This window comes from Symphalangus syndactylus, chromosome 20 (genome assembly GCF_028878055.3).
Source record: "Symphalangus syndactylus isolate Jambi chromosome 20, NHGRI_mSymSyn1-v2.1_pri, whole genome shotgun sequence".
NCBI lineage: Eukaryota > Metazoa > Chordata > Mammalia > Primates > Hylobatidae > Symphalangus > Symphalangus syndactylus.
The window spans coordinates 12,297,592-12,579,429 of NC_072442.2; the positions used below are offsets into that span (position 1 = coordinate 12,297,592).

The 281,838-nt window shown below is 42.4% G+C and overlaps 3 protein-coding genes and 1 long non-coding RNA gene across 28 annotated transcripts; 1 reads left to right on the forward strand and 3 right to left on the reverse strand.

Moving 5' to 3' along the window:
- Positions 1 to 12,895: 12,895 nt before the first annotated feature.
- Positions 12,896 to 72,806, forward strand: HLF (HLF transcription factor, PAR bZIP family member). 2 transcript variants are annotated; one of them, XM_055256098.2, is made up of 4 exons: positions 12,896 to 13,540; positions 15,687 to 16,022; positions 62,953 to 63,173; positions 68,404 to 72,806. In XM_055256098.2, the coding sequence occupies exons 1-4, from the start codon at positions 13,426 to 13,428 to the stop codon at positions 68,617 to 68,619; spliced, it is 888 nt and encodes a 295-aa protein (XP_055112073.1). In that variant the 5' UTR covers positions 12,896 to 13,425; the 3' UTR covers positions 68,620 to 72,806. The 2 variants fall into 2 exon arrangements, with proteins under 2 accessions (XP_055112073.1, XP_055112071.1); XM_055256096.2 differs by having other exon boundaries at positions 12,915 to 13,540; positions 68,401 to 71,275.
- On the reverse strand, positions 72,726 to 166,098 carry MMD (monocyte to macrophage differentiation associated). 24 transcript variants are annotated; one of them, XM_063629935.1, is made up of 9 exons: positions 165,800 to 166,098; positions 158,277 to 158,358; positions 156,751 to 156,911; positions 153,240 to 153,314; positions 149,269 to 149,370; positions 147,012 to 147,081; positions 135,146 to 135,186; positions 134,405 to 134,448; positions 84,161 to 84,577 (listed from the first exon to the last, which is right to left on the reverse strand). In XM_063629935.1, the coding sequence occupies exons 1-8, from the start codon at positions 165,823 to 165,825 to the stop codon at positions 134,409 to 134,411; spliced, it is 597 nt and encodes a 198-aa protein (XP_063486005.1). In that variant the 5' UTR covers positions 165,826 to 166,098; the 3' UTR covers positions 84,161 to 84,577; positions 134,405 to 134,408. The 24 variants fall into 24 exon arrangements, 23 of the variants coding, with proteins under 23 accessions (XP_055112091.1, XP_055112087.1, XP_063486005.1 ...); XR_010118422.1 differs by lacking the exons at positions 84,161 to 84,577; positions 134,405 to 134,448 and adding exons at positions 85,163 to 85,245; positions 85,801 to 85,922; XM_063629933.1 differs by lacking the exons at positions 84,161 to 84,577; positions 134,405 to 134,448 and adding exons at positions 96,840 to 96,929; positions 114,795 to 114,867.
- Positions 166,099 to 250,245: 84,147 nt separating this feature from the next.
- On the reverse strand, positions 250,246 to 250,527 carry SMIM36 (small integral membrane protein 36). Its single transcript, XM_063628420.1, has one exon. It carries the CDS (start codon positions 250,525 to 250,527, stop codon positions 250,246 to 250,248), a length of 282 nt encoding a protein of 93 aa, XP_063484490.1.
- A 15,383-nt stretch (positions 250,528 to 265,910) lies between these two features.
- On the reverse strand, positions 265,911 to 268,894 carry LOC129469604 (uncharacterized). Its single transcript, XR_010117973.1, has 3 exons — positions 268,683 to 268,894; positions 266,545 to 266,618; positions 265,911 to 266,137 (listed from the first exon to the last, which is right to left on the reverse strand). It is a non-coding gene; the product is annotated as an uncharacterized lncRNA (long non-coding RNA).
- Between the last annotated feature and the right edge of the window lie 12,944 nt (positions 268,895 to 281,838).

Sequence of the window (281,838 nt, forward strand, 5' to 3'; positions counted from 1 at the left end):
CACATAATGCTATGCTATAGCACACACTTCTCCTACTCCATGTTAACTGATGTCATGTTAGTAGGTTGAAATTGGCAATGGTTAGGAGTATTTACACCATGGACATTAGCCAGCACTTCAATCATGGCTTTCTTGCTCGGAGGAGAGCCAGTCGTTAAACATTTATCAGGCCCCCACCTACCCTCAAGAGTCTGATGGCTTCTAATCACATAGGAAATTTATATACAGCACATACCCTTTTACATCTGATTTCTTTGGCCCTCTCCACATTACATCTGTGGGATTCATCAGCCGTGTTGTTGTGTGAGTGGATTCACTGAGGGTAAAAGGAATAGCAGGGCTACAAAAATGAAAGAGGTGGACCCCAGTCAAGAGGTACATTTAGCTAGATTCTGCTACCAGGAAAATACCTGATAATGCAGTTAGCGGGGGAGAGACAGCTTTGGGCTGGAACCCAAGACAAATGGGCCACATTTCTGATGTCAAAGAGGAGTCGCAGCTTCTGGGAAGGGTTCTAGGACCTGGTATCGCTTTGGAGGAGAAAAGACTGAGGACTGTATAAAAGGGGAACTATATCTGGTCTTAGGAGGGGGCACTGGCTACAGGATTGGTAACTGATCGTTGGAGGATTAGGTGTTCAGGAAATGACCATACGGTAAAGGAGATGAGGCTCTTGTAGACAAGGCAGATTGCAGCCACGATATTAAGATGCCTATACTTCTGCAAAAAGAACAGGTATTATTGTAGGTCCTTGGTTTCAAAGCCTTCTTTGGTTTGAAAGAGGATGGGAAAGATGACTAAACACACAGGAAGAGAAAGAGGAGGAATCTTACCTCGATGGTAAAATTATACTGAGAAAATATTGGGTGGGGAAAACCAGGATGAGGATTATAGGGGATAAAGGGGTTGATTTTTTTTTCAAGGTTCAATATACAAAATCCTGAATGAATTAAAAGGAGAGAAAATACTTCCATTCTTGTGTGTGTGTTTATTCATTCATAGGTTTGATATTTATGTTTCAGACTCATTCAAACTCAGTACAATTGACTAAGAGGCAACGTCTGAGTCTAGAATTTTGCTTTCACAGCCAAAGTCTCTCAAAGTGGTGGCTGGAGAGGAAAAGACCACGCATTTCAGAGCAGAGGCAGGTGGGGGAGTTGAGAGACAGAGAGAGAGAGAGCCAGGGAGAGAGGGAGAAACATGGAGTGGAGAAAGGAGCTAGCCCCTCTGGTTTTCCTCCCCTGCCCTCCCTACCAACAACCTCAGCAAGCAGTGGCAGGAAGATGCGCCAGGGGAAAGCATTCTCTCTTTTCTTTCTTTTTTTTTGAGACAGGGTTTCACTCTGTCACTCAGGCTGGAGTGCAATGGTGTGATCTCGGCTCACTGCAACCTCCACCTCCTGGGCTCAAGCAATCCTCCTGCCTCAGCCCACCAACTAACTGGGAGTACAGATGCAAGCCACCACACTCGGCTAATTTTTTTTTATAGAGACAGGGTTTCACCATATTGCCCAGGCGGGTCTCGAACTCTTGAGCTCCAGTGATCCATCCGCCTTGGCCTCCCAAAGTGCTAGGATTACAGGCATGAGCCACTGGGCCTGGTCCATTTCTAATTTTTTCAACTGACTAGTACTCAACTGTAGAACTGTGTAGATTGCATGATAACTAGTCAGGATAAGCTCCAATACTCATCTAGAAACTAGGACGGTGTTTTTGCGGTATGATGCCAGAACCGCATATGTCGGAATAACCTTTTGTAGTGGGTTGTGCCCCTTCAAAAAGATATGTCCAAATCCTACCTCTAGTACCTATGAATGTGACCTTATTTGGAAATAGGATCTTTGTAGGTGTAATTAAGTTAAGGATGTCAAAATGAAATCATCTTGTATTTAGGGTGTACCATAAATCCAGTGACTGGTGTTCTTCCATAAGAGAAAGGAGAGGGGTATTTCAGACACACAGACACAGAGAAAAGGGCTATGTGCAGAGACTGGAGTGATGCAGCCACAAGCCAAAGAATGCCTGGGGCCAACAGAAGCTGGAAGAGGCAAGGGAGGATTCTGCCCTGGTGCCTTTGGAGGGAGTGTGGCCTTGCTGACACTTCAATTTCAGAATTCTGGCCTCCAGAACTGTGACAGAAAAGTTTCTGTTGTTTTCAGACACTGAGTTTATGGTAATTTGTTAGGGCGCCATAGAAAACTACCCACCTTGTTAAAACAGCAGATACTTCAACTCCATTCCAGACTATTCAACAGGAATCTTTAGCAGCAGGACCAAGAATCTGCATTCTAACCAGCTCCTCTAAACTGTGGATTATAAAGTTTGACAGCTACTGATAAAGAACAACTGAGTGTGGCTTTTGTCTTGCAGTGCTGAAATGACCCTGAATTGTAAGGTTTATGTTTTTTTTAATAATAAAAAAAAAAATCCAAGCCGGGCGTGGTGGCTCATGCCTGTAATCCCAGCATTTTGGGAGCCCAAGGCAGGAGGATCACCTGAGGTTGGCAGTTCGAGACCAGCCTGACCAACATGGAGAAACCCTGTCTCTGCTAAAAATACAAAAATTGGCCAGGCGTGGTGGTGCATGCCTGTAATCCCAGCTACTCAGGAGACTGAGGCAGGATAATCAATTGAACCCAGGAGGCGGAGGTTGCCGTGAGCCAGGATTGCGCCACTGGACTCCAGGCTGGGCAACAAGAGTGAAACTCTGTCTCCAAAAAAAAAAAAAAAAAAAGAAAAAGAAAGAAAGAAAATCCCATGGGCTTCCTGCCATCTTTTTAACAAAGAACCAGAATGGTTAGGCAATGGTATGAGATACCCAGATTACTAGTTATCGGCGGCTTGTAACTACTTAAGCACGGACTGAGTAGCAACTGGACCCACAAGACTACAAACACGACAGAAGGTCCCACTGGGACAGGAAGCCATTCTGACTCAGAGTCTGCAGAAACTAATAAGGAAGGAGAGCTGAATGGTCAGGGTTAAGTCACAGTAGGTAAACAGAAACCCAAGCTGGGGAGGTAACGGAGACTCTGGGAAGCACTGATAACAAACACAACCAACATTCAGATTAGGATAAAAGCTGACAGCAAAGGAGGAAGGACCACGTTACTGAACTCTGTAAATGATATTTTTCACTCCTTCGGGGCAGGCAAATAAGAAGAGTTGAAATGTGAGCGTTGGAAAAAACAATGATTGGCAAACTGATCAGTTTAGATGACCCACCTTTCGATGACCCACAATGTTGGTGTTGCCCCAGTGAAATCTGTATATTTAAGCCTTCAAACAGTTACTGAATGTCTTCGATGTAGTGGGTATACTGTTTGGTGGAAGGACACATGTCAAGAGGAAAGAACCACACCCTTGAGGAGCAGTTGGGGAGATGGACATGAAAGCAAAACTGTCAGGAGCACAAAGTAGGACTAACTTTTTCTGGGGGCATCAGGAAGGTTTCACCAAGGAAGGCAGCTGAGCGGAGCCCTGAAGATTGAAACAGCCATTCATCTGACCAGGACAGGAAAGCTAGCATGAAGCATGAGAGCACGCCAACTCATATTTATTGAGCTTATCCTTTGTGCCAGGCACTAGTCTAAGTTCTCCCTAGGTATTAATGCATCCAGTCCTCATCTGTGAGCTTGGTACAATTACTCTGCTCATTTTACAGTTGGTAAAACTGAAGCACCCAGAAGCTCAGTGACTTACCCAAAGTCACCCACCCAGCTAATTCATGGTGGAACCAGCATTGAGCTCCAGTGGTCTTGATCCAGAGCTCCTTTTTGAGAACCACTGAGATAGACTTAGACTGAATTTTAGTTTCTGCCCCTTACTAGCTGTGTGACCTCAACATGTTATTCAACCTCTCAAAGCTTCAATATCCTCATCTACAAAATGAAGAATTCAGTGGGCATATGTACTTCTGTCTGCCTGGGGTTCCTTCCTCTTGGAAATTGCTCCTCCTTTCCCTCTAACCATCAGTGCCAGCTGGAATGGTCACGTTCTTAACAGCCCCATTACTAATTAATCCAAGAATGGACAGCTGATCTAAGCTGGGCCCATCTAAACCCTTCTCTGAGAATTTTTTTCTCAGAGAATTGCAGTGGTGCAATTTTGGCTCAGTGCAACCTCTGCCTCCCAGGTTCAAGCAATTCTCATGCCTCAGCCTCCTGAGTAGCTGGGATTACAGGTGCGAACCACTACACTTGGATAACTTTGGTATTTTCAGTAGAGACAGGAGTTTGCCATGTTGGCCAGACTAGTCTCAAACCGGGCCTCAAGTGATCTGCCCACCGCGGTCTCCCAAAGTGCTGAGATTACCGGTGTTAGTCACTGTGCCTGGCCTCTCTGAGATTTTTTAAACTAAAACTGAGAAAGAAAATTAGTCCCTCTCTGGTGGAGGAAAGACAAATATGTAAAACTCCTGAGCTACTGGAAGTCACATGCTCCATTGTGTGGTAGAGGTTAAGTTTGCAGAGAATAAAAACAACACAAAAAGAGAAGGAAGAGACTGAAAAGGCTGTCAAAACTCCTGCATTTGCCTAAGCCAGTTCAACTTGGGTTTATGACATAGGAGAGAATTTTCATCAGTAAGAAATAGTAGTACCCGTTTCCTAGGGTTGTTTTAAAGACGGGTTACCATGATGCATGCAAAGAATTTAGCACAATGCCTAGCCCAGTCAGTAGTCAACAAATAATAGTTCTTACTGTTACGATAATCAGTGTCATTCTTCCTCTAGTAAGCTTTGCATTCCAGAAAACCGGACAGCTTGTATTCAGACTGTGGCATTCGTGCCTGTGTAGACTGTACTGGCATTCCTCTCCCACTCCCTGCCTCCCTGATGTACTCTTATTCTATCCGCAAAACCTTACTTGAAGCTCATCTATAAAGACTTCTTTGAGCCCTTCGGACAGATTTAATCATTTTCCCACTCATACTCCCTTTTTCCTTATTTATCAATGATACCTATCACACTGAGATAGGTATTTGGTTAAGTTGCTATATCCCCACCTGACTGTAAGGCCTTTGTGACCATATTTCTCCTCCTTGCTTTAGTCCTCAGTGCCCATCACAGTGCCTGGCCTAAGAAAGCCCTCCATCAGTGTTGTGTGCATTGAGGATCAGAGGACTAAGTTGTCGTCTCAGGAAAGCAGGCCTGCTGAAAGCTCATCAGTCTTAATGTTCCCTGCCTGACACCAAAAATGCATTAACAGATGGGGAATGGTGTGCTTGGAACCTAGTAAAAGCGAAGTCCAAAGAGTCAGGAATGTTGCCTCCAGTGCTGTACAAAGATCAGCAGATGCAATGCCTTTGAGGCATAATGAGTTGGAAGAAAGGAACTCTAGAATGTGTCTATTGATGTGTAAGATCTAAAACCACAGCGGGCCAAGCAAGACCCTTCAGGATGCTTCCTCCTGCTTCTCTCACCCTGGCTGCAAGTCCCTGGGATGGAAACATTCACATCCACATGCTCAATTGGAAAGAAGTACTCGGCAAGGCTATGCGCACCCGACTGGCACTGCCTGATGTCATTAAGGTCATGCAATTCACTCCCCTTGCTCCGATTCCATGCTCAGCAAGAAAGCTCCCATGGAGAGTCTCCCTACAGGGCAGGGAACACATTGTCCAGCTGACACAAATTTTTAAGTATTGCTTGAAGTTCAACACACCTGGCATGCTCCTTAGAAAGACCTCCTTTTTAAAGGAAAGCTATGCCAGGCTAATCTGGTTGCACATGGTACGTGCCAGTATCTGAGTTAAACCAGCTGCCTTGGGCTCTATAATTGGACCAATTACCAACGTTCCAACAAAGACACTCATTTACAGGTATAAGGTTAGCCAATCACTTATGAGATGGCTCATGCGAGACTCTACCCAATGCAGAAACTTCAAAGAAGATGGTGACAATGTCTATGAATCAGAACCTTTGTTTTGGGATTAAGACACAATAAAGGGAGGGAAGTTGGTCCTGATGCCCTACATGATGATAGGCCATTGTTCAAGTTCTCCCCAGGTTTTCAGGATGCATTGGTCATGAAAATACTTGGTCCACCAGAGCATGCATACCCTCAGCATGGTTTTGTGGTCTTGCTCTCCACTTGTTTAGCTTAAAAATAAATCCGATCACCTGAGGATACCTGGTCTTATATTTTCCATGCACATAAAAGAGCCTGAAGTGCAGCTTAGAAATTATACATAATTTTTAATTTTGATTTTCAAGTTATATTTTAGAATGTGGTTGATGTCAGTCAATTTCAGTCAGCCTAATTGACATTGGATCCTAAGCAAATTAAAGACTAGATTCTGAGTCATGGTGATTTTCTGCCTCTACAGCTCAACTGTCTCTACCTTCAGCTGCATTTACTAGACTTGAAATAATTTTAAAGTGTTAGTTAATCCACAAACTTCTATTCCTTCACCCCTTATGAAGATATAGGAAATATCTATTCTTTCCTGACTCTGGCTGAGTGGCTATGTGGAATCTGCTATATTTGATTTTTTTATTGAAATTCAAACTTGTGGTTTTTTTTTTATTATACTTTAAGTTTTAGGGTACATGTGCACAATGTGCAGGTTAGTTACATATGTATACATGTGCCATGTTGGTGTGCTGCACCCAGTAACTCGTCATTTAACATTAGGTATATCCCCAAATGCTATCCCTCCCCCCTCCCCCCACCCCACAATAGGCTCCGGTGTGTGATGTTCCCCTTCCTGTGTCCATGTGTTCTCATTGTTCAATTCCCCTTTTGGAGACTGGGAGCAATAGAATGTAGCTGCCCCTGGTGAGAGAAGAGAGTGAGAAGAAAAAAGGATGTGTGTTTGGATGAAAAGTAGCTTCTAATATCATGGACTACATCAACAGTTTTGCAGATTCATAAGTGGGAGCATCTCTGCAAAGGAGCAGAGAAACTAGAAAATGCAAAATAGCCCCAAATAGCAAGCCCTCACATTTGTTTAGCGCTTCACAATGTACCAAGCACCTCCACATGAATTATCTCATTTAATCATCCTAGCAACTCTGCAAGCTGGGAAGCACAGGCATTAGTTTACATTTCACACAAAGAAACTTGAGATCAGAGAGGTTATCCAAGGTCACGGGACAGAGGCAGGATTTGAACCAGTTAGAAATGGAGTAAGTTTATCGAATGAATGTTTGTCATTCATTTACTGGAGCAAGGTTAAGAGTGCAAGCACTGGAGTCAAGCAGACCTGTTTTCAACTCATAGCTTCTCCATGTATTAGCTAGCCATAGATCATGACAAGTCACTAATTTCTCTGGGCCTCACTGTCCTCATCTGAAAAATGGGAATAATTAAATATACCCTATACGGTTGTCACAAGTAATACATGAGATAATATATTTAACAGGTCTAACGTTGCTCCAGAACACACAGTTAAACACACAATAATTTATGCCTTCTTCATGCTGTTGTTGGCATTTGTTGTAGAAGTAGAAGTAGTAATAGTGGCAGGTGTCAATGTATATCTGGTCCCAAATCCTGTGTTCATTCTATGCAACACACTGCATTGATTTTTTTTTCTTCTCGTTTTGCCACGCATATTTTTTCTTTCTCTTTTATACAGTTTTCTTTCATCCTCCTTCCTATCACATGTATAGAAATCCTACCATCCTCTGATTTGAAACACACATGCAGACACATGCCTGATTTAGTACCTCTTCTATCTATCTACCCATCTTATTCTTTCCTACTCATTTACCCAAACAATACAGGGCTCAGGGAGAGGACGGGGAAGGCTCAAGGAAAGCATAGGGAAGGACTCATGCTCCTTTACATGAGTCAGTCTCAGAGGAGGGCTTGGCATTCCCAACAAATGTTTTATTGTTTTGGTTTCCATGATCCTACACCAAGTGAAGAGATTTGAGGGTCTCCAGTAGTTAAGCTAATTAGATATAATTTTCCTATTTGGTGCTTTAGCTGAGTTAGAGGTTTCAGGAAGGAGAGAAGGAACAAGCCTGGGTTAGGCATATCTAGCCTAACTCCCACGTGATGCCTTTCACTTCTGAATTAATTCCCTGGATAAAGTGCCCTTTCTGACAACGAGATAAACAGGTTCATCTAGAGGTTTGGCTCACTGGACTATAAAGTCCTTCGTAACCATAGTGCTCGTCTCCATCCACCCCAGGCTCCTAGCCCCAAGTAAGCTACAGTGGCAGGCACTGTGTGCTCAATAAGGCTTCACACCCACTGGGAATCTGAAACATAAACACTGCTTACACTGCAAAGTTCTCTCTGCAGACCTGCAAGGCTGGTGCCAAAATGGCTGCCTCACGTCTGCCCCCACCGGGCTGCACAAAGGACTCCCCACCCAATCTCACTATCAAAACTTCTGAAATGACAGGACAGGTGGCAACCACTGGCTGGGCAAAAGGCTGATTTCCAGAACTTCAGAGGAGGGCTGTGCTGGCATCTTTTAAGAAGTTGATTTTGAGGAACGTTTCTTCTATGGTCACTCCTATTTTTAGGACAGTTTTAAACCTCCAGAGCCTCTGCTATTCCTTTCTCCTTGAAGGGCCAACCGAAGGGTTTTTCAGTGGCTTGTCAAATGTTCTTTATCTAGTATTCGTTTGTTCGAATTTCTCTAACAAAGAGGCTTAGTTTTGACTTACTGTTTAAGCACATGCAGGTTAAGACAGGAGCACGGAGGCATTACTAGTTGTAACCAAAGACATCCAACAGGCTTAATTATTTGCTCATACACAAAAAAGCAAATTGGATAATGCCTCTGCTTTTGGCTCTTATCTAACTTAATGTGGACAACTTTGTAGAGGTCTTATCAACAAACTGAATGAGCCACTGAAAGTGAGGCATTCATTTTAGCCGTAAACTTTGGTGAATTTTTTCTGTTGCTAGATATGAATCAGATCCCAGGAAACTTAGAAAGAACATAGAAATAGCATTATTCTGTCCTTAGTGATAAAACACCCATTTTTCCTCGGGGTCAAAAGTTTGGGTCACCCACAAATACACAGTCAAATAATTGTCAGTAATAACATCAAAACAATTCAAGGGAGGGCCAGGCGCGGTGGCTCACACCTGTAATCCCAGCACTCTGGGAAGCCGAGGCCCACAGATCACCTGAGGTCGGGAGTTCGAGACCAGCCTGGCCAACATGGAGAAACCCCGTTGCTACTAAAAATATTAATACTAAATACTAATACCCTGTCGCTACTAAAAATACTAATAAAAATTAGCCAGATGTGGTGGCTGGTGCCTGTAATCCCAACTACTCAGGAGGCTGAAGCGGGAGAATCGCATGAACTCAGGAGGCGGAGGTTGCGGTGAGCTGAGATCACGCCATTGCACTCCAGTCCAGGCAACAAGAGCGAGACTCCGTCTCAAAACAAAACAAAACAAACAAACAAACAAAAAAAACAACAGAAAACAAAAAAGCAAAACACAATCCAAGGGGGAAATGAAAGTCTAAAACAATTGGATATCTCCATGAGTAAAACCAACCTTAATCCTTACCTCATAGTATACACAAAAATTAATTTGAAATGGGTCATAAGCCTAAATGAAAAAGCTTAAACTATGAAAGTTGTAAAGGAAAGTATACGAGAATATCTCCAGAACTCAGGAGTAGTCAAAAGTTTCCTAGATCATAGCAAGCAATAATCATGAAAAACAAATTGATAAATTGAACTTTGTCAAAATTAAAAACTGCTTATGGAAAGACATTATTATAAAAACTAAACGGCAAGCCACAGATCGGAAGGAAATATTCACAACACACAAACATCTGACAAAGAGACTATCCAAAGTATATAAAAGGACTCCTAAAATTCAGTAATCAAAAGATAACCAAATTCAAAAATGGGCAAGAGACTTGAACAGGAAGATGTACAAGTTACTAAGAAGCACACGAAGTACACATGCCATCATTTGTCATCAGGAAAATTCAGATGAAAGGTCCATTGAGAACTGACTATCCACCCACTAGAATGGCTACAAGTTTTAAGAGAAACTGACACCACCAAATATTGGTAAGGTGCTAGAACAACCAGAACTCTCATACACTGCTGCTGGAAATGCAGGACATGGCCCCCTTACACCAGCTGAGCCTAACCTAGATTGCAGAATAATAAGAAATAATAAAATGGTTGTTGTTCTAAGCCACTAGGTTTTGGAGTGATCTGTTACACGGCAATCAAAAATCAGAATCACTGCTTTCCTCATGGAATTGTCAGAACTATGTGATATGACACTCATGGAAGGGCTCTGTAAGTGGACAAGTTCTAAGCACTTGTGAGCGGTGGTTATCTCTGGGCATATGTGCAGATTGTGGTTAGTGCCCATTAGGGATATGTCCATTTGAGAATTAACCTGTGGAATTCAGAGGGTCTTACTACCCAACCAATATAACCTTTGGTTTCTTCTATCCCTCTCCTTCCTCTTGAGCAGCCATCCACAACTGCTTTGGGGGAAGAGAGAGAGAGAAAGAGAAAGAAAGATATTCATGGTTTGTTAAAAAATAAAAGAAAATAACATTTACAAATGGCCAGAGTAGAAAAGATGTACCAATTTTATTTATCTTGCTAAGGAATGGGGCTAGATTGAAGATTAGCCAATGCTTATAATTTTTAAGACTCTAAGAAATACCTTTGAAGTTAGAGAAGGATGGAGAGAAGTGAGAGGGAGTCACCATGGTCTAAGGGGCTGGTCCTCAATCTGGTCCGTGACATGTTGATCAGGCTCAGGGAAATTAAATTAAATGAACCAAATTCCCAAGAAACTGCTTGATCAACCAGAATGCCAGTTTACCCACTTGCAATGAGAAATGCAATTTCCAAGCCACAGTATTTGGCTCTGTCAGGTGGTAAGGAGAAGATTACTCTGGGAAACCAGATTACTTGACCTGATAAGAGTTTCATGTCTGGAAACATGGGGAAGTGAGGACATGCAGAGAACCATGAGCAAGTGGAGCACTTTGGGTGTGCTGAGTAGTGTCAGTGGACTGTTACACAAAGCTTAGGTAATGCATCTTTCGTGCACCTGGAATCTGCAATCTAACAGATTTCTAACCAGGCTGAGAGGATGCTCTCAGTCCTCCCAGTTTATGGACTTACAGGGATGTAAGGAACTCAAGACAGGGAAATAGCCTCTCTCTCCAAAAGGATAGCGGAGATGGGGTCCCTTTTTTATTTAAAAAAAAAAAAAAACAATATAATTGATGGATTCAGACCGTTCACGAGAGACTATTACCTCTATGCCCAGCTCAGGCACCTTCTCTAGAATCCCTTTCCTAATAATGTAAGTGCCCCTGTCACCTCCATCTACCCATTTTTGCTCTTTTAAGACTTTTTTATATTGTTTGCTTATATGCCAAACCCTAAACGATGGGTTCTTGAAGGTTAAAATTATGTCTTATTCATCTTTTTTCACTAGCCCCCGCATAGTCGCTGGCATACATACCGTGGTGCTCAGTAAATGCATGTGGCATTAACTAAAAGTTTGCTGTTTCTGGAATTTGTCTGAAACCTGAAACACTGCAACTCCATCTCACTTAGAACGTTGCCTTACCCTTTTGCCATAATTTTAGAGTGAGGAAGTAGAGGTCACTGGATTACGTGTCCTTTTATGAGGAACCTACAGTTCAGGGCAGAAAGGCACTTGCCGGAATCACCCTGCCGGGGTACCCTGAACCCCCCTGCGCCGCCGCTCCTGATCTCCGGGGTTTCAGGCGCCTCCTCTCTTACAACCCCCTACTGGGGAAGTAAACTCCATCAAGACTCCACCACATCCTTCCCCAGCGACTCAGCCTGGGGTCACAAAGCCCTTTACGTCTCACTGAAAAAACGGTTTTCTTTCATTTGTGCCCATTCGTTCTTGCAGCCGCTTCCCCAGATCGAACTACCCTAGTCTTAATAAGGAGAGGTAAGGAGGGAGGGGAAGAACCTGCCTGGCGCCCCGCGGAGCTCTCCAGGGGGCGGTCGCGGCTGCACGCCAGCGCCCGCACCACCCCACGCGGGAAGGGAGCTACTACACAGGGGGTCGCACGCAGCTCTCGGGGATCGTGGGCGCCATGGGGTCAAACGCGCAGAGGGATACGCTGCAGCTGCTGTGACAGCAAGGAAAGCCGAAACCCCCTTAGGGGTTACTTTACAAAATTATTTTAATCACCGTGCAAACCTAATAACTTGACCCAAGCACAGTCACCTGTACTCACCCAGAGTAAATATTCCTAAAATCTCGTTCAGTGTGTCTGTGTCTCTCCCTCCTCTTTTCGTTTCAGGCAAATGTCTACCCCCTCTCGCCCCCCACCGTTAACACCTCTCTCGGCAGCGTGGGAAACAGTGCCCAGCAGCTCAGTCCTCCGCTTCCCGCTCTGCTTTTTGCATCCCATTCGGACTTATAGGAAGTAGTTATTTTTTGGTGGTGGTGGAAACTGGGCAAGAAAGAAGACGCTAAGCTTGGCTGGGGCCAGGAGAAATATTGAGAAGGGTCGTTACCTTCAATCCGATCTAAACCAATCATCTCAAACTTGGCAACTCTTTGGAACCACCTGGGGAGCTTTAAAAATTATGGACTCCCTGATAGCACCGCAGAGGTTCTGATGTAATTGATCTGAGATGCGGCCTGGGCATCGGGATTTTTTTTAAACTCCTCAGGTTATTCCCAGTTTGAAAACTATGGATATAAATTTCTCATTCCTCTTCACACCCAGACAAAAAAAAAAAAAAATCTAAGCCTAAGTTGATGGCCCAGGGAATCTGGCACCTGCTCCCCTGCAACCAGCCAGTGCTGCAAGGTCCCGGAAAATCCGCGCGCGCGGCGACGCTAAACACGCGGCGGCGGGGCGAGCGGGCCAGGCGGGCGGGGCCGCGCGTGGCCCCGCCCCTGCACGCCTATGGGCGCGAGGTGCGGGCCCTGACGTCACTCTTGTCAGGGCCGCGGCACATGGGCGGCCGGATGCGCTGAGCCCGGCGCTGCGGGGCCGCGGAGCGCTGGGGAGCAACGGCCGCCGGCGCGGGGAGGGGGGTGGGGTGGGACGGCGCGCCGCCTCCGGTGCTGGCACTAGGGGCTGGGGTCGGCGCGGTGCCTTCTGCCCTTCTGCAGCCGTCGACATTTTTTTTTCTTTCTTTTTTTTCAATTTTGAACATTTTGCAAAACGAGGGGTTCGAGGCAGGTGAGAGCATCGTGCGCGTCGCCGGGGAGCCCGCGGGCACTTGGCGCGCTCTCCTGGGACCGTCTGCACTGGAAACCCGAAAGTTTTTTTTTAATATATATTTTTATGCAGATGTATTTATAAAGATATAAGTAATTTTTTTCTTCCCTTTTCTCCACCGCCTTGAGAGCGAGTACTTTTGGCAAAGGACGGAGGAAAAGCTCAGCAACATTTTAGGGGGCGGTTGTTTCTTTCTTTCTTATTTCTTTTTTTAAGGGGAAAAAATTTGAGTGCATCGCGATGGAGAAAATGTCCCGACCGCTCCCCCTGAATCCCACCTTTATCCCGCCTCCCTACGGCGTGCTCAGGTCCCTGCTGGAGAACCCGCTGAAGCTCCCCCTTCACCACGAAGACGGTGAGCGCTGCCGCGGCCCCGCTCCGGGAAGGGACGACGCTCCGGGGGTCCCCCTCCGCGGCCGGGCACGCCCGCTGGAGCATCCCCCCACCCCGCTCCCGCCGTGTCCCGCGGCGCCCCGGCCCCGCGCTGATGAAATTGAGGAGCTCACCCAGCACCCTTCCTCCCCTTCCTCCTCCTCCTCCATGAAAGGGGAGGGACCCCTCCTGAGCTACATTTAAAAGAGCTTCGGGAACCCGGCCTCCCTGGGTCCCGCTCCTGCTGCGCGGGTGGGAGTGTAACTTGACAGGTCAGGATCGTTCCCTAGAACGAGGCACACCCGCACGCAGAGCGAGCCCGCCTGCGGAAGGCAGAGCCTCCCGGGCTGGGGAGGAGAAACCCTGGGGCTTGGTTCTGTGCGGGGCAGGGGGCGGGGGTCGGCTTGAGGGAGGGGGTCTGACTGCGTAGCCTGGGTTTTGGGGTTGTGTTACAGTTTCTGTTACTGGTTAGTATTTGGAACTCACGAGGTGTGAGAGAAGACGCGTTTTCTTCTGGTGAAGGGTAGCTGAGAAAGCGGGGTGGGGGCTGGGGCCGGTGGGGGGAGTGGTCTCTCGGCGGGAAGCCGTGCACGCCTCCAGCGCTGACACTTTCCCGGTGCACTTTTTCTGGTGGGAGGGGAGAGCGGAGCAGGCTCACGTGTAACCGCGCAGGAGCCTTCTCTGGCTTGAGCCCTTTCTTGGTAAGTCCCAAACCTTCCCAAGACAACCTTGGCCTTAGCGGTAGAGGAAGGGTACATGTGATGAGGCCCCAAACCCGGCTAAGTGATGCCACGGATTTGGGTTGATGCGATTTCATGCCTTCGGTATCACAGTAGCAAATGCGAACCGTGCGGCTCACAGTGTAGTCTTGAAAGGTTATTTGGCTACAAATAGCTTGGGAGTACTTGCACCTTCTTTCCTAGGAGAGGACAACCTGTTGCATTACAAGAGTTTGCAATCTGCAGATGATAGCCAGGGACCCCTCCCTAACTATCCTTTAAGGAAGAGCATTTGGGAGGAAGGGGCTGCCTGCAGGGTTTTGCATCTGTGGGTGTTTTAAGTCAGATTTTCAGATGAGATGGTACAGGGTTAATGGATGGCAGTGGAGGCTGTGTTTCTCTGAAGATGAAACTCAGAAGCAAATTCCTTAATCCCAGATTCCACCCACGACTGAATACTAGAATTGGCAAGATCCGCAATGCTTGTTAAAGACCTAATGGGCGAGCAGTACTTCCAGGTAGCAAATAGCTGCATACTTCCAACATAAGTGTATAGAATAACTCACCTTTTCCAATAGCTGTGCTTTTGAAAGGTTTTGTAAATGCATACTCTTTGTAAATTGGATCATACTCAACTGTTTGGAGAAGGAAGAAAACACTGTATTTTTTTAAACTCCTTTTGTAAAAATCAGTATGCCCCAGTGGCTTTAGAAGCAAACACATGTGAGCTCAGAAAGTTCTCATTTTTCTCTGCCAACATGAGGCATTGGTCAAGTTCCTTCAACTCTCAGAGCCTCTGAGTCTTTGTTGTAGATGGAGGTAATTGTTATTTTGCAAATTTATTGTGAGATTTTTGAGATAATATATGGAAAGAACCAGGTATCCAGTAGGTGCTCTAAACATGATATTAAAGAAGGGTGGAAGGTCCCTGCTTTACCAAAATTAAGACCACGAACTCACTGGCTTTGTAAGTCTGAATGACCTCATATTGCTGCTGTGATGAATTCCTGGAAGATAATTCAAGCCTGGTTATTGGCTGTTGTTTTCTTAAAAATGACAGCAGTTGTATATAATCGCAGGTGTTATTTTCCTATTTTAGATTTAAGTTATTACTCTTCTCAAATAATGTGCTGAGACTGTTCTCTGGTTTTTATCCTAGATCAGCCTGTAGCCCTGCCCCAAGGACTAGTGCCTTCTTTCCAAAGTAAATAGGAAGATGTTGAAAAACAGGCAGAGATCCACGTCCTGCCTGAACTTTTAACTCTAGATCTACAAAAGACAGCAGCCAGAGAAGGACCCTGCCATTCGTGAGAAATAGTTTTATAACAGGCCAGGAAAAGTGATAAAAGAGTGGTATTGTTTTTCTTTTCTTTCTTTTTTTTTTAAGTCCAACTTTCCCTTCTTCTGCAGCATTTAGTAAAGATAAAGACAAGGAAAAGAAGCTGGATGATGAGAGTAACAGCCCGACAGTCCCCCAGTCGGCATTCCTGGGGCCTACCTTATGGGACAAAACCCTTCCCTATGACGGAGATACTTTCCAGTTGGAATACATGGACCTGGAGGAGTTTTTGTCAGAAAATGGCATTCCCCCCAGCCCATCTCAGCATGACCACAGCCCTCACCCTCCCGGGCTGCAGCCAGCTTCCTCAGCTGCCCCCTCGGTCATGGACCTCAGCAGCCGGGCCTCTGCACCCCTTCACCCTGGCATCCCATCTCCGAACTGTATGCAGAGCCCCATCAGACCAGGTAAGTGCCCTGAAGATTCTCCCTTCAGAAAGGGAGGAGGAGGGTGAATGGGACAGGCAAGGTAGAGTTAGCATAAACCTCTTAACACTCAGGTTTTAGCAAAGATCCTAAGAGAGGAACCTTCTTCTGCTCCACTCCTGGCAGAGGCTCTCCCACTTCAGTGAGCATCCATATCACTCATCTGGAGAGTCCGGTAAATACAGACTCTTTGTATCTACCGCTAGAAATTCTGATTTTGCAAGTCTGGAGTGAGGGCCCAGGAATATGCATTTTAACCAGCTCCCCCATGGGATTCTAATGCAGCTGATCCAAGGGCTGCAGTTTAAGAAATAACAACTTACAGTTAATGATTTGGATAATTTAAGCCTCCATCGCATCTCCTATCTTTTTTCCTCATTTCCCTAAACACATAAATAACAGGTAGACTCTCAACAGGGTTTGGTTTACCTATATTCACTCTTCTGTGTCCTGAAGGAAAAAAAAAATGTGAGTAGGGATGTGGGGCAGGTATTTTTTTTTTTCCATCCTTTTCTTCTTGTTTTGTCATTAGCTAAGAAGTAGAATCTAAAAGCAGGCCCTCATATTGTGCTTCTGAGCCTTCTTCAGGACCAGACTCCATCTCTCTCGTTGCTATTCCCATAAACCCAACTGTTCTTACTTTTTTTTTTTTTTCATTTTCATCTGTCCATCACACTCAGTCCACCTGTATCAAAGCCCACAAGGCTGCAAGGTCAGCTGTAAATGATCTTGAAATAGTACACAAAAATATCACCTGAAATGACCAGTACTTCAAAACCCACTGCTAATGCTCAGATATAAACACAGATTGAAGCAGCTTTGAATTCATGCCTTTAGCACCCTGTAGTACAAAATGAACAGGAAGAAAGACAATTTCATGTGCACAGGTAACCAGGAACAAAGATTCAGCCAGATAAATCGTCCGGAAGGTCACAGAGCTGAGGGCCTTAGCTGTGGGCGAAGACAGAAAGCAGGACAATGCGAAACTTGTGCTAGAGATTGTTACTGAACTCCGTGTCCTCGACTCTTGTAGAAATGTCTGTGGCACACGGAGCAAGAATTTAAATGGCAGGAAATGATGCAAAGGAGGAAGAGAATACCCCTGCCTCGATATATTCGTATTAAAGTTCTTCCTTTCAAATCTCTGCGTGCTGGCCCCTTCTCCAAAATTCACTTTGAATTATAACTCAAGGCCACTGGCTGGAATGGAATTAATTCTTAGCCTCCAGCCACCCCTGGAGGCCATGGGGGCTTGGGAAAACACGCCTTTATGTGATCCTGATCCGCTGCTACTTAGAATATGTGATGCCACTATCTTCAATTTATTTGTAGGAACAACCAACAAAATGAATAACCCTTCAAAGTAGGAAAACAGCCAGGAGAGAAGGGGACAGAACCCCAGTGAGAGACACAGTTGTGCCTCGGTCGTTGTGCTCTGTAGACTGAGAATCACCACTTTGTAGCTTAGAAAGCAACATCATTTCTTGGAGCCTCAGTTTCCGTTTTCGTAGAAGCATACAATTTCTATTTGAGTTATTGTGAAAATTAGGGATGATATGTATAAAGGGTCAAATGATTAGCAATGAGTGTTCTATTTGCAAAAGCAATTGTGATCATTGTTATATGTGTCAACTTTTATTACTTATTTCAATCCCTGTCTTCTGAAATATCTTCTTAAGATAACTAGATACTGTACATAACCCTTCCTCTGGAGAGAAATGTCAGGAGATTTTGCCAAGTAGTTACTGGATTGGGGCATTTTGACCCTAACACTTGTGATCAATTGACAAGTATTTCTCAGTCTCCTACCAAATTTAGGATGTGTACCATGTTAGGAAGACTGTATTTTTTCCCAGGAGACCTGCACATGTTGGGTGTTCACACCTTGGTTCCTACTGAGAGTCAAAAATTGGGGTTTTAGAATTTGAAGCAGCTTGAAAACTCATTTGTCAGAGCTCATTAGAGTCAGTATTGATCAGTGACTCTCAGAAGCTTGGGATGCCCAGTCAGAGTGCAATCCATAGCAAAGCACTCCTGAGTTTCAGGGGATGTCATTTTGTAAGGTTCTGGCGGAAAGACACTGGGATCAAAAGGAACACTGAGGGTCTAGAAATGAGTTCTCCATTTCAATGTCTTATTTTAAATAATGGAAACGCACTTCAACATAATTTCCTTCTTGGACTTAAAAACTCGATAGTCCTCACAGAAAAAGAAAGAAGTTAAACCTCATCTTCAAATACCAAACTCAGGTAAAATAACACTCTGTTGTTCATAGATTGTTGATCATTATAAAGATGCAAAATAAAATTCTAAGAGATGTTGGCTTGGTGGGTGGATATTGCAAGCAAACCTGAAAAAGGAGAAAGTTCTTGATTATTCTGTGTGGCTCACAGGAGTGACCAGAATAGAAGTACCAAGTTAATCTTGAGGAAAATAAGTCCTCAGAAGGGAAGAGCACAGATGTAGCCTTGGTCATTCTGGGAACTGTATAATTTCAGTCTTGATTGGTGTTTCTCAACCTTGGCACTGTTAATGTTTTGGGTAAATCTTGTGTCTTATGCTTTATAGGATGCTTAGCAGCATCCCTGCCCCTACCTCCTAGTTGCAAGTAGGACCCCCACTGCCCCAGATATGACAAGTAAAAATGTCTTCAGTCACTGCCAAATGTCCCCTGGGCATAATATAGTCACTCCTGGTAGAGAATCACTGATCTAGAACTTCAATTTGGACAGCAAAATCTGGACTTACTTTAGGACCCTGTCACACGAATGGAAAAACCACCTGCAATGCTTTATGGCAAAACTTTTAAGAAGGTCAGGGGACATTGGGTTGCCAAGAAGAAACAGAATATTAATAAGAGCATAATTATACACTTTAGTTGATAAAACTAAGCCATCAGGCTTATCAGGAGATAATTGCAGAGTAGTTTATCAAACAGTTGTTTTTGGCTATTCACTCAGCATGCATCTTTTGAGCTCTGCTCCGTTGTGGCGTTAGTGCTACCTGTTTGTTGAAAGGCAATGAAACCATGAGCTGATAAAGTATGCATTTCTAGATCTACCCCAAGGATGTCTTGGAATGACAAGGTGAGCATTCTTGAGAATATTTATTTATTTATTTATTTATTTATTTGAGATGGAGTCTTGCTGTGTCACCCAGGCTGGAGTGCAGTGACACAATCTTGGCTCACTGCAACCTCCACCTCCCAGGTCCAAGCTATTTTCCTGCTTCAGCCTCTCTAGTAGCTGGGATTACAGGCATGCACCACCACGCCCGGCTAATTTTTGTATTTTTAGTAGAGACGGGGTTTCACCATGTTGGCCAGGCTGGTCTCAAACTCTTGACCTCAAGTGATCCGCCCACCTCGGCCTCCCAAAGTGCTGGGATTACAGGCATGAGCCACCACACCTGGCCCATTCTTGTGACTTCTCATGCTATTTACCATGACTGCCCCACCCCCTTTCTTATCTTGAGCACCCCATCCCTATTCCTCTAACTGTCTGACCAAAGAATGAATCAAATATCTGAAGAAATCCAGTTTTCTTTCAAGAAACAATCCAGGGATTCATTAAAACCTGTTGTGGCTGTCGTAGGATCACCAAGCTTTCTGGGCTGACATCTTAATGAAGGGAAGAGTGGTGGTTCTTGGAGGCCGGAGCTAACTGCAGGGGCTCCTCGGTCATCCACGTGCAGTGTCCTGAATGTTCCTAGGCCAGCAGAGATGGCAGGAGTCATTCTGATGCCTTCAGTGTTTGCATTTTAGATACTATCAGAGGTGGGATGTGGGGGTGCTCTCCTGGAGGTACGAATATGTGCTGGGTACTGGAAAAAGAAGAATCTGTTTGCCATGAGAATTGAGTGATTGCTTTAAGGACAGCCATCCCTTTAGGGAAAGTCATCTATAGCAGACAAAGGCAGAGTTATTTTTATATCACATGCTTGTAAAGCCAGATTTGAAATTGTTTCCTCTGGTGGTTTTTCTTTGAATAGCTGGGGGGTGTCCTACCACTGTTAGGCCCATATTCCGCCGAGAATTAAGAAGGCTGTCTTTCTAGTTCTGAGCACGGAGACTGGGTTGTGATGAAGGCTGGTTAGAGAGTCAAGTGAAAACCCCTCCATGTGGTCGTGTGTGGGAAAAGGATGGCATAAGTGGGTGGCACAAAAGGAGCGGGGGTGGGGGGCACCCATTGTACCTCTGCAATGTGGAGTTTGTGTTCTGTTTCTGCCGACCTTCCTTGTGAGAAGGTTTGGGTATGGAAGGAAAACGCTGGCCTGGGAATCTGAGTAATGATGGAGGGAACTTCTGTGCAGGTGATTCTGGGTTTATGGAAGGTCAGAGGATTCTCTTACTTTTCCCAATGTTACGAGGTGAAGCTCCCCTTAAGGGCGTGCAGTTCGTGTATCTTTCCAGTCCAGCAGACTGGTAATGTCTGCAGGTTGGGAGCGCCGTGACTGATAGTAGCTGTGCCCGGCGTCTCAAGCATCTTGGAAGTGCTGTTCATTCATCAGGGGCTAGGAGATCCTGAAGGGGAGGGGGTCTGCATGGTTCTGGAGACAGGTAGGCATTTTTCTGTTTCTTGTAGAGTTTATCTTCTCCACGGATCCCTGTAGAGGACAGGCTTGCTATCTACAGGATAGTAGTCCCAAGCCTATGGCAAGAGGTATTTTTGGGCATGTCTGGAAAGCAAGGCAACGTGGTGGTTAGGAGTGTGGGCTCTGGGCTCAGGGGCTTGGGTTTACATACTGGACCCACCCCTGGCTTGCCATGTAACTTTGTGTCAATTTCTTAACCTCTTTAAGCCTCAGTTTACTCATCAATACAATGGAAATTATAAATGGTCCCTCTCCCTTGGGGTTTTGGCAGGGTTAAATAAGACCGCATGTGACAAGTCTGGCCAGTGTGTATTGCACGAGTACTGGGTGCATTCAGCTGTTATGGTGTCAGTGGCATGAGGTACAGAAAGGAATGACTGGATTCCCAACCCCTGTTTTCTATTTAGGGATTTATTTATCCAGTCCCCTTCCCTCTGCAAAAATAGGACATGCTTTCATGCATATTTTTTTCTTTCCCATCATGTCCAACACTTACAGCCTGACCTTTCTCTTCCTTCTGGGTTGGGACGAATCGCTTCCCTGATGTTAACCCAGCAGCATGGCTTCTGGGTTACCAACTCCTGTTTTGCCAATGTGGAAACAGCCACTGTCTGGGTGCCCAGTCCCCCAGCGCTCGTGTGAGCCCTGGCAACCCTGGCTGCCTGCCTGCATGACCGTGTGCTCCAGGCACGTGGCTGTGCCCTGTGGAGCTTGCCCAATGCTGTGTGGTGTGCTGGCTTGCTTTTTTTTTTTTTTTTTTTCTCCTCCCTCTTGCTTCCCTTCCCAGGAGAATGACAGCAAGTGCCAGCAAGCAATTGTAATCCTGACCCTGGCATGAGAAAGCTGAGCTCTGGAGGGCAGTTCAGATGCCAGGGAAACCTGTTCTGTCCAACATTCTAGCCAGACCCCAAACCTGGCCCTCTCTCCTGCCTGTCTGCCCAGAGGCCCTGTCTTCTCTGCACTGCTGTGGTGGGCAGGATTCCTAGAGGCCAGCTCCTGCCAAGGGTCTTGGCAGAGTTTTTCCAGTTCAGCACTGTGCCTGCCAGCCTAGAAAAATAGCAATATAAAGACAGAATTAGGTGGAGGAGAAGGAAAGGGGGTGGGGGAGGTGGGAAGAAAAAAACCCTTGATAACATCCTAATGCAGAAAGCCAGAGGAGGGGAAGACAGCCGTGATTTATTAGGTTTCTCAGAAACCTCTCTTCCAACTAGGACTAATCACTTTCACCCAGGAATCGTTTTTTATGTCTCAGCAATGAAAATGGAGGGAAGAGGGAAGGTAGTAGAGAAAGTAATAAGATGAAAAAAATCAGAAAATAATGTATTAGAGAGGTACAGGGCCTGTGTTTGATTCTGTAATGGGTGTGGGTGAGAATATTGGTCACAGCTAATATTGATTATAATATTTGGCCCTCCCCCAGCAAATGTCTTGTCCTAAAGCTACTAAACCACTGTTTTTCTATAAATTTAAATTTCCCTCAGACTTAGGTGCCTCTGTCTCACCATGCACAATATCTGTCAGAATGTCCTGTGTTTGAGACACCAGTCTATATGGGCAATATAGCAGTAATGTTTTTTAGAGCCCAGAACTGAATAAACAAAACAACCTGAGTGTGAATCCTGACTTTGCCACTCATTAGCTGCTCACGGTCTCAGGCAAGTCATTTAAATGCTCTGAGCTTTCAGTTTCTCATCCGGAACTTTGGAAGAATCACTGGACCTGTCTCGTAGGACTGTTGAAGGTCATATGAGTCAATGCATGCAGAGTAATTGTCACAGTGCCTCGCACACAGCAAGTGCTTAATAACAGCTGCTGCAAGCAGCACCTTCACCACCATCTCATCTCATTTCCCATGGGAGGACCAAGCATGGGGCTCAGAAAGAGTCTTGATACTTTTCCCTTCTAGCGAATTAAGAACACTGGTCAAGAAATATGGATTTCTCCCCTGCTTCTCTGCCAAGTCTTGCTTGCCCTTCTCTTAGCCTTTGAATTTTAGGTGACCTTGAGTAGCTAACTGTACCCTTTACTCATTCTTCCTGGCTCATGGGATTAAATAAACAAAATGCATTTTGAAGAAGCTTTTTGTTTGTTTGTTTTTTGAGACAGGGTCACGCTCTGTTGCCCAGGCTAGAGAGCAGTGGTGCAATTATGGCTCACCACAACCTCAGCCTCCCAGGCTCAAGAGATCCTCCCACCTCAGCCTCCCAAGTAGCTGGGACTACAGGCATGCACCACCACACCTGGCTAATTTTTGTATTTTCTATAGATACAGGGTTTTGTTATGTTGCCCAGGCTGGTCTTGAGCTCCTGAGCTCAAGCTAACCATCCAACTTTGGCCTCCCAAAGTGCTGGGATTACAGGTGGAAACCACTGTGCCCTGCCCAAAGAAGTTCTTGATTAGATTTCTTCATGTCATGTTTGCTCATAGATCAATCAATTGCTGCTACCATTGAATTTTTAACAATAGACATTAATAATTATATTTAAAGGCAATATAGTGACCTTGGGGGTAAGGAAACCATAAAGGTATGTTATGGTGTTTCAGAAGGAGAAGGTTCAGTTTATCCTCCTGCTTGCAAGCAAGACTTTACATAAGCATTCCAGAATAATAATTCCTCCTCTCCCCAAGGGGTTCTTTAATGAGTAAATCCTTAATCTTTCTGAACCTTGATTATCTCTTCTGCAAAGCAACATCCTTGTTGGGTTTTTGTGAGCTTTCTGAAGCTACTGTGCAAGAAAGATCCAGCTTGGTGCCCTGTACATAGTAGCCAAGCCTTTACCATGAGTCAGTTCGGTTACTTTTCTCTAAGAAATGATGCAGTGATTAGAAAACAACAGAGGACTTTGGGAGGCTGAGGTGGGAGGATTACTTGAAACCAGCAGTTTGAGAGCAACCTGGGCAACATAGCAAGACCCATCTCTACAAAATATTTTTTAAAAAATATTAGCTGGATATGGTGGCACGTGCCTGTAGTCTTGGTTACTTGGGAGGCTGAGGCAAGAGGATCTCCTGAGCCCGGGAATTCGAGGCTGCAGTGAGCCTTGATTGCATCACTACACTCCAGCCTGGGTGACAGAGTGAGACCCTGTATCTAAAATTAAAAATAGAAAGCAACAGAGGAGGTTTTAGGAGGCGAAGAGCAATGTGCATGGTCCCAGAAATAGCATCCGTTTTTGCTTTGTGCTTTGGTGTTTTGATTTGTGCACCCTGAGGAAGAGAGACAAGAGTACAATTTGGCTGCTAGTTTCAAGAGACAGTGATTTAGTAGGGAAGATAAGACTTTTAGGCAAAGTGATGAGTGACAGGACAAACTAGCATGTTCTCAGTGTCAAATGACGGGTATATGGAGGCCTCCAATGTCTGTTGAAAAGAGGAGGTTGAAAGATTAATCAAGAAAATGAATAAAAATTTTAAAAATAAATAAGGGAGCAGTATAGCCAGTAAGAGCTGCCAGACCTCACAGGAAGAAGCCTTTGCTCAAGGCAAAGGTGCCTGGGGTGAGGCTTCTTGGAAGAGTTGTAGCCTGTGACAGGCCCGGAAGGAGGGGTGAGAGAGCCAGATTGGAGAGGTTAATGCCCCACAAAGTTATAGAGGCATGAATGCCCACAGGGTGTTTTAGGCAACAGGGTGTAGATCCAATTTGGCTGGTGCAGAAAATTCATATGAAGGAGTCAGGGAGATGAGTCAGAGAGGTTGGTGCCAGTCAGGCTGACAGCTTCATGAGTACCAGGCTGCAGAGCTTGAACTTTATCCAGTAGGCAATAGGGAGCCATTGAAGGTTTTTGAGCAGGAAAGTGCATGCGAACATTTCCACTTGAGTTCAAGGTTGGATTTGAAACATTTTTAGAAACTTGACAATAGTTTCCTCTGGCAAGCCAGGATTTCCTTATTTTTATTATTTTGAAAATAAATACTCTCCCTTGAACATCAAACAGCTTTTCAAAACACGATGTTCTAATGATCTAGAGAAAGTAATTCAAAAACACAGGGTTTAGGTTTCATTTATAAAACCCATAATTTTGGTGATTGGGGGAAACACTCTTTGGCAAGGAAATAGTTTGAGGGATTTGACTGGTTCAGAATTTAAAAGTCCAAAAGCAGGCCTGGTCTCATAGGAGTAGAAAAATAGATTTTAATAAACCCAAGTCATTAACATTCATCACTTTTAAATGCCTCTATTTTATACAGCTTACTAGCTTTGCAAATAAGTATATTGAACTAGATGTTATATGTATGTATGTTTGTGTGTGTGTGTGTGTGTGCGTGCACGTGTGCGTGGGCATGCGTGCGTTTGGGTTTGTGGGTGGGGGTAGGAAGGTTAATGTCTCAGTGATACAAATAGTACCTGATTGTAAGGATTACCTGGAGCAGTAATATCAAGCTAAAAATACTTAGTTAGCCAAGTTTCTGGCTAGCTTATTCATTTTACTCCTGGGAAACAAAGGAGTCATTATTACGGTTTTGCATTCTTGAGTCCTGACCTTGTATTTGTGGCTCCCTTCTTCCCTGAAAACAGAACTGTACATCATGCTTAGATATGGGATGTGTGTGTGTGTGTGTTTCATATTGGGAGTACTAGTAAAGGAAAGGGACATTGTGGGAGGGGATCAGACTGGGGGGGTTGGACTGCTGAATGTCACGTGCGTGAAATGACTTGCTCAAGCACCCCCTGAAGTGTGCTCTGATATCAAGCCAAGATTTCAGAAGGCTGAAAGAGTTGCCATAACCCGATCTAGTTCACTTAAATAGAAAATAGCTGTCAATGTGGGCAATTTCACCTCCAGCTACATACAGTAGACAATTACAGGAGTGTTGGCAGAATCGAGTGTCTGCTGGGGGAGAAACTATAGTGTTTGTTTCTGTCGAATTGGCTTGTGGTGGGTACAGACTCCATGACCGAATGTGGAAATTCCTAAAATGTTGGTTTTCCTTCTTTTCTGACTTTAACAAACTAATGTTACTCTCTTAACTCACTACCCATCCAATCTCATTTTCTTTCCTGAAAAACTACGCAGCTCCCCTGTCACACAGGGTTCGTAAAAGTTTTGTTTTTACAAGTTTAATCTGGGATTTGTTTCCTTAATGATCTTTGGAAGGATGCTTTGGAATTTGAGGTCTTATAATGAGACATGGCTTGTGGCTATTAAACCCTATTGCCTCTCAAATTTTGCCTGGGAGACCCTAGATTCCTAAAAACAATGAGTGCATGCTACAGAAAGATGCTTCAGGGAGCTACAACACTAAATCATCTGTGACAAAATGTTCTCTTAGAAAGTGGAATTGCATAAATGGATCAGCAGAAATAAATGCTTTGGCAGAAATTCCTTGAGTGGGGAAGAGCAATGCTTTCTTTTCTAATTAGCTCTGGGTAACAGTCTGCTGTGATGTCTTTGCTGTGGAACCCAGGCATGGACAGTGGAGCAGGAGTCTCATCACTGCTCTCTAAGTGCTTCTGCACTTAATGGAAAGAGTTAAGCACGCCTGTCCATTCATACACAATAAATGCCTCTTGAATTGATTCGAGTGGGAAAAGCAAAGGTTTGTTTGGGGGAAGGATGCCACCAGGCCCTGACCAATGGGAATCAATGCAACAAACCAGATGAACAAGATCATCTAGATATGCAGTAATCAGATTACCCAGAACAGAAATCTCAATACCCCAAGATATGAAGGGTTATTTTAAGGATAGTGGCAAACAGTTAAACTCAGCCTGCCCTGAGGATTGAACAGAAGACTTAATTCACCTTAGTCATTATGATGTGGGCTGAATTAGTAACACTGAAGGAGACCATGCAGGCGTTTACTAGAGAACTATGAAAACAGGACAGAGATCTCAGATCCAATTAGTATTGGATCAAAATAGTATTGCTTTTAAAAGGCCAAAGGCCATTGAAAGTTTTATAGAGGAAAGAGTAGGTAATGTAAAATTTAAAGATGGAAATGAAGCCTTGAAAGAGTTCCTGAAGACAAGAAGAGAGAAATTTGCAGAACTGACCTTGTAAGAATTTCATAAAATTCATTTCATTGTGATTGATTTCTTTGTATTAGTACACCTTCCTGGGGAAGTGAGTATCTTTTTTCCTCATAAAATCTAAAGCGTGTTTATTTCAAATGGGCAGTGACAACTAAATGATTTAAAAATAATATTTATATTCATGTCAAAAAAGTTATTTTTAACATTATAAGTGAAATTTACCCAAACATATTAGGCCAGATAATGATATTTAGTTATTGGCTTCCAGGAAGACTGATGACAGGAAGATTCAGTATTACACAAACTAGGTATAAAGAAGCAATTTAGGTCTACTTATTTTATTTCTCCTTTGACCCTCTCACTTGCCTGGCAGTAGCATTGCATTGATTGAGATTTTATGATTATTTTATCTTGAATTGGTTAAACTAAAATGTATATCTTTGTCTTCTTTTATAAAGAAAGATATTACTAGCTGGGCACAGTGGCTCACGCCTGTAATCCCAGTGCTTTGGGTGGCCAAGGTGGGAAGATCACTTGAGGCCAAGCGTTCAAGACCAATATGGGTAACCTAGTGAGACCCCATCTCTACATTATATATATATATTTTTTTAATTTAAAAAGAAAAAATATTACCAAACAGATTAATTATGCAAACATAATTTTGGGACACAGCGTTAACTTGAGTACAAAATCGTTTTTAAAGATTTTAACTGTGTATATATAAATTAATATCCTGAACCACAAGTGCATGTTAGTGAATCGCAAAAGAATTTTTTTCATTCTGACATTTCAGTAATTCAGATTAGCATTCCCACCAAATTGTTGCCAGTTATCTCCGTCTGTCCCCTTCTCCATTCCCCCCACCACTCAATTTTCATATCTTTAAAATTAAATTTTCATATAAGTATATGGAACCAAAATATTATTTTCATTCGTTTACCTGCCACCAGAGAGGATGTCATCGGCCAACCCACAAAGGTGGTGGGATCTACCAGCCATATAACTCTTCTGCATTTGTTCCCTCCATTGTAAGTGAGGGTGCTGATACCTGCTTCAGAGGATTCCTGGAGAAGTAAATGAGATGATACATGTACAGCACTTAGAACAGTGCTCAGTATATAAATGGCAGCTTTCAGCAGTTTTATTTTTATTCTACAATTACTATTCCTTCTCTTCTTCCACCTCCGTGGCTATTTTATGGACACTCTTAAGTAGGAACACATCTTGTGTTACAGCAATGCTATAGCAGTGATGGCCTGGAGACTGCTTTTGAGTTATTGCAGGGAAGAAAGGATCATGAAGAGATACAGCAGGTGAGCACCCTGTGTTTTTACACCTGTGAGAAGATACTTCCCACCTCAAACACCATTTGTGGTCCTATCACCCTAGCACGTCACAGTGTAACTGCCTGCTTTCTTGGATAGCTCTTTGAATAGATGTATGCCCTGCAGGCCCTGGCTGTGTCTTCCATCTCCATATGCCCTGCTGTGCCTGCATATGTCTTCTGGTGCTATGCCTGGAAGATCTTGAGTGGGTAGGGGTGAAAGGGAATTTAGAATACATTTCCTTTGGTGCTCTAGAGCCTTTCCAACATGCTGCCAGATTTGTGTTTTAGGTTTCTTCTTTTTACCCTTGGTGACACTTCTGGGCCATAAAGTAGTGAACTGGCTGTCCTCTAGTTGTTGTTGAGGGGCTCTTGAGTGACGTGGAGGCAGGATAATGGGTTTTCAATGGTCACAAAACTCCCTGGCCTTCTGCTCTCCTTAGTGTGAGTCTCTCAAATACATACTTCTTAACTCTCCTTTCTCTGTACCAGAGGGAAACGTGGCAGAGAGGGGTCCAGATAGGAAAGAATGGACTCTTCTGCTGAAGTGGAATGGAAATACAAGGAAATTGTAAAAACAAAAGTAGATTATTTGGAAGAAACGTCTAAAAACGGTTTTTACACAAAGGGGACAACTAGAAGTTGATCGATTTAAGAATTGAGATTAACCTGGTATGACTTTGGTTTCCAACTAGATTACAGCTGTGGGGTTCTTGGCCCTTGGCATGGGTCTCGCTCGATACAGTATGTTGTGCACTGTATATGTGGGTGTAGCAGGATAAGGCTTTTAAAGGTACAGCAGTCTTGAGGGATTACAAAGTACATCAGCATGAAACTAGGCAAGATTTTAGCCTCTTGAGAGGGATGTTGAATTTCAGCTAAAGCTCCCTCAGCATATTTTTGTATCCCATCAAATATCTCTGAGTCGCAGCCAGGGGCAGTGGTTCACGCCTGTAATCCCAGCACTTCGGGAGTTTGAGGAGAGTGGATCACTTGAGGTCAGGAGCTCGAGACCAGCCTGACCAACGTGGTGAAACCCCGTCTCTACGAAAAATACAAAATTAGCCAGGCGTGGTAGCAGGTGCCTGTAATCCCAGCTGCTCAGGAGGCTGAGGCAGGAGAATCGCTTGAACCCAGGAGGCGGAGGTTGCGGTGAGCCAAGATTGTGCCATTGCACTCCAGCCTGGGCAACAAGAGCAAAACTCCATCTCAAACAAAACAAACAGAACAAAAAGTATCTCTGAGTCCCTCTCCCCTTTTATAAAAGAGCAAACACAATACTCCTAAGTTTAAATCAGATAAATTCAGTATGAAATCATAGCAATAGCCATTATGTGTTAAAACCAGCATTGTCCTAAACACTTACTGTAAGTGGTTGCAGCAAATCAACTCATATTAGAAATGATATTGGTCCCTGGAATTTAGTCTGTTCCCAAGAGGACTGGATGTTGTGAATACATTGCCAAAGTATGTTTTCTTTTTTTCTCCATCAGCCCTTCCATTCTGACTACAGGCAGCTTAAAAATAAATTTGGGCATATCTCAGTGGCCAAAAACCATGGAGATCAGGATGAAATCATTTTCAAGGCAGAAATAACAAGCGTTGATAAAGATATTCAGAGAAACACAGTCCTAATAGCATCAGCACGTGATTGTGGGTCCCTTTAGTCACCAAGCTAAATTGAATTTGGAATCAGGGGTCTACTGAATAGCCAGGAAACTTTTGAGCAAGTCACTTGAATCCTGAGCCCCCATTTCCTCATCCAGAACATGGTGGCCTGTTTTGTAGGATTGTCGTGCAAGTTAAATTACATTAAACAAGCTATCAGTAAAAGGATGTGGGACTGTGCCTACTCGGATTGTCACCCAGTGAGTTTCAATTCAGAGTCTGAATCTGGTATTTAAAGACCACATTCTAAAATGCACTTGTAGTTAATATCTTTGGAGTCTTGCTTCCAGGTTTTTCAGTTGCTGGACTGGGTCTTTGTAAGCTCCGTGATGCTGCTTTGGGAACACAAGAGATCTAATCCATAGTCCTGGCTATGCTATTAATTGCAAGTATAACCTTAGGTGTTCAGCTTCTCTGGCTTTTACTTCTTCATCTGTAAAATGGGAATAATCTATGTCCTTCTAACTTACAAGTATGTCATAATAGAAAACTGACCAAACAGTTTACATCAATGTCCATTATTATTTCCGTTGGGTTTTAGGCGGCAAGAGATGGAAAACACATAGCAACAATTTCAAAGGTAGGCCAGTTCCAAAGAGCACTGAACGTGGAGTCAGCCAATCTAGGTTCTAAAGCCAGTTTGTCAGCATTATGTGTCTCTGGACAGGTCACCAAATCTCTCAAAGCCTAATTTTTCTTGTCTATAAAATGTAGGTGCTGTTTCTAGCTCTATGACTCCATGTTCAAAGACTACTATGTGCTGGAAGACAACTAACATTCACATTTTGGTGAATGTCTAAAAAAATTTAAAGCCTCTTGGGGGTAATGGAGCTGATCCCAAGCCAAGTAGTAGATGGATTAAGAATCTGACATTCTGCCACTCATAAAGGATGACAGAGCTTAAAAACTAACGCCGAAAAGCAAAAGACATTTGACACCTTTTGGAATAAAAAAATCAACAACAATCAAGCTAGTTACTTCTTTAAAAAATGGTCTTCATGCCAGATGGGAACCACCAGGTTCTCTCTGGTGTTCAGCATTCCAGAACAACCCTGAAAATAAATTATCTGGCTGGAATCATTGCTCCAACGGTTGGATTTCTTAGTAGTAGTTTATTAGCCAGACAAAATAATTTTTTTGTGAAGAAAAAAAAAGGGAAAGCCCACAGAAGAAAAAACCCCAGGGCCCACTGCTGGCTCTTTTGATGGCAACTTTTCTAGAAGGACAGTGGCCAGAGGAGGCCTTTGGCTGCTCCTTTGGGTGGCTGGAGTCAGGTTTGTAGAACCTGCCTGTGATAGTAGGTTTCCTTTTGCAACTGGCTCTGAAGGATTAGTAGGTGCCTGAAAAGTCATTTTGAAAGGCTCTGAGGCTTGGTCTGGACTCAGTGAAGAGTTCTGTGATTGATTAGTGATGTCTGCCCTTGGCTTGGGTGGGGCAGTACTGGTGCCCTGGTGTTTGCTGTCCTGCCAGAGCAGGTTGGGAAGATCCTTTAGTACTTGTCCTTCTACTGGGCAGCAGATCAAGGACTCAGGCCAATGTTGCTTCCGATGTCCTGGAAAAGTGTTTTCTGAGCCTCCAGCACATAATGTTTTACTCTCTGAAGGAGGCTTATTCTGATTAGCTTAACAGAGAGAATGGAAGAAAGGAAGTCTATTGATTCAGCTCCTTGGTCACGAGACAGGAATTGCAAGGTGGAGGGAAGCTGTAATTCCAACACGTAAGTCCATGGATACTCCAATAAAGCACAGGCGTAGGTGTCACTGACCCAGCAGAGGCAGCCACAAACCATAGACCCTGGGAAGCTGCCTGTGGCCAGAGGTCATGGCTGCAAATTCCAGGGAAACTGCATCCTTGGTAGGCAGTCAGCCATACACTCCATACTTACGATTCTTGATATTTGAAATCAAAATCAAAGTGCAGCCACTTTCTTTAAGGAAGTTTTAGAGAACTTGCCAGTCTGTTTAGGATTGAAGGTGATTCTCAGTTATCCATGCTAAAGGAACGGATAATCTGAAGTTTTTTTCTCCTCAGCTGTGGAACGTGCTTTGTGTTTTTGTGCTGTTGATCTGCTTTCCTGGTAAGGTTTGAACTCTTCAGATTTTTCTTTCTATAAAGAACGGTTGAGGGGGAGTGTAGCGCTTTTTGCAGCTCCCCCAGTATGTTTCTAACATAGCCAGCCAAATGTCTCTGAGCCGTTCCAGCCTCCTAACTTTAAATCCATGAACTGCACCAGGGAAATAACCAGTTGCAATTTGTTGAGCACTTACTGTGTGCTCCCTGGGATCCAGGTAACTGTGTGACAAGGACTTGATCCAAGAGTGTGTTGGGCAATAGGGTGAAGTGGGCTCCAGGTTAAACATTGGCTATAGGGATTTACAAAAGAGTTCACTGCGAGTGGGCCTGGCTTCCTTTGCTACTGCTGTTTCCTGTTGTTTCCAGTAACTGCACTTGAGCTCTGCATACGATTAACTTTCAATTATCCTGAGGCTGATTAACTGGTTTGCAGATTAACCAAGGTGAAGGCTCACCTGGGCCTGGGAGTCGCTCATCAACTCAGCTGCTCCATAATTAGCTGGTGATGGCTGATTGCCTGCCCCAGGGTTGGGAAGCCTGGGCACTGGGCGACTGCAGGGGAGGGGGACCAAGGGATGACTTCTTCCAGGACCTTCTACTCTCTCCAACCAGAGGTGCCCTCTAGCCCTGTAAACTTCTGCATTCTCCAGCGCAGTACCTGAGAGGTTCAGAAGTTCTCTGGGTCCTGGTGCTCTGCTCCTGCTACCTTTCAGCTCCTGACCCCAACACCGTGTTCAAATTGGGAACAAGTTGACCACAGGGCACAGTGAATTTGAAAGTCCGGAGATTAAGTCATATGTTGAAAGAGGGCCCAGTGAGCAGGGGCCACTAATCCCCTTTCTTCCTCAGCCTAGGAACGTCCTCCCTTCCCAAGATATATACATATATATATATATATATATATATATATATATATATATATATATATATTTGAGACCCTGAGCAATGGATCTCTTTTGAGGCCAGTGGAGACCAAACCACTGAAGCAAGGGGTCAGGGGCTGCCCACAACAGCAAAGCTCCCCAGAGTCCAGGCCATCCCATGGTGATTGTTTGGGTTCCTTGTGATTGCCTCCCATGGCTGCCCTGATTCATAGAGAGTTGACTGCATTTGCCTGGGTCCCTGTGGGGTGAGAGTATGGAAATATGTGTATTTGTCACACCTTACACCAGACCAGAATATATACAGTTTAACCTAGCAGTCAAGCTCCTGCTATATTTGGAATGATCTCAGTTTTGAGACGTGGTACCTTGGATCCCAGGTATATCCAAAGTCTTGAGAGTGTCCATTGAGGACTTTGGTCTGTAGCCCACCAAGAAAGAGTAAACATTTGTGCAGGATCATGTTTGATGGGATTCCATGGATTGTTTTCATTTCTTAAGCAGCATTCCCCTGAGCCTTTGACATGTCTTTCCATCTCTGGCTGTGTTCTCACTTGCATTTGCCAGGCCTGCAATGCCTCTGCCTTGATACAACACAGTGTGCCGGCAGCTGCAGTCCCTTTTCAGCCAGGGCCATGAGTTTCCTTGGGTCCTTCTCTCTGGCTCACGTTTTCCAGGGCTGTTGGTGTGTACAGTCTAGAGATCACATTTTATTAACACAAAGAAATCTGCTTGGGCTGCCTGGCTCTTGCAGTCACGTGGAGAGAAATGTGTTCCTTTGGTCCTTCAGCCTGCAGCACTCTGTGCAAAATACAGCAGAGAGCTGGGCACTGGGCCAAGCTTACATTTCACTTCGGAACACACTTTCGCATCACTCCTTGGCAGAACATCCACGGCGGTGTCTATTTGGGGAGTAAGTTAGAGAAGTGTTGTTTCCCTCTTATGAGTGTCGAGAGATAGGACCTTTAGAAAATGTTTTACTTTTGCCCCTGTCTTCATCTTCTTCACGGTGCCCAGGTACTAAGGTGATCCAGCTAAACGTGGCAGTGGTGCCTGAGAGACGCCCCTTCCTTCCTCGGGCCACCCTTTTTTCTTGCAAAATCAGTAAACAGAGCCAGGACCGCCTGGGACAGAGAAACTTAGGCCAAGGTAATAACATCAAAACCAAAGTCCTGGAACTCTTGAGTAAGCTAGTTACCCTCCCAGATAAAACAACTTTGTTGTCCAAATCTTCTTTCCAAAGATCTAAGACTTTTCTAATGTTGGTCCAAGGCCAGCCATGGAAGGAAGGAACTTCAGCAAGCTGCCTGGAATGGCAAACACTGTTAAAATAAACAAATGGACCTTTGCCATTTGGTTTTCCCTGACTTGTCTATTTTTATTTCTTTTCTCCCCCTACCCTTGTACTTTACCTCTCGATAGTACCCTCCTTTCTCCACCCCTACTCCAATTCTCATCTCACTTTTCTCAGTGGCCAAGTTGGCTGTTTTGCCTTTAATAAAACAAATATCTAATTTCAAAAAGAGGAATTAGGAGAAAGAGGTGGTATAATTCATTTCTTGGGGTAATCTCGCTTCCCTCAGCTCCTCTATTGTCTGTTCTTGTAGGTGGCCACCTGAAGCTTGACTTGCGTTTGTAAATAAAGTTGGTTTTGGAATTTTAAACCTTCCTTAGGAAAGACCTGAATGGTTAGAAAACAAAGATTTATTGGAATAATACTGACGTTTCTTTTCTCAATGAAATAGACCCCTCTCATAACAAACGGTTCAAAATAAACTCTTTTTCCCCATCACACCAAGCCATAAATTCCATAAGGATTTCCCAAGCGCCAAGTCTTATTCAGAGTCTTATATTTACTGCTTTGGAATGTTACTTTTGCCATCAGTATCATCCAGCCAAGCAACAACCAATCAAGACTTACAGAAACTTTTCCAGCTAGATGCATGTGCCAGGCTGCTTCTTCCTATCATGATGGAAGGCCTCCTTTGTCATAGAGGATGCCCAAAATCTCAGGGACTGGGATACAGCCTCCTGCCAGTCCGTGGGTACAGTCTTTGCTTACTCTGCGGAAGGGAGGTGACAGAAACCCATTCTACCTGTCTCAAAAACCTGCTGGTAATGAACTTTAAAAATAATGCCAAGTTCTCACATGGCTGATAGATGCATTAGCTTAATCAGGGGGGAGACGGGAGAAGCGTGCTGCTTCAAAGAGTAATACTGTTGCAATCACATTAGTCATTCCAGGGGAGGTTAGATAAGGTTATTGAAAAGGTGAAGTCACCCTGTACATTGAAAGAGGTCTTCTGAAAGTGTTGAGAAATAGCTGAAGTTCAGAAGTTTTATTTGGAGCTTTGCTCCCCCTTCCCCTTATAAATAAGACCAGTATTTTTTAAAAGCCACATTTTCTTTGTTTGATCGATGAACACTCTCATAGTTGATGATTGAGAGTCATCTGCAGCCAGTATCAAGAGTCAGTTCTGCATTACTCATGTGTAGATTATCTCTTTGATGTACTAGCCATGGTCGATGTGTAAGCCCTGGCCAGTTGCCACCCAGCGAAACAACACCATAAGGCATCTACCCCTGCCTGCACTTGGGAAGTGTTCAGGGAATGTAATTTCATTTTATAATTAACTGAAACAATGCACAGTGCATTTCCTTGGTGCATTCTAACAGCAGGACAGTTATGATTCAGAAAGGACTGTGTCTGGACTACTTTGAGAATCAGTAATTTAAGTTGTTGCACCTGTGTTTGGCCTATCCTCATACCAGTGTAAATACTTCAGTCCTGCAAGATTTTCTCATTTTGCATAAAACAGGTGAAGGTTTGTTGAAGTCCATCTTCCCAACTCCCAAAGCACTCTGGATACCTTGGTAGGTCCCTGTGGACTCCCTGTAGTTGACTTGCAAGTTTCCCAGAGGTGGGGACTGGCTTTTGTCTCCAGCACCTAGGCAGCTGCTTTGTACCAGAGTTGATATACAGGAAACATTTGTTGAGTGAATGAAGTAACAAAGATACTAATTTCATTAGAAATGGTTTGAAATGAGTGCTTGTGTTGGCAGAATTTTGTCCAACATGGTGGGTCTTTGCAAAGGGTCATGATAGTATGATGCACGCCTTTGGGCCAGATGTGAGTCAGGATGGTCTCGGAGGAGGCGAAGTGCAGATATACCCCTGCTGATAGGCTCCTCATAATACTTCACTGAGCTGTTTTTCTTGTGAACATTTCACTATTTTCCTTTTTCTTTATTTTTATTTTTATTTTTATTTTGAGATGGAGTCTTACTCTTTCACCCAGGCTGGAGTGCAGTGGCGCAATCTCAGCTCATGGTAACCTGTGCCTCCTGGGCTCAAATGATTCTCCTGCCTCAGCCTCCCGAGTAGTTGGGATTACAGGCATGCACCACCATGCCCAGCTAATTTTTGTATTTTTAGTAGAGAGGGAGTTTCACCATGGTGGCCATGCTGGTCTCTAACTCCTGACCTCAAGTGATCCGCCCTCCTCGGCCTCCCAAAGTGCTGGGATTGCAGGTGTGAGCCACCACGCCCAGCCAATTTCACTGTTCTCTGGTAAACATACTGCGCCCGGCCAGTTTCACTGTTTTCTGACTGATAAACATGCCGCGCCTGGCCAGTTTCACTGTTTTCTGATTGGTAAACATTCAAGGCCGGATGCCATGGCTCACGTCTATAATCCCAGCACTTCGTGAGGCCAAGGCAGGTGGATCGCTTGAGCTCAGGAGTTTGAGACCAGCCTGGGCAATGTAATGAAACCCCATCTCTACCGAAAATAGAAAAAAATTAGCCAGCCAAGTGTGGTGTGGTGTCCCAACTACTAGGGAGGCTGAGGTGGGAGGATCGCTTAAGCCCAGGAGGCAGAGGTTGCAGTGAGCTGAGATTGCGCCACTGCACTCCAGCCTGGGCAACAGAGCCACACCCTGTCTCAAAAAAAAAAAAAAGTTAAATTAAAAAAAAGATTCAAGAATGAAGAGTGTTTTGAGAGAAGAGGATTTAGATGCTTACAAATAAAAGTGGATATTGACCCCCCAATTTTCCACCCTTTAATCACAGAGACATGATTGGAAGTCAGCAGCTCCAGCCTGCATGTTCCCAGATCACCTGTAAGAGTTCTTAAAACTCATCCCACAGGTTCTTAACTGGGATTTTTAACTAGGTAAGTAGAGAAGCTCCATGTTGGATGTGGGGAAGGGAGGATGCAGATGGATATAAATTTTTTGAAAAAAACATCAACTTATGTTTCTTTGGTTAATAGATGCAGGAGAGTGCCTCTCCTCTCCATGTGGCATGTCAGGGTATAGCTTCTTTGAGCACAGGATTTGGTGTACAGAATGGCATGTCTCCCCATGCCAGCCAGTGATAAGGGGCACTAAAACAGACTTGGCCTTGCTAAAGGCTTCCAAGCACCAGGCCATGAGCAGTTGACCCCACCACAGAGGTATGTACAGCTGGCAGGAAGCTGCCCTTCTGGTTCACCGACTCAAGAGTTGGAACAGATTGATCCCTGGATTTGCAGTGCCCTCAATATCCCTGCACAGAATTCATTCTATGTACCCCAGACCCTGTGTGCCCACAGCAGGAAATACAGTGTGAGCCTCTGGCAATATCCAGAGGTGCTTGAGCCTCCTCACATCTGCTTCTCCTGTTCAGTTTAGTGTGCCTCAGTTTACTAATATGCTGGGGAAAATAACATCCCTCTTGCCAAGGTGAGATAGCAAAGTTCTCTGCATAAAATAGTGCATAAAATTATTCCTGTGACAAAGCATTTGAAAAATTACTTTGAGAATGACTTAAAATGTAGAACAATTTTTTTAAATGTGGCAAACATCATTATTCTTATCACCCAGAATTAACAATTCAGTATAGTTGCCATATATTCATATATAAATTTACCTGTGTATTCATATGTGAATCTAGACATTGCAGATTCACTTGGGGGTCTCAGGGAACTTTTTATAAAAAGAAATGCATTTAGTTCATAAGGCCTGATTGAGATAATTCCAAGTCTGTTTTCTCAGCTCTTAATCCTTCCTAGCACTTTGCATTCATTGTATTAATAAATAAGCCTGTTTTCAGCCTAGTTAGAAAAAAAAAAGGCCAGCCTCATTCATTAGAATTCTGCATTCCCTTTGGTTATTCTTTGTTGGAGAAAAGGGGGCTCACTGCTACAGAATTCCAAGATATTTCGCTTTGGAATGTGAAAGGAGTCTCTCTTGACAACCCAAGGAGAACCTCCCTCAGAATGATCTTTCTTCCTCAGTGCTGAAAAAGAAAACCAGACAAATAAGCACAACCAAAATTAACAGAATGCCTTGGTACAGCCTCAAGAATTAAAGTGCCGTACTCTATGGAAAACAGTGTGGAGGTTCCTCAGAAAACTAGAAATAGATCTACCATATGACCCAGCAGTGCCACTGCTGGGTGTACAGCTGTACTTTGTTTTATCGACTTCACTGTATTACACTTTGCCGATAGTGTGTTTATTAAAAATTGAAGGTTTGTGGTAACCCTGCATTGCACAAGCCTTTTGGCACTATTCTTCCAACAGCATGTGCTCACTTGGTGTCTCTGTCATATTGTGGTGCTTCTAGCAATATTTCAAGTTTTTCATTATTATTGTATTTGCTATGGTGATCTGTTATCAGTGATCTTTGATGTTACTATTGTTATTGTTTGGGGGCACCATGAGCCACACCCATATAAGATGGTGAACTTAATAAATGTTACGTATGTTCCTCTGACTTCTTCACCAACTGGCTGTTCTCCCATTTCTCTCCCTCTCCTTGGGATTCCTGTTCCTTGAGACACAACAATATTGAAAGTAGGCCAATTAATAACCCTATAATGGCCTCTAAGCACTCAACTGAACAGAAGAGTCGCAGGTCTCTCACTAGTCAAAAGCTAGAAGTGAGTAAGCTTAATTTGGAAGGTAGGTCGAAAGCCAAGACAGGCCAACAGCTAGGCTTCTTGAGTCAAATGGTTAGCTACATTGTGAATGCAAAGGAAAAGTTGTTGAAGGAAATTGAAAGCACTACTCCAGTGAACACACAAATGATTAGAAAGTGAAACAGCCACATTGCTGATACGAAGAAACTTTGAGTGTCCTGGATAGAAGATTAAACCATCCACAACATTCCTTTAAGCCAAAGCCTAATCCAGAGCCAGGGCCTAACTCACTTCAATTCTGTGAAGGCTGAGAGAGGTAAGGAAGCTGCAGAAGAAAAGTTTGGGCTAGCAGAGGTTGGTTCATGAGGTTTAAGGAAAGAAGCCATCTCCATAACAAAAAGGTGCAAGGTGAAGCAGCAAGAAATGATGTAGACACTGCAGCAAATTATCCAAAAGATCTAGCTAAGATCATTGATGAAGGTGGCTATACTAAACAACACAGTTTCAATATAGACTACACAGCCTTATCTTGGAAGAAGACACCACATAAATCTTATAGCTAGAGAGAAATCCATGCCTGGCGTCAAAGGACAGGCTGACCTTTGTTAGTGGGCAATGTAGTGGGTGACTTTAAGTTGAAGCCAGTGGCCACTCACCGTTCCAAAAATCCTAGGGTCTTTGAGAATTATACTAAATCTACTCTTCCTGTGCTCTGTAAATGGAACAGCAAAGCCTGGATAACAGCACATTTGTTTACAGCATGGTTTACTGAATATTTTGAGCCCACTGTTAAGACCTACTGCTCAGAAAAAAAAAATCCTTTCAAAATATTACTGCTTATTGACAGTGTACCTGGTTATCCAAAAACTCTGATGGAGGTGTACAAGAAGATTAATGTTATTTTCATGCCTGCTAACACATTTATTCTTCAGCCTATGGATCAAGGAATAATTTTGACTGTCAAATCTCATCACTTAAGAAATTTACTTTATAAGACGATAGCTGCCATTGATAGTGATTCCTTTGATAGATCTAGGCAAAGTAAATCAAAAGCCTTCTGAAAGGATTCACCACTCTAGATGCCGTTAAAAACATTCATGATTCATGGGAAGGGACATTAATTAACTCCAACATTAATTGAAGTTAGTAGAAGTTGATTGCAACCCTTATAGTGGATGACTTTGAGGACTTCAAGGTTTCAGTGGAGGAAATAACTTTAGATGTGGTGGAAATAGCAAGAGATCTAGAATTAGAGGTAGAACTTGAAGATGTGACTGAATTGCTGCAATCTCATGATAAAACTTGAATGGATGAGGAATTGTTTCTTGCAGATGAACAAAGGAAGTGCTTTCCTGAGATGGAATCTACTCCTAGTGATGATGCTGTGAACATCGTTGAAATGCCAGCAAAGGATTTAGAATATTACGTAAACTTAGTTGGTATAGCAGTGGCAGGGTTTGAGATGATTGACTCCAATTTTGAAAGAGGTTCTACTGTGAGTAAAATGCTATCAAATAGCACTGCGTGCTACAGCAAAACGTTTCCTGAAAGGAAGAGTCAATTGATGCAGCAAACTTCATTGTTGTGTTATTTTAAGAAACTGCCGCAACCACCCCAACCTTCAGCAAACACCACCCTGATCAATTAGTAGCCACCAACATGAAGGCAAGACCCATCATCAGTAAAAATGACCCACTAAAGGCTCAGGTGATCATTACCATTGTTTAGCAGTAAAGTATTCTTAAGGCATGTACATTGTTTTTAGTCATAATGGTATTACACACTTAATAGATTACGGTATAGCATAAACATAACTTTTGTATGCACTGGGAAACCAAAAAAAAATGATGTGACTTGCTTTATTGGATTCTTAGCTTTATTGCAGTGGTCTAGAACCGGTCCTGCAATATCTGTGAGGTATGCCTTTGTATCCAAAGGAATAGAAATCAGTATATCAAAGAGATACCGGCATTCCATGTTTATTGCAGCACTATTCACAGTAGCCAAGGAACGGAATCAACCTAAGTGTCCATCAGTGGGTGAGCGGACAAAGAAAATATGGCATACATACACAATGGAATACTATTCCACCATAAAAAAGAATGAAATTCTGTCACTTGCAGCAACATAGATGGAATTGGAGGTCATTTATGTTAAGTGAAATAAGCCATTCACAGGAAGACAAATATTGTATGTTCTTACTCAAATGTGGGAGCTAAAAAAGGTTGATCTCATGGAGGTAGAGAGTAGAATGATGGTTACCAGAGGCTGGGAAGGTTAGCGGGGGCTGGGGTGTGGGATTTAGAGAGGTTAGTTAAGAGGTACAAAAACACAGAAGAAATATGTTCAAGTGTTCAATAGCACAGTAGGGTGACTATAGTTAACAAGGATTTATTGTATATTTCAGAATACATAGAAGATTTGAAATGGTCCCATCACAAAGAAATGATCAATGATCCCAGTTACCCTGATTTGATCATTACACATTATCTGCATGTATCAAAATATCACATGTACTATATTAATATGTACATTTATTGTGTATTAAGATTTTAGGTGCTATGTGTGCCTGAGGAGTTAGTTATAGGGGATGCCGGTGGAATGACCATTACATGTGGCAGCTGGACTGGGCAACAGCTGATCACCATTGTGCTCTGAGGAGAGAAGGCAGAGCTTCCCCCTTTATCTCCTGGCTAGTGAAATCCTGAGAACTGGGCAGTCAGCTAAGCATCAAGTTTTCTCTGACTACAGAGCTCCTATCAAACGGATGGGTAGAAAAGGAATGTTGTAATAATAGCTAACCCTTCTTTAGTGCTTCTTATAGTCTGGGCACTGGACTGAGTGGTTTATATGTGTTAGACCATTAAAACTCAATCTCTGGGAACGATTGTTAGTACTCGGTAGGTATACTATTATTATTGTCGTTTTACAGATGAGAAAACTAAGGCCCAGAGAAAGTGAGCAAAATGGTGCTAGGGGCAATTAATAGGTGGCAGGGCTGGAACATGAAGCCACAGTCTGGCACCAAAGCCCATTCATGGAGCCCCGACTCAATGGTCTGCTTCTCAGTAGAAGGCTTTGCCTTGTGGAAGGTAGTAGAACGTCGAAAACCATCAGAACACCTGTGTGGATGGTACAACGCAGTGGCAGATATGTACCAGGGACCTAGATGTGGAGGGAGTAAGGGGGAAAGGAGCAACATATGCACCTCTGGGGAGGCCCTAAGGTCTCCTCAGCCAATTCCTAGGGAATTTAATTTTAAAGGACAGAGAGAGGGTAGTTTTTAACAGGTTTTATTTTTAAGTCATGAAGGATGACTTTCTAAGCTACAGTTCCTTCTGATATGGTCTTAAAAGAGAAGCACCACGAAGTGATAAATACAGCAGTCCAGGAAGAGTTAGGGACAGCCTAGTAGAGGGGGATTGGAAACACTGAGTGTGGCTATGTCCCTGAGGGCGCTGGTGCTAAGCCCACAGCACAGTCCGTATCAGTCAAAGCTTCGTTCTCCTTGTGCCCACACTATGCTGATCTGCCCCAGTGCAACAGGGAGACACATGTGGTCCAGACAATGTGTCTTTCACGAATAGATTTTCTCCTTCGATCATGGTGAGAAGTCCTTGTAAAGAAGCGTACATAAATATATGGATGTGTTGGGCATCAGCTGTGCATGTGGCCCTCAGCCAGGTGAGTGGAAGAAGTTGGAGGCATTCAGTGTTCACCTCCATGTGCTTTTCAGAGACAAACCTGGTGAGCTGTCTGCAGATACACAACTTAGGGGGAGAGATACGCACATGAAAGCAGCACAGGGCATGTTGCTGGCACTTGGTAAATATTAGTTTCCTTCCCCTTTCTGTGTGTAAGGCAAGTTGTACGAGCAAAGCATCAGCAGCTCAGAATGCAAAAATAGATCTCCATGTGGGGATGTGGCCTCTTTTCCCCAAGTGTGGACCAGATGTCAGGCCGCCTTGTGAGTACTCAAGGAATGTTACGGCTTCCTTCTTCAGGACTTCACTGCTTCTCTCCATATGGAGAAGGCTCCTTTTCCATGCACTTCCTGGATCTGAAAAACAAGAACAAGAAAGAGGACGGCTCTAAAGTCGCAGGAAATGGACCTTTCTATATCCTCCCTTTTAAAAAGCATTTGTATGTGGGTTCTTTAGGTCTTGCTGTCAAGTCGGATACACAGCTGTCATCTGTTATGTCGGTGATTTAATAACATAATAAAAATTTATGGGGAACCACAAGCTCATGGATGTTTGTTTTGGAGTGCATTTATTCATCATTATTATGGTTATTTTTAATCATTGAATGAGGGCCTAGCAAGGTGCTGGTAATTCAGAGATAAGGAAGATGTCATCCTTTAAACTTGAGAAGCTTATGAATGGCAAAGAGATATAATTAATTGTGAATGGAGTGTGGTAGATGGCATCAGGTTGTATATGAGGTAGAATCAGGAAAGCAAGAATGGCCAGCTCTGAATAGAGTGAGGAGGGAAGATCGGAGATGATCCTTCAGTTGTGTCTTGAAGAATGAGCAAAAATTATATTCGTGGAAAGAAAGGATACAATATAAGTGACTTGTTGAGTTTTTCTTGGCTGATATTAAGAATGAATTTTCATTAAATATGCACCGGTAATTCACAGGAAATGATCAGGTCAGAATGTTATGGGACATTGGTCTGAAATATAATGAGAGGGGAAAAAAAGAGAAAATTTAAAATGTATATATATGATGGCTAATACTCAGAGGGGCTAACTCCCTTCTGCCCAGATAAGGACAACTTTGCCGCCTGGCAAGGGACCTGCGGCTCTGCACTGCCAGGGCAACAGAACCACACGTCTCAAACGTGGTGTTTAAAGAAGATGTTGGGAGGTTAGAGGCGGTGTAATGGATGGGATTTGACAGTTGCTGTGGCAACACACCCACTTCCAGAACATTAGTGTTAGTGGGAGGGCAGGCAAACTCGTGTTACTTGCCCTGGGCTGCCCTATGTCCCGTACCACCTGTTCTATGCCAAAGGTATGAACAAATTCAAAAGGACAAATGCCTCACATGGCTGATGGCTGCTGCCTTTGTAGAACTGACCCTGGAATAAGATAAGAAGATGAGCAAATCAGAGAAAAGACAACAGGGAAATAGTGTGGAGGAGGAGGGGGAGGCCAGAGCAAGCAGTGTTAACTCCTTTCAGGTCAACATTTCCCAGGGTTATATTAGAATGTATTGAGTAACTGGTAGATTTTTATGGGGAAAAAATGCATATGGCATCTGTGTGTCTGAAATGCCCTTTATAGAAGCAGTAGTGTAGAATGCTTTGGGGCATAAATAGTCCTTAGAGTAGCAAAAAGACGGGTTAATGCAAAATTGGTTGGACAGGTTTTGGTTGGAGGCCTGAGCGATTGCCTCTGGAGCACCACCTTCTGGTGAGTCATGGGTATGACATGGTGTGAATATTCCTGAGGTGTGGGTGGTTGGTTTCCTTACAAGGTAGGGTTTGCAAGCTCCTGACATCCACGGGGGCTGTTTCCTCTGGACCAGTGGTTCTCAATCTTGGCCTCACATGAGAATCACCAGTGATTTTTTTAAAAGACATTTCAACATTTTATTACAAAATTAATATACGATTGTTGTAAAATAGGACTCTATAAAGTGTAACTTGAGTTCCCATATTCCCTTTCCAGATTTAACTGTCCACAGTTTCTGCATACTCTTCCAGACGTTCCCTTTGTGTTTATAAGCATTTATGTACATATATATGTAGGTGGGTGTGTATATATTGTGTGTACGGGAATATGGAAATATATGTATATGCATACAATACATAGTGTTATGCATCTTGCCTTTTTCATTTAATATTTTTTGGAGGTTTTTCCATATTAATACATATAGATCTGCCAGCTGCATACAGCCCATGGTCTGGATATGCCATAATTTACTTAACAGTGCCTCTGGGGTTTAGATTGTTTTCATCATTGGATTCCATTCTTTGTACACTTGTGTGGTGTATCTAAAGTTTTCATTCCTAGATGTGGAATTGCTGGATCAAAGTGTGTAGGTTCCAAAAGAATTGAACTAGTTCACACTCCCACTAAAAGTGTGTGAGAAAGCTGTTTCCTCTTTCATTCAAAAAAAAATTTTTTTTTTTTTTTTACAGAGCCCAGGCCCCATTTTCAGATCTTCTGGGTGAGGTGGGAGGGGAGCTGAGTAGCTGTACGTTTACAGAGCTCCACAGGTGACGCTGATCTGTAACCAGGATTGAGAACTTACATATGTTCTTATCTATGGCCTTAGATAGAGGGTGTAAAATTAGGAGACGCAGCTCCCACTGATGATGCCTGGGTCATGTCGTTTCAGATTCAAACTGCAAGATCTCCTTTAATGTGGTTAATTGGGAGAAATTGAGTGACCCATTTCTCCTGAAATTTCTGTTAAACTGGAGGTCTTTATTTAGACAAATGTAAACATTAATCCATCTTTCTTAAGCTAATGTATGATTAAAGCAACAAGGTACCACCTAGGTTCTGTTTGATACTTTTCTTATTATTCCATAGTTATTTGTTCATAAACCAGTTTTTCTTTTTATAGGCTTTCAAGGAAGAATTATATAATTCCTTTTGGTGTGGCCTCAGATTTCATTAGCAGTAGATAGAGTCTGTAGATACTGAAAGTCTTTCTCTTATTTCAGTTTGAAATGTCCCCAGGTTGGCACATAGCTTTGGGAACTAGAAGTGTCTCTTTTCCTTTGCTTAGGTAGCCTCAATAGATTGAAAGAAAATGGACATCTCTTCTTCAGAAAACCTGTTCTAAGAATTATCCATCTTAGGAAATTACTTTGGTTATTGCTCTTCTTTACCGCCTGCCTGAAAAAAATTCCCCAGCCCTCATTTCTTTGATCCTTTCCTTTGAGGCCGTGACTTGTCACCCTCTGCTGTGTTCCTCTGTCCCCTGAGCAGCTGTAAGGGGTGAAAGCAGGTGACTCACCCCTTACACTCCCACCAACCTGAAGACCATGTGTCTTCATCTAACAGCATTTCTTTTCTTTTCTTTTTTTTTTTTTTTTGAGATGGAGTCTCACTCTGTCACCCAAGCTGGAGTGCAATGGTGCGACCTCAGCTCACTGCAACCTCTGCCTCCCAGGTTCAAGCAATTCTCCTGTCTCAGCCTCCCAAGTAGTTGAGATTACAGGCGCCCACCACCATGACTGGCTAATCTTTGTATTTTTAGTAGAGACGGAGTTTCGCCTTGTTGGTTGGGCTGGTCTCCAACTCCTGACCTCAGGTGATCTGCCCGCCTCGGCCTCCCAGAGTGCTGGGATTACAGGCATGAGCCACCGTGCCCGGCCAGCATTTCTTTCTTTTCCTGTTTGAAGAAACTGAGTCCTGTCTACTCCCACCCAGCATTTGCCTGGCATATCTTCACAGTTGGTCTCCTTATGAACCAACTGACTCCCATGATTAGGTCAGATTAGATCCCCTGTTCAGGGGGTTTATGTGGGGAACTACACACTGATTGGGACGGGAGTTTGTCAACATACTCAAATGACAAAGGACTTCAGAGATGTTGGAATATTCTTGGTCTACCCAAAGGTTGCAGACCACGGTGGCATTTCCTTCTTATGTAGGTCCTGGTGGGCATGGGCTTGAGAAGCTGAAAGAAAATGCGTGGAACTCAGAATCTGATCTTTTGATGACTTCATATCTATGGTCTGTTTACCCATGAGGCACACAAACCTTACCTTATGCCTGTGAAATATAAAGGCAGATTTTTGTCCCATGAAGGTTTCTCCATAGACTACATTAAGCAGGAGACAGATGGGTTTAGCTTGGCTAATCTTAGTGCAAGCTGGAAAATTTCAGTTTTTCTGAAACAACATATTTCTAAGAAATCGTCTGGTCTAGAATATTATTCTAGTGTATGTAGGGAGCTGTATGACTATAAAGCAAGCCTGAATTACTGCAGGCCTATAAATATGTGTGAAAATTTACCTACTTCTCCCTACCAACATGGAGGTGGAAAGAAGTAGGTTTAATAAACCCCATTTTTATTACGTGTGTAAATCAGTGGCTGTTCAGCCATTTTTCTCCTATGTGGGACTTGAATTTATATGAGAAAACCTGAGTGTATGCCTTTTCCCAAGTCTTGGCTTGCATCTGAATGTAAAAATCAGATGCATGCTCAATGAATGTTAACTCAGATTATAGATAGCTGTAAACTATATAGGCTGCCCTGTGGTCTTTCCTTTCCCTCTGCCTGCATGACTGAAGACCAAACTTTCACTTCCTTATAATCTAGTTCTTCCCATGATACCTCATCACAAAGGTATATATCAGTTGGTCAATAACAGGACTTGTGCAGTGAATACTTACATGAAGCAGACACTGAAGTGCCCAGCAAGAACTGCAAAGGCTGGCGGTATTAGGAGATTGCCCACCGTACCCCAAATGAGATGCCGGAGGCATAAAGTTCATTTTGTTTAGGTACCAGATGACTCTGTGGAATTAACTTGATTTGTCCCCAGTAATCCGTATTCTTTAGCATACATTTCCAGGCAACTCTTATTGCTTAGCAACACTTAGTAACCTTTCAGAATGATCATTAACTAATAGGGAGACAGCCTGTCGTGCCGATCGTAGGCTGTTGAGGCTATCTCTACAGGCAATTTCACCTATCCTGCCTACTTCCGTAACCCATGCCCCACAAAACATACACTCTCCAGACATGAAATTTAAAAACAATGAAAGTTGGTGCAGGAACTTCAGACACTAAATGCAATAGACAGCAAAAGGAAGCACCTATGTCAGCCTTGGTTCTCAACATACCAAGATGCTCTTATGAGCACTTCTAACAAAATGTTCCCAAGGAGAACAGAAAGCAGACACCTAATATCCAAGAAGCACGTCATCACCTCAGCATGCCTGCCACACGTCTAGCGCACTGCAGCCTTCAACTTCTGGTCTCAAGCGATCTTCCCACCTCAGCCTCCCAAGTAGCTAGGACTACAAGCACGTGCCACCATGCCTTGCTAATTTTTTGAAAAATATTTTTTAGAGATGAATTCTTGCTATGTTGCCCAGGCTGGTTTCGAACTCCTAGTCATATTGTTCCTCATTTGCTTTTTTTTTCTTCTTCTTTGTTAAGAGACAGGGTCTTGTCCCGTTGCCTAGGCTGGAGTGCAGTGGCACCATCTAGCTGACTGCAGCCTTGAACTCCTGGGCTCAAGCGATCCTCCCACCTCAGTCTCCCAAGTAGCTAGGACTACAGGCACATGCCACCACCAGGCCCAGCTAATTTTTGAAAAATATGTTTTAGAGATAAGATCTTGCTACATTGCCCAGGCTGGTCTTGAAGTCAGCCTCGGGTTATCCTCCCTTCTCAGCCTCCCAAAGTGCTGGAACTACAGGTGTGAGTGCTTGGCCTTCCTCATTTGTTTAACAGATAGAATATTGCAGCCACTTGATTAGGAGGCGCAGTGATCGCTCTTGAGGGATCAACAGTGTAACTAGGGAAACATCTCTTTGGTCTGTCCCAGTTCACCAGCCTGTTCAAGAACTGGTTTACCTCCTACCTTTCTGGCTTTTCCTAAGTACCTTTTACAGAGTCCTCCTCTTCAGCTGTACCTAAACTGTCAGTGTTCCCTGGGACTTTTTCTTTGTTTTCTTGTTCTGTGTTCTCTCCTGGGGAGATATCAGATTATAACATCTGCATCTCCAGTTTACATTGCCCTTCTATAGCCTACATTGGTATATGAAGCTGAGACCCACATGCTCTAGGCTTCTTCATCTGGGCACCTGAAACTCAATGGATCCACAATGAGACATTTTATTTTCCCTTAAATGTGCTCACTCCACAATATTCCCTATTTCAGTCAATGTCAACACCACCTTTGCAGATGTCCAGGCCAGAAACCTAAAAGTGAATCTTGCTCTCTCCTTCTCTTTCCCCATGTTCAGTTGGCCACAATTCATGTTGCTCCCATCTCATTAATAACTCTTGAATCCACCTTGTCCTCTGCTGTTGATGTAGGTGAGCTCTCACCATTCCTGGTTCCCCTATAATCCAAGCTCTGCCTGGTTGCCACAACAATCTTTCTGAAATGAGTCATCCAATCAAGTGAGTCATTTGCTCTAATTGCACCGATAGTTCCCCGTTCTCTTGAGGATAGAATCTGAACATCTAAAGCCCTTCTCTGTCTGTCTCAACCCTTACCACTCTTCTTACCCCCCGTGAGCTCCAGTTACACCAGCTACTCTCAGTTCCCCGACTGGCCCATGAATTCTCTCATATCTTCGTGCCTTCACATATTTTGTTCCCTCTGCCTTGGTTACCCTTTATCCCATTTACTTTTCTGGCCAATTTCAAGACTTGGCCAGGATGGCAGCTCCCTCTGAGGGACATTTCCTGTTGTCCCTGCACTCCCTCCAAAGACGGGGATTTGTGATCAACCTTTGAACTCCAACCTGTGACTCCCTGGGCAAAGCCCTTTTATAGCACATACTATTCTGCAATCTAATAACCTTTTTACTTACCTGTCTGCACCTCCAGACTGCATGCTTTTAAAGTTTGGGTTTTATTTATATATTCTCAGAGCCTGGCCCATAGTAGGGGCTCAATAAAAGTGTTTAAGCAAATGAGTGTCTTAATCAACAAAGACATAGTTTATCATTTTCTGTGTAAGGCAGTGGCATGGCCTTTGCCTGGAAAGATTTTCAATCTCGTTGATTAAAAATTATAGAGTCACTTAATCTGATAAAAAAGATTATCAGTATAGACATTGTGAGAGAAGTTAGGAGGAATTGTCACCAACATTGGTATAGTCAGGAGTCGGAGGGCTTGAATTAGACCTTGATATGGATGTTAGGACAAGTAGAAGTGGAGAATACGCGAAGCAAGAATGTCTAGAAACAAAGCAGACCGTTGGCTTAAGCAGAGAGCACGAGATAGGAACAATATCCCTGGCTGTGGAGGTCTGTCCCCAATAGACAGAGATTTCAGACCAGGAGGCAATGGGAAGCCGTTGGCTTCCTTTGATCATGGTGGAGATACTCTAGGAAGAGTAATCTGGTGGCTGTGTTGGCAGATGGGATTGCAGGTGGCAGAGACCAGTTAGGAAGATCTTGCAGTTGTCCAAGTCCCTCATGACTGCACTGTCTTGTGACAGGTATCTGAAACACAAAGGAAAGCGTCCACTGCACTCCAAGAATAATTTATTGCTAGATCTGGAAGGAGCCTTTGCTATCATCCCAAACGTCTCATCCTATTATTTAACGGGTGGGCAAACTGAGGACTAATCTCAAGGTTCCCATAACTGATGGGGTCTTTGGATTCCAATCCTTGGCTCATTTTCCCAACCTGCCTGGGAAGTGGGTGGTTAAAAGTTTAAAGCCTGGAAGAATGGGGGAAATGGTTCACAGGCATGAGGTGACCTGCAGGAGAGGCTGATGGTCTATAGGAGATTGGAGGATGAGTTTGGCTTAAACGTGTTGATTTAGAAATGACAGAGGGATTGGAGGCAATGACCAGCAGTCCACAGATCAGTTTAGGACTCTGTGAACTTTAGTGGAAGAGATTACAGAGAACACTGGCTAGGAGCCAAGGCCAGAAGGCTTTGGAAAGGCATGTTTACTTTTGAGTGCTTAACTTAGAGACTCATGCGGGAAAGAATCTGTGGATCTCTTTGAGAAGCTGCAGAACAGCAGACACACCTGAATCCTATTCATGTTCATCCAGAAACGCAGACTTTAAAACAACCTTGTTTTTCTTCCTTTGTTTTGTTTCGTTTGGTTTTAGGGGGTTGGAGGGGAGGGAAGGGTGTCACTCGGGGAGCATATGGGTCGTTTGTTTGCAGTTTTCATGGGTTCTTAGTGAACATCAGCGAATATTGTCGCTGATTTCGTCTCCTGCTTCACTTTTCTAAATCAAAACAAAATATTTAATGTAGCCCAAAGGAGAATAGTCAGTTTAGTAACTAGCCATGGCAGCTCTTTGAAAACTGCAGGTTTCAAATAACTAGGCCTGCACATTTTCACCAGCTCAGACAATTAAAGAGACTCCAGGGACCTAGGTGGTGCTGATTCAAGTGGCGTATATTGTCATTTAAAATGGAAAGTCTATTTCTGAAAATAGACTCCAGGTATGGGAGAACTTGTTTCTCTGCTGGAGAAGGTAGCCCATCCTAGGGGGACTGAGGTAAATTGCTTAGTGGCTCAATTTCTACATAGTTAAAATGGGCCCATTCGGCCCTACCTACTTCGCAGAGTTGTTAGGAGGGCAGAATGAGGCTATAGATAGGCAGCATGTCATTGGACTGGGTCTGCCAGATGCAGAATGTTGACAAAAGCAGAAATCCCCACCCCTCAGACTCCTCTGTGGAAAGCTGGCAGCCTTAACCACCATCACCACTCTGCACACCATAGCAGGGATATGAGAAGGGGCTGAGGTGAGCATTGGACTGGGGGCTCCTCCAGCTGTCTGTTGTTGCCTGTCCTCTAGTGTGTAGAGTTGCAGTGTGGCTTGAAATGGTCATCACACCCACCATCACCATGGCAGCTCTGGGAGGAGGGACTAGCTGCTACTCTCTCAAGAAGGGATAACTGTTGCGCAAAACCTGCAGACTTTGAGCTAGCCAGCAGTTGACAAGCTGACCTAACCTCCCGTTTTCCAGGTCTTAACCTACCATCCATTCCCTACAAGTACAGAGGAAACTAGAAAGCTACCCTTCTCCTACCGTAGTTCTGTAACTTTGGGATGGAGTGAGAAGCATGGCATTGTTACCAGGTGATAGGGCTCATTGTCCAGTGCACTAGAAGCCAGTGTTATGGCACTGGGTTTTTAAGAAAAGAAAAGCTTTTATTTCATGTCAACCAACAAGGAGACAGGATCCAGCTCAAATCTGTCTCCCTGTGCTTGCTGGCTTTCAGGCAGCATTTGTATTAGAAAAGGTTTAAGGGGTGGATTTTGGGATTAGCAGGTGACTGGTGGCAGGAAGGGTGAGGTCTGGAAAGTCCTTGGGCATGCACAGCTTTCTCTGTCTGCATCCTCATGGATGGTTTGTGCAAATTCAGCGAGGGGGGTGAATGGGAAACGTGTGATGGAAGTTCTGGCTGTGACGTCAGTAAGCTTGTTCTGCACAGACTCCAGTTGGCCATATTGATCCCAACCAATTTTAGCCAGCCTTATCTTTCAAGTAGAGGGAGTTTTAGTGTTTCCACAAGCTTTTATTTAATTTTTTTTTTTCTTATCTGCCATCCTGTAAGCTCAAGAATTTCTATTAGTCACTGGTTTAAGTCTTTGGGGCATGGCTTCAATATGAGTGTGGGAAGGGGGAGGCCATGGCCTCTTGTTTCCCATTCATGACCATCCCTGCCCACTTCAGTGGGCCCAGTGTTGCCAGACCTGAAATATACCTCATGCGGGTGTTTGTCTCTGGTACCGCGGGTTCGTTTCTGGTCACCCTATGATATTTCCTTGCCCTAAGGTACTGGCACAGCTATCGGGTAGGAGGAGGCCAAGGTAGAAGGCACAGAGCCATTCCTGCCTCACCGTCTGCCACACAGTGACCCCACGTGTCTGGGGAGAGGCTCCCGGCCCAGGGAGGAGGAGGTGCAAGGTGCCCTGTCATACCATCACGGGGGGCAATGGCGAGAAGGCTCATGGGCCACATGCCTTGGCCATTAGTTGTCATGTCTGTTGTACCCCAACTTAACTGGCTTCTAACAGGCTGTCGTTATGAGTTCTGCTGGTCTCACCTCTCAGTGGGTTCAGAGAGGCAGATTTTGCTGACACCATAGGCAAGGAAGCGTGATGATAAACACCACTGGAATGAGAGGCCTTGTTAATCCAGCCCAAGCTCCTGCCAAGTTAGACGCTGAGGAGTCTAGTCTGGGCCACTTTGAGTACTGATGCATGATCCCAGGGCAATATGCTGTCCTGGGCGCAGGGTCACACTGGGTGACCTCTAACAGGCTTTACTTGGGCTGTAGCTAGAGGGAAATGGGAGCTGGAGAGTGTGACAGGAGGGAAGTGTGGACTCTCCACCTACCGAGGGGCCTTCCCACATACTGTCCATCCCATTCAGCACCCTGAGATGGGCGTCATTTCTCCCACTTGACAGATGAGGGAATCAGACCATGAGGCAGAGTAACTGGCCCAGGCCACACACAACTACCTAGTGTCAGAGTCATGATGAATCCTATTTGTCTACACCTTCTGATGAACTGAGCTACCTTTGTGCAGGACAGGCCCAAGGAAAGGGGCTAAGGCCAGAGTGGGAGCATTGAAACGGGGTTCAAACTGTCTGTCTGCCCAAACCAAACGTTAATTTGCATACTAAGAGTTTAAGGGCATAGATATAATACAGACCTCCCCCAAGAAGTGACCTTTGAAGCCAACTTCTTCTTCATGTGATGGAATACATCAGACACCCTGTCTGCCGGGAATCCTTACCCTTCTCCTAGTGAGCCATGGTCTCTGGCCTATCCAGAAGCTCCTTAAAAATACTAGTGCATGAGATGTAGCATTGACAGGAGCCCTTGCCTGTGGGTCAGCAGTTGCTTTGTCAAATGCAATCTTGCCCTTGGCACAGCTTGCTGTTCAGGAGGATGGAGGAAGTGGACGAGAGAGAGGGAGGTAAAAGAAGGGAGGGAAAGGAAGCAGGATGCCTGCCTGCCTGGGGCTTCCTTGGGCTGTTGTCCATGAGAGGAAGCCATACCTACCTCTTTGGGGTTTGCCAACTCTTGTCCAGGAACCTATTGGGCTAGAGTGGAGGGGAACTGCAGAGTCTCCCCTTCCTTTCTCTTCTGCCCCCATGAGGAGGAAGTGAAGTGGAGCAGAAAGAGCGTGGGCTATGGTTTGAGCCCACTGGAGTCTGCACTTCACCCAGCCTCCCCCTGGCTTTCTAGCTGTGTGACGTTAGGCAGGTGGTTTCACCCCCTCTCCCTCTCCACTTTTTCCTCCTTAAAATATGGGACACAGTGCCCGCCTCGCAGAGGCTGATGGTTCTGTGGAGTGTTGTGCACGAGGCTCCAGCCCAGGTCCTGATGCAGGGCTCTCGTTCTGGAAGGCTGGGTGCCTGGCTCTCCTTGGGGCACAGTTAGGCTTTCTGGCTGCATTCCTGGGGCATTCTCATGAAAAAGAACATGGGCTTTAGAGTGAGAAGGATGGGGAGGTGAGTCTCTGTATTTCCATCTGCGTGGGCAAATTATTTAGCATATCTGAGCTTGTCTTAAACTTTCTGTTTTCTATTCCTTTATTTCCACATCTGGAAAATGGGTATATGAACTATTCTACCTTCATATAGCTATTGTGAGGATTAAATGAAGTAATCTCTGAAGAACCTTACTATCAGTATTACTGATATTACCAGAGAGGTGGCTCATGTTTGTAATCCCAGCACTTTGGGAGGCCAAGGTTGGAGCACTGTTTGAGCCCAAGAGTTCAAGGTTTCAGTGAACTATGATCACGCCACTACACTGCAGCCTGGAGACAGAGCAAGATCCTGTTTTAAAAAAAAATTGCTGATATTGATTATTGGGTAGGCCAGGGAAGCCTGTCTACCGGCCTGCAGGACATCATTGCGTTCACCTTCTCAGTAAAGGGTAACAGACAGACTCTCTTCCTAATGTTTACACATAATGGATTGAACTGGCTTTTTAGCATCATGCTTTACCCATATTTCTGTTGACAGCCTGTTACCGTGTGGAGAGAATTGCTGGATAAGAGCCACTGAGATCAAAGGGATCTTTACAATGGGCCTTTCAGTATATTTGTTCTGTAATCATGGACTGAAAACTTACTGAGCACTTGCCATCTGAATGAGGCAAAAAGGAAGTGTGTGTGTGTATGCATGTGTATGTGTGTATGCATGTGTATGTGTATGCATGATTTGTTTTTGCCTTAAAATTAGTACATCAACCGTGTAATGTGCAGGACATTTAAAAAACATCAGAGCCATGACAGGTTCCCAGTTACTGGGATCCAGGACACCTTCCAATTTCATCTTTGGCTAAGACTTTCTATCTCTTTTTTCTTCTTCTTTCTTTCTCCCCCTCCCTTTTGATGCCTTTCTTTCCTTCCATATTACCTTTCTTTATTCTTTCTTTATTTCTTCTTTGATTCATTCTTGTATTTCTTCCTTGGTTTCTTAATTCCTCTTTCTTTCTCTTCCTTTCCTCCCTGCTGCCCAATACACTTCTGACCTCAGGGCGTAGATGTGCTGAAGGCCATCTGCTGCTGTGGCCTTTTGGATGGGAGCCCTGTAGGTCTCAGCTAGGTTGGTTTATCAACTATGATGTATTCCTTGATTTGGTAAAACAGCCTGCAGCAGAGCAACATGCTTTTACCTCTTCTTTTTTTTTTTCCTCATCCCATTTCCTCCCTCTCTTTGGTTTCTTCTTCCTTTCTAGGGGGTTGAATGGTCTCCTCTCAGCGGCCTCTTTTTTTTTTTTGATACGGAGTCTGGTTCTGTCACCCAGGCTGGAGTGCAGGGGCACAATCTCGGCTCACTGTAGCCTCCGCCTCATAGGTTCAGGTGATTCTCCTGCCTCAGCCTCTCATGTAGCTGGGATTACAAGCATGCACCACCATGCCCAGCTAATGATTTATTAGTAGTAGTAGTATTAGTATTAGCATTTTTTTTTAGTAGAGACAGGGATTCGCCGTGTTACCCAGGGTGGTCTCGAACTCCTGGCCTGAAGCAATCTGCCTGCCTTGGCCTCCCAAAGTGCTGGCATTACAAGCATGAGCCACCATGCCCAGCCTTCTCTCAGTAGCATTTAACACAGACTCCTGGAACACACATGTGCAAAGTGAAAAAAATAACATTTTTATTTTCTGATTTTGAAAGTGAAGATACTCATTATAGACAATTTGCAAAATATTGAAAATAAGACTTAAAATTTGCCCCTGTTCCTCCCAAAAGTCCCTGTTAGGATCTGGGGGGCGTTATGTCCAGCTGCTCAGTAGCTCGTGCTGTCCCCTCCATGCAGGTTCCATCTAGAATCTGGGGCAGCAGCAGGTAAGGCCAGGTCACTGTTCCGTGGGGCTTACATGGGAGTGGAGGGAAGAGATCAGCAATATCAAACAAATAAAAAAGATCGTTTGGGATGGAGATAAATATTGTAAAAAAAAAAAAAAAAAACATCAAACAGGGTGGTTTGATGGGTATTGAGCAGGGGTAGAGGAAAGTCAGAGGGTTCGAGGAATTGGCATTTGTGCTAATGTCTACGTAATGCAGGAGGACTAGGTAGGCAGAGAGCAGAGGAAGAATGTTTTAGGTAGAGAGGAAACTAAATACAAAGGCCTGGGTGGGATCACGTTCAGGGTACACAAGGAGCAGAAGGAAGGCCAGTGTGGCCAAGTGTATGAGTGAGGTAGAGCCGTGGATCTGATTATATGTGGCAATGGGAAGCCTTGGGAGGGTTTGTTATGGGGATGTGACCCGCATGGGTCTGCATGTTTAGAATTATCACAGTGTACCACTGTGGAGATGTGGGAGATAGAAAAGGGATAATGGTTAAAAGTTGCAGTAGTTCAGGGGACAGACAGTGCTGGCTTAGACAAGGGGAATAGTCTGTTTATTTACTTTCCAGTTACCTGTGATCTGTTATCTGTATTTTGTATATGTGTTTATATACAGACCATTTATTGCACACTTTCCCGGTACTACAGATTGTGCTAAGCACTTTGTTTGTATGTATTATCTAATTCACTTTTCACATAGAATCAGGCATAGTAATCTCCTTTTGCACATAAGGAAATTAAAACTCAGATAGGTTAAGAAAAGAAGGGGGAAAAAGTCAACGATAGTCCCTTTCCCCAATACAGACCTTATTAGGATTTAGAGGGGCATTTTTTTGGGGTCATTTATTTACAAAGGCCCAAGTTTATAACATACAGGTGACAGAATCAGCATTCAAACCCAGGTCTGACTCACTTCACAGCATAAAACCACTGTCCTGTACAAATTTAAATCCTGCTATAATGTTAATGTGGGTGTAAACACTCTCCCCCTATGCAATAACTCAGCTTATAGGTCAGTCTCCATTGCCATGAGAATGTTTACCAGACAACCACAAAAACTCACTGTACACAAATAAAGGCTTATTGTTCACTCATCTGTAATTGCTATGGGTTGGTCAGGTGGCTCTGCTGATCTTGGCTGGACTCACATATCTAAAGTTCAGGTGATTTAAGCTGACCTAGGCTGGCCTGTTCTTTCATTTTCCAGCAGGCCAGACTGGACATGTTTATGGTAATGACAAAAATGCTACAGAAAAGGGGCAGAAACATGCAAAGCCTCTTTAGGCCCAGCCTCAGAACTAACACTATCATTTCTGCCACATTCTGTTGGCCAATGCAAGTCAGAGACCAGCCCAGATGCAAGAGGTAGGGAAATAGGCTCTGCCTGGAAGTGCAAGTCACATGGAATAGGACATGAATGGGTTGGAAATGAGCCTTTGGCCATCAGGACATTAGTGTTATGCTTTTGCAGAAAGGACTTGTTGGACAAATAACAGATTCCTGCTGTGGGAATGGAGACCAGCTAATATGGCCTCAGAGTCCAGAAAGCCCATATCCTTAGGCTGTATTGTGAGGTTTTAATTTAATCTTTGTATATATCGTGAGCACTCGCTGTTGACCTTATAGTGTTGCTATCATCTCCTAAGTTGATTGGCTCCCTGTATGTAAAAGGATTTTCAGAGGCAGACATGGTTTGTAGCAAAGTCAGCTGTAATCCCTGATGATGGTATCATCATCAAGGGATGCCAAGAGGGTAAAAGTGCTATTTCAGATTATGACTACATGGGATCCAGGAAGTCATGACAAGTGAACAGACCCTAAACTGGTGATGAGGAGGAGGGCAGAGGTGAGCAGGAGGGAAAGATTTGGCACCAAACTTTGAATCACTACGAGTTTCACCCATCAGCTGTAAAGGAAACCCTTTGGCCAAAATAAAAATTGTCTTCTCTTTCCTCAGCCTTATGATAGAGGATAATGTTATCAGCTGGCTAATGCTCATCAGTGATCAACATTAGACTATTGTGTTTTGACACTACTGCTGCAAATCTCCTGCTTTATTAACTGCCTGAATGAGGAGCACGTCAGAAAGATTGGAGGTGTTGCAATTAGCCTTTAGGATTAAATAATAAGTAACACTATAATTTGTGACTTTGATGCAGACATAAATTTAAAAAATAAACCATTGACTAGAGAAGAGATAAAGACAGAGTGCTGCTGTTCCCCATCATTGATGACTGCTTGCTAATCAGCTAATTGAACACAAGCTGCTAAATTCTTGCTAAAATGTGAAAGAATATGAAATATCCTGTTTCCAGCTGTACTATTTGGAGGTTTAGCCATGCCTAATCTGTGACAAAAGTAGAGGCCAACTTTGGGTTTGAAGGTAACTTCTATTCTCTTTCCAGATTTCTTTAAGCCCTTTGTTCCACCCTTTCCTCCAGAAACCCTCCTTGGTTCTTCTGGAAGTGACTTTCAGCAAGAAGCTTTTAGAAAGAAAAAAAAAAAAAACAAAAAAACACAATGTTCCAGTAACTGCAGGGGCTACGTGATGGGGTTGATCTTGTCCACTATGGATCTTTTAAATAAAGCTTTGGAAATACCAAACTCAGACTTAACAAATACAGGAGAAAAAATGGCATGATTATCTCAATAAATAAATATCAAAAGGCATTTAAGAGAACTTAATACATTATTTCTGGTTTTAAACATTATTAATAAAACAAGGTTGGAAGAATTGGAACTGCCTTACCTTGTCAAGTTGTATCTACTAAGATACTAGAACAAGCCTTTATATTGAAGGATCTGAAGAATTAAAAGCATATTCCTTTAAAGTCTGGGACAAGCAGTGATCATCAGTCTCAGTCTCTCTTTCTTCTCATTGTCTTGTAGAAACCGGCTAATGCAGTGAGATTGAAAATTATTAAAAAGAAAGTAGGAATTATAAACATAGGAAGGATGCTACCTCTGTCTATAGAGGCAGAAGATGAGATTGTTCACCTAAAAACTAAGAGATGTTAGAACTGTTAGAACTATTAGAACTAATAAGAAAGTAAAGTGGCTGGATATAAACCAGTAGCTTTTAAAACTAGTAGCTTCCTATATAGCAGCAGTAACCACTTAGGAAATGTAATAGGGTAATATACCCTAGTAACAATTCTTATAAGACATTTAAGGAATAAACTGAAATGTGAAAGGCTAAAATAAAGAAAACTATAAAACTGAACTGATACATGTTTTTAAAAAAGCCCACAAAAAATAAAAATGGAGAGCATACTGTGGGTGTATTCAATATTTTAAAGATAGTTGTCCTCAAATTTACCTATGAAATTGTAATTCAAAAATGCCAAATATTATTATATTTAAAATGGTAACTTTAAATATAAGTTAACCAATGTATTCTGAAATTCATCTAGAAGAGTATATGTATAAAAGTACCTTAGAAAATTTTTTAAAAAGAGCAAATAACCAATAAACATGCAAGATGTTCAGTGTCACCAGTAACAAGGGAAGTGGAAATTATAACAATAGTAAGACCAGCCTGGCCAACATGGTGAAACCCTCTACTAAAAATAGTCTCTACTAAAAAATACAAAACAATTTTAGTCTCTACTTAAAATACAAAAAAAATTAGCTGGGCGTGGTGCTCGGCACCTGTAGACCCAGCTACTCGGGAGGCTGAGGCAGGAGAATGGCTTGAATCCAGGGGGCGGGGGTTGCAGTCAGCCGAGATCATGCCACTGCACTCCAGCCTGGGTGACAGAGCGAGACTGTCTCAAAAAAACAAAATAAAACAATAGTAATAGTTGTGCATATCAGATTGCCAACATTTAAAAAATCATATTGTGTGAAACGTGCACTCTTACAAATGGTGGTGCAAGTGTAAATAGTTATGACATTTTTTGGAGCACACTTTGGCAGTAGGTTTTTAAAATTTATTATTTTTTTTTATTTTAGATTCGGTGGGTACACGTGCAGGTTTGTTACATGAATATACTACATGATGCTGAGATTTGGGCTTTGATTGAACCCTTCATGCAGAGAGTGAACATAGTACCTAATAGATCATTTTCCAACATTGCCCCACTCACTTCCTCCACCTTTTTAGAGCTCTCAGTGTCTACTGTTCCCAGCATTATGTCTGTGTGTACCCAATGTTTAGTTCCTACTTATAAGTGAAAACATGCAGTATTTGGTTTTCTGTGTTAATTCATTTCGGATGTGGCCACCAGCTGCATCTGTGTTGCTGCAAGGGACGTGATTTGATTCTTTTTCATGGATACATAGTATTCCGTGGTGTAGATGTATCACATTTTCTTTATCCAACCCACTATAGATGGCACCTAGGTTGATTCCATGTCTTTGCTATTGTGAATAGCACTGCGATGAACATGCGAGTACAGGTGTCTTTTTGGTTGAAGGATTTATGTTCCTTTGGGTATAAACCCAGTAATGGGATTGCTGGGCCAAGTGGTAATTCTATTTTTAGTTCTTTGAGAACTCTCCAAACTGCTTTCCACAGGGACTGAACTAATTTATATTCCCACCAACAGTATATGAATGTTCCCTTTTCTCTGCAACCTCACCAACATCTGTTATTTTTTGACTTTTTAATAGCCATTCTGGCAGTACGTTTAAAAATATAAAATGTACATGCCTTTCGTGTGAGCAGTCTCACTTCTAGAAATCACTTCTACAAAAATATATACCTAAAAATCCCTCAGTTGAGGAATTATACATTGTTATATATCCAAACTATGGGATACTCTTAACCCTTTAAAAAGAAAAAGTAGTTTTATTTGTACTAACATTGGAAATTGCATATGGTATATTGACAGATTAAAAAAGTAACTTAAGATATGTGGGTAGTATCATACCATTTGGGTTAAATCACCTATGTGTAAAAACCAAGATATAAGAGGTTCACATCAAGATGTTAAGGGTGATCACCTCTGGGAAGACAGTGAGTGGGACTGGGGGGAAGAGGAGAGTAGCAAGAACCAGGACTTTCACTCTCTTGACACATTTCTTTATTTGTTGACATTTCGCAGTGAACATCTTTGATCATTTAAAAAATTAATGATGCATTCTTATATTGACAATTCTTATACTAAAATTTTGAAAATCCACAGGAGATAGGAAAAAATACCCCTTACTTGTGATACTATTGACATTTTGAAATGAAAGGAAAAAATGAGTTTAGTAGAGTTAATTCAGCAGAAAATATAAATAAATAAGATGGCACTAAGGTATCTTTGAGGAGAAATGGGACCTGGTTTTGTTTCTCAGGTCCTTTGCCATTTGCTGTTTGATACTGGGGAAGCCACGTACCTTGTCTATGGTCCAGTTAGGTTTCCTCCACTCTGCAGATAGGGCTGACCTACTTCCATTGGAGGAAACACCTAGAGAGAAAGAATGTCAAGAAAGGTTCTAGCTGAATGGGAAGTGTTATTGTTAGAATGTCCATGAATGAATGTCAGAGTCCAGCATCTCAGAGGCCACCATTAAATGAGCAGCACTCTTTGTAGAAGCTGAACTCTGAAGTATGCATCATGGTGAGGAGTCAGGTGGGGATAAATGAATAAAACATAAAAGACCATGTGGTATGGTAGAGGAGGAGGAGGTGTGTGTGTGTGTGTACAGCTTAAGAACATTTATAAAGCAATAAAGGAGAACATTTTGATACAGCATAATAAACAATATTGGAGTACTAAGGAGGAGCTTGGAGCAATTCAATTTGGGAAGTATTAAGAGGTGTTTCATGATGATAGGAGATGGGTGCATATGGCTGTGTAAGAATGGGGAGGTGGGGACGTTGTAGTGATGGGGCATTGGCACTGGGTAGCTTTGTTATTAAGTTCAAAGAGTTTCTAAAGGGAAAATAAAATCCCCATTTGAATCACAGGTGGTTCATTTTCTGAGGCAATCTCAAGAGGCACTAGATCAAATCTAGCTTGACACCATCCAGTACAGAACTCAGCAGTCTCTAGAAGCTGGAGCTGAGCTACAGCTTGGCTAATGAGAAATCTCCATCCTCTGCCAGTGCCTCAGGACCCATCTCTTCCTCTTTGGCAAGCAGGATACAAAGAGAGCGCAAAGCAGAGTGGGACCTAGAAGGTCACCCAGAGCATTCATTTTGCAAACTCCCCACCAGGCCTTTCCAGAAGACAGATGATCACGGTTTCACAGTTTTGCTAGAATCCGAGCCAGTGGCTTCATGCTTCGACCTGGGGTAGGTTTTAATGAAACCTAAAGAGTACTTCACACACTGACCTACCATTGGCAGTGAGGAAGAGGAGGAGATGGGCCAAACACAGCTGAACGACATCCTCTCATTTATTCATGGGGTGTGAGAGGAGCGATTGTAAAATTCAGATGAAAACTAGAAGTTAAAATTCAGAGCTCCCAGTATAAACATTTGGGTCTGGTACGAAGTTCACTTTCACCAGTAAGACACATTGAGAAACACAAGAAACCCATTGTTCTCTGGATGTTTGTGCATTTCAGTGATTTTGCCTTTAGGACCCTCAGGTGGAAGTTAGATTGTCTCTATTACGTTCTTTCTAATTTGTTAAATATTTCTTGAACTAATCCCCTTCTCACTATCTCCATTGCTACCGTTAATGTGTACACTGTTTATCACAACAGCCTTGTATCTGATCAGTCTGCAGCCGTGCCCCATGCAATCCGTTCATCATGCTGCCTCATTCTTCTTTCCAAACATCAGCTGTTTGTCACTTCACTGCTCAGCATCTCTCAGTGACATTTGGATTTTTCAAAATCATATCCCCACTGCCCACCTTCTTGGCCACGTCTCTTGTGCTTGCACCTCTCCCCACTCCATGTTTTCTTCTGATTCAATGTGACAGCTACCCAACACTACACGTAGTTCTGCAAAAATGCAAACCTCTGTCTTGCCTTGGCGCCTAGAATACCCTTTTTTTGCTAATTACTCTTTGTCTCAAGGTGCAGCTGTACCAAGAGTCATCTCTAGGAAATGCTCTCTAAACTCCTTTTGTGTTACATGCCATTTCCTCACACTGTGGAAGCACGTGAGAATTACTTCCATCCCAACATCTATACTCTCCCCTAACTGGCTAGTTATTGATCTGTCTCCCTGACTCACCTGGAAAACACCCTTAAGGTGAAAATTACGTAGTTCTGTTCATTGCATCTTGCAGAGTGCCTGGCACGTCGCTGTGTGATAGGAAAGAATGAATGTGTATTTTTAAATTGGGCTTCTCCCTCTCTAGTTTTTGAACATGTGTATGTGGGTTTCTGTTTTGCCCAATGTGACGTGAGTCAAGTCATACTCAACCTGCTGTGTTCTCAGAAATGCAGTGAGGATGAGTAAGATAAATCATGTTAGCATCATATATAAGTGAGCTGAAGACGCTCACCACTTATCTCAGAGCATCATTAAGTAGCTGCCTACTGGGTCTCTCTAGGGTGTTCATGAATTAAAACTCCTGTGTTGTTCCAGGTCAGCTGTTGCCAGCAAACCGCAATACACCGAGTCCCATTGATCCTGACACCATCCAGGTCCCAGTGGGTTATGAGCCAGACCCAGCAGATCTTGCCCTCTCCAGCATCCCTGGCCAGGAAATGTTTGACCCTCGCAAACGCAAGTTCTCTGAGGAAGAACTGAAGCCACAGCCCATGATCAAGAAAGCTCGCAAAGTCTTCATCCCTGATGACCTGAAGGTAAATTGGAACTGGTAATCAGTCTTTGGGCAAATGGAGAGTGGGATCCACAGACAAATTAAAAGGGTGACCCCAGGAAGATCCCAGAAGCTAGTGCATGAAGGATTTCTGATTTCTGATCCTGTTTCTTGGCATGTGACTTCTAGGCAAGTTGTTTTCTCTCTGGGTATTTTTTGAAATACACTTTTATGTCTTGATGCTGAACAGAAACAAGGAGAAGCAGTGAAATGTTGGAGTGATTTTAAACCCACGAAGGAAGCAAACCTGCTCCTATCTGCATGGAAACCCACAAAATTCTAATAAAATTAAACCCCAAATTTTTCAAGGTTGAGAAGAGAAAGAAAATCATTTGAGAAGGGCATCTGAACCTCATCGCCCTGGAAGGGTTACCTTCCTTTTAGAAAATTTTTGATAATTTGCTGCTGCCATTTCCCTGTAGGCTGTAGGGAATAACAGCCAGAGATAGGACCTTCCTCCATTTTGCCAACCTTGGATGACCAGGGTGGGATTTTGTGAAGGAAACTAGTAGTTCCCTGACACCATTTATATGTACTGTTCACTTTGTATCTTAAGTAACGATCACTTGAATATCTCACCGCTAGGTTAATTCTAAGTAGGTTTTCTCTGCAGTGTTGAAGGGACACATTATTTATAAAGGGAAATAGATCTACCCTGGAAGTCAAATACAGCTTAAAACAAAATTAACCAGACACAGTAATGATATCTTAGGATGAAAATTCTTTCCAAAATTATGCCATGTCTGCTAATGCCAAAATAGAACGATTTCTTATTAACCGTTGCTTAGAACTTTCATGCTTCTTTCCAATCATATGGGTACTGGAGATATGATTATTACATAGTCAAGGCCTTGGAACCAGGCATAATTAGCCCTTTTCTATTGTCTGCCCCCCATCTCTCAAACCTAACTATTTAGGTTCCTGTGTAGAGACACTCGAGGCTGGGAAATAGGAATTTGAGATAACGCCTGAACTGGCTTAGACCAGTTGTCCATGCTTTACATAGCTAGAAGAAACGCTGGAAGCAGAAGTACCTGGCAAATTTAAATCACTGCTGTCATCCACATTCCTGAGATTACCTTAATTGATGCAGAGTAGGAAAACATCAGGGCTGAAGGGGACCTTAGAGATTCATTTGTCCAAAATTACCACTTTGCGGTTGAGGAAATGCAGAAAATGGAAAGCTGAAGTCAGCGGATCACTACCTGTTACAGGAAGGCTTAGCCTGGCTCCCAGGTTGTCTGGCTTCCCAAAAGGTCACAGCAGCACGTTGGCCCTGAGAAGGGCTATAACGGGGGCCCATGGGTGACAAATCAATGGCTGTCACCCTGAGAATCAAAAAAGGAAATCACATGGTAAAAACACCAGAAAATCTAATCTAGTCAGGACATTGATGGTTAGACTGAGATGGGGTAAAAATGGGGTACCATGGGCTCAGGTCTTGGGCAATTAGGTACCTTATTTCAGTGAGATGCCTTTCCTAGTCTTGTCTTCTTAGTGATCCAATTTTGTGTGTGTGTGTGTTTTTGTTTTTTGGTTTTTTTTTTTTTTTTGAGATGGAGTCTCACTCTGTTGCCCAGGCTGGAGTGCAATGGCACAATCTCAGCTCACTGCAAACTCCGCCTCCCCGGTTCAAGCCATCCTCCTGCCTCAGCCTCCTGAGTAGCTGGGACTACAGGTGCCCACCACCACGCCCGGCTAATTTTTTGTATTTTTAGTAGAGACAGGATTTCACCATGTTCGCCAGGATGGTCTTGATCTCCTGACCTTGTGATCCACCCACCTCGGCCTCCCAAAGTACTGGGATTACAGGCGTGAGCCACTGCGCCCGGCCTTTTTTGTGTATTTTAAAGCCTCATATCTTAAACTAAAGCTAGGGATCCTGTTCAACCTGGATTTTCTCTTGAATGGAGGGTAGTTTGAAAGGATGCTGCTATGAGTAATAGAACTTCCAGCCAGACTTTCACAAAGCCTCCAAATTTATCAAACAGCAAGATTAGTTAATAACCCAGGTAACCTTGGCAACAAAGAGGCCAGACAAAAACCATCTGTGCTGGAATTACACATATTGCTGCTGTCATGGTCAGGCCTGACCTTTTCACATAGCAGGTGGGGAATGGGCAGGAACATTGTCCTACCAGGTGTCCTTGGATATTTTTTAGTTGTGGATGAAGTCTCAAACTAAAGACCATGAGCTAATATAAAGCAGGAAGCAGAGCTGTAACATGTTTATCCTTCTGGCAGAAAGGTCTGAGCTAAGGGTAGGTGGGGGAGAAGGTGTTTCTGGCCCCCAGCACTGGACAAGTAAACCAATTCAATGAAATGGCCCCACCAAAAATGATCTTCCCTGCAGCTGCCTGAACTTCCTCTCTTGAGCCAATCATTAGGGTTAGCATGCCTGCCCTGGAGAATGAAGGGAGAATTGAGGTTGACATGCTGGGGTACCTTTGAAAATCCATTTAATCACCTTGATTTCTTAATGCTTTTAAGGGTCCATTCATTCACTTGATGAATAGTTTTCAAATGCTAGTGTGTGCCAACCCTCTTAACCCCGTATCAGGGGCTGGGAATACCAAGGTGAGCCAATACCGATACTGTTCCTGCCTTCATAGAACTTCTAGTCTGGTGAGAAACAGGGAGTGTTGACCTGTTGGGTGGGGCAGGGCTAAGTGGGTCCCTTGTTGCATGGAGGTAACTGGGTAGCCAGATGGCATCAGCAACTGGGAGATAGAGGGAAAGTGGGCAAAGGATGGAGTGCCACATTTATCAGCCCCGCTCAAAATCCCGCTTCCCCCTGCCCACAACCATTTTTTGATAACAAAGGGAGGCAAGCTGGTTTTTCTAGTCCAGGACACTCCTTTCGTCATTCCTGCTTTCTGTATCCTCTTCTTGACCCGGTTCCCAGCTCCCCTCCCTCCCACCTGAGAGGTTTGTTTTGCATTCCACACCTTGGCTGGCTCATCCGCATGTGTGGACAGGTGAGGCTGGGAAATGAGAGCACTTTAAAAGTGAGAAGAGCTCTAATAAGTTAGAGAGAAGTTGGTTGTTACCCTGGTCTTTCAGACCTGGTCAGAATTGTCTTAGACCACACCAAGCCTGTGGCCTATGGTGGGAGCCCCCATTCCTCCCCCATCACATACATGCAGTTTCTACAGTGTTCCAGGGGCTTGTTCTTATGTACCCCTTCGCCTCCTGGGCTCCTGTTCCCGTGTGCAGACTCTGATACATCCTAAATCAAGTCCTCTTTTGAGTGCTGTTGGAAACCACACTCCCAGGCACATTGTTGGGTATAGATTTACTGATACCGTGAAGGGAGTGGAACCCAGGCTTCCATCGAAACACAGATAACTTCCATCAGAACTGGAGGCTTCACCACTGTTGTTAACTGGAGGCTTCGCCACTTTGGGCCCCCTCACCACCATGACGTCATTGACTATCCTGGCTCCTCCCAGCCTTTCCCCTGCCTCCAGCTCCCCTGCTCGCTTTCAGAAGCACAGACAACAAATTCGGCCAACAACCATTGCACACCTGCCCTAGCTTGCTCACCCAGGTATTCTTCAAAGAGCAGCCTCCTCCCTCCTACCCAGAAGAATTCTGGTATCATCTATTTTGAAAATTGTTTTTTTTACCCTTTTACGTATTGTTATGAAATGTATAAAAAGCCGGGGGTGCTTTATTTAAGATGATAGTACTAGTTTGTGGATGGCAGATAGGAGGTGTCTACACAGTTTCTATCCCACACTTTCTGTATTTGTGCAGGGCAAATGCCTGTTGAGGGTAATGGGCAGTTTTGGGGGTTGACCGCTGACCTTAGACTTTCCTTGCAGCCTTGGCCCCAACCCATGTGACCTCCTTCAATGCCAACTGCCCCTTGGAATTCTGAGGGGGGCAAGCACTGGCCTGACCCGTTTATTCTGGGTGGCATGTAACTGCAGGTAGTAGCATCGCTAGGACGGAGGGATTTGCTTTTGCAAACTGCTGAAAAAGGGGAGTTGCAAAATTCACCAGGTGGCACCATCAATGAATTGGGAAGGTCTAAAAGAAGATCCCTGTTTCTTAGTCTCCTTAAGAAGTTTTTCCCTTCTGTCAGGGAGGCAGCAGTGGGGGTGGAGGACAGGGAAGGTGGGATTGTTTTTACACTGACCACAGTGAAATATTACTCAGGCTAATTAAGGCCTAGAGAACAATTAAACAGGAAATTAGAGTAAATTATGTAAATTCTGGCCACCAATATGAGTACATTGATTAGCCGCAGGTGAAGGTTTTTTTTTAATTTCTATTTTTAATAACCAAAGTGTATGTATCTATTACATGATATTGTAATAGTTCAGAATAATACAAAAGGTAGAAAGTCTTACCTCTTTCCTTTGCCCCTGCCAATCCCCCTTCTAGAGGCTCCACCTCTATAGATTAGTATAAATCCTTCTGCGCCTCTTTCTATGAATATATTATATGATTTTTAATCAAACTGGGATGAGACCATACATATTTGTGTGTAAACTGTCATCGTTTCCACTCACGTAGTGGCATATCATGAACATCTTTCTGGTGCAGGTGGGTCATTATTTTTAACAGCTGCCAAGTATCCCTTTGTATGACTCTATCATAATGTGGTTTTTAAATCTCCTATGCATAGTTTTTCCTCATTTTTTCTATTGCACATAATGCTGCAGTGAACAGTTCATGCTTGTGTGTACATGCAGATGTATGAAGATCGCTACGGGACAAAATGTTGGAATTGGAGTGCTAGATCAATAGTATATGCATTTAAACAGTTGATAGATATTGCCAAATTGCCTTCTAAAATTTTTGCACCAACTCATACCCAAAAAAATATATGAGTGCCCATGGAGGAAAAGGGTTCTTAAAATGTTGAGCAGGGAGAGTAAAGAAAGTTGGAATGTAATTTAAGGGTGAGGTGAGCCACCTGCTTTCATGCAGCCTCTGATCTCTGCTTCATTGAGCACACCTCTGCTGGGCAAAGAGTAGGAGCCTGTTGGGACAGATCGGTGGGTCCTTGCTCCAAGAAGGAAGTGTGGCTCATGGGCCACGCTCTCAGACATGCAGAAACTGTAAAGGAAGGAGACAACAAGCTAGGAAACCCGGGCTGGCGCCTCTGCACAATCCTGGAGCCTGCCCGTGCCCTGGCTGGCACTGAGCTCTGCTGAAATCTAATATCTTGTTTCTTTTTCCCTTCTGTAACTAATGAGCAGGATGACAAGTACTGGGCAAGGCGCAGAAAGAACAACATGGCAGCCAAGCGCTCCCGCGATGCCCGGAGGCTGAAGGAGAACCAGATCGCCATCCGGGCCTCGTTCCTGGAGAAGGAGAACTCGGCCCTCCGCCAGGAGGTGGCTGACTTGAGGAAGGAGCTGGGCAAATGCAAGAACATACTTGCCAAGTATGAGGCCAGGCACGGGCCCCTGTAGGATGGCATTTTTGCAGGCTGGCTTTGGAATAGATGGACAGTTTGTTTCCTTTCTGATAGCACCACGCCCAAACCAACCTTTCTGACATCAGCACTTTACCAGAGGCATAAACACAACTGACTCCCATTTTGGTGTGCATCTGTGTGTGTGTGCGTGTATATGTGCTTGTGCTCACGTGTGTGGTCAGCAGTATGTGCGTGTGCGTGTTCCTTTGCTCTTGCCATTTTAAGATAGCCCTCTCATCGTCTTTTAGTTCCAACAAAGAAAGGTGCCATGTCTTTACTAGACTGAGGAGGCCTCTCGCGGGTCTCCCATCCCCTCCCTCCTTCACTCCTGCCTCTTCAGTGTTGCTTCATGTTCGAGCTTACCTACTCTTCCAGGACTCTCTGCTTGGATTCACTAAAAAGGGCCCTGGTAAAATAGTGGATCTCAGTTTTTCAGAGTACAAGCTCTTGTTTCTGTTTAGTCCATAAGTTACCATGCTAATGAGGTGCACACAATAACTTAGCACTACACCGCAGCTCTAGTCCTTTCTAAGTTGCTTTCCTCTTACTTTCAGTTTTGGTGATAATCGTCTTCAAATTAAAGTGCTGTTTAGATTTATTAGATCCCATATTTACTTACTGCTATCTACTAAGTTTCCTTTTAATTCTACCAACCCCAGATAAGTAAGAGTACTATTAATAGAACACAGAGTGTGTTTTTGCACTGTCTGTACCTAAAGCAATAATCCTATTGTGCGCTAGAGCATGCTGCCTGAGTATTACTAGTGGACGTAGGATATTCTCCCTACCTAAGAATTTCACTGTCTTTTAAAAAACAAAAAGTAAAGTAATGCATTTGAGCATGGCCAGACTATTCCCTAGGACAAGGAAGCAGAGGGAAATGGGAGGTCTAAGGATGAGGGGTTAACGTATCAGTACACGGGCCAAAAACTGCGTCTTGGATTAGCCTTTGACATCGATGTGTTCGGTTTTGTTGTTCCCCTTCCCTGACACCCTGCCTCGCCCCCACTTTTCTAGTTAACTTTTTCCATATCCCTCTTGATATTCAAAACAGTTACTTAAGATTCAGTTTTCCCATTTTTTGGTAATATATATATTTTTGTGAATTATACTTGGTTGTTTTTAAAAAGAAAATCAGTTGATTAAGTTAATAAGTTGATGTTTTCTAAGGCCCTTTTTCCTAGTGGTGTCATTTTTGAATGCCTCATAAATTAATGATTCTGAAGCTTATGTTTCTTATTCTCTGTTTGCTTTTGAATGTATGTGCTCTTATAAAATGGACTTCTGAAAAATGAATGTAAAAGACACTGGTGTATCTCAGAAGGGGATGGTGTTGTCACAAACTGTGGTTAATCCAATCAATTTAAATGTTTACTATAGACCAAAAGGAGAGATTATTAAATCGTTTAATGTTTATACAGAGTAATTATAGGAAGTTCTTTTTTGTACAGTATTTTTCAGATATAAATACTGACAATGTATTTTGGAAGACATATATTATATATAGAAAAGAGGAGAGGAAAACTATTCCATGTTTTAAAATTATATAGCAAAGATATATATTCACCAATGTTGTACAGAGAAGAAGCACTTGGAGGTTTTTGAAGTCTTTAATATTTTAAGCCCTATCGCTGACACATCAGCATGTTTTCTGCTTTAAATTAAAATTTTATGACAGTATCGAGGCTTGTGATGACGAATTCTGCTCTAAAATACACAAGGAGCTTTCTTGTTTCTTATTAGGCCTCAGAAAGAAGTCAGTTAACGTCACCCAAAAGCACAAAATGGATTTTAGTCAAATATTTATTGGATGATACAGTGTTTTTTAGGAAAAGCATCTGCCACAAAAATGTTCACTTCGAAATTCTGAGTTCCTGGAATGGCACGTTGCTGCCAGTGCCCCAGACAGTTCTTTTCTACCCTGCGGGCCTGCACGTTTTATGAGGTTGATACCGGTGCTATGTGTTTGGTTTATAATTTGATAGATGTTTGACTTTAAAGATGATCGTTCTTTTGTTTCATTAAGTTGTAAAATGTCAAGAAATTCTGCTGTTACGACAAAGAAACATTTTATGCTAGATTAAAATATCCTTTCATCAATGGGATTTTCTAGTTTCCTGCCTTCAGAGTATCTAATTCTTTAATGATCTGGTGGTCTCCTTGTCAATCCATCAGCAATGCTTCTCTCATAGTGTCATAGACTTGGGAAACCCAACCAGTAGGATATTTCTACTAGGTGTTCATTTTGTCACAAGCTATAGATAACAGCAAGAGATGGGGGTGTATTGGAATTGCAATACATTGTTCAGATGAATAATAAAATCAAAAACTTTTGCAATCTTAAGCAGAGCTAAATAAAAGATATCAATATGAGACACAAGTGGACGTAGAGTTGGCCTTTTTACAGGCAAAGAGGCGAATTGTAGAATTGTTATATGGCAATAGTCATTAAAAACATAGAAAAATGATGTCTTTAAGTGGAGAATTGTGGAAGGATTGCAACATGGACCATCCAAATTTATGGCCATATCAAATGGTAGCTGAAAAAACTATATTTGAGCACTGGTCTTTCTTGGAATTAGATGTTTATATCAAATGAGCATCTCAAATGTTTTCTGCAGAAAAAAATAAAAAGATTCTAATAAAATGTATTCTCTTGTGTGCCAGGAGAGGTTTCAGAAACCTACCTCGTCTTAAAAATTTAAACACTTTGGAGTCTGTGCAGGTGCCTTATATGTAGGTCATTGTCGCGATACACACACACGAACACTCCCTCTGGACTGGCTGCCTCTCCATCCAGGGCAGTTAACTAGCAAACAAGGCAGATCTGCTTCATGGAGCAGGAGGCCATGGCTTGACTCTGAGTGATTTGGGTCAACCAGGGTCAGACGCATGTCTGCACACTGCAGCTATTATGAGTCCCTTTGTCATTTTTCACCTTTTCATCCTAAGTATCTTTCAGAGATTAATTATTTGGCCATTAACAGTGAATCCAAATCATATCACACTGACATCATCTAGGCATGATTTGGAAGGAGCAGCTTAGGACCTCCTGATGAGGTCACATTGTTGTTTCTTTTAACTAGACTTGGCAAAGAAAGGCAAAAATTGACCAGCCTATCTTTCTGCTGGTGCTGCCTTAAGGAGGTAGTTTGTGGAGGGGAGGGCTGTAAATCATTACTTCTTTCTCTTCAGGAAGTGGCCACTTTGAACCATTCAAATACCACATTAGGCAAGACTGTGTTAGGCCTTTTGTCTTCAAATACAACAGGCCTCCACGGACCCATCCCTCCAAGCAGAAGGAGGGTACTCTCCTTTGAGGAGAGTACAGATGGGATTCCACAGTGGGGTGGGTGGAAACCTGTACTAGATAACCCAGAGGTTCCTTCTAACCCACTGGTTTGGTGGGGAACTCACAGTAATTCCAAATGTACATTCAAATTTCTAGGGTCTGTTTTCAGAGGAAGCAAGAATTATCAGCGGCACCCTCCCTACTGCCCCCAGCGTAAAACAATAGACATTCTGTGAAATGCAAAGCTGTTCTTTGGTTTTTCTAGTAGTTTATCTCATTTTACCCTAATCTTCCTTTAAGGAAAACTCAATCTTTATCACAGTTAATTAGAGCGATCCCAAGGCATGGGACCAGGCCTGCTTGCCTGTGTGTGATGGCAGTTGGAGATCTGGATTTAGCACTGGGGTCTCAGCACCCTGCAGGTGTCTGAGACTAAGTGTTCTGCCCTCCAGGTGGCGATCACCTTCTGCTCCTAGGTACCCCCACTGGCAAGGCCAAGGTCTCCTCCAGGTTTTTTCTGCAATTAATAATGTCATTTAAAAAATGAGCAAAGCCTTATCCGAATCGGATGTAGCAACTAAAGTCGATACATTTTGCAGGAGGCCAAGTGTAAGTGTGTGTGTGTGTGTGTGTGTCTGTGCGTGTGTGTGTGTGTATGTGTGTGAATAAGTCAACATAAAGTCTTTAATTTTGAGCACCTTACCAAACATAACAATAATCCATTATCCTTTTGGCAACACCACAAAGATCGCATCTGTTAAACAGGTACAAGTTGACATGAGGTTAGTTTAATTGTACACCATGATATTGGTGGTATTTATGCTGTTAAGTCCAAACCTTTATCTGTCTGTTATTCTTAATGTTGAATAAACTTTGAATTTTTTCCTTTCTTTCATGTATTTTTATTAACAGTTGTCTAGCAATGGCATTCTGTTCCCACCTCAGTAGCAAAGAGACCATTTATAGAGATTATTACCTAGATAATAAAATGATAATACTATATAATTAGTAATAAATTAACATTTATTGGGTAGTTATGTGCCAGACACTGTGCTAAACACTTAGATGGAATATTTTATTCCATATTAGCTCTATGAGGTAGGGACAATTATTATCCCCATTTACAAAAGACAAAATCGAAAGGGGACTCACGTAGCTTACCTAATGTTACAGAGGTAAAAGTGGCTGAGATGAATTTTGATCCCTGGAATGGGCATCATTTAGAGGGGTGGTTCCCAAAAGCCAGTCCGCAGACTGTCTTGTTCTCTAATATATAAAAAATAATTCAGCAACATCTAGGAGTATAAATCCAGAGATTCTGAATCAGTAGTTCTTGGATGGGGCCTAGAAATCTGAATTTTTAAACTGATCCCAGCCAACTTCCATGTGCAGCCAAGTAACTGGTGTCAAGGATTTATAGACTTGGCTCTTAATTCAAGTTCATGATCCTTGGGGGATCCATGCAGAGGCTTCAGAGCTGCCATAGTTATCTGAAATTGTATGCAACTTTTTTGTGTATAAGTGTGTAAACACATTTATTTTGCTGTAGAGACTTGTAGCTTTTTTTTGTTTGTTTGTTTGTTTTTACTTCCCTAAAGGAACCTGTGAGGCAAGGCGGAATAAAACCCCTGATTCATATAAGAAGGCTGATGTAGAGCAGTGGTTCTCAGCCAGGGAGCCCAGTAGATTCACCTGGGGAGCTCAAAACTGCCTGTGTGGGGCTGCAGCCCAGGCCACTCTGTGTTGAGGAGTACAATTCTGGATTCAAATCTGTCACCTAGTGGGTATGTGACCTTGATCAGCTTCTAAACAGTTTTGAACATAATTTCATCTGTGAAATGAAGGTATACTCACTTCTGAGGGTTGTGGGGAGAACTAATGACAACAAATGAATTGTCTCTGGCACGTCCGAGGCCTTCAATCGATAACTACATGGGGCCCACGGGAGTAGAATGGATGCCTTGAGCATTTTTCCAATTCAATATTTCAGACTATTTGTTCCTTCAAAGAGGATGGAAAAGAGTTCCCCTGCCCATACGCGGGAGCAGGATGGCTGATGGTGTGGGAATGGGTGGTAGACCATTCGAGACGTTGTTTCATAGTGTGACTTCACCAAGAGTTCATAGACTAGCACCAGCTTTGTGCACAAGGTCGATGGGCATCTCTTACTTGGTGACAACCTCCAGTTAAAATTGAGTGGTTACAAGTTAGGATTCGGCTCTATTTTCATCCATCAAACACGTTTCACCTTTTTGTTGTTGTTGAGGCGGAGTCTCGCTCTGTCACCAGGCTGGAGTGCAGTGGCGCGATCTCGGCTCACTGCAACCTCGGCCTCCTGGGTTCAAGCGACTCCTGCCTCAGCCTCCCGAGTAGCTGGGACTACAGGTGCGTGTCACCATGCCCAGCTAACTTTAGTATTTTTAGTAGAGGCAGGGTTTCACCGTGTTGGCCAGGATGGTCTCGATCTCTTGACCTCGTGATCCGCCCACCTCGACCTCCTAAAGTGCTGGGATTACAGGCGTGAGCCACTGCGCCCAGCCCACCTTTCACCTTTCTCAGAGGAATAAGAATAGTGACCTTAGCTTAAGAATAGTGACCTTAGCTTAAGATTCTTCTGGGGCATCTTCAAATCTCTTGGAGGAAACGACTTCATGCCTGGAGAGCATTTGGATCCGAGATGGCAAGAATTGATATGAAGCCAAGCTGCACAGACTCCCAGTCATATACAAGTCCTCAGTCCCTGGGGGCCCATCATATGCTGCATGTAGGATGGCTCTTCCATGCACACTTAAGCATAAGACACCACCCAATCAAGCCCCTCTCTTCAAAGCATACAAATTCAATTTCCTTGTTGAAAATCATTGGCTTAGAAGTCTCTTTGGACATCTTTAGCTAGGAACTGGGTGAGAATTATTGAAATCTTGTCTTTGTGGTCAGAAGATGGCACCCTTTGGAGGAGATAGGACTAGTCAAAGGTGGCAGGCATCCTCTGCCTCTCTGGGTTTTGAGTCAGGGAGGACTTGGATCCAAAGTCCCTGTCTCTAACTTCTTTTTATTCTGCAAAGCCTGGCACGATGCCTGGAAACAGTATAGAGAGATAACAGTTACTGAGTCCTAAACCTGTGCCTTCCACATCTCATTTAAACCTCACACTACAAAACAGGTACTATTATTATCCCTGTTTTGCAGATAAAGAAACGGGCTTATGGAAATTAGGTAATCAGCATTTTTAACCCAGACCAAAGCCTGACCCCAGAGTTTGACAGGGGTGGGAAACATCAGGACATTTATTTACCTTCTGGACATTCAAGTAGACCACTTTTTCCAGGCTCCCTTACCTCTAGTATGACCATTCAACTGAATTCTGTCCAAAGGAACATAAGCAGAAGTAATCCCAGGTGTCACTTCCATGAAAGGCCCATAAACAGTGCCACCTGATCCCCTCTCTCTCCTTTTTTCTGGCTCCTGGAGAAGATGGAGACTAAGAAGGAAGGGACCCAGGTCCCTGACTGCATGGCAAACACACCTGACAGCAATAACTTAAGCATACTCTCAGAATGACCGTGTATGGCAGACACAGCTGAATGTGTGTTCGGAGTCCCAAGCTCAGGAATCTGGGAGTGGCCAGCCTGGAGGTTCATTTTTTATCTATGACGAACATCTGAACCCCCAGCCTGTCCCAAGGACCATAAGCCATACAGGGGATCATAGTCCTTTGTTTTGGGTTAAATGAAGGTTGTCAGGTGGAGGTTGTTAAGGGGAGGGTGCGAAGTGGAAATGCTACTTTATAAACTACATGCTATTTGTAAGTGGTTGTAGTTCTCCTGTCTGGTCCACTGCCACTGGACCATCCCTATGTGTAAATTTCCTCTAAGAATAATTTATGTCTCATTTGCTAGCTCTGGGTTTCTTCTTCAGCCTCTCAAACATGGTTCCTTCCCTGTTGAGATTAATAGGGGCCTGGCATGGCACTAAGTCATCAAACTGTTACACGAGGAAGGAAAAAGCTTCTCTGTATTAAACCTTTGAGATACTGGGGTTGCTTGTTGCGTGGCCTAACCGCTAATTAGCCTAACCCTAATATGAAAACCTTCTTCTGAAGCCCAGTGTCCTTAATTTGAGGTCTTGACATCTTTGCCGGGTTCCCAACTGTCATCTAGGCTCATCACCCCTCACATACATGACTTTGAGATTTGTCCACCTTCTGGACAGCCCTCCCACCCTGGTTAGGCTAAGCCTGCTGGGTTGGACCTTCAGAACATCACTGCCCACCTCTTCCCTCCATTTATCCTGCATTTGAACACTGTCCAGAATTGTTCAGTTGCTCTCAGGGTGTATTAGTCCATTTTTGTGCTGCTATGAAGAAATACCTGAGACTGGGTAATGCATAAAGAAAAAGAGGTTTGATGGACTCACAGTTCCACATGGCTGGGGAGGCCTCACAATCCTAGCAGAAGGTGAAGGAGTAGCAAAGACACATCTTACATGGCAGCAGGCGAGAGAGTATGTTCAGGGGAACTGCCCCTTATAAAACCATCAGATCTTGTGATACTTATTCACTATCACAAGGACAGCAAGGGAAAAACCTGCCCCCATGATTCAGTTACCTCCCACCAGGTCCCTCCCATGACACGGGATTGTGGGAGCTACAATTCAAGACAAGATTTGGGTGGGGACACAGCCAAACCATATCACACGGGAAGCAGCCTCTACTTCCAGATCAGCTTTTCTACTCATTATCCTCTCCCGAATCCAAATTCTCTCCCTGGCCACTCAGTGCCCCCTTCAACCCCAGCCCCAGTTATTCAGGTACTTCAAGATGAGGCCTACCATTTCTTAGAGCACTAGTCTTTCGATTTTTGTGCTCACATGTTCTCTAAAATTCTTTTTAAACCATGAATCCACATTGCACATTATAAAGTTGACAACTAAAATTTTTTTTATCACAAGTTTAAATAGTTGCAAAGGATGTAATAGCTGCTCTAAGTACTGGCATTTAAAAATAAGCTACTACATGACTCTTTTTAATATATCTGATGAACTATTAAAACCCTAGTGATTTATTACCAACCAACATCCATTTGAAAAATAGAGTTGGAATTTGTACACCACTTTTTTTTATCGAAATAATTATTTACATTCTGTTTCCTCACTGAGTTTGATTGTTATGTAATATATTTTTATGCCTGAAAGTCTTATATTGCCCCTCCATCGTATTTCTCAGTCATAAAACAACAGCTATAGACTGAGATTCTTATTTTTATTTTCAGAGAAAATAAAACAAGGCTCATAAAATAAATTTTTTTTCTTTAGGTATGAGTTATGGTTACCTTCATTACTAGCATATGCATGATCAAAACCATGTCTATAGTAAAATTTTAAATGATTATTATCCATGAAAAACAAAACTTTAACAGGACTGCAAATCTAGGAAGATGGATAGGAGTGGTTGTGGATAACTGATAAAGAAAAGGACTTCACAGACAACAAACTTCCTTGTTGTCGCTTTGTCTGGTGCCACAGACATTTTTATACCTGGAACAGGAGCCCAGAGCTAGAGTAAGATTTAGGATGGATAGGAAGTATGTCTATGTTTTGTAAAACGAGGGAAATGTGATTATAAAAGGAGAGGAAAGGAAAAAAAAAAAACCAACCAGCATGAGGCCTCATCAACAACCACTTTCCCAGGCAGGTCAATTTTAAGAAAAAATACATATAGAATTTGAGGACCTAGAAATTCCCTTAAGACTTACCTATGCGATCATATCCCTTGGATATACTTCATGCAGCACTAGATGTGTGTCCTGCTGGCTTAAAGCAGGGCATTAGAGTGGGGCTGATGAAGGCAAAAGAGCAGAAGGGTTATTTGGCCAGTTCTAACATTTTTGACGGGGCTCAAATTAGAATGTTTGATTTGTTTCCAAGCGAATATACATATTCCTAAAGATAGAATGACAACTTTTTTTGTAACTTTCTTCTGGCATTTCTATATCTTTTGAAATGTCCCTTATAGCCCCTAAAATAGAAGTGGCCTCGTGCCTCCCATAAGCTCTGATGGGGCACAGGATGGGTCTGGGGGGTCCCCAGAAAGAAGATGATGGTTGAAGTGAGTGAAGATGAGCAGGAGCTTGTCAGGAAGAGATGGAGAGGGATATCCCAGGTGGCAACACAGAGGTAAGAGAAGAGAACAGAACACTCCTACAGGCGACAGCATGGTTGGTGCAAAGGGTATAAGGTGAGTGGTAAAAAATGAGGTATGACCAGACCATGAATTTCCTTGCATGCTGCTCTAAGGCCTTTGGACTTTAGCCTGACCAGGAGAATGACATGAGCAGGTTTCTATGTTAGAAATATTATACTGGCAGTTAAGAGGAAGATGGATTGCAAAGAATTAGGAAGAGTGAGGGAGATTTCTACTTTAGTCTCTGAGTAAGTCTCTAGGGATGAGGTGGGTGCATAGATTTAAGAGCTATCTAGGAAGGTTGAGCCTGCAGGGTTTAGTAGAAGGTGTCAAGGACAGCTCTAAGTTCCATGATCTCAGTCAATCTCTGGTTCACGGTCAGGGATGCACTTAAGGATCCTCTCAGGAGTTTGCAAAAACACCCATGCCTGGCACCACCCTGCGACTCGTTGAGTTTGCAGCCTCTGGTGTGGAACGCCAGTCCATTTTCCTTAGAAAGCTCTCTTGGCTTATTCTACTCTGAACTCTCTGGTTGAGAGGAATATGGGCCAGGAATTGTAGGCTTCATCTTTCTGTTAAAGAAATCAAAGCTCAAAGAGTTCTGAAATCAGAATTCCTGGAGCAAAGCATATAACTAGGGAAATGGTGATGCCAGGATTTGAACCCAAGTTACTTGGACTTCAAGCCCCTTCCTGTTCCAGACGTGCTGATCCTTGCCTACCTGCCCACTCCTGCTTCCTGTTTGACCACCTGTCCTATATATTCCTGAGTGTGGCTGATGTGTTTATAATTTGAGCCCTGTCTCCATCCACAGCTGCCTGACTAGGAGGGACACCTGGCCCCAGAGGAGCCACTCCATTGAATCAGCTGAAATCTAAGATAGTGGCTCTCAAACTTTGCTGCTCATTACAATCACCTGGTAAACTTTAAAAAAATCCTGATACCAGGTCGTATTTCCATTCAACTGAATCAAAATGGGAGGGGTGGGAATGGGGAAGGGGGTGGAACCTAGGCATAGTTTACAATTTTTTCTCCAGGTGATTACAATTGGAGCTTATGAACTCATGATCAAAGTTCTTCTCCAAATGTTGTCCACAAATTAGCGGCATCAACATCAGCTGGAAGCTTTGCAGGAGCGTAGACTCTTTGGTCCTATCTTAGACTCCTGAATCACAATCTCTATTTTAACAAGATCTCCAGATGATTCCTATGCGTATTTCCATTCTCCCCTAAACAACACAGAGCGCAGTGGCTCACTCTTGTAATCCCAGCACTTTGGGAGGCTGAGGTGGGCAGACCACCTGAGGTCAGAAGTTCAAGACCAGCCTAGTCAACACGGTGAAACCCCGTCTCTACTAAATATACAAAAATTAGCTGGGCGTGGTGGTGGGCACCTGTAATCCCAGTTACTTGGGAGGCTGAGGCAGGAGAATCCCTTGAACCCGGGAGGCGGAGGTTGCAGTGAGTCGAGACTGCTCCATTGCACTCCAGCCTGGGCAACAAGAGTGAAACTTTGTCTCAAAAAACAAAAAACATAAAACAACAACAACAACAAACCACAGAGGGGCAAAATGAGTCAGTGGAGGAATGAATGGCAGATTAGTACATGTCCTTGCAATTATTCAAAGTCCTTGGATTTCCTTGATTCTTGCCCTTCCTGATGTCTAACTGTCACGCTTCCCTTGAATTCTGAACAATATCTAGCAATATAATTACCCTTTCCCGCCCCACCTTTTTTTTAGGCTAGTTTGAGTAGGCTTCTATCTCTTGCAACTGTTAGCACTAGGAAACATATCCGAGTCACGCAGCCCCAAAGTATGTTAGCAGCAGCGAATCCTTATGGGTCTGCAGCAACCTCAATTCTTGCCTCCTCAAAAGAAAGAATTCGACCAAGGGTCATAAGGCAGAGGGAGAGACAGAAGCAAGTTTTACAGCAGGAGCGAAAGGTTATTAAAAAGTTTAGATCAGACGGGAGGCTGAGGCAGGAGAATTGCTTGAACCCAGGAGGCAGAGGTTGCAGTGAGCGGAGATTGCACCATTGTACTCCAGCCCTGGGGGACAAGAGCGAGACTTTGTCTCAAAAAAAAAAAAAGAGTTTAGAGCAGGGACAAAAGGAAGTAAGGTACACTTGGAAGAGGGCCAAGCAGGCCACTTGAGAGATTCAAGTGTGTGGTTTGACCTTTGCCTTGGGGTTTTATACATTGGCATGCTTCCCGGGGCGGGGGGGTGGAGTGCACCCTTCTCCCCTGATTCTTCCCTTGGGATAGGCTGTACACATGCACAGTGGCCTGCCAGCACGTGGGAGGAGCCACACGATCAGTGTTTTCCGAAGTTGTGTGTTCCTAGAAGAAGGTCATATGCCGGTTAAATGCCACCGTTTTGCCTCTTAGCGCACATGCTTGAGCCCACTCGCCCAACTCCTGAGACCGCCGCATAGGGAAGCTGCTGATCACCAGTTTCAGGTGTTTTTATCTGTTGGGAGGCTGGCCTTTTCCTTGTGCTGGCTGAGGCCAATTATTATTTTGCAGAAACAGTTTAACAACTGCCTGGCCAACACCTGATGGTTGCCTGACGTTCCTGGTGGTGGGGGCAGGGGAGGGGGGTCCTCTTCTGCCCCGCTCATGTCTCACTAATTATCTGCTGTAACACAACCACAGGTGCCACAACATACTTGCTTTTTAAATTTCCTTTTGTTTGAATCAACCAATGTGCCTTGCAGAACACTTCGTCAGTGGAGTGGGGAGCTGAAGTCATCACTGATTATTTGGTGCATGGTCTCAAAAGCGTTTCTCCTGAGTGACATTTTGGACAAAGCTTGCCAGAGATGGGCAGCCTTTGAAGAAGTTCAGTCATCATCTTCCTTTCCAAGTTGGGCTTGAGGATGCAGCGTGAATAGCACAGGCTTTGGAGTTGAATTAAAACTGGGTTTGAACCCTGTCTCTGGCATCCATTTATTTCAGAAACAGATATTTATGGAGCGTCCACTATGGAGAAGGCCTTTTTAGCTGGTAACATTATACTTAATCTTTCCGAACTCAGAGTCATTAGTGCCATCTTAATATTATTTGTACTCGGCAAGATAACAAATATGAAGCATCTGGAGGCCTGGAATAGTAGACATTCAACAAGGATGAGTTTCTTCCTTTGTACTGCCCAATCCCCTCTCTTCTCCCTGGACCTTGCAGGAGATGGATAAGGGGCCTCTTGAAGGAAGTGGCTCAGAATTAGTGTTCTGTCTCTGACCTTTGAAAATTGAATGAATAACACAAGGGACATGAGAAAACACAATGACACCATTTGGGACTTTTGTCCCTTAGGCTAGATTTACTTGTAAGATTTCTATCCTAATCTACCAGAGGCAGAAGATGGATTAAGAAAGGAGTCTTAGAGAATCTCTCATCTACTCTCCTTATTTCAAGATGAGAAGTCAAATAGTTGCTGTTGGAGACTGGATTCTATTCTAGGTTTGCAAACTTCTCATCCGATGCTCGTGACGTGACATCAATCTTGCCCCCTAACAATCCTCATCACATCTTTATCTTCCGTCCCCAAGGTAAATTGATAGTGCAAGCATCATGGACTTTTGTACTGCATGATCACCACTCATTTCCAAAAGCCACCCCAAATTTGTACATACTCAAGTAAAACCAGGATCCTTGCTTTGCTAACATGACTTCCAATTCCTGTGGCGGCACCTTCTACCCCTTAAATAGACTGCAGCTCTTGAGCCACTTCTATGTAGAAATTCTGAAGCCACTACTGAAAATGAGTCCCAGGATATAAAAGACTGGAAGGCAGTGCCCGTTAGTTGACCCCACATCCACAGCCAATTGAGCACTGTGTGATTTTCCTTGGAAGTGGATACAATGGACTCCAGCACAAGTCACAAGGCCCAGCTCTAACCCAGGTTTCTTCCTCACTCATCATTTCTGTCCCTCCTCTGGGCAGCATCCTGTGACCTGGGAAGGGGGTGAGAGGAAGTAAAGAAAAAGGAGGGTCCCTCATGAACTTTGCCTGTGAAGAGGATGCACTCAGGGAAGGAAAAATGATTCCCGCCCATGGGATCAGGATCCCGCCAGTGTGAACACCGTTGTACAGCTTAACAGTCCCTCATCTGTTTTTCCTTTTGGCCCTTTCAGCAACCCTGTGAGGGACTCAGGGTATAATAAACAAGGAGACACATTTGATGATGGCAAACCTCACCCAGGGTCGGGGGGAGCTGGGAGGTCTGTGCTGCTGAGTGTTTTGACATCCCAAATCCCCAAGGGAGTATGGGCTGGGAAGACCTCATGTGTGATGCCTCAACCCCCTGCAAATATACCCCAATGTCTTCAGCTATAATTAATTAATTTTGAATACATTGAAAGAAGTAAATGCCTCTGACAGTTCGCTGACTCCCCAGCCTGCCTCCTGGTGCTCCTCCGCCCACTCCCTGTGATTAAGGAGGGAGAAGCCAGGGCTCAGTTTATTCCATCTGAGATAGGGCTGTCTTTCCTAAAACGAGCCTCCCCCACCTGTAACCTTATTCTCCTCTTGCTAACTTTTCTGTTCATGGCTTTGAAGCCAAAACATGAGTGTGCTTTGACAAGCTTTCTGTGCCTGTCCTGCGATGCCCCTCCCAGTCTCCAGCCCATCCGCCTCTTCCCTGGGCAGCATTGCAGAAACCCCTTCACCCTTCTGTCAGGCCCCATCCCCCCCTGCTGCCTCCCCAGAACTACAGAGGGAAGCTGACACAAGAAAGGCTTCATGAAAAGGAACCCTTAAAAGACCAAAGGGCCTTTCTTTCTTTTGAATGAAGATGAATCTCAGAAATAGAGGAAACATCATTTGAAAGAGGAGACACAGGGGAGACGTCCCCCAGCCTCAAGGTTCTCAGTGGGAACCTTGGATTTGAGCTATTTGTGTACCGAGCTGGTCATTCTCTCTCTCTCAATCTTTCATTCTTTTTCTCTCTCGCTCACTCTCTCCCTCTTTTTCCCCTCCCCCTCTCCTTCTCTCCCTCCCCCCTCAATCTTGTTCTCCCGCTCTCTCTCCCTTCCCCTCATCTCTCATTCTGTCTCCATCTCTGTCATTTCTCTCTACTTTACTCCTCCACTCCCTCCCTCTTTTTCTCTCTCTCCCCCTCCCTCTCCCCTCACCCCTCTCTATCTCCCTCCTTCTCGCTCTGTTTCTCCCTCTTCCCTCTGCTCCCTGCCTTCTTACTTTTCTCCCCTGTGTGCAGCAGTGGTGGAGGAGGGGGTATTAGTGGGTGCATTTGGATGGGAGGTGGAAATGACTATAGGTGAAGTGGGGATGAAGATTCGAGGGCCCAGGCAGATAGATGAAAATAGAAGAAGCCCAGACAGGACCCTAGATGTCCTGGCCCCCTGACCATGGCCTTGTAACCATGCCACAGTTGTGATACCCGTTCATTAAAGTGTCTATGTGAGCAGGAAGCCCATTACCCATTCTCAGAAACCTTCCCCAAGGCACTGTAAGGATCACAGGATAATGTTTGGGTCAGAGGATGCTTTTGATATATTCCATCTGGTGAATCTCTTCATTTTCTAGATGAGAGCCTTGGGGTCTAGAGAAGGAAAGTGACCTGCCAAGTGTTACACACAGCTAAATACAATCCCAGCCACCCCCTGCTCCCCAGGCCAGGCTGTTCAATACAGCACCCTGTCTCCTCTTTGGCTATTTTCTATGGAGGATCCTAAGGGCAAAGATGATCTGATTCTTGTTTTGCAGGTGGAAATATGGAGGCACAAAAAGCCTCATTGCTTCAGTCTGCTGTCTTCTAGGCTAAGAAGTCTTTAAGTATCTAAATCCTACCCATTCTTCATGATGAATTTCATCACTTTTCCCATGAAATGTTCCTTAGTTTCCCAGTTGGAAGTAGTCACTCCTTCTTCTGAACCCACCCCACTTCCAACCCAAGCGCTTCACATGTCCCTCTCTTGCCATGGCTTTCTGCAGTGCAATTTCAATACATTTGTCCACAGCTGAGTCCCTTCTGCAAAGATGCCAGCATTTTTGAGGACAGAGATGACGTTATGGATTGCAAACAAACCTAATCCTAACTAATTCAATGTGTGATATTTATTCCTTAATGTGTTTCTGTATTTTCATATTCTTTTTGCAAAGTTAAAAAAACATAAAAAAGAAAAAATCTAATCTTGGAATATTGTGATACAATAAAGCCTGCCTTACCACATAGATCCTTCCCCTGAACCATGAAGCATTCCTCCTCCAGGAAGCTTCCAAGGGCTGAGCAGCAGGGTGGGTTAGCCCATGGTGTAGGCAGTTCAGGGTACCTCGTCTGGAGCGATTTTAAAAGGGGTGATATCAATGTTCTATATTATTCAGCATTTTTCTCTTTTGCAAAAGAAAAGTTTTTCAAGTTTTTATCAACTACAATAGAAATTGTGAAATTTCTGCTGAAGGTATTTTAGTGGAATTTTCAACTGTGAAGACTCTGGAAAGCTGCTAGGATAAATCCTGAAAGGAAACAAAGACATGGGCGTTATTGCAATTTCTGAAACCTATTGGGGAATAGGATTTTTATGAATCTCTTCTAAACTTGCCCTCAAGTCAGTATTAAAATTACTATATGCAAATCTGTTCCTCGGTGTGAAAGAACATTTCAAAATTAAAATTAATTAAAAGTTCTCTGATCAACTGTGAGTGAAAATAGCTTGATAAATCTGGTTGCCCAGTCAAATATGCCTAGAAGACCAATTTTGACAAAATTATTAACAAATTTACAGAAGTTCAGGCACAAACACAAAATCTATAATATTATTATGCATTATTGCCACAGCCTGATATGTGGGTATAAGTTTTTCTTTTAAAAGAAGATACACTAATGTAATTAAAAAGTATGAGTTGTCTACTGCTGTCTTCCTGTTTTGCTATATTTACTTATTTATTTTACTGACATCATTGCTATTTAATAATTTCAATTTTTTTTAGATTCAGGGGACATATATGCATGGATATTGTATTAGTCTGCTTTCACACTGCTGATAAAGACATACCAAGCCTGGGTAATTTATAAAGAAAAAGAGGTTTAATGGACTCACAGTTCCACGTGGCTGGGGAGGCCTCACACTCATGGCAGAAGGCATGTCTTACATGGTGGCAGACAAGAGAGAATGAGGGCCAACCTAAAAGGGGTTTCCCATTATAAAACCATCAGATCTCCTGAGACTTATTCACTACCACAAGAACAGTATGGGGTAAACCGCCCCCAGTGATTCAATTATCTCCCATCGGGTCTCTCCCACAACATGCGGGAATTATGGGAGCTACAATTCAAGATGAGATTTGGGTGGGGACACAGACAAACCATACTAGATATATTGTGTGATGCTAAGGTTTGAGATACAAATGATCTTGTCACCCAGATAATGAGAAAGCACCTAATAGTTTTTCAACCCTTGCCTCCTGCTCCCTCCCTCCCCACCTCTAGTAGTCCCCAGTGTCTATTGTTGCCATCTTTATGACATGATTATTAATATGACATTCAATAAAATTTTTAAAAATCATGGTTTTCTGGCAGTCACTATTATTTGTTTCATTTTATGATTGTTACTGAAGATAATTGTGTTGTCAAAGAAGGGGAGATTAAAGACTATCTGCTTTCAGTATACCCCTGGGTACTCCCACACTCATCATGAACACAATTTCTTCTTAATCCTCAGGCGAGGTCTCTCACTCACCCATCGCCGACAGCATTTTGGAAATGAAGCTCCAATAAGTCTATGTTTCTGGCAAGTAAGTTTGTTAGTGGGGGCTTTCTTGTTAAGTTGCAATTGTCTCAGCTCTGGGTTCTTGTCCGTTTCTGCAAGTGTGAAAGGAGACAGACATTTTCCACGCTGGGAATCCTCTGTAATATCATAGAGGGTTTCTCCACCTCAGCAATGTTGATATTTTGGGCCAGATAAGTCGTCATTGTTGGGGCTGTCCTGTGCTTTGTGGGATGTTTAGCAACACGCCTAAATATGATTACTAAATAGCAACTAAATGCCAGTAGCACCCCTTCTCTTCTGCTGTGACAACTGAAATTGCCACAAAAAATTGCCCCAGTTGAGCATCACTGTATTAGACTGAGACTCTGCAGTTTGTAGTTGAAATGGCCCTAGAGCAGACCTTCATCTATACTGAGCTTGGGCAAGTCTCCTACAGTTGCTGAGCCTCCATTTTGTGCATCTGTAAAGTTAGACTAACATCTATCTTGATTCAATGTGAAGTTCAGAAAAATACGTGAAAATGACTTGTACACTCTAAATTTATTTGCAAATGTGCAAGGTCATTACCGACTGGTCAAAAACTTTACACTACAACTGAGTTGTGAAAAAAATGCAGCTCTTAAAATGATCTAATCTTGATTTCATCCTTATTTGAGTTCATTAAAAACTTAATCAGCCAGTTACATATAATTTCTTCTTTTCCAATTTAAAGCAGGATCTTTAACTCAATTTGATATCTTTGGGTTAAGAATTCAATTCATTCAAAGTACAAATATCCAGGACAGTTTCTCTCAAGATCTTTTCACCGTCTTCTCTTTCTCAAGATCGTGGCTGGGTGCAGGTAGAACTCATAGATTCTATGGCGATGAGGTGGGGAGTCTCAGGTTCCCATGCTGGCCTCAGGTCTGTGCTGGTCTGTGCTGATCTGTGGAGTGTTCTGGTCTGGTTTCCGCATATTTGCCTGGGATGGCAAATCCCACCTTGTCCTTCAGAGCCTTGTGTGTGATCCCTGACCTGGACTCCAGAGGTGAGGTCCCTGTCCCCTGCAGCCCCCTTATCTATACAGCCTGGGAGCTGTTTTGGTTCTTCATTTCTTTCAGCCTCTGCATCTCCCTGGGGGCCTCAGATGTGTTCCCTGCACCAAGCTGAAGTCAGCAAATCTTGGCCAGTTGGACCTCCAGCCCACTCACATGGACCTTCCTCAGCCCTGGTAGCCTGCTGCCATTGTGCTGTGCCAGATGCTGTGCTGGCTAACCATGGGCTGTTTCCAAGACCTTTCTATTTCCCAGGTGTAAGTGATCCTATTTCCCTATCTGGAAGTTTTGAGACTCCTGCCAATTTTCTTTCCTCCCCTCCTACCCACAATGACCCTGGATTTGAGTTAGGGGGTGGAAACACCCCATCTCTTATCTCTTGCCCTGTCATCTCTCCCTTCTGAGCCCCCTGTCAGACCTGCAGGTGCATTTCTCCACCTCTTTCCTGTTGAGTAGGAAGTCCCCTTAGCATCATATGTGCCTTCTTGCCTACTCTAGGACATTCTCCTTCCCAGTAGCAATGTGGCAGAGGGGCTGCCAGAGAAGAAACAAATTTACCAACATGAGAAAATGCATGCATCTCACAAGTATTAGCAGAGTTACAGCAATGGTTCAGGACCAGGTGAAGGGAAGGAAGAGTCCCTTGAAAATGAAATGTGTGCCCCAAACTATCTTCAAGCTTCAGCCAACTGGCCTCCCACACAGAAATGAACTCCTGCCCTTGAAAAGCAAAACCCATCCTCAGAATGTCTCTTAATTAAGCCTTTTAAATCTCCTTGCCCTTCTTCGTTTTCCTTCCTTCTCTTCTTTTCCTCCTTGTTTTCCCATTGTCATCTCTTTTCTGTCTGGACTGAGTTTCCTGTGTGGATTGCTCTTGGGAGTTGTCCCATGGAAAGAGGCCCTTGGGTTAGCAGAGGGCTCCCTGCCTGCTTTCCCGTCTTTTCTGGGGAACCAGGCTGACACAGCTGCTCTGGCAACCAGTGTTTCCAAGAAGAGCCACCAAGCATGCAGAGCCTCTGCTGAGAGAGCTAGGTCAACATCCCCTCATGGAAAAGCCATCCCAGTGTGTTTCTTTAGAGCTAGCAAGGAGGGCCAAGGCAGACTCCAGGGTTCTTCACCAGCCTAAGGTGCCTTGGGAAGCAATTGCCAGTGGCTCCATCAACAGCTTCCTTTGAAAATTCAGACTCTTCAACCTGTTCAGTGCCAACTATGCATTCTTGGTCGCACCCCCAAACTCATGCTACATGCATATGGGTGTATGCGTGCACACACAGGGACACACACATGCACACAAGGACACACCTCCTCTTGGACTGTTGAGAAGGCTGGATTTATGTAATAAAACTTCCTCTGCCACATAGACAAAAATAACCCTGGCATCCCTTTCTGGATGGATTTTAATTAGGAAAGACACAGCATTTAAATTATGCTTATTACTTTCAGTTGCTTGTACAGGCTGTGGATTTCGGAAAAGGCAATGGGAATCATGTGAGCTGGATTTCTCTAACAGGATGACTCTGAGAGGGAAAAATTGCCAAGGGCATTTTAAATCTCTTTCTCCTCTTCTAGACAGCCTGGCTGAGGAAAAAGGTCCATGTTCTAACATCATTATCACTAACATCTCTGAGTGCCTACTCCATGCCAGAACCCTGGGTAACAAGCATTTTATTTATTTGTTCATGGTTTTTTTTTTTTTTTGAGACAGTCTTGCACTGTCACCCAGGCTGGAGTGCAGTGGCACGATCTCAGCTCACTGCAAGCTCCACCTCCCGAGTTCAGGTGATTCTCCTGCCTCAGCCTCCTGAGTAGCTGGGATTATGAGCCTGTGCCACCTCCTCTGGCTAATTTTGGTATTTTTAGTAGAGACAGCGTTTTGCAACGTCGGCCAGACTGGTCTCGAACTCCTGGCCTTAAGTGATCTGCCCACCGTGACCTCCCAAAGTTCTGAGATTACAAGCGTGAGCCACCTCACCTGGCCTAACAAGCTTTTTAAATGCATTACCTTAATTAGCCTCAAGAATTCGAGTTTGACCAATAGAACCCATTGGGGACTATCCATTTCTAGGGGATTCCAGGGACATACCCTTATTATGAATCAGGGGGTTCCTCCCTGAAGCTGCCATGTACCTACAATAGTGACTGGCTGCTAACAGCATGTATGCAATGAATTGATATATTAGGTTGGTGCGAAAGTAATCGCGGTTTTTGCCTTTGAAAGTAATAGCAAAAACCGCGATTACTTTTGCACCAACCTATACAAGCAAATGAATGACTGAATGTGGAGGGTGTGCTCAGAATGAATCAGATGCAGAAGAATTCTGTGTGGGAATAGAGTCCTAGCCACAGACCTTGCTTCCGGGAGTACTAGATAGATAGTATATGACTCCATTCTCCAATGAGTGGCTTTTTGGTGAGATTTAAAACTTGGAAGAACATAGAAAATTTCTCTCCCCTGCTTCTCTCTCCCAAATCTTTATTGGCGTCTTAATGAGGATAAACTTTCAGGCCACAACTACGATTTTAGGCAATTATTTAGCCCATCTGGCTTTCCTTTTCTTCTGCGGCTATAACACCAATATCTACTACAGAGAATTTTCTAACAATGATTAAAGATCCAATATGTAGGCTGGGCGCAGTGGCTCACACCTGTAATCCCAGCACTTTGGGAGGCCGAGGCGGGCAGATCACAAGGTCAGGAGTTCAAGACCAACCTGGCCAATATGGTGAAACCCCGAATCTACTAAAAATACAAAAATTAGCCAGGCGTGGTGGCGGACGCCTGTCCCAGCTACTTGTGAGGCTGAGGCAGGAGAATGGCGTGAAACCGGGAGGCGGAGCTTGCAGTGAGCCGAGGTTGCACCACTGCACTCCAGTCTAGGCAACAGAGCAAGACTGCGTCTCCAAAAAAAAAAAAAAAAAAAAAAAGATCCAATATGTAGCTAAGGAGACCTTCTTCCCCATTTTATTGCTAAAGAATTTGCCTGGCGTGGTGGCTCACGCCTGTAATCCCAGCACTTTGGGAGGCCGAGGTGGGCAGATCACAAGGTCAGGAGATCGAGACCATCCTGGCTAACACGGTGAAACCCCGTCTCTACTAAAAATACAAAAAATTAGCCGGGCGAGGTGGCAGGCGCCTGTAGTCCCAGCTACGCGGGAGGCTGAGGCAGGAGAATGGCGTGAACCCCAGGGGGCGGAGCCGGCAGTGAGCCGAGATCGCGCCACTGCACTCCAGCCTGGGTGAAAGAGCGAGACTCCGTCTCAAAAAAAAAAAAAAAAAAAAAAAAAAAAGAATTTGGGGCTCAGGTATATTAAATGAACTTTAGCACACTCACTCACTCGATCATTCAACAACTTATTGATTATCTATTATGCTTACACCCTATTCTAGATGCTGTGGTGATTGGGACAGTCAATGAGGGGAACAGGGAAGACATATAACAAACAAACAAAATAATTTCAAATTATAATTAATAAATACCATGAAAAGAGTAAAAGAAAGCAGAACAAAAAAGCTGTGATGGAGTAAGTGGGGAAGCTCTAGAGGAAATGATCAGAAAAGACTTCTTTAAAAAGAAGAAGAAAAAAAAAGATCTCTTTGAAACTAAGCCCTGACTTGTAAGAGGAAGGAGCCATGCCTAGGTCTTGGGGGAATATAGTTCAGTCAACAAAAACTGCAGGTGCAAAGGTCCTGAGGTGGAAATGACATTCCTGTGATGAAGGGACAGAGAGAAGATCAGAGAGCTTAGACAGTGAGGAGAGGGGCTCAGGGTAGGGCTAGAGAGGTAGGCAGACGTCAGAATATGGAAGGTATTACAGGATTAGTCAAGGAGTTTGGATTTCATCCTAAGTGCAGGAAAACTATTTGAAAATTTTGAGCAGGGGAGTGGCATGCTCTGATTTACATTTTAAAAAGATCCCTCTGGCTGCCATATGGAGAATAAATTATGATGAAGTATACGTGGAAGTTAAGTGGAACAGATGAAGGCAGAGGTGATAGTAGCCGGGACAACGGGGTAGCAACACGTGGAAATGCTTGGACCCAGGGCGCATGTAAGGAAACCAGGACTAGAACCCAGACCTCTATAGCATCTGCCTCTCTGGCCTGCCATGTGCCATATAAACATTCTTGCTTTTCTTTTTTTAAATAAATTTCCCATTTAACATGCTTTTTGCAGAGACATAAGTTCACTGGAAACTGCTCAGATCGACACTCAAGCAGGAATAACATGCCTGTGTGATAATGCATTCGTCAGCATTCCTGAGTCCACTCCAGGAGTGCTGGACTCGAAAGGGGCCCAAGAGAGTCCCCCAACAAGGGCAGGAAAAGGAATGTCGGTAGGACTCCGGGGCTAATAGGAGGTGTGGGGCTTCTCATCCCAGAAGGAGGAGGTCTGAGGAATGCATACTCGGGGTTATATCCAGAAAGGAAGAAGCTCATTCCCACTGAAGTTCAACAAGCTTGCTAGCAGCACAAGGAGAGAGGCCATGGTTGGAGGGTCTTGGAGAAAGGAGGTCGGTGGGAGCCTGGGCCTTCAGATTGACTGAGAGGGAAAGCGCCCTCTACTTTCTAAACTTGCAAGGAAACTCTTAAAAGCCCCTCTCTTTTCAGCAGTTTGTGACTTTCATGTGAGGATGATAAATTACAAACATTTCCAAGTATTCTGTTCCTCAAATGCCCTGTGTTTCTCCATCATTGTATTTTGGACATCTTATTTTAAGGCTTTTTTTTTTTGTGGATCTGTCTCCTCCATGGGAGAGTGGCTTCCTTGGAAGGTGTCTTCATTACTTTTGCATCCTTGGGCCACATCAAAGGACCTAGCATACTGTTGGCAGTCAAAAACTTGCTCAACAGTTAGATGTATGATATCCCTAAATGCACAGAACCAAAGAATCATCCTAAATTAGATTATAAGGCTGAGTGCAGTGGCTCTCGCCTGTAATCCCAGCATTTTGGGAGGTCAAGGCTGGTGAATCACTTGAGGCCAGGAGTTTGAGACCAGCATGGCCAACAATGCCAAAACTGGTCTTTACTAAAAATACAAAAATTAGCCGGGTATAGTGGTGCACACCTGTAATCCCAGCTACTGGGGAGGATGAGGCAGGAGAATTACTTGAGCCTGGGAGGTGGAGGTGAGCCAAGATAACCCCACTGCACTTCAGCCTGAGCAACAAAGTGAGACTCTGTCTCAAAAAGAAAAAAAAAAGATAAATTAGATTATAAATCAACCAGTCCAAGGATTCTTAATCTTTATTGGTCATAGACGCTTTTGGGAAAATGATGACAGTCAGGGACACTTTCCATAGGAAAAACTCTCATATGAAAATATTTTAATTTTTTTATAGATAAGAAAATTGAAGACCAGAAGATAGGAGTGACTTAACCAAAGCCACCAACTTTGTCTGTGACAGTCTTGCCTGGAACCCAGATGTCCTGATCTCCAATCCTGTCCCCTTCTACTATGCCTGGGCAGAGTGAGTTAGAATGTCACATAGAGGGTACAAAGATAACAATCAGAACTATACCAGGAACTGGCCCTGGGGAGAATTCTTAGAAAACAGATGATTGCTGAAATAAGAAGCTACTAGCCTGGGCTGATGAGATCATGCTATGTCTATCCTAGGAAGGCCAGGAAGCCCTAAAGGTATTGAAGTCCTAGAAATTAGTGACTACTCAATTGTCTCTGAGAGAGCAGCAATAATACCAAGTGTTGCGTTCAGGAATTCAAACCTAATTGTAATCTCTAATTAGCTCATTTTTAATGTCCTGAGCATGAACACATTGAAGCAACAACACTCTGTCTATGCAAAGGTTATTTAGGGCAAAGTCCCAGGAAGAGGAGAGACTTCGATGCTCCTTTCAGAGCCTGCCATCCTTGAGTGTCTAAAACAGAAGAAAACACAGATTTCTGCTAGGTTTATCCCACTACCCTTGCTTATTTTCTGACAGAGGTTTGGGGAGAGGGGTGTCAAGGGGAGTGTGATATGAGAAGAGAAGGTATCAATCAGCACACCATTCTCTAACAAGTCTGTGGTCTTTACAGCTTGCAATATACTTCTTCAATCAGTTATCTTTTAGAATCCTCCAGCAACCCTCTAACGTGGGCTGGGCAATGATTTCTACCCCCATTTTATGGCTGAAGGAACTTGAGATGAGCAAAGAGACTCGTTCCCAGTAACATACTGTTTCTCATTCCTGTTGGTTGGTTGGGCATCTTTTAGGTGAAGAGTACTAGGAGGTACACATAGAAGTCATTATGAAGGGCTGTCAACAGCTCATTCAGGTGATTGGGTTGTGGGGTTAGGAACTGGGTGACAGGGTCATGATAAGGCTGAGTAATCTGCTTCTTGTCTCTCTTCTACTTTCCCAATTCAAAATTCACCTAGATAGTGATTCAAGGTATTTGGATTAGGGGTCTTTTTTTGAGAATCTAAACAGTGATGGCTACTCTCTCTTCAGTAAAGTACTTATAGTGGGTCAAAACATGTCCTCCCACAATCCATGTCCATCCAGAACCTCAGAATGTGACCTTACTTGAAAATAAACTCTTTGGAGATGTAATTTGTTAAGATGAGGTCATACTGGATTAGGATGGGCCCTGAATCCAATGACTGATGTCCCTATAAGAAGAGGAGAAGACACAGACACAGAAGAGATAGATACACAAAGAGAGAAGAAAACCGTGTGAAGATAGAGACAGATTGGAGTAAGGCAGCTACAACCCAAGAATTCCAAGGAGTGCTGGAAGTCACCAGAATCTAGGAAGAGCCAAGGAAAGATTCCCTCCTAAACCTTCAGAGGGATGGTGGCCCTGTTGACATATTGATTTCAGACTTCTGGCCTCCAGAATTATGAGAGACTACATTGTTTGTTGTTTTAAGCCACCGAGTTTACAGTGTATTGTTATAGCAGCTCTAAGAAACGAGTGTAGGCTGGGAGCGGTGGCTCACATCTGTAATCCCTGCACTTTGGGAGGCCGAGACTGGTGGATCGCCTAAGGTCCGGAGATCGAGACCAGCCTGACCAACATGGTGAAACCCTGTCTCTACTAAAAATGCAAAAATTAGCCAAGTGTGGTGGTGGACGCCTGTAGTCCCAGCTACTCAGGAGGCTAAGGCAGGAGGATCACTTGAACCCGAGAGGCAGAGGTTGCAATGAGCCAAGATGGCAGCACTGCACTCCAGCATGGGCAACAGAGTGAGACTCCATCTCAAAAAAAAAAAAAAAAGAAAAGAAAAGAAAAGAAATGTGTATGGTACTATTAGGTTGGTGCAAAAGTAATTGCAGTTTTTGCCATAATAAATATCTCCTCTCCATATCCAACTCTGGGAAATCAAACCACTTTCCATTTTCTGAACATTTTATGCCTTCTCATGCTATGGTGTCCTTCCCTGGTGACTCCCTCTGCTTACAATGCCCTCTTCTCTCCCCTCCTGTCCATTCCTACTCCTACTTCAGTCTAACTTCAGGTAGTCTTTCTTTCAGAGACCTTCCCTGACCACTTCCCACTCCCAGGCAGGGCTAAATGCTCTCTCTTCTGTGTTCCCACAGAACCCTTTAATATAATGATTATCACATTTACCCTTGTCTATTTAACCTAGACTGTGAAGCTCATTAAGAGAGGTATTCTGTATTTTTAACTCAAGTGCCTAGTACAGTTCCTGGCCCCTACTGGATAGTCAATGTATGATTGAACAGATGCTTATTTACTGAGCAAAGAAGCATCATAGGTAGCAGGTGGGTTGAGGGCAATGTGGGATCTCCCACAGCAGGCCTGCAGGGAGAGCTCCATGGAGATCACAGCTGTCGGGTTGTGGCCACTGCAGCACCAGGAGGCAAACACATAGCCATCACAATGCAGAAAGGACCCTGACCATATCTCCACAGCTATTTCACATGTGCTTTACTGCCTTGCGGACTGACACCCAAACTTCTTCCTCAGGTCTCTTCTCTAGATCGTAACATATGTTATAGAAGACTACTTTCTTCTACATGCCCTGTGGCATAGGAATCCATAGGCATAGGTCCTAGACCTGGCTGTGATATGAATTATCTGTGTGATCTAAATGACATAAACATGTTTATTTGGGCCCTCTGGGCCTCAGAGTCTTCATCCGCAACCTGAGGAGCTAGAAGCTAAAATTCTAGCTCTGAGAGTCTCCTCTCTGAGATGCCACAGAGAAAAGGAATGTGGGTATCCTGTTAAAGCAATATTCCTATGTTTTTGTTTTCCCTACTATTTAAATGATACCAGAATCTTTCCTTCTTCACTTGTACCTCCAAGCTCCACCCCTTTCACCATGTCACAATTTCTCCACTGGTTCTAATGGCTGAGAAGGCCATTACATTGAGGGAAAAGGGTAGCATTCCCTACAACTTGACCATTTTCTTCCCTTGAGAACCCTAAGTCTGGGTCCTCAGGAAAACAGAACAAAAGAAAACACACTAAAAAAAAAAAAAAAAAAAAAAAGGATTGTCATTAAACACCAGATGTCCAGTACGGAGAGCCCCTAAACCAAAACAGCTGCTTGGACAATGCTTGTGAGGCATCCTTTCCCTCCAGCCTCCTCAGACGGCAACGTTCCTGTGCCTTTCAGCCAGAGGGAAACATCTTCACCCCAGTGTGAAACCACATTTAAAGCTGCCTTGTTGTCAATGTGTGGGGACAGTCCAGATATTGTCACCAGCTTCCCTTACGTACAGGCTCCCCCTCCTCTCCAGCCCCCCAGGCAGCTGGAAAATCTTTCTTCAGTTTTATTCAGCTCAAAAGTTACCTCTCCCATGTTTCTCTTATTCTTAGACTCACTCTATCCTCTGTGCTGTAGATGAGAACAGCTAACATTTATATATCTATTGTGTATCCACCATGTGCTATAGTCTCTTAAGTCTCAGAACTAGGAATAGCTGGGTTTCTTCTTCAGAACTCCTCTGCATTTATCTTGGCACTGTGAATCATCTAACGAACCATATTTCCCTTCTTTATTGCCTTGGATGCTAAGAAGCTCAAAGCCAAATTTGTGACCTAATCTGATGATGTTATCTAAGAGCCTAGTCTTATCTCTGACTTTTTCTTATTTTTCCGGCCTTTGCTTTTTCTTCACCCTGAGTCTATTATTTGCTTTCATGAAAGCCATTGGGCTATTTCTGTTTGTTTGTTTGTTTGTTTGTTTGTGGTAGGTAAGCACAAATCTTGTTTGAAATGGGTCATAATACAAATAAAAAGTAAAAGGTAGCGCATATATGTCTCTGCAATATTCATACTAATCTTGCACTGTCGAGGCAAGTGGGGCTCAGAGAGGTTACATAACTTATTTAAGATCATGCAATTTTTAAGTCGAAGAGCTAGGAGTCAAATCTATTTTCATCTGACTTCAAAGCTCATGCTCTTGTTAGTATAATTGCTTACACTTAGTAAGCACTTACTGTGTGCCAGGTTTTGTGTTGAGTATTCTATGTGTGTTATCTCATTTAACCTCACAACAACCCTATGAAGCAGCTACTGTTATTACAACCATTTCATGGATGAAGAAAGTGAGATTTAGAGAGGCCAAATAATTTGTCCAAGGTCACTCACCTAATGCTAACATTGAGATTCAAACCTACAGGGCCTGACCTTTAAATCTCTACACTCTTATAGTGGGGGTAAATGTACAAAAAACCAGATTCTTAATTAAGGGTTGTTTGACTTCTTTTGAATGCCCAGCTGCATAGTTACATCACAAAGCCTTATCATCTGACAAATCCTATTGGAGAAACGGGTGTCTGGCTAGAAATAGGTATTTCTGGGTTTCACAGTTCTTCATGGAGCAGATGGATTAGAAACACAAAGTCTGTGTGCAACACTGGATTTTAAATGCCAGCCTGAGTACTAAGAGAGAGGAAGATTACCTAGCGCCCGAAGAGTGGAATAAAAGCCTTAGGGAAGGGCGGCGCTGCTCACGGGCGCCATCTGGCAGTAAAGATGGGAAATTGCTCTGAGAAAAAAATGGACGTGCGAAATGAAATTCCCCTCCTGGGCCTCTTGTGTGTTGAGTCCTTGAGGTATAACTTTCTCCTTCATACAGATCCTGCAAGAGAGATATTATTATCTTTATTTTATCAATGAGGAACTTAAGACTCAAAGATATTAAGTAACTCGCCAAGGGATTTGACTACAGTCTACTTAGCCTCCCTAAATCTTTATTTCCATTATACTGTGCAAACTCTCAAAAGTCATATTTCTGGGTAGCTCCTGCCTTCTTTTACCCCTCAGGATTGGAATCACAGATGCTCCACGCTTCATTGGAGCCGTCCTGAGACAGACAGGAAACAGGTCAGCAGTGGGTCTCAATAGGGTTAGTGCCGTCTGTTCCAGCATAGTTGGCCTACTTCACTGGGCAGGACTCCTGTCTTAGGTACTGGATCTGAAGCTCCAGCTCTGAATTTCAGTCACCTTGGCTGGGCTTTATTTTCCTACAGCACGCTCACCCAATTCCCTCTCCTGGGGGGTGGGGAGCGCTAGATCCTCCCTACTCCATCCACTAGTTACTGACTGGGTGCTGTCATGATTACAAAAATAGCCAGCCCTGAACCACCCCATAGCCCTATGAGTGTGGTCTGGAACTCCGATGTGGTTAATTTCCCACATCTCACCACAGCTATCTGTTAGCTGCCCAGGCTGCCCATATTGGAACCCACTAGTGTAGCTGGTTTTTTCCCAGACTATGTTCTTCCTGGCCTTTCCTTCACCAGGGACAAGATTGCTAAGGTTGCAGATTGAATTCTCACACAATTACTATTGCCCTTTGAGAAATGTGTGGGGAAATGAAAGAGAGCCTAGAAAATTGAGGATAGAAAGATGTCTGCCCCGCTTTTCAAAAACAATGTTGGGTTCCTGATACTTCAGTTCGTATAATATTTTGTAGAAGCAAATGATGTGTGAAGAGCAAAGAAATTGTAAACAGTAAGAGTTGGGAAAATTCACTATGAATAAATCATTAGAAACCAACTTTCCTTTTTAGAAAAAGTTGTCTTACTGGTAAGATTTTGTCATGTTAGAGATACCATTTGAAAATAGATATGTATTTCAAAACAAGTTAATGGAACAAATGTGCCCCTGGAGGGGATATCCAGTAGAGGAGGAATTCGAGATCAGCCTGGCCAACATGGTAAAACCGTGTCTCTACTAAAAATACAAAAATTAGCTGGGAATGGTGGTGTGAGCCCGTAACCTTAGCTTCTTGGGAGGCTGAGGCACAAGAATCACTTGAGCCTGGGAGGCAGAGACTGCAGTGAGCCAAGATCGCACCACTGCAATCCCACCTGGGTGAAAGAGCAAGATTCTGTCAAAAAAAAAAAAAAAAAAAAAAAAAAAAAAAAAAAAAAAAAAAAGCTGATCTATGCACTGATTTGACCAGTAATGTTATCTATGACTTAAAAGAAACTTAAAAAAAAAATCTTATTGATGTCGGGATTCAAAATAATTTATCCTGGAACTATAACAAAAATTAAGAAAATGAAATTTAATTAGCAAAAATGAAATGTCTTAAATCTACTTAAAACAATCAACTACAAGAAGGAGTAACAAGTGGTTGATAACAAAAAACTCAAGGATTTTGGTGACTACAAGTGAAGTATGAGTGAGCGATGTGATGTGGTTACTTAGAAAATACTGCAACTGAGGGTTCTGACATTCACAGTGGCAGAGTAAGAACCTCTGCAAAATGTGTTTCTCCATAAAAGCAATGAGACATTGGCCAAAAGTTGTTATAATCAACTTCTCAGAACTCTGGAAATTAACCAAAGATTTGCAACAATACAAGGAGTAATTATTCAGGGAAAATGATTGAATCTCAGTAAGAACAAAGAGCCCTGTGGCATTTTAACTTGTCCTACTCCCATCCCCCTCTCCTCAGCATCACAACAGCCTTGAAAACCAGCAGCCTCACAACCACGGTAGTGGTGAAAATCAGCATCCTAGCAGCCACTTGAGAAAGCAGAACATGTTTGGAGCACCCCAAAAGCCTCATCTTTAGAGAATTGTCACCATTTGACCTGTCTGGTAACTCCCTGGAAACCTCTACTCTCAGAGCTTGTCTTTATTTAACCAAACTCAGAGCTGGCTCAATGTAAATGGCCTGGAACGTTTGTTGAAAACAATCACCGGTAATTGTTAAACATTACAGCTGCCTGAAGCAGAGAAAACATTTGGGAAAAACAAGAGGCTGACAGAAGTCTTTAAAGGAAAACCTGAGACATAAACTGCCCATGAAAGGCTTTTAAAAGTTCCAGGGTATTTCTGGGAATCTAGAAGGCCATACAGATGTTCAGGTTTGTGCCCAGGAAAGATCTGAGAAGGCCCTAATCTCTTGCCTTTGGTGGACCTTGAGGCTCTGCAGAAATAGGAAGTGAAGGCTAAGGCAGCATTATAGACTGCCTGCCAGAGCATTGAATACACATTGCAACACATAGAGAGAGCCCTTTGGCAAAAGCTAAGAAACTTATTAATGCCAGGCACTTAGGGAAATTTCTGTCCAATCATTACTAGCTACTAAACTAACTAAGTGGAGACTTCACAGAGTTAATTTATAAAAGTCACGATATAAGCAAACAACACAACAACAACAACAAACAGAAACAATAATAAGCTCTGGAGAAGAAAGGAATCTGATTTCCAGGGTTGCCACACTATATCATTTAAAATATCCGGTCTTCAATAAAAAATTATGAGACATGGAAGAAAAGGGCCGCGTGGCCCATATACAGAGAAAAAGGTACTTAATGGAAACTTTCTCTGAGGAAACCCAGATGTTAGATTTACTAGACAAAGGATTTAAATCAACTACTATCAGTATGCTTGCAGAACTAAAGAAAACCAGGAGTAAATAATAAAATAAAGGCCAGACATGGTGGCTCACGCCTGTAATCCCAGCACTTTGGGAGGCCAAGGCAGGAGGATCACTTGAGCTCAGCAGGTTGAGACCAGCCTGGGCAACATAGCAAGACCGTGTCTCTACAAAAAAAATACAAAAATTAGCCGGGCGTGGTGGTGCACACCTGTGGTCCCAGCTACCGGTGAGGCTGAGATGGAAGGGTCACTTGAGCGTAGGAGGTCAACGCTGCAATGAGTTATGATCTCACCACTGCACACCAGCCTGGGTAACAGAGTGAGATTCTGTCTCAAATAAATAAATAAATAAATATAAATAAAATCAAAGTATTATTTTAAATGAGAACATGCTTCACCAAATGTAGAATATCAATCAAGCTGTAGAATTTATAAGAAGATAATAAAGTAGAGGCTCTAGACTTGAAAAGTACAATAGCTGAAATGAGAAATCCAATGGCAGACTTGAGTGAGCAGAAAGAATGAATCAATGAATTTGAAGATGGGCTGCTTGCAATTATCCAGTCTGAGAACAGAAAGTAAAAGAATTGAGAAAAACAAAGCCTCAGAGACCTGTGAGACACCATCAAGCTCACCAACATACACATAATGATAATTCCAGAAGAAACAAGAGAAAAAGGGGGAAGAAAGAATATCTGAGGAAATAATGGGCAAAAACTTCCCAAATTTGATGAAAAACGTTTATCTGCACATCTAAGAAGCTCAATAAACTCTAAGTAGGATAAATGTAAGAGAGCTGCACCTAGACACATTATAATCAAACTGTCAAATGCCAACGACAGGGAGAATCTTGAAAGCAGCAAAAGAGAAGCAACTCATTATGTACAAGTGATCTTCAATAATATTAACAACTGATTTCTCATCAGGAACCATGGAGGCCTTATTCACAGTACAGAAAGAAAAAGACTTTCAATAAGGAATTCTGTGTCCAGGCCGGGTACAGTGACTCATGCCTCTAACCCCAATGTTTGGGAGGCTGAGGCAAGAGGATTGCTTGAGGCCAGGAGCTCGAGACTAGCCTGGAAAACATAGTGAGGCCCTATCTCTATTCTTGCTTTATTAATTAGCCAGGGGTGGTGATGCATGCCCATAGTGCTAAGCTACTTGGGAAACTGGGGCAGGAGAATCACTTCAGCCCAGGAAGTGATTCAAGTTTACATGGAACTATGATCATGATGCTTCACGCCAGCCTTGGCAATGACACAAAATCTTGTCTCTTAAAAAGAAAAAAAAAAGAATTCTGTATTCATCAAAAACACCATCCTTCAAAAATAAATGAGAAAACCACACATTGACAGGTTTTTTTTTAAAAAAAAAAAAAAAAAAAAAAAAAAAAAAAAAAAAAGAATGTATTACCAGCAGACCTGCCCTGTAAGAAATACTACCAAGAGTCCTTCAGGCTGACAGGGAAGAAGACTTGCTCAAATACTCATGAAGAAAAAATAAGGAACATGAGCAAAAGTAACTACATAGATAAATGTAAAATGTAGTATGAATGTATTTTTGTTTGTAATACTTTTCTTTTTCTATGTGATTTATAAGATATCTCTATAAAGCAATGACTATAAAACTGTGTTGATGGATTTATAATGTATAATTATAACAGTAATAGCACAAAGGATGGGGGAGAAAATGGAGATATATAGACAGTTTTTTGTATACTATTGAAATTAAATTGGGATTAATCCAAATTAGATTGTTAAAAATTAAAGTGTTAAATGTAATCTCCAGAGCAGCCACTAAGAAAATAACTAAAAATATATATAGTATAAGACATGACATGGGAAATATAAGTGGTACACTAGAAAATATCTGTGTAACACAAAACAAGGCAACATTTGAAGAACAGAAAAATAAAAAAGATAGGCCATATAGAAAACAAATAGCAAAATGGCCTAAGTAAATTCTACCTTATCAGTAATTATATTAAATATAAGTAGATTAAACACTCCAATCAAAAGGCAGAGATTGGCAGAATGAATTTTAAAAAACTAAAAATCACAGGATCCAACTACATGCTGTCTACAAGAGGCAAACTGCAGATTCAAAGACATAAACAAATGGAAAGTAAAAAGATAGGAAAAGATATATCATGCACTCCCAAAGTGCTCAGGTTACAGATGTAAGCCACCATGCCCGGTTGGAAAGAAAAACTTCAACTGGTCTGATAGGGGCCAAAAATATTTTTGAAAGAGCTTCCATAAAAAGAAGTGCAATTTTATCTAGCTCTCAAAGATGGAGATAGGTAGTACCCGTGGATGCAAGTGACAGAGAGACACATTTCGGCTTAATATACGATTGCCTATAAACAAAAGAGGTGCCTGTTCTTGGAATTGTGCAAAAGGTTCTCTATCAGAGATACTCCAGATAGAAACTGGATGAGAAGGGTAGATTACAGGATACAAAGTCAACACTTTTCTGCTCAAGTCACTGAGCAGAAATGGTATTTAACTACACAGCTATCTTTCCTCTCCTGCAGTTCTTTTGTTTCTGAATGAGGGAAGAACGACCTTGATAATGGTTATTTTTCTTTCTTTTTTTTCTTCATTATTTTTAGCTAGTAATTTTACCATTTAGGGTCCAACTATAGACCTTAGAAACCACTGCAGATGGTTTTAAAAACTAAGAAATTATTCTCAGGTATTAAATGAATTATTAATGGTTGGGAAGGTCCAGGGATCAGGTTCCTAGTTAAGTTTCTAAGAACAGCTCCCAGCCCCTAAGATCACTCTGCTTAGGAGAGCTGCTGATGCTACTTCCAGAAACCAAATCAGGAAGCTGCTAACTGTAGAGTTACATCACTGCCATAACTTCCTGAAAGAAGACTTAGTGCAAGAGATTCTTAGCTGGACCTTGGTGAATTGGTAAGATTTGTGTGACATTAGACAGTCAAACTGTCTGAACATTAGTTTGCTTATCTGGAATATTGGGATAATTTTACCTGCCATAAGTACTTTATGAGGTTTCTATGCAGATTCAATGAGATAAAGTATGAAAGTGCTTTGAAATCAGTTAATCTCTCTATATATTTTTTTCTATTATTCAGTACCTGATAGACAGTAATCACCCAATAAATATTTGTTGAATTTAATGAAGTGTAATCCTCAAACTAAGATATTGACCTGAGATGTACAATAATACTGTGTACAAAAGGCTTCCTAACTGCATTCAAGTTGGTAGATGTCTTTTGACTAGAAATGTGAAATAGGATAGGATTGTTAGAGGGGCCTCAAATATGGATGGTCTGGAAAACAGGCAAAGAAGCTTAGAATCCATAAATACCAAGCATAAGAGCTTTGGAGTCAGACAGATGTCGGTTTAAGCCTTGGCTCTGCCACTTCCTAGTTGGCTATTTAATCCCAGGCAAGTAATATGTGTGTGTGTGTGTGTGCGCGCACGCGTCCATGTGTGTATAAACAAACATATATGTATTTCAAACTGATATATATAATCAGTTGCTAGATGCTCTTCATTCTTTTTTTTCTCATTTTCACAAAAGCTAAAAAATCCTAATAACACAGTGGCTTCCCAGGTCCATGAAAAGACTGGGTTATTTCCAGGAGGGGAGAGGCAAATGTGAATTATAACTAAAGACAAGAAACAAGATTAATGCCACAAATTGAGCTCAGACCCTTATCCTAGACTAGCATGAAGCAATGGACAGAATGAGAAGAAAAACAGGAGAAATAGTGCAAAGAAGAAAGATGCAAAGTGAAAATGATGCAGCTGTGACTGAGTGAACGTGCCCTGAGGCAGCTGGGGTGAAGGTGTTGGATCATCCTTCTGCCTCATTTTCTCCATCCTCACAACCATTCTTTATCCTGGGTCTTCATCCATTCACCTTACTGTTTGAACCATTAGAGTGGGTTTCAAACTGTGTTACACAGAGATGCACCCAAGATTCTTCCAACATTCAATTCCGTTTTCAAAAACAACCATTTTCTGGACTGTTAGAAGGTGAGAAAGCAGCTTAGTAGATGGAGACCCAGGCTTGCTACTCTTGCTTCAGCCAGAACAACAGCTTCATTTTTATTTCTGTTAACTATTGTGATTTCTCTTAAAATTTAGTTATATTAGGAATTTCTGCTTTAATAGTGTTTGACTTCGCATCAATCTGTTTCAACATTGCCAGGGGCATCCCTGGCCTTTGATGCTCTTCTTTCCTGCACTCCACTCTAAATAAATCGAGCTAAATTCATTCTGGCTGGCTGCAGTGGCTCATACCTGTAATCCCAGCACTTTGGGAGGCCGAGGCAGGTGGATCACTTGAGGTCAGAAGTTCGAGACCAGCTTAGTCAACGTGGCAAAACCCCATCTCTACTAAAAATGTAAAAATTAACCAGGTGTGGTGGTGTATTCCTGTAATGCCAGCTATTCAGGTGGCTGAGGCAGAAGAATTTATTGAACCTGGGAGACAGGTTGCTGTGAGCTGAGTTCGCAGGACTGCACTCCAGCCAGGGTGACAGAGTGAGACCTTGTCTCAAAAAAAAAAAAAAATCAATCAATCAATCATGCTAAATTCATTCTTCATTAAGTTGTCCTCTCCCTACTCCAGATTGTTGACTTTTTATCATCCTCTGGACATGGGCTAAATCCTCAGCCAAGTCTCTGGGGAACTCTTCAATAAAAACAAAAGGAATGGCATGATGATGCCTTAAGCTACTGAGAATCCTTAGCACATGGCAGACACTCAATAAGTGAATGCCAACTTACTACAGTTGATTGCTCCTTAAGGGAGCCTTTGAATCCCCTCAACTCATGGAACAGTGCCTTGTACACAGGAAAGTACCTTGCTAATCAAGAGACACTCCCCCTTTCACAGCATAGTTCCTTTTGCTTAGCTAAGCTTCCAAGTTGGGGAAATGGCTTGGTGATGTTTAGGAAGGATCCTGAATTTCCATCTTCTGTGGGAAATGATATGGCAATGTTTATAACGTGCCTTCAACCTCCATCTTTTGTTTTCTGGGAAAATACCTACCTCTGGTTAGCTTACAAATGTAAACGTGAACCTACAAACGTAACTGTTAGGGCAACCTAACTGAATCCCTCTAGTCCTTCATCATTATACATGGTTCTTGGTGCCCCCTAGTGGCAATCTGTCATCATGCAGGGTTACCAAGATGAACGTGACAGCGATCCTTTAGGGGATGCCTAACTCTGAGACAAATACCATGCTAGGCATTTTCCATGGATTAGCTCATTTACTCTCACCACAATCCCCTGAGGTAGCTACTATTAGTTTAATAACATGTGCTAAGTAACACAGCTAACAAGTGGCAGACTAGAAACTTGAATTCAGGCTTGTTACACTGGAGCTTGTGCTTTTCACTTCTACGTTAGGTGCAAAGAGATATTATAGTGAATATATAAAGAGGAATTAACAGGTGGGACTTCTGGGAGAATGGAATAACAAGTTTGGTGGACTCTTTCTACAGCAAAACAACAATCGAATTAGAGAAAATTATTTAAAATATCCATCATTTAAAGTGTCGGGAAAGTGTTGTAAGGGCCATACAGCAAATAAGAAACATTAATTCAAGAAAGTCTTTAACATTTCAATCATAATAGCAACAGTCTGTGGCATTTAAGCTGTGATTTGCCCATTAATCTTCTTCCCTATAATGGAAACTCTACCCCAGTATATGAGCAGCCAAGACAGGGCTCCATCTCTCTCTACATCCTAGTTTGAGGCTATGGTTTCACCCGAGAAAAGACAGGATGCTAGTATTTCTCACTCCACTAAGCCCCAGTCTGCAGAAGTTCTATTCCACGTAAGCATGCCAAGAAGTGTCATCCAACACCCAGTTATAACGTAGAAGCTCTGTTGTAGGCACAGCAAGTCAAGAATACTGGGGGACTGATTTCCTACACCTCAGTTCACTTGCAAGTGAGAGGTTACATCCTGGGAGAGGTAAGATCAGAAGATAAGGGGTCTCCACACTCCCCAACCCCAGTACCTACTCATGGAGCAGGGATGTCACTCTGGGGAAAGAGGATCTCTGTCCCAGCTTCAGTGCAGTGGCACAGGGGTTCTACCTAGTGAGAAAGGCAGGCCACAAAGAGCAAAAGCACCATAGCTCTGCCTGAGGAGACTGACTTTATTTGGAACAAAGGGTGAACTCCGTATGTAAGAGCATTCTTAAAAAGAATGGTAATCTTGTTGGGAGAGCAATGAAGAGTCAGCTGGTATGTGTGTGTACAAACGAAATAGCAGAGTATTCAGAAGTTTAATAGGGAGACCATGGAAAGAGACAGCCAAGAAGAGCCCTTCTATCAGTACAGTCAAGTCTGGGAATCAGAAAGGCTGTGCTAGGCTGTACTCACTTGGGAAAAATCAGAGCAGGATGTGGGGCAGATTTCATAGCATTTCTCAAGTCACCCACAGGCCCATCAACATAGGGTGGAAATGTTATTGGTAAAAAGGGCATAAGCACAACTTCTGATTAACAACTGACTGAACAATATGTTATTCTGACTCAGGAGTGATTCCAAGACAGCTAAGCTTAAAAATAAAATCATAGTCTTCCCTGAAAGTCTGGAAGACTGTGTGCATACCCAAGGCTGCATCCTCCAAGAAGCAATCAGAGAGACAACCACCAGGCTGCTAGTTCCTAGGTGAACATGGGAGAAAAGTAGTAAGCTCCCTGAACTGTGATAAGAGCCTCCACATCACACATACATTTCCAACAGTAAAAGGTAAAAAAACCTAACAGACTAAGGACACTGAGGCATAACCTTTGACTAGTAAATGGCTTATGCTGACCTAGAGAAAACCCCTATCTAGCCAGGCTAAAAGATAAAAATAAGGGGGCCAGGTGTGGTGGCTCATGCCTGTAATTCCAGCACTTTGGGAGGCAAAGTGGGGGGGGTGGGGGTGGCGGATCCCCTGAGGTCAGGAGTTCGAGACCAGCCTGGCCAACATGGTGAAACCCCATCTCTACAAAAGTACAAAAATTAGCTGGGCATGATGGCGAGTGGCTGTAATCCCAGCTACTTGGGAGGCTGAGCTGGAAGAATCACTTGAACATGGGAAGCAGAAGTTGCAGTGAGCCAAGATCATGCCATTGCACTCCAGCCTGGGCGAGAAAGAGCGAGACTCTGTGAAAAAAAAAAAAAAAAGATAAAAATAAGGGAAAAAAATCTAAGCAGGGACATTAGAAGCTGCACACTGCAATAGACTTTGAAGAACTACTTAAGCTTAGCTGTTAAACAAATGACCAAGGAAACAACAAGCCCCAGAGAATCAGTATTCAGAATTGCTATGATATGTGATCTAAAATGTCCAGTTTTCAGTAAAAAGTTGTGAGACATTAAAAGAAACAGGGAAATATGACCCATACATGGAAAAAAAGCAGGCAACAGAAACAGCCTTAGAGAGGGCCCAGATGTTGAACTTAGCAGACAAAGACTTCAAAGTAGTTATGATAAATAAGTTCTAAGAAAACATGCATAAAAATAAAGGTGTGAGAAGACTTCAAAAAGTTCATGGAAAGTGGAAGCAACAAACAGTAAAAATAACAAATATAAACTTTATTTCCCAACATAAATTCCATCAACATCAAGACAATTTTGTAAGTGATGATACCAGCAGTTTAGTCCATCCCTAAAGAACTGAGGGTCCTGGGAATTTAACCATGTCAGTGCAGTCTATTTTATATTATTAACTGAATAAAAATGGGTGTCCTTTAAAGATTGTTTAAGATTAGGTGGGGAAAAAAAGTCAGAAGTAGCCAAATCAGAACTGGAGGGTGTATGCTTAAAGATTTTCCATTTAAACTTACAAAATTTCCCTTGTTTGTTGAGAGGAATAAGCAGGAGCTTTGTGGCAGAGGAGGACTCTATGATGAAGCTTTCCTAGGCATTTTTCTGCCAAAGCTTTGGCTAACTTTCTCAAAACACTCTCATAATAGGTAGATGTTATTGTTCTTCGATCTTACAGAAAGCCAAGAAGCAAAATGCCTTGAGCATCCCAAAACACTTTTGCCATAATCTTTGCTCTTAACACTTTCTTTTTCTTTTCTCTTCTCTTTTTTTTTTTTTTTTTTTGAGCTGGAGTCTCTCTCTGACACTCAGGCTGGAGTGTAGTGGTGAGATCTTGGCTCACTGCAACCTCTGCCTCCCGGGTTCAAGCAATTCTCCTGCCTCAACCTCCCAAGTAGCTGGGGTTACAGGTGCCCACCACCACGCCTGGCTAATTTTTGCATTTTTAGTAGAAACAGGATTTTGCCACGTTGGCCAGGCTGGCCTTGAACTCCTGACCTCAGGTGATCTGTCCACCTCGGCTTCCCAAAGTCCTGGGATTGCAGGAGTGAGGCTCTGCGCCCGACCCCCATGTTTTCTTTGACTGGACCACTTCCACCTCTTGGTAGCCATTGCTTTAATTCTGCTTTGTCTTCAAGATGATACTGGTAAAGCCATGTTTTATCTCCTTTTACAGTTCTTCAAAGAAATGCTTTAGGATCTTGATCCCACTTATTTAAAATTTCCATTGAAAGCTCTGCTCTTGTCTGCAGCTAACCTGGGTGCAATGGTTCTGGCACCCATAAAGTAGAAAATTTACTTAATTTAAAATTTTCAGTCAGAAATTTTTAAGATAAACTAATTGAGGTATCTATCGTGTTGGTGTTGGCTATTGTTTCTGCTGTTAATTATCAGTCCTCTTTAATTAGGGCATGAACAATATTAACTTTTTTCTTTACAAATTGATGTTCATGGCCTGCTGCTGCAGGCTTCATCTTCAACATAGTCTCATCCCTTCTTAAAAAGAATTATCCATTTGTAAACTGCTGATTTCTGTATTTATTTATTTGTAAACTACTGATTTCTTTGGGGCATTGTCTCCATAAACTTTTTGTAAAGCATCAATGATTTCCCCATTCTTCCACCCAGGATTCACCATAAATTTGATGTTTGTTCTAGCTTCGATTTAGCAGAATTTGTATTTCTCTGATGGGACTCTTTTCCAACTGATGTCGTATCCTTCCTATTGTCTCAAACTAGATTGTGTTCAGACATGTTATAACAAGTTAATGTGAGTTTATTTTGGTGCAAAAAAGTTTGAAATTCATGCATAGTTTTTTATAGTATGCATTTTCTATGAATTTTTTGAAGAGCTCTCATATGGTAAAAACATCTCATCAAATACAGAAGATCAGTAAAGAGAATTACACACACACACACACACACACAGCTGAAAGGAAATTCTGGAGTTGAAAAGTACAGTAGTGAAAATGAATAATTCACTAGAGGGTTCAACAGCAGACTTGAACTGTCAGAAGAAAGAATTGGCAAACTTGAAGATAGATAGAGTGATAGAGATTATGCAATCTGATAAAGAGAGAGGAAAAAGAATTAAGAAAAACAAACAGAGCCTCAGAGACATGTGGAATGCCATGAAATACACCAACATACATGTAATGAGAGCACCAAAAGGAGAGAAGAGAGAGAAAGGGACAAAAAAAAATTACAGAAATTATGGCTAAAAATTTCCCAACATTGATGAAAAATATTGATCTATCCATTCAAGAAGCTCAACAATGCCAAATAAGATAAACACAAAAAGACCCACACTCAAACACTTCCTAGTTAAATGCTGAGAGACAAATAATCTTGAAAACAGTAAGAAGAACACCTCATCACATACAAAAGAAACCCAGTAAGATTTAAACGAGCTTCTCATCAGAAACAGTGGAGGCCAGAAAGCAGGAAGAAGACATAAAGTGCTGAAATGAAAATCTATTAATCAAGGATGTAAAATGGTACAACTGTTTTGGAAAATTATTTGACAGTTATTCAAAAAGTTAAGCATAGTGTTACCACATGACCTGAAAATTCCACTCCTAGCTATATACCCAAGAGAAATGAAAACTTATTTCTATACAAAATACATAATGTTCATAGCAGCATTATTCCTTATAGCCAAAAAGTGGAAACAAGCTAAACATCCATTAATGAATGAATGAATAAACAAAAGTCATATATCCATACAACAGAATAGTATTTGGCAATAAAAAGAAATAAAGTACTAATATATACTACAACATGATAAACCTTAAAAACGTAATGCTAAGGGAGAGACACCAGTCACAAAAAACCATATATTGTATGAATCTATGAAATGTCCAAAACAGGCAAACCTATAGAGACAGAGAGTAGATTCGTGGTTGCCTAGAAATGGGGCGTGGTAGGATAAGAAAATGACTGCTAATGGGTATGGGATTTGTTTTGCAGGAGGGAATGAAAATATTCTAAAATTAGATTGTGATGATGGTATACTGTGAATAAACTAAAAAACATTGAGTTATTTACTTTTAGTGGACAAATTGCATGATATTTGAATCTTATCTCAATAAAGCTATTTTTAAAGATAAATTAGATACAATCATTGCCCTTGAGAAGCTTCCAAGTACAATATGCCTTCAGCAATCTTTGTGAGGTAAACAAAAAATCAAGGCATAAGCTATGGCATAAGTTCTATGGGGGAAAGCATTAAGAATTCTAAACTCCTGATAAGCTTTCAGAACAAAGTCCTCTTTTAATTGAAAATACCTTGTACTTTGAATAAACTATCCCTACTGGCTTTGGGTGGAGGCCAATTTAGAAGAAGAGACAATACAAAAGATTGGGGGTAAGGGGAAGGACCTGGAGTGGAATAGCTGGAGTCCTGCTGTAACAACGGACTCTCAGAAATGGCAATAGTGATAGGCAGATGCTAGGCAGACAGTAATACTTACACTAGGGAATGGAGCATGCTCTTTTAGTATGGTTACTGTCCACAGGACTTCCAAATAGGCAGCTGGCTATACAAGTCTCAAAATCAAAGGAGAGTTCTCAGCCAGGGATATAGTTTATTAGAGTGTCAGTGTACAACAATAGAAGTGACTGAAGTAAACTAGGAAGAATATAGAAAGAAAAGGGTCTAAGATCAAAGCCTGAGGAATTTAAATATTTATAGTTCAGGTAGAGAAGAAGCTATAAGATCCTAGCAGGAATCTGATGGCACATTCAAACTAAGTTGTTTGAACAGAATTTTATAAAGAGACTATTTACAAAGATGTGGGCAAGGCTTAGGGAAACAGAAAAAGACAGTGCAGTTCTGCCAGGGCTAACAACAGTTGGAGCTTTACTATCCCCAGGGCGGAAGAAGCCAGAGGAAGGAGCAGTTCCAGAACCCTGAGAGGAGAGCCGAACATAGAAGACTCCCAATGGGAGTGGCAGCCTTTTGATAGAGGGACATAGTCAATCCACAGCAATCCAGCTGGGCAAAAGCTGGGACATACATATGACATCCTCATTCTCCTCTTACCCTTTGATTTCCTGCAGGAGCATCCCATTGGGTGGGCCCAACAGGAACACAAAGGGCAAATGAGCTCACAGATGCATATGGGTCAGCCCTGCCAGGGCACAGAGGCACAGAGCAGGGTGGAGAAGGCCAGAGAGTAGATTTATGTACATGCACATGTGCATACACGCACACGCACACGCACACACACACATACACGACTATCAACACAGGCTCTAAGAATAAGACTCCAGAGAGCCAGGGGTAAAACCTGGAGAGAAAGATAGTGCTAGTGTAAGTCCCAGAGTGCAATGGCCCAAGAACCAGGAGTTCTGATGTCCAAGAGCAGGAGAAGATTAATGTCCCAGCTCAAGGAGAGAAAATTTGGCCTTCCTCTGCCTTTTTGTTCTATTTGGGCCATCAAGGGATTGAATGATCCCTGACCACATTAGTGAAGGCAGATCTTCTTTATTAAGACTACTGATCCAATGCTAATCTCTTCCAGAAACACCCTCACAGATATACCCAGAAGTAATGTTTTACCAGGTATCTGGGTGTCTCTTAACCCAGTCAAGTTGATATATAAAATTAACCATCATAGAGAGCAAGTTTACTAGAAAGTTACAGTAGAAATCCTAGGCATCGTGCTGTATATGTTTGAAGTGAGTTATCTTTCATTTAAAGTGACGGTAATTTGCTCCATTTTGTGGTTTTTCTATAGCCATTCCCAGAGGTACTGGTACAGAACTGTTCTGTGTGTAAGGTCAATGTGATGAAAGGAGAGAAAGGCAGAATAGTTAAAGGTGGTGGCCAGGCGCAGTGGCGCACACCTGCAATTCCAGTACTTTGGGAGGCCAAGGCAAGCAGATCACTTGAGGTCAGGAGTTTGAGACCAGCCTGGCCAACATGGTGAAATCCTGTCTCTACTAAAAATACAAAAATTAGCCAGAGGTGGTGGCTCATGCCTGTAGTTCCGGCTACTCAGGAGGCTGAGGAAAGAGAATCGCTTGAACCTGGGAGGCGGAGGTTGCAGTGAGCCGAGATCATACCACTGCACTCCAGCCTGGGTGACAGAGCAAGACTCCATCTCAAAATAAATAAATAAATAAATAAATAAATATAAAGGTGGTGGCAAAGGGTGATGATACAGACAAATCATGACATACAAGTCATAAAGACATAAGTGATGTCAAGAGAGAGCAGAAGGACAAAGGAAAAAAATAAGTAGATTAATTGATTGGAGGCCTCCATGAGGCTCAAGAAGTACTGGCAACGTAGGAAAATGTGGTCTAAAATATGCATCTGTAAAATCATGATTTTGGAAGGGGTGAAGATATGTTGATACAACAACATTTAGGGTAGGGTCATGAGTTTGTGGACTGATGTGGAGTTGAGATGGCCGATGAGTGGATGCAGAAGGTTTGGAACAAGCTGCATGCCTGCTTGCAAAAGTTATGAAGATTAATGGCATGAGTTGCAAAAGATAAAGACCCTGAACCAGGTCCTTAATACTTCAGCAAATGAGGAAAAGAAATCAGATGAGGAAGGGGAGAGGAAGATAAGGTATAACATCATGAGCTTCAAAGGAGCTAGGTTTATTGCTGTTGTTATGTGTTTTTGTTTTAGTTTTGCTTTAATAAGAGGATGGAGAAATGATTGTCTGGATGTAACAATGACAAACAAGGAGAACCCCTGTCCTACCATCTGACCCTAAGCTGTAGGAGAGTAAGAAGATGCCTTAGTCCATTCAAGCTGCTGTAACAAAACACCATGAACTGAGTGGCTTATAAACAGCAGACATTTATTTCTCATGATTCTAGAGGCTGGGAAATCCAAGATCAAGGTGCCAACAGATTCAGTGTCTGTAGAGGCCCATTCCTCATGGATGGCACTGTCTCGCTGGGTCGTCAGGTGGTGGAAAGGACAGACAAGCTCCTCAGGCCTCTCTTGTAAGCATCCTCATCCCATGCATGAAGGCTCTGCTCTCATGATCTAATCACCTTCCAAAGGCTCCAGCTCTTAATACTATCTTTCCAGCCAGGTGTGGCAGCTCAATCCTGTAATCCCAACACTTTGGGAGGCCTACGAGGGCAGATCATGAAGTCAGGAGTTCAAGACCAGCCTGGCCAATATGGTGAAACCTGGTCTCTACTAAAAATACAAAAATTGGCTGGACATGGTGGTGCATGCCTGTAGTCCCACCTACTTGGGAGGCTGAGGCAGGAGAATCACTTGAACCTGGGAAGGGGAGGTTGCAGTGAGCGAGACTGCATCAGTTCACTCCAGCCTGGGCGACAGAGCGAGACTACATCTCAAAAGAACAAAAACAAAAACAAAAACAGCTATCTTTCCTTGGGGGTTAGGATTTCAACATACGAATTTGGGGGGAAAACAAACATTCAGACCATAACAGAGGGCACACAGTTCCCCTGGATTTCAACTAAGGCCTGGAGGTATAGGTAATATTTAGAGAAGTGTTTACAGATAAAGGTGAGTTTGCTGATCACTTGGTAGTTTTTCTGTGGCCAAGTGGTAGAGGTTAGGAAGGAGGTATGGAACAGGGTTAGTTAGATATGCTTTTTTTAAAAACAGCACAGCATACCTGGTCATTTGGTAAATAATATAACATTTGTTAATGACATACATTTATATGTATATAAAATAATCTCCTTCCACTCCTTAATAAAATAACTACAGAGACTCTCATGGGCCTCTGATTTTATTTTTGGCATTTCTAATGGTTTCCTTTGTTCTTTTACACGTCTTGGGCCCTCGTTGGTGGAATTTGTGGCTTTGATTCTGTTCAGCCCACCTCAAAAACAAACCATTAATAAATACATTTGGGCCTCCTTTTGTGCCTAGCAGAAACAAACAAACAAAATGTCTATTTCATTAGCACACCAGGACCTGGGGAAGAGTGAATTCTCTAGAAAGAAAAGTACAGGATGACTAGGAGAGATGTCAGCCATGTCCCATAAATTCAATTTGTTCTTTTTTCCAGACCACATCTAAATCAAAGCAGCCGTACTTGATAAGCCTCTCTGGTTAAGATGCTGAAAGTGATATTCAGATTAAAGGTAATGTGAGGAAGACTTTCTGTCGCAGGTGGAAAAGGGTTTTGTTTGGGAAAAAAATAGCAGGCAAATCAAAGAAAGTACTGAGGCTTCCAAAGAAAATGAGAACAGAAGAGGGTGATAGAGAAGATGGCTTAAATGAACAAAAGAAAGATTGTGCTTGTCTACCCAGGTCTGGCTGTGCTCATCAATTGAATCAGAACTGTGGCCAGCCATCTGCTGCTCTGAATACATGACAACAAGCCACTTGCAATGACCCAGCTTTTGACTGCCTTAGCAATGGCATTTCTTGAGATCAAAGAGACCCAGCTCATCCCAGGAAACACTTGGAGCCATTCACTGTGACCTTATTTTAAAGATATGATATTGTAAATTTAATGAAATAATATATCCAGCCTGTCTAGCATATAGGAGGGCTATTTTCCTTCTCCTTCAATTGCTACAAAAACACAGTGAAACAATGGACAATACACATTGTCCTCAGTAATTGGGTTTCTCCCCCTCTGAATTATAAAATTACTATTACAATAGTACTGAAATTATTATTGCTATTTTCAGTGCTTTAAATCACTCTTTTGCATGGGGTGGAATTCCATGTGAATGGAGTCTTTCTTTGGTCCCTATCCCATAAGGTTTAATTAGGGAAGTAGGCTCACCTGGAAGCTGGTCTCATAACAATAATGATAATTACCTTTATTGAGATGCTATTCTGGGTAGATCAGGTGCCATGCTCCACATACATTATCACCATTTTGCCAGCAAGTCTGTGAGAAAGGTATCAGTGTTCCAATTTTATAGATGAAGAAATTGAAGCCCTGGGGTTTCTGCTATTTGGTCAAGCCTATTTTATTAATAATCAAATTTATAAATAAAGGCTTTGTTGAACTTCTATATCATTGATGAAACAGCTAACCATTGATTCGAATCTTCTGAAGGATCTTGAAGCCCTATGAAACTGTTACCTAAACCTTGGTCACTGTGATCAAACACAAGAGGCGGATGGTTAAAAACGACAAGTGGAAATTCATGCCTATCTTCTTTTCCTTGAACACTAATGATTTTGAAGAAAACAGAGCTTCACTATAGAAATCTGTCCTGGGGTTTGTTTCCTTCTCATACTGCACTGATTCTCTGGGCAATCTCGCTCATGCTTAGGGCCAACTAAATTCTGATGACTTTCAAACTTTTTATTATAGTGTGATCTCTTTCCTGAGTTCCAGATCCATAGTTATACAATTACTCGTGAGAGATCTCCTCCTAGGAGTTCCAAAGGGAACTCAAACTCAATATATCCCGAACTAAACCTATCCTACACTTTCCCAAATAAGCTTCTCCTGTTTTTAGTCCCTGTCTACTCAGGTAGTCATAGCAGGAACCTGGAAGTCTTCATAGACTTCTCCCTCTCTTGATATATACAATCGGTCACCAAGTATTATAAGGAAAGGTTTTCAGGGTGAGGTATCCAAACCACCACCAGCAGCGGCAGTGTCTAGAAACTAGTTAGTAATGAAAATGTTTAGGACCCCACCCTATTTCTCCTAAATCAGACTCTCTGGGGGTGAGGCCAGGGAATCTGCATCTTAAGCCCTCCAGCGAATCTGATGCATGCTCTAATTGTCCTTATCTTTCTCTAATTATCCCATTCCTAAAGCTCCTGTTTTAAGGCAGGCCCTCATCATCTTATGCCTAAACTATTGTAATCATTTCCCAACTAGCATTCGTTTCTCTAGCCTTAGATCTCGCCAATCTATCCTCTTTCCTACCAGAACATTCTCTCTGAAATGAAAATTGGATCACGTCTGTGTCCTACATAAAATCCTTCACTGTTCTCCCAAATAAGGGAGAAATATAATGTGGACCACATATGTAATATTATGTGGCCACTAGAAAACTTAAAAAGTAAAAAGAAATGTCAAATTCACATTAAAACGTATATTATTGAACCCAATGTATCAAAAATATTATTTCAACCTGTAACCAATACAAAAATCATTAATATTTCATGCCAGATGTTTGAAATCTGGGGTATATTTCTTCACTTACAGCACACCTCAATTCAGATGTTATATTTTCACTGAAATGACTTGATTTGTCTTTAGATTTCATAACTGACAGAGTTGATGTACTTATCCAGGTTGTTCTAAACATACTTAAAAGTTTCCTGGCCAGCCACGGTGGCTTACGCCTATACTCCCATCATTTTGGAGGCCAAGGTGGGTGGATCACTTGAGCCCAGAAATTTGAGACCAGTCGGTAACATAACGGGACCTATCTCAAGCATGGTGGCACACCACTGCACTCCAGCCTTGGTGACAGAGTGAGACCCTATCTCAAAAATAAAATAAAACAAAAAGCTTTCCAAGAACTGAATTGAGTGTCAGTTTTTACATTTAAATTAATTAAAGTTAAAAATTAAATTCCTCACTCACACTAACCACATTTCTTTTTTTTTTTATTATACTTTAAGTTCTAGGGTACATGTGCACATCGTGCAGGTTTGTCACATATGTATCCATGTGCCATGTTGCTGTGCTGCACCCATTAGCTTGTCATTTACATTAGGTGTATCTCCTAATGCTAACCCTTCCCCTTCTCCCAGCCCCACGGCAGGCCGTGGTGTGTGATGTTCCCCTTCCTGTGTTCAAGTGTTCTCATTGACACTAACCACATTTCAAATGCTCTACCGACCCATGTGGCTTGTGGCTGCTGTTTTGGTCAGCATGGACTTAAAGAGAAAATTCTAACCCCTCAGCATGGCTTACAAGGCTATCGAGGACCTAGCTTCTTTCCAAGTTCTTCAGTCTTATCTCTATCTAATTGCCTGCTGCACATAAGGAGTCAGTTTCATGGAAGTGCATTTCTCAAGATATTTCATGTCACCTCATGCCTCAGGACTTTCCCCATAACATAGCCTGTCCCTCAGTTGCCCGTCCTCTCATCTCGCTATTCACTTAGCGAAAACCCACTCATTTTTATTTATTTATTTGTATTTTTTTTGCCTTTTACACTCCTAAAAAAAACACTCATTTTTAGTCTTGGCTCAAGAGGCACCTCCTCTATGATACCTCCCACCTCTGTCATGGTGCAGATACCAAGGATTGTTCAATCCCTCCTTTGAGCCGCCAGGCATGGTGGCTCACGCCTGTAATCCCAGCACATTGGGAGGCCGAGGCGGGTGGATCACGAGGTCAGGAGATCGAGACCATCCTGGCTAACATGGTGAAACCCCGTCTCTACTAAAAATAGAAAAAAAAATTCGCCAGGCGTGGTGGTGGGCGCCTGTAGTCCCAGCTACTTGGGAGGCTGAGGCAGGAGAATGATGTGAACCCGGGAGGCGGAGCTTGCAGGAAGCCAAGATTGCGCCACTGCATTCCAGCCTGGGCGACAGAGCGAGACTCCGTCTCAGAAAAAAAAAAGAAAGAAAGAAAGAAAAAAAAATCCCTCCTTTGAGCCAAACCGAGCTCTGTATCACCCTCTAAGATTCTCATAAGATCGTATTTCACTTACTTGTTCACGTGTCTCCACTTACTAGAGACAAGCTGCTCAAATCTTGTGGTACTCATCCTTTGTAGTCCTAGCACCCAGAAGAGCACCCCGCACTAGTAGACATTTAATTAATGTTTGTTGAATGAATAAACAATACCTAAACCTAAACCCTTTTTGCTATGACATACACACTCCCCTCCATGGACCTGAAGGGCGGCAATTTACCATCACTGAAGAATTAATGCCCTTGTCTTGATTGTCACATCATTGCAATTTCCCTGAAGCCCTAGCAGTGAGATGGGCTTTCTGCCTTGCCATTTTCTTCCTTCTCCAAAGGTCATGAGCCCCACTTCTGAGTACACCCACCAGAAAGAATACAGAAACAGGAGATGTTCAGTTCTAGCAACTGTTGTCATTCTCTGGTTTGCCTGGGCCGAGTCCCTTAACTTCTCTAAACCCTGATCTCCTCATCTGTGAAATGAAGATCATTAGACCTCCCTGCTTAGTAATCAAATGCTGTAAGGGAGATAAAGTGCTTGCCTTATAGGGTCCTGCTTGGTAAATTGTGAAGAGTTAGGCAAACCTAAGCTCCTATTATTATTTAATCTCAGAAGGTAACCAGCACAGACTAGAAGAGAAGGATCAGCTCTTTTTGAAGAATCATGCACTTAACTCCGTTGCATGAATGTGGTCCCTGATGAAGACATAGACTGCCCCTCTGTCCTATTTTCCACATTGCATTTTGTTCCTGAAAGGAAAAGATGCTGTTTTTATGCTCATTGGTTATGATGTGTCACCCAATTACTGCATCTGGCTCTTTCATCCTCTTGAGATCTTTCTGCATACAGGTGGCTCAATAAAAAGTCTCTGGAGTCCAAGATGAGACTAAAAAGCGGAAGAGCTTTGTCAAATTATTGCATCTTAAGATAAACATCCTAGCCGAGGTCTAAGCAGTATTGATTTAACAGAAAATTTGCTGAGCTAGGCTCTCCTCCACCCATGTCCATCTCCCAAGAGGAAGAACATGAGAGGGTTAGAATGAAAGCAGGAAAGCAGATGGTGAATGCACCTGAGAAGGGGCCCTCTCCCGCAGAGTGAGCTTCAAAGTGGGCTGGATGATAGTGTCCCCTGATAAGTGTGGGTATTGAAGAGTTCGGGAACTGTGCCCTAACTCTTGACTGGGACCCAGGCATCATGCAGGTGTTCCTTATACCCCTGTGGCCTAAGAGAAGAAGGCAAAGACTGTTATGTGACAAACTGACAGCAGAAAGGATCTGAAGTGGCCACCCTCACTTTCCTGAGGCTCCAAAGCAGTGTGAAAGAATTCCAACTTTCCCTGTATCTCCATTAAAGACAAAGACAGCCAGCAGGCAGATATTGACGGCATCAGCACCATGGCAAAGGAAAGGGACAGGTAAGCCGCACCCCAGGTAACCATACCTGAACATCACGTAGAGGCCAGCACAATGGAACCAGGTGACACCCAGGTATCAGATGCCTCCCCACCTCTAATGCCTATTCAGTGCATGATGTTTAGAATTCAGATGCAGTCCTAAGGAGGAGTGTTTTGGGAGGGAGAAAGACCTGAATCAAAGGGGAAGGCTTGACTGAGGCAGCGTGGAATTGGCTTGACTAAGTCATTGGTCAGGAGTGGGGATGAAGACATTTATAGAGATTTAAGTTATGGAAAATAACAAAGTAGACATGCATTTCTGGTATCCATAAGAAATATCACTCTCTATGAACAGTTGTTTGTGTGTCTGGATCCCTGCTAGATTGTAAATTGTGTAGCTTATGCATCACTGCTGTCCACAAGCCCAGGGTTTGCCCATTGGTATGGTCTGTCTATGTCTCCACCCAAATCTCATCTTGAATTGTAGTTCCCATAATCCCCACGTGTCATGGGAGGAACCAGGTGGAGATAATTGAATCATGGAGGCCACTTCCCTGCTCTTGTTCTCATGATAGTTAATAAGTGTCACAAGATCTGATGGTTTTATAAAGGGCAGTTCTCCTGCACACGCTCTCTCACTTGTTGCCATGTAAGATGTGCCTTTGCACCTCTGATATGGTTTGGCGTTGTGTCTCCACCCAAATCTCATCTTGGAGTTCCCATAATTCGCACATGTTATGGGAGGGACCCAGTGGGAGATAATTGAATCATGGGGGTGGGTCTTTCCCATGCTGTTCTCATGATAGTGAATAAGTCTCCCGAGATCTAATGGTTTTAAAGCTGAGAGTTGGCTAGGTGCAGCGGCTCATGCCTGTAATCCCAGCACTTTGGGAGGCCGAGGTGGGCGGATCACGAGGTCAGGAGTTCAAGACCAGCCTGGCCAAGATGGTGAAACACCACCTCTACTAAAAATAAAAAAAAATTAGCCAGGTGTGCTGGAGAGTGCTTGTAATCTCAGCTACTCAGGAGGCTGGGGTGGATAATTGCTTGAACCCAGGAGGCGGAGGTTGCAGTGAGCAGAGATTGCACCACTGCACTCCAACCTGGGAGACAGAGTGAGACTCTGTCTTAAAAAAAGAAAAAAAGAAAGACAGAAAAGAAAATGGACTAATACGCCCATCATAGGCCTACCTGCAAAGTTTGCAAAATCACTCTGAAATGAAATGAGTTGGAGCCAGTATGCTCCAGCATACCTGGCCTGTGGCCCTTCTCCTCCCTTGCTTATCTGCAGTTGCAGCTCAGAAGCCTGTATGCATTTTCACTCATTCACTCTTTCATTTACTCAGAAAATATGAAAATATTTATTGTGTGCTTGAATTGCGAAGCTCTATAGATGCAAGTGAGAAAAAGAAGTGGAGATTTTAAGTGAGGCTTTGGGTTGGCATGTTTTTTGGTTTTTGTTTTTAATTCTCTAGAGTCCTGTCCTACTTATCATCTGACTATAGTTTCACAGCCACAGCAGAGGCAAAGGGAAGCAGATGGTGTTAAGTTCACTGTACAGGTGAAGAAAAGGAAAGACAAGTTGAGCTTTCACCAAAGTGACACAAAAATTTGTGGTAGAGATGGCGTGACAAACAACCCGCAGTTCTCCTGACTCTGGTTCATGCTATCAGGTAAAAAGACATCAGAACATTTGTTGGAGTTAAAAGTGCAATCAGCCAATGGAAAGAGCTTCTCATGGCCAAAGCTAGAGCAATTTGAGCAACATAAATAAAGTAGTATTGGATTATACCCCAAAGTATAAAATACATATCCAAGAGACTATGCTGATACAAATAAATGACAAAATAAATAAGTAATGGGGGAGAATAGCCAAATCTCCCTGCAGCAGAATTCCAAATAATTTATGTAGACATTCCATGCTCCAGGAGGTAGAGCATAATTCCCCACTGCTCAAGTGCAGGCTGCACATAGGGATTTCCTTCCTAAGAGTCCAGTGGGGAGAGAGGGAAAAAAAGGTACATTTATAGTGGAGCAACCTGACAAACACCACCTCAGCCAGCTGATCAAGGTCAACATCAACTGTGATAAGTCATGTCCCTTAGTAACGTGATGAGAATGGCATTGCGTCTTTGTGGTCTGGCTCTCAAAAACTCATGATACCAATCTAATCATATAAAAAAAAATAATCAGGTGAATCCCAATTGAGGGACTGTATTAGTCCATTTTCGCGCTGCTGATAAAAACATATCTGAGAATGGGTAATTTATAAAGAAAAAGAAGTTTAATGGACTCACAGTTCCACGTGGCTGGGAGGCCTCACAATCATGGCGGAAGGCAAAAGCCATGTCTTACATGGCGACAGGCAAGAGAGGACATGAGAGCCACGTGAAAGGGGTTTCCCCTTATAAAAGCATCAGATCTCGTGAGACTTATTCACTACCACGAGAACAGTGTGGGGAAAACCACCCCCATGATTCAATTATCTCCCACGGGTCCCTCCCACAACATGTGGGAATTATGGGAGCTACAGTTCAAGATGAAATTTGGGTGGGGACACAGCAAAACCATATCAGGGACATTCTACAAAATATGTAACCAGTACTCCTGGAAACTGTCAAGGTCAGTAGAAAAAACAAGGAGAGTCTGAGAAACTGTCATCGCCAAGAGGAGCCTAAGGAGACAGGATGACTAAATACAATGTGGTCTCCTGGATGAGATCTTGGAACAAAAAACATTAGGTAAAAAACGAAGAAATCTGAACGAAGTACGAACTTTAGTGCATAATAATTGATCGATTTTGGTTCACTCTTTGTGACTTATATACCATCCTAATGTAAGTTGTTAATAACAGAAGAAACTGAGCATGAGGGTATACGGGAAACTCTGCACTAATGTCACCACTTTGCTGTAAAGTAAAAATAAAAGTAGTTTATGAAATGCTGGGTACAGTGGCTCACACCTGTAATCTCAGCACTCAGGAGGCTGAGGCAGGAGGATGGCTTGAGCCCTGGAGTTTGAGACCAGTCTGGACCACATAGGGAGACCCTGTCTCTACAAAATTTTACAAATTAGCCGAGTGGTGGTATGCAGCTGTGGTCCCAGGTATTCAGGACACTGAGGTGGGAGGATCACTTGATCAGGGAGGTCAAGGCTGCAGTGAGCTGTGATAATGCCACTGCACTCCAGCCTGGGTGACAGAGCGAGACCCTGTTTGGAAAAATAAATGAATAAATAAATAAATAAAAAGAGCCTGGCATGGTAGTGTGCACTTGTAGTCCCAACTACTTGAGAGGCGGAGGCAGAAGATCACGTGGGTCCAGGAGTTTGAGGCTGCAGTGCGTTATGATTGCCTCTGTAAATAGCCACTGCACTCCAGCCTGGGCAACATAGTAAGACCCCATCCCTGAAAAAAAATAAGAATAATAAAATAAAATTTGAAAAGATAAATTGTGCAATGGAAAACATACAACCAATGTATTGCCGGCGTAATAAAGTGGCGGGAGGTTTGGTGGGAGGAAAGTGCTATACAAGCCTTTATTCTGCTTTCTCCTCATTCTTTGGGGTTGACAGTCAGCTTTGGTTGCAGCAGCACAGAAAAAGGACTCCTGTGTTCCTGACACAAATCTTCAGCCCTTCCAGTGACTGGCTGATCCTGGATAAACATGTTTTCCCCACTGTCATCGGTAAAAGCTTTGTTCTCCTGGATCAATAAGCCTATGCACATCACTTTGGTCATTCTTCTGGCTTACCTGGAATTTGAATCACCTATTGCATCATCTGGTTTATTTTCAGAGCCCAGATAAGAGTGGGAAATTGGGAGTCAGAAAACCTTTGGGCATCACCTAATTGCTATGCCCATGACTTAACCTTTCTCATTCTCTATTTCATCCATAAAATAAAGATAATGATGGTCCCTGGGGTAGCACAAGATTAAATGGTATAACATATGTGAAAGCTTTCTGTGACCTAGAAAGGGCTGCAAAATTTTATTTCGGAATGTCCTTGTCTTTGGGGAGGCTAGGACTTCGTGCATCTTTCCTCCTTAAGCAGCTGTCTGGATTATTCTCTCAATCCAGTTCAACAGATATTTGTCAAGTATCATTAATATGTTAGGTACATTAAGAAGTGCCTCAGCTGGGTAACGGCATGGAAACGTTGGAAGATGGAGAAACATGGGCTTCTCAGAATTCGCATGAGAAGAGCTGTGTGTGGCTAGATGGATAAGCTGCCTGGGCGGGGAATGATAGCCCACTAGAAGCATGCATCAATTATGATGTATTTGGTTATTAGAATTGAAAACCCAACTCAAAATGTCCTGTAAAAGTCACTGGCTCACCTAACTGAAAGGCCCAGACCTGCGTGGGCTTCAGGAATCAATGATGTATGGTGGCTTAACCACAGCATCAGACTCAGTTTTATCTTTTTCTGTTCTGTTATCTACAGCAATGGCTTCATCCTAAAATGGCCTCCCCCATGGTTATTAGGATGGCTGCCAGCAGTGTGTAGGGCTCTTAGCTTCCTTATTCACAATGGGGTGTGGTGGGGGGTAGCACTTATAAAATAAAGCCACAGCCCATGACCTTAACCACACTATCTGAATTAGCCACACCACCTCCAGTCTCTTGCTAGTCCCTAACTCTGTATCATCTCTTTACACAATTTGAAATATTGTGTTTTTTAAATATTACTTATTATTTGCATAGCTACTCATTTATACTCAACTCTCCCTCTGAAATATAAGTTCCATGAGGGCATGGATTTCATTTTGTTCACCACTGCTCCTTAAACCACCTTCTAAGGAGAGTGGTTCCCTCTTTAGTCCATGAGATAGAGGCTGAGCCTGCTACGAGGAGTCTTCCCTCTCTGCCCTTCTTCCTATGCCCACAATGCTTCCTGCCTGGGTCCTTACACTGATTAGGGTGCTACCAATCAGGATTTTGCTGGAATGAAAGATCACAGGTGGTTCATGTCTGTAATCCCAGCAGTTTGGGGGGCTGAGATGGGAGGATCGCTTGAGCCCAGGAGTTTGAAACCAGCCTGGGCCACGTAGTGAGACTCTGTCTTTACAAAAAAAAAAAAAAAAGAAAAGAAAAAAAATGAGCCAGGTGTGGTGGTGAATGCCTGTAGTCTCAGCTACTCAGGCGGCTAAGGCAGGAGGATTTCTTGAGCCCTGGAAGTCATGGCTGCAGTGAGCTGTGATCACTGCACTGCCCTCCAGCCTGGGCAACAGAGTGAGACCTTGACTAAAAAAAAAAGATCACAGGTGCCCCTTGAAGGGGATCTTTCTAAATGCAGACAGCCCAAGTTGGCATAGTCTGGGTGGAAAAACAGGACAGGTGATCAGAGGAGCTGGAGTAAATTTGGGGAGACAAAATTGATAAAAACTATCACCCTTGAAGGAAGGAGGAAAGGGGGTAGTGACAGCGAAGTCAGTAGTCAAGTGGGTGAAAAATACGATGGCGTGAGGCGAAGGGTTCAGGATGGAGTCTCAGCAGGGTGGGCACATGGGTTCCTGGCACACACACCTTCTGCCCACATTCCTGAGCACGTTACCCACACTTTTGCATGGCGGTGCTCCAAAGGCCCTGTGAAATATGAATAATAGTTCTTCACATTTTAAGCGCATCTTATAACTTACAGAACATGTTCCCAGACACTATCTTATTTCATTGTCACAGCCATTCTGTGGGGCTGGTTGGATTGTTCTGATTCTGAAAGTGAAAAAAACAAGCCTCAGAGCAATTTTCCAAACACCACACAGTTAAGACAAAGGAAAGCTGGATCCAGGTATTCATTCTCCTTCGAGTCCTGAGTTCATCTTACACCATTGGAAAATAGGGTAATGATGTCCTGAGATGAAAATACATTGAAAACTGCTTAGGGCTAAGTTTTTTGTTTTGTATTTATTTTTTATGTTTAGAGTTGAGTTGCTGTGTACTTTTGTACACATATAAAATTTTCCATAATAAAAGTTTTAAGAAATTTTAAAGAATAGAGTTGAGTTGCTTGGTCAGCCCCTGGAAGAATAAATCCAGGAGAGGTCAGGCCCCAAGGAAGTCAGGTGCTGAAGGGTTTAGGCTTCAGCCTTTAAGATCTAACTTTAAAAAAGAAGGAGGAACATTTGGGAATAAGGAACAAGGAAAATCATATGCGTGCTCAAGCAGCTAAAAAAAAAAAAAAAAAAAAAGACACAAAGGAATGATTTGTTCCCTCCTGGTTTTATATTCTCTTGCCAGATCCTTTAATTATGCTTCTATTCTTTTTTCTCAAATTTAATTTTCCCCCAGACTTAAATAAAGAACAGATGATGCTTCATAGAAGACTTGGTAAAATAGCCTTTCATAAGTTATTTCTGCTTGGGTGCAGGTCCTGGCTGGATCTCCAGTTCGCTGTGTGATCCTGGGTTGTTATTTACCTCCTGGAAGGTTCAGTCTCTCCAACTGGAACATCGGTTTTAAAATAGGTACCACTAAATGGCCTCAAGAAAAAGGAAAAGAAGGTAGGTTATAGCCACAAAGGCCCTTGGACGTTTTCCATAGAGAAATGTCTTAGACTGGGAGACATTATCATTAGCGCATTTGTCAGAACCACCTAGTCTGTGAGTTAGTACAGACAGGGCCCTCTGCTGCCCTGGCACTAAAGCTGACAGGGCCTTCGTGATCTATGTGGGCTGGGAAGGGACCTCAGGTCTGAATCCTGTGCTCTTTCTGGTCCTCCAGGATGTCTCCTGATTGATTTGATTGGTTTGACAGTTTTCATCTCATAAAGTGTTAACAAGTTGCTCTGATGCATCAGGAAAGAGAATCTGAGAAAGAGAAATAGTCAGTCCTTGATTATCCTTGCTAAGGGCACAGCATAATCTCAAAGAGCAGATAATCTCAAAGAGCATGGGTCATTTAAATTCAGCATTGCAATAATAATTTTAAAAGTTTTATCTTCATAATTTTATTTTGTTTTGTTCAGGCTGAGCTTTGCAAGAGGAAAGGGAGCGGCAGCCGAGATAGATGTCAGGTGGTGGGAGGAAGATTGGGGTTAATCCTGGCTCAAAGTTTTCTTCTCTTTGCCATCACTTTTGAAGATTTCAGTACACATGCTGGCAGTGCCTCTAACAGCTTGGTCTCCCAGGTCTTCTTGTCTTCTCAACACCACTGATATTCTCTCAACAAATGATCCTTTTGATGACACTGACCATCAAGTCTTCATTCAAAATCATTCATTCATTCATTCAATAGGCAAGTTCCAAGTGACTCCTACATGTCAAGAACTTCTTAAGGATCAGGAGTACAAAAATTAGAAAATTTCCTTGACCTTGAGATCCACTGTGAGAAACAGATGAATAAACTACAGTGTCATTAATGACTATCATAATGGAATGCCCTAGGGGAATGTGAAGGAGGAACCCTCTCTAAGCCCAGGTGGGTTAGAAAAGACTTTTAGGAGAAGGTGACACTGGGACTTGAAGGATAGGGAAAATTTCTTTTCTCTTTTTTCTTTTCTATTCTTTTTTCCTTTCTTCCTTTCTTTCTTTCTTGCTTTCTTGCTTTCTTCTCTTTTGTGACAGAGTCAAGCTCTGTCCCCAAGGCTGGAGTGCGGTGGCACACTGTCAGATCACTGCAACCTCCACCTCCCGGGAGTTCAACCGATTTTCACCTCAGTCTCCCGAGTAGCTGGGATTACAGGTGTGCACCACCATGTCTGGCTAATAGGGAGAAATTTTCTTTTTTTTTTTTTTTTTTTTTTTTTTTTTAGACGGAGTCTCGCCTGTCGCCCAGGCTGGAGTGCAGTGGCGCGACCTCGGCTCACTGCAAGCTCTGCCTCCCGGGTTCCCGCCATTCTCCTGCCTCAGCCTCTCTGAGTAGCTGGGACTACAGGCGCCCGCCACCATGCCCGGCTAGTTTTTTTGTATTTTTTTTTAGTAGAGACGGGGTTTCACCGTGGTCTCGATCTCCTGACCTTGTGATCCGCCCGCCTCAGCCTCCCAAAGTGCTGGGATTACAAGCATGAGCCACCGCGCCCGGCCGAGAAATTTTCAATGTGGATAGATTAAGGGAAGGTGTTCTAGGAAGAGGGCGTGGCACATGCCCAGCTGTGGAGGTGTGATAAAGCAGTGGCATATTCAAGGAGTTGAGCAAGCAGTTTGATCAGCTGTGGAGGAGCAACAGATGAGGCTAGACAGGTAAATTGGTGCCAGATCCAGTACTGGGTCTATCGTGAAGGAGAAGGGGAACTAGTTCAGAGATTTTCCTCCAGACTTAATTGAATCAGATTCTCATTCGAAAAAGTGCACTGGTAGAAATGCGAATAGATTAGAGGAATGTGAGATTGAAGGTGCAGGGTGGGTGGCAGAGAGACCTGCTGGGAGCCATCACAGTAAAGCACCTGAGAATGGATAAGGACCTTTACTAAGGCAGTGCCTGTGGAGGAAGTGAGAGGGCTAGAGAGGGAGATCTGGGCAGAAGTATAAAGGACTTGGCGACCATGGAGTGTGGAGGATAGATGTGAAGAAAGGAGTCTAGAATTACTCGCAGATTTGGGGCTTAACTGACTGTGGAGATAGTTATACTGTTGGCTTATATAGAAAATATAAGAGGAGATTCAGGGTTGGGAGAAAAGATGATTTGTTTAGCTCTGAAACTACTGACTTTAAGGTGGGTGTGGTTGGGTGTCTATGGGGAGATTGCCAGTGGACAAATGGGTTTAAGGCTTTACAAGTCATAGCTGGGTGCAGTGGTTCAACCCTGTAATCCCAGCTACTTGGGAGGCTGAGATGGGAGCATCACTTTAGCCCAGGAGTTTGAGGCTGCAGTGAGTTATGTTCATGCCACTGCACTCCAGCCTGGGCAGTAGAGTGAGACCCCATCTCTGAAAAATAAATACATAAATATTTAAAAAACGATTTGGAAATCGGGAGAGAGTTTACTGCTAGAGAATCTTACCATAGATGCAAGTGAGATCACCATGGGAAAGTGGGTGGAGAGCCAAGGGCCCCTGGATACACCAAGGTTTAAAGGTAAACAGAGCAGGAAGAACAAGGTAAGAAGACTAAGAGAGAGGCCAGAAATGCATGAGAGAAACCAGGCAGTAACGTCAGGGAAGCCAGGCCTGGGGGAGATTTAAGAAGGGAAAGTGCACAATTCTATCAAGTTCCTTAGGGAGGGTGAGTATGATGAAGGCCGGAAATGGTGAAAGGAAGAGAGGGTTGGTAGAATAAGGCCCAAATAGCTGATGGGCTTGAAGGAGACTTTGATAGAAGGAGGGCCATTTTTCCCTAATATGAAATGAAAGGAGATAAATATGAGAGCAATCTACCTGTACCCCTTTCCCTTCATAACCAAGGGCTGTTCAACATTCATCAGAGTACCTCTGATGAAGATGCATAGCTGGGAATGGAATTCAGCACATATTGATGGTCAGGTCCTGTGCTAGATACTTTATGTAAATCATCTCACTGCAGCCCTTTGAGGCTGACAGCATAATCCTCCCTTTCAAGATGAGGAAATCAAGGCTCAGCATGGCCAAGTCAACTGCTTGTCTCTTTCCTCTACACTGATTGCCAGGTCACACTCCCCAAAACAGATCTGTGCAGAGTTCCCTTTTATCTCTCACTGGCTCGAGCTCCTAATGCCGATAAGTGAAAATAAAGATAGACTTGGGCCAGATGTAGGATGCTATTTCTACCACGAACACATTCACAGGAACACAGTTAAATCAATGGGTAGAAGAGAGATAAGACACTGCACAAAGATGCTTTCTTTCTTTTTCTTTTCTTTTTTTTTTTTTTTTTTTTTTTTTTTTGAGATGGAGTCTCCCTCTGTAGCCCAGGCTGGAGTGCAGGCGCGATCTCGGCTCACTTCAAGCTCCACCTCCCAGGTTCACACCATTCTCATGCCTCAGCCTCCCGGGTAGCTGGGGCTACAGGCACCCACCACCACGCCCGGCTAATTTTTTTGTATTTTTAGTAGAGACGGGGTTTCACCTTGTTAGCCAGGATGGTCTCAATCTCCTGACCTCGTGATCCACCCTCCTCGGCCTCCCAAAGTGCTGGGATTACAGGCGTGAGCCACCGCGCCCGGCCACAAAGATGCTTTCTTTCAAAGGGGCAAAGGACAGCTGGGGGGAGGGGAGCACAAGGAGGGTGGGTGATGTTGGGGAGGGAAGTCAGCCAGGATGACTTCAGGGCTGCTTGGGAATACCTGGTTCATTTTATCTTGAAAGTTGGTGATGTAAAGCAAAACAAAAGTCTCAAGATTCCCAAACTCATTATGCCAAAGGGAGAGTTAAGCCTGAATCAGGTAACGTTACCATCCTTTTCCCAAATAGACAGCAATTACTTCCCAACCTTGTGTCAAAGCATTGTACATTAACCAGACCCCCACAGAGGCAAAAGGCCTCCTGCACCGCTCCGGATGACTGCCCTCACAAGGGATGACCCCTTAACCTTTCAAGACGTATATCCTCCTATAAAACAAGTACATGTCAATTGTAACTTTAGGTCTGTAAGCTGAATTTAACTCCTAAAACTAAGGTCTGTTAAATCTCACATGGACAAATATCGAGCTTATCTCCCCAGGTACAGAACAAGGACTAGACGAGATCAATCATTCCTTCCCCCACCCTGCCATGTCTACGTAATTGACTCTTCCTTTTCACTCCCTCTTCTTTAAATGTTCACTGAATCTTGTGTAAAATGTAGATTTACTGGGCACTAGATAGAGCCTCACAAGAATGTAACCAACTGCCGCACTGCCTAGTCCCCACTTCCTGCGTGCTTTTCCCCTTTAAAGAAACATATAAATGCTGAGCCTCCTGAAAACCTCTTTGGACAGCACAGGCCACAGGGGTTTCTATGACTTGTATTTTTCCCCAGCGTTCCCTCAGGCTCTGGCTCAATAAACCTTGGGTGATTGAGACTCCTGCCTCATTCTCTCATTTGGGTTGACAGTGTCATGTTTAAACTCATGTTCACAGTGTTTTTCTACCCTGTGAGGCTTGTGGTCTTATTAGTATAATCTGTATTTTAAAGATAAACAGAGGCGTGGGGGCTTGCCCATGTTCCTTTGGCTTTAGGAGCTAGGACTTAACTCAGTGCTATGAATCCAGATACTGGGATGTTCCAACACCCAAGCATGAATGATTCTTCCACTAATAATCACCCTGCACTTGTGCCTGTGGGCCTTACCATGGCTTACAGGACCCTGTGTACCCCGGCATTCAGCACCCCTGCTAAAGAAAAAAATAATTCATGACACTTGTTGAAGATGCTAAGGCAGATTTTATTCAGGGGGACTACTAGAATGGGATTTTGTAGTAGGAGAAAGAGATCAGGATCAATTCCAAAAACAACAAGGATGAGTGGAGATTCATAGACAAGGAGCAGGGTAGGGGTCAGTGGATGGAAAATTACTAAGAAGAAATGTCACAACTTGAAGGATTCTTGCTGAAGGCAGTCCAGCATAATAATAAGGAGGTTGATCAGACATCGAGTGGGGAATTTTCACTGAAATGACCCAGTAGGATTCTTGCTAAAATTGGACCAAATAGGATGACAGCGCCCAAGGTCAGGTATTAGTCAGAAAGAGGACTCAGAGAGGCCTGAGTCAAGTCTGGTCAAAAGAGACAGTCTTTGTCACACCCCTGACCTCATTGCCGACCCTGCTCTCCCCTCGCTCAAAACCCTACATCACGGGCCTTTTTCTGCACCAGGCTATGCCCACCTCAGGCCTTTGCACCTGCTAGGCCTGGATGCCTTTCTTAGCAGGTGTCTGGGGGCCAGGGCCCTTGGCCTTTCAGGTCTTACCCAAATATCCCCTTCTCAGTGAGACTGTCCCTAGCTTCCATGTTTATGAGCACACATCCACACACCCTCAGCATTTTCCACACCTCTTCCCTGATTGATTTTTCACCCTAGCACACATCACCATCTCATACACTACATATTTTCTTTATATATTTGTTTATTGGCTGTTTTCCCCACAACTAGAATGTCTGTTCTACGAAGGAGGAACTTGTGTCTGTTCTGTTCACAGCTTTATCCTCAACACCAGGAGCAGCATCTGGCACCTACGAGGGACTCACTCTTTAAATGAATTGGACACCTGGATGAGGGTCTCTATAAATACCCTTGGATCCAGATGATCTATGCCAGTACTGAAGGATAAGAATCCCCAATATTAGGCCAAGTGCAGTGGCTCACCCGTGTAATCCCAGCACTCTAGGAGGCCGAGGTGGGTGGATCATGAGGTCAGGAGTTTGAAACCATTGAAACCAGCCTGGCCAAGATGGTGAAACCCCATCTCTACTAAAAATACAAAAATTAGCTGGGTGTGATGGCACGCTCCTGTAATCCCATCTACTTGGGAGTCTGAGGCAGGAGAATCACTTGAACCCCGGAGGCAGAGTTTGCAGTGAGCTGAGATTGTGCCACTGCACTCTAGCCTGGGTGACAGAGCAAGACTCCTTCTCAAAAAAAAAAAAAAAAAAAAGAGGCAAAGAAATCCCCTGTAGTAAAGAAATCCCCAGCAGTCCAACCAATTCATAATATGCTTCATCATGCTTTCTTTGCATTTAATACAGTATCACAGAAATTAGCTCAGGTGAGTGACAAAATATTCACTTTCCTTAAGAAGTCTATGTTGGTACATGTTTTCAAGGGGGCAAAAAAAGGAAAAGAAGTTCCAAATATTAAGACAAAGAAATCCATCTGATACGGTTTGGATCTGTGTGCCCACCAAATCTCAGGTGGAATTGTAGTCCTCAGTGTTGGCGGTGGGGCCTGGTGGAAGGTGATTGGATCATGGGGACAGATTTCTCATGAATGGGTTAGCACCATCCCCTCAGTGCTATTCTTGTGATAGTGAGTGAGTTATTGTGAGACCTGGTTGTTTAAAAGTGTGTAGTATCCCCCCTCCCCCGCCTCTTCCTCCTGCTCCAGCCATGTGAAGTGCTGGCCCCCCCTTCACCTTCCCCCGTGATTGTAAGTTTCCTGAGGGCTCCCCAGAAGCAGAAGCTCTTAGGCTTCCTGTACAGCCTGCAGAATGGTGAGCCAATTCAACCTCTTTTCTATATAAATTACCCAGTCTCAGGTATTTCTTTATAGCAGTGCAAGAACTGAATAATACGCCATCTAAGATTTAGTCTGCTGTGGAAGAATTCATATGTATACAAGATTGTCTTCCTCACTCCTCAAAATAATAGATGAGTCAATATCTATGTCAAACATAAAGAATGAGCTGGGCCCTTAGTAGGGACTCAGTCAATATTAGCTGTTATTATTATGTCCCCTTCCACACACCTCACCCTTTCCTGAAGCCTGCTCTTTCCTTTCCCTGGAATATGTCTTTATATGACCCTGTCTCTACCCACTGCCCCCTCACTTGACTCCCTGGCAATTCCTCATTCACCCTTTGAGTGTCAGCCATACTACTGCTTCTGTACAGAGGATTTCTGACTCCCCTGGACAGGGTTAATCACTCCCTCCTCCAATAATAGCATCCAATACACAGGTGGAGATTACGTTGCGTTATAATTGTTCATTTGTCTCCACATCCTTCTCCCCTGAGGGCAGAGACTTACCTTATTGAAGACTGTGTCCCCAGCCTCTAATACAAGTATGACACACGGCAGGACTGGGGGAATGATGGATGGACCTCAGGTATCCCAGACACAGTAAACAAGGAAGGAAAAAAAAAAAAATCTCAGCCCACACAGGTGTTGCCCATTCATCATCCTTTGCCTGGGAGGATGGGTGAACCCTGCTTCGAATGAACCTGGCACTCTCAAATGTTCAGCTAAAGCAAAGGGTGATTCACTCACACATGAGGGTTATTCATTTGAGGGCAGAGTTCACAAGTTTCTTTAAATAATGAGCTGCTTTGGTGCTCTCATAAGTAAGAGCCATCCTTCAAACAGGCAATTCGACCTCACCCTAGCAGATGCGCAAATGAATAACACAAAGTACGGAACCCTTGTTGAAAAGACAGGTAAATGAGCATCACTTTCTACTTGGTCATGCACACTGTCACATTCACTGGCCACAGTCATCTATCTGTGTGATGCCAACAAACAGATTCACAAAAGCTCCCCAAAATGTCAAATCCAGATTAAGGAAGTTGGGGGGCAGAGAATCATCTAGCCCGAGCAACAAGCAGGAATTTGGTCTTTTTGTTCCTATTTTTTTTTTTTTTTTCTGTTATAACATCCTCAGGCCCTAGACTGGTCCCTGGCACATAGACGACACCCAGTAAACATTTGTTGGATGAATGTGTGAATAAAGGGCCCTACAACATCACTGGGAAAGAAACAAGGTGGAGAAGGCATTATACGACTGTAGTTGGAAGGCATTCTTTAATAAGCCACTAAGAGTCCGTTGGTGTGAGTCCCCCAGGAGGCATGCTCAGGTTGGCGAGAGTGCACAGATGGTGACCAAATTGCTGTCCAAATTGACAGAGTGTGGGTTCAATGTATTGAAGGTCTTTTGCTTTGCTAAGCAAAGCATGCAGCTCCTATCTGGACATAAAGAACTGCCCCAGCCTCCTCCTTTTCTGCCCTTTCTCTGGGAATACTCATGTTCTTGTCTAAAGAAATGTTGAATATTTGCCCGGGCGTGGTGGCTCATGCCTGTAATCCCAGCACTTTGGGAGCCAGAGACTGGCAGATCACGTGAGGTCAGGAGCTTGAGACCAGCCTGGACAACATAGTGAAACCCCATTTCTACTAAAAATACAAAAATTAGCCAGGCATGGTAGCGCGCACCTGTAGTCCCAGCTACTCAGGCGACTGAGGCAAGAGAATCGCTTGAACCTGGGAGGCGGAGGTGGCAGTGAGCCAAGATTGCACCACTGCACTCCAGCCTGGGTGACAGGGCAAGACTCCATCTAAAAAAAAGAAAAACTTGAATATTTAAAGAACACTGTTTAAAATGACACAAAATTATTAGAAAGCCTGGAGTAACCACATGCCTCAGTTTAGCCTCAGCCATCATTTGATCCAGAACCATTTATAAGAGCTAGAAAATGCACAGAACAATTTTAAGAGTGGTACTGAACTGTTCTTCAGGTTGTTTGTGCATGAAAAATATCCCCAGGTGGGCTGTAACCATAATTTTAAAAGCTCAGCCATATGGGAAAGAAGCACTAGGATTATTTACCCAGTGTCAATCATATGCCAGACTGTATAAACTTGACACTTTCAACATATTATTTAATCCTTATGACCGCACTGCAAGAGAAGCGATATACCCCTTTCGCAGACAGGAACTGAAGCTCAAAAGTAATACCAAACTTGCCAAAGCTCACCCAGCCAATTTGTCACAGGCTGTCTGCTTCCACCCTGACTCAATACACAGCTCATAGATGGGATTCAAAAAACACTGGTGTGACTTTAAGAGAACCAAATCCTAGTGATCAAAAAGTCTTCCTGACCTTTTCAGTGACTGACACAGTAGATCAGATGTGTTAAGTGTGGCCTGGAACAGAATAGCAAAGGACCTGTGACCTCTCCCAAGAGATAGGGCAAGGCTCCAAAGCCTACTTTCCCAAGCCCCCCTTCAGCCTTGCCAGTCGATTTTGACTTCACAAGTCTGACTGCAGTGAAAGTCTGAGTGATAATGAGCTGTGTGGCAGAATGAGAAAGCGTTCTGTTGTGTTGAACAGGCCCCTGATGAGAATAACTTAACTCCCCTTGCAGAGTGGCGAGAGTGCACAGTGGCACTGTTTCTTGGAAAAATAACACCACCAATCCATTGCAGGGATGTAGGTGGGAATGGCACAGAATGTAAGAACATATTGGCACTGTCTATTTAAAATAGCAAAAGCAGTAGAAAGACATGAATGCAGTAATTCTAACCTTGTTAAACTAAAAACATTTCTCAGGGCCCCTTGAGAAACTTATTTTGCTGCACAAGGAGGGAGGTGAACCAGCTTCTTCGAGGTCAGTTTCCTTTGGAGATTTTCCTATTCCACTCTCCATCTCATTGGCACGTGAGAAGAGCAGACATAAACTGAAGGCACCAAGTATAAATGTAGAGATTTGGAAACGAGCTCTATTTTTAAAAGGTCTTCCTTTGGGTAAACCCATTAATAAACCTTCGCCCCAGGAATGGCTCCCTTGAAAACGAAAACAGCCTCTAGGGTTCCCGGGTTCACTCGGGTTCTGCCACTTACCTTGGGCAAGGAAACTCATTCATCTGTATTTGTTTTCCCATCTGTAAAATGGGAATAAGAAAATGATTTACCTATAAGTTTTTTGTAAACATAAAATGAGATAATCCATGTAAACTAGCGCAGTACCTGATACATAAGAAACACTCAATTGTTTATTATTATTACCTTTAAAACCCAGTCATAAATATGGATGAAGCTGTATGTTCACTGCAGCATTGTTTCTAATAAAAAATCTAAAGCAATCTAAATATCCAAAATTAGGCAAATGATTAAGCAAAATAGGCTGCATATCCAGTTCTGAAAGATGATGAAATCTTTGAAAATTCTTGCTATGAAATGATATAATAGTAATAATAGTTTTGTTTTTTTTTTTTTTTTTTTTGAGATGGAGTCTTGCTCTGTTGCCCAGGCTGGAGTGCAGTGGTGTGACCTTGGCTCACTGCAACCTCCATCTCCCAGATTCAAGCAATTCTCCTGCTTCAGCCTCCTGAGTAGCTGGGATTACAGGTGTGTGCCACCAAGCCCAGCTAATTTTTTTTTTGTATTTTTAGTAGAGACGGGGTTTCACCATGTTGGTCAGGCTTGTCTTGAACTCCTGACCTCGTGATCCGCCCACCTTGGCCTCCCAAAGTGTTGGGATTGCAGGTGTGAGCCACCGCGCCTGGCTGATATAATAGTATTTTTAAATGCTTATAGTAAGTAGGAAAAAGTATATAAAATTACATATGTGGCACATTTACAGCTGTATAATAAAAATAGGGAAATAAAAGATTGGAAGTATATTAAAATATATTATGATAAATGAATGCTGGATAATTTTTAGCTTTCTCTATTTTCCAAAGGGTTTTATATAGCTGTATGATTTTTAAAGTAAAAATATTCAAAATATTTTTAAAAATTTAAGTTGTTGCTTCTTGAGTATAATCTGCACTAAGACCCAATGATTGCACAATTGTTTCGATTTATTTTATTACTATATTCAGAAAAGAGGACCAGAGGGAAATACGTTAGGCCAAATACTTTTTTTCCCAAAATAATTTTGTAAACTGTTGAGTTATTTCTATGAAAGCACCAATAAAAATGCTGGACATTTTCTTCTTTAGGACATACTTTCTAATATTTACACTCTATTTTCTTATCAACTGTCCTGTGGTTGCTACGAATGTTCTAGCTCACCCTTGTGGTCAAAAAAGCCTCTAAGGCCAAAGAAGCTAAAAGTCAGTTTCCAGCTAGTAAGAGTGCTTGTGATGGACAGGATAAACTTGCTAAAAGCAAAGTCTGTCCTAAAAAATGCTTTATTCTCAGTCTTTCCCTTCCACAGCACCATTCTCCAACCTTCCCCCGACCCCACCCCTTTCATTCAACAAAACTTCTTCACTCTTGTCATAAGCCAGTGCTATGCTAGAAGCTAGGAACAGAAGTGGATGAGACTCTGTCCCTGCCTGAAGGAGTTCAGTCCCAAGACCAGAGGTAAAGACAGTAAACACAATCACAATGCACCATGACAGGGGCCATGAAGGAATATCTGTGCTGTGGGGTCAAAGGAGGGCACCACTACTCATGCCAGGGGGAACTTGGTCAATGGCACAAGGGAGGTGGGTGGCACCTGATGAAGGCTTGGAATAAGCGACTATTTGCCAGGTAGGAAAGGGGCTGGAGTAAGGGCATTCCAGGCCAAGGAACAGCAGGTACAAAAACACAGCTGCAAAAGCACCATGAGGGCATGTGTGTTGTGGGGGAGGCTGTGAAAATCACTAGCAGGGCTGATGTCAAGTGGGGTTCAGCTCGGGAGAGGGCCGATCAGGCGGAGTCAGCATGTGAAGAGTCCATGCTAAAGCATCTGGCGTGAATCTTATAGGATAATAGTCAGTGGAAGTTTTGGAGCACTGAGACACATGCTCAGATTTTATTTTGGGAAGATAATGCTGGTACAGTGTGGAGGATGAGCTCATTTAAGGGGTGTAAGCAGTGGCAGGGATACAAATGAGGAGGTGGCTGCTGTAGTCTGATGACTGCTAAGTAGGTCTTTTTAGGACCTTGCAGTGTGAAGAGAGGTGAGGAACCAAACCAGGGAGTTGTGAGAAAGGCAGGGGTGACAGTTCTGGCTGACCTGTTGCATCTGGGGGGTGCAAAAAATCAAGGATGCATGAATGAACAGATGGCTGTGGCCATGCCATTAACTAAGTTAGGAAATTTCAGAAAATAGGTTTGGTGGTAGGATGAGGAAAGATAATGAAATCAGTTTGGGATGGTTTGAGTCAATATGTCTGGGAGCATTTAGGCAGTTGATTAGGGAGAGGTCTAGTCCTTAGAAAATAGTTTAAGGCTGGGAGACACTGACCAAGAAGGTGACAGCACAATAGTGGGGACACTGTAGAAATGGATGAGGTCACACTGGTGACCTAAAGGACAGAACTCTTGGGAATCATAACGCTTCAAGACACTCAATCCTCAAAATTAGATTTGACGGAGTTATCTGAGGGATTATTGAGGTTCTAAACCATGTGAATAGTGTTTTCTTTTCTGTGTCCATTCCTGATGAATTTTTAGTTCAAGTTTTTTTATTTGTTTTTGCTGACTCCAGAAATGCAGTGGTATAGAGTGAATGGGAGGCTTCGGAATCAGATAGAGCTGGTTGCTGTTCCAGCTCCCTGATTTAGGATGAAGCGGTTCAACTTCTCTTGCCCTGGTTTCCCACACTACAGAAGAGGTAGAATGGCATCTAACACTCGGAGAGTTGTTAGGTTTATAATCTGCTATTTGTCTGGTTGGTAACATAAAAGACTGTAACCTCAGTCCTATAGAATATTAAATATGCTAAACCAAAAGGCTTATCTTGGTAAAGACGCATCATCTAAAAAACTTGAAATCATTAGGTCCTGCCTAGTGTATTTTAAACTGAAAATGCCTGTTGATTAATGTTTGAGCTGGCTCTGGCATTTCAATTATTAAAAAGTAGACTAGAAAGTTCTAAGTGACACGGTGTATTCATTTTTCTTTCCATTTGGCCTTTTTTTTTTTAAGACTAGTATACAAATTACAAATGCTGGATGAGCTCGAACTCTTAAGTATGCATTATTATTTTCACAGTCATCTAATTTAGAGACAGTGGAACAAATCCAAGTAACAACTTTATTGTAGTATACAGCACTATTTTTACATACATATTAGTGGTTTTGACAGTGTTATTTTTGAGTAGACCTTAAATGAATCCACAAAGTTAATATATTAAAAATAAAATATACACAGTAATACAACAGGCATCCAGATGTTCAGAATCATGCAGATAGGAGTGGTTTGGTTGGTGTTATCATTGGGTACCTTGCCTATTTAACTCACCAGCAAATACCACTTCTTCTGTTTCTCGTTCCCATATAATTCATCAAAATCAGAGAGTTCTAAACATATACAAAATAAACCTTTTAAAGCCACATCAGTAAAAAATTTCAATTAATAAGCTTATCATCAAACCAAGAATTCCACTGATCATTTGATCAGCCCATTACTAGGAAACAGGCAATATCAGCACCCAATCTAAAGGCAAGCCTATTTCATTTATTAAAACACCAACAAGAGAGATTAATCAACAAAGCAACTATTAACAACATGTTAATCTTAATATAAGACACCGAGAGAAAAGTAAAAATAATACATAAGTATCACTCCACTGAGCCAGGATATAACTCATGGACTACAGATACATGAGTTCCTACCTGTCAAATAATGCTTTAAATATTTTTTCTAGGAAAAAAAAAAAAACACACAATATATGGGAAGATGCAAAGGAAAGGCAGAAGTGTGAATTTATGCATCTGGTTCCACAATTTAAAATAAATATCAAACTGACAATATAAAGCTAAGTGACAATGACTTAACCATTGGGCACCAAACAGGCAATACAACTGCTCACTGTAATACATAATGCTCTTCAGGAGCTTCCAGCAGATGGCCATCCCAACAATACTGTCAGAATACAGAAAAAATACTTATCCACTGTGGAAAGAGACCGTGAAGAGAATGTGGCAAAGGCATAGAGAAAAAGTTGGATCTTTTGAAAAAGTTAATGATATCAAAATACTTTTCCATCACTGGTAAACCAAGCTAGGTCAAGTATATGTCCCAAAGCAGCACTGAATTCAGAGTAAGAGGTTGGCAGAAAAGTTTGGAAAACTGCAGTTTTTAAAAATTGGCAATTTCTCCATGCTTAATAAAACTATCAGAAGAGGTATAATGTTTGTTCGTTTGTGGAATGTTGACTGCTTGCTGCAAAAATTCACAACATGAATGAGGACCTGCAGAGATGCATATCAATGAAATATTTTTTTAAAAATTTACAAAAAACTAAAGTTTCTATTTAAAAAAGAACCATGTTATGCCAAGATGAAACATGGTAAAAAGTAGTGTAAGTTCTGTCCATGATTCTTTACCTAGTGAATGGGAAAGTGATAGAAACAATTTTCTTCTTAAAAAGGAAGGTTTCTTATTGCACTGACTTTTACAACCTGACATAACAATTTAGAAAAATCATGTAGTAAAATCTGTAAAATTAAAATACAAAATTCTGGTTTGTAAACATCAGTTGGCCAAGTCTATTCAGAGTCCTTCATGATAGTGGAATGGAATGAATAATTAATTCACTACCTTATTTATTTGCTGTGAGGGGGAAAATTCCAGAACACAGCCTTTATACTTTCACAGTAATTATATTCAAAAGATATAAAGTCAGTGCAGTTATTTTTTTTTCTTTCCCTGTGCAATGTTCAGCTCTCACCCCACTCCCAAGTGCCATAATTGAAATAATACTGGTTTGGAGAATTAGTACAGATTGGTCATAAATGCCGCATAAAGTCCGTAGGACTTCGGTAAAGGTATTTCCAAATGGCATAGTAATGCACTGCAGCTGCCGTGGCCACAAACAGGTGCCAGATGGCGTGGGCAAATGGAATGATGCCATCACTCTTGAAGAACACAACTCCCAAGCAATAAATTAAGCCCCCACAGGCAAGTTCCTGAAGTCCATCAGTGTTGTTCTGTCAACAGAGAAAAAAAAATAAAAAGGGTTTGATGTTACCCTGCATGGCAAGCTACAGATAACTGTAATTCCCTCTAAAGCTCTTGATTTTCTAGACAATGAAGAAGCTGTGTGAACACAATCCTGATCTGTAAACATGAACCAAACATAAAAAAAGTCTCTTATACATCGACCTGGATTGCCCTTTGGACTGACAATGTTGAGTTGAGCAAGCAATCACATTACAGGTCCCAAATGAAAAAGCAGAACATTCTGCTCATTTACAGCATATTTAAGCAAACTGCAATCATAGCCAGACATGGAAGTTCATTTTAATAAAGTGCAATCCTCTGTTCTCATCTTCCCCTTTAAATGCTTCCTTCCCTACTAAGGCAGGCCCAAGCCACTCTATTTATAATTTACATCTCAGCCAGAGTATTTACTTCCCTTTGTCCTTCTCAAACACTGTTCTACACTGATTGCTTCTTTCAGACTTCCCCTGCTTATGTGAGCTTATAGATTCCTTAAGGCTGACACAGGAAAATCGTAACTAGAAGTGACCTCTGAGATCATAGATCACATAGTACAAGATATTTCCTAGCCTTCTAGATGTCTCCAAGCCTTTTTGTCTTTGAGCCTGGCCATTGCTTAGCTTAGCAATAAGTTAATATTTTTGTGTGTCTTGGGGCAGAAGGGAGAATTTTTTAGGCTGTTCTTGGTTTTCAAAGATCAAGGCCCATCTACAAGATTAAAATGGCTTGTATGAATGAGGAGAGAGAATAGAGGCAACGCTTAGAAGCTGATGAAGAAACAAGTTAGTCCCCTGGATTTCTGAGGACTAGGAATAGAAAGGAGACAGGTTCTGCAGAGTGAGTGGAAACCTAAGGCAGATCATGGCAGGGCCTTGGAAGGGGATAGGTGTGTGGGTGTCCCAGAGGCCTGGGCACTGGGCAGCAGCCTTGTGTGCCCCCCAAGAGTAAAGGGAAGCTCTGACTCAGGCACCTGATTAGAATGGGCCCCAAGGGCCTCGGCTAAAAGCAAGGCAACAATAGAGCATCATGAGCTAAGGACCAGGTGTGAGGATCTAGGGCCACCTGTGAGCATCGGTCCTTTTTCAAAGTTCACAGAAGCCCCCATGTTTTGTATGAGAGCAAAAGATGGGGAAGGAGCCAATCCAAATGGACTGACATTGGATTTCTTCCTAACCTTGGTAAGAAGGACTTCAGCCAGATTTATTTTTATTTAAAAAGTAAAAACAAAGACAAAATATCACACGTTATATTAACTCCTCAAGGTTATACAGCAATGAATACACATTATACAAAATTATTTGTGTGTGTATTAGGAGCCCTCTTCTAGGACAGGGGTAAGGCTGTCATCAGATTCGCAAAGGGGCACAGGGACTCCCAAATGGTAAGAGTCACTCATCTAACACAACCCCCTTATTGCAGAGGTGAGGAGACTAAGGCCAGAGCAGTGACGTGGCCTGAACAAAATCATGTGGCCAGTCACTGTTCCAAAATACCCTTTTTTTTTCCTTTCTGCCAAAACAAGCAAGACACCAAACCAAGTACACAGGTTAGTTTTGACACGCATTCTGTTAACAAGTATCCTCAAGATACCACATTTACCTCAACTTTCAAAGACCTAGAACATAGTTAATTCTGTATCAAAACAGAATTTTTTTTTCATTATCAACGACCCTAAATTAGGTACTATTATCCCCATTATACAGATCAGAAAACTTTTGTATCCAGTCTGACAATCTCTGCCTTTTAGTTGGAGTGTTCAGTCCATTGTGATGTAATTGTTATGATATATGAGGTGCCTAATTACTGATATGGTTGTACTGGAGCCTCCCGTCTTGCTCTCAGTTTTCTGTTTGGTTTCATCTATCCTTTGTTTCCATTTTCCAATTTTCCCACCTGCTTTAGACTACATTGAATAACTTTGGGATTCCATTTTATCTTTTCTCTTGACTACTTAACTATAACATTTATTTTGCTTTTGTTGGTGGTGGTGGTGGTGGTTATTCTTTTTTTTTTTTTTTTTTTTTGAGATGGAGTCTTGTTCTGTTGCCCAGGCTGGAGTGCAGTGCACGATCTCAGCTCACTGCAAACTCCACCTCCCGGGTTCAAGTGGATTATCCTGCCTCAGACTCCCAAGTAGATGGGATTACAGGAGCGTGCCATCACACCCAGCTAATTTTTGTATTTTTAGTAGAGATGCGGTTTCATCATGTTGGTCAGGCTGGTCTCGAACTCCTGACCTCGTGATCCACCCGCCTCGGCCTCCCAAAGTGCTGGGATTACAGGCGTGAGACACTGTGCCTGGCCAGTGGTGGTTATTCTACGGATTACAGTGTGCATCCTTAACTCATCACAATGTACCCTTATTATTATATCCCCTATACAAGGTTAAGACCCTTAAAACAATGTGCTTCTATTTCTCCACCCCATCCATTGTTACCATGTACTTTACCTTTACATGTTAGAAACCCCCATGTTATCTCGTGAAGAAATTAAGAAATGAAAAACAGCCATGTATTTACACACAAATTCATCATTTCTAGCAATCCTGGTTTATTTATTTATTTATTTATTTATTTAGAGACAGCGTCTTGCTCCATTGCCCAGGCTAGAGTGCAGTGGCATGATCTTGGCTCACAGTAACCTCTGCCTCCCGTGTTCTAGTGATTCTTCTGCCTCAGCCTCCCAAGTAGCTGGGACTACAGGTGCCCACCACCACGCCCAGCTAATTTTTGTATTTTTAGTACGGACGGGTTTTGCCATGTTGGCTAGGCTGGTCTCGAACTCCTGACCTCAAGTGATCTGCTGCCTTGGCCTCCCTAGTTAAATTTTTGACATTAATGTTACTAAACTGTGCTAACTTCAACTTGAAGTTGATAGGGTTTTGTTTTTTCCTTTCCGCATTTTATGTATTTTATTTTATTTTATTTTTGAGATGGAGTCTCATGCTGTTGCCTAGGCTGGAGTGCAGTGGCCCAACTTCAGCTCACTACAACTTCCTACAACCTCCGCCTCTTGGGTTCAGGCGATTTTCCTGCCTCAGCCTCAGCCTCTCGAGTAGCTAGGATTACAGGAGCTCTGGCACCACATCCGGCTAACTTTTGTATTTTTAGTAGAGACGGGGTTTCACCGTGTTGGCCAGGCTGGTCTTGAACTCCTGACTTCACATGATCCACCCGCCTCAGCCTCCAACGTGCTGGGATTACATGTGTGAGCCACAGCACCCGGCCCCTTTCAGCATTTTAAATGTGCCATTACATTGTATTCCTGCTCCCATGAATTCTGATAAAATGTCAGTGGTCATCTTCTCTCCTTGCTCTTTTTTCTCTCTCTGGCTGATTTTAAGGTCTTGTCTTTGCCTTTGTTTTTTAGTAATTTGACTTTAATGTGTCTTAGTGTAGTTTTCTTTGTGTTTATCCTGCTCAGGACTCCTTGTGCTTTGTGGATCTCTAGGTTGATATTTTTCATCAAATTTGGAAACGTTGTAACTATTATTTCTTCAAAAAAAAAAAAGAAAGAAAAATCATAAAACAAAAAACCCAAAACAAAAAACTGCCCCAATTTCTTTCTCCTTCTGTTCATTTTTAAATCACTCTTTTCTCTCATGCTTCAGTTTGTATAGTTTCTACTGACCTGGCTTCAAGTTCACTGACCTTTGCTTCTGCAATATCCAATCTGTTATTAAATCCCTCCAGTAATTTTTTTTCTTAAGACATCATCACAGTTTTCGGATCTAGAATCTCCATGTGGATTCTTCTTCATAGTCTCTAGGTATTTTCTGAGATTCCTCATCTGTTTTAAACTCCCTGTGTGGGAATCTCAGTATCTCTCCCATCTTCTGATCTGTGTCTATTGATCTGTTTTCCCTTAGGTATGTGTCACTTTCCAGTTTCTTGCCTATCTGGTAATATTTATTATATATTTATTATTTATTTTATTACATTATTATTGATTTATTTCTGATAATAATTACTTATGGTACATGCTAAGTTGTTACAGTAAAGATTCTGTTGTATTCCTTTAAAAATTGTTGAGTTTTGTTCTGTTAGGCGGTTTATTTACTGGAGGATCAATTTTATCCTTTCAAGGTTTGTCCGGGCCTTGTTATGGCAGTTCTAGAGTAGCCCTCTCTCTAGGGATAGAGTAGCTCTACTCCTAAGCTGTGGCCTTGGCAGGGTCAACTGAGTGCCTGGGATGTCCAGCACCATCTCTGAACTCTGGCTGGTTGGAACTTCAATGTCTTTCAGCACTGGGCACTGTCTGGAATTTCCATTTATCTTCCAGCCTTCTAAGAGTTATTTGCAACCCGAGCTTGCAGAGTTTTGCCCTGTACAAATTCAGCTTGATATCTGGACAATGACTCACGGAAACTGCTTTATGGATTTCTGAAGCATCCTCCCTGAGCGGCTCCCTCCTCTTCCATACCCTGTCCCACAAACTGCAGCCATGTCAGTAACCTGAAGTGTAATTTCTGTTTCCTCCACCCAGGCTGCTGTTCTCTGGGCTTTACCTCCTTTTGTTGCTGTTTGGAAAGTGTCTCCAGGGAAACAACTGGGGTGAATTCGAAGCTCATTTTCTTGGTTTCTCTTCCTTCAACGATCACAGTCCTGTACTGTTTGGGTTCAGAGCCAAAAAACAGTTGCCTTTATTCTTTTTCTAGTTTTACAGTTCTTTATGGCAGAAGGGTAAGTCTGAGACCCATGATTCTGGCCAGAACCGAAGATTCGCATTTTCACTCATTCTGTTACTGTGTTAGTGGCTTATGAGGTCCTTTTTGATCTGGACTCTTGTCTAGCTCTCCAGCTTTATTACAAGACTTGTGCTACCTGCATACCTGCCCCCACCATGCATATGTACATAAGCTGGTACGTGTATTTTATGTTACAAACAACGAGCTATTTTCATATCTCCAAAGATGCTGGTGCTTTCCCCTTCTCTGGGCTTCCTTCATGCTGTATTCTCTACCTATAACACTTGCCTCACCCCTACCATCTCTTAGCTGCTACATGTGTTTCCAAATCAGCTGAAGTATCACTTCCCCTGGTACTTGTGTCGTGCTCCCATAGCAGCCTGAACTTTCCCCAGTCAAATATTTTATCAAATTTCATGATCTCTTTTTCTTTAACGGGAACTGCATTGGCCTGCTTGACTCTAAGTTCTATAAAGGCAGTGTGGGGGGTCATCCTGCTTGACTATCACAAACATTAGTCACCTGCTATTGTACCACTTATGGAAATATCAATTACAGATTTAGGCTAGTAAAATTACTGGATAAACCTGCTCTTATGACACCCAGAGGGAATCTGCTTGAAATTCTACTCTGTTAGGCTGCACAAACCTTGCTGATATTGCTTTGGGTGTCCTGAAATGCCTTCTAACTATATGGCCTTCAAGGCTGATTTTCTCATTTCTGTCCCTTAACTCCTCCTCCTTACCATTCCCTGTTGCTTTTACCATCTATATGTATTTTGGGTGCTGGGTAATTATTAAAGCCATTGTAAACCTCATATCTCAAAGAAATGTATTTTGTTAGATTCTCATAAAGACATCCCCTGAAAAAACAGAACCAGATTTGAAACTTTTAAACCTTTTATAGGTGTTTTTGTGACCAGGAAAAAAATCTATCACAGAATTACATTCTTACGGCCAGGCGTGATGGCTTACGCCTATAATCCCAGCACTCTGGGAGGCCGAGGCGGGTGGATCACCTGAGCTTGGGAGTTCAAGAACAGACTAGTCAACTTGGTGAAACCCCATCTCTACTAAAAATACAAAAAATTAGCCAAGGGTTGCAGCCCGCATCTGTAATCTCAGCTACTTAGGAGGCTGAGGTGGGAGAATCACTTGAACTCAGGAGGTGGAGGTTGCAGTGAGCCAAGATTGCTCCACTGCACTCCAGCCTGGGCGACAGAGCAAGACTTTGACTCAAAAAAAAAAAAGGTTCTTACAATGTGCCTACGAGATTAGGAGTGAAATCCTAAGTACAGTTGTAGGCTCGGAAGAGTTCAAACTAAACACCTTTGGACCTCCTTAAGTTAATATAGTGCCTAGAGCCTAAGATACTGCAGTATATAAGCTAAAGGCCTGGTAGCCAGGTGGATGGAACCATGAAGTTGTAATAACACATTTTCATTTCAAAAAGACAGACACACACAGACTTCTCAACAGTAATTCAATTTGAAAGGGAATTCAAATATATACATGCAACTGCCTATTACAGGTAATGTTACACTTTACCCACGAAAATCCCCAAAATATATTTTCAAGCAAAGTAAAAGAAAAAAAGTGCTTGCCTTACAAAACAGAACAAACAAAAAAAAAAGTGCTTGACTTATGACTTAAAAGCAAGGGAAAGGAAAAGTAAGAGTAAAGGGATTTGAAAAATACCTCTCTGAACCTATTCTGGTTCTGATTCAGAAAAGTACCATAAAGACAGAAACATACCTAAATTTATAGCTTTCCCAAACTGTACACAGTACCTAGTGCAAGCTTACTAGTTGCTGGCACACTTCATTATTTTTATTATTTTTTTGAGACAGGGTCTCACTCTGTTCCTCAGGCTGTAGTGCAGTGGCATGAACACAGCTCACCACAGCCTCAACCTCCTGGGCTCAAGCAATCCTGCCTCAGCCTCCCATGTAGCTGGGACCACAGGCACATGCCACCATGCCCAGCTAAACACTTCATTATTTATAAGTTCTTTTTCTTTTGAGCCTCTATTTAATGGACATAACTTTATAAAGAAAAGCTACATATCATATCTATAATCATATTAAGTTCCAGCAGTTTAAAAGAAAATAACTAAAATTCTGAAGCCATGTCTTACCATTGATGTCACCACCAAGGCTGGAGAGAATCCCATTGTGAGATAGAAAAAGAGTTCAACCACCTTATACCTGCAGGAACAGAAACGCAGTTAATTTAACTTATAAATTTCTATAACACCTAACAATTTACATACCAGCCTTTCCTTTTTACTTTTGAGAAAGAAATGTAAACTCTTAACTATTCAAATAAAACGTTATTTCTCAGTAGGCAACCACTAGGCCTCTAACTAAAACATAGTAGCTGAGTAACAAGGAACTAGCATTTCTCTCAGGGTTGAAAAGGCATCAAATCCCACATGCCACCTAGAAAATGTTTTCTGCCGGCCAGGCACGGTGGCTCAAGCCTGTAATCCCAGCACTTTGGGAGGCCGAGGCGGGCGGATCACGAGGTCAGGAGATCGAGACCATCCTGATTAACACGGTGAAACCCCGTCTCTACTAAAAATACAAAAAATTAGCCGGGCGTGGTGAGCGCCTGTAGTCCCAGCTACTCGGGGAGATGAGGCAGGAGAATGGCGTGAACCCGGGAGGCGGAGCTTGCAGTGAGCCGAGATCGCACCACTGCACTCCATCCAGTCTGGAGATGAGAGAGACTCCATCTCAAAAAAAAGAAAATGTTTTCTGCCAAAAGTAGTTATCGTTTAACCCACTCCACCTTGTAAAATATTTCCTCTTCTGATCCTAGAGTGTCTGCTTTCATTACCATTCCAATCCAGAGCTATAAGTGAAATTCTGAAGATGAATGGAGATGCAGCCTGGAGCCTAGTTTATCAGCAAAAAGGAACAGCAAGCCTTAAGGAAAGGACGTGTAATTTTGTTTGTCTCTTCATTTTGCTCCTGCACAAACTGTAATTTTAAGGCTCATCATGTTAGACTACAAAAGATCTAAAAACCCTAAGAAATACATTGTATTGAAATTCAAATTACATTTCAGCCTAATCAAACCAGACTATAAGCTCCTCAAAGGCAGGAACCAAGATTAATTATGTTTTGATCTGTAAATCCTAGAATAGTACCTGACACAATTTAGGTACTCCCTAATGTCTGCCAAACGAATGGCCAAGGGTGACTCATACCTCATTCATCGTGTTTTATACTCAAAGCCTCCCATGAAATAATCAGATAGGGGAAGAATGGGTTTATGGGTTTTGTTTACACCAGAAGGCCGGGAAAAGGAGAAAAGATAGTTGCCTTTCTTGACTTCCTATTTTATCCAAGGATATAAATAAGAGATTTGAGTCCAAGAAGCAAACTGTTCCCTTGGACTTATATATACTATAATATATAACACTACTCAGCATTGCTAATTATGGTCAAAAAGGTATTTAAGTGAATTTCAGAGACAAAAAGAAGTTAGTGAAAACTACCATTTTCTTCTTCTGAAAGGGGAAAACAATTTAGTACTTTCTGATAAACACAAATTATGTTCAATTCTGAGAGCCATTCTGCCAAGCACAATAGATAAATAATTTAATGAACTGTAAATAAACCCAATGACAAAGATTTCATGGTTGTGTGTTTCTCAAATTCAAACATACAGGGTAATGAAAAGAGCAATGGAATCAGAACTCGGATGTTTGGGTCCTCATTTCCAGATGAGTCACTAAGTTGATGCATATCCTAAATGTTCTGACTTTTTAATCATGAAGCTGGAATAGGGGACCTTGAAGCTCTCCTCTAGAGCGAAGATACTAAATTTCAATTAGCTTTTGTTTTTATATGGTTCAATAATTAGGACTATCAGCTATGAATAACTGGCTAAAAAGCTGTGCCCTAGGGCTAGGATATTAAGAGTTCCAATGTTCTTCCCAACATCCTTTTTCTCAAGAAACCCTTTTTGGAATACCCTTTGGCCCTTCTTTAGGTAAATATTATACTGGGCACTTAATATCTATCCTCTCCAATCTTCATAGACACCTTGACAAGTGGCTGGTTTTCTCACATGATGACTGAATCACAGAGAATAAGGCCAATTTGTCTCATGCTATAGAAGTGAAGTCTGATGGACTCCAAAGGGGCTGGTCACCATGTCCCCTCAACTGCATTATACCACACCTGTACCACTCTTGTTTTTCCACAGCAATCTTTCTACCAATAATGAATACCAAACGGTTTTGAAGATTTATTAAAAATAACATATTCTGTGTATGTATTTCTACTGTTTTGAAGTACAAATAAAAGTAAATTGTATTGCAGTGCAGATAATATTTAGGCAGTCGATTTTAAAACTATCAAATGTAAATTATTTTCTCTTACTTTTCATGGTAGAGAAATACATAAATGGTTCCTCCAGCTGCCATAAGCCAGATAAACCAACGCATATGAGATGCCAGGGGTCCAAGTTCACGAAGATTTAACCTAAAAATGTAAACATGACAACAAAGAACAGAAGTGATAAATGAAGGGAATTCATAGAACCTGTATCATTGAAAACTGAGAAAGTCTTAGGATAAGAGCAGGAAGAAAAGGCACTCAACACATCAAGCAGGCATTTGGGCAATTTAGGTAAAATTAAGCAACTCAAAAACAAATTTGTCAGTCGACCTTTAAGACTCCGAATTAGGCTGGGAGTGGTGGCTCACATCTGTAATCCCAGCACTTTGGGAGGCCGAGGCAGACGGATCACTTGAGGTCAGGAGTTCAAGACCAGCCTGGCCAACATGGTGAAACCAACCCCATCTCTACTAAAAATACAAAAATTAGCCAGGTGTGGTGGCATGTGCCTGTAATCCAAGTTGCTCGGGAGGCTGAGGCAGAATTGCTTGAGCCCGGGAGGCGGAGGTTGCAGTGAGCTGAGATCGCACCACTGCACTCCAGTCTGGGCGACAGAGCAAGACTCCACCTAAAAAAAAAAAAAAGACTTAGAATTATTTTCAACATGGTTTAAAAATAGAACCAGCTAAAAGCAGACAAGTTGAAGGGAGTCCCAGCACTCTTGTGACGCCTAACTTACCCTATTAGGCAGAATGAGGTCAAGACTGCTTGCCCTTTAATTTCTGATCATGTATTTGGGAGCAGATTGCTTACAAAGCTTAATGAGAAGAACCTGGAACAAAATCCTGAACCAGGATCACATACCCACAGTGGATACCCAATACACAAACCAAGTGTGTCTCCATTATCAATCTCTCTGCCAAGAGATAATATGAGAAGAATTATTCCTAACATGTATTGTGGAAGACATTTTGTTAGAATTTAACCATGGACTGTTGTGAGGTTTGAATTTTAAAATGCTGCAAATTCATTTGTACTAACTTCATACTAAGAATACATGAGAAGTTCAGGAACAGTGGTTCACACCTGTAATCCCAGAACTTTGGGAGGCCAAGGCAGGCAGATCACTTCAGGTCAGGAGTTCAAGACCAGCCTGGCCAACATGGTGGAACCCAGTCTCTACTAAAAATATAAAAGTTAGCTGGGCATGGTTGTGGGCACCTGTAATTCCAGCTACTAGGGAGGCTGAGGCAGGAGAATCGCTTGAACCCAGGAGGTATAGGTTGCAGTGAGCTGAGATCGCACCACTGCACTCCAGCCTCGGTGACAGAACAAGACTCTGTCTCAAAAATAAATAAATAAAATAAATGAGGCCAGGTGCGGTGGCTCACACCTGTAATCCCAGCACTTTAGGAAGCTGATGTGGGTGGATCACCTGAGGTCAGGGGTTGGAGACCAGCCTGACCAACGTGGTGAAACCCCATCTCTACTAAAAATACAAAAAAATTAGCTGGGCATGGTGGCACGTGCCTGTAATCCCAGCTACTTGGAAGGCTGAGGCAGGAGAATCTCTTGAACCCAGGAGGCAGAGGTTGTGGTGAGCCAAGATCGCGCCATTGCAGTCCAGTCCAGCCTGGGCAACAAGAGCAAAACTCCATCTCAAGGGGGAAAAAAAAGAATAAATGAGGAAAAAACAAATATCCTGATTATCTATAACTACAAAAGTCACATTTCCAAATGGAAAAAGTACAGCCTACATATCTAAAACTACAGGCAAACAAATTGCCTACTGTGATATTTAACTCCTCAGCTCACATTTAAATTCTTTTTATTCATTTACTTATTTTAAATTAAAGAATTTAAAATAACTAAGTAAGGAATCCTGTTTGGAAGATCCTGTAGGTTCCTACTGAAATAAGCATTGTTCTGGGCATTTAATGTCCATTCATAAAAGCCTTTCAGTGTTCTTCTTCCAACATGAAGCTAACCTATAATTTAGTCAGATGCTGGGCAAAGATAGCACTTACTTTTTACTCCTTCAGATAATCAGGTTTCTTTTGAATCATTGATGCTGCATTAGCCAGAATGTAGAGGCATACTGTTTCTAATGACTACAGTAGATGATAGCAAAATATAAGCTTCTGAGTTTTTAAAACTGGATTATGTCTTGTAAAAGAAAGCTAATGTTTCTTTAATTAAGAGTTTCAAAGCAACAAAAGATTTTATTTGATCAGCACCAAAAAGGCAGAAAGATCAAAGGCACTGAACAGGATACTAGGTATTTTAAATAGTTAATTCATGTGGTTGGTTCTCTTACTCAGCAAAAGAAATGATAAACACACTTGCTATATAGTAGCTACTGCACTTGAGGTGAATTGAAGACAAATGGCTTAAATTTCAAAAACAGGCTGGGTGCAGTGGCTCAAGCCTGTAATCCCAGCACTTTGGAAGGCTGAGGCGGGCAGATCACTTGAGGTCAGGAGTTTGAGACCGGCCTGGGTAACATGGTGAAACCTCGTCTCTACTAAAAATAGAAAAATTAGCCAGGCATGGTAGCACATGCCTGTAGCCCCAGCTACTCAAAGGCTGAGACAGGAGAATCACTTGAACCTGGGAGGCAGAGGTTGCAGTGAGCTGAGATCACGCCTCTGCACCCCAGCCTTGGTGACAGAGTGAGACTCTGTCTCAAAAAACAAACAAACAAAGAAGCCAGATGTGGTGGCAGGCACCTATAATCCCAGCTACTTGAGAGGCTGAGGCAGGAGAATCGCTTGCACCCGCGAGGCGGAGGTTGCAGTGAGCTGAGACCACGGGCCACTGCCACTGTACTCCAGCCTGGGCAACATAGTGAGACTCCGTCTCAAAACAAACAAACAAACAACATGGCCGAGCATGGTGGCTCATGCCTGTAATCCCAACACTTTGGGAGGCAGAGGCGGGCAGATCACTTGAGGTCGGAATTCAATACCAACCTGGTATCGACAACATGGTGAAACCCTATCTCCACCAAAAAATACAAAAATTAGCTGGGTGTGGTGGCACACGCCAGCTACTTGGGAGAATGAGGTGGGAGAGTCAGTTGAACCTGGGAGATGGAGGTTGCAGTGAGCTGCATGGCCAACACAGTGAAACCCCGTCTCCACCAAAAAATACAAAAATTAGCTGGGTGTGGTGGCACACGCCTGTAGTCCCAGCTACTTGGGAGAATGAAGTGGGAGAATCACTTGAACCCAGGAGGCGGAGACTGCAGTGAGCTGAGACCACGCCACTGCATTCCAGCCTGGGAGACAGAGTGAGACCCTGTCTCAAAAAATAAAAAAATAGGCCGGGCACGGTGGCTCACGCCTGTAATCCCAGCACTTTGGGAGATCAAGGTGGGCGGATCACTTGAGGTCAGGAGTTCCTGAGCAGCCTGGCCAACATGGTGAAACCCCGTCTCTACTAAAAATACAAAAATTAGCCAGGCATGGTAGCACGTGCCTGTTATCCCAGTTACTCAGGAGGCTGAGGCAGGAGAATCTCTTGAACTCGGGAGGCGGAGGTTGCAGTGAGCCGAGATTGCGAGACTCCATCTCAAAATAAATAAATAAACAAACAAACAAACAAACAAACAAACTTGCTTTCCTCATGCATATTTACAGCATTTCCACTTGAACAATTCAATTTTCTAGTGTTCTGAACAACAGCAGAGGTATAGGGAAACAATATGGAGAGCAAAGGTTACAGATTTCAAGAGTAAGCAAGCTATCTGCACACAAGTTCATAGCACTTCTTCTTGAACAATCCAATACCCAGATATTATAAACAGCAGCAATATTCTCCCCTTCAAATATGCAATCTGACCCAAGTACATCAAATGGGAAAAAAAATGCATGCATGTATGTGTTCAGGATGAGGGGAGGTGGTGTACACATGAGGGCTGAGGGTGGGGACAAGAGGAAGAGAGGAAAGGAGGAGTGAGAAATTCTAACCATAAAATCACTACCTTCAAAAATAGGAAGACTGTATCTTACCATGGAGCATAAGAAGCAGCAATGAAGAAATAGATAACCATTCTATCACACATGTGAAAACAATGCTCCACTGTCCTAGTGAGGGGGAAAAAAAAGTAAATTTGTCACAAAGTGTTCAGATAGGAAGTACAGGTTATCACTCCACTATGTTGCAGTTTCCATTCTTGTTCTCGTTCTCATGGCCTTTACACTTGTTCTTCCAAGGTCACCCAGATTTTTGTTGTTGTTAATGTTATGAAGTCATGAGTAAAAGCTTTCTATTATTTTTTAGGTTGCACATACAATAGATTCTCTCAGCATATATGAGACATAGGGAAAGAGCCCCATGATAGAAAGCCTGAAGTGGTTAAAGCAAACAAACAAAATCTGTCTTTTTCTGATGTTTTCCATTTCTTTTGGATCCCATCTAACAGAAAAATGAAGTTCCTGGAGGGCGGACCACCTCCCCCCACCCCCGCCCCAGCTCCTATCACTGCAGGGCAAAGTCCTGATGTTCAGTAAACACTCTCTGAACTGAAATCACATTCTTTGTGTCTTTTTAGAACGTATTTACAGTTTTTACTTCAAATATCCTGGTGTGGACAGTAAATAGTAATAACGGAAATTCAGAAACTAACTTAGGAAAAACAGTAACAAAAACAAAAAAAGGCACATTTACTACAAAAGCATAGCCACCTGTATTTCTAAGCAAGTTCCCCCTTCCAAAACTGAAAAGTCAGGGGTATATGTACAAAGAGTTTGGTTCACTGAGGTCTATTCATAAAATGGATGAGACAGAATCTGCCCTTTACTGAGGTAATTTAAAAGTACAAATTTGTAATATCATCTTGAATCTATTTTCAGTGTCCAAGCAGGTATAACTATTAATTTGAGGGAACACTAGTATTAGACTTTGCCTCCCCCTACACGTAACATTGACCAAAGCAAACTAGTAAGGACTTGTGTGAGTAAGTGAAAAAACGTACCCCATAAAGCCTGGGCATGGTGGCTCACAGCGATAATCGCAGCACCTTGGGAGGCTGAGGCAGGTGGATCACTTGAGGTCAGGAATTTGAGACAAGCCTGGCCAACATGGTGAAACACTGTCTCTACTAAAAATACAAAAATTAGCCAGGTGTGGTGGCGCACGCCTGTAGTCCAAGCTACTCGGATGGCTGAAGCACAAGTGTCACTTGAACCCAGGAGGCGGAGGTGGCAGTGAGCTGAGATCGCACCACTGCACTCTAGTCTGGGCAACAGAGTGAGAGTCTGTCTCAAAAAAAAAAAAAAAAAAACGTTTTCCATAAATATATATACCTACCATGTATCCACAAAAATTAAAAATAAAAAATAAAGTTTTAAAGGAATGAAAAATACATTTGTGAGAAAGAATGTGTTTCAATCTACTAGTCATCAGAAGCTATAGCATACCCATAGATGATACTTTACGCCATAGGTCTAATGAAGCAAACATTACGTCAATGCTTTTCAAACTTGACTGCGTATCATCACCTGGGGAGCTTACAAAATACAGTGACGGCCTCCAGTTCAGAAGACTCTGAAGGGCTAGGAGGTGAGATAGAGGGTGGAGGAAGGAGAAGAATAAGTTTTTAAAACGCCTTGGATGACTGTGATTTCTAGCAAGGTTTTGGGCCTTTCTAATTCTGTTTTCTAGATTGTTATATGCTCTTAGAGTAGGTAGACAGACCTGGAATCTTATCCAAGATCTGCCACCAACCTCTCTGACTCTCACTTACCTCATAGGTCAAGTGGAAATAAGATCTTTCTCATGGAGTATGTGTGAACATTAAATGAGATAATGTAGGCCACGTATCTAGCATAGTACCTAGCACACAGGAGCACCTACCACATAATAAATGCTAATTCCCTTCTCACTTTTACTTAAATAAGGTTTTTTTGATATTTAAAATTTTTAATGAAGAGCAAAAATCCACACATGGCATATGATTCTAGCAGTGCTATTCAAAGTTCAAGAGAATTTAGTTTCTATTATACCTCTGGCAGGGAGACCCAGAATACTGAAGTAGGTACCTACAACTTTTTATTGATCCAGAATCTAGACATCGAAACCAAGTTTGGTGAGACAACCACAGGCACTAAATTGTGCCAAGAAGATAATAAAGTACTTTGCTTCTAAACCGGCCTCTGGGTGCTGCGACAGTGTGTCCTAAGGAGCCAGGACAGGCACTTTTGTGGTTCTCTTGTGAGTGTGTCCCAGAGTGCCCTTGTGATTCAATGCTGTGGTTTTATTTTAAGCCCAGGAAACTGTCATCTTACAGGAAAAGGTAGCAGACTGCAAGCTATATGCAATATTGTAAGAGATATGGTGAAAAAAACTAGGACTTGGAGTCAGAGGTCTTGGAATAATCGGATTCTGCTGGCTTCACTGACTCAGACAAGTCAGGCCACTTCTCTGAGCCTCAGTACCCCCAAATAAAAATGAAGAGATTTGAATTAGATAATTTCTAAAGATCCTCCAGCTCTAAAACTCTAGGATTCTGCATGTGAGGAAACCAGTAATCATCTCATAAATCTCAAATCCTGCTTGTAAAAGGAGCATATCTTTTAAATATCAGATTGTTTGAATAGTTTGAGTTTTTTTTGGACGTTGTTTAAAACCAAAAGGCATATTCGAGTATTTCTTTAAATTGCTCAGTCTGCTCTGAATCTTCCTTTTTTGAAAAGAAGTTTTGCCCTTTAGGGTTGTGCAGAATCCATTTCACAAGCAAACCATTCCCACCTAAATGGTGTGGTGCTCCAAAATCAATCCTTCACTCAGAGGGGGAAAGCTTTTACGTTCTTCTCATTGGCAGGCCAAGAGCTATGGTATGGTTTTGAAAGTGCTTGACGACAATTAGTAGCAAAATACGTGAACTCTGTTTGAATAATATACACAAGACTTAATTCTGAAAGCTAACCTTTGCAAAATGGTAAACGCAAACTATACCTCCATACCTTACACACTTGTGGGGTCTTTTGTAATTTTCAAGTTATTTTCAAGTACCTTATCTCAGTCGCCTATCACACTGACTGTGTGACTCAGGTATTATTATTCTCATTTTAGTGATACAGATACTGAGGCTCCACAAGGTCAAGTGATTTACCCAAAATTAAAGAGCAGGGCTGGGCCTCAAAGCCTGCCTGCTGACTCCAAGCTCAGTGTGCCTTGTCACTACCCCATAGCTGCTGCTCTCAGCATATCCTTAGTGTGCTTGATAGTATTGGAAAATAGCTCTCAGGTTTTTAAGTGGTAAGTCCTGGGGAATCAGTTAGGTTTTGTTTGGGGTTACTGAGCAAAGGCCTACCTTTTTAGATGCCTACTGGGGAGGAGCCCTAAAACTTCATCCAGTCCAAAGAACAAGTCCTGAATAATGGGATAGTATTCTAGTCTACAAGGCAGGAAAATGTCTACTCTTTGCCCTACTTGACTAAAGCATGCCAGCTTGGGAGGCTACCAAACATGTTGAGTCAACTATTTAGATCTGTTGAAACAGCATGCCATCCACTGTACCTTAAGTGGCTCTTTTTCCATGATACAATGTGAAATACTGTAGAAATGATGAAGAGGGCACAGAGTCCCATTCCATAAATCCATGCTGTTATCTTTTCCCAGCAGTCATCAGACAGCCGATGGAGGAGGGCACTGCCCACGATGGCCGGAACAATGAGGAACTGAGGGAAAGATAAAGAATGGTGAATGGAATATTCTGGCTTTTATGGAATTGAGTCTTTTACTAAAAATACAGAGGTTTACCAGGAACAATTTTAGTAAAATAATCTTAGAGCAAGTATTTGTCTCTCCTGGATAATCATAATGAGAGCCAGATGAAGTTAGCTGCTACACTGGAAAGCAGGTAATACCATTCAGGGCCCAGGAATTGTGACAATCCAAAAATTCAAGATATGGTTTAATAAGATTATATTTTCTGTTCTAAAAAATTAATATGGAGGTTTTCTCAGGTCTCCCTTAAGTTTACACAAGTGTTCCTTAACCTGTGACACACTCAGAAGAGACAAGTTAAGGTTTATTCAGGTTCATCCTGAGTAAATATTATTCCTAAAGGTAAGCTGTATGTCTCAATATCTGAACCACTGTATTGTGCCAACAATGTCTACCATAGTTAAACTAGCCTGTTCCAAACACTCATTGTTAAAGAAGTAAACTGGTCTTGTCTCTGTTTCCTGTTTTCAGACTGTATCCCAGCCACTATTTTTCCGTCGACATCACTAAACGCAAGGGAATAATGAAACCACAGATAAAGTAAAAAAATTTATAATGACATAAAAAAATGCCATTAATGTCACATTAACAGGAAAACTGAAAATACATACATATTCACAAACACCCCCAACACAGACACACACACACACACACACACACACACACACAAACACACAGACAAAGAAATGCACCGAAGTGTTAACAGTTTATTTCTGGTTAGTTTTGTTTTATTTTTAAAGTTTCTTATAATAAGCATGTTTTGCTTTTACAATGCAGGAAAAAATTAACAAAAAATTTAGGGATCACATCAGCTTTTTCTTCACCAATATGGAATAACATCTCCTCTGGGAAGCAATGGCCACTATAGGGGTGGGAGGCTATGGCTCCCCTCCCCATTTCAGAGGATCACTTAATTTTAAAAAGCATCTTTTTCAACAAATTGTGAACTCCCGTTGCCAAATGAACACAGTTGATTGTCTTGAAAAGGCGATTCATTTCATTCTAGGGGTGATAGTCTTCATAAATAGGTGTCTTTGGTTTTTCTATAACTAGGGTACATACTATTATTCTTCCTTTAAAGAAGATCTTGTTGGAGAAAGCAAACCCAGGACAGAGCTGACTGTAGGTTAGAACACACAAAGCATTCTACATGCTTACATAGTTTCTGGTGACACGACCCAGAACTGATTTCCTGGTGGATAAGGTCACAGATGGGTAAATCCAACTCATTGTGCTGAGGTTACTAGAGATAACTACCCCTTCCTCCCGCCAAAGCCCTGTGGAAAGGATGGCAATGGCGGAAAACTTGTACTCACTGCATGTGTGTAACAGTTAGCAGCATGTTCATAGCAAGTTGGCTTGTAGCGGCCATTGGCTGGAGCTCGATGGTTCATGAACCTGTAAAAACAAAAAGGACATCATGTAAGATAAACTCAAGGTGTGTGAAGAACAATGAGGAAACCTACTAGTGGGTATGTGGTCTATTCTACGTGAAGAAGTGACTGGTGGAAATACCCAGTTGCAGTAATAAAGCCAAAGCCACTAAAGAGGAGTAAACTGAGCCAATAGCAATGATCCTTAAGCAAATACCCCAGTTTATTAGATTAAGCATTCTTTCAGTTTATTCAAGAGAAAAACCTTCCATAACCAAAAGCAAACTTCTACAACCAAAAGCAAACAGAAACCATATCCACCCCTTCAACTGGAACCCTCCTCCTCCATTCACACACACACACACACACACACACACACGCGCGCGCGCACACACACAGAGTACAACTAGCAAAAAAAACGAATTTTTCTAAGTTTTATTGTCATTTAGTGAAAAGGGATACACTACATTTGAAAAACAAAGTTTCTATTTTCTCTCTTAAAATTTATAAAGCTTTATATAGGCACATCTTTAAACCCTACATCCCATGATTAACAGGTCTGTCCCACTAGTTTGCCTATATTATATTACCAGACAGCTTAAATAAATGACACCTGGCTACCTCTAGGCAACTTAAAACCGGAGGTATGTTTTCACTTTTGTTTTTCCTGAATTCAAAGAGTCTGCTTCAAAAACCAAACACATGACTACTACCTGATTCTTTTGGCTATAAAATTCATATATACACACAAATGTGTGTACGTATCTAAATATCAAAATCTGTTACATATATGGACATATGCCCATATTCCGCACTTCCCTTTAGGCTAACTTTGTGACAATCAGTAGTACAGAGAAAAGCATGAATACCACAGAACCTAAAGAGAGGATAGCATTCTTCCATTTCAGTATGCTGAGTGAGGATGCCCTCCCCACCAAAAACCCAACCCATACCCACAACAGGTTTCATGAGGGACTCTGGATTAGTCTAACTAATCCTTTTTTTCCCAGGAGGAGAGAAAAAAGCAGCTGTCTGAATAAAAGAAGAAAGAGGCAGATGCACAGAAACAGACGGAGGTAAAAAAAAAAAAACTTCAACAGCATTCAGGTTGCAGAGGTCCACTGCATTCCTGTGCTTAAGAGCCTGTAAGACGTCAATAGGCTTTGCACAATAAATCATCCTTTTGCTCAAGCTAGTTTAAAGAAGTGTGAATGGGGGTTGGGGACTGGTATTTCGTGCCACTAATGAGTTCTAACTACTCATTACCTTATTCATACACAAAATAAAAAATGGTACACGTCTGAACCAAATGGTAGAACCAAGTTGCCAAAAATCGGCTAAAACGCATGACCAAGCCATTTTAGAGAGTGCCAAGTTTATTAATAAAAGACCAGCCAATACTCTCTCCCTGAGTTAGGAAGAGTCTGTTATCCTTAGATCAAATAAATAAAAGTAAAGTGGCAGCCACTATTAACACAATACAGATAGTTCAGGTGGAAAATCCACTGGGGAATGAATTTGGGACAGTGAAGATATTTCACTTGGCCCAGTGATGGGTTAAGATATTTAACTAGTGTACAAAATATGTACTTACTGAGTATAATCTACCAGATGGTTTGAAAACCAACTGTTAAAGAGAAATATACAGCTAGTAGCTTCAAAATTTATCCAAGCTATTCTCAAATATAGTTAACTATTATTAAGCATCATCTTTTCTCCCCTGATAATATTTTAAATAATTTTACTAATTTCCTAAGGGACAAGAGTGTTGCTAGACAGTTCTTATTAGCAAAAAAGAAAATACTTACACTCTTGGGAAGAATGCTTTAAAAGTGTCCCAAGTATTGGAGGATATAACACATCATTGTCCTGAGATATAACAACAGAGCTATAAGTAGCATACCCTATTAGGAATTTTCAAGGCTAAAGAGCAAGGCCCCAAGATGGCTGAAGTTAGATGAAATTGAAAGTGCTCTGTGTAGGGTGCAGTAAGTAGGATTTGTCTACCCACCACCAGGCTGCAGACTAAAATAGCAATTTATATCTCTGGCAGCCCAATCTAAAAATAGTCAAGCCATTACCCAGCAACAGGGATAGACTTTCACATTTTCTCCTAAAAACAAATAAACTGGATGGCCATGTTTGTGACAGCTTAGTCCCTGATCACCTGGAATAATTCACATTAAAAAATAAAAGTATAAAGTTATACAGAAAAATATCCCACCCATGGTGACTTAAGGCACTCTATCCTGATGCACAGGGCAAGACACGGGCAATAGGGAAAGATAAGGGTAACTACCCTGGAAGCAATTCTCTAAATCTGGGGCTCAGTAGGATAGACAGCATAATTGTTCTGCTGGGAAAGTACAATACAATTTTCCCATTTCTTTCTAACCTGCCAGGGTGCAATCAAGCCTCCTCCACAGCCTCCTGAAGAAATCACTCCTAAGACCTAAATGGAAAAGCAGATGTAAAATGTAAATCAACTCCCACACTCTGGCCTTCATCTCTTCCCCCAAAAAAGAATGGGAAAGGTTCAAGTGCTGGTTATGGAAAACAGCATCCATTTATGGAAGACATCTCTATTTAAGGCGGAGTGGCCCTAATGGTTACTCAATGCTTGAGTAACCAGCAAGCTCTAGAGGGTTTGAAGGAAGGTGATTCAGTCCTGGGAGTGGGAGCTGCACTTAATAAAGCTACTAGTTAAGCAGAGTTTTTTTACTCATCCCTTCACTCACTTTCTCTTTCAAAACTCTCCTGCCTTCTCCCTTGCCCAATGTTCTTATCACCTCCTCCTTCCCCCGTACCCCTCTCCCATGCCATGACAGAATTTCAAAACCATGGAGGGAAAGAACAGATCAGAGACCTGGGAACACTCCTCAGCACACTAACACACTTTAAATTCAACCTAAAGCACTGTGCCCACTGAGTAGATCTGCAACCCACCAGCAGATCTCAGAGGCTGATCTCAGGAGATCAAATCCCACAAATGTTCCTCACTCTCCGAGTGCAAGTACCATCAACACTACCTTCAAAATATACTTCAAATAAGTCCACCTCATCACTTGAGGTCAGGAGTTCAAGACCAGCCTGGCCAACATGGAGAAACTCCATCTACAAAAACACAAAAATTAGCCTGGTGTGGTGGTGTGCACCTGTAATCCCAGCTCCACATCTCCTACCTTAAATAAAGACCTAACATCTCAGGTCTGTACAAATACAAAGTCTCTTAACTAGTCTTCCCGCCTGACCCAGTACAGACTCTCTTCTTTATATAGCAGCTACAGTTTTCCATTAGAAACAGATTAGGGGCTGGGCATGGTGGCTCACACTTGTAATCCCAGCACTTTTGGGGAGCTGAGGCAGGAGGTCGCTTGAGCCCAAGAGTTTGAGACCAGCCTGGGCGATACAGTGAGATCCCATCTCTACACACACAAAAAAATGTAGTAAAAGTTAGCCAGGTGTGGTGGTGTATGCCTGTAGCCCCAGCTACTTGGGACTGAGGTGGAAGGACTGCTTGAGCCTCAGAGGTCAAGGCTGCAACAGTGAGTTGTGATGGCACCACTGCACTCCAGTCTGGGTGACAGAACAACACCCTGTCTCAAAAACAAACAACAACAAAAAACCCAGATCACATCACACACCCCAATCCCAGCTTAAAGTCTGCCTCTGGCTTCCCAAAGTGCTTACGATAGCACTGTAACACAGTGTTCAGAGGCCCACAAGCCCTGAGTGGTCTGGGCCTCACTACCCCTCCAGTCTCAGGGTGGCATCTGTCTCTCTCTCCACCCTCTGGCTATACCACCTCCTTTCTGCTCCTTAAACACATCAAGGTTGTGTCTGCCTCTGGGCATGTGTACTTGCTGTTTACTTCTGTCTAGGATCTTCTCCAGAATGCTCAGCTCTCTTCTCATCCTTTCAGCTCAGCTCAGATGTCACCTCCTCAAGAGAGGTTTTCCAGACTATCCTAACTGAAGTATCATTTCAACCCTCCCCATCCAACCAGAGCCCCATGTCACAATTGGTAAGACTTTGATTTGTTTTAGCTTATTTTTTATTTCATCTTTTCCCACTGTAGTGTGAATTCCACGAAGGCTGTCTTGTTCACCTTTCCATTACCAAACTGAAGTACAATGCCCAGCTTATTGCTAGAGCTTAATAATTGTTGAATGAATAGAAAGACATTCCAGCTACTGCTGAACTAGTTTGTCTTAACAAAGATATTCCATAGTCAATTAGTTTTACTGTGGACACAGCAGGTTCTGTAAGTAAGAGAAACAGGCAGCCTTGGAACCAAGAGAACCCCGAATCTCACACACACACAAAAACGCTTAAAAGCCAAGACAATGGATATTCCAAGGGCCCCTTCAACATCACTTATGTTGCAACGTATGAGTGGACCCCTCTTACTATTAGCTCCCCTTTATGACTGAGCATATTTGTTCAGGAAAAGCGTCTACTGTCAATAGTGCCGATCTTGACTTAATTATTAAATAAAGGAAGATGGCATATATAAGGAGACTACCCCATGCCTATGATTTAGTGCTTTAAGAACATGGGAAAAAAGACAATAGGTAGCCCTGTAAGACTTCTAATACTTTAGATTAAAATGCTTTCCCACATATCCAGTTTTGAAGCTAGCTACATGATCATGAGGATGGGGCTGAGGAGAAGGGCTTCTTTTTCCTTGGATTTTTGGTTGCAAGACTGTTGAAATGAGTACACACCAACAAGAAGATACAGTAGAGCTCTGTGGATCTTATGCCTATATGCAATACACACAGATGTGGTGTGGGCCGGGAGTTAAGAGAGAGAAAGAGGTGAGCTAGCAGCATGAGTGGTGGAGAGACAGACATGAAGTTGAACTCTTGGGTCTACCCCTTCCTAGCTGTGTGACTATGGGCAAGTTCCCTTTCATTCTCTAAATCTATTTAGTCTTCTATTAAATGGGTATAACATTTATGTCTTCCAGAGTTATAGTTGAGGATGAGTAATATACAAGTGCCCAGCCAGTGCCTGGCATAGATAAATGGCACTCAATAAATGTTAGCAGTTATTGCTATCAATCAGAGATGCTATGAAGGGGAGAGGATAACTTTGTGTTTGTCTATGTGTGTGTAGGTATCTTGGTGATACTCAAGTGTGAAACAGATAAAATAAGGAAGATAAAATATGCCTCTGTGTTCCAGTGGAATTTTCACATCCTAAGTCTGTTAAGAAGCCATCATTGCATAAACCCTCCTCATGCTCCTCTATCCAGTCCCAATAAATCTATCAGGAGGGAGGAAGCATGTCTCCCTTCAAAGACAGTGTGTCTCTCCCTCCAGTTCCTTTGTAATTTACCTACCCGGGAATGCTCAGAAAGATATATCATGAACACAGCTTTAAAAGATGCAGAATAGTACTCTCAGCATTTTAATGTGTGAACCACAAAAATCAGGACATTCTCATTACATTACTTTTTGTTTATAGGCTTTATTTCCAAGTTAAAATTGATGCTTAGAAATATGTTCCCAACCTAGCCTATGATAGAGAACCAGGAAATTATGAAATCACACAAATCGTCAAAGAAAATCAGGGTAGGTCTAGAGGTCATCAAGAAAGAAACTGTTAAATATCCATTGAGAAACACACAAGCCCCAAAGAAAATTACAGTCTATGCCACACCAAAATAAAATACCTGTATTTTTAGTTTTTAAGTGAATAATAGCGCAAAAATCACATTGCAACTGTGCTAATAAGGAATGGAGAGATCAGTGTCCAGCAAAAATAATTAAAAAGTCAGTTAAATAAGCTGAGAAGGTAGCATCCTAAATGAAGTTGTTGTTGTTGTTGTTGTAACAGTTTTAACGTTTGTGCAACAAATAATTGAACAGGGTTTTTTTTGTTTCTTTTTAGAGAATCCAAAGGGATAGGTAAGAATGACAAACTCTTAATCAAATAAGGAAGGGGCAATTTCACAGAATATCGCCACTGTTCTCTGAAAACAGGAAGAGCACAGACGTGTAGAGAAGTAAAACCAAATCAAACAAACCACATGCACAGGGCTTCACTGATGGTGACTGAGTGCATGTTACATTCTCTCTAAAAGCCTCTCCACTCTTCATTTCTGACATCAGGTTCTAAAGTCAGAACACTACGGTTCCATTTTGCCCTTAGACACACCGATATGAAGTTCCACTGGGGGAACAGTGCCAGGCATTCAACACCCTGACTGATAAGCAATATATTCAGAAGTCAATCCAAGTCTTCAAGCTGATCCCCTTCCTGGTGGCCCAGACCATGGCAACTCTTCTGTGCATTTGTTGCCTCCTTTACCCTTTGGGACTGGGGGAGGAATGAGATGGGTGAGTGGGCAGTGAGGGCATGGAGATTGGAAAGAAAAAAAAATGTGTACTTTAAAATTCTGAAATAAAAGGTAGTGTCTAAAAACTCAACAACCTTCTTGGAAGATTTCATGCATTTCTTAACATTTCCCCTGTCACTGCACCCCCAGCAAACTTGCTGGTGGTGAAGGTCCGGGAATTCACACAAAGGGATGCAGAGTTACCACATGCCCTGGAGAGGTGAACTTTCACCCACTTAAACAGAAAAGAAAAGCCTGGAGTTCCTCTCAGAGCCATGGGCTAACCTCCATCCATTGTTAGACGGAGGAGCCCCAGAGGGCAGTAAGGCCACGGCGCCCCCCAACCCGGCATTTCCACCAGCTCTACAGTGAATGAGCAGCCGGCCAGCCTTCCGGTGGCGCCTCCACGGTTCCTCCTCCTCGTTTCCTAACATCGGCGCCTCCACAGCAGGTCTCGCCATCCGAAAGCTAACATGCCCCTTCGCAGAGCCCAAAAATAGCACCGCCCTGGGACGCTCAGCTGGAGAACCAGCAAGGCCCCTACACGGCCAGGCAGGGCTAAGCTGGCGGAGCGTGCCTCAGTTTCCCTGTTGCTAGGGCCGTTCACAAAGCACCCAAAATGCCTAGCACCCCGCTTTACGACAAATCTCTCCGCAGGGCGCCACCCCGTTCCGCGCGCCCCGGGAGACCCCCCCACCCTGGAGGTAAAGGGATGGAGGCCAAAGCCAGGTCGGAGGACTCGGGGGCGGTGCCTGGGGCTGGGGTTCGGGTTCCCAGAGAGAGCCAGAGCCCAGCCTGTATGGGGGTCGGGAGTGTGAGGCCCAGGAGCAAAGGGATCCCCGGGAAGGAGGACGCGCTTGGAGTCCCGGGTCCGGGAATCCATCCGAGGTTCGCAGATCGCGAGAGGAGACCCGGGTGAGGCAGCAGCTCCCATCCTTGGAGGAAGGGAATCGCCCAGGGACAGCAGGGTGGGGAATCCCCAGGGAGCTGATCCTTGGCCAAGGTGCAGGATCCACCCAGGATGAATCCAGGTGAGGAGCGGGGAGCCGTGCGCTTAACGGCGGGATTTGGGGACCCGCTTCTGACACGGGCAGCGGGACTAGGACGCCATCCCTCTCACCGCTGGAATCGATTCTTGAACCGCATTGATCCTCTGCTCCTCCTCGGGCGCCAGGAGCTCCGTCTCGTCAGCACCGGCGGCCGGGCGCGCGGCCCTCATGGGCTTGGGCTGCTCCGGAGGCCGCCTGCGTGTCCAGCGGAACCCTTCGGCCGGGTAGGGTCGGAGTGGGCCAGGCCGGGGGTCGGGACAGGGCTGGGGCCAGACCGGGCGGCTGGGGGCGGGAGGGAGGCCACTTCAACGGCCCCGGCGCCTCGCGCCTCCCGCCTCCCCGGCTCCTCCGCCCCGGAGCCCGGCTCCGCCCCCGCCGGCTCTGTTCGCCTGCGTGCACCCGCGGTCGCCGGCGCGTCAGCGCGTCGGTCAGCCAATCGGCACCCCGAGCGGCGCGGCGGCTACGCTGCCATTCATTCCCGCCGGGCTCGGGCTGCGGGGCGGGACCTCGCTGGGGAGGGGCGGGGCGAGGGGAAGGGGAGGAGCGCGGGAACGCGGCGCCCTTCTGTAAGAGACGAGTTGGAGAAGAGACTGAGGGAGGGAGAGAAGTGGTGAAAGAGGAGATGGATCAAGAAATCTTAAAAGCATTGTGAAGAAAATAGCAGCAAACAAGCAGCCCTACCTCATTCATTTTTTTCTTCATCATTCATTTCTCCATCCCTCCATTCATTTATTCCTTCATCATTTTGAGGGCCAGCTCCCGCGAGGCTATTGTGAGAGGATCCAGGGCAGAATGAAAAACCTGTCCTTGTCTGACCCGTGAGGGAGTTGAGGTCTCTGAGCGTCTTCTAACTCTGAGATTCAGTGAGATCCACAAACGGAGGAATCCTCTGCAAGGATCCTTTTGTGTTATCCTCCAGTTTATTTTTTATTTTATTTTATTTTTATCCAGGCAGCTTTCAAATAAACGGGTAGACTTAAATCAGGGTCCTGTCGCTAAACCTTCTAAACTCAGAGGGCTTCCTGGAAGAGAGGTTCCAATAAAAATTAATGAATGGGCCAGGTGCTGTGGCTCATGCCTGTAATCCCAGCACTTTGGGAAGCCAAGGTGGGCGGATCACCTGAGGTCAGGAGTTTGAGACCAGCCTGGCCAACATGGTGAAACCCTGTCTCTACTAAAAATACAAAAATTAGCCAGGGGTGGTGGCGGGCGCCTGTATTCCCAGCTACTCGGGGGGCTGAGACAGGAGAATCACTTGAACTTGGGAGGCAGAGGTTGCAGTGAGCCGAGATTGCACCACTGCATTCCAGCCTGGGTGACAAGAGTGAGACTCTGTCACACACACACACACACACACACACAGAATGAATGAATGGGTTATTTGTCGAGCCTTTCCAGGATCACCGATGGAAGTTATATGTGTTCCCTTCCAGGTATCGTGTCCATACCCAGCCCCCAGCCCGCAGGCTAGAGACTCTGGAGGGGCATGAGGCCAGCCTGCTAGGAGCGCTCATTCGACCTACAGTGAAGCATTGGAAAGCCAGGGAATTCTGTCACCCATAATTCTAGTTCCCTTTCCTTGAACCTTCCAGAGAGGTGCTTTCCATGCTTCAATCTTCCCAAGAGCTCCTCCAGATGGGCATTATCCAACTCATTTTACAGATGAGGCTGAGGCTTATAGTGGCCAATACACTTGCCAAAGGCAAAACTAAGGCTCCTACCTACCTTTCTCTTAACATTAAAGACCCAGCTCCTTTCAGTATGTCAGACTGTCTCTCCCTGTTTTAAAGCAATACACTTCTCTAAAACAAAACAAAACAAACAAAACAAAACTTCATCCACCCGCACCCTCAATACTAAATCAGGAAAATGAGCCTGGAATGAAAGTCTACTTCTTATCAGCTATGTTCGGCCACTGGGCTAAACCATCAGTGCAGGAGGGGAAGGTAACAAAGGAGATAGCTAATAAAGATAGATGAAAAATAGCCATGTGAAATAACATAAGAAGGGTTAAAAAAAAAAAAAAAAAAAAACAAGGAAGCTCAATTGTAACAGATGTACCACACTGCTGGGGGATGTTGATAACAGGAGAGGGTAGGTATGTGTGGGAAATCCCTGTACTTTACTCTCAATTTTTGAGTGATCCTAAAACTTCTCTGGAAAAAAAAAAAAAGTCTTTTTTTTTTAAAAAAGGGCCAGGCACTGTGGTTTGCGCCTGTAATCCCAACACTTTGGGAGGTCTAGGTGGGAGGATCGCTTGAAGCCTGGAGATTGAAACTAGCCTGAGCACCAAAGCAAGAGTTCGTCTCTAACAACAACAACAACAAAATTAGCCAGGTGTTGTGGTAGGCACCTGTAGTCCCAGCTACTTGGGAGGTTGAGATAGGAGGATCACTTGAAACTGGGCCATAGAGTGAGATCCTGTCAAAAAAAAAAAAAAAAAGGAAGGAAGAAAGGAAAGAAAGGCAGTGCTGATATGTTACAACATGGATGAACCTTGAAAACACTATGTTAAATGAAAGAAACCAGTCACAAAGAACTGCAGATTGTACGATTCCATTCATACAAAATTCCATTTACACATCCCAGAACAGGCAAATCTATAAAGACAAAGTAGATTAGTGGTTGCCTAGGGCAGGGGAATGGGAGGGGATTGAGAAGTGATGGCTAAGAGGTACAATGGTTCTTTTGGGGTCTGATGAAAATGTTCTCAAATTGTGGTAATGGACATACAATTCTGTGAATATACAAAAGCCACTGAATTGTACATTTTAAGTGGGTAAATTGTAAGGCATAGGAATTCTATCTTAATAAAGCTGTTAAAAGATTTTGAAAAATTTTAGTTTCTGTAAAAAGGTTGAAATAAAAATATCTGGAGCACAGAGATTGGCTTATTCATGTTTGTATTTCTTGTATACTTTTAACAGAAACTCACACACAGTAGGTGCTCAACAAACAGTTATTTATATGAACTTAATTAAAAATAACAAAACAACAACAACACAATGAGCCAACAGACGCCAGATCACATCTTATTAGTGATGTAGGAATGTGCAGAGATAAGAAGTGAACTAAGTATGATGAGCATAATGAGGAAGGGGTGCCAGAGAGAAGGAAGTCTGCAGATGGATTTTGTTTGAGATGCTGGCTAGGTATCACTTAGCACAAACTTTCCCACTGGAAGAATAGCTTGAACAAGGAAGAGAAGTGGTTGGTATGAGGAAAACTTTTGAGAGGCTACCTAGGTTTGGAAACATCAATGAGAATGATATTTACCCAAGGAAAAAAATGAATGAGACAAAAATTCAGATTAAATCAGATGAAATAAAACACCTTGACCTACAGTGGTCTCTTCCACAGAAATGCTGGACTATCAACTAAAGGCGACTTAAACAAATACGATCACAATTTTAAATTAACCTCATCTTTTCTGAAACCTACCCCCCAAGGTAAAAGCAAGCCACAAAAGATAAAAATAAAACACAAGAAACAGTTTTAAATGAATCATGTAAACATCTGCCACTTTTTTTTTTAGTGAGGTGTTTAGTGAATCTGTTTCTGAGGAGCAATCCCAAGTATGATTGCAGCAAAGAGGTACTCAATTTGATTTAGAGATTAGTGTTGTGAGAGCTGAAGACGATGGAAAATTTTTTGCCTTAGCAGGATGTGACATTTTTGTTGAGTTCAGAGTTATAGGTCTTCTTTCTGCAAAACTGCAGATGTATATTTGCATGGGCAATGTCTGTGCCTATAAGAAGGAATTTGTGATAGAGCTAACTCCAGGTGCAATAGAACAGATGCCAGAGGAAAGTTTTAGGAGAGCAAACACCTGCTCTGCTCACAGAGGGATACAGAGTTCCTGGATAGGATGCCATTCATACGAGGAAGCACCTGGGACCTGCTCCCCTAGCTCTGATCATCCAATCTGAAAGTAGCAGCTTTTCTCCAAACTTTGACTCCAGACACCTCCAGAAGACTTGACTGAACTTCCAATCTCATCCTGTGTTCTGTAACTGCCTTTCAATCTGTTTTTTTTTCTTTTTTTTTTTTTTTTTTACAAATATGACCGAATAAAGCAAGTTTTAAAATGAAAATGCTCCCAGTCTTTCCTTCTTTTCTGAAAAGAAGAATGTTTCTTTTCCGACTTGGTTTTCTGCCCACAGTCGCTGACCTTTGAGTAGTCTTTGTGTCTCTCATGCCCCATTCCTAGACTTGCTTGATAAAAACAACTGGATAAAGCAATGGGAAGAAAAAAAGACCTACAGAAAAAGCGAAGCACTTAGGTAGATGGGCTATATTTATGACCCTGATAAAGATGAATAAGAAAAAAATTCCATACTCTGGGAGATATTGGTCAAGATGTTTTGAGAGGTGAGTTGGGATTTAGCAAAATAAGAAGATTCATAGGATTGTGAGATATAACAATAAGAAGAAGAATAGGAAAGGGGTTGGGAGAAGTTTTACTAACAGTATGAGTTGGATACTCTCATATTTTCCAAGAAGTAGTTGTGAGTCCTTTCTAAAAATTATTTTTGGCTCTTTGGTTGTATTTATTTGAAAGTTACTTCTTTTAGCAACTGGACTACATGGAAGGAGGATGTACAATGTTTGCACAGATTAACTTTTTATTTTTTTTACTTTAAGTTCTGGGATACATGTGCAGAGCATGCAGGTTTGTTACATAGGTACACACGTGCCATGGTGGTTTGCTGCACCTGTCAACCCATCATCTAGGTTTTAAGCCCCACATGCATTAGGTATTTGTCCTAATATTCTCCCTCCCCTTGCCCCACACCCCCCACAGATTAACTTTTTGAATGCCTAACATGGTTCTAGAAATTTTACATCGATTATCTCATTTTATCCTTAAAACTATCCTGTGAGATAGATAATATCGTGTCTGTTTTATAGATGAAGAAGTGAAAGCTTAGAGAGGTTTTGCAAATAACATAAATGTGTATTAGTGAAAAAGTCAAGATTTGAGCCCAGGTTTTCTGACTCCAAGCTCAAGGCTTTTTCCACCCATGCCTTGTCACGGTAGATGATTATGTATCATTACTCACTGCATGAAGCAGTGTTCTATTCTCATTGCACAATCAATAAATGACATTCTGTTGGCTGTTGTGGTTGTTTTCCCTCAAAAAAGAACATTTGAATGTAAGACGCTGACTGCCTCATGACATATTCTGCTGAGGACTGAGGGTCAGGATTGCTTCAGCTCTTTCTTCAAACAGAGGTTTGAGAGGCAATAAGAATAAGGATGGGAATGTCAGTGAAGGCAAGGAAGGCCTCAAAAGACCAACATAAAGCAAAAGTTGATGGCGATGGTTCCCACAATGTGGTGCAGAGGCCACAAGACACATTACATAGGGGCTTTCCTGTTGGTCTGTGTGAAACTCATGTCTGCTTTTGCTTTGGCCACAGAGAATAAAGAATCACATTTAACACAATGTAGATGCCCCTTATTTGGGCTCACTTAGCCACTTATCTTGATGTTTCTTTCTTTCTTACGTGAGGGTCGTAAGAAGCCAGTGGGAATAGTCAAACTGTGAGTTCTTTCATTCTGCCAAAGTCAACTGGGAACAGAAAAGATTTGAGATTCTTAGTGTCTTTGTCTGTTCTCAGTTACTCTACTTGTTCATGATATATCAGAGGTGGTAGTAAAGATGAAACGTAATTTCTCTTGAAGTGAGAAAAGCAGAGTATGTTGGTGGAAATGCCCATGATGATTTCTAAACTCGCACACGCTGAAAGATGCTGCTCTGAAACCTCACCAGGTGCCGTAGAGGATCCAGGTAGATAGCATCACTCATTCGCAATCTAAATGCAACTGAGCCTCCTTGGGCAAGTCCTAGTACCTGCCTTAATGATTCTGGGAGAATCACAAATTTAAATGAGTCTCTAAAACAAGGGTCCCCAACCCCCAGGCTGTGGGCCAGTACCGGTTTATGGCCTGTTAGGGATCAGGCTGCACAACAGAAAGGGGGCTGCGGGGGAATGAGCATTACCGCCTGAGCTCTGCCTCCTGTCAGATCAGCGGTGGTATCAGATTCTCATAGGAGCATGAGCCTCACTGTGAACCGCACACGCGAGGACATTAAAGTCTCACAGGAGCACAAACCCTATTGTGAACTGAGCATGTGAAAGACCTAGGTTGCCCGCTCCTTATAAGAATCTAATGCCTGATGATCTGAGGTGGAACAGTTTCATCCTGAAACCATCCCTGCCTCCTGGTCTGTGGAAAAATTGTCTTCTACAAAACCAGTTCTGTCCCTGGTGCCAAAAAGGTTGGGAACTGCTGCTATAAAATCACAGACAAGTAAAGTCAATTGTTACTAAAATTCCTTGTGAATATGGAGAAGGGAAATGCATTGCACATAACTCTTAAACATCTCTGTATCTCTCTAGTTCTGTGTCATATGGCAGCTACCATATCTCTTTCTCTCAAACAACCCCATGTTTCTATCCAGCATTTCTTCCCCATGCCAGTGGGGAAAATCCTCCACTTCCAGAAGGTCTGTAAGAAGAATAAATTTCTATCTCGTTTATACCACTCTTACTTGGGGCTTTTGTTACATACAGCTTAGCCTAACAAATACTGTGAGGGAGGCTGGAGGTAGAATGACCATTTTAAAACAAGAGTATAGGCTGGGTGCGGTGGCTCATGCCTGTAACCCCAGCACTTTGGGAGGCTAAGGCAGGTGGATCACCTGTGGTCAGGAGTTCCAGACCAGGCTGGCCAACCTGGTGAGACCCCGTCTCTACTAAAAATACAAAAAAATTAACCAGATGTGGTGGCCCATGCCTGTAATCCCAGCTACTAGGGAGACCGAGGCAGGAGAATCGCTTGAATCTGGGAGGCGAAGGTTGCAGAGAGCCGAGATTGCACCACTGCACTCCAGCCTGGGCAACAAGAGTGAAAACTCGATCTCAAAATAAAAAAAAAACAAAACAACAACCAAAAAAGCCAAGAGTATAATCATCCAGGCAAGCAGTAATGAAGGCCAGAACCAAGGCAACATCAATGGAGTGGAGAAAAAGAGGATAATCTGAGAAAGATGAAGAAGTTTCTTTCTTTCTTTCTTTTTCTTTCTTTCTTTCTCTTTCTTTCTCCTTCCCTCCTTCCTTCCCTCCTTCCTTCCTTCCCTTCTTTCTCTCTTTCTTTCTTTCTTTCTTTCTTTCTTTCTCCTTCCCTCCTTCCTTCCGTCCTTCCTTTCTTTTCTTTCTTTCTTTCTTTCTTTCTTTCTTTCTTTCTTTCTTTCTTTCTTTCTTTCTTTCTCTTTCTTTTTCCTTCCTTCCTTCCTTCCTTCCTTCCTTCCTTCCTTCGCTCCTTCTTTGTTTCTTTCTTATTTTTGAGACAGAGTCTCACTCTGTCACCCAGGCTGCAGTACAGTGGCACGATCTTGGCTCACTGCAAGCTCTGCCTCCTGGGTTCACTCCATTCTCCTGCCTCAGCCTCCCAAGCAGCTGGGACTACAGGCATCTGCCACCACGCCCAGCTAATTTTTTTTTGTATTTTTAGTATAGATGGGTGTTCACCGTGTTAGCCAGGATGGTCTCGATCTCCTGACCTTGTGATCCGCCCATCTCGGCCTCCCAAAGTGCAGGGATTACAGGCGTGAGCCACTGCGCCCAGCCAAGAAGTTCTTTATACAAAGCCTCAATCTGTGAAAACTCTTTAGAGCCAAGGAGGGATAAGATTCCACCCATGACTGCTTATGTGTGCATTGCATTAAATTCACAATTTAGCACCATTTAAAAATAGAAATCTAATGAGTAAAGAGAAACAAAAATAGGACACACACTCTTCCCCAGATCCAGCTCAGATTTGCTGCAATACAGATATAATTAAATCAGTGTAGTACCTTCACCTATTCAGAAACTGAGGAATCTTTTTATTTTGGACCAACTGAAGGGAGGGCAAGCTGAAAGCTAACATACAAATTCTGGAATAAAGATGTGTATTTTGAGTCCATAGGTCACCAACTTCGTCTCAACAAAAATGGTGACAATGACAAGTCTTAAGAGATGCCTTAATGAAGAAATAAGATTCATTTTAAACTGCAGCACCATCATTGCTTACCAACAATTTGCTAAGACTCATAATATTTTAAGCAAGTGGTAGGGCATGGTAGCTCACACCTGAAATCCCAGCACTCTGGGAGGCCAAACCAAGAGGATCACTTGAGCCCAGGAGTTCCAGACCAGCCTGAGCAACATAGTGAGACTTCATCTCTACTAAAAATTTAAAAAATAGCCAGGCATGGTGGCACACACCTGTGGTCTCAGCTACTTGGGAGGCTAAGGCAGGAGGATCATGTGAGCCTTGGAGGTTCAAAGCTGCAGTGAGCTGTGATTGCACCACTACACTCCAGCCTGGGTGACACAGTGAGATCCTGTATCAAAAAAATAAAAAAAGTAAGCAAGTTAAGCAAGTGTCCTATACTTTTTTCTCACTTCAAGTTTGCATCAAAAGCCGTTTCTTCACACAGAACTAAGTTATAAAAAGGAATGTTCCTTAGGCTGGGTGCGGTGGCTCACGCCTGTAATCCCAGCACTTTGGGAGGCCGAGGAAGGTGGATCACACGATCAAGAGATTGAGACCATCCTGGCTAACATGGTGAAACCCCATCTCTACTAAAAATACAAAAACAAAATTAGCCGGGCGTGGTGGCGGATGCCTGTAGTCCCAGCTACTTGGGAGGCTGAGGCAGGAGAATGGCGTGAACCTGGGAGGTGGAGCTTGCAGTGAGCTGAGATCGCACCACTGCACTCCAGCCTGGCAACAGAGCAAGACTCCGTCTCAAAAAAAAAAAAAAAAAGTTCCTTAGATACAGCTTGATCATGATCAAAATGCATAGTATTTTGAATGAATAAACAAACGATTAATTATTAAGCACAAGTTACTATGCCATGCACTTTTGAAGATGAGAACTGCAAAGAACTATTGGCTCATAAGAACTGCTCAGTCCATACCCCTGCACTAAGACTTGACCAATCGTAGCATGGTTTCTAGCATGGAAGGCGGCATCATTGAGAAAACCCTGCCCCCTTTTGAGTTCCTGTCAGGAAAATCTCAAGGCTGTCAGAAGCATTTACTGTTTGTTCTCATCAACATCTGACAATAGGCCCCTGCCTTCCCTTTCCTAGCACATGAAATCAAAGTGGCTTACAATTCTGAGTCCTTTCTCTGTTGCTTTGAGATGTATATGTATCTCCTACAACTCAGGAGTATCTTTCTCAAGGACCTGAAAACTATTCCTTTGAAATATAATCAGGAAGAATAGGGCCTGGGAGTCCCAGTCTCTGTGGGAGGATAGAATCCTGCCTTCCATAATTGCCAGCTAGCAGATGCAGCCAGCCTAATCACATTTACCCTGACTAACCCTTGGTCATTTTTCATTTTCCCTGACTTTGCCTGAGCTGCAGTTGCTCACGCTTCCTCCTCCCTTATTTTCCCTTTAAAATGCCCAGTTACCTTTGCACAAATCAGAAGGCAGCCCAACTCTTTCCTTACTGTCAGTAGTTGAATAAAATCTGCTTTCACCTCTTTAACTAATATCTGGCTTTGTTTATCTAAGACAAGTCATGAGCCAGGTCCATTCATCTAATAATTGTGACATTGGCTTTATCATCGTATTTTGAAGAGGAAATTGATCCACCAAGAAATTAACTTGCCCAATGTCACATTTGTAGTTCATTAGTACTTGAGTCACAGAATTACATAATTATTGAACTGCAAGAAACCTTAGGATTCATCTTGTTCAGACTTTTCATTTTATAGAGGATTCTGAGGATGACAGAATTTAAATTCACAACTCTTACCTGTTGTAAGAGTCAGAATTGGACTTCTGGGTAGGGTTGCCAGATTTAGCAAATAAAAATATAGGATTCTCTTGAAGTTTGAATTTCAGTTATCAGCAAATAATTTTTTAGTATAATTCTGCCCCATGCAATATTGGTTGTTTATTCATTATTTATCTGGAGTGCAAATTTAACTCAGGGCTGGATGTGGTAGCTCGTGCCAGTAATCCCAGCACTTTGGGAGGCTGAGGCAGGAGGACTGCTTGAGCCCAGGAGTTCAAGACCAGCATGGAAAACATGGCAAGACCTCATCTTTACAAAAGGTAAGGTAAGGGGAGGGGAGGGGAGGGGAGGGGAGGGAAGGGAAGGGAAGGGAAGGGAAGGGAAGGGAAGGGAAGGGAAGGGATTAGCCAGGCATGGTGGCCCAGGCATGCAGTCCCAGCTACTCGGGAAGCTGAGGCAGGAGGAGCCCTTGAGCCCAGGAAGTCGAGGCTGCAGTGACCTGTGTTCACGCCACTGCACTCCAGCCTAGACAACAGAGCAAAGAAAAAAAAGAAAAAAGAAAAAAATATACATATAAAAGAAAATACATATATATACACACGTACATACTCAGCATTCTGTATTTTATCTGGCAATTGTACCCCAGGGCTTTTAACTTGCTGGGGTCCTTCCCATTCCATAATCTAATCAAGCAAGCTTCAAATATCTTATCATTTATTTGTGGGAAATTGTGGTCATGTCTGAAGAGTTACAAGACAGGAAGACTATGATTTAGTGATATTGTGGTTTTGATGAGACATAAGACCTTTCTGAAGTTGGGGACAACCCAATATAAGTAATATTTATGAGGGTGGCATAGTTCATTTACAAACTGTCAAAAGACAAAATTACAACAAATTTAAAGATCTTAATTGGCTTTTGTTTGCCATTCTAGAGTTGGGCAACACCTCATTCCATAAAATTGAATGAGTGTCCCTATGAGCTGAGCAGGGGAGGTTAGCTTCTCAGCAAGGGCTGAGGAAAGCCCCAACAGAGAACAAAGAGTAGATTGGTGTTCAAAGTTGCTTTTCTTGTAAAGGTTAAGGCACAGCAGGCTTCCTAAAACTGGCCTGTTTGGGGATTTGGCTATTATCTCTCTTGATTTCTTGGTAGGTCAGATAAACAACTCAGTTTTGACATGGTAGCACAGAACACCAGCATGAGTGACTCCATTTTGGTTTGGTCTGTTGGATCTAGTGTAGGGGGAGCTCAGTCCAAACCAATGGCCTCTTGTGAATTTTATTTAGCAAAATAAATCTATGACAAAATTCAATTAAATGTAACATCTCTGTGTCTTGTAAATTTAACTGTATCAGAGAATCACACTGTCTGGGCACTCAAGCTAATAACTATCTGTCCCATCTCTTTGTTGCCAAAACAAACAAGAGCCTCCCTGGCAGGAATCACAGCCCTTGTTGTTGGGGGCGGGAGGTCATCTGGGTCCAAGTCGGCAGAAAAGGTAAAGTCTGGTGAAGCACAAAGACACAAGAACACTGTGAGCCAAGACTGTGGAGAACAGCCCAGGAGAATGTTTCTGTTGATGAGTAAACAGAGACTTGGAAAAGGTAGATCTGTCTTACTGATAAAGGGACTGGTGCTTCCAGAGTTGACTCATTAGTGAGAACAAAGGAATGCGGGTATTTTCTGGCAATACCTGTAGCTTTGTAAACAAAGATGTGAGAGAGGGAAATGCCAGCGTGATAGGTAGCATTATTTTTTTCTTTACTGACCGGCCTACCACCACTGATAACAGTCATGGTTTACACACAAGCCCGAAGGAATGCTAAGCTTAAAAAAAAAAAAAAGTCCGCATTTGCATGGCCTTTCCACTTACTCTTAGCTGAGCCTCAGTCACAACTTTTGGCTGGAGGCAGATGGCAGTTCTAATGTTTTGTTATTGGTTCTTCCCTCCCCTGACACTCATTTTATAAATGAAGCTGCTGAGGTCCAAACACATTAAGGAGCAGTTCAAGGTTTCTCCGTTTTAATAATGTGGCAGAGCTAGAGCTCCAATAAGGTCTTCTCACTCATTATCTGCAAAGTGGGAGCTGGCCTGACTTGAAATGAGTGTGACTTCTGAGTCCACACTGAACATGGAGACACAGGCTTTTAACAATATACACCAGGTTCTTTTTATGCTCCACTTATTTAGCTAGTGCAAAGGTCAGTTTATCATAAGCAGTGAGGGCTACAAAATCCTAAGGCAGGAAATGTGATGTTGCCAAGCCACAGGAATTTTATGGCTATGGGGAAATGGGGTTGTCCTGTGTCTTTCTGTGGCTGCCTCGTGGCTGTGTAATCTTTCATGTATGTTTCTCCCTTTGCTCCTCCCCCATAGTTGTTTTTATGTCTGTAGACTGACTTCCTTTGCTTACTCATTGGCTTGTCTGTGCCCCATCTTTGAGTCTTTGAGACATTTCACCTTGATTTGCCCTGCCCCGGGGAAACATATTTTAGCACAGCGGTTAAGAGCACAGACTCTGGAGACAGGTTGCTGGAGTTCGACTCTCGATTTAAAACTTCACTTCTCTGTTTTCCAGTTTTCTCACCTATAAAATGGGGGAGGCCGGGCACAGTGGCTCACACCTGTAATCTCAACACTTTGGGAGGCTGAGGCAGGCGGATCACTTGAGGTCAGGAGTTCAAGACCAGCCTGGCCAAAATGGTGAAACCCTGTCTCTACTGAAAATACAAAAACTAACCGGGTGTGGTGGCACCCGTCTGTAGTTCCTGCTACATGGGAGTCTGAGGCAGGAGAATCGCTTGAACCTGGGAGGCAAAGGTTGCAGTGAGCTGAGATGGTGCCACTGCACTCCAACCTGGGCAACAGAACAAGAATCTGTCTCAAAAAATAAGAATAAAAAATAAAATAAAATAGCGGTAATAACAGCCTCATCTTCACAGTATTGTGAGGAGTAAAGATATTGTCTTAAGTACATTGAGCATGTACTATGTGCCACACAGTGACTGGCACATAGTATACGCTCAGTAAATAGTTGCTCTTGTTGTTGTTAGTATTGCAACAATTTTAGAGTTTATAGCTCCTACTTGAGTATTTTTAAGTCCTAACTTGAAATCTCAGTGGAGAGAGCCAGTGGCTGAGCTCATCTTGTCTCATGAGGCTGTAGGGTAGGTAGGCTTTGACTCGAGATGGAATGGGGACTGCTGTAGAACAAAGACAGATGATTCATTCACCACTTCATCGGGGGCTGTGGGTAGGAGGCAGATCTTCTAGAAGAGGGGGTGGCTAGCATCTAAAATATGTCTAATACTCAGTATGTGCTAGCATTTGTTCTCAGACATTAAATATCTAATTTTAATAAGTGCTCAAAGCCCCTGGGTTATAGCATCTGCGCTTTCTTGCCCCACTTAGGCTGGATAGGGAATGCTTCCCAATCTTCATTCCAATTAAGTGCTTTCTTACATCCCAGAGAGTCCCTAGTATATAAGGCAACATGGCCTGCACTGTGGGGGCAGTGATGGTCGGAGCCAGTCACAGGATGAGAAATAAAGATGAATAAGGAACAAATTCTCTTTCAAAGCACTTAAAATCTGGAGGAATTTACAAAATAACTCTACACCAAGGAAGTGTATGAAAAGTATGGTAATGAAAGTATCAAGTATATAAAGTGTTAAGGTTCCACAGAGAGGGATAGACATATTTTGTCTACTGGGGTTTTAAAGAAAGTCTTCATAGAGAAAGTCACTTGGCTTGGATGGTAAAGGATGAGAAGATACTAACCAGCAAAGATGAGTGAAAAATATATTGCATACAGGTTGGGTGAATACTATGAGTAAGCTTTCAGAGATGGGGACATATCATGCCTACTGGGACCACAGCAAATGGTCTGATTTTGTTCGAATGTAGGTTATTGACTTAATGGGGAAGAGTGTATTATGTGTGTTGAAACATTGGCATTGTCATGAAGGATTCTGATACCAAGCTAAAGAGTTGGTGTCTAATTTTCTAAACAAGAAGAACCTATGAAAGGAGGTAGGGTGGTCACAGTGGCTCATGCCTGTAATCCCAGCACTTTGGGAGGCCGAGGCAAGCAGATCACGAGGTTGGGAGTTCAAGACCATCCTGGATAACATGGTGAAACCCCATCTCTACTAAAAATACAAAAAAAATTACCCAGGCATGGTGGCGGGCGCCTGTAGTCCCAGCTACTCGGGAGTCTGAGGCAGGAGAATGGTGTGAACCTGGGAGGCGGAGCTTGCAGTGAGCCGAGATGGCGCCACTGCACTCCAGCCTGGGTGACAGAGCGAGACTCTGTCTCAAAAAAAAAAAAAAAATGGAGGTAATAAAATACCCACTGTCTAATTTTGTTTTGGTTTTATGTTCTTATTTTGTTGGCTGCATGGGTTGAAAAAGTATGTCCATCTAAGTGTATCTTTCTTCCAGCTCCTAGAAGGTAGGAATTATGTAAGTAAGGTAGCTGGAATACTTACCTACCTTATACCTGCCAGGTGCTATTCTAAGCACTTGATGTGTATTATGTCTTCATGGTAACCCTCTGATACATTATTATTCTCATTTTACCAGTGATGAGGCTGGCACTGAGCAGAAAGTAATCTGGCTAACGTAACCACCTGGAACATAGTAAAACTGGTATCTGGCCCCAGGCATACTCTTATATCATACTGTTTCCCACTAGCTATGAAATCCCTTTGCAACAACACCTTATCTATCTCAACCAGCAATTCTAGACTGTACGTAGGGAAAAGAACGTATTGCAAGCTATGCACAAGGTAATGCTTTTATAGTCATAATGATCCAAGATGGAAGAGGCCTAGATAATGATGGCCTAATTATCTATAGCATTTTTTCTGGACCTGAGAGATCCAAAACTCAGCCTTCATTCCGACTAAGGATCTAGGAGAAAATCCCTGCCACAATCGAAGAACAGAGAGTAATTCTCTGAGGGCCTTCAAGGGCTGAATAATTTATGTAGTGATTCATTCCCTTTTTGTGTGAAGCTTTTACTTTCAAACCCAAAGAAGATCCAGACACACAGGTGTTTTCTTAGAATCACAGAATATCAGAGTTGGAAGGACTTTAACTGTTCAAGTCAACATCCCCATTCCACATGCAATTCTTAGATCTCCATTCAATTCTTAGATCTCCCAATACCACGTCGGCATCTGTCTCGACAGTTCTCAGCCCATTTTTCCATTCCCCCACACTCAGTGGATAACATTCACATATGAGATACATTACCTCTGCTGATGAGATCAGATAGCTTGTAGGTTCTGTACAATTCCTGGCAGCTAAGCTTGCACACCTTTTATCTTCCATTCAAAGTGAATCAATAATGCAAATAATTAAGAGGGATGCTATTACAGGCTCAGCCTTGATTGTATTCTACGGTGCATTTTAAAAGTTATGCATTTGCATAGATTGGTATCATTATTAGCCAAAATTACTAGTAACACCCCACTCAGCTATTCTTGGTACATAGGTTTTCCGGATGAAAAGTGCTGATCTGATCTATGGTTGAGATCCAGCCACTGGAAGTTCCCCATTTCCGAGGGAAGCCCATGACAACTCAGGACAGTTTTTACTGTCAGCAAATTCTTCCTTTTATTCAGCAGCAAAATGTTTCTAACTGCAGCTGGCTGACAACAGCACTGGGAAATCCATTTGTCCCCTGCTCTGCATCTTCTCCTAGTGTTCACAGAAACTGTTCTAAATTTTCACAATTCTTTTCAAGTCTTTCACTCCACTTTCATTTCCCATGCTCAGCAGGTGACCTTCCCTGGGACATGCTAAGTGCTCAGAAAGTGTTTGCTTGGTTGAATATCTCTTCCTCTACAAAACAGCTGACATGAATGCCCCAGCTTCTAGCCCCTAACAAAATCTTGTGTTGCTCTTCTTGCCTCAATCTCAGAGGAAGGGGCTGCTCCCTTCTGTACAGCTTATTCATCCACTTGGGCTTTAAATCTAATCCTGTTTGGCTAATTCAGAGACCTGCTTACTTTCTACCCAAGTGCCATTCCTCTTGGGTAGAAAGATTTCCTTTCCTCAAAGGATAACTTCATTCTGAGCACCTGTTCCATTTTATAAATCTGAGCAGTGAATTTAAGTCTTATCAAAGAAACCCTTAAATCTTTCATTCACATGCTGGGCAATATTCTTAATTTCAGTTGCATATCAGGATTACCTAGGGAGCTTTTAAAAATCCTGATGCTCCAGAGAAATGCAAATCAAAACCACAATGAGATAAGATCTCATGCCAGTTAGAATGGCGATCACTAAAAAGTCAGGAAACAACAGATGCTGGAGAGGATGTGGAGAAATAGGAATGCTTTTACACTGTTGGGAGTGTAAATTAGTTCAACCATTGTGGAAGACAGTGTGGCGATTCCTCAAGGATCTAGAACCAGAATTACCATTTGACCCAGCAATCCCATTACTGGGTATATACCCAAAGGATTATAAATCCTACTATAATGCTACTATAAAGACACATGCACATGTATGTTTATTGTGGCACTATTCACAATAGCAAAGACTTGGAACCAACTCAGATGTCCATCGATGATAGGCTGGATTAAGAAAACGTGGCACATGTACACCATGGAATACTATGCAGCCATAAAAATTTTCAAAAAATTAGCCAGGCATGGTGGTGGGCGCTTGTAGTCCCAGCTACTTGGGAGGCTGAGGCAGGAGAATGGCGTGAACCCAGAAGGCGGAGCTTGCAGTAAGCCGAGATCACGCCACTGCACTCCAGCCTGAGCGACAGAGCAAGACTCCATCTCAAAAAAAAAAAAAAAGAGAGAAATCATAATGGAGTGTGGCAGGGAAGGAGTGAAAACCAGGCATTGGTATTTTTAAAGCTCTTCAGGTGATTCTAGGGTGCATTCAAGATTGAGAACTACTAGTTTTAATTCAAGCCTTGCTGTTCAAAGTATGGTCCTTGGATCATCATCGTTACTATCATGTGAGTACTTGTTAAAAATATAGAATCTCAGATTCCATCTATTGAATCAAAATCTACATTTTAACACGATACCTTAGTGATTCCTATGCATATTAATGTCTGAAAAGCAGTAGTCTAGACCAGACTCTAGAGCAGGAGGCAGCAAACTAAAATCCACAGGCCAAATCTAGCTCTCTATTTGCTTTTGCAAATAAAGTTTTATTGAACGCAGCCACATCCATTCCTTTACAAATTGTCTACGGCTGCTTTCCCACTACAATGGCAGAGCTGAGTAATTGTAACAGAGACGTTATAGCTGACAGAGCCTAAAATATTTATGAAGGGGGGCAGAATATGCTAACCGAAAATATGCCACTTTGACATGAGACTTCTAGCTGAAGGCACTTGAAAAACAAAAGATACAAGAAGCGCTTTGTAATCTTCCCCCTTTCTTTCAGAAAACAGGAGATAAAGATTCCCATGTGAAAGATGCCCTCCTTGTACCAGGAGAAAAAGACAATTCTTTGGTGGAGAGTCATAGCTGAGAGAATTCTTTGCAAAAAGACCTTGTTAAACTAATTACCTTCGTTTAGCCTCCACCACATAATTTAGTTACTTTTCTACAATTGCCTCTCTCTGTTCAACCTAATAAGACCTTCCTATTTTCTTTTCTTTTTTCTTTTCTTTTTTTTTTTGAGACAGAGCAGAGTCTCGCTGTGTCGCCCAGGCTGGAGTGCAGTGGCTCCATCTCCGCTCACTGCAAGCTCCGCCTCCTGGGTTCACGCCATTCTCCTGCCTCAGCCTCCGGAATAGCTGGGACTACAGGCACCCGCCACCACGCCCGGCTAATTTTTTGTATTTTTAGTAGAAAGGGGTTTCACCTGGTAGCCAGGATGGTCTCGATCTCCTGCCCTCGTGATCCTCCCGCCTTGGCCTCCCAAAGTGCTGGGATTACAGGCATGAGCCACCGCGCCCGGCCAAGACCCTCCTATTTTCTTAGGGAGGCTCCTGTGTCAACCAAAACTTGTATTAAATGTGTATGTTGTTCTTCTCTTAATCTATTTCATGTCACTTTCATTCCCAGGCTCAGCCAGGGATCCTAAAAAGGTAGAAATAAAGTTCTGCCTTCCTACATATACTATCTGGTCTTTTACAGAAAAAAGTTTGCTGTCCACTGCTCTAGAGAATGGAATGGCTAGATCCAGCCAAAAAAGCATCTTTGGGCTTTCCTTAGCGCATGGGCAGAAGGGAGGACAAGATGTATCTGCCCTTTTGCTGGTGGTGTCCCTTAAGAGGCAGGTTCTTGTGGCGCACAATCCTTTTATAACCATTACTGGGGTCATCGTGCCAAAGTAAGCCTGCTGTTTTTGAGTTTCTAATAGAATTAATTCTGGATATAATCTCTGAGGAACAGACGGGCTGGCACAAGTCCACCCTCAGAATCATGCTCAGACACAAGCAGACACCTTATGTCATTTAAATGATGTTGCAGAATCACTTGACTAATGCAATATTGTGATGTCTCTACTGGAAAAACAGGATGGCATGATTCAGGAAGATGAGCTCTAGTGCCTGGCAACCAGTTTATCTTCTCCACTCTTACTTTCCCTCAAAAATAAGGTTTCTTTCTTTTCTCTCCCTATATTTCAGCTTGATTGCATTTTTTGTTTTGTTTTGTGATGGAGTCTCACTCTGTCCCCCAGGCTGGGGTGCAGTGGCGTGATCTCAGCTCACTGCAACTTCTGCCTCCCAGGATCAAGCGATTCTCCTGCCTCAGCCTCCAGAGTAGCTGGAATTACAGGTGCCTGCCAATATGCCTGGCTAATTTTCGTATTTTTAGTAGGACAGGGTTTCACTATGTTGGCCAGGCTGGTCTCGAGCTCCCGACCTCAAGTGATCTGCCTGTTTCAGCCTTCCAAAGTGCTGGGATTACAGGCATGAGCCATTGTGCCTGGCCTTGATTGCATTTTTTAAAAAGTGTGTGTCTATCACATTAATTAACCACATGGTCCCAGTTAGAAAGTTAGAACTTACTGTTTTTCCAGTAAATGGGTACATGAAGCCAGCCTGCTTTCTGTGTCACACTTTTGCAAGAAAACTGGCTTGGCCTAGATTCTGATCTTTCCTCTGTAATCACAGAGCAGCGAGAAGCTAACCAGCTCATGGCATTTTAATCTGTGCTTTTGCCCCAATGGACACCACATAGCATTGCTTCTCAAACTCAAATGTACTGGAAATCACTGGAGGATCTTGTTACTTGTCTTGTTACTGACAGGTTCTATTCAGTAGTTTGGGGACTGAGCCTGATATCTGGCATTTCTAGCATGGTCCCAGATGATACTGATGATCCTAGCACCAAGGCTTGAATAGCAACGGTCTAGGGCAGAAGGTAGCAAAGCATGGCCTGTGGCCAAATCCAGCCAGCTGCCTTTTCTGTAAATAAAGTTTTGTCAGAACACAGCCACTCTCATTCATCGAACGTATTGTCTGTGGCTGCTTTCATGCCACAACCACAGAGTTGAATAGTTATGACAGAGACTACATGGCCTGCCAGTCTTATAATATGTACTATCTGATCCTTTACAGAAGAAGTTTGCAGCACTGATTCTCCAGGGTGGTCCAAAGATAGCCTGCATCAACATCATTTGGAGATTTTGTTACCAATGTATATATCCAGTATTATTGGAGACCTACTCCTGAGACAGTCTCTGCAAGGGCCGGGACGCCCTACAATTTTCAAGCTTCTCAGGTGATGCTGATGAGCCACACTTTGAGGAATAAAGCTGTACTCTGTTTCACTGAGGGAACTGATCACTGATGGAGAGGATGTTTTCCTGGTATTCGAGTATGTAATGCATTTCTTTCCTTTTTTTTTTTTTGAGACAGTCTTGCTCTGTCACGCAGGCTGGAGTGCAGTTGGTGTGATCATAGTTTGCTGCAGCCTGGAACTCCTGGGTTCAAGCGGTGATGCAGTTCTTTCTTTAATTTTAATTTAATTTTTTTTAAAGCTGCTCCTTGCAGAGCAGGGCTACCCCATAGGCAGTGTGCCGAGTAGCTGTGGTGATGCATTTCTCTCTATGGAACTCATACATGCTTAAATGCATAAACCTGGGTCTCTCTGAGGCCCTTTGAGCCTTGCACACCTTTCTTTCCTGCCATTCAAAGTCTGAATGGAACGTGAGCTATTAGAATCAATGTGGTATCAGCTGGGTCTCCAGGAAATGTATTTGCAGGAAGTTTATCAGGGAGTACCCTTGGATTAACACCTGTAGAGGGGAACAGAAGAGCAAGAAAGGAGAAAGAAAGAGAAAGGATATAGGATTGGGAGAAGATAGGCTGCAATCGTCTCAAGAGAGACTTGAGCCAATGCCATGGGAAGCTCTGAAGCTGGCGTAACTCTCAGACTTGTCCCCAAATAGGGTGAGGGAGCCAGACCTCTGTAACCTCTGCCTCTTCCACACCTGCCCTAAAAATAGGACTTGCCTTTGGTGCGGCTTGGCTCTCTTTAGCCAAGACAATTCCTGAAGAGGACTGAGAGCTGAGGGCTGTCTTCCTGTGTAGCATTCCCAGCAGCTTGGGAAACAAATCCTTCCTTTATTCCAGCAGCGCCATCTGGGAAGTGCCTTACAACCTCCATTCCATAAGGTGTCACTTTGGTTAATAATAAGTTACCGTTTATCAGATGCCAAGCAGTAAGCTTGCTTATTTCATCCTCACAGTAGCCTTATGAGGTTGGAATTATTAGCTTAATTCTGAAGACGACAAAACAGAGACTCAGGGAGGTTAAGACAATTTCCTAAGGCCCCACAGCAAGTAAAGGATCAAGCGGTGATTCCAACCTTGGTTTTCTGACTTCAAAGGTTTTCTGATTTTCCATTATACCAGCATTTCCCAATGTGTATTCCTCAGAACAGACGTTAATAGGTGTTACATAAAAGAGAGAAAAAAGACTGTCAAAAGACTTTTGGAAATCTTGCGTTAAACATAAACAGGTTGCCTTACAGTAGTTTTTCTCAGAACCCTTAACATGCTAACACACACGTGACTCTGCAAGAGAGATATTAATGTGCATTTCTCCCCAACCTTATTTAAAGCAGAATTGCTTTGTTGCAGATCATGATGCATTGGGACATGATGCATGGCCCTAATCAGTCTCCTTTTGAAGGCTCTTTCCATGGGAAAATTGAAGATGGGAGAATTTTCCTTTAAGATGTGCAGTCCTTAAGGAGTCTGACAACTCCTTAAGGCTCCTCCACTTTCTCTCTTGCCAAGAGGGAAACTTTCACAGGGCTTTCTTACATAAGGAATGGAATGTAGAGTTTACACTTTGTTGCCTTTGGTCCTGATTTAGAAATAACCAGTGCAGGATGTCCTGGTTGGAGGATGGGGACGGAGAAGGGGGCCAGCCTCTGAGCAAGCCGTGTACTATCACGCTGGGATAAGGAGGCCTTTCCACATCCCCATTCGAGCTTTGCAATAGCCAGGTCCCCATTTCCCACAGCTGCTGTTCTGGATGGGGGTTGCTCAGGGACTCCCCCTGCACCAGAGGCTCTGGTTTCGGTGCCACATCTTGAAGTTGACATGTATACTGTATACATTTTAAAAATTTACAATGACAGCAAACAATACTGGCAACTTTAAATCCCCTCTAAAGAAGGTTGGAGATGCCTCCACTGGGAATGTTTTTTAGTGTTTTATTTTAGGTTAGTTTGTCTGTAAAATAAAGATGAAAAATCAATCACAATGCAAAGTTACTTTTGCTAAAAACCTTTTCTTTAGCGAGAAAATGCTGAGGACGGGCAGAGGGTGGGCAGGCAGATGGGAGTGCAGCCTTCCGCTCTGCGGCTGGGCTTATTACCCAGGTCTGCGGGTCGCCTGCACCGCAATTTGCCTCCAAGCAAACTTCCACCTGAAATGTAGGGTAATGCAGGCCTGCCCGGAACTTGTGGAAATCAAACTAACGGCTCACTTTCAACAGTTCTGGTAGAGGATTAGAATCCATGTCAACTCTGTCACCAGAAGGATGGCCTTGAGTGTACGTTGTCCAGGTTCTTGGCGTTTTGAACAAAGAATTGGACAAAATGCAAAGCAAAGTAGCGAAGACGACACAGGAACGAAGAGGCAAAAACAGGAATTTATTAAAGCGAGAAAGCACTCCACAAGGTGGGGGTGGGATGGAGTAAGCGGCTCAAGGGCCTGGTTACAAAGTTTTCTGGGTTTTCAGTGTGCCTTTTGAGGTTCTTATCCATTACGCCTTATCTGGATGAAGGATTTGGTCGGTGGCTAATTAAAGGCTGAGGTGAATTGGTTCTCTGTGCAGATGAAGGGATTGTCCCTGCTTGGCCTGGGGCCAATCCAAGGCACTCTCCCTTTCCATCTGAGATGTGGTGGAAGAAGGAGGGTTGCAGGGAGAGTAACCTTTGACCCTTTGCTACCGGGGCTTGGGGAGATGGGGTTTTACCTTTTGGTTTAGCTTTACGAAGTTTGCATTAATTAGCCTTAGGTTCCCTGTCCCCAGACCCACGTATTTTCCTTTTGATCCACCTTTGGGAAGTCAGCACGGGTCGACCTTAGACTCCCTGCCCCCAGACCTTGGCATTTTCTCTTTTAGAAAGTCAGCACAGATTGGCCTCAGATTCCCTGCCCCCAAACCTTGGTGTTCTTCCTTCATTCAACACGAATTGGCCTTAAGTTCCCCATCTCCAGACCCTATTCTCCTGCCTCTTAACCATGGAAAGGTGTTGGCCTGGTCACTCTTGCTAACCTTGGGATGGAAAGACTCTTTGTTAGGTATGATTTTGGAGACTGAACAGATTTAAGCAGAATTCTTGTGCACCCCCCTCACCAATCTCACTTTTGCTAACATGTAGGTAGTTGAAGATTTACATAGTGTATTTCCTACTCTTGGTGGAAAATGAAATCCAGGAAGTGAAGGTTGAGACTTGAACTTAGCATGCCAATCCTGACCATTTCTGGCCTGAGGGATGACTCACCCTTTTAAGTCTCCCCAAATGTCCCCCTGCTCCAACCCTGAACGTCCTGCCTCAGATCACAAGGGGTCTCAGCACTTAGTTACCAGATAAACAGACTCCTAGAGTGGAAGGAAGGCAGGGAGCAGCTATGGGGGATACTTTTAAAGTAAGACCATATAGAACCTTAGAAGGAAAGTGACTTGCCCAGCCTTGAGAGACTTTCTTTAAAAAATTCATAATTGAATAAAATAGAACAGATTGGTTGTGAAACCGATTATTTTGAGTGCTGGTTACGGCAAGTCTAAGTTGGAAAAGATCTTATAATTTTGTGAAACTCTTAATTTCACAAGAGAAGGGCCCAGAGAGGTAAAAATTATGTCTCTTAAGCCCCAGAGTCATTAATTGCAGAGGATTGGACAAATGTCTAGATATACTGAGACTACTTGACTACTTCCCCTTCCTACCATCAAAACAAAATGAACTGACCCCTCAATCAAAAACTGAGGTATATTCTGGTAGGAATGACGTCATTTTATCATTATACAACTTCCTAAAAGGTGGAGTTTCAGCAATAGCAGTAACTGCATTAATGAATATTTAAGAAGTAATAAAGGGAAGGCTTGAATTGTGTGGACCACGAAAGCACTAAACAATCTAGAATTCAGGTAGGGGGTTTTGATGATAAGCTTGCATCAGGTCTGTTTTTGGCATTTCTTGGAAATGAAATAATTCACTGCAGGCTTGTCAAGAATTGGTCTTGGGGCCGGGCACGGTGGCTCATGCCTGTCATCCCAGCACTTTGGGAGGCCAAGGCAGGTGGATCACCTGAGGTCAGGAGTTCGAGATCAGCCCGGCCAACATGGCAAAACCTCATCTCTACTAAAAAATACAAAAATTAGCCAGGCGTGATGGTGTGCACTTGTAATTCCAGCTACTTGGGAGGCAGAAGCAGGAGAATTGCTTGAACTCAGAAGGCAGAAGTTGCAATGAGCCAAGATTGCACCACTGGACTCCAGTCTGGGCAACAGAATGAGACTCTGTCTCAAAAAAAAAAAAAAAAAAAAAGAGAATTGCTCTTGACATGGTCCCGTGTTCTCTGCTTGAGAAATCTCCATTATATAATGGAATATTTTGAGTAGCAAGGCAAAGTGACTAGGAATGACAGTTTCCTTCAACTACTGTCTGATCCAGGGCAAGCTTTTCAGTTTCTTCATCATTGAAGTGAGAAGAATATTACTGCCTATCTCATAGAGCTGTGGAGATTAAATGAGTTGTTAATATAATGTCTTAACAGCCCCGCCTGGCACTAGCACACACTCTGTAAAGATGAGCTGTTATTATTACCAAGAAAGGTTGCAGTACTTAAACTTTCTTAAGTGGTCTTTTGATAAAGATCCCCAGGACATGGTAAGAAAAAGGAGAGTTAGTCTCTGTATGTAATGGTGGTAGACAGGGAAACAACAACCACAAGAAAATCTCAGATCAGTGATTTCTGTTGGAGACCAGATTATTCAGTACCGAGACTGGAAAGAAAGAGTGTCTCTCCTATCAGGTTTGGGGTTAAAGTTTCAAATTGTAATTCAATTCATTAAAACATTGCCAAATATGGATATTGGCCAGGTATTGTGCCAAATACCTAGGAATGGGAGACAAGGATGATGCACTTACACACTACAGTCTAGTGACCTGGAAAATTCCATGACACTGGCTGAAGAGAATCACTCTATTTACTCTCATTATTGCTGTTATTTGTAAGCTTCTGGAGCCTTATTTATTTTTCTTTTAGTTCTTTAATTATTCTCAAAGTTCAAACAGAGGTAGATCCACAGGATAAAACAGCAGATAAGGCCATCTACAGAAGGGACTTACGAGGATGTGGCTGGATAATATTCAATGAGTGATGTATTAACATTCTTTCCACCCATCCAGTTGTCATCTGAAAAACAACCTCAGGTTTAGGAAATTAGTTCAGGGTAGACATGAGAAGCTAAGGTTTCTTCAGAGGAGGTTTTTGCTTTGTCTGGAGATCAGTATTATTACTACTAATTTTTCCCCCACGATAATTTATCACATGTCACACAGATGGGCTCAAACCCTGGCTTCCCCTAATAGCGGCTATGAGGCTTGAGACAATCAGTCTCTCAGTTTCCATATCCTTTTATTTTATTATAGTAAAATATACGTAACATAAAATTTATCATTTTAACCATTTTTTTTTCTTTGAGACAGAGTTTCACTCTGTCGCCCAGGCTGGAGTGCAGTGGCGTGATCTCGGCTCACTGCAAGCTCCGCCTCCCGGGTTCACGCCATTCTCCTGCCTCAGCCTCCCAAGTAGCTGGGACTACAGGCGTCTGCCACCACACCTGGCTAATTTTTTTGTATTTTTAGTAGAGACGGGGGTTTCACCGTGTTAGCCAGGATGGTCTTGATCTCCTGACCTCGTGATCCGCCCACCTCGGCCTCCCAAAGTGCTGGGATTACAGGCTTGAGCCACTGCACCTGGCCCATTTTAACCATTTATAAGTGTACAGTTCAGTAGCATTAAGAACATTCACAATGTTGTACAACCATCATCACTATCCATTTCCAGAACTGGTTCATCATCCCAAGCAGAAACTCTGCCCATTGAATGATAACTTCCATTCCCCTCCGTGTGGCCCCTGGTAATCACTACTCTACTTTCTGTCTCTATAACCTTGCCTATTCTAGGTACCTCATGTAAGTGGAATCGTATAATATTTCTCCTTTTGTATGTTGTTCATTTCACTTAGCATAATGTCTTAAGGTTCATCCATGTTGGAGCATGTATCAGAATTTCATTCCTTTCTAAGGCTGAATAATCCTTCATTTATATATATATACCACATTTTCTTTATCCATTCATCTATCAATGGACATTTCAGTTGTTTCCACCTTTTGGCTATTTTGTTCATATCTGTTAAAAGGGATGTAATATCTATTTCACAGATTGTTGTGAGGGTAAGATAACCAGGAAAAGTCCTGATATATAGTAGGTGCTCAGTTAATGCTATGTTCTTTTCTCCCTGGCATAAAAGTTACTTATTTATTTATTTATTTTTGAGATGGATTCTTGCTCTATTGCCCAGGCTGGAGTGCAGTGGGGCAATCTCAGCTCACTGCAAGCTCTGCCTCCCAGGTTCACGGCATTCTCCTGCCTCGGCCTCCCGAGTAGCTGGGACTACAGGCGCCCACCACCACGCCCGGCTAATTTTTTTATATTTTTAGTAGAGACGGGGTTTCACCATGTTAGCCAGGATGGTCTCGATCTCCTGACCTTGTGATCTGCCTGCCTCGGCCTCCCAAAGTGCTGGGATTACAGGCTTGAGCCACCATGCCCGGCCAAAAGTTCTTGTATTTCCTTTAGGGCCCAAGTAAAGGAGTGTGATGAAAGGGACAGGATAATTATTTTCCTAATTTCTGTGCCTCTTTTGATTTCTCTGTTATAACTTCTCTAATTAATGCTTGGCTCTTCAAATTATTTACAGGAGGAAGTATTCCAGAGGATATGGTCAGGGGTTGGGAGGGGGAGGTCGGGGAGATGGGCAGGATGAGGGTAGAAGACAGAAACAGACATCCAGTTGGTTGTATGTTGCTAAGCCTAAGAATATTTGCTGGCTGAAGGATCTGTTAACTTTTTCCAAAACAGTAATAGTGCTTACTGCAGAGATAGCGATCTTTGAAACTTGACCCTCCTTATTGCAAAAGCCCCAAGTGTTCAGATCTGGGCCATCAGGACTGGAAAATGAAGATGTTTTGCCTCACTTCATCCTTTTCTTCTTCTAGGGCAGCTACTTCACCCCAATATGCAGTAGGATAGGGCAAAAAGTTGTGTTTTTCTTCTGTAACTTAAAGAAAACAATGTATTTCAAAGGATCCTGAGAAAGAACATATTTAATCTTGAATTCTTGTGGAATGTAAGTGGTATAAGGGCTTCTGGGGAAGCCAACTGTACTAAGTCCCTCTGTTTAGAAAGCAAATGTCTAGGCAGCTGGAGGGACCTGTCTATCCAGGGTCATAAACAGGTTGGTTTAGAGTAGGGACTAAAAATCTTGATCACTTTACATCTAGCTGAGTATGTTCTTTTGTGCTTTACAGATCAACTGGTGTAAAGCTGATTTTCCAAACTTCGAGTTTTAAGGGAAATGGTGTATTCTTTTTTTAAATTATTTTTATTATTTTGAGACAGAGTCTTGCTCTGACGCCCAGGCTGGAGTGCAGTGGCGTGATCTAGGCTCATTGCAACCTCCACCTCCCTTGTTCAAGTGCTTCTCGTGCTTCGGCCCCCCAAATAGCTGGGACTACAGAATCATGCTGCCACGCCCAGCTCATTTTTTTGTATCTTTAGTAGAGAGGGGGTTTCGCCATGTTGGCTAGGCTGGTCTGGAACTCCTGACATCAAGTGACTTGCCCGCCTTGGTCTCTCAAAATGCTGGAATTACAGGAGTGAGGCACTGCGCCTGGCCCAGGATACTCTTACTAAAGGGTTTCTGGAAGTTTCTTTTGGGACCAGCACTCATTGAGTAACCACCAATATTGAGCACTATGAAGGAGAAATGAAAGAAACAAAAGTCATCGAATAGGGACCCTGGAAAAAGGAAAAATGGATACCTGGAAATAGTATGAGGGTTCATTTGGGTTGGGGTGATCACTGATAGATAGATGCAATGGATTGAAGGATGATCCCCCAAAAGATATGCCCATGTCCTTATCTCCAGAAACTGTGACTATTATTTTATGTGGTAAAATATTGAACATTACTTTACATGACGTAAGATATGATTAAGTTAAATCTTGACAGTAGGAGTTTTTCTTGGAGTACCCAGATGGACCCTAAATGCAATCACAAGTATGAAGAGAGGCAGGAGAAGTTTTGAGAGAGAAGAAGAGGCAGCAGTATGACCAGGCAGATTAAGATTTCAGTGATGTGGCCACAAGCCAAGGAACTCCTGGAACCACCAAAAGGTAGAAGAGGCAAGCAATAGACTTTCTCCTGCAGCCTTCGGAGGGAGTACAGCCCCTCTGACACCTTGATTTCATACTCCTGGCTTCTAGAATGTGAAAGAAAAAAAACTTTCTGTTGTTTTGAGATACTCATTGTGTGGTAAACTGTTACAGCAGTCAAGGGAAAACTAACAGCATATCTCATCTTTGACCTTCTACATTTCCTCGTTGCTTTCTCTCAAGGGGTACGGGGCAAATTCCTTATTCTTTTCTGTCTAGTTCTGCTGCCATCAGAAGCATAGAACACGGATCTCACAGTGTTGCAAGTAGATCATTTAATCTCCTTTGGTTTCATTTCACAGAGAACATGGTGGAGGCTCAGAGAAGTGAAGCGACTTGCCCACACTTACGTAGTTGCTGAGTGTCAGCCCAGACGTGGAACCTGGGTGCAATACCCAGATAGTACTCCTTGCTTTCTGCTTATAGCCTAGAGAGAGGGAACTTGCAGCTGAGTTAGGAGACAGAGGCTCACAAGCACAAGGCAATACTGGCAGAGTGTAGACAACAGGTTTAGGCACCCGTGAGTCTACACAGTAACACTGAAGAGTCCACCAACTTTACCTCCAAGAGCACATCTCTAATCTGCCCACTTCTTTCCATCTCCTTTGCCAGCAACTCTCTGCTTAAAGATCCGTAGTAGTAGCTTCTTTTTTTTTTTTTTTTTTTTTTTTTGTGACAGAGTCTTGCTCTGTCACCGAGGCTGGAGCACAGTGGCACAATCTTGGCTCACTGCAACCTCCGCCTCCCAGGTTCAAGCGATTCTCCTGCCTCAGCCTCTTGAGTAGCTGGAATTGCAGGTGTGTGCCACCATGCCTGGCTAATTTTTGTATTTTTAGTAGAGATGGGGTTTCACCATGTTGGTCAGGCTGGTCTCGAACTCCTGACCTCATAATCTGCCCTCCTCGGCCTCCCAAAGTGCTGGGATTACAGGTGTGAGCCACCACGCCCAGCCCCTAGTGGCTTCTTATCGTCCATAGACTAAGACCCCAATTCCAGATGGTGGCATAACAGGACCCTATGTGATCCAATACTGGCACCTTCTCCAACCTCATTTTCTACCAGTGTCTCCATCCATCACCCTCCTTCAGCACCACCAGCTGGCTGACCTTGGGTTGTCCTTGAAGCAGGCAAGGTCTTTCTTGTCTTTGTGTCTTTGCACTTGCTCTTGTCTGCCCGGAATACTTTCCCCGGGGCTCTTCCTGTGGCTGACTTATGTTTTATCTTCAAGTTTCAGCTCACATAGCTCCCCACAGAGGCTTTGAAGTGGCTATTTCCTCCATATGTTTCTTATCACAGGCTGAAACAGTCTTGTTTATTTGTTGAGTGTCTTCTCTTGTCACTAGATTAAAAATGCTATGAAAAGTCCTTGAGAAAGATACACCCTCTTCGTACCTGGCACAGTGCCTGACACTGTAGGTACTTAATAAATATCTGTTGAATGAATGAATTTACCAATTTTCCTAAACTGGGCTACCTAAGGAATTTACTATATATTTCCTGCACAAAAGATTTAAGACTCTTTCTTTCCTCCTGAACAATGCACATCAAAGGCTCTGAAAAATTCTAAAGAAAACTAAATTTAGACTGTATGCAGTGGCTCATGCCTGTAATCCTAGCATTTTGGGAGGCCAAGGTGGGAGGACCACTTGAGGCCAGGAGTTTGAGACCAGTCTGGGCAGCATAGTGAGACCTTGTCTCTACAGAAAATAAAAAGATTTAAAAAATTAGACAGCCAAGGTGGTGGGTGCCCTCAGCAACTCGGGAGGCTGAAGAGGGAGGATCACTTGAGCCCAGGAGTTTGAGGCTGCAGTAAGCCATGATTGGGCCACTGTACTCCAGCCTGGGTGACAGCATAAGACTCAATCTCTACAAAAAAAAAAAAAAAAAAGGAAAACACTTTTAATAAGCCTGGCATATGTGACCCACATATGGTTTTAATAAGCCCAAGTGTATTTGACCATACATCCTATTGTTCAGGAATTTGTGTAAATGTTCCTGAATACAGATGTTCCCCTAGAACAGTTAGAGAACTCCTGGTGTAGAAACTGGTAACAGCTGCATCCAGTTAAACTACCAGTTCATTTGAAAATATCCGGTTGACTCCAGGCAGCAGTGTGTGCGCGTACACACAGTTTCGTGTATATAAACAGCAGAGTGAAGTTGCTAACAGAGGGTAGTGATAGTGACAGGGGAGGAAAACTCATAGGGCTGGAGAGGTGGGGGATTATGACCTCGGCCATGGATTTCAAATTCTGTCTGGAGGTGACTTAGAGTGGAGCAAGTTCTCAGCTTCTCAAGGGGAGTTTGACCCTAAGTCTGGACAAACCAAGAGCTTGTTGTGAACGGCGCACAGAAACATCCAGCTCTGCTGCCTCCACGTGCTCCGCTCACACGGTGGCCGTCCTGTTCCAGAAAATGGGCTTTGTCATCACGTAGCTTACATCCTGTCTCTGGGTGACCTGAGAGTGACCTATAAATGTTTGACTTTGCTTTCTAATAGAAAAAATAATGCTGTCAGTTGTTGCTGTATATTTTGGGTACTCTCCTCCTCTGTAAATCGTGTCTTTCCTTAGACATATAATTCCAGTGAGAACAAAGCCATTAGGTCAACACTCATTAAATACATTTTTTAAAAACCCAACACTTTGATAGAGAGGGAAGTAAGATGCTCAGTGATCTAAGTCTCCATGGGGAGGACTGGGAACGGGTGGCTGGGTTTGGACACTCTTACATCCTTTTCTCTGAAGTACACCACCTGGGCAGTTCATTAGAATGTGAGACCACGGGCTGGGTGTGGTTGGCTCATGCCCATAATCCCAGCACTTAGGGAGGCTGAGGCAGAAAGATCACTACAGCCCAGGAGTTCAAGGCCAGCCTGGACAACATAATGACACTCTATCCCCAACACACAACAAAATTTTTAAATTAGCCAGGCCTGTTGGTAGGCACCTGTAGTCCCAAGCCACTTGCAAGGCTGAGGCGGGAAGATGGCTTGAGCCCAGGAGTTTGAGGCTGCAGTGAGCTATGATCATGCCGCTGCACCCCAGCCTGGGTGACAGAGTAAGACCTTGTCTACATAAATAAGTAAATAAATAAATAAATAAATAAATAAATAAATAAATAAATAAAAGGTGAACCCATGCAGTTAGGTTTTGAAGCATTTAGGTCACTCCTGTTTTCTACTCTTCTGCTTTCCTTTCACTTTTAAAGGCCTGCAAACCATATAAATCATGCCATAGGTTTCTTGGCAAGTTCAGCACTGACCCAAATAAAATATACCAGGATCTTTGTTCTGGGAATGGCAGTAACGATCTCCAGGTTGTTTTTAAAAATAATAGAGTATTTTTAAACTTTTTATTCAAGTATAACATATATGCCAAAAAGTGCACATATCATTGGTGTACATAGAGTGGATTCTTAGAAGTTGAACACACGCTTATAACTAGCCCTGAGAACAAGAATCAGAACATTACCAGATGCCCTGGAAGCCCCTACTGTTCCCTCCCACCCCTGCAGGTAGGAATATACCACAATTTATTTGTTAGTTCTACTGTTAATGGGAGATTCCCAGGTTTTAACAGTAAAATAGATATTTAGAGTAGTTGGGTCAAGACTAAGTAGGGCAGTGGGATAGATCCTCATTGAGTGATGTCTGAAATAACTTAGTGTTTTCCCCTTTTGAGGATTAGTAGCAGAACTCTCTGATTCTCTAGGAAATATCTACCTGCATGGCATCATGGGACTCTGCAGTCTGGTCTGACTCCATTAGTTCTCTGTGCATAGAAATGTCAGGCTGGAAGGGGATCAGGGCAAGTTAGAGCCAAGCCCACTTCCTCTTCTCTCCAGCAGAAGGGTCATTAGCAGCTGACCACCAGTGTCAGCTGGGCAGTGATGGAACTGTTGACAAAACCAGACGCAACTTTCCTAGGAAGTTGGTTTTAAGTAGGTGTTTGGTGTGAGTCTTTGGAATATTCATATTTAAAAAGTAGGTTTAGAAAGATGTTTATTAAAAAGGAGGAAGTGTTAAGAGATAAATGAAGCCCCCAAATAAATTATCTCAGACAAAACAAGCTTTCAAAATAAGATAGGAAAAACTGAGAAAGGAAAGTGTCCTGTAGCATTTTGATGTGCGTTACAAAAGTGAAAGAACCGCTGAGGTCAGAAATCATCCTGGCTGGATTTACCTCCTCACTAAAAAATAAAAAAGCTGCAGGGATTACCGTTAAAAAACTCACAAAACAAATACCTGTATTGTTTTGCTTTTAAAAGGATCACATGTTATTTTTTAAGACCTAGAAAACATAGACCAACAGAAAGTAAAAATTTTTAATGTTAATTTAACAACTGGGGATAACCACTCATTAACATTTTAATGAGTATCCTTTGAGTCTATATACATGTATTTACAAGCCTTTTACATTAATGATGATAGCATACGTACTGCTTTGAAACTTGCTTTATTTTACTAAAAGTGTGTTATGGGCTTTCTATGCTTACGATACATTTTTAGTGAAATAAAGCAAGACAAACTTGCACAGGCAAGTTTAAAACCTCTGGCTTCTTGTTTGAGGAAAACAGAATACAGAAAGTAAAATAATCAAAACAAACTTAAAATCTTCATGATGCATCATAAATATTTTCCCATGCCAGTGACTACTGTTCTACAACATGAGATTTAATGACCATATTTTTTTCATCATGAAGAGATACCATAATTTAATGTATTCCCTATGTGTGGGCATTAGGCAATTTTGCATTATTCATTACTAGAACAAACACTGCAATGGATAGTCTTAGAGAGAAATATCTGTGCACATTCATTATCATTTACTTAGAATAAATTCCTGGGAGAGAAATTGCTCAGTCAAAAGCTACGCCCTTTTCAAAGCATTTTGATACTGATTTCCAAATTTCCCTCTGGAGAGGTTGTACCGATTTACAGTCCCACCAGCAGTGTTTATGAGTGTTTGCCAATGCTGAGTAAGTGCAAGCATTCAAAGAAGTCTTTGGAAATATGATAGGGAATGCATGGTAGTTTGTGGATTCCTTAACTTGTGTTGTGCCTAGAGCGTAAATCCTCATCTGGTCCCTGATGCCTTTCGCAACACGATTGCCACCTATCTCTCCGGCCTCATTTCATCTCCTTCTATTCCTCTCCCACCACTCCCACCGTGACCCCCTCCCCACACTGTTGTTCAAACAGGATTCATGCATTCTTAGCTTTGTGCTTCTTCTCCCTAGATGACACTCATATTCCATCCACTGTCACCTTAGCCTTCTGTAATCTCTTAAAATCTATTAATATCGTTTGAGACTGGGTGCAGTGGCTCATGCTTATAATCTCAGCAACTTGGGGGGGCCAAGGTGGGAGGATCAGTTGAACCCAGGAGTTTGGGACCAGACTGGGCAACATAGTGAGACCTCGTCTCTACGAAAAATCAAAAAAATTAGCCGGCCATGGTGGAGCATGCCTGTGGTTTCAGCAACTCCAGGAAGGCTGAAGTGGGAGGATTGCTTGAATTCAGGAGGTTCGGGCTGCAGTGAGCTGTGATCATGCCACTGCACTCTGGCCTGGGTGACAGAGGGAGAGCTGTTTCAAAAACAAAAACAAACAAAAACAAAAAAAAACATGCCGGGTGTGGTGGCTCACACCTGTAATCCCAGCACTTTGGGAGGTCGAGGCGCATGGATCATTTGAGGTCAAGAGTTTGAGACCAGCCTGGCCAACATGGTGAAACCCCGTTTCTACTAAAAATACAAAAATTAGCTGGGTGTAGTTGTATGCACCTGTAATCCCAGCTACTTGGGAGGCTGAAGTAGGAGAATCGCTTGACCCCAGGAGGCGGAGGTTGCAGTGAGCCAAGACCGCACCATTGCACTTCAGCCTGGGCAACAAGTGCAAAACTGTCTCAAAAAAAAAAAAAAAAAAAAGGATCATTTGAGACTGTTTCAAAGGCCATATCCCTCATCAGGTCTTTTCTTGTTACTCCCAAGCAAAGGGACTCTTTCCCTTCTTCTCCCGTAATTGTTTTATGGCAGTTAATTTTCCCTATACAAGTCACATCCATACTTAGTTCCAGAATGAGGGCTGTGGCCCATTCTTAATTGTCTCCTGTACTAGGGGCAAGTCACCTTTCCCTGCTGTGCCTCAGTTTTCTCATCTGTAAAGCAAAGAAGTCTGATTCAGATTAGATGATTTTTAAGTACCAATTCACCTTTAACAATTTATCATTCCATCTGATGGATAGGTAGACAAACCTATCCATCAATTCTTACATATGACTTATTGCACAACTAGGACAGTGATCCTTAAATTTCTTCAAGCCACAGATGCCTTTGAGAATCTGATGAAAGCCCTGAGCCCTAATTTTCCCCAAATAAATTTAGAGATATGGGTATTCAAGGACAATGTGATTGTTAAACAGTCTGTTTAAGGGCCCAAGATTAAGAATTTGGCTGTTTAAGTCTGTGTTTGTTTGTGTTTCTCTTGAATATAGTAGGAAGGTTCAATAAATATTTTTCACTATGAATCATATTCAAACAGGAAGGTGAATACTAAAAAATAATTATGTGGGTTTACTCTTGGGACTTAAGTATAAGTTTCATTACTTTCAGGTCACCCTTGGTGTTAAATCTCCACTCATGTCAACACATTAAAAAGGCAAATTGAAAGACTTTCAAAGTACATTCAAAATAGACCATGCCCTTTAGTCTTTTAGGCACCATTAAACATCCAGCATTTTGATAAATCCTACATAGCAGTTTGTGATTTCAGATTTCCTATGTGAGAGGATTGCGAATGGGTAAGCAGTTATAATGTAATGTTTTTCCTCAAACATGAGGACACAGATTTTTGTGAGATTAATTCATGGTCATAAGAGTAGATTGGGAAAGGATAAAAGGATAAACCAGGCAGTTTTCAAATAAATCTGCCTTATTAGAAAATACATAAATGGGCCAGTTGTGGTGGCTCATGCCTGTGATCCCAGCACTTTGGGAGGCTGAGACAGGCGGATCACGATGTCAGGAGACCAAGATTATCCTGGCCAATATGGTGAAACCCTGTCTCTACTAAAAATACAAAAAAAATTAGCTGGGCATGGTGGTGTGCACCCGTAGTCCTAGCTACTCAGGAGGCTGAGGCAGGATAATTGCTTGAACCCAGTAGGCAGAGGTTGCAGTGAGCTGAGATCTCACTATTGCACTCCAGCCTGGGTGACAAGAGTGAAACTCCATCTCAAAAAAAAAAAAAAAAAGGAATAGAATAAAATAAAATTGACAGCTCTCGAGATCTTAAAAAAATTAAAAAAAAAAAATTTTTTTTTTTTGAGACAGAGTTTTGCTCTTGTTGCCCAGGCTGGAGTGCAATGGCGTGATCTTGGCTCACTGCAACCTCCGCCTCCCAGGTTCAAGCCATTCTCCTGCTTCAGCCTCCTAAGTAGCTGGGATTACAGGCGCCTACCACCATGCCCGGCTAATTTTTGTATTTTTAGTAGAGATGGGGTTTCACTATGTTGGCCAGGCTGGTCTAGAACTCCTGGCCTCAGGCGATCCCCCCACCTCAGCCTCTCAAAGTGCTGGGATTACAGGCATGAGCCACCGCACCGGCCTTTTTTAATTAAAAAAAATTAAAAAATGTTGACAGCTGTAGAGATCTTTATCTGGCTATCTCACTAAAGGGAAAAATACTTCACTATGTCATTAATCCAAAGGATGATGCCTGTTCTTGAGATTAGTGGAGGTACAGAATTGGGATTTGCCTGCTAGCTGAACATCTTCACGTGAGTATGTGCTCCCGCTTTTAGAGTGTGTCTTTTCTCTTTTGTTTCTCCTTCCTACTTTACATTAAAGGGAGGTTAATGCAATATATACTACTTAGTTTGGGGGTATAAATCCTGTATTGTGAACCTGGATTATTTTTCTCTCTTTCGAACCAATTATTTGGTGCAGTTCAGCAGTAAAACCAAAAATAATGACATGATCTGCTACCTGGACGTTCTATTACTTACTTTCTCCAATTGTTCCTCCATCCAAGCAAACAAACAGGACCCCAGTCACAATGTGCAGCGACAGCAGTTTAATTAATATTCCTTCTGACAATGCTGGCCTAGCTGTTGGGGAGTGCTGGGAAGGGAAGACCCTGGTCTCTTTAAATAATAGGAAACCGGGGAAAGGAAGTGCTCGGTGGAGGAGGGCGTGGTCCCTGGTTAGGGCTCCACCCCACGGACCTAGGTGAGGACAGACATTTCCTGCCCAAATGTTGCATTTCCCGACACCACCCTGGCCTGCCACGCCTCATCCTGTGCCTATGATAACCGTTCTCCACCCCACCCCTCGCCCCGTCCCACACACACAGCCTAGCGGGCAGCCACACAGGAGGCCACACATCAAAAGGAGCACATCGGCTGAAGAAGATACAAGCAGCTGGTCGTTGAGAAGAGCCCGCCGGCAGAAGAGCGTGCCCCCTGTGCGGCCGAAGAGCATGCCCGCAGGCAGTGGAGTTTGGCCAGGGCAGTCTGGCCAGGGCAGTGGGAGGAGAGTCGGGCTGCTGAGAGGCCCAACTGCAGGGGAAGACTACCTCCCTTTTGGATCCTCCGTCGGCTGAGAGCTACCTCCACGCAATGAAATTTTACACTCATTCTCCAAGCCCACGTGTGATGTGGTTCTTCCAGTACACCAAGGCAAGAAACCCCGGGTTACAGAAATCCCCCTGTCCTTGTGATAAGGAAGAGGGTCTAATTGAGCTGGTTAATTCAAGCGGCCTGTAGATGGCAACCGGAGAGCACCCCGTAACACACGCCCACTGGGGCCTCAGGGGCTGTCAACATTCACCCCTAGACACTGTTAACATTCATCCCTAGACACTGCCATGGGGTGGGAGCCCCACAGCCTGTCCGTGTGTATGCTCCCCTAGAGGTTTGAGCAGCGGGGCACTGAAGATGCGAGCCCCACCCCCATCACACGCCCTGCCAGGGGGATTCCCATTTCAGAATGAGAAGTTGACTCACGCCATTGACTAATTCGGTTTTGAATGTTCTGTGTTGTTCTAAGTCATCTCTAGGTGACCTGGGCTTGAGTCATCTCTCCAGAGAGTCATTGGATCAAATTTTCTGCAGCTAGGTCCTAGATTTTTGTGGTTGTTCAAATTTATCTTTCTGAAAATATGGCAGAACCCATTTGGTATATGTCCAATATGTGTGGCGTATATGGGTCTTTTATGAGTTTGAATTTAAGGGACAAAAGTTGGCATAACTATCCTTGCCTCAGGGAAGTTGTCCCTGAATCTCAAGGTGAGGGTAGGTCTGCTGTTAGAAATCCTCATACCGTTCGGTTCTTTACAATTTTAGACTTATTGCTATCATATTTATATAGTTGATTATGTAATTATTTGTTTACCGTATTCCTTCATAAGGAACTATGTCTTTTAAAATGATTTCTCTACCCCAAAGGTTTAGCAACATGCCTAGAATAGATGCTAAAAATGATTTCTTGGCTGGGCATGGTCACTCACAACTGTAATCTGAGCACTTTGGGAGGCCAAGGCAGGAGGACCGCTTGAGCCCAGAAATTCGAGACCAGCCTTGGCAGTACAGCAAGACCCTGTCTCTACAAAAAATAAAATAAAAAGCCAGGCATGGTGGCATGTGCCTATAATCCCAGCGACTTTGGAGGCTGAGGCAGGGAGATTGTGCCTAGGAGTTTGTGGCTGTAGTAAGCTATGATGGCACCACTGCACTCAGCCTGGGCAATAGAGTGAGACCCTATCTCTCAAATAAATAAATAGATAAATAAATAAATAACATAAAAATATTTATTGAACAAATTGTTACTGTTTATTATTATCACGTAGTAGTAGTAACATTTGTAGAGGTCTTTGCAGTTTTCAAAGTCCTGTATGTCGTTAACTCATCATGGATAGATCTTAAAAACATAATGCTGGCCAGGCATGGTGGCTCATGCCTGTAACCCCAGCACTTTGGGAGGCCAAGGCAGGTGGATCACGAGGTCAGGAGTTCAAGACCAGCTGGCCAAGATGGTGAAACCCTGTCTCTACTAAAACTACAAAAATTAGCCAGGCACGGTGGCAGGTGCCTATAATCCCAGCTACTCGGGAGGCTGAGGCAGGAGAATCGCTTGAACCTGGGTGGCAGAGGATGCAGTGACCCCAGATTGTGCCACTGCACTCCAGCCTGGGCAACACGAGTGAGACTCTGTCTCAAAACAAAAAACAAAAAACAAAGAAAACAAAAAACAAACAACAACAGAACTATAATGCTAAGTGAAAACAAAACAGCACAAGCTTGATGCCATTTATGTAATGGCATAAAATACCATTTATGTAAATTTAAAACACATAAATAGGCCGGGCGCAGTGGCTCACGCCTGTAATCCCAGCACTTTGGGAGGCTGAGGTGGGCGGATCACGAGGTCAGGAGATCGAGACCATCCTGGCTAACACGGTGAAACCTGTCTCTACTAAAAAATACGAAAAATTAGCTAGGCGTGGTGGCAGGCGCCTGTAGTCCCAGCTACTTGGGAGGCTGAGGCAGGAGAATGGCGTGAACCTGGGAGGCGGAGCTTGCAGTGAGCTAAGATTGCGCCACTGCACTACAGCCTGGGTGACAGAGCGATACTCCGTCTCAAAAAAAAAAAACACATAAATACACGAATTAGCACTATGTAGGATTTAAGAATCCATGTGCACCTAAGCACATATAGTGAACACATGAGCTAAAGAGAGAACCTGGGAGAAGGAGATTTGTACTTGTGTAGAGAATAACTTAAGAAACATAATAAAATTAAGCAGGAGTGCAGCCTTGCACAGACTGAAGGTAATAAGATATTGGGAACTGAGAAGTATAATTAACTCTAACCCAAAGCCCAGGAGAGGTAGAAGGGAGAGATTTGTTTACATTAGATTTTGGGAAAAAATCTAAAATAATTATTTGCACCATATTTTGAGTGTGTTGAATTTTCCAAACACCTGATTCTTGACTCAACATCACCTTACTCCCCCAAAGCATTGTCCTGTTCTCCTTCCTTCTGTCTTTTCTCTTGCTTATACGCTCTCAAAATATCCTTGCTAAAAAGAAATGATTATCCATGCAACAACATGGATGAATCTCAACTAAATGGAAAAGCCATACTCAAGAGGCTACGTACTGTACAATCCCATTTACAGGACATTCTGGAAAAGGTGAAACTATAGGGACAGAAATCAGATCAGTGATTGCCAGGGACTGTGGTGGGGAAGAGGACTGATTATAGAGAAGCAGGAGGGTTGCTTGAGTCCAGGAGTGCCAGGCTGTAGTGAGCTGTGATCATGCCACTGCACTTCAGCCTGGACAACAGAATGAAACCCTGTCTCAAGAAAACAAAAACAAATACAAAAATAAAGAAAAAACATAAGTAAATTATTTATGTATTAATTATACTGTATATTTCAACACAGAAAGCAAACACATTTCTATGAATATCCAGAAAAACATAATTCATTTTTATGATCTTCATTTCTTTAACGAGGCAAAAAAGCAAAAACAAAACCCAAAAACCAAAAAGTACAGACTCTCACCAGTGGTGGTATTGAATGAGTTAAATGTCTCCTTGAAATCATACTGTTTTTGATTCTGTAATGTGGTTAGTCAATAGAACCATTCAGGGCAGAGAATTCTTATGGAAGAAGGCTGCAAATGTAGGTTACATTAGGGATCCACTGACCCATTGATCTGGAGTAGCAAATGGGAAAGATTGTAGATATGGTGATAGGCAAATTCATATTTTTCTGGGTAACTTGTTAAGGAGATAGTTAAAGGTCTAGCTTGAAATAATTTTGGACAGATTTGAGGGCAAGCAGTTTGATGTTGTGGAAAGTGTATGGCCTTGGGTTTATATCTTGGATTTAGATGGATAGACTTGGGTTTGAATATTGACTTCTCCACTTAATACTTAAAAGTATGAAGTTAATATAAGTATTAAGTTAATTAATACTTAATTATTAATACTTAATAAGATGTATATAATCTTAATGTAAGTATTAAGTTAATTAACCTCTGGCTGTTCATTTCCTCATCTGAAAAATGAGCTAATAAAAGCTCTTTATATACATGGTGGCTCATGCCTGTAATCTCAGCACTTTGGGAGGCCAAGGCAGGAGGATCATTTGAGGCCAGGAATTCAAGGCCAGCCTTGGCAACGTAGCAAGACCTCATCCCTATAAAAAATTTAAAAAATTAGCGAGGTGGCATGTGCCTGTAGTCTTAGCAACTCAGGAAGCTGAAGTGGGAGGATCATTTGAGTCTAGGAATTTGAAGTTGCAGTGAGCTATGATAGAACCACTGCACTCCAGCCTGGGCAACAGAGTGAGATTATGTCTCTAAATAAATAAATAAAAATAAATAAATACAAATTTTTAAAAATCTGGCATGCAGGGTTGTCATGAGGATTTGAAATAAAGAACTAAAGCCTTACTTTAGTTTTTAAAGGGACTGGCACTTAATAGGTGCTCAACAATTCATAACACTTTAATATTTACTGTGGGTTAGAATGCACAATCTAAAATAGATCAGGCCCAGAGATAGAATACTCAGGCCTATGGGGTTATGAGCCTCAGATGTGGAGAGGTCCTCTGAAGGCCAATTACTGTGTCTGAGGAATGATAGAAGACTCCTCCCAACCCCCACAAAGCTGGAAAACTCTCTGTTAAAGAGGCCTTTCCCATATGATGAGAAATTTAATTTCTAAGCTGGGGATTTATCTTCATTTACCCAAGAACATTTGGCCTCTGAGTCAGAAGGAAAAGGTATTTTTTCTTTTCTAATTGGAGTTCCACATGATCCTCCAGGCTATATAATAATACAGTAACTGCCCCCCACCCTTTATCCTCAGGGGTATGTTCTAAGACCCCCAGTGGATACCTTAAACTTTATGTAGTTCTGAACTCAATATATACTATTATTTTTCCTATACATAATGTCTATGATAAAGCTTAATTTATAAATTAGGCACAGTAAGGGACTAATAACAATAATTAATAATAAGGCCGGACACGGTGGCTCACACCTGTAATCCCAGCACTTTGGGAGGCTGAGGTGGAAGATTGCTTGAGCCTAGGAATTCAAAGCCAGCCTGGGCAACATAGTGAGAACCCATCTCTAAAAAAAGAAAAAAAACATTGTCAGCCGTGGTGGCACAAGCCTGTAACTCAGTTACTTGGCTGAGGCAAGAGGATTGCTGGAGCCCAGGAGTTTGAGGCTGCAGAGTTATGACTTTGCCACTGCATTCCTGCCTGGGTGACAAGCGTGAGACCCTGTTTCTAAATAATAATAATATAACAATATTCTGTAATAAAAGTTATGTAAATATGGTCTCTTATTATACTGTACTGAGAATAAGAGGGGACTACTGTAGTACAGTTAAAGGGTAAACAAATATAATAGGAGAATGTTGATTAGTAAGTCCGTGGGTTGGTGTGGTGGAAAGTGCTCTGCATTCGAAAACAGGAAGCCTGGGTAATCTGTGTTTATTTTTCCCCAAAGTAGGTACTTGAGGTCACTAGTTGCTCCTTTTAGGGCTTCATTTTCTGACTAAGAAAAGAGGATGTTGAAGGTTGGGCACCTGTAATCTCAGCACTTTGGGAGGCTAAGACAGGGGGATCACTTGAGGCCAGGAGTTCAAGACTAGCCTGGTCAACATGGCAAAACCCAGACTCTACTAAAAATACAAAAATTAGCCTGGTGTGGTGGCGTGGTCCTATATCCTAGCTACTTGAGAGGCTGAGGCATGAGAATCGCTTGAACCCAGGAGGCAGAGGTTGCAGTGATCTGAGATCGCGTCACTGCACTCCAGCCTGGGTGACAAAGCAAGGCCCTGTCTCCAAAAAATGAAACAAAACAAAACAAAAAAGAGGATGTTAAATGACTTTTCAGGTCATGTCCACCTAGGATATTCTACTATTCTATTGTTTGAAACTGGAGAAGGGTCTTCATTAATTAATTGATTGATTTATACAAGGCTTAATATGGTATTGATTCCACGTGGAGCCCTGTGCCATGTGATGGACAGTTAATGAACAAGCTCGACCTAGGCCTTTGCTGAATTGAGCTTGCATCTATTGCAGCACTATTTGTCCAGGGTCAGTTCCCATTCAATGCTTTCATCTGGAACATAGGGGGCATGTTAATTCCATCTGTAGGAAGTTCAGATCTGGTAGTGCTGACCAAGACATTGTATGGCAGAATCAGGTTAAAAAACAAAATTAAAAAAAAAAACAAAAAACTTCTAGAGTTTGGAAGGATGGGCCAAAGCTCACAAGATAAATATATAAGGTATAACTCAGTACACATAGAAGGAAAGTCTTCGACTCAGGTTTAAAAGGCACAGGATAAGAAACATAGAATGGTAGCTTTAAGCATCTGATCTGTTCTTTTGTTCAGGCTCTAGTTATAGGGATTACATAGTCACAAAGTAACAATTATCACAGAACTGAAAAAGGATTGGGCCTCCCTAAGCTCTCTCCACCTGACAGTTATACAAATGCTACTGATAAAGATGGGAACCAGTTCCCTAATCTTTTCCACTCAATCTTTTCCTTTCCTTTTCTTTCATTCGCTCTTTTGAGAGCAGGTGTGCCTTGTCTAACATTGTATCCATTCCAGTATCTTTAGTCCATAGTTCTTGGATTTGCAAACAATAGGCAATTGATAAAATGGAAATAATACCTGACTTTATAGCAGTTCACATGAAAATAAATTGAAGCATTTTAATTGATATCAGTCGACTGTGTGATGGAGCTGCCAGGAAATACCAAGATCATCTTGGGCTACATGAATAGAAGTGTACGGTGGACAGCAAGAGAGCTCTGTGCTCTGTGTTGGGCAGACAAGTTCACTATCTGTTCCATTCTGAGTATGACATTGAATGAGCGATATTAAAATTGGAGATTGTTCAAACAAAATGAACAAATTAGGGAACAGCACAGTAAAGTGTAATAACATCATTTTGGAGTCAGACAGACTTATTCAGACCCAAGTTCTGACACTTACTATGTCACCTTGGGGAAGTTACTTAACTTCTCACAGCCTCAGTTTACTTGTCTATGTAATGGAAATAATAGTATCTATTTCATGGATTATGCCAAGGACTATTATCATGATGAGCTATTATCATTTACATTTGGAGGAATTAGAGTGGTTTAGCCAGAGGATTTGAAGACTTAGGAGTTGGGGTGTGGGGTGTATGGGATTTATGTCTATCTTTAGATATTTGAACAATTGCTGTTGGAGGAGTTATTGTGCTTATGTTGGGTAGATGCATATGACAGAATTAGGTCAAATAGTGGGATATGCAGAGAAGATGACATTGCCTCAACACATGGCATAAATTTTTTACAATTAGCTTTGTTTAAAAATGGAATTCAGTTTTTTCATCTTCATCAGGTGGTGATTTCCAGACCACAGTGAATGTTCAAGCAGAGACTGGTTTCTGTGTCTTAGAATGGTATAGAGCAGAGTTGTGCACTGGCCAAGTGAGTTTGGGCTATTAGGGGTTCCCAAACTTAGCTGTGCAGGAGAACCATCTAGCAGTAGAGCTCAGGGTCTCTAATAAGGTCCTTAGATGGTTTTGATGAAGCCAGTCTCTGCATAGGTGATTTAGATCCACTGGACTGCAGGATGGGTTCCCTTTCACCTATATTTTTTTTAATGGGATTCCGGTAGGGAAGTTCTTTGAGCCAAGAGACAGGAAGATAAGAAAGTGCTGGCAGGGCATGGTGGCTCACCACGCCTGTAATCTCAGCACTTTGGGAGGCCGAGGTGGGCGGATCGCCTGAGGTTGGGAGTTCAAGACCAGCCTGACCAACATGGTAAAACCCTGTCTCTACTAAAAATGCAAAATTAGTCGGGTGTGGTGGTGAGCACCTGTAATCCCAGCTACTAGGGAGGCTGAGGTAGGAGAATCGCTTGAACCTAGGAGGCAGAGGTTGCAGTGAGCCGAGATTGCACTACTGTACTCCAGCCTGGGCAACAAGATCAAGACTCCATCTCAAAAAAAAAAAAAAAAAAAAAAAAAAAGAAAGTGCCACACGTGTTTTGGAGTCATTTGGTTAAAAGGGAGGCTTCAAGTTTGGGAGTGGCTGGAGTCTGGTTTGAATGAGAAGTTAGGGCCCGCGTATGGAGAAATTTAGATGCTAGGTATGGGAGGTTGCAGGTTACCAAGCAGGGGTCCGTGATAAATATAGGACAAAAGAAGTTACAAATAATCACATTCTGAAAAGTTGAGCAAAATGATGAATAAAGACAAGTCCAGACATCATATTCCTTTCCTCTTGGAGTTCTCAAGCACAGAACCTGTAGCTTGAGTTGTCATCTTCCATTTTCTTCATTTCAGAGCTCCTGTTCATTGCACCGAGTGGTGATGATCCACAACGTTCCTGTTCCTTTCCAGGCCGAGGGAGTGGGCAGGAGGAGGAGCTTTCATTGAAGTGATTCTCTCAGCTGTAGAGGAAGCACCCTGGGTCTGCTCAACAGAAAAGCCACAGATCATGGACTTGGTGGTATCAGAGGTGCCAAGGGCTGGAAGCCAAAGTTCAGAGTTTCCTCTTAAGCAGCAAGTTCTTTTGCATAAGTCCAACCTGCTGACTTGCTCCGTGTAAGTGCTTTTGTTTTTATTTCAAGGCAATTCTTAAGTTAATTAGTTGCAATTATTAGCTCTGCTGCAGTGGAATGCACAGTAACAGAAGGGGGAAATGAGGCCATCAGGGAGATGCAGTTGGGTGTTCTGAGACAACACACAGAGGAACTGCAACTCGTTACACTCACCAATTAAGTCCGAAAAAAGAAAAAACAACAACAACAACAATAAAACCAAAACTTGCTCCAAATAGAAACACAAAGGATGAGGCAAATATACTTACACAGTGTTTGTTATAATGTCTGCCCACATCCAGAGGCCACGAAATGCCCCTAAGGATGGTTTCCCATGAAAGTAAGTCACAGCAGGCAGAAAGAGCAGTGGGCCTTGTTAGGAGCTATAAATTCAAAAGCTTCTTTTTATTAGCTGTGGGATTTGGAGCCAGTCAGTTCCATCACCTATAGAATGAAAACAGAGACACCAACCTCAAAGGGTGTTGGAGCCTTATATAGGAAGCACTTTTGACCATATATTTTTTTTTTTCGAGACGGAGTCTCTCTGTGTCACCCAGGCTGGAGTGCAGTGGCGCGATCTCGGCTCACTGCCAGCTCCGCCTCCCAGGTTCATGCCATTCTCCTGCCTCAGCCTCCCAAATAGCTGGGACTACAGGTGCCGGCTGCCACGCCTGGCTAATTTTTTGTATTTTTAGTAGAGACGGGGTTCACTGTGTTAGCCAGGATGGTCTCGATCTCCTGACCTCGTGATCTGCCCGCCACAGCCTCCCAAAGTGCTGGGATTACAGGCGTGAGCCACCGCACCCGGCCAACCATATTTTTAGTTTGATAAATGCAGGTTGAGTTTGCGATTGTCTCTGCTGCAACCTGGCTTTCCTGCTGGGCCATGTCAGGCCTCTGAGCCCAAGCTAAGCCATCATATCCCCTGTGACCTGCAACTGAAGAACCACAAAAGAAGTGAAAATAGCCAGTTCCTGCCTTAACTGGTGACATTTCACTGTTGTGATTTGTTCCTGCCCCACCCTAACTGATCAATTGACCTTGTGACACTCCTTCTCCTGGACAGTGAGTCTCAGGAGCTCCCCACTGAGCACCTTGTGACCCTCGCCCCTGCCCACAAGAGAAAAAAACCCCCTTTGACTGTAATTTTTCACTACCCACCCCAATCCTATAAAACTGACCCACCCCATCTCCCTTTGCTGACTCCTTTTCTGGACTCAGTCCACCTGCACCCAGGTGATTAAAAAGCTTTATTGCTCACACAAAGCCCTTTCACACGGACGTGTGTAACATTTGGTGCCAAAGACCTGGGACAGAGGGACTCCTTCGGGAGACTAGTCCCCTGTCTTCGCCCTCACTCCGTGAGGAGATCCACCTATGACCTCAGGTCCTCAGACCAGCCCAAGGAACATCTCACTGATTTCAAATCGGGTAAGCAGTCTATTCACTCTCTTCTCCAGCCTCTCTCACTACCCTTCAATCTCCCTGTCCTTGCAATTCCAGTTCTTTTTACCTCTCTAGTAGAGACAAAGGAGACACATTTTATCCGTCAACTCAAAAACTCCGACGTCGGTCACGGATTTGGGAAGACAGCCTTCCCTTGGTGTCTGATTATAGCGGGGATGCCTGCCTTGATCATTCACCCACATTTCACTGGTGTCTGATCACCGTGGGGATGCCTGCCTTGGTCATTTCACCCATTCACCACATTCCCTTGGCGGCAAGTCAATTGCGGGGATGCCTGCTTTGGATGCTCACCCACATTGCAGCCCAGGGTGGCTCACCCACCCCCTTCTCCGTGTCTCTACCTTTCTCTTTCAACTTATCTCCTTACTATGGGCAACCTTCCGCCCTCCATTCCCCCTTCTTCTTCCTTAGTCTGTGTTCTTAAAAACCTAAAACCTCTTTGACTAACACCTGGCCTAAAACCTAAACGTCTTATTTTCTTCTGTAATACCGCTTGGCCCCAATACAAACTCAGCAATAGTTCCAAGTGGCCAGAGAATGGCACTTTTGATTTGTCCGTCCTACAAGATCTAGATAATTTTTGTCATAAAATGGGCAAATGGTCTGAGGTGCCTGACGTCCAGGCATTCTTTACACGTCAGTCCCTCCCTAGTCTCTGCTCCCAGTGTGACTCGTCCTAAATCTTTCTTCTTTCTCTCCTATCTGTTCCTTCAGTCTCCACCCCAAGTTCTGAGTCCTTTGAATCCTCCTTTTCTACAGACCCATCTGACCTCTCTCCTCCTCCCCTGGCTGCTCCTCACCAGGCCCAATTCTTCCTCAGCCTCTGCTCCGCCCAGCTCCTATAATCCTTCTATCACCTCTCCTCCTTACACCCAGTTTGGCTTACAGTTTCATTCTGCGACTAGCTCTTCCCCACTTGCCCAACAATTCCCTCTGACAGAGGTGGCTGGAGCTGAAGGCATAGTCAAGGTTAATGCTCCTTTTTCTTTTTTTTTTTTTTTTTGAGACGGAGTCTCGCTCTGTCGCCCAGGCTGGAGTGTAGTGGCGCAATCTCAGCTCACTGCAAGCTCCGCCTCCCGGGTTCACGCCATTCTCCTGCCTCAGCCTCTCCGAGTAGCTGGGACTACAGGCGCCCGCCACCACGCCCGGCTAATTTTTTGTATTTTTAGTAGAGACGGGGTTTCACCGTGGTCTCGATCTCCTGAGCTCGTGATCCGCCCGCCTTGGCCTCCCAAAGTGCTGGGATTACAAGCGTGAGCCACCGCGCCCGGCCTCCTTTTTCTTTATCCAACATCTCCCAAATCAGTTAGCGTTTGGCTCTTTTTCATCAAATATAAAAACCCAGCCCAGTTCATGGCCCATTTGGCAACAACCCTTAAGCGCTTTACCACCCTAGACCCAGAGGGGCCAGAAGGCCGTCTTATTCTCAATATGAATTTTATTACCCAGTCCACTCCTGACATTAGAAAAAGCTCCAAAAATTAGATTCCAGCCCTCAAACCCCACAACAGGACTTAATTAACCTTGCCTTTAAGGTGTACAATAATAGAGAAGAGACAGCCAAACAACAACATATTTCTGAGTTGCAATTACTTGCCTCCACTGTGAGAGAAACCCCAGCCACATCTCCAGCACACAAGAACTTCAAAGGCCAGGTGCGGTGGCTCACGCCTGTAATCCCAGCACTTTGGGAGGCTGAGATAGATGGATCACGAGGTCAGGAGTTCGAGACCAGCATGGCCAAGATGGTGAAACCTCATCTCTACTAAAAATACAAAAATTAGCCGGGCATGGTGGCACATGCCTGTAGTCCCAGCTACTTGGGAGGATGAGGCAGGAGAATCGCTTGAACCTGGGAGGTGGAGGTTGCAATGAACTGAGATCATGCCATCGTACTCCAGCCTGGGCGACTGGAATGAAACTCCATCTAAAAAAAAAAAAAAAAAAAAAAAAAAAGAAAAAAAAAAAACTTCAAAACACCTAAACTGCAGCGGCCAGGCGTTCCTCCAGGACCTCCTCCCCCAGGATCTTGCTTCAGGTGCTGGAAATCTGGCCACTGGGCCAAGGAATGCCCGCAGCCCAGGTTTCCTCCTAAGCCATGTCCCGTCTGTGCAGGTCCCCACTGGAAATCCGACTGTCCATCTTGCCCGGCAGCCACTCCCAGAGCCCCTGGAACGCTGGCCCAAGGCTCTCTGACTGACTCCTTCCCAGATCTTCTCGGCTTAGTGGCTGAAGACTGACACTGCCTGATCGCCTTGGAAGCCCCCTGGACCATCACAGATGCCGAGCTTCGGGTAACTCTTACAGTGGGAGGGTAAGTCTGTCCCCTTCTTAATCAATATGGAGGCTACCCACTCCACATTACCTTCTTTTCAAGGGCCTGTTTTCCTTGCCTCCATAACTGTTGTGGATATTGACAGCCAGGCTTCTAAACCTCTTAAAACTCCCCAACTCTGGTGCCAACTTGAACAACATCTTTTATGCGTTCCTTTTTAGTTATCCCCACTTGCCTAGCTCCCTTATTAGGTCGAGACATTTTAACTAAATTATCTGCTTCCCTGACTACTCCTGGACTACAGCCCCACCATATTGCCGCCTTTTTCCCCAGTTCAAAGCCTACTTTGCATCCTCCCCTTGTGTCTCCCTACCTTAATCCACAAGTATGGGACACCTCTATTCCCTCCTTGGTGACCGATCATGCACTCCTTATCATCCCATTAAAACCTAATCACCCTTACCCTGCTCAACGCCAATATCCCACCCCACAGCAGGCTTTAAAAGGGTTAAAGCCTGTTACCACCGGCCTGTTACAACATGGCCTCTTAAAGCCTACAAATTCTCCTTACAACTCCCCCATCCTACCCGTCCAGAAACTGGACAAGTCTTACAGGTTGGTTCAGGATCTTCACCTTATTAATGAAATTGTCCTTCCCATCCATCCTATAGTGCCAAACCCGTACACCCTCCTATCTTCAATACCCCCTCCCACAATTCACTATTCTGTTATCGACCTCAAAGATGTCTTCTTTACTATCCCCTTTCATCCCTCCTCCCAGCCTCTTTTCGCCTTTACTTGGACTGACCCTGACACCCACCAATCCCAACAACTCACCTGGATTGTTCTGCCCCAAGGCTTCAGGGACAGCCCACACTACTTTGGCCAGGCCCTTTCTCATGATCTGCTTTCTTTTCGCCTGTCTGCCTCCCACCTTATTCAATATTTTGATGATCTTCTTCTTTGCAGCCCCTCTTACCAATCTTCCCAGCAAGACACTGTCCTGCTTCTTCAACATCTCTACTCAAAGGGGTACTGAGTATCCCCCTCCAAAGCACAAATTTCTTCCCCTAGCATTACCTATCTCAGTATAATCTTCCACCAACATACACATGCCCTTCCTGCAGACCATGTTCAGTTAATCTCCCAGACCCCAATCCCCACCACCATACAGCAACTCCTTTCCTTCTTAGGCATTGTTGGGTATTTCCGACTCTGGATACCAGGCTTTGCTATCCTAACCAAACCACTTTACAAGCTCACAAAGGGTAACTTAACCAATCCCATAGACCCTAAGTCTTTTCCCAATTCTTCCTTTCGCTCTTTCGAAAAGGCCCTGGAGACAGCTCCTACACTAGCACTCCCTGACTTGTCCCATGCTTTTTCCTTACACACAGCTGAAATACAAGGCTGTGCTGCTGGAGTCCTCACACAGGAGCCAGGCCCATGACCTGCTGCCTTTATGTCAAAAGACCTCACAGTTCTGGGCTGGCCTCTATGTCTGCCTGCGGCAGCAGCCGCCTCTTTAATACTTCTAGAGGCCTTCAAAATCACAGGCTATGCTCCACTTACCCTCTACAGTTCTCACAACCTTCAAGCATTAATGTCCTCCTCACACCTGTCATATTTATTGTCTGCTCCTTGACTCCTCCAGCTCTATTAACTTTTTGTTGAAACTCCAATGGTAACTATTACCCATGGGCCCAATTTCAACCCAGCTTCTCACTTAGCACCCAACACAACTCCTGAACCACATGACTGTATTTCCGTAATACACATAGCATCATCCCCCTTTCCTCATATTTCTATTCTTCCAATTCCAAACCCAGACCACACTTGGTTTACCGATGGCAGTTCTTCTAAACCCAGTCAATTTTCACCAGCTAAAGCTGGATATGCTGTCATGTCCCACACCTCCATTATCGAAGCTGCTGCACTTCCTCCCTCCACTACTTCCCAACAAGCCAAACTGATTGCTTTAACTCATGTGCTCTCTCTCGCTAAAGGAATGCATATTAACATTTATACTGACTTCAAATATGCTTTCCACATCCTCCATAACCATGCTGCCATCTGGACTGAAGAGGCTTCCTTATCACACAAGGCTCTTCCAATATCAATGCCTTCCTAATAAAGGCCCTCCTTAAGGCTGCTCTGCTGCCGGCCAAGGCTAGAGTCATTCATTGTAAAGGACACCAGAAACCTACTGGTCTTATTGCAAAAGAAAATGCCTATGCTGGCCGGGCGCGGTGGCTCACGCCTGTAATCCCAGCACTTTGGGAGACTGAGGTGGGTGGATCACAAGGTCAGGAGTTCGAGACCAACCTGGCCAATATGGTGAAACCCCGAATCTACTAAAAATACAAAAATTAGCCAGGTGTGGTGGCAGACACCTGTCCCACCTACTCGGGAGGCTGAGGCAGGAGAACTGCTTGAAACCAGGAGGCAGAGGTTGCAGTGAGCCGAGATCGGCCAATGCACTCCAGCCTGGGAGACAGAGCAAGACTGTCTTAAAAAAAAAAAAAGGAAAAAGAAAAGAAAAAAGAAAATGCCTATGCCGACAGGACAGCAAAAGAAATAGCCAATGCCTCCATACCCGCTAATATTCCAGCCCCTATTCCAGAAGGCTAGTACTTTTCTTTCTTCTCTATCATTCCCACCTACTCTTCTTCTGAAAACCTGCTCTACCAGTCTTTTCCAACTCAGAGCAAGTGGTTCTTAGACCATGGAAAATTCACTCTTCCTGCCTCACAGGCTCAGTCCATTCTTTCTTCCCTTCATGACCACTTCCATGTGGGATACAAGCCTCTGGCTCACCTCCTGCAGCCCCTCATCTCCTTCCCTTCATGGAAATCCATCCTTAACACCATCACCTCTCAATGCTCTGTCTGCCATGCCACCAGCCCCCAAGGCTTTCTCAGGCCTCCTCCTTTTGCTTTGCATCAGGCTTGTGGATTTACTCCAACACGAGGTTGGCAGATTGACTTTCCTCACATGCCCCGTGTCCGTAAATTTAAATATCTTCTGGTTTGGATCGACACCTTCACCAGATGGGTCGAGGCCTTTCCCACTAGCTCCGAAAAGGCTACTGAGGTGATTTCTTCCCTTCTAACAGATATAATTCCCTGATTTGGCCCCCCTACTTCTATTCAATCTGACAATGGTCCAGCCTTTATTAGTCAAATCACCTAAGGAGTTTCTCAGTCTCTTGGTATTCAGTGGAACCTTCATACTCCTTACCATCCTCAATCCTCAGGAAAGGTAGAACAGACTAATGGTCTTTTAAAAACACGCCTCACCAAGCTCAGCCTCCAACTTAAAAAGGACTGGACAGTACTTTTACTTCTTGCCTTTCTGAAAATTAGAGCCTGTCCTCGAGGTGCTACAGGGTACAGTCCATTTGAACTTTTATATGGATGCGCTTTCTTGCTCGGCCCCAACCTTGTTCCAGATAAGGCAGGAGACCACCCCTCATATTGTCTTACGCTGAATTTCTGCCTCCAAAGAAAGAAGAAGTAAAAACTAAAAGGCAGAAATGAAATCCACAAGCAGACAGCCTGGCGCCTCACCCTGGGCCTGGTAGTTTAAAGATCAACCCCTGACCTGATCAGTTATTTGCATAAGAAGAGCACTGTGAAGCTCCCTGTCATGTTCTGTTCCGTTCTAATTACCGGTGCATGCAGCCCCCAGTCACGTACCCCCTGCTTGCTCAATCAATCACGACCCTCTCACGCTGACCCCCTTAGAGCTGTGAGCCCTTAAAAGGGACAGGAATTGCTCACTCGGGGAGCTCGGTTGTTGGAGATGTGAGTCTTGCCAAAGCTCCCGGCTGAATAAAGCCCTTCATTCGTTAACTCGGTGTCTGAGGGGTTTTGTCTGCGGCTTGTCCTGCTACATTTCTTGGTTCCCTGATTGGGAAGCAAGGTGATTAACGGTAAGGACGGTCGAGGCAGCCCTTTAGGTGGCTTAGGTCTGTCCTGTGGGGCATCCCCGCGGGGGACTCCGGCCAGCTTGACGTGGATCCTGAGAGCGCTCCCAAGTAGGCAATTGCCCCAGTGGAACGCCTCGTCAGAGCAGCGCATGGCAGGCCCCCGTGGAGGATCAACGCAGTAGCTGAACACCAGGAAGGAACTGGCACTTGGAGTCTGGACATCTGAAACTTGGTAAATCTGGTCTTTGGAACTTGCCCACTCCATTTGAGTGGAAGCGAGGCCTGATCACCCATGGTGTGCCCGTACCAGCACTTTGGTTTTTGTTTTTGACTTGACTTGGATTGCTTGATACTTTGGTTTTGGTTTTGACCTGGCTTGGATTTCTGGATACTCTGATTTTGGTTCTGATTCTGGTTTGGTGTAAGCTGAAACAGTGTGCGTGTGCCCTTTTTACCCATTCTTTGTTTTGTGGTGTGCGTGTGGTGTAAGCGTGGTGTTTTGTCTCGAGAAAACATGGGTCAGGCACAAAGTAAGCCCACCCCACTAGGAACTATGTTGAAAAATTTCAAAAAGGGATTTAAGGGAGACTATGGAGTTACTATGACACCAGGAAAACTTAGAACTTTGTGTGAGATAGACTGGCCAGAATTAGAGATAGGTTGGCCATCAGAAGGAAGCCTCGACAGGTCCCTTGTCTCAAAGGTATGGCCCAGGGTAACCTGTAAGCCAGAGCACCCAGATCAGTTCCGTATATAGATTCTTGGTTACAGCTAGTTTTGGACCCCCACAGTGTTTAAGAGGACAGGCAGCAGCAGTACTAGTACTGCAGTCACCCCCACTACTTGGACTGCGCCCCCAAAACTTGTCATCCCTACTATATTCTGTCTCGTCATACTCCTATTCACCATTCTCAGCTACTCATAAATGCCCTGCCCCTGTTTACACTGCCGGTTTACACTTTTTCTCCAAACCATTGTAGTGGATATCTCCTGGTACTATCCCCAGTCCGCCACTTTTGACTCCCTCTTGGAGTGGATAGATGATCTTTGCTGACAGGGCACCCTCCAATACTTTCACCCTGATGAAGTTCTATTATTTACTTTTATACTCACTCTTATTCTCATTCCCGTTCTTATGCCACCCTCTCCCTCTCCCCAGCTATCTCCACCACACTGTCAATCTCACTCACTCTCTCCTAGCCGTTTCTAATCCTTCTTTAACAAACAATTGCTGGCTTTGCATTTCTCTTTCCTCCAAAATCTCTGAGGCCTTGAATTACTCACTGCTGAAAAAAAAGGACTCTCTATATTTTTAAATGTAGAGTGTTGTTTTTACCTAAATCAATCTGGCTTGGTATATGACAACATAAAAAACTCAAGGACAGTGCTCAAAAACTTGCCAACCAAGCACATAATTTCACCGAACCCCCTTGGGCACTCTCTAATTGGATGTCCTGGGTCCTCCCAATTCTTAGTCCTTTAATACCTGTTTTTCTCCCTCTCTTATTTGGACCTTGTGTCTTCCTTTTAGTTTCTCAATTCATACAAAACTGCATCCAGACCATCACTAATCATTCTATACCACAAATGCTCCTTCTAACAACCCCACAATATCACCCCTTACCCCAAAATCTTTTTTCAGCTTAATCTCTCCCACTGTAGGTTCCCATGCTGCCCCTAATCCCTCTCGAAGCAGCCCTGAGAAACATCACCCATTATCTCTCCATACCACCCCCCAAAATTTTCGTCACCCCAACATTTCACCACTATATTGTTTTGTTTTTCTTATTAATATAAGAAGACAGGAATGTCAGGCCTCCGAGCCCAAGCTAAGCCATCATATCCCCTGTGACCTGCACGTATACATCCGGGTGGCCTGAAGCAAGTGAAGAATCACAAAAGAAGTGAAAATGGCCAGTTCCTGCCTTAACTGATGACATTCCACCATTGTGATTTGTTCCTGCTCCACCCTAACTGATCAATTGACTTTGTGACACTCCTTCTCCTGGACAGTGAGTCTCAGGAGCTCCCCACCCAGCACCTTGTGACCCCCGCCCCTGCCCACAAGAGAAAAACACCCTTTACCTGTAATTTTCCACTACCTACCCAAATCCTATAAAACTGCCCCACCCATCTCCCTTTGCTGACTCCTTTTTTGGACTCGGTCCACCTGCACCCAGGTGATTAAAAAGCTTTATTGCTCACACAAAGCCTGTTTGGTGTTTGGTGGTCTCTTTACACGGATGCGCATAACAGGCCAATACAGATTTGCTTGGCTCTGCCTTTGTGCCTTCGTGAAGATGGTCACTATTTTTTTTTTTTTTTTTAGACAGAGTCTGTCACCCATGCTGGAGTACAGTGGCATGAAATCAGCTCACTGCAACCTTCACCTCCTGGGTTCAATTAATTCTTCCACCTCAGCCTCCTGAATAGGTGACTGCAGGCACGTGCCACCACGCCTGGCTAATTTTTTGTATTTTTAGTAAAGATGGGGCTTCACCATGTTGGCCATGCTGGTCTTGAACTCCTGACCTTAAGTGATCCAACCATCTCCGCCTCCCAAAGTGCTGGGATTACAGGTGTGAGCCACCATGCCCGGCCAAGATGATCACTATTTTTTAGGATTGTCTCTGCTACTGCAGTGCCATTCCCAGGCAAACATATCTAAATTTGCACATTTTCAGGGAGGCATTCTAATAATAACCTTTTTAACAGTTTGGGAGTTGCTTTAGTTCCCTAGGGCTGCCATAACAAAGTACCAAAAAATGGGACCACATGCGGTAGCTCACCTGTAGTTCTAGCTACTTGGGAGGCTGAGGCAGGAGGATTGCTTGAGCCCAGGGGGTTGAGGCTGCAGTGAGCTATGATTATACCATTGCACTCCAGCTTGGGTGATGGAGCTAGATTCTGTCAAAGAGAAAAAACAAATGAACAAACAAAAAATAGGTGGCTTCAAACAACAGAAATGTGTTGTTTCATAGTTATGGAGGCTAGAAATCTGATGAAGGTAATGGCAGAGCCATGCTTTCTGATGGCTCTATGGGAAGAGAATCTTTCCTTGCCTTCTCTGGCTTCCAGTGTTTGCATTCAATTCTTGAGTTCCCTGGCTTAGAGATGCATCATTCCGGACACATGGCTGTCTTCTCCCTGCATGCCTTAGACTGTCTTCTACGTGTGTCTGTGTGCACAAATTTCCCCCTTTTTATAATTAGGCTGCTCGTATTAGATTAGGGCCCACTCTAATGACCCTATTTTAACTTGATTACCTCTGTAGAGGTCCTATTTCTGGATGAGGCCCCATTCTGTGTAGTGGGGATTAGGGCCTCAACATGTCTTTTTAGGGGGACACGATTCAACCCGTAACAGGAGTCACACAGATCTGGGTTCAAATCTTGGCCCTACCATTTATTAGATATGATCTTGGTCAAGTTATTCACCTTTCTGAGCCTCAGTTTCTCCACTTTTAAACTTGGAATGATATTATTAATTACCTCATAGGGTTGCTATGAGGATAAAAAGGGATAATGTTTTCCAAGGGCCTGGCAAGTGAAGAAGAGGGGCATTTTCATGGACCTGTTACTTTTTTTTTTTTTTTAAGAGGGAGAAAAGCTCTTCCCAGTAGACTTTTGGAGAAATGGGACATATTCCCATGTCCTAGTTACCAAGGAAGCTGAGAAAGTGAATATTTGACATTTTCAGCCTAAACAAAGGGAGATAAGGCTCTGCCAGCATGGGCAACATGGTGAGATCCTGTCTCTACAAAAAAATACAAAAATTAGCTGGGTGTGATGGTATGCGCCTGTAGGGAAGCTGAGGTGAGAGAACCACTTGAATCTCAGAGGTTGAGGTTGCAGTGAGCTGAGACTGCACCATTGCACTCCAGCCTGGGAGACAAAGTGAGACCTTTTCCCCCCTCCCCCTCACCCCCCAAAAAAAGTACCTGTTGTTACGTTGTGGGGAGGTTATTCCTTTTTTTTTTTTTTCCCAGACAAGGTCTCACTCTGTTGCCCAGGCTGGAGTTCAGTGGTGTGATCTTGGCTCACGGTAGCCTTGACCTCCCAGGCTCAAGTGATCCTCCTGCCTCAGCCTCCTGAGCAGCTGGGACTACAGGTGCCACAATATCCAGCTAATTTTTGTATTTTTAGTAGAGACAAAATCTTGCCTTGTTGCCCAGGCTGATCTTGAACTCCTGGGCTCAAGTGATCTGCCCTCCTTGACTTCCTAGAGTGCTGGGAATGCAGGAGTGAGCCACCACACCTGGCCTATTCCTTAGATTTTATTTAGTCTTTGATCTCCAATCATCTGGTGGGGTTTAGGAATAATAGTAGTCAAACTCAGGAGGATAGAAACAGTCATTTACAAACATGGTTCTTGACATGGAATCCTTCCTTCAAACAGAAGCTTACAAGGAAGCCTAACATATAAAACACATTTCAGCAGCCCTGTTCTGGTTGAAATGGGGTTGGTTGGGAAAACTCAGGCATATTGCACTTACCTTGTTTCTTTGCAGTGTCTCTTAGGACACCTTTGTGGAGCTCCTCAGCCACCTTGAGAGTTAAAAAAAAAAACCGCTGGGATAAATGTTCATTGGTGAAGATGCTATTTATATCCAGATCTGTCATGTTGGTGTTTAATTTTGAATCTGGGAAAGGAGAATGAAACCCCTCTGCAGCAGCGGGGATCCCAAAGTCCTGCAGACCCATGGGAAGGCTGTTTTCCTGTGGTGTCTCGTGAGCTCTATAGTGCTCTATCTTTCTGTTGGAGAAGGCTGTCTGCATTCCCAGTGGGACAGCGTAACCCACAAGTTTCTCCCAGGCATTGAGTCAGCTGCAGATCCTGACACTAACTTCCAAGGACAGAGGATTTCTCAGCCTTTTGGTGCATGCAAAGGGTGCAGCTCTTGCTCCCATAGGATTCAGTATTGCTACAATGACCTCAAAGTATAGGAATGGAATGTATCCTCCATAGCATTGCTTAGGACCACAGGCAGGTGTCAGGATTCTTGTAACATCTGAATATGTATTTAAATCTAGTTGTGCAGCCGGGCGTGGTGGCTCATGCCTATAATCCTTGCACTTTGGGAGGTTGAGGCAGGCAGATTACCTGAGGTCAGGATTTTTGAGACCAGCCTGGCCAACATGGACAAACCCTGTCTCTACTAAAAATACAGAAAGTAGGTGGGTGTGGTGCTACACGCCTGTAACCCCAGCTACTCGGGAGGCTGAGGCAGGAAAATTGCTTGAACCAGTAGGCAGAGGTTGCAGTGATCTGAGATTGCACGATTGCGCTCCAGCCTGGGCAACAGAGTGAGACTCCATCTCAAACAACAACAACAACAACAAAATAAACAAATAAATCTGGTTGTGTGCTAATATAGCCCAGTGGCTGAGACTCAGATTTGCATCTGTTGTGATGATTTTGAACCCAGCTTTGCCTCTTTCTTATTGTACAAGCTTGACCAAATTACTTCTCAGCCTTATTTTCATCTTAGAGCCATTGTGAGTATTCAGTGAGGTGCTATGAGCAAAAACACTTTTCCTTGTGTATATTCTCAGTAAGAACGCCTGTCGCTGCTGTTGCAGAAGACAGTAGATGTGCCTTCAACACTGGAGAACACTTTTACTTCCTAGCCAGGACACTGTCACAATTTTTACTGTGAACATTACTTTTGACCACTTGACCCTTTCTTCAGAAACATCATCTTTGCTGCAAAAAGCCTCCCCCTACTCCCCCAACCCTACCCCCTCTGTGAAGCAGGGAAAGGCTCTTAGGATGTCCTATAGTAACCTTGCCACCACTTCCAGTTCAGCACCAGGAGCAGAGGTAGAGCAGAAAGAAATTGGTTGGGACGTCAAGCATACCTAGATAGCCTGTTATTTTGGCACAGGCATGGGTGAAGGGGCTGAGAAGTACATAGTGAGCTGGACAGGAAAGGCAGAGGCAGAAAACTTTTCATTACCTAAAGCCCCAGGCCTGAATACTAACTGTTTGGAAGCACAAAGACAATTTGAGTTTCTCTAAAATCAAACCTGGGTGTGATAATGGTACTATAGTTATGATGGAGTTGAACGCTTAAGTGTTTAAGGATGAAAACCTCTCTCAAACTTCTGGTTTCAATCTCCAGGCTGCTAAACAGACTCTAGATAATGGGATCCAAGCATCCATATTTTAAACAAGCTCTCCAGGTGATTCTGTTCAGCCACTCACTGGTTGATTTTTTGGGGGGATGCATTGGCTTACTCCAAACCCACATCCCTGGGATACATGCTCTTTCAATGTAGTGCAGAAGTGCAGGATTTCTTTTGATGTCTAATAATAATTATCATATGGGCAGAATTTCATAGAAGTTGAAGGAAGTCTGGTTTGGGATCAGGAAACCTCAAGTTTAATAATCATTTTCTTTCAGTTTCCCCATAGGAACTTGGCCTAATCGTGTAGCTGCTGTCTCTCAGAGATAATGGTTGCTCTTTGCATTGTGTCATGATCGTCACAAGGTCTGCACAACAGCAGGGGCAACCATGATTATCTCTTCTATGCAGTATGACAAAATTTCTTGTTATCTTAGATTTTTCTATGCTTCTCAATTTTTCTAGGCATATTATAAACTGTCACACTTTACTTATCTTGAATTTAGTTGTCTTACAGTCATAGTAAAAAACTAGAAGGGAAAAATACATTTATGTGCACACATACATATATACATTCTCTTTATTCTCTCTCTCTGTCTCTCTTTCTGTCTCTCTCTTTCTGTCACTTTCTCTCTCTGTCTCCCTCTCTCTGTCTCTCTCTCTCTCCCTCTCTCTCTCTCTCTCTCTCACACACACACACCCTTTTAATTAAACAGCCAGACCAGATGGCACTAAGACTTAAGATACTTTACATGTAGGCAATCCTCTTAGACTCATACTCAGAGCTTATTTACTCTTATTTTATGTGTAATTCTAACAGAACTTCATTATGTAACTTCCAAGCTTCAAGTAGAATAGGAACAGCAAACAGACACAACAAAAGTGGGTAAAATAGGTAGATATACTGAAAGCACCAAAATCTGAGAGCTAAATGCCCAATAACCAGGCAGAAGAAAAATAAAAAATTATATATACCAAGTAGAGAGAATTTTGGAGTCACTAAATTTAAGAGTAAATAATCCTCTGTGCCTCCATGGATCCTGGCAATGCTGTGATATTACACAGTACAATCCCTCCTGTTTTCGATCATGACAAATCTGAATCGTCAAGAAGGCTAGATTAAGTTCTGTATTTTATGTTTAGGAAGCATGGGTGTAAGTATTCCAGCTAAGAAAAATTTATATCTAAAATGTTTAAAACTTCCAGACAAGATTTGGCTTCTGGGAATCATAGAGTTTTAAAGTTGGAAAGCATCATAATTATTATTATTATTATTAATTATTATTCTGAGACAGGGTCTCACTCTGTTGCCCAGGCTGGAGTGCAGTGGCACAATCTTAGCTCACTGCGGCCTCAACCTCCTGGGCTTATGTGATTCTCCCACTTCAGCCTCCCAACTAGCTGTGACTACAGGCTTATGCCACTATGCCTAGCTAATTTTGTTTATTTTTTTGTAGAAATGAGGTTCCACGATGTTGCCCACGCTTGTCTCAAACCCGTAGACTCAAGCGATTCTCCTGCATCGACTTCCCAAAGTGCTGGAATTATAGGCATGTGTCACTGTGTCCAGCCAAGCACCGTGATTTTAATAAAACTTTAATTTATGAAGTGGTATAGGACAATAACCCTCTCCATTGAGCTGACCAATCAGGTATGACCTTCTGTTACCCATCAATTGAAGCTGGTGAGCTAGACAGAGGAAGACTTTTTGCCATCCTAGTATTAGATGAATCCTAAGATCCTTTCTAAAATTGCAGAGAAAGAAGTTAGAGGTAAAGAAAAGAACTCGTTGGTTGCCACACATAGCACGTGTCCATACTTTTTTCCTACTTCTTAGACCCTTCAATTATCTTATACTCCCACCACATCCACAACATCCCCCCTACCTTTCATCTGCTCCACCCTGCCTATCTCACGGGTCCAAATCTATTCCTATTCTTTAGTCTAGCTTCAGTGCCAGCTTGTCCAAGAAGTTGTCTGGAACCTACAACTGAAACTCATCTCTCCTTCTCCAGGTTTCTATAGGCTGTTACCAAGCGCTCTCATTGTACTTGTCAATTAAAATCTTATAGATTTTTCCTTTTTAATTATGGTTTCTTCTTAATAGCCTATAGTTTACTTGAGGACAGAATCCGGATTGATTCATTTCTGTGTCTTCAATAGCACCTGGCATAGTCTTTCACATTTAATGGGCGTTTTATAAGTGTTTGTTGAACGGTTAACAAAGAGACAGCCTTCATATTTGTCATTACTACATTGATAGCTACCTTTATTTATCCTTTGCATTTGTCATTGTTACATTGCTGACATAGAGAATTAGGGACTACAGGGAAAACGTGTATTTACTGATAGAGGCATTCATATGGAAAATTAGTGCTCTTACTCTTTTTCCCTTTGGAGAATAACAACTTTCCCTTTTCTTAAAATGTGAGAAGTGAGAGTAAAGGTCTCTTTCAAATAGAGAGAAAGTCATTAAACATTGTAATGCGGCATTACACTTACGACTACAGCTTCAAAGCACATTTGTTTGACACTCTGGTTCATTGGTTCTTAACAAAAGTAGTCTAATAACATATTTGTGTAACATACAGAGATTTCAAAATGTGCACAAACTCTTGGCTGTCGAATGGCAGGCCAAATGGATGCTATTATCTTTGCTTTTTAGATGAAGGTTCTAAGGCTCATTGAACTAATGTGAGTTCCTCAAGGTTACATAGGAAGCAGCAGAACCAGGGGGATTTTTTGTCAGCTCTGTCTAGCATGAAAACCAGCAGAACATTCAGAAATTACAAATTCAAATGTTTCTTGTTTGGCTTGGCCTGAGTGCTCTCTCCCACATATGAACACTCACAGTAAGCATTGATTCTACCACTTTTTGCATTTTCTACCCTGAGATGCTATTGTTATTTTAAAATATAGAGATAGTGTAATTATTTTATGCATCAACTTAGCTAGGCCACAGTACCCAGATATTTGGTCAAACACCAGTCTAGATGTTGCTAGGAAGGTACTTTTAAAATGAGATTAACATTTAAATCAGTAGAACAGTGAAGCAGATGACCCTCCATCATGTGGGTGGGCCTCCTCTAGTCAGTTGAAAAGCTTAAGAGACGAGGACTGAGGTCCAGACTGCCTTTGGACTTGAGCTGCAACAATAACTCTCCTCTGGGTTTCTAGTCTGTCTGCCTGCCCTACAGATTTCAGAAATGCCAGCCCCCACAATTGTGTGAACTAATTTCTTTTTTTGAGACAGAGTCTTGCTCTGTCACCCAGGCTGGAGTACAGTGGCACAATCTCGGCTCACTGCAACCTCTGCCTCTGGATTCCAGTGATTCTCAAGCCTCAGCCTCCTGAATAGCTGGGATTATATGTGTGTACCCGCTAATTTTTGTATTTTTAGTAGAGATGGGTTTCACCACGTTGGCCAGGCTATTTGGTCTTAAACGCCTTACCTCAAGTGATTTGTCTGCCTTGGCCTCCCAAAGTGCTGGAATTACAGGCATGAGCCACCGTGCTCGGCCTGTGTCAACTAATTTCTTAAAATAAATATCTCTCTTTTTATTTCTCTCTCTCTCTGTACATTCTATTAGCTTTGTTTCTCCAGGCAACCCTGACTAATATAGACTGCTCCTAATTTATGAGGATAATTTATTTTATAAATGTATTTAAGCTTAACATATAAGAAACCATGAATTTATAATGATACAAAATTTTTTAAACAGATAAAAATCACCATAGCAAAAAACAAACAACAAAAAAAAGCTCAAAAAAATAAATAAATTGGACACCACTTGAAGTAACTAAGGTTTCAACTTCCCATTCTGAAAACTGACCATTAAAACGAAAGAGTTAAGCATTTACTCTGTATACATTGCACTGCAGGATAACCAAGCCCTAACTGAGAAGGGAAAGTTCTTTACAAAAAAATTCTAGCCAATAAATATGGAAGGACTGATAGAGCTAGAGCTGTTTTCTAACATCGAATGTAATAATTGATTGCAGCAATTATCAACAAGAAATGAAAGCATGAGATGAAAGGTAGATGAAGAACTTTACAATGGCTTGATCATGCTTATATTCCCTGAATTCACTCATCAATTTGAGTACCACTAAAAGTGGGACAATCACACATTATAAACCTCCCAGTACAAGGATATCTGTAGCAAACAGAACCATCTAGGAAGAATTCTTATCAAAAAAGATGAGGCTGCATCAGGCCTTTTGCTAATGTCAATGTATAGGAAATATGGCAGATAGAACAAATTAAAGCAGACAGTAAAACAAAAAGACAAACTCCCAATGGGTAGGCAACTAAGAGTAGAGGAGTGTTACTCATAATTGTACTGGGACAAAAGGTATAAACTGGGGCTGTCTCATGCAAAACTTGAGGCGTGGTCACCATAAGCATGTGGTACATTTTAAAAGACGACTGACCTGCCTTCTGCAAGAAGTCAATGGCATGAAGCAAAGGCAAGAAAGACTGTTCTAGATTAAAGGAGAGTTAAGAAATATTAGGACCAAATGTGATGATGGACCTGGTTTGGATTCTGATTTCAACTATTAGGGAAATATGCTGCCGTTGACTGGGTTTAGCTGATACCAAGGAATCCTTATGTCACAGATACTGTAAGAACATTGAGGTAATGTGAGAAACTATCTATATTTTTTAGAGATGCATAATGAAACATAGAGGGGTAAAATGACATGATATATTTGATTTTCTTTAAAATATTTTATTAAAGGATAGATTAGGCTAATATGGCAAAATCTTGATAATTACTGGTGATAATTTTATGGAGACTGTCTACCATTTTCTCTATGTCTTAGTATATCTGAAAATGTTCATAATCAAAATAAAAACCTAAATCTGAAAAGAAACATTTTCTCTCTTTTGTTTTGAGACAGGTTCCTCTTGCTCTGTTGCTCAGGCTGGAGTGCAGTGGTGTGATCACAGCTTACTGCAGCCTCAACCTTCCAGACTCAAGCAGTCCTCCCACCTCAGCCTCCTAAGTAGCTGGGACCACAGGTATGTTCCACCACACCCTGCTGATTTTTTTTTTCTTTTTTTCTGTACAGACGAGGTATCCCTATGTTGCCCTGGCTGGAGTTGAACTCCTGGGTTTAATTGTTCCTCCCACCTCGGCCTCTCAAAATGCTGGGATTACAGGCGTGAGCCACTGTGTCCAGCAGAAAAAAAACATTTCTTAAAAACCAACATAGTCTATGGTTGTTGGGTCTAAGAACACAACTATTTGCCTATTTATAGTTTATAGAATAATGTTGGTATCTAATATACAGTAGATATTAGGGAAATATGCTGCCGTTGACTGGGTTTAGCTGATACCAAGGAATCCTTATGTCACAGATACTGTAAGAACATTGAGGTAATGTGAGAAACTATCTATATTTTTTAGAGATGCATAATGAAACATAGAGGGGTAAAATGACATGATATATATGATTTTCTTTAAAATATTTTATTAAAGGATAGATTGTATCCTTTAATAAAGGATCATTGTACTTGCTAATGAAGTTCTAAGTACTTTATATGTTATAGTAAATTTAATTCCATAAGCCCTGGAAGGCAGGTATCTACTGTTATCATTCCCATTTTACATGTGAGGAAACAGAGGCACTGAGAAATTAGCTACCCAAGGTTACATGTCAAGTGAGGTTAGAAGCTAGAGTTTGAACTAGGCAGTATATCACTAGCATCCATATGTATTCTTATCCATTCTACTATTTTATGCTTGATGTTAATTTCCAAGAATAGAGTAGTATTAATTCCTATGTGACATGAAACAATGAATTGAGATGAAGAAAAGAAAGAAAGAGCTTTCTATTTTTTCATTTATCTTTTTTTTTTTTTTTTTTTGAGATGGAGTCTTGCTCTGTTGCCCAGGCTGGGGTGCAATGGCATGATCTCGGCTCAATGCAACCTGTGCCTCCCGGGTTCAAGTGATTCTCTTGCCTCAGCCTCCTGAGTAGCTGGAACTACAGGCCCACCCCACCACACATAGCTAAATTTTTTTGTATTTTTAGTAGAGACGGGGGTTTCACCATGTTGGCCAGGATTGTTAGGTAACAGGAGCACCCTAATGGCGCTGGTTCCGGGTTCTTCTTCCTCCCCAACACAGGCCTGCCAAAAGGAGCCAGTCAGAGGTCACGCCTTCCCGCCTCAGCCTAGACCCAGCCCCTCAGCCAACCAGCGACCCCCACGTAACGTCCGTAGGCATAAAAGACGGAGGCTGCAGAGCCCTCGCTCTTTCTTCTTCCGCTTCGGCTCTCCCTTAGACTCCTCCAATAAAGATCTCTTGACTGCAACCGGTGTGGCGTAGTCTTAGTCTGAGCCTACAGAGTCACCCTTTCATTGGTGCCGTGACTCGGATTGGGACTCCCCGCCTTTGGTGGGACCCCAATCCCTCTGAGGCTCAGACCAGGCCCCGGTCAGTCTTCGCCCATTTTCCTGTTTGCCACGCTGTTCGCCCACCACCGGCCTCATCTCGGTAAGTTTTCCCCTCCTGGGCCTACCTCTCGGGCAAATCGCCAGACCGTAGCCACTCCCATGACAAACACATTTCACCTGACGCCCCTACGGCAGTGGTAGGCCCTTGTCATTCGCTTCCCCTCCTCGACACGCAGGGAACGGAGTTTTCTCCCTCTCCTCCTGGCCCCTCCGGCCTGAGCCTCCGCCCTGCGCCATACTGTTGGCTACATACAAAATCCTGGTACCAGGTGGCTCACGGTCCCTCGGCCATGCTGTTGGCCCTTCAGTCCCTTTGCCTTGGTGACGACCAACCGAAGGCTCTGAACCTGGTTACAGTGTTCAGCTAATTAGGGGACGCCCTCTTAGCCATCACTGCCCCTTCTCCCACTATGGGAGGCTCCGCATCCCTGCCAGCCGACTCCCCGCTAAAATGCCTTCTAGACAATCTGGCTACCCTAGGCCTTGCCGCCGACCTCAAACCTTAACGCTTAATCAAATTCACAACCCCTTAAACAACCAAAATAAATGGCCCATTTATAGGCCTCTAAATATTGTGAGCAAACAGGAGAATGGGAAGAGATCCCCTATGCCCACAGCCCCGTATCTCCCTCAGACTCCTCCAATAAAGATCTCTTGACTGCAACCGGTGTGGCGTGGTCTGAGTCTGAGCCTACAGAGTCGCCCTTTCAAGGATGGTCTCGATCTCTTGACCTCGTGATCCACCCACCTCTGCCTCCCAAACTGCTAGGATTACAGGCTTGAGCCACGGCTCCCTGCCCAGAAAGAGCTTTCTTTTATGGGGAATCTTAGACGAAATTTCAGAACAGATGAGGTTTACCTTGGCATGTTCCTCTCTCTATCTCTGTGTGCTCCTACCTCCATCTGCATCTCTCCTCATGACCCCAAATGTCTAGTGACTTTAGGCCTTTCTAATTCCTCTGAGCAGAACTGGCTGACGATGAATGAAGCTCCACATGCCCATTTCACTAGATTCTAGGTAGTGTGGGTCTGGGTTGGGGCCTTGGATGTTGCATTTTTAATAAACACTCAGGTGATTTTGATGTAACTTGTCACACTTTTAGAAACAGGGCTGGTGTTTCACTACCCATAAGCCTGCATCATACCCTACCCTATATTCCATCCAAAGTGAACTACTCGTCTCCATTCTAAGAATTTCATCTCCAAGTCAAATTTCAATTCCCTATTCCTTACTTTAACATGAAAGGAAAGCAATGGAATCAGACAAATGAATTCACACTAAAATGAGAATAACTAATATCAGCTCCCTCAAAATTCGCAGAATTGTTTGCATTTTGCTAAAAAGAAGATAATTTGCAACCAATTTAAAGATCAATTGACGGATGAATGAACTCATTCATTTAATTATTTGACAAATGTGTGTTGAGCACAGACCACATGCTGGGCACTGAGAATACAAAGGAGAATAAGGCATGGCCTCTGGCTGCGAGTTGCTTACACTAGAGTTGGAAAGAGAGACCAGGAACAAGTGATTCTAACATAGTGGAAAGTGTTCCTATGGAACAGAAAACCAAACACCGCTTGTTCTCACTCATAGGTGGGAATTGAACAATGAGAACTCTTGGACACAGGGTGGGGAACATCACACCCTGGGGCCTGTCACAGGGTGGGGGGAGGGGGGAGGGATAGCATTAGGAGAAATACCTAATGTAAATGACGAATTAATGGGTGCAGCAAACCAACACGTCACATGTATACCTATGTAATAAACCTGCACGTTGTGCACATGTACCCTAGAACTTAGAGTATAATAAAAAATAAATTAAAAAGTGTCCCTATGGAGTTTAGGACAGGGTTCTATGGGGTCACAGAACAGGGTTTCCTAATCCAGGGTGGCAGGGAAGGCGAGGGATCAGGAAAGACTGCACTGAGAAGGAGGCACATTGGCTGATCTCTGAAGTTGCCAGCAAAAATTCCAGAGGCTAAAAAAGGGGAGGGTTTATGTAAGAAACAGAATACTCAAGAAACACCAGAACAGAGTGAGATGGGGGAGGATAGCAACAAATGAAGCTTGAATATATGGGTGGGGGCCTTTGTAGGAACTGAGGGATGCCGGGGTCAGTCCTTGTGAGTAAATGGGAAGTTCAGCGCACTTGGGGCTTTTCCTTCTCTTCCCTCCAGCAGTATCACCCTTGAGGAGCCTAGAAAAAATCACAGAAAGGAGAGAGTGGCTTCAGTACAATTCCAGTTCCTTTCTTCCTTGAGAAATTAGGAGATGCAAGGCTGAGACCCCTTGCAGCTGACTACTTGGAGGAGTGCTGACAGCCTTTGCTGTTCCGTGGCAAATGGCTAAAAGGAGCCTACATGGAATGGGGATTCTAGACCAGCCTCAAACAAGGCTGCTAGCTGAGTCTGATGGGAAGCTGCTGGAAACTTCTGAAAACCCCAGTAAGAGGTGAGTGAGTAGCTGTCTTTGTCTCCCCTTGATCCTTGGAAATTGAACCTTCAATTCTTGGAAAATTAAACCTTTTTTAGGTTGGCTGATGGCAATGACATGGCCCAGTTTTCCTTACTATTTACTTTTCTGGCCTTCAGCCAACATCCCAAAGTCAGTCTCCTGAGTCATGCCAGGACAGTAGTCCCACGTCTGCTGATTCTGCAGTAGAGACTGGAAAAATGTGCCCACTTGATCCCTGTAGGCTGGAAGCACTTGCATCTGCTCTGGCTCCAGGCAGAGGCATCCTGATTGCAGTCTGTTAGCGTGGAGGCTGCATTATGAAATGCTCTCCCTAAGTCCCTTTGCCTTTCTTTCAAACACTTACACAACTAATAGAGATTCATTGTAGAAAAATTGGAAATTATACCCAAGCATAAAGAAGAAAATTTTTACAATTTCCCAGGGTTTAATACTGTGCATGCAATTTTAGGACATGTGCTTCTAGACATACGTATGTACGTTATACTTTTTGTACAGTCATGGGATCATATTGTATATGCTGTTCAGAAGTTTGCTTTTCTCATTTACTATTATATGATTATTAGCCTATTACAATATCAGTATATTTGTTGCTACAACGAGGACATACTATTCCATTGTAAAGATGCACCATATGTTACTAAACTATTTTCATTTTTGAACATTTAGCTTGTCGCCAATGTTTTTTTCCTTATTCATCTTTGTATACACTTCTTATACACTTACTCAACTTTTTCCATAGAGGAAATTTTTGCAAGTGGACCTGCTGGGTCAAATGTCTTCAAATTTTAAAGGCTTTTAAAAGTTGATCAGATATATATATCTGATGAAATGCCCCTATAACTTGTATGAATGCATACACCCGGTAGCAGTATAAGAATACTCATTTTCCATCATCATCGTCATCATCATTGCTAATATTTAATGAGCACTTAGTATGGGTCTGGCAAATAGCCAAGCATTTTATTCAGAGCAATTCGTTTAATCGTCACAACTCTGTGGTAGATACCATGGTTATTCAACATGTATAATAGGTAAACTGCAGTACATAATTATATTTAGAAAACAGAAATGTAAAGCCGGGCACAGTGACTCACGCCTGTAATCCGAGCGCTTTGGGAGTCCAAGGCAGGCGAATCACCTGAGGTCAGGAGTTCAAGACAAGCCTGGCCAATGTAGTGAAACCCTGTCTCTACTAAAAATACAAAAATTAGCTAAGCATGGTGGTGCATGCCTGTAATTCCAGCTACTCGGGAGGCTGAGGCAGGAGAATCGCTTGAACCTGGGAAGTGGAGGTTGCAGTGAGCCGAGATCACTCCACTGCACTCCTGCCTGGATAGAGCAAAACCCTGTCTCCAAAAAAAAAAAAAAAAAAAGGAAAAGAGAAATGTGTAAGAAAAAAGGAAAAAAGGAAGAAAAAGTAATTTCTCCATTTTCAAACCGCATTATCTGTGAAATAGTCACTTTTAAAAGTTTTGTATTTGTCTGAATGTTTTCTATGCATATAAAAACATATAAGTGTGTGAATGTACTCTTTTTCTTTTAAACTACAAAAGAGATCATACTACATAGACCATCACACTCCTCTGCAACCTGGATTTTTCTTCTAACAATATGTCATGGCCATCTTCCCATGGCAGTTCATGCAGATTACCTCATTTGCAGGTGCACGGCATTCCACTGTATGAATATACCATATTGGTTCATGTGTCTCCCTCATCTTCCCAACTAGGCTGTAAATTTTGCACATCTATAGCATAATCCTATGGCTCTTATCAAAAATCTGAGCTCATAGTAAGTGAACACTGAATGGAAAAAGTTATTTTCTCTAGAGTGTATGTTTTCACCAAAAACCCAAGTGTATTAAATGGAACTGCCAGGTGGAGACAACCTACCTTGGATGTTATAAATCTCTAGGTTTTAGTTAGTACCATTAGCAACTGGCTGCAGTTGGATTGGGGGATCTTGGGGAATCTTATTGCTGAGTTTTTTTTGTTTGTTTGTTTGTTTTTTTTTTACAGAGCCTCTCTCTGTTGCCCAGGCTGGAGTGCAGTGGCGCAATCTCGGCTCACTGCAACCTCCACCTCCTGGGTTCATGCCATTCTCCTGCCTCAGCCTCCCAAGTAGCTGGGACTACAGGCACCTGCCAGTGCACCTGGCTAATTTTTTTTTTTTTTTTTTGTATTTTTTGTAGAGACAGGGTTTCACATTTCACCATGTTAGCCAGGATGGTCTTGATCTCCTGACCTCGTAATTTGCCTGCCTCGACCTCCCAAAGTGCTGGGATTACAGGCGTGAGCCACGGCGCCTGGCCATCGATGAGTATTTCTGTGGGAGTCATAACACCTTTGAAGTTTACCAGTTAGTTGCATCATCAAAAGCATCTAAAGTAGGGTGGAAAATCACTAGAAAGGCACTTGGGGTCCTGGGTTCTGGCACTGATTCTGCCAGGTGGTATCCTGAGCAGGGTGCTTTTCCTGTCTGTTTCTTTTCGCTGTTACATTAGTGGTTTGGACTGACAGCCATGGGGGCTTTTTCTAGCTTTGACATCTCATGAATTTATAAGCCAGAGCAAAACCCACTTTTGTGAGCCATACGGTAAGAATGAGCCTGACAGCTCATGTTCTCTAAAGAATAATTTTAACTCTTGGTTTGTACACTTGACATTTTTTGAGATAGAAAAATAAAGAAAGGAGAGCATATGATATGGTCTCAGAGTGAGAGTGAGAAGTGAGCCAAATCTGCCGTATGGTCTCCCAGAAACAGTGCAGGGGAAAATCAGTCCATGCTATTTGTTCTTTCCTACTTCAAGCACTTTCCAAACAGATTTGCAACTGAGATTCGAAATGCTCTGTTATGAGGACCCAGGAATACTCGAAGTAGGGTCACATGTAAATTTACTTATTTTATTTAGAAAGTGAGAAAAAGGTGTCAACTTGTACATACACTATGATCATAAGTATGTAAAATATATACTCAGAACAGCAGAAAATACAACAAAATGGTATAGTATAATGTGGGTAATGGGATTATGGGTGATTTCTATTTTTTTTTTCTCTACACTTTGCTGTATTTTCTCAAAGTTTCCCAAGTGAATGGGCATTACTTTTAGAATCAGAAATATACAATCAGGCTTGGTGCTGTGGCTCCCACCTGTAATCTCAGCACTTTGGGAGGCTGAGACAGGAGGATCTCTTGACAACATAGTAAGACCCTATCTCTACAAAAAATTAGACTGATGTGGTGGTGCTATAGTTTCAGCTACTCGGGAGACTGAAGTGGGAGGATTACTTGAGCCTGGGAGGTTGAGGCTGCAGTGAGCCATGATTACACCATTGCACTTTAGACTAGGTGAAAGAGCAAGACTGTCCCCTCATCAAAAAAAAAAGTTCAGTCAGAAAAAAAATCTTCAAACATTAATAAAAAAAGAAAATAATTACCCTAAATGCTACTAGAGATCACTCTGAGGAGTTAACATCATCATTATCCTCTCTTTCTTTTCTTTCGCTCCATTTTTCAAGTTTGCCTTAACAAATGTGTATTAATTTTAGAAAGAGAAACAACCCCACTAGGGCAGCTGCTGCTCCAAATTCTTTCTCCCCGTCTTGCTTTATACTGGAACCCTGATTTTGTTGGCAATGTCAGTGTAACTAACAAAAATCTATGCCTTCCAGTCTTCCTTGTAGATAGAAGTAGACATTTAATTAAGTTCTAGCTAATGAAATATAAGCATACATTGCTGGGTGGGCTTCTCAGCTAACTAAATGGGCTTGTGCCTGTTTGCCTATGCCCTCTTTCTCCCCTCCTGGCCTCGAACTCAGACGTAAAGTTTGGAACTGCAGTGGCCAGCCTTTAATGAGAAGACAACCTTAAAGATGAAGTAAAGCTGATAGAACAGAAATAAAGGTGCCTGCAATATTAGGGGCATGTTGGAGCCACTGCATCTGGCTCAGCCGCTTTTCTTCAACATCCGAGTGAAAGAAAGAGAGCAAACTCGGTGGGGCGTGGTGGCTCACACTTGTATTCCCAGCACTTTGGGAGGCCAAGGCGGGGGAATCACGAGGTCAGCAGATCAAGACCATCCTGGTTAACACAGTGAGACCTCATCTCTACTAAAAACACGAAAAATTAGCCGGGCGTGGTGGCAGGCACCTGTAGTCCCAGCTACTTGGGAGGCTGAGGCAGGAGAATGGCATGAACTCAGGAGGCAGAGCTTGCAGTGAGCTGAGATGGTGCCACTGCACTCCAGCCTGGGCAACAGAGTGAGACACCATCTCAAAAAAAAAAAATAAATAAAAAGAAAGAGAGCAAACTCCTCTTGATATTGATATTTCTTTTTTCTTTTCTTTCTTTTTTTTTTTTTTTTTGAGACAGAGTCTTATTCTGTCACCAGGCTGGATTGCAATGGCGCGACCTCAGCTCACTGCAACCTCTGCCTACCAGGTTCAAGCAATTCCCTCGCCTCAGCCTCCTGAGTAGCTGGGACTACAGGTGCGCGCCACCAAGGCTGGCTAATTTTTTATGATATTTTAGTAGAGACGAGGTTTCACCATGTTGGCCAGGATGGTCGCGATCTCTTGACCTCATACGTTCTTTCTCGTGATCTGCCCTCCTCAGCCTCCCAAAGTGCTGGGATTACAGGCATGAGCCACTGCGCCCGGCCTCCCCTTGATATTTCAACCACTGTAGCTGTTAGTCATAGCTGAGCACAATTTCTAACAAATACACCCACTTAAAAAAAAAAAAAAGAAAAACACACACACATTAATTCCTAACTACTGCGAACATCTTATAAAAAGGTTTTAGGGGCAATGCAATTGAAATTCACTTAAAATTAAGGAAATAAAAGGCAATGTTCTACTAAAAATTAAAGATGGTCCCTGAAGATCCAACACATCTAATATGTTTCACATTGTTAAAGTTCCATGCACGGTGGCAAATTCATTATTTTTTACATTTAGGGACAATAAGTTTGTTAATACATGCCAGCAACTAGGAAGTCAATGCATCACCATATGCCTGTACTGAGAACATTTGTCACGGTTTACGTTTTTTCTAAAGAGTGCAGAACAGACCTTGACTTGTAGAAGCACCAACACGGGGACAGTTACTTGAAATGTCAGATGGAAAACATGTTAGCATATGGGGTGTGTGCATGCGTCCTGTGAAAGGAAAGGCCTCACCCCCCGTTAAGCTTCCTACTGCAGCTCCCTGATCAACAACAATGCTGTAGCCATGGGCAGGTTTTCAGGACAAATCCTCCTGTCACTAGTTTCCTCATTCAGGGAGGTCAGGTTGGAAATGAGAGGAAAGATCAGAAACAAAGAAAGAGGCCTGGTGAAACATGCCATAGCCAAAAGGTCCTTGGCAGGTTGTTAATTAACTCCACTCCTTTTGTGTAGGTGAGTAAGTGAAGCTAGTGCCTCCTAGGAAGTCAGTGGCTGGGCTAAGAATTAGAACCCCATAACCCCAGGCTGCTGCTCCGAGGTGTAGTCTGTAGAATCAGGAATATGGATGAGAACCAAGCACAGGCTCAACTGATGCAGAGTTGTTGGTAATATCAAGTCAAGGGTTGCAGCTATTTTCCTGGTAGTTCAGTAAAGGCACCTCCACTGAGGAGAAGTAGTTTGGGCTGGACATGGTGGCTCAAGCCTGTAGTCCTAGCACTTTGGGAAGCCAAGGCAGGAAGATTGCTTGAGTCCAGGAGTTTGAGGTCAGCCTGGGCAACATGGTGAAAACCCATCTCTACAAAAAATACAAAAATTAGCCAGGTGTGGTGGAGCACACCTGTAGTCCCAGCTACTTAGGAGGCTGAGGTGGGAGGATCCCTTGAGCCTGGGAGGTCAAGGCTCCAGTGACCCGAGGTCACGCCACTGCACTCCAGCCTGGGCAGCAGAGCTCTCTCTCTCTCTCAAAAAAAAAAAAAAAAGAAGAAGCTTGAGTAATTTGGAGCCAAAGTGGGCAGAGAGACAGAAGGACTAATCTGTTGATTCACTTTCTCAACCCTCACCTTCCCTGTGCTTGTGGAATTACGTGTGAATCCTGGCTTTCTCTCCATGGCCTCATTCATCACAAGACTACCTGCTGCGCTTTCCCAGCCCTCTATGCCCAGGGACATCGAAATAGCCCAACTTATTCTGTCCTGTGTCTAGGAACAGTTTGTTTCCACAGGATAGTATTCTTATGCTACAATGGATGTAAAAATCCTCTCTCCTTTTTCCCAAGAGAAACAAAGTCATCTCCAAAGGATGGAGAATTTCTGACACGTTCAGTTGTTTATTGGGTGCCGCGGGGAGGTGAAATAGATGTACGAGACACGCACTCCTTTTTTTTGAGGTGCTTAAGATCCAGCCAGGAAAAAGAACACAGGGGAAATAACTGGGATTTACAAACTAACAGAAGAACTTTCCTTTGTGTATTAAAAAACTCACCAAGAAATTCTGCATAGCATCCTTAGCAATACAAAAACCAAATTTGAAATGTACTGTTTTTTAATTTTTGAAAAAACTTGCTGGATCAAGCTCTTGGCAAAGTTCCCATCCCTACCCATCTAGACCAAAACCTGGGGTTAGATGGGGGAAGATTGGAGGTGGATTATTCGCATTACACATAGACAAACCCCAAGGTGATATGGTGGAGTGGTGCAGAGCCAGTCTTCAAAGTGAGGGGTACAAGAAGATTCAAATAATGTACATATAATTTATAATAATATGCATATGTGTATATGTAATATGTAATTATATACAAATGTATACTTTTGTCAAATGTATCCTTTTGTATATTTTGTTTGAACACACACATGTACACACACACACACACACGAGTACTAAAATTATCTTATAAGTATATAAGTATATACAAATATAAGTATAGATAAGTATATACAAATGTATACTTTTGTATATTTTGTTCGAACACACACACACATGCACACACACACACACGAGTACTAAAATTATCTTCACTGACAGGAATGCATGATCAAAGGCATTCGAAAGCCATTGGTTTAGAGAATGAGCTTCAGAGTTCCAGTTGCCTAAAATATAGAAAGTTGGGAAGATGACATTACCTCTCAGGGTTACAGTGAAAATTCAGGCAATGTATGCAAAGTGCTTGGTATAGTGTTTTTTTGCCACTTGCTAAGCTTTACAAAGACAGAACTCATGTCTGTTGTGTGCATTGATTGTATCCTTCAGGCCAGGCATAGAGTCTGCACAAAGTAAGTGCTTTACAAATATTTGTCAAATAGATGAGTGGTCTGTAGGTATGTATATCCAGTTCTTTGCACGTTAACTGGACCTCCACCTGTATCTGTGCTATGCAAGCAACAAAATTGGAGTACACAGAACTGAGAATAACATTATGATGGAAACGACCTTCAACTCACCCTCTGTATAATAATAGGTAAATCATTCACAAACTTGGGTAATTTATTATTAGAAACAAACTATTTACAACACACCTGTCGGCTGATGGTGATTCACCAGCATGCTACAAACCCATGGATTTGAACCACTGCTATAACCATAACTTATTACACTTTGTGATCTAATCTGATTGGATTCTTTCATGACTTATAAAAATCTCTGTATAAACAGTGCTTATTTATAAAACCAATAATGGACTGGGTGTGGTGGCTCATGCCTGTAATCCCAGCACTTTGGGTGGCCTAGGTAAGGATCGGTTGAGGACAGGAGTTTGAGACCAGCCTGGGCAACACAGTGAGAAGCCCATCTCTATAAATTTTTTTTTTTTTTTTTACAAAGAAATTATGAGAGGGTGGTGGCAAGCGCCCAAGTAGTCCCAGCTACTGGGGAGGGTCACTTGACCCCAGAAGTTCAAGGCTGCTGTGAATTGTGATTGTACCACTGCTTTCCAGCCTGGGCTGTAAGAGCAAGACCCTGTCTCAAATTTTTGTTTTTGAAAAAGACCAATAATATAAAGCCTAAGAGCAGAAGAGATGTAGGTTAAATACAGAGAAATATTCTTGATGGTGAGAGTTGTCAGATCCAGTCTTGCTGCCATTTAAGAAATCAATTATTCCCCTTTGGACCCTGGATCTTCTTGTTTTCCTCCTGATCGTGTGTATAATGACTGCTGCATATACCTTTTTGTCTCCAAAATTCTATAATCATTTTTCTCCCTCCCCCAATGGCAAACAGCTTTTCACAGATACATTTCCATATAAGAATGTCTTTATCAATTCTGACAAACAATCCAGATTCCAAATTCCACTGCCACGTTTCCACTGAGCCACTCTTGGGCAAACCCTCCCTTGGAGCGGCACACACTCCCTGGGTCTTCTGATTCCTCCAAGCCAAATCCTTTTCTTCCTAGTGTCTCCTGAGCTTTGTATTGTATGCCTGTCAACTTCAAATTGCAGTTGAGGCCACCAGGCTGGCAATGCGTCAAGAGAGAACCAGCAGATCTCAGCATATGGCTGGTGTTTAATTAAATAATGGCTGAGTACAGAGAAGCCTTGAGAAAAAAAAAAATATGTGCAGACAACTTCCTACTATCTTGGGAGGATGTGAAATAGCTAAAATCTTCCTCAATCCTGGTGTTACAAAACCCTTATCTGGAACACTGGCAGCCCAAGAAAGTCAAAGTTGAAATAACTGTACAACAGAGGTAGATAATAAATGATCTCATACTTTCTGTATCTCAATCACCAGTGTCTTCAGGGAAGATGATGTAATGAGAAAGAGACTGTTCTTGCTCCTCTTGGGCAATACTTGCCTGTGTCTGCCCTCTAGTTCTCAGGAATTGTTCTAATCAAAGAGATTATGTTATTTTGCACTCCTCGAAAGTGATGGCAGGGAGAGACAGATCTAAAAAGTGTGACTTTTCTGCACCCACCTTGCTGAATCATCCTGTTGCTCTGCATGGATTCTGGGCAGCTATAAAGTTATAGTGTAAACTCAGGACTAAAAGTCAGGATCCCTGGATTCTGCTGATCCCACCCTTTCAACCTAAAGGTGTTTGCATGACAGTCTGAAACTCCCTTGTTTCTAAAATAAAAATAATGGTTCCTCCTCTTACAAATCTTCAGGAAGATTAAATGAGGTGTCTGGCACTCACTAAATGGCTTCTGAAGTGTATATGGGGTATTGGAAGAGACCTGGATACTTTAGGGATAATTCCGAACTGTCTTTGCTTCACTCTAATAGTTTTGTGCTTGAACCCCATCATATCTTTTCTTTGTGATTTGTCCTTAGTCCTTCTCTATGGAACAGAGAGATTTTACCTCTGTTCCTCTCAATTATACCTTACATTCCATCTGGCAAAACCACAAGCACATTTTTCTACCAAGGATTTTTTCTTTTGTATTCTACCCTCTTATTTATTTATTTATTTATTATTTATTTAGTGAGACAGAGTCTTGCTTTTGTTGCCCAGGCTGGAGTGCAATGGCGTGACCTCGGCTCACCACAACCTCCGCCTCCTGAGTTCAAGCGATTCTCCTGCCTTAGCCTCCTGAGTAGCTGAAATTACAGGCATGCGCCACCATGCCCGGCTAATTATTTGTATTTTTAGTAGAGACGGGGTTTCTCCATGTTGGTCAGGCTGGTCTCGAACTCCAACCTCAGGTGATCTGCCAGCCTCGGCCTCCCAAAGTGCTGGGATTACAGGCATGAACCACCATGCCCAGCCTACCCTCTTTAAAAACACAACATGGTGGTGTGTGCCTGTAATTCCAGCTACTTGGGAGGCTGAGGCAGGAGGATTGGTTGAATCCAGGAGTTCAAGACCAACCTGGCCAATATAGTGAAACACTGTCTCTAAAACAAACAAACAAACAAAACAAAACCCCCACAACAAATGGTTACTCTGCTTGTGCAGCATCTATTTCCTAGGTAACCTCTATTAAGTTTCTCCCCCAGACTCTAACTCAGCATGTTGTTACATCCAGTAGAATCATGTAACTGACCCTAAAGAGCTTTGACATGTTAAACAACTCGTTGCACATCCTAAACATTCCTTTTAGATACTGAATTAGTTTGTTAGGGCTGTCCTAACAAAGTACTGCAAACCATGTGGCTTAAATAATGGAAATTTATTGCCTCACACTTTTGGAGGTTAAAAGTCTGAGGTCAAGGCATCGGCCAGGCCATGTTCCCTTTGAAGGTACCGGAGAAAGATGTATTCCAAGCCTTTCTTCTACCTTTTGGTAGTTCCTTGGCTTGTGATCGTGTAACTCCATTCTTCATATGCATGCATACCTGTGTCCAAAATTCCCCTTTTTGTAACGACACAGTCCTATTGGATTAGGGGCCCACCATACTCCAGTGTGACCTCACCTTAACTAATTATACCGGTAATGACACTATTTCAAAATAAGATTACATCTTGAGGTATGGTGGGTAAGGACTTCAACATGTGAATTCTGGGGGGACAAAATTCAACCCGTAACAGATACTACCTTTTCTTTTCAAATTTCTACAGCACGTGACAGCTGTCGAACCTTTCATGCCCCTGCACCTCAACACCCCCGTAAATGTGTCTAAACTGTCCTGAGCCATCTCTAGCCAGCAGGTCATGAAGTCCTCTACTTACTTTCATCTTATTTGCTGGTAGTGGCTTCATTTTTTTGAAATATCACAATATGCCAGATACTTTATGTGTGTGATTCTAAACCTTGTCCATCTTAAGATTGTATCCATTTTTTTTTTTTAGAGACGAGGTATTGCTATGTTACCCAGCCTTGTCTCAGACTCCTGGGTTCAAGGTATGTATCATTTTTTTAGTTGAGGAAAAAGGCTCAGGAAGTTAATTGATGCACAAAATGTTAAACAGGTCGGGCGTGGTGGCTCACACCTGTAATCCCAGCACTCTGGGAGGCTGAGGCAGGTGGATCACTTGAGGTCAGGAGTTCAAGATCAGCCTGGCCAACATGACAAAACCCCGTCTCTACTAAAAACAGAAAAAATTAGCCTGCGTGGTGGCATGCACTTGTAATCCCAGTTAATGGGGAGACTGAGGCAGGATAACTGCTTGAACCTGGGAGGCAGAGGTTGCAGACAGCCGAGATCTGGCTGCTGCATTCCAGCCTGGGTGACAGAATAAGACTCTGTCACCAAAAAAAAAAAAAAAAAAACAAACAAAAAACACAAAATGCTAAACAGCAGATACTGACAGAGGGGAAATCGAGCAAGCCTTTTCCAGTATAAAGTTCAGGCTTAGTCCAACTCTGTCCTGGTGTCTTTTGGAATATTAGGAGATGTTCCAGCCAAATTACAATAATGTATTTTTCCTCTGATGGGGCATCTTATTCAGAGGAGAAAATCTGAAAAGTCCTTTGGATTAAACAGATGCTTATGGAGCAACTTCCTAGGCATGCAATTCTAGCAGAGGAGAGAGATGGGGTTGGTGGAACAACCATGGGTTTACTCCTGCTCTTTCATAGCTGTGAAAAAACAGATGGTAGGAGGTGACCCAAATAGAATTGAGTTCAAATCCTGCTTCTTACATGGATAAACTGCGTGGCCTTGTGCAAACTCAAGCTGTTCTATGAGCCTTTACTTCTTAATCTTTGAACTAGTTTTAGATGTGACTATCTCATATGGGAGCATGAGGATTAAATGATATCATGAATAAAAAGTATCTGGCATGTGGCGAATTCTTGATAAATCTCCATTTATCTCCCTCCCTTTCCTTGCCTTGGAAGTGTGGTTTGGGTCCTTCCCAAAGCTATCATCCAAATTAAGCCAAAACACTATATTTGCTTTAATACAAATGTGCATGATAGAAGAGTAATGAATTAAAATATGCTGGAAAAAGGGAGTCCTAATTCCATAAGGAAACAAAAATAAGGCAGTATTTGAATGTCACACAAACCTCTTGGTTCTAGCTGGCAAGCCATTCCACCAGGTCTTAATAGCAAAATATTAAAACATTAGGTAGAACCTTGCAGTTGTGTAACTTATAATTCCATTAAAAAATAAAGCTATGTTTAAAAATAAGACAATTAATGAAGGTTTAAAATAAAAGCAAGTAAACAGATCATACTGTAGAAAGGTAAGTGGTGGGGCAAATAGGAAAAAGGTGATAATAGGACCTCGGTTGCTTTTTTTTTTTTTGTTCTCCTCTTTTTTTTCTCTTAGCTCTGAGTCCAAATATTCTAGTGCAGAAATCACAGTTTCTTTGGGCTTATTTCCTTGCTGGTAATTAAAAAAAAAAATTTTTTTTTTTTAGAGACAGGGCCTTGCTCTGTTACCCAGGCTGGAAGGTAGAGAGTAATGCGATCATGGCTCACTGCAGCCTCAAATTCCTTGGCTCAAACGATCTTTCCGCCTTACCCTGCTGAGTAGCTGGGACTACAGGTGCCAGCCACCATACTCAGCTAATTCTTTCACTTCTTATAGAGATGAGCTCTTGCTCTGCTGCCCAGGCTCGTCTCAAACTCTTGGGCTCAAGTGATCCTCTTGTCTCAGCTTCCCATAGTGCTGAGATTACAGGCATGAGTCACTGCTCCTGGTCTGTAAAATTCTTAGTTCTAGTTCTTACAAGATTCTAAGGCTTCACTTTATATTGAAAAGATTGTTTTAAACACTGAGAATTTGGTTCCTTCTTGAAGAACAAATTGAATGAATCACAAATCAAATGAACCAGAGGTTTGGAATAACTCAATGCCATCTATTCCAACACTCACTTTAGAGTATTTTTAGTTTTTTTCCCTTTTTCCTCTTCTTTTTCTCTTCCTTGACTTTATTTCTGTTCCCCTTATTTGTTGTTGTTACTAGGATTGTTATTATTCTGTTTTTGTTCTCCTTCTCTTTCATTCTCTTAGAATTAATTTTTCTGTCCTCCATCTCTGTTAATCTTTCCTCTTTAGTTGGCTCCAATATGGAATTGAAACATAAGTGAAATACTTTTAAATGAATGTTTACTTCATATTCTTTTAAAAATTTTGAAAATTTTATTTTTAATAGGAATCCAAGAGAGAAGAATATTTTATATTCTTAACCATTTCTCTCTCGGAAAAAGTTAATTCATTATTATTTTCATTACTTTCTTGTGGTGCACTAATTTTTTTCTCCACATATATATTTTGTCTATATATAGACACATATATATTTTCTCTAACAAACATATATAGACACATATATATTTTGTCTAACAAATGTATATAGACAAATATATCTCATTATATATATTCACTGATCATGTATTCACTGATTATGTATATAATAATTATATATAATTATGTATAAATTATGTATATAATTATATATAATATATAATAATATATAGTATAATAATGTATAATTATATATTATAGTATATACAATATATACTATATAATATTATATAGTATATATTATATATAATATATACTATATATTATATATAATAATATATAGTATAATAATATATAATATATTATATATAATATGTATAATTATATATTATGATATATTATATTATACAATATGTATAAGTATATATTATAATATATTATATATAATATGTATAAGTATATATTATAATATATAACATATTATATATAATATGTTTAAATTTATAATTATGTATAAATTATTATGTATATAATTATATATAATATATAATATATAGTATAATAATGTATAATTATATATTATAGTATATACAATATATACTATATAATATTATATAGTATATATTATATATAATTATATATTATAGTATATACAATATATACTATATATTATATAGAATTATATATACTATATATTATATATAATATATAGTATAATAATATATATGTAATATTATATATAATATGTATAAGTGTACATTATAATATATTATATATAATATGTATAAGTATATAACATATTATATTATATAATATGTATAAGCATATATTATAATATATAACATATTATATATAATATATAACATATATAATATATAGTTATATATTATATATTATAATATATGTTATAACATATTATAATATATAGCTATATATTATAATATATATAATATAATATATAATATATTCAAATATAATATAATATATATTATAATATATAATATTATATAATATTATTATATATAATATATATAATATATAATAAAATTATAATATAATATATATTATTATATATAATATATATTATACTATATATTATTATATATACTTATATATTATAATATATATTATAATATTATATATTATAATATATATTACAACATTATATATATTATAATACATATTATAATATAACATTGTATATAATATTATATATAATATATCTAATATGTAATAATATATATTATATAACATTAAATACTATATATAGTATATATAATATATAATATATATTTATATATTTATATAAAATTTATATTATAATATAAATTTTCAATAAAATTTTCAAAATTTTAAAAAGAATATGAAGTAAACATTCATTTAAAAGTATTTCACTTATGTTTCAATTCCATATTGGAGCCAACTAAAGAGGAAAGATTAACAGAGATGGAGGACAGAAAAATTAATATATATATAATATATAATATATGTATATAATTATGTGCATATAATTATATACAATATATATCATTATATACATAATAATTATATATTCACTGGTTATATATAAAATCAGTGAATAGATATTAATCACTGAATATATATAACGAGGAATTTAATATATATTGAATATATAATATATATATTTATGGGTGTTTATATATAGTCCCATGAAATATATACATTCAATATATATATTCTCTCTATATATTCCCATAAAATATATACAAATTTTATATGTATATTCATAGGAATATGTATATATATATATATGAACCTGCCCTTTTCTTAATGTGAGCTTCATCTGAACTAACCTTCTTTTTTCTTTCCCTTTCATGGGAATATAAGTATATAATATATAAAGGGTAGGTTCTTGGAAGCTGCCTGTGAATTTATGGTGTTTCCTCATTCAGTTTATATTTTCATTGTAAAAGTGAAGATGGTGGCTGAGTGCGGTGGCTCACGCCTGTAAACCCAGCACTTTGGGAGGCTGAGGTGGGCAGATTGCCTGAGGTCAGGAGTTCTAGACCAGCCTGGCTAACATGGTGAAACCCCGTGTCTACTAAAAATACAAAAATTAGCTGTGTGTGGTGGCAGATGCCTGTAATCCCAGCTACTCGGGAGGCTGAGGCAGGAGAATTGCTTGAACCCGGGAGGCGGAGGTTGCAGTGAGCTGAGATCGTGCCATTGCACTTCAGCCTGGGTGATAACAGCAAGACTGTCTCAGAAAAAAAAAAAAAAAGTGAAGATGGCTTCTTGCTCATAAAGGGAACAAATTTCCTCTGAAAGGTTTTCAATATAGTTTTCAAATCACATACTTAAGAGAAGATATAATGTTCTGATAAAATAAGAAACAAATTAAATTAAAAATAAACATCAAAACCTGAAAACAAAGTAACTGGGATTATCTTCACGTTTGTTACAGATACTTAAGAATCCAAAGGCGAAACAGTGCTCATTGTCAAAGCTGGCAGGGCAGTGGCCAGGCCCTCCTCATCAGTTTTCTACAGGAGAAACTGAAATTGAATTTCTCACATTTTCTTCACATGTTGGACACCATCAGACCTCCACAATCAGTGGACTCTATAACTTTTTTGCCTTCAAGCTTTGTTTTTGTTATTTCTTCTGTCTACAAGGCCATCTCCTGTCCTACCCTTCAAGATTCCAACATACTTTTGTTCTTCTGGAAAAATAACTACTTATCTTTTAAGACAAATCATCTTATCTTTGGTACCTGAGTCTAAGATGAAATTGGCCATTCAACATTATTTGAGTATTTCTTGAGTGTCTTCTGTGTGCCAGACACTCATGTCTCTGTTGACTCCTGCATCCTATGCAGACTTCTATCAGAGCATCTGCAAAGCTGTCTTATCTTTCATTGTCTAAGTCATGCCTGACCCCGTTTCCTTCTGTTGGGCAGCAAAGATCAGATGGCAGGGTCATGACACTCATTTCTCTTTATTTCCACACAGGTCCTGATGGAAAGAAGAGGTTCAGTAAATCTCAAAGTAAATACATACGTTTCTCTGAGCTCAGGGAAGGGAGGGTTAATAAAAATACACACAATGGAAATAATAATTCAAAAATTTTGGAAATAGACTAATGAACAGGGGAAAAAACATACAATTCAACATCAACAAAGAGAGTGAAGGGAAAGCAGGCAGTGTTCTGAGGACAGATACACCAAGCTGTGGAACCTCAGAATTCTTTCAATGAGTTTTCAATAACTTTGTATTGGATCAGGCAGGATTTGAGGATTGGAGATTAAACTTTTTTATGAGGCATATGGAAGGAAATATTATCAGTGATCACCACCATAGCTAACCCTGTGTGTCAAGAACTATCTCAAGTACTTTGGTGAATTAACTCATTTAAATAGCCCCAAAAGCTTAGCGGTCCAATCACTATCCCTGAGGCACAGAGGTGGCTCAACTTAACCAAGGCCACACAGCCAGTAAGTAGAAGAGGCAGGATTTGAACCCAGGCTCCAAGCTTTGTTGTTTTAGTTGTATGTATTCCTTATTCTGTCTCAGAGTTGGGAATAGAATGTGAAGAGCTGGTAGGTACAGAAATAATAATGTTCTGAAGTCTGAACAAGTTCAATGGGGTTGCCTTGACTGGGTGCAGTGGCTCACATCTATAAAAGCATTTTGTGAGGCTGAGGCAGGAGGATTGCTTGAGGCCAGGAGTTCAACACCAGCCTGGGCAACATAGTGAAACCCCATCTCTACAAAAGAAAGAAAAAAGCCAGCCATGGTGGCATGACCTTAGAGTCCCAGCTACCTGGGAGGCTGAAGTGGGAGGGTTGCTTGAGCCCAGTTCAAGGCTGCAGTGAGCTATGATCACGCTGCTGCACTCAAGCATGGGCAACAGAAGAAGACTCTGTCTCTTAAAGAAAAGAAAAACAACAACAAAAAAGTGGTTGCCTTGGAAAGAAAGAATTTGCAAAGAATAGACTAGACTGGAGTTAGTCTCATTCCTTATCACACGCGTGTGCGTGCACACACACACACACACACAACCTATTGCATCCTTTCTCAAAAGTCATTCTCTCCTGTGAGTTGCAAGGACAGCAACATCAGAAATGTACCAGTAACCAACTTCATTATACTATAGTATTGCTGACATTTTGCATTTGGAGAATTTGACTAAAGATCACTTTGGGCTTCTTACCTTAAACAGTTACTTTTGTCACAAAGAAGGTGACGAGAAAACAGCAAGTAAGACAGAGCTCTCACTTCCTTCGCCAAGCGGGATACATGTGCTGAGAGAATTGGAGCCACGATAGGGAGCAGTTTGTCTCTATGGAAACTCTAGTGGTCTCTCCCCAGTGTCCCTTAGCCAGCCTCATACCATGGTGCTTTTCTTTCCTAGTGGAGCAGGATCCCCCAAAGAAAGCCCAGGCGCCTTTGGCCAGTGGGGCCCAGGGACACTTGGGTGCATCACCACCAACCGGATGGAGGGCTGGGCCTCGAGAGTGGCCTCAGGCGCATACTCCTTACTGGGATCCTTGCCTCGGCAGTCATATAGCACGCAGGAGATGAGGAAGACCAGGAGCAAGATGACGTAGCTCGCAACTAGGATGATCAGGTTCAAGGTGACAGGGTCGATCTCCAAGTAGAATTCCATCACTTCTCCCACGGTGAAGAAGCGGGTCTAGAGAAAGGCGACTGGGGTCAGTTTGGGCATTGCAGAGAGCAGACCTCACAGCGTCGGAACAGCTACATTGGTTCTGGAGTAAAAATACATTAATCCCTACTGCTCCAGGAGACCTCGAGGATTAAAGCTGCTCGGTTTAATAACTTAAGCTTGCTGTTAATACCACAGCCACCAAAACACAGAAGCTGTCTCTCTTCAGTTCACCTACACAGAGAGAGAGAGAGAGAGAGAGGGCTCATGAGTTACTGGATCATGGTATATAAGTAGAGCATTCACACAATTCAGCGTCCACACAGGCAGTTTGGTGAGCAAAAGTAAGTGTTGCTAATAAGCACCCCAAGATGACAGCTAAAAATTGGATTGTCCTGGACAATTGTGTTGTCTTTGTATAAGGGATATTTAGTGCCATGTATGGAGTGATGTGGAACATGAGGTCAGTAGGCTTTGGAAGTAGATGTGATTCTTCAACAAGAAGAAGATACTAGTGTCTGATATTTTCACCCTTTCTTCATTCGTTGCCATGTTTCTCGTTAGTTAATTCAAAACTACTTTTTGAGTACTTCCTGTGTTTTAGACACTTCACTAAGCAAAGGGGATATGGCAGTGATAAGACAGAGAAGCAGGTAGTCTAGCAGGAAAGATAGCCTTTAAACAGGTAATTGCACAATTCGCCATTTAAGAACAGTGGAAATCAGTTTATAAGGGACAAATAGAGGGTAAGAGGACAGCGCATCCCAGTGTGGGTCAAAAAATCTTCCACGCAGAAGTGACATTTAACCTATGACCTAAAGGATAAGTAGAATTTAGCTAAGTGAGAAGAGACAGGGAAGATTTTTCTAGCCACAAAGAACTGCATATGTGAAGACCCGAGCAGAAAGAAGCCTGGAAAATTGCAAGCACTGAAACAAGAGCAGTGTGACTGGAGCATAAAGAGAATGAGAGCACAAGGTGGGACAGGTAGGCAGGGGCCAGAAGGCACAGGCACTTGTGGGCCATACTTAAGACTTTAGATATGATCCTAGAGCAATAGGATGCCATTGAATGCTTTTGCGCAGGGGAATGACACTATTGAATTCGCACTTTAAAGAGATTCCCCTAGGCTGCCTCAAGGATGCAGAAAAACAAGCAACTTGAGAGGAAGATCAGATACTGATCAGATTACAGTTATTCCTTGATGTACAAATCATTGTCCTGCCTCAGTTGTAGCCTGGTCCCACTAGTCCTGCATAGGGCTACTTCATGGGCATGTGCCCTGTGCAGCTGCACAACGTTCCATGCTCAGAAAGAGCTCACACTTGGTTGCCAAGTGTGAGCTTGGCATCTTGCTGCTGTTGCCATCTTGAAATTCTTCACTTTTAAACTTTGCACTTGGACCCACAAACTACGTATCTGGTCTTGGTCTCATATATGTATTTCTGGCCAGCTAGGGCATCAGTAGCCTTTTCTCCAATAGCTAATAGGACTTTTTGGATACTCCTAGTTAAAAGCTGAAGCTCCCAAAGGTCTGCTGGTTTCTTAGTGTTAAGCTTCAATGGGCTAGTGGCTTCCTGTCAGGCTCCTTTATACTGAGCTTCCATGGGAACCTGAGGGTTTGAAGATGTTGTAGTATAGGGTTCTTATGCATCTGGAGACCTTTTTCCAAATAATATCTTCCATGATTCTATGGTCTTGGACTAACTTATGGAATTATACCCCAGAAGATGCATGATTCTGAAACACCATAGATTTAGGGTCAGCCTTATTGGAATCTATTGGGTCTCTTATGAATACAGATACCTGGATCAACCCTAGATCTATTGAGTTAGAATCTTTGGGACTAGAGTCTGGGGATCTGTATTAATAAAAATCTTCATGGATAATTTTGATCTGCAACCAGGATGGAGAATCATAGCTATAAAAGTAGAAAAAAAGGATGTGAAGAAAATGGGCCAATATGCGGTCACCAGGGCTTTGGTGATCTGTGAAGAGCTATTCCAGGAGGCATTCAACACAGAATTCAACACTGTCCGAAGTTCTGAGTCCAATAGATTCAGAGAATTAATTTTGTGCTTGCAAGGACATAGCTTTTTCTTCCTGAAGGCAGATCTATAGGAAAAGTCCATTTATAATTGGAAAGTTTCTTGGTAAGCACAGAATCACACAGCAAGTAGAGTTGTCTGTTGCATCTGTAAGTCACGTGCAATGCACCAGACAGAAGCGAGGCTTTAAAAGGCAGCATTATGCACCAGATGCCTACTTTCTTTTGCCCACTCGGGAGTCTAGATTCGTGACTTCTATAGTAAACTGAGTCTGGATAGCCCAGGTGCCTCCATATAACAATATTTAGGGGAGTTATTTGGTGACTTTAAGTAGATGACACAAGGATTGGTTAAAATTAACTCTGAAATGAGAACTACATACAGTTTAGTCCACATTAAATTAAACTGAAATATATGCAACAGATCTGCTCTATTGAGTGGAGTTTTCATAACAGATATAGGTGTTTCTCTGTGTAATAGTGATAACCCTTAATCATGGTGCATGATCTGGTCTGTCCTCTCTTCTTAGATTGCCCCCATTCTGCTGATATCCGTGGTGTCCTAGAATGTTTTGTTCAAGTCTATCGTCTTTGGTTCCAGTATCTTATTTCTATTAGCAGGGAGTTTTTTGTTTCTGTTTCCACCAGTGCTCAAAGTTCATTTGAAGTCCAGTCTCATGAAGGCTTCACTTCCTTGCAATGTCTTCGGTGAAATGCTGGGTGCTTGTTTTACTTAATTAATCTGGGTGGCTCCTTTTCATATTGGGGCTATCCTCTCCCATCTTTCCTTCTTTTGCTGTTTTTAAGGAACTTTCCTCTTGTGCCATCTAGTGGCCAAAGCAGGGGCTGCTAAATAAAGAAAAAAACTTGGCAATAGGCAAACTGGGACGGATGACAGGGTGACATAGGTAAAAACAATAAGAAGCTGCATTTCAGAAGAACCCCTTGAGGTAGTCTGGACATACTAATTCCTTTGTTTATTACAAATATGAATTGTGCACTTACCATATGCTAGCAAGGTACTAAGCACTTTAGAGCTTGATAATGTGATAAATACTGAAACCACACTATATAACAAATGTAGAGCTCAGAGGAAAAAAGGAATTATCAACCCAATTTTTGAAAGTGAGAAAATTGAAGCTTAAAGAGGCAGTGGAATTCTAATGAGCTTATTCTCATTCCCTTTTTCCCTCTCACCCTCTCATCTCTCTTTTCTACTGCATAAAATATGAATAAAATATGTACATGCATAACTTGTTCTATAGAGCATTCAAGACCCATTGGACAGGTATTCCATGGGTCTTCAGTTGTTTACATATTTATTTGCAGTGTAGTTCATTGTGATGGCTGGCCTGGAATATTACTTAATAATACCAGATAAATATGTGTCCCACATAAATACATTTTTATGTAAGTAGAGTTTATTACTTAAAACATAAACATATTTTTATATATCAACTATTCTGGATGAAAATTTATCTCTGGTGTTTCAGAGTGCCTTGCTTCCTTGATAAAATATGGTATCCCAAAAGTCTTAGTGTCTTAGAGAAGTGTCAATTTCAGAGGTAAAAATGTTATAAACTTATTTAAAAAAGCATTGGGAATTTGATTATTTCACAGTTGAGGACATTCAGGCACAGGGATGTGACTTTCTCAAGTCCAAACAGATAGTAAATGACAGAAGCAAGACATTAAGGCAATGCTTTTGAATTCTAGTCCAGTGTTTTTTTTTTTTTCTGCGCTGGAACTGTTGACTAGATAGAATGGAAAGTGAAAGAGGGAAAGATGCTGTAGGTGCTAGAAAAGTGAGAAAGGCAATAATGAACAAAACCAAATGCTAGCCATCTAGATTTTCAAAAGTCCACTGTCCTTCAAATTTATGCTAAGGGGACATAACCTAACTTTCAACCTACCACCCTTTTCAGCCTCCTACTTGTAATCAAGCAGGTGGCTCACTTGGGAGCCTCACCTGGGAGCCTCTGGAGAAATACTGCCATATTTTGTCGCAACTTCAAAGTCTTTCCTTCCATCTATACTGGGTTGAATAATGTCTCCCCTCAAATTCATCCACCTGGAATCTCAGAATGTGGCCTTATTTGGAAATAGGGTCTTGGCAGATATAACTACTTAAGGGTGAGATTTCACTGGAGAAGGGTGTGCCCTGAATCCATTGATTGGTGTCCTTATAAGCAGGCTGTGTGAGGGCACAGAGATACACAGGGAGGGGATGCCATGGAAAGATAGAGAGAGATCAGAGCGAGGCATCTTGCAAGCCATGGAATGCCAAGGACTGCAGGCCACCACCAGAAACTGGAAGACAGGCCTGGGACAGACCCTCCCTCAGAGCCTCCGGAAGTAAACAACCCTGCTGAAATCTTGATTCCAGACTTTCAGTCTCCACAACTGTGGGAGAATAAATTCCATTATTTTAAGTCATTCATTTTGTGGCATTTTGGTATAGCACTCCTAGGAATCTAACATACTACCTATCTAATGTGTGGATAAAACCAGATGTGGCTTGCAGCAAACCATGAGATATACCAAGCTCTTTTAGATCCTCTTCCATTTTATTTTGGTGCTTGCCCCTTATAGACCTGAGCTTGGTACCTGACCCTTTCTTCTCAGGTATGGCTCCATGAAGAAAATGCATGGGATGAAAGAAAATTACTGTATGTAAAATTTACTTCTATAAAAAATAAAGACCTTCAGTTTAAAATAGCACTTGGCTGGAAGCCCCTGATGTAGCCTTTTATATCTTCCCAGTAAAATTCCTCAGAAGATACAGAAAAAAAATAGAAACCTACAAAACAATGAAAAACAATGTAGCAGAAGATAATATTTTTAAGATGCTGTGGTGTTGCTTCTCCCTCTCCTTCCCAAGACTTATTTGAACCAATTTCTCTTCTCCTTCATCATCCAAGATTTCTAAGGGTATTGACTCTCAGGAGAGATACAGCCTGGAAGAGTCAAATTCATCATTCTTGAGCTCCTTTGTAGAGTTCTGTACACTTATACCAAAGTCCATAGACTTTGAGCCAGGCATTGTGGGGAAAGCAAAGGCCATTTTTTAGAATTACAAAATATTGGCTTTGTGTATCAAGAGACCAAAAGCATAAAGTTTATATAACAGGCCAAAATATAGGAAAGAGAAAGTGAGGAATGTGAACAGTCTTCCTTTTATTTTTTATTTATTTATTTATTTTTTGAGACAATCTCACTCTGTCACCCAGGCTGGAGTGCAATGGCACAGTCTTGGCTCACTGCAACCTCCGCTTCCCAGGTTCAAGCAATTCTCCTGCCTCAGCCTCCTAAGTAGCTGGGATTACAGGCACTTGCCACCATGCCCAGCTAATTTTTTGTATTTTTAGTAGAGATGGGGTTTCGCCACATTGGCCAGGCTGGTCTCAAACTCCTGACCTCAGAGGATCCACCTGCCTCGGCCTCCCAAAGTGCTGGGATTACAGGCATGAGCCACTTCAACTGGCCAGCCTTCCTATTCTTAAGGAAGATTCGAAAAAGGAATTCCAAGGGGAGGAGGCAAGAGATTAGATGTTAGAATATCCCTGAGAAGATGCTTCTCCCCAACACTCCCTGTACCATCTCTTAGAAGAAAGACTATATAATCACCTAGATGGGCACTCCAAGGCAGAAAGGGTTCGGCTTTGATTACATAGTATATCCTTGGAAGACTGCCGGGTTCCTGGAGAAGCCTCATGCCCTATCTAACACTGAGTGGCAGTATGCTGGAATAGTAGAGAACAATGTCCAAGAAAGGTAGTTAACTAGACAAACCAGGGCTACCTTACTATTGAAGGTATACTAAGCTGGTGCAAGGAAAATAATGGAGAGTTTCTAAGACTCTGAAATAGGATTGAGATGCAAAAGGTAAGAGATGGGCCTGGCATGGTGGCTCACACCTGTAATCCCAGCACTTTGGGAGGCCAAGGAGAGTGGATCATCTGAGATCAGGAGTTCGAGACCAGCCTGGCCAACATGGTGAAACCCCATCTCTACTGAAAATACAAAAATTAACCAGGCATGGTGGTGCACGCCTGTAGTCCCAGCTGAGGGAGACCCAGCTCGGGAGGCTGAGGCAGGAGAATCGCTTGAACCTGGGAGGTGGAGGTTGCAGTGAGCTGAGATCGTGCTACTGCACTTTAGCTTGGGCGACGGAGTGAGACTCTGTAACAACAGCAACAACAACAACAACAAGCTGAGAGATGCCTGATTGAAAAGACTCCATGGTTGTTATTATCAAGGTCACAGAGTGAACAACTCGGGTATATGGAGGTGTCATTTAGTGATGTGGATGACTGAGGGAAAGTAAATTTGGGAGGTGAATCAAGAGCTATCCTTAGGATCAAATTGGAGATGATGAGAAGACAGCTGGATATTTGAGTTCAGATCTTAGTGGAAAAGTCAGTGTTGCAAATACAGATTTTAGAGTTATCAATATATAGGTAATATCTACAGTCATGGAACTGAATGAGATGACATTAAAAGAAGGTGTACATTAGGAAAAGAAGAGGGATAAGGACAGAGCCTAGAGTATCCCAACATCTCGATGTTAAACAGAGAAGAAATCAACAAATAATAAAGAGGAGTGAACAGAGAGATAAGAGGAAAATCAGAAGAACTTAGTGTTATGGAAATCCAGGGAGAAGTATGTGTCTTAGTCCATTTTGTGCTGCTATAACAGAATACTTGAGACTAGGTAACTTGGCTTACAGTTCTGGAAAATGGGAGATCTAAGATTGAGAGGCCACCATCTGGTGAGGGCCTTGTTGCTGTGTCATCCCATGGTAGAAGGTAGAAGGGCAAGAGAGAGCATGAGAGCAGAGCAGGACAGGGTGAAGAGGGCTGAATTTGTCATTTCATCAAGAGTCTACTCTCTTGATAACTAACCCACTCCCACAATAAAAGGATTAATCCATTCATAAAGACAGAACCCTCATGGCCAAATTGCCTCTTAAAGTTTCCACTTCTCAGCACCATTGGATTGGGGATTAAGTTACCAATACACGAACTTTGGGGAACACTATTCAAACTATAGCACTGGGTTCAACAAAGGCAGTGACCAACTAGGTTGAAAGCTGCTGAGTGATCGATCAAGTAACATGAGAATAGACAGTTGACTGTTAGTTTTGAGATTTTGTTAAAATCAGAAGGGGTTTTCATAGGGTGGGATGAGAAAGAAAACCCCTAAAAATAGGTGGAGAAAAGAAGGCAAAAAAGTAGACCATGAGTAAAAATAATTTTGAGGAGTTTGGTTGTGAAATATTGAAGAGAAATGGGAAATAGCTGGAAAGCAGGGTGTTAGTGAAACAAAGTCGTTTCGTTTTTGTTTTAGATGAGTGATATGAAAGCATCATGTGAGCCCATGGGTTGTGAGTTGTGAAAGGGCAATTGATAATATGAGAGAGAAAAGAAAAAGTTGTATGAGAGAGAAAAGGAAAAGTTCCTTAACAGAGATGAAATCCAGAGGAAACATGGAACTAGAGGCAGGGACAACACTTCCTTTTATCAAGAGAGAGGAAAAATAAGTAGGTTTAGAACAGCTCTGGTGGTGAGAATATGAGGTTTGTTTCATCTGATATTTGAGGGTTTTTTTTTTTTTCTCACCTAGGAATGAGTTAAGATCATTAGCAGAATTTGAGTGGAGGAAATGTACTGTGTATTTTAAAAGAGGAGAATTTTTGAAATAGTTATTTTGACAAAAAGGAAGACAAATATCCTAGAGAAGTAGGGTAGGAGTGCTGGGCAGTATTGAATTCCCCTTTGACATGGGTTATCATGAATTTAAAGTGAGATATTAGTTCAAAGTAGGCAGATAATTTGGTTAAGCAGATTGGAGTTTAGTCAGTGAACAAAACAGAAGATGGGGCAAGAGGGTGTTAGGAAGGAAATAGTTCCGATAGTACACCAAAACCTGTACACTGGGTAGGGAGGGATATGAGGGCATGTGGTGTGTGGGTGGAATGTGGCGGGAAATTGTGATAAATGGTGGAGTGAGTGCAATGGTGGTCCCTGTGTGGTCAAAAGAGAGTTGGAGCAGAGAAGAAGAGTTGGCACACTGGGAGGACTGGCAGTGGTGCTTCAAGAGGGGTATGACTGGAATTGAGATTCTGAAATTATTTGCAATGACAAGATGTAGGGAAGACCATTAGAGTGTATAGCAGAGGGGTATATCTTTGGAGTTGAGATAATAAAAAATCTGCAGGGGCAGAGGATTGCTGAAATTGTCTAGAAGGACGAAAGTGTCAGACGGAAGAGAATGAGGTGAGCTAAGTGCTCAAGTCCTTGGTGAGACAATGGTGGTCAGAAGGTTGCTAGACAATTGTGAAAAGAAGAGGCATTTGGCGAGTAAGTCTGACAACATGTCCTTCACTAATGTATGGACACCATGCCAGCTCAGGATTTTGATGGAGAAAGGTGAAAAAATGTTTAGAAGCAGCTCTTCAGGGTTGTAAATCACCTACTTAAATTGTAGGTCCTGAAGTATGTGGGTATATAAATTTTTTGTGGTTGCTCTAACAAATTTCGTGGTTGAAAAAAATGGCAATTTATTCTTTCATGATTCTAGAGGCCAGGAGTGTGAAATCAGTACTACTGGGCCAAAAACAAGGTGTTGGTGAGGCTGTACTCCCCTCAGGGGATCAGGAGGGAGAAGTTCTGTTCCTTGCCGTTTTCTTCTTCTGATGGCTACTGGTATTGTGGTTGTATCACTCCAGTCGTCAAAGCCAGCATCTTCAAATCTCTCTCTGTTCTGTCTTCACATTGCCTTCTCCTCTGTGTGTAAAATCTCCTTTTGTTTCCCTCTTATAAGGACACATGTGATGGCATTTTGAGCCCACCCAGAAAATCTAGTAGAATCTCCTCATCTCAAGTATGTAGTAGGCACAAATTTCTTTTTTATCCTTCACAATTTCAGGGATAGAAAATTCATTCTAACCACAAATCTTAGCAACCTCTAGCATAATTTTTTTTCTTATTAAATAGAGAACTTTCACACTTTCATTTAAAGGAAGCAATTTATGGCTTCTGTTTGGCATATCCAAATTGCTGGCATCACTACTCTTGCACTTTGGGGCTAAGTAAAATAAGGGTTACTTGAACACAAGCACAGTGATAAAGCAACAGTTAGTCTGAAAACTGAGATGGTCACTGAGTGACTAATGGGCAGGTAGCATGTACAGCGCAGATACAATGGACAAAGGGATAATTCAGGTCCCAGGTAGGATGGAGTGGGACAGCATGAGATTGCATCAGGATGCTCAGAACAGCACATAATTGAAAACTTATGAATAGTTTGCTTCTGGAATTTTTCACTTAATATTTTCAGACTGTAGTTGGCAGCAGTTCACTGAAGCTGTGGAAAGTGAAACGGTGGATAAGAGGGAAGCCACTGCAATAGTAGTAACAATAACTTTTACTTAATAAAAATTATCTTGACCGGCAGGTGCTGTGGCTCATGCCTGTAATCCCAGCATTTTGGGATGCCAAGGCGGATGGATCACCTGAGGCCCAACACCAACCTGGAGACTATGGTGAAACCCTGTCTCTACTAAAAATACAAAAATTAGCCAGGCATGGTGGTGCACGCCTGTGGTCTCAGCCACTGGGAGGCTGAGGCAGGAGAATCTCTTGAACCCAGGAAGTGGAGGCTGCAGTGAGCTGAGATTGTGCCACTGCACCCCAGCCTGACTGGAGTCTTGTGACAGAGCAAGGCTCCATCTCAAAAAAAAAAAAAAAAAAAAAAAAAATCTTGACCTAACATCTCAGAATGTGTGAAACAAAAGCAAGGAAGGAAAAGATGAGTAGAGCTAGGCTAACTTCTTTATCTTAAATAAGAAAAACAAATGACACCAATTCCTCTTAGCTTCAGCAATTAGAGACAAGAGTTTTGTAGCTTGCTTTTGAAAGTATTGACAAGAACCCTTAAAAAAATAATTGCACCATGCTAGCTACCCTGTTTTAGGGATAACAAATGTGATCACTTCCCTGGTCTGCTTTCCTTTCTGCTGCTCTCGTTCCCTTTTCTGGTTAGAAATGTTTCACACCCATGATGACATTCTGTATTTCCTTATCTGAATATCATACCATCTGGAGGCATTCTGCATTCCTTTTGGCTTTGGACTTTTTATAACCTGTGATTAGGGTATAGATGAATAAAGATGTCTACTTTATCTTTCTCTAGTTTCCTATGTAGAATTTATATAATGTTAGTGTTCATTTATTTGATGTGTAGATTGGACTTGGGAGGACATGCGTGGATTTTAGATGTATCTTTGCCTCCAAGATGTAGAGAATGCTCAGATGCAACTAAAACTTTGACAGTGTTAATTGTCAGGATGCTGAAAGCAATCCGGAGAGGGAGGTACAGGCACCATATGGAATAGCAGAAAATCCTGGGGGCTCTACATTTAAAATATATTGGGAATGCAAACTTCTCTTACCATCGTCACCACTTTGACTTTTTTTTTTTCTGCCAACCCACTGTTACCTCCCAACTTGATTAATGCAACTAGCATACCTGCTTAAATTTCTCCACCACCCCTCACCTAGTCTATTTTCAACACAATAACCTGAGCGAGCCTTTTAACACATGTCAAACCATGTTATTCCTTTGCTCAAAACCTTCTTGTAACTCCCCATTTCACTCCATGAACAGCCAGCATTCTTACAAGGGCTGTAAGGTACTGCACAAGCTGGCTAACCTACCTCTGTCCTCTCATTTTCACTTTCTCCCTCACCTGTTCTACTCTAGCCACTTCGGTGTTTTTTGGACACTCCAAGCCACTACCATTTCAGGATCATAGTACTTGCATAGTACCTGTTCTATCTACATGAGATGTTCTCTCTCCGATTATCTGCATAGCTGGTTCCCTGCTTCCTTCAGATCATTGCTCAACTATGACTTTTACGGCTTTCCATGACCATTCCTTATAAAAGAAAAACCTCCTGTATTAGTTTGTTCTCACAGCGCTAATAAAGACACACCTGAGACTGGGTAACTTACAAAGGAAAGAGGTTTAATGGACTCACAGTTCCACGTGGCTGGGGAGGCCTCACAATCATGGCAGAAGGCGAATGGGGAACAAATTCACATCTTACATATGGGCAGGCAAGAGAGTTTGTGCAGGGGAACTCCCATTTATAAAACCATCAGATCTCATGAGACTTAATCAGTACCATGAAAACAGTATGGGGAAGGGAGTTTGTTTTATTTATTGTATCCCTGTACACAGGCCCAGAGCATGGCAGGCACATTGTAAGCATTGAATATATATTTGGGGAATGAATGGATGAATAAGCCATTCACAAACATATCTCTTCCAATATTAGGAAATAATGGTGATAAAAAAGATCTTGGCAGGGGATTAGAGAAATATTATAACGAGGAAAGAGGTCCTAGTCTAATGCTCTGGGCTGAATTGTGTTCTCCAGAATTCATATATTGAATCCCTAATCTCAGAATGTGACTATATTTGGAGATAGGGCCTTTACAGAGGTGATTAGGTTACCATGAGGCCATTAAGGTGTCCTTTGAAGAAGAGGAAATTAGACCACACAGGGAGATAGCAGGGATGTGCATACACAGCAAGAACACCACGTGAGGGGCCGGGTGTGGTGGCTCACGCCTGTAATCCCAGCACTTTGGGAGGCTGAGGTGGGCAGATCACGATGTCAGGAGATCGAGACCTTCCTGGCCAACATGGTGAAACCCTGTCTCTACTAAAAATATAAAAATTAGTTGGGCATGGTGGCACGCACCTGTAGTCCCAGTTGCTTAGGAGGCTGAGGCAGGAGAATTGCTTGAACCTGGGAGGCGGAGGTTGCAGTGAGCTGAGATTGTGCCATTGCACTCCAGCTTAGGCAACAGAGTGAGACTCCATCTCAAAAAAAAAAAAAAAGAAAAAGAAAAAAACGTGAGGACAAAGCAAGGAAGCAGCTATAGACAAGCCAAGGAGAGAGGCCTCAGAAGAAACCAGACCTGCAGACATCTTGATCTTGGACTTTCCAGAGCCTCCAGAACTGTGAGAAAATAGGTTTCTGCTGTTTAGGCCACCTAATATCCGGTATTTTGTTATGGCAGTCTTGGCCGACTAATACATCCAGCTTCACGGAAAAGTAATATTTTGAGTTGGGCTGTCAAAGTGCCTGGCTCTATTTATATGAAGCCGAATGGAAACCATAAGCTCATTAAAAGTTCCTTTTTTCAGAAAAATTGTTTCAAGTTTTGAGGATAACATATTAATATCTAACCTCCTAAGAAAGTTCTTCTTCTTCTTTTTTTTTTAACTTTTATTTTAGGTTCAGGGGTACATGTGCAGGTTTGTTAAATAGGTAAACTCATGTTATGGGGGTTTGCCGTACAGATTATTTTGTCACCCAGGTACTAACCCTAGTACCTAATAGTTATTTTTTCTGATCCTCTCCCTCTTCCCACTCTCCACCCTCAAGTAGGCCCCAGTGTCTGTCGTTCCCCTTTGCATCCATAAATTCTCATCATTGGGCTCCCACTTATAAGTGAGAACATGCATTATTTGGTTTTCTGTTTCTGCGTTAGTTTGCTAAGGATAATGACCTCCGGCCCCATCCATGTTTCTGCAGAAGATATGATCTCATTCTTTTTCATGGCTATGCATTATTCTGTGGAGTATATGCACCACATTTTCTTTATGTAATCTGTCATTGATGGACATTAGGGTGATTCCATGTCTTTGCTATTTTGAATAATGCTGCAATGATCATACGCAGCATGTGTCTTTATGGTACAATGATTTCTATTCCTTTGGTTATATACCCAGTAATGAGATTGCTGGGTTGAGTGGTATTTGTTTTTTAGCTCTTTGAGGAATCACCACACTGCTTTCCACAATAGGCGAACTAATTTACACTCCCATCAACAGCGTATAAGCGTTTTCTTTTCTCTGCAACCTGGCCAGGATCTGTTATTTTTTGACTTTTTGGTAGTAACCATTCTGACTGGTATGAGATGGTATCTCTTTGTAGTTTTGATTTGCATTTCTCTAGCTCACTAAAAGTTTCCAAGGGTCCAGTGGTTTCAGGAAGTCCATTATTACTAAGAGAAAATGGTATTCTATTACTAGTAACAATTGTATAAAGCTAGAGAAAAAAGTGCCCTATTACTAGTAGCAATTGCATAAAGCTAGGACTGACTTCAATCCTGGAACAGTGAAGGATCACCTAAGAGGCAGACTATCATTACATTGTCATCATCACAATTCACATGGACTGAGAGCTTACTATGTGCTAAGTTCTCTTCTAACTGCTTTACATGCACTGAGCTATCCAATCCTCCCAGCAACTCTATGGAAGTTTATCCCTCCATTTTACAGATGAGAAAACTGAGGCACAGACAGGTTGAGGAAGTTGCCCAAGGTCGTATGTTTTTATGTGGCAGAGCAAAGGCTTGAATCTAGGCGGCGGCAATGGAGCCTGCACTTATAACTTCTATACTGTACCTCCTTTTCTATATGTTCCCCTGTCTACAGAAGGCTTTTTTCCGTAACACTGAGATGTGCTAGCTCTTAGCTCAGCCTTCTGTTAGCACCAACCTACTTTTCAGCTTTATTTTTCATTATTCACATATATTTAGAAAAACTGTGTCATCCCTTGTCTCTCCACTTTTCCTTAACTCTCCTTCCCATTACCTTGCCTCATTGATTAATTGATTGATTGATTGCTGTTCTAGTTTCTTATGCCTTCTTTGCTCATCCTTACCTAAAATCCATCTTTAATACCAAGTCCAAATCCTACCTCCCCCATAACATTTTACATTACCCTTCTCCTCTTAAAATTTCATTGTATGCACAACTAATTTAGAATCAGTAATGTACTTCCCTATTAAAATTCTATGATGACTGAATATTGTATACAAATCTTCGTAAGATTTAACTTTTCACCAGTTTTGTGTTGCCTCTTTAAAATAGATTTAGTTCACTGAGGATAGGGACAAAATATCTACTATATATGATACTTTGTACATAATGAAAGTGTAATAGAAATTTATTGATTTTTTTTTTAAGACAGAGTTTCACTCTGTCATCCAGGCTAGAGTGCAGTGGCGCAATCTCAGCTCACTGCAACCTCTGCCTCCTGGGTTCAAGTGATTCTCCAGCCTCAGCCTCCCAAGTAGATGGGATTACAGGCAGGCCTGGCTATTACACCATGCCTGGCTAATTTTTGTATTTTTAGTAGAGATGGGGTTTCTCCATGTTGGCCAGACTGGTCTCGAACTTCTGAGCTGAAGCGATCCACCTGCCTCGACTTCCCAAAGTGCTGGGATTACAGGCGTGACCCACCACACCAATTACAGACCTGTAACTGATTTGTTTTGATTTGGGAAAACAAAAAACAGTGGAGATAGAGGAAGGAAATAAATGTGGCCAACAAGGCCATTCTAATTTATAGCTAGCACCATTTTGAATGAATTATATATGTTAGCTCCTTTAATCTTTACAATGTTTCTGTAAGAGAAATACTATTATTATTATTAATTATGATTATTATTTGAGATGGAGTCTCACTCTGTCCTCGAGGCTGGAGTGCAGTGGTGTGATCTCGGCTCACTGCAACCTCCGCCTCCTGGGTTCAAGCGATCCTCTCACCTCAGCCTCCCAAGTACCTGGGAATACGGGTGTGTGCCACCACTTCTGGCTTTTTTTTTTTTTTTTTTTTTTTTGTATTTTCAGTACAGATGGTGTTTCACCATGTTGGCCAGACTGGTCTTGAACTCCTGAGCTCAGGTGATCCACCCGTCTCGGCCTCCCAAAGTGCTGGGATTACAGGTGTGAGCCACCGCGCCCGGCCGAGAAATACTATTATTATCCTCATTTTATAGATGAGGGAAATGAAGCCTAGAGGTACTATGCGGTTTGTCCACCATAGCACAGTGCAGGCAGCTGCAGTCTGCCTCTCCGCCAGCAGAGGGTATTAAGAGACCACAACCATGTGTAAGTCCAAGATTTATGGTCCAATTTTCCTTCCCATCAGGATCAGGAAATGGACAATAATGGCTTTTGGATGATCATGGAGTTTTCTCATTTTCCAGTTCTTTATATCACCAGTGACATTCTTTGGGCAACAACAGAAAAAATAAGCTAATTTTTTCCCACATGACCACACACAGTTTGCCTCTGGCTCATTTCTCTCTCCTCCTCACACTCTCAGTCTCCTTCCCAACTTCCAGGAACTGTTTTCCCCTATAATAATGCATTTGCTGGAATTATCTGTGGGGAATTTCCAAATCCCAGGATACCACCAAGCCTCAGGGCTCAACGGTGACTCTACTCCCCTCAGCTATTGGCCCTCAGCACTCTTAAGACCATTTTATTATTGCAAGCCTGGAAAATGAAATCACTTCGGAAGAAGATACCCTCCCAGTTCCGCAATGCACTCAAAAAAGTGTCTTTTGGATGATCTTTTGTTTGGCAGATTTGTAGTTTAAAATGGTGGCGGGGGTGTTTTGTAGGGACGGAATGTGATTCTGCTCTATGTCCTCATGTTATTGACCATCTTCAAAAAGGATTTTTACTGCTAGAATGTGAGAAAAAGAGAAAGGAAAAGTTATTTGGACCAATTATCTCTGGCTGCTAAGGAACATTCAGAGATGAAAGCTGCCACAGCCAGAAACAATATTTCTCTCCTGGTGGGGATTCTCTGGTTTCCACAGAGTCCTTCACTTCTGAGAATATGGTTTAAGTAGCAAGAATTTTTAATTTAGCCAAGATCTAGTGAGCCATAGCTTCTAGAAGTCGCTAGGCCTGCGGGATCCAGTTTTTCTCACTCTGTGGCTCTTTCCCTCCCATCTACTCTTATTGTCAACTAAAGTGACCTGTCAGGGAAACTGTGTTTTCTTTATAGGTTTGCATGAGGGTGACACTATAGGCAATTTGAAGTATCTTTTTCCTTCTTGGAGAGAAACACCGCATGTGCACACTTACCAAGAGAGGGCACCCTCTGAGCAGGAATTTTCTCTTGTAGTCCATTTTACAGTCAGAAAAAATAGGCTGCCACTCTACAGATCAGGGGAGAAGAGAACTATCAACTTAGGTTTGAACACCCTGCGTCTGTCCTCAGAAAGCATTAAACTTAGCAGGGGTGGCAGAAACCAGGGTCTGCTACTTAGCCCCAGAAGACTAACACCTACCCCTTTTTCTGCACCTGCGTGCAGCTTCATGTGCATGTTCATGCTGGCCTTTTCCTGAAATGCCTTTCCCTTTCTGCCTCCTCTGGAAAACTCCTAGTCACTGGTCAGAGTCTTAGGTTGCACCCTTCACTTTTCAGCCTTCTCTCCTCTATATTCCAGAACTTTTCACATGCCAGGATTAGAGCACATATTACTCATTATTTTTAGTGTGTCTTACTATTTGCACTATGAAGCCCTTAAAAATCTAGATTGTTTTATCTCATTGTTCTCCGACTGCCTAGCCTCATGTGAGGCACAATAATAAATGCCTGACAAATGCTTGTCGCCTATGTGAACACATAAATCAATACCATTGCTCAGGATTACTTACTAACCAGGATAACATCACAGGTGGGTGGGATTATTCAAGGAAGTTCTTTGTTTTTCAGTTTTATATAATATATATTTTTAAAGATAGGGACTTGCTGTGTCACCCAGGCCTGAGTGCAGTGGTGTGATTATAGCTCACTGCAGCTTCAGGCTCCTGGTCTCCAGTGATCCTCCAGCCTCAGCCTCCCATGTCGCTTGGATTATAGGCGCACACCACCAAGCACAAGCACAGCTATTCAAGGAAGTTTTTTTTTTCTTTTCTTTCTTTCTTTTTTTTTGAGATGGAGTCTCGCTTTTGTCGTCCAGGCTGGAGTGCAGTGGCACGATCTTGGCTCACTGCAGTCTCTGCCTCCCGGTTTCAAGCAATTCTGCCTCAGCCTCCTGAGTAGCTGGGATTACAGATGCCTACCACCACACTCGGCTAATTTTTGTATTTTTAGTAGAGACAGGGGTCTCACCATGTTGGCCACGCTGGTCTCAAACTCCTAAACTCAGATGATCTGACCGTCTAGGCCTCCCAAAGTGATGGAATTACAGGCGTGAGCCACTGCACCAGCTTCAAGGAAGTCTTAAACCTGTAACGTAATTGTTTTTACTCTTTCTGCTAAGATAGTTGGAAGAAAATGCAATTTGTATATACAGAAAAGTAGCTAAAGAGCTTTGGATGAAGAACCAGGAAATCTGGGTAGAATTGAAGCTCTGCCACAAACTGCCTGTGTGACGTTGGATAAGTCACTTATATTAGTGACCTCATATTTTCAGGGGATTCCTTCAGATGTTTGTTCTGGGTCTGTCTAGCACCAACTATTTAAACTTGTGTAAAGAAGAACTCATAGATGTTGACATTTATTCTGAAGAAAAAATGGAGGTGACAGAACTATCCTTCTCAGGTTTCCTCTTACTGCAGTATACAAGAGATATTCATACAGAGACAATACAAAGCAGAATATGGTTAAAAAATGCCAGTTTGTTTTACAAATAAGCAGCCGAATTTTGCCCAACAACTCATAATTAATTTACCATTAAAAATATTTCATACTATATATCCAGGCTGGGAGCAGTGGCTCATGCCTGTAATCCCAACACTTTGGGAGGCTGAGATGTGTGGATCACTTGAGTCTAGGAGTTCAAGAACAGCTTGGGTGACATGGTGAAACGCCCTCTATACAAAAAATACAAAAGTATCCAGATGTGAGCCGGGTGCGGTGGCTCACGCCTGTAATCTCAGCACTTTGGGAGGCTGAGGCGGGTGGATCACGAGGTCAGGAGATCGAGACCACCCTGGCTAACACAGTGAAACCCCGTCTCTACTAAAAATACACACACACACACACACAAAGTATCCAGATGTGGTAGCACGTGCTTGTAGTCCCATCTACCTGGCAGGCTGAGGAGGGAGGAGGGAGGATCACTTGAGCCCAGAGGTCGAGGCTGTGGTGAGCTGCAAGGCACCACTGCACTCCAGCCTGGGTGAGGGACCCAGACCCTGTCTGAAAAACAAACAAACAAACAAACAAACAAAAAAACAAAACAAACACATTTTATGTAATATTGAAACCTAACTTTTCCTTCTCAATAAGTTAGCCTATGCAAATACAGCTCAGCTGTAGCAGATGAATCTTCATTGCTCATTTAGGTAAGTGCATCCTCAGCCATCTTGCTGATAAACTGAGACTGTTTCCATCGTCATTGATAGAAGATGCAAATAAATCCCTTTGGGGATGATGTGTTTAACTAATATTTCATCATCAAACTGAAAGCTGAGTTCTCCTCCAAAGCCCTAGTGAGGAAAGAGAAATAAAAGAGAAAGTTTGATCTGAAAACAACAAAGATTTATAAATCCCCAGAAGGATCTCTAAACTCCATGGGGATTTGGCAAAAGGTCATTTGGAATGGATTGTATGTAGCCAGGATAGGAACCCAATTTGGCTTCCAGAGATTGACTGAGGTGGTAAAGGTCGAGGGTAGGAGAGAGGAGGATTACAAATCAATCCAGCCCAGGGATGTGAAAACAGTTGGTGCTGCTCTAGGAATGCAGAATGATGTGGACTTCACCCTCCTGTCTGCCATTTACACACTATGCCCTACGGTCCTCCTTTGGCAATTGAAATATTAGGGGAGGCAGAAGGTTTCCCTTTTAGCAACTGGGATGGGAATCTAAGAGATTGTAGAGCTAATTAATACAGACTGCCCCAGAGGCAGCTAAAAATGCAGGAAAGGCTGGGCGCAGTGGCTCACGCTTGTAATCCCAGCACTTTGGGAGGCCAAGGCAGGCAGATCACAAGGTCAGGAGTTTGAGACCAGCCTGGCCAGCACAGTGAAACCACGTCTCTACTAAAAATACAAAAATTAGCTAGGCATAGTGGCGGGCGCCTGTAATCCCAGCTACTCGGGAGGCTGAGGCTGGAGAATCACTTGAACCCAGGAGGAGGAGGTTGTAGTGAGCCGAGATTGTGCCACTGCACTCCAGCCTGGGTGACAGAGCTAGACTCCACCTCAAAAAAAAAATGCAGGAAAGCAGAAGGAATTGCTTGGATGTAGAAATTCTCATTGGGGAATTGTCTAGGGGAAGGAGGAAGAAATAAGTGACAGGTTTTTTTTTTGACCCTCTTCCCTTAGGCAAGTTCAACTATTGGATTCAGGCAGCCAGGCACAGGGAAATAAATAAATTTTCCTATTTGAGCCTACCTAATAATAATGATTTAATTTCCCTTCTCCTCCCCACAGTCATGACAAAAGTTGTAGATATTGTGGACTTTCAGATTCCATTTCTATCTCCTTCCAACCCATCCTTCTGAAGCAAGATATCTTCTTAATCACTCCTATCATTACCAACTTTTAGTGGCACTCCATGGTTATTAAAGGACAAACATCTCAAGCATGCAAACATCTCCACAACCCCAACGCTGCCTGCCTTTCCCTTTTCTTCCACTGACCTCCTCACATGCCCAAGCTTCCCTCAGTAATGTGGCTGTTACTTGTAAGTTCATGCCCTTGCCCTCATGTTGGCTTGGTGATCCCTCACGGACTCTTCAAAACTGGATCCAATTGTCACCTTCTTTTGAAGTTTTTGTATCTTCCCATGCCAGAGGCTTTTGATAATCTCCTTATATTGTCTTAGCCTGCTATATATACCGACTTCCAGTTTTGTTTTCATTTCTCTTTCCCTAACTACACTGTGACCATTTATTATTCCTACTGTGGCCCTACCCCTTACTAGTGTCAGTCATAGGACTGATGAACAATAAATATTTGTGGAATCAATGAAGCTCTTGGTAGTTAACCTTTGGCCTTGATAAAGTGGACATGTTTTTATGTATTGGCTGACGTACTGAAAGAAAGAAATGTCAAAGGGAAAAAGTCTTAAACCGCGTTTGTCCTTTGAAATCCAACTCTTTTTTACTTTGTATGGGCTACTTTTATTGTGACTAAACATCAGTACACAGTCACTGTTTTACATAAACATGGAGCTGTAGTAGACATAATTGTTTAAGAAGTGGAATGTAACCATAATAAATGAGGAGGACACAATAGTACAGAATAGGCCGAAGTAGGAGCTAAGCAAACCAGACAATGGTAAGATAAAGTGAAAGATAAGGAGATAACATTCACAGGGATATTTGCCATCATGTGGAAGAGGTATTTCTCCATTGTGTAGGAATACATATGTCACCAAGTGTCAGTTGTGTGGGTGACCCCAAGTACCCTCACTTTCTGGTCTGAGCCTGAATTTTAAAATTGAAATAAGATATTGCTATTGAAAAGTCTCTCCTGTGTAATTTTGTAGAGTTTACATGTCTTTATGCCCCGTTATGCTTTCTAAATATTGTTCCTCATTTCTGCTGTCAACTTTCTTTTTCTCCTTTACTGAAGCTTTGCAGTAATGGAAGGATGATGGCATAGCATCATGAAGACAGCAACTTGAAACTGAACATTAGATAGCTTTGTGCTGAAATTCATCAGCCATTCTTCACCACAGGGAATATCTTGCTGGTTGGCAGAGGGCCAACCTTCCTTCCTGTAGCTCATACCTTCTCTTTATCTCCATTCTCTTCCTATTGTCTTGCCTGGGTTACTCACTGAGATTCAAAGTTTTTCTCACTTAATTGTGCAGTGTTTAACTTCTCTTTTAATTTTCCATGTCCTTCCAGACTGTGCCCTGGAAAGGTCACATAGGTGAGGTCCAACACAATGAATGTTACTTTTTCAGCGAACAGCATCTCCACGGATCTGATGCTACTCTGCAAATGTGCAGACGAGACCACAGTTTGCTCTTGTTTCATGTAGCAGTTTTTTCTTTGGGACACCCATAGAAACAGCTGCTTTCTAGACTTAGAATTTTCTGAAGCCAAAACCATGAAAATCCAGAATGTCTAACCTGAAAGCAATATTAGAACTCAAACAAATAGAATATGTATATGTTTTTTATTTTCTTTTTCTTTTGTGTATACATTTTCAGCAGTTTACCCTCATGATGTGAAATCCAGAAGTGTAAAGGCAACATGGTAAGCTATTCTTGTAGCATAAAAATTGGCCATGATTCAAAAATGAATCAGATGCTATCGGCAGGCTTTCTTCAGACCCATTCTTCCTTATTCAATCATGCTTTATGTCACCCCAGTTTAGTGATTTGCTTTTAGTGGAATTTAACTTGAATGTCTTAAAATACTATCATTACATATATTTAGCTTTGATTACAGTTATAAATTTGTTTAACAAACTACATGAAATATATAGTTGGCAATGGTCAAAGTAAATGTACCAATGAGATGCTCATAACTAGTTAGTTAGCCTGTTTAAAAAAAATCCTCAGGAATAATAAAAAAAAAAACCCAATATAGCTGTCATTAATTGAGTACTCTATGTGCTACTCTTCCAAGCACTTACTATGTAATAACTACCCCACAACAACCCTATGAAGTAGGTACAAGTAGCATTTCCCTTATACAGTTGAGGAAATGGGGCCATAAAATGTTTAACAACATGTTCAGAAAAAGAAGGACTTAGAACATGGTCTATTGAGCTACTTTTGGCCTTTGGATCTCATGCTGAATTTTCTGTATTTCAAATGAGATGAAGAGGCTAAAATTCACAGAAGTGAAGATAGTTGCAAAGACTTGGGTTCACATCAGCGGACACCCATTTTGGTGCTCTTTGCATTGTAGAACCTGATCCTCCTTTTTTCTCTAAGGGGTTTGGAGTTTCAGTTTTTGCTGAAGAAGGTGTGTGTTTTGCAGCTATCTGGGAGTAGTTAACAAATGGCAGCCATAATACTCCAGTAGCTGTTTGATTTGTCTGTTGCTAGGAATGCTTTGCCATTGTTTCCAGAGAATAATTATTATGTATTAACCTGTGCCTGATTCAGGAATGCAGTGGTACATTACGATAAAAAGTTCCACTGCTGTGACCCTCCATTTAACCTCATAAATTCAGTGTATCATTCTCATTATACAGTAAGGCTTAAGCTTTATAGAACTAGAGACTGGTGCAGAAAATGAGATAAAATGTCCTCAATATGAATCATATGAATCATGTTTTAGTTATCTGAAGTCTCTGATGCCAAGCCACTTCTGTGTGTAGTAAAGCTACAAGTTAATGCAAAAACAAAAAGCAATTAAAAAGATATCCCCATTATAGTTTTCAATTCAGTTATAAAAAAAGCCTATTTAGCAAGTTTTTTTTAATTGATAATAATAGAAATCAATTTTAATTAGTCTAAGCAGGAAGGGAGACTTTAAGATAATGAAAGAAAACATGAATATATTCTGGAAGGCAGCAGCAGAGATGGAGCTGTGATTCAAAAGAGACTAGAGACGGAGAGCCATGAGGAGCCCAGAAGACAGACTTGCTTTATTTTGTCCTCCATCTCTCTCTTCAAATGTCTTTGCAAATCTATCTCTATTACTCATCTACTCCTAAGGCAATGGCTGAGCCCCAGTTCTCAACTTAATATGATGTCTGTATAAGTGAACTCTCATTGAGATTTTACTTCCAGTCACAACTGTAAATCCCTAAGAAGGGGCTCTGATGGGCTCAGTTGGGTTCTGGTGCTCAGCCGTTGTGCACTTAGCTGAGTTCTAGGCAATGGTGTTATGTGACTAAAACATGGCTTCCAGGGTCCCATGCCTGCCACCCAGGGGCTAGAATGGAGAGCTGTTCTTAGAGGAGAAGGAATTATGAGCTGGGCAGACACCACAGAGTTCTCTGCTATTACCATGTGTAGTAGTCCATTTTCATATGACTATGAAGAAATACCCGAGACTGTGTAATTTATAAAGAAAAAGATATTTAATGGAGTCACAGTTCCACATGGCTGGGGAGGTTTCACAATCATGGCAGAAGGCAAAGGAGGAGCAATGGCCTCCCAAGTAGCTGGGACTACAGGCGTCTTACAGGGCGGCAGGCAAGAGAGCTTGTGCAGGGGAACTCCTCTTTATAAAACCATCAGATATTGTGAGACTTATTCACTATCACGAGAACAGCACAGGAAAACCCACCCCCATGATTCAATTACCTCCCACCACGTCCCTCCCACAACACGTGGGGATTATGGGAGCTATAATTCAAGATGAGATTTGGGTGGGGACATGGCTAAACCATATGACCATGTAACTAGGTCTCAGTGTAAACCAGCCCTTAGAAATTCAAGGACTATGTCAAATTCAAGAATATTATCTCTTTTATCTAACTAGGCATATTTGTAGACTAGATGGTTTGAGTATGTAATTAAGGCAACATATTTTAAAATCAGCCTGAATAAACCAAAATGTTAATTGGAATCTACAGTAAACCAAAAAATATAATGAATCCCAAAGCCAAGTGGAAGTGTTTTGGATTATTCTTGATACCACACAATTAATTTGTGGAGATAATTGGGATGTATCCAAGCTTTTAGTCCTGCTGACGATTTTAAGAGTTAAATTAGATGACCACATTTCCTGCTGTAATTGTTGGTCAGATCCTTGGAAATGGTAGGGTTTTCACATGCTTCCATATAATTATAGAAATCAATCTAGGGGATGCACAAAAAGAGAAAGAGGAATTTCTTGTTATGTTCTTAGTGTAAATTTTGTATTCTCCTATGACCTGAAAGAAACTTGATGGATCATCTGGTCTGATCCCCTCATTTTACAGATGGAAAATGAAGCAGAGAGAGGAGAAGTGACTAGCCTTGTTGTCAAATGACGCATGAGTAGCAGATCCAGGGCTAAAATCCCAGATTCCAGTCCTTTATTATGTCCTACTATAAAAACTAGGATTCACAAAACGTATGATAGTATTGCTAGGTAGTTATATTTTCACTAGTTTTGTTGTTGTTGTTGTTGTTTGAGACAGAGTCTCACTTTGTCACCCAGGCTGGAGTGCAGTGGCACCATCTCAGCTCACTGCAACCTCTGCCTTCTGGGTTCAAGTGATTCTCTGCCTCAGCCTCTCAAGTAGCTGGGACTACAGGCGTGCACCACCATGCCTGGCTAATTTTTGTATTTTTTGTAGAAAGGCAGTTTTGCCATGTTGGCCAGGCTGGTTTCGAATTCCTGGCCTCAAGTGATCCACCCTGTCTTGGTCTCCCAAAGTGCTGGGATGAGCCACTGTGCCCATGAGCCACTGTGCTCAGCCTATTTTCACTAGTTTTTAAATTGCTTTTTTTTTTTTTTTTCCAACATCTGGACTTTACTTATTCAGTATAATATTTTTTCAGGCCCTGAGTATAAATTCTTTGGATAATTTTCTGGCTAATTTAACTTACCTGTAGCAATACTCAGCAGCATAGATGATTAGATAATAAAGAAAAAAAATTTCTAACTATTATTTTGGCAGAGGACTAGGTTTAAATTTTCTTAATTACAGAAGAAAAAACAGTAAACAAATAGCATTTTAGTTTGGAGTAAATTTGTTCTTCACTACAGATTGTTCAGCTATCTCTAAGGACAAATTTCCATATTATGATTTTGTGTGTTGCAACTATAAAAACACTTTATCTTAAATGCCTTTTATCCTTGTTTTCCCCACTCCATGAAGAAAGACTCAAAGAAGAACTGGGCTGTAGATTGGAAGTTAAAAACTGGCTCATAGATTTATATGTGCACAGTGCTCTTTCAATCTTTCTCTTTTCATTGTTCATAATGAACAGAGGAAATATGACTAAAGAGATTTTACCGATCCAAAGATGCTAAATTCCAATATGCATTCTGAATTCCAAATAATTTGGGAAATGAAACATGATGATAAACAGGAAAATGAAAAAAAAAATGTAAGTGAAATGTGCCAACCTTCCTTGGCCAAATGGTCTGCGGTTAGAGTTCTGAATTCCTGGATTGTAATTTATCTGATTTTTAAATATATATAACATTAATTTGCTTTTTCAATTCTACAGAATAAATTATTTGATTCTCAGATGCGTATTTTTAATTTCAAGAACAAGTTTCTAAACAATAAAAAGAGATTTTATTATAAAAGTAAGATCCTTGGTGATTATAATTAAAAAATTAATTAAAATTATTATCAAAGAACAACAGAATCATATTGTAAAAAAAAAAAAAAAAGAACTACAGGGGTCCTACTCCCTAACATTGAGTTATGTTCCCTAGAAACATAAACTTTCAACTCTTAGCTGACTCTTCTGAATTTTAACCCCATATTTCTAAATGTGCTAAAAATGTATTAATTTTTTTTCAATCGTAGACATTATTTTATTGATTGACTTTCTGTACACAGTTTCCCAACTCCCTGAGCTATAGCTGTCACAGTATTTGCATAGCCATAATATTATGAATGATGAATTTTTACTTATCCAAAAATTATAATATCAAGAAGATGGAGTTAGCAGAAGTATGTGTATGTGTGTATATAAGGGATTTTCTTATTTTTATTTTTTTTTTTTTTGAGATGGAGTCTCGCTCTGTGGCCCAGGCTGGAGTGCAGTGGCGCGATCTCGGCTCACTGCAAGCTCCGCCTCCCGGGTTCACGCCATTCTCCCGCCTCAGCCTCCGGAGTAGCTGGAACTACAGGCGCCCGCCACCACGCCTGGCTAATTTTGTTTTCGTATTTTTAGTAGAGACGGGGTTTCACCATGTTGGCTAGGATGATCTCGATCTCCTGACCTCGTGATCCGCCTGCCTCGGTCTCCCAAAGTGCTGGGATTATAGATGTGAGCCACCGCGCCCGGCCAAGTAAGGGACTTTGGTATACATGGATCTAAATTTTTGTTTTGTTTTGTTTTTTGAGACAGCGTCTTACTCTCATTCAGGCTGGAGTGCCGTGATGCAATCGTAGCTCACTGCAGCCTCGAACTCCTGGGTTCAAGTGATTTTTCTGCCTCAGCGTCCCAAGCAGCTGGGACTACATGCGTGCACCACCATGCTCAGCTAAATCCTTTTTTTCCATCATCAATGGATGAAATAATATCTAAAATAAAAAAACAATGATCAAACATTTAAAAGAAAGAAAAGGAATGGAATCACTGGGCCGATTCTGCTCCTTGATGAATATATTTGTTTTTAATTAAAATGTATATTTTAAATCAAAGAAATACACAATTACATGTTTCTCTTTTGAACAACTTTTTGTTTTTCCCAGCATTAATCATTGCCTAAATTTTTGATTAGCCCTTTTTCCCATATTTCTGTCACTAACTCATTCTGTATTCCTCTAGTTGAATATCTTTTTTCAGCACAATCAACATTTCAGATAGTCTATCAGTTCTTTTTTTTTTTTTTTTTATGGAGTCACCCCTGTTGGAACTTTCTATTCTCTTGTGCCAATCTTGACAGGTCTCTAGGCTTGATGACCAGCGAACATCCTGCGACTTCCCTAACTTCATACTGGAATTTCTTCTCCTTCCTGTGTGAGATCCTCTATTTCCTGGATCCTCTGTCTTGGGCTACTTTCTCATTTTGTAGATTTTATTTTCCAGGCACTTGTTAAGAGGGGGTACTTGACCATTAAATTTCTTGAGACAGTATTTCACATATCTGAAAACATTTTTATTCTACCCTCTTATGTGATTAATGGCATGTGTGTACATGCATATGTGCTTGTGTGGAGAATTCTATGTGGAAACTGATTATTTCTCCAAATCTTGAAGACATTACTTCTTTGTCTTTAAGCTTCAAGAGTTCCTGTAAAGAAGGCTAATATTAATATTATTCACAATATTTTATATATACTATTGTTTTCCCTGAATTTGAATTTTCACAATGATGTGTGTTAATGTGGGTTTTTAAAAAATTCATTGTGCTGGATACTCAGTGTAATATTTTAATCCGTAGATTTCTCTCTCTTTTCTATTTCAATAGGTTTTTGGGGAACAAGTGGTGTTTGGTTGCATGAATAGTGGTGATTTCTGAGATTTTGGTGTACCCATTACCCAAGCAGTATACATTGTACTCAATGTATAGTCTTTTATTCCTCACCCCCTCTTCCACTCTTTCTCCCCAAATCCCCAAAGTCCATTGTATTATTCCTATGTCATTGCATCCTCATAGCTTAGCTCCCACTTCTGAGTGAGAACATACAATGTTCTGTTTTCCATTCCTGAGATATTTCACTTAGAATCAATGGTCTCCAATTCCATTCAGTTTACTGCAAATGCCATTATTTTGTTCCTTTTTGTGGCTGAGTGGTATTCCATGGTGTGTGTATATATCACATTTTCTTTATCCACTCATTGATTGATGGGCATTTGGGCTGGTTCCATATAATCTATAAATCTCTATCTTTCAGTACCAGGGCATTTTTTCTTGAGTTATTTCTTAAACTTCTCTCCTCCAAGAAAACCTGAATCTCTATGGGTGGGCTAGGGCTTGTTGACTTCATCTGAGAGAGACTAGGAATGGACCTGGCTGATTTGTTGGGGGAATTCTCAAAACTCCTAAGCCTCTCAGTTTCCCCATAGAGGCACTCTCCAATTTCCTGACTAGGTGTTATAAGCCTTGCTACCAATGTTGAGAAACCAAGTGGAAGAAGAGAGCTGATTGGTTATTCTCCAAACGACAAACTTCCTGTGTGTGTGTTTTTGTTTGTTTGTTTGTTTTTGCTAGACTGAAGAAGGAATAGGTAACCAGTTTGCTGAATGGTGGAGGAAGTTGGGGAGTATAACTCCTTCTTATATAATCCTGAAATCCCACCCTTCATCTTGATGTTTTGAGACAGCTAGTGACACAATATTCTGAGCCTCTCTGAGGTTCTTTGAAATGAGTTGCTTGGATCTTCTTGGCTTTCTTTTCTATAACCTAGATTTCTATCAAATCTAATAAGCCAATTACTACTTAATCATTCTTTTCAAGTTCCAATATTTTGCTGACATCTTTTATATACTATTATCATCTCTATCATTCTTTTTATTCCTGTGTATTTATATAATTCTAATTTATATCTATTTAGTTCTTTTATTTTCTTCCTTTTTGGAAGATTGATAGAAAGAGAGATAAATAGATATGTTCTTCCACCATATTTATTCTTTAGGGGAATCAAGACTTGACCCTACTATGCTGACTACTTGACTCATTTTTTTTATTTTTGATTTCAATGATTTGTTTTGGCAGGCTAATCTCTAATGTTTCCTCCACATTGTAATATCAAATAGCTATTGAGAGAAATATTGTACCTGGCTGCTTAACTTGCTTTTCTGATTAGAATTCTTTCTAATTGCTCTTATTTCTTGCAAGTCATAGTAAAAAAAAGATGCAAAATTAGTAGAAATAGATAATACATTGAAAGTATAATCCCAGCGCTTTGGGAGGCTGAGGCGGGCGGATCATGAGGTCAGGAGTTCGAGACAAGCCTGGCCAATATGGTGACACCCCATCTCTACTAAAAATACAAAAAATTAGCCAGGCGTGGTGGCAGGTGCCTGTAATCCCAGCTACTTGGGAGGCTGAGGCAGGAGAATCACTTGAACCCAGGAGGCGGAGGTTGCAGTGGGCCGAGACTGTGCCACTGCACTCCAGCCTCGGCAACAGAGTGAGACTCCGTCTCAAAAACAACAACAACAACAACAAAAAACAAACAACAAAAACACAAACAATTAAAATGAAAAGATGTGAAGTAAACCTGCACGTATGAGAAAGCATATAATCTCACCAAATATAAAATATTGCACTGAGCTTCAAAATGCTGATTATAGAAGATAGGATGAAGACTCCTATCATAGTTAGCTGTTCACATGAAAACAAGTTGAGAGTTTAAAGGGTATATGTGACACACATTTTGCCAATGTTATTAAGAAAACAAATGTATTTATAGGTTGCAGTGTATAAGTATATAATTTAAGTTTTAAAAGATCAGACTACACCTAGAATTTTGTGCTCATTCTCAATATAGTACTCTATTTTTAAAAGGGTGATTTTCAGCAGAAGTACATCCAAATAAAAGTGTTTAGGATGGTGACAATTTCTGGAAGCAGGTCCCATGGGGAATGATTAATTTTACCATAGACAGCCTGGAGAAGGGATAATATGATCTAAAATATTTGAAGGGCTATCAAGTGGGAGAGGGAGCAGATTAATTTAGTCTCATTCTAAAGGTCAAAAATAAGATGAATTTAATGATTCATATGTAACCGGAGCTCTCCTGTTAGATATGAATTCTTAGGAAGACAGACTCTTGAAAAGATTCCTCTTTGAGGTGAGGTTTTGAACCAGACACTTGAATTAATCTGTCAACATCCTTTTAATGAGTAACTTGTTGGAAAAGTGCCTTTGAAAACATTTATGGCTTCCTGTGACTTGGCTTAATTTAGAAAACACGTGGTTACTTTGTCTTCAACAGATTCCTTACAGTCACCTTGAATTCATGAATGATGTGATTGACTTTTGGTCTACAGCTTTTGATATTGAGTCCCTCAGTGAAGACCTTCCCTACCACATTTTTTATGTTCAGCCCTTTTCTCCTGTCTACTTTTCCTTTATGTTATTCTATTTAATTTAATTTTTATTTTTAATTTAGATTTAAATTTTAAATATAATTTTATATATTTAAAAATATTGTTTGTAGTTATTTGTAATTATTATGGATACATAATAATTGTACATATTTATGGGGCTACATGTGATATTTTGATACAAGCATACAATGTATAATAATCAAGTCAGGGTAATCGGAATATCCATCACCTCAAGCATTTATTATTTCTTTGTGTTAGGAATATTTTGATTCTACTATTTTAGTTATTTTGAAATATACATTATTGTTGACTATAATCACCCTATTCTGCTACAAAACACTAGATTATTTATTTGTTTTAAAATCTTTATTAAGCTATAATTGACTTATGATAAACCAAGAATATAAGGTGTACAATTTGACAAATTTAGACATATGTATACACATAAAATTGTCGTTTGTTTTTCTAATTTGATGATCTCTTACCTTTAATTGAGATGTTTAGACTAATTACATTTAGTAATTGATGATTAATGATTGTTATGCTTCAGTTTAAATATGCCATCTTGCTGTTTGTTTTATATTTGTATTGTCTATTTTTTATTCCTATTTTGTGCCTTCTTTTGGGTTATTACAACAGTACATTTCCATTCCTCCTTGCCTTATTTTTGTGCTATTTTTGCCACATATTTTACTTCTACCTAAGTTATATATGTCATATATATATATGACATTTTTTGTCTGCCATGCACGCACGTGCGTGCGTGAGTTTGTGTGTGTGTGTACTTCATTTTGGATAGTTGCTATTGTTGTATCTTCAGTTTACTGGTATTTTCTTTCACAATGTGTAATCTGTTATTAATTCCATAGAGTACATTTTTAATCTCAGAAATTGTCATTTTCATCTCTAGAAGATTGATTTGGGTCTTTTGGAAAATATTTTTTATATATCTACAAAACATGATTAGTTTTACACCTACCATCTTGAACACATGAAATATCATTAACAATTATTATTCTAATGTCTTTTTATACTAATTTTATTATCTTTTTCTTTTCTGGGTCTGTTTCTATTGATTAATTTTTTTTCTTTTTTCAAATTATACTTAAAGCTCTGGGGTATATGTGCAGAACGTGCAGTTTTGTTACATAGGTATACACATGGCATGGTGGTTTGCTGCACCCATCAACCCATCACCTACGTTAGGTATTTCTCCTATTGTTTTCCTTCCCCTAGCCCCCCACCCCCTGACAGGCCCCAGTGTGTGATGTTTCCCTCCCTATGTCCATGTGTTCTCATTGTTCAACTCCCACTTATGAGTGAGAACATGCGGTGTTTGGTTTTCTGTTCTTGTGACAGTTTGCTGAGAATGATGGTTTAATTTTTGTCCTTAGCATAGGCTATTTTTTCTTGCTTCTTTGCATGCCTGGTAATTTTTGATTGTATACCAGATGTTGTGTAATTGTTGGGTGCTGGTTATCTTTATATTCTATATCTTATATCTTATATTTTTATATTCTAGTAAATATTTTTACCTGGTTTTGGAACACAGTTACATTATTAGCAAGTAGTTTGATCTTTTTGAGGCTTGCTTTTAAGCATTTTAAGGTAGGACTAGACTGGCCTTTGATCCTGAACTAAATGTTCCCTTTACTGAGGCAATACCTTTCTGAATGCTCCACCTAATGGACTGTGAATTACAAGGTGTTCCACTCTGCCTGGTGAGAACACAGACTATTCTTGGATTCGTGAGCCCTAGCAGTGGTTACTTGTGCTGTTTTTTGGATGTTCCTTCCATAGTCTCATACAGTTTTCTCACATGTATGAACTTGTCAA

What these genes read in the sequence shown, in the direction of transcription:
- HLF (XM_055256096.2), top strand. Translation starts at nt 13,426, where the DNA reads ATGGAGAAAATGTCCCGACCGCTCCCCCTGAATCCCACCTTTATCCCG. An exon ending in GCAGAGCCCCATCAGACCAG is followed by an intron (nt 16,023 to 62,952) that starts GTAAGTGCCCTG and finishes GTGTTGTTCCAG; the next exon opens with GTCAGCTGTTGCCAGCAAAC. An exon ending in TCATCCCTGATGACCTGAAG is followed by an intron (nt 63,174 to 68,400) that starts GTAAATTGGAAC and finishes GTAACTAATGAG; the next exon opens with CAGGATGACAAGTACTGGGC.
- MMD (XM_063629925.1), bottom strand. Translation starts at nt 165,825, where the DNA reads ATGCGGTTCAAGAATCGATTCCAGCG. An exon ending in CTAACTGTTACACACATGCA is followed by an intron (nt 156,912 to 158,276) that starts GTGAGTACAAGT and finishes TCTTTCCCTCAG; the next exon opens with TTCCTCATTGTTCCGGCCAT. An exon ending in TGGAAAAAGAGCCACTTAAG is followed by an intron (nt 153,315 to 156,750) that starts GTACAGTGGATG and finishes CCCCCTCACTAG; the next exon opens with GACAGTGGAGCATTGTTTTC.
- SMIM36 (XM_063628420.1), bottom strand. Translation starts at nt 250,527, where the DNA reads ATGGAATTCTACTTGGAGATCGACCCTGTCACCTTGAACCTGATCATC.